Source organism: Motacilla alba, chromosome 21 (assembly GCF_015832195.1).
Source record: "Motacilla alba alba isolate MOTALB_02 chromosome 21, Motacilla_alba_V1.0_pri, whole genome shotgun sequence".
NCBI classification, from domain to species: Eukaryota; Metazoa; Chordata; class Aves; order Passeriformes; family Motacillidae; genus Motacilla; species Motacilla alba.
In genome coordinates this window covers 5,119,061-5,380,865 of record NC_052036.1, presented here as the reverse complement: position 1 = coordinate 5,380,865, position 261,805 = coordinate 5,119,061, and the positions used below count along the sequence as shown (strand labels likewise).

Sequence of the window (261,805 nt, the reverse complement as noted above, 5' to 3'; positions counted from 1 at the left end):
AAGGCAGAGTGTGGTAGAAATGTGGGGTAGATTTGCTGTTCATCCTGAAAGTTGTCTGTCCTGCAGGCTCCCATCCTACTCTTCCGTGGGGAGTGGGGGCAAGGGGTAGCTTGTGGTACAAGAAGGAGCTGCTGTTTGGGAACCATCTCTATTACAAAGCACCTGAAATAGCAGCAGATCAATTGATTCTTAAGTAATTAATGCATTCCCCTCCCCTTGGGCAACTTACAATCTATAGCTCAGGAATTAACTAACACAGCTCAGCTCTGTTCAGCTGAGAAAACAGATATTTGTATTCCTCATGGCACTGTACATACTATTGGGAGCATCATCTCTTCTACTGCAGAGATCTTCCTGTCTTGTGTTGGAATCCCTGGCAATTAACTTCTGTGTGAAATGGAGCATTTCCTTCTGTAGTTGTTGGAGAATTCTGCTTTGAGCTGTTTAAATGGATGAATCACCAGCATGCCCCCTCAAATACTGCAGCTGCCTTACCTTTTGCCTGCTACTGTCACACTCAGTGTGAGAACAAGAGATGCTTCAGATCACCACCAGTGCCACTGAGATCAGAATTAGATCCTTTGCAGGGTTACAGCAAATGCTTTGCAGAACTTTCAGAGGTAACAGAGCCTGGTGGATCCCTCTTTGGAGAGGGAGGCACAGGATCAGAGGTGGGCTTGAGCTCTGTGTGGGTTTCTGTACCTTTCAGTGGACCATCAGGACTCTCCAGATGTGCACCCAGGAACAACTTTTTCCAGGCTATAGCACTTATGGTATCAGAGTAAGGAAAAATAAGGTTTTCTTTCAATTTCTGATCATAAACAACCTGCTCATGGAAGTGGTGCTGATATGAGAACAGATGAGCTGCATAAAGCAGCAGCCCTGCAACGTGGCCCAGTGGGTGGGGTGGTTCCTGGGAATTCCAGTGGTTTTCTCTCTGCTGCAAGGGACTGTTAGATTAAAAGAATACAACAACATTAAAAAGATTTAGTCTAAGTTACTACAGCTTTCTAATATTCTAATATCCTGAAATACTGTTTCAAACTATTTAGGCATGCAGTGGGGATTGAGCCTTGAGCATGCACTGGACAAAAAGGAACCAGATTCTTAAAGTTTCTAAGGCCTAAAGGAATATTATTATTTTATTTATTGTTAGCAGTCACTTCAAACACTAATTAGCAGCCTCCAAGGGGAATCTGCTAGCTGTGCATCCTGCTGGGCTTGATATCTACTGCATTCATTTTAAGTTGATGTTTTAATTAAAATGTCCCCTAATTATTTTAATTAGGTTTTAGGTAATAACTTTCTATGGAACCACTCAGATCAGCACCTAATTGGCTCCCTTCTGTTTACCTAGGTCTGGCTGTCTCAGAAAAATGTGGCAATAGAATGGCAGGTAGGTTTGGGAAGGGACTACACTCCCTTTCATAGCCTGTGCTTCTGCTGCTTGCCTTCAGGATAATGAGTTACCTGCCAGGGTGAGCTGGAGATGGCTGTGCTGGCAAGAGCTTCACCATTTATTCATGTGCTGTGCAGGATGAGGGTACTCTCTGCTCATGTTTCAATAAGTTACTCCATCTTCTGATCACCGGCCCAATGGCAAGCTCGTCTGTCTCTGTGTCCAGACACTTTGGACTGTTTCAGAGCATACAGTCAACGGAGCTTGACCCTGGCTGGGAGCAGGGTCAGTCCTTGGCACAGACAGTGGCATTATTAATGTATGCAGTGCCTGCTGCAAGCTGTACAGGTCATCACACAAGCTCAGTAGTTCAGGGCTTGCTGTGCCTTGCACTGAGTAGGACTGGAAGGAAAAGCAACACATCCATAATTCCAGGCATCCCTCATCATGCTGCTGTTCTGCTCCCATCGGGCAGTGTTTCCTGTGCTGGGAGAAGGCTGGTGCTCCCTGCAACCCACAACACCCTTTGCAGAGGGTATTCAGTGGTGCCAGTCACACTCCTCACCCCTGCCTCGTGCAGCTGAAGTGTGGACAGGGCGCCTGTGCAGTGGTACAGCAAACGTGCCTTTGGTTGAAAGCGTGTGCTGGGGTTTGGGGCTGTCTGTGTGCTGCTGGATCACTGCCTGCAGGACTTGGGGGGTGTGTGTGGGGTCACATTCAGTGAGTGTGTGCCTTGATGTGCTTGCATATAGACCTGTGTGCCTACCTGCAAACGGCTGCATGTTCCTGCCAGCTGGTCATTCAGGCACACTGCTCAGCACATGGGCATCGGATTCAGAGCTCTACAGTCAGTTATTTAAATGTTCTCTGCTGAACAGCATTCCTGAGGTTTTGATCTGTGTATTTTATCTCATGCAGTTTGTCAGCCTGATCTTTCCTTGATTTCCTGTGTTTATTTAAAACCTCTACCACAAAACCCAAAAAAACAAGATGAGAAGAAAAGTATCCCAGAGGTAGCAGGTGAACGTGTGTAATCCTTCATTACTGGTCACCAATGCAAAACCATCAGCTCCATTTGGAGATGTGTGCTAATTAGACTTTTATTACAATGTGTATTTGAAAACAATTAGAATTACAGTGCCAGCATGAGACTAATTCAACCTCACAATATTAATTTGGTTAAGTCAGCAACTGCTGACTTAGTTTGATTGCCAGATTCTCTGTGCGTGTTTGTGTATGATTGTGTGTGTGTGTGTCCGTGTGTGTGTAGCCTTTGATCAGGTGCCACTGCAACTGCCTGCCTTGAGAGAGTGACACGTGCTCTCCAGTGCTCCTGGAGTACCACACATCTCTGTCACCTTTCTTCTGAGCCAAAACTCCACCAGTGTTTTAGAAGGGACAGCCCTAGAGTTACTGCCACGTCGCCACAGGACATGAAATGAATGACACGCACATGCTGAAATGTCCAAGGTAAAAAAGCATAGTTTATTTCTGACTCCAGTATTTATAGACTTTCAAAAGTGACCATGGATTGGAGGATGAAATTGCCACCTCTCCAACCACGCTGGTCAAACCAACAGTGCATCAATTTTCTCCTCCTCTAGAAAAGAATGCAAAGCAATCATTATTTACATGAAAAGTGGGTGAGAAACTCCATTACAAAAATGTAAACATCAGAAGGCTTAGAAGAACTTAGAACAGGGTGACATCACCATGTGCTTGTTTCTGTGGTTTCCTGTACCTGGAATGAGAATGAGACAGGACCAAGATCACCACTTTGTCTGCCCTCAGGCCATCAGCAAACCTCAGTGATCACTGCTGGCCAGCTAGAACTGTCACCTGAAAGAGAAGGGCTTTCCCTTCATCGGTATTTGCCCCATCCTCCTGGCATTGCTCCAAAGATCTCCACTGCCAGAGGATGCTGAGTGGAACATATTCCTGGAGATAAGTGATTCTTCTTCCTCCTTGAGGAATTTTTGCTCAGCAATCCTCATCTACTATTAATTTCCATGTGATGAGGCAAAATAAAGGCCTCATGTTCTACATTTCCAAACAGCAGAGTTTTGCCTGCCTTACAGGAGAAGCCTCATTTTGCCATAATCACCATCTGTTTTCCAATTAAGTGTCTGGAAGTCAGGCTTGGTTTTGGTTAAAAGGGAAGACTTGCTGTTTTTCTATAAATCCTTTTCTCTGTGCAATGGCAGCCCTGTTTCACATAATAATTTTGACAGGTTTAACTTCTGCAGCTGTACTTTCATGCTTTACATCCTATATGTATTTTTTCTAAAAAAATTAAAATCTGTAGCTGTTAAAAATCTGTTAAATCTGGAGCTCTGGAAATGGGGGAGCAGGAAAACAGTAGCTAGTGTAGCTAGTACCTATGTGCATGGTGTCCTTGGCCTCCTCTTTTGGAGGCATTGGCAGTGTCACCTTTGGCAGACTCTGCCTGGCTTCCAGGCTCAGTGTGGGTTAATGCAGTAGTAACATGGGTTTTAAGCTCTTTGCATGCACATCAGTGGCTGTAGTTGCCAGTTAAAATTTGCTATTGGAATAATAGAAACACCCTTGAAGGTATTAAAATCAAGTTGGAGATAAGTTTTATCTTGACTTTAATTCCAAGACTGGAAGAAGAACATAGTTTTTGGGTTGGTTTTTTTTTGCCATTTAAGGAAAGTCTTTATGCACCAGAAAGGAGAAAAAGGCAGAAAGAGGTACAAAGATTGATGGATGAACCAGAGGGAAGTGAGAAGGATGCATAGAAAATAGAGTGGTGAAAGGGACGGTTTCAGTTCTGTATTCACATACAGTAAGTTTCTTCTTCTAAGGGCACCTTCACAGTTCCAGGGCAGGGCAGATGTGAGCACAGTGGCCCTTCAGCATTTTGCTGGCACCTAAGGGGAGCCTGTGGGCCTTGTTTAACAGCACACACAGATGTCTGATGAGAGATCCACCAATTTCTGCATGCAGGCAAGAAAATGAATGAGATGAGCTCTGCTCTCCCTTTATGTGCTTTCAGCAGAACAGAGGAAGACATGCCTTTTACAATGGGGTCTTTTTGTCAAGGATATGAGGAAAGATGAGGCTTTGATCTGCTCAGTGCTCACCCTGGTGAGCTGTCCCTACTGATCCCAGAGCACAGAACATAGCCCAGAGCTGGCAGTTGAGTGCTGGGGTAAATTGTTTTAGTTCAAGTAAAACAGGACTCAAGTAAGTTTTGCACTCATTTCACTGAACATTTTGGCCCCAGATTCAACAGCATGGGGGTTTCACCTCAGCAGTCTCTCTCAAAGGCATACTTCAAGCTAACCAAAAGCTCTTGGACTCTGTGCAGTAATGTCTGGCTGAAATGCTGCACACTGCCCTGCTCATGTTGGATTACTGCAGGATTTTAGATCTGACAGAATCTCAAAATAGCCCAGTCCATACCTTCTTCCTATTTATCAAATGCCACCTTATTATTGCAGGTATCTGTGCCAGTCAATTTGAATGTGCAGTGTGAATTACATTGCCACATGAGCTGGACCCCATGATTTCCTTCCCTCTCTCACTGTCCCTGTCTATTTTACATCTTGATGTGGCTGAAAGGCAGAACATGCTGAGAACTTCATTTTTTTTAAGACAAAACCCTCACATTTCCCCTCCTTTTCCAGGGAGGCCAACAGAACTGAATTATACTGTTCAACTTTCTTACCTTTATGTAAGACAAGCTGTGCTTATTTTCTCTGTAATCAGTTTGAGCTACTAACACCACAATGTGGAAACTGTGGGACTTGGTGCCTGGACAGGAGTCAAATAATGAGTGCACTGGAGCTACAACACAAACCTTGCCATGGACACAAACCTTCTGAGAGCTCATGTGAGTGCCAGGTGTTATCTAATGCTCTGCTATCCTGGAATGATTGATATGGAGAAGGCTCACTTGATTTTGCTGTAATGGAGAAATGGTTCTTTGGGGATCATTTGATCCATTTACAGCTTTAATGTTAGCAGAATTTACTCATTTTGGCCTGTCTGTTACACTCCTTGAAAAACTCAGCTTTGCTGTTAAAATGTTTTAACTGGGGAAAAAAGGGAGAAATGAAAAGATTAGATTTTCTTGGTTACATCATTTTCTCTTAAAACAATCAAACCATTTTCCAGCTGGCAGGATTTATATGGCTACTTAATCTGGAGTAAATCATAATCTCTAAAAATGCAGCTTCATGGGAGCTTATAGAATAAAGTTTATAATCAGTGCAGTCAGTCTGGGACTCAGAGAATCATATCACCCCAGTTCCTTCAGCTGAGAAAAGCAGCTTGCTTCTTTTTGTGACATTCTTCCACTCTTTCAACTTCCCTTGATTACTGTTTTCTTAAATTATCTCCTTGAAATTCTTACAGCCAATCTCCCAGACCTCCCAGTTGACACATCCATCTTATGATGCTCTTCTCCTCCTTCATAAAAAATTCACACAGATCGTGTGAAGTACTTCACACTTTGTTTGCTAATAAAGACCATGAAGGGATGTTAAATGAATAGAAACCACCTTACAAGAAGATGTGTTGAAAAAGATTATTCAGTCATATCCTTTCTTTGAGGCATAAGCTCAACTCCCAGTCTGGCAATGGTTTAAAGCTCGATGTTCCTAAGAAATACAGATATTAGAGGTAGAAGGCCCTGTGGTTTCATGGTGCAGCTGGCACCAACACTTGCACCAGCTCAGCTTCAAACCGTGCAGTGTCTGTGGTTTTATTTTTCTGTGTGACACTGTCATATTGCTTTTTACTTCCTTCTCTCACGGTAATCCCTTCTCTCAAGTATTTGTGGTATTTTATTCAGTACACTTAGTAAAGCTGTAGCATGCAGACCTGTTTTAGAAGTTGAACTATATTGTATTTGCAGGGAATGTCCTGACGAAGGCAGGAATGATGCATCTGACTCCATGTTCCCAGAAGGCTAATTTATTACTTTATTACACTATGTTATATCAAAGAATACTATACTGTACTAAAGAATACAGAAAGGATACTTACAGAAGGCTAAAAAGATAATAATGAAAACTCATTACTCCTTCCAGAGCCTTGACACAGCTTGGCACCAATTGGCCAAAGAGTGAAAAGAACTCCCAGTAGAATTCAAGGAAACAATCACCTGTGGGTGAACAATCTCCAAACATATTCCACATGTGAGCAAAACACAGGAGAAGCAAATGGGATAAGAATTGTTTTCCTTTTCTCTGAGGCCTCTCACTGCCTTTCAGCTTCCCAGGGAAAAAATCCTGGGCAAAGGGATTTTTTTCAGAGGATGTGAATGCCACAGGGCTACAGTGACTGGGTAATGTCTTGCTGTATTTTATCTTTTATTCAGGACTCTAGAGTGAAGAATCTGCTATTTCTTCTGCCATGCTCTGGTCTCTTCATTCAGTTTATTAATTAAATATTTCTTTCTTTACTTTGCTATCCCAGCTTTTTAGTTGTCTCTCACACAGAGGAAATGAGAAAAATATATCATTCGTTGTCTCCTACATATGCTGTTTCTTGAGGAAATCCTTCTGAAAGTGCCAGGTTTCTTTGGTCCTTTGTTGAGGAGCCTTTTCTGAGGAGTTTTATATTTATTCTATGAGCCAAAGGCAATTATTTATTCAACTGGAAGAAAAAAAAAAAAAGGCAGCTGGGAAGCTTTATTTGTGCTTGGGTTTTTTTTTTGGCCTCAAATCTGCAGTTGTTAAAACCTGCTGTATGAGTATTTAACAATCATTTTTTCCCTCATGCATGCCTATTTATGAGGGGAAAAATAGACACTGATTGTGCCGTGCAGCTGATTAGTTAAACAAATGCTCTCCAAGCCTCAGCCATACTGCAGCTTCCCATATGGACCCTGTATACTATTTCTCAGCAGTAACACATATCAGAGTGCTCTACATTTGCAGTTGCTATAAATTGGCATAGCAAGTGCTGCTGATTTATGCCACCTAAAGATGTATTTACCCCACTAATAACAATGAATCTTGTCAAAACTCCTGATGCTAGTAGCAGAGCAGATTGTAATGAGAGCAAGATGGGCTGGGATCTATAGAATTTTGATTCCCTTAGGTCTACAGTCCTGTAGCAAGCACATTTTTTTCCATTTTTATTCTTTCAGAACTGTGGCCAGCAGCCAGAGTGGTTTCATGTGCTGCTCTGATATCTCTGAGGTATTGAGCTGTGTCTCTTGGTTACTGACAATGGCACAGGAGTCTCTGGTGGGACTGTACAAATTCACTGCAGGCCTGAAAGATGGATAAAAGACTCCCTGAATACATTTTCCTAATTCAGAAATGCAGTAGAGTCAGAAGCAACAGCAGAAAACACATTCTGCTGCGTCCTAACAAAGTTTTGCTTTTCCCATATCCCTGGGTGTGAAAAACCCCAATCACTTGTTTTTAAGATTTTAAAAAGTTTAATAGTAATGAAATGGTTATAAAAATAGTAATATAATTAGAGTAATAAAAATTTGGACAATTAGGATTTAGGACAATAGGAGACAATAAAAACAAAGAGTTACAGACAGTCCAGGTACCTCTTTCTGGGCAAAAGAAGCCTGAAAAAGGACCCACATTAACAGAGGATTAACCCTTCAAAGCAACAGCCTGTTGCACATTCATACACCTCATCCATGCTGCATAAATTCCATTCAAACAAAGGATTCTGTCTGCTCAATGTCAGCTTCTTCCTCTGAATCCTGATGGCGTCTTCAGGGCTGAGTGAGGCAGGAAGAAGTTAGTTTGTTCTGATAATGGAGCAATAAATTCTCTTTCTCTGAAAGACTTAGGTATCCTGTGGCTGCTATCTCAGTGCGAGTACCTCATTCCTTTCTTTAAAAAATCCCACATGCGTAGTTTGTATTTTAACTACAAAAGTTACATTTTAACTACAAGACTACATTTACCATACTATTAAAATATTAATACAGCACTACTAATCAATACAACATAATACATATAGTAAATAGCTGCATAGAGCCATATAATAGGCACTTTTCACACTGGGGATGTATTCCTGTCATTGTCCCCAAAGTGATGGTGGCAGGCACAGCATGACCAGGTGAGGGGTGAACTCGTGTGTTACCACAGCGGAGACAAAGATGGAGCAAGCAGGTGGGGGAGATGCAATACTGCCATCCTCAACTGCTGCAGCTTCTAGACACATCTTTAAAAGATATTCCAAAGACACAATTAGGGAGGTTGTGGCTTTCACATTCTCTGAAAAATCCCTTTGCCCAGGATTTTTCTCCTGGGAAGCTGAGAAGCCTCAGAGAAAAAAGGAAAACAATTCTTATCCCATTTGCTTCTCCTGTGTTGTGCTGATGTGGAATGTGTTTGGAGATTGTTTACCCACAGGAGATTGTTTCAGTGCATTCTGCTGAGAGTTGTTTTCACTCTTTGGCCAATTGGTGCCAAGCTGTGTCAAGGCTCTGGAAGGAGTAATGAGTTTTCATTATTATCTTTTTAGCATTCAGTAAGTATCTTTTCTGTATTCTTTAGTACAGTATAGTATTCTTTAATATAACATAGTGTAATAAAGTAATAAATTAGCCTTCTGGGAACATGGAGTCAGATGCATCATTCCTGCCTTCGTTGGGGCATTCCTTGCAAATACAATAGGAGGTCATTAGATAATCCTGTCTAGAACATCCTGGTAGCCAAGTGCAAGGAGCTGCAAGAAATAATGTGCTTCTCTCTGTGGCAGGGACTAGGCCTGGAAACCATCTCTTCTCCTTTCTACCATTGAAACAATTTGTAAAGTCCAGTTCCATAAAAATTGAAACAGAAGTAAGGAGAAGCATTGGTTGATGAAAGGGCTCTTCATACAAAGGACCTTGGGCAGGATAAAGGACTTGTCAAATCTGAAGTCTTGGATTGCCATTGAATCACAGGGAACCTGGCACTTGCATCTTTCATTTAGCTTCCCTGGGCAGCAACAGCAGGTGGGAGGCCATGGGGGTGCAGCCACAGGAAGGTGCAATGGGGTGGATGTCAGCCCAAGTAAGCTGTGCACACCTGGGAAGCTCGTGCAGCCCAGACTAAAATCTCTGCTTCTGTTGTGGCTCTGAGCTTGTTTGAAGCTGGCTGAGGTACACTACAGGCAGGCTCCAGCTGCGTGGCAGGTGAAGGTAATGGGTTAAATCAGTTGCTAGTACTAACTTCTATAGGATAAGGGAATGTGGAATCCTGCAATGATCACCTCCAGTGGGAATAATGTCAAGGCGTAGGCAGGACTATTTCAGTTTTCTGGGTTACTTTCTTGTCGGGGGACCCAAACACTGAATTTGATGTAGTTACTTGACAATGTTAAATATCATTAATGGCTGATGTAAGGGAACTTGCAAATGACCATGTAGTTAGGTAATATTTGCAGCATAAATACCAATTAACATTGTAGCTGTAGCTGTTTGTACTTAGAAGATTCTATCAGGGAATCCTGCAGAGTAGGAAGGAGTGTGAAATCATCTAAAACATGAGAAAATGGTGATAATATGAAACTTACAAGGGAAATCTTGGTCTTCCCTGTGATACATCTGTTAAAGCAATAGGGATGCTCAGGAGTCACAAGCAGAAACCTGAAAAGCAGTATGTATGTGTCTACACTTCCATCCATCTGCTCCTACCAAATTAGGCAAGATTAAGGAATTACTATGGCAGTGTCTCAAGGAATTCTGCTTAAGCATTAGCTGCAGATGCTGCATTTTTGGACTGAAAGGCTTGGGACTCTGGATTTTACTCTGTGATTTATACGGAAAGCGCCTGCAGAAAGCAGCAAATACATTTATTTCAGCAGGAATCTGGAATGTTCTCCAGTGCAAAGATAATTCTGGACTCTCTCCAGAGCCCCCAGTAAGACCAGTGATCCTGTCACAGCCACAAGCCACTGTGCTCTGGGAGCACCAGAATGATACACCAGCTCATCAACGTTAGCAGCATTTCTCTGATGCATTTGTCATTCCTGGAGTTTTGTCACTCTCATGGAAAGAGAGAAAGCAGCCAGTTAGCCAGGGCTGATTCCACAAGGAATCTTGGGAATGAGTTTGTGCTTCATTGTAGACAGAACTTACTGATGCTGTTTCTTTCCCCTTCCTTTGGCTATAAATGAGACCTGGAGAGAGGGACAGAGAACAAAGAAAAAGAATTGCTAAAATGCTGTACTGATCTTTGTTCAATAAGCCTATTTCCAATGAGGAACTGCAGCAGCAGCAGGTGCATGGTGGATGTGCTGATGCAGGGTTCTCATCTTAACGGTGAGAAATGGCATTTTAATAATATTTGCATCAGCATGAATGTGAAGTAATTCCAGTGAAATTGTGGTGTTTATCCTGGATTTGTACCAGTATCAAAGACAGCAAAATATGTCTGATTTATGTCAAGAACCTTCTTTACTGTAGTGACTGAAACAGCCTTGTATTGCAGCTTCACGTTTGCAGGCTTAAAGATGCTCATCTTTTCTTTAGAACAGGGTTTGGAGATTTCATTTCTTGGCCCAGTGCTCAACACTCTCTCCTTCCCATCAGACATGGTGTCCACTTTCCTGATTGGAATTCTAGGTTTTATGTTCCGTGGTAGGAGTGTAGGAGTAACTCCACCACAAGTGCTGGAGTCAACATCTTTCATACCTGGCCTCGAATCCCTATTTCCTGCTGGGGTTGGTAGTATTTAGCCACTTGTATTTGAAAGAAAGATGTTGTAAAATGAATGAATAAGTGAAAGTGTGGAGAGAGGGTTGGAAGTTGTATGGAAGAAGCAGAAAGAAGAACAGAGGAGAAATGCAATGAAAAATTGAAGTGGCAAGATGGGACATTAAGTGATGCAAGTGGGCATTCCATCCAGATCACATCAGGAAAGGCCCTGTCCCACAACTCCCACCTCAGGGGCTGCTGCATTAAAAATATGTCTGGCTAATCATTCTCAAGTGAATACTGTCAGCAAAAGGCATGTTGTAGGATAATGTCAAACGACCTAAATCGATAGGAGTGAATATCAAATGCACATAGAGATGGAAAAAGGCTTTAAACTGTGGGAGTAGGACATGAGCATGGCAGAGCAGTACAAGAGACAGAAGCACAGAAAGCACTGTGCTCTCTCAATGTGCCAGTCCCAGATGAGAGATGTCAAGATAGGTGACAGCCTGATAGATTGTTACCTGCACTGACACCCAAATGAGCTCTGCTTATTATGTGAGATTTTGTTTTAATGGTGTGCTTTTTTCCTGTTTTCCAGAGTCAGAGAGGGCTGGTCTAGATTCCAATCTCTGTTAGATGCTGTTGGTGGTTTCCACTGAAATTGAAATTCCTCTTGCATCTCATCAGAAGCACAATTTGGCACCAACTACACTGCTCTCACTGCAGCTGCTCCTCTCTGACTGGAGTTGGAAGAATTCTGTAGGCACAAATGCATGCAAGACCAGGGAATGCTCACAGAACCTGGGTATAGCACTCAGGCAGCCTTAAGTTAGTGTAACATAGCAGTTTGGAGAATCCAATAATTTTTCTTCTCTCTTTTGTTCTTTCTTCTCTGTGGAGTTGAGGAGAGGTTTAACTGCAATGCTGATCACTAATCTGGAACACATTATCTATACCTCTGCTTTGTTAAACCATTCCGTTTTGCACAAGAATTAAAAAAATCTCACTGCCAAAACGTGCCTGACAGGCATGAGCAAGGAGCCTTGGGAATGTCTCTGTCATTGCCAGACAGGCCAGGCAGAGAGACACCTCCTGTCCCCAGCAGGTCATAGGGACATCAATGTCATGTTGATCTTGTGTCTTTTTTCCTTGCCAGAGAAATTATAGCAAGGGAGGGCCTGGTGACTGTTTAGTTCTGTCCCAGTTAGGAAGGGATTGGAGCCACACTTCATTCTTGTTTCATTATTTTAAGTTCACTCAGCTCGTTGTTCTAGTATGTTTCTTTTTGTGTGTGAATTTATCCCTCAAGAAGTATCAGCAAATATTTCAGCACACCTGCAGAGTCAATTCACAATGAATAGCATCTTATCTAGCTTTTGGCTCTGTCCTGGAAAGATGTTCTGTAGCAGGAAGGATTTAGGATTTATACCTAGCCTGTTCCCCATTTAGCGAGCATCTCGAGGTACTGGCTGCAGCTGTCATTCCACAAGCATTGTAAAAGCCATTCTTATGGCAGGACAAATGTGATTTTTGCTCCCTGTTACAGATGGCTGCATTTCAGTTGGATTAGCCAATGCCTGGAGCTCAGACTTTAAGCCAGTTTACACTTTTATGGCAGCTTACACACTGGCCAGGGGAGGACAAGCAATACCGGATCCATAAAGTCAGAGCAGGGTAGACAGACAGTGTATACATTCCTCAGGATGTTTTGTCCAGGACTGTCCTCCCAGCTGGGATAATACAGAATTTGAACAGAAGGGACATTGTAGAAGATCCCTGAAAAGGGAGGAGGAGACTAAGTTAAAAAAATGGCAGAAAGAACTAGAGACAAAAAAGTAAGCAGGACCTAACCCTGTATTTTACTGAGTTCTCTTTAAGGAGCAACAACTGCTCTGAGTGACAGCAGTATTTATTTTATTTTATTTTATTTTCATTTTAAAAATATTTTTTCATTAAAATTTTATTATTTTCACTCCACAGTTACAGACAGAACTAGGATGGAGGCTGGAAATGCTCATTACCATGCTGGATCTGACTGTTGGCTGGGACCCTCGTGACAGAAAGGAATGATGAATCTGACTCCATGTTCTCAGAAGGCTAATTTATTACTTTATGATACTATATTATAATCAAGAATACTCAACTATACTAAAGGATACTTACAGGATACTAAAAAGATAATAATGAAAACTCATGACTGTTTCCAGAGTCCCAACACAGCTTGGCCCCAATTGGCCATTGAGTCAAAATAATTCACGGCAGAAACCAATGAAACAATCTCCAAACACATTCCAAAGGAGGAAAACAGAGGAGAAGCAAATGAGATAAGAATTGTTTTCCTTTTTCTCTGAGGCTTCTCAGCTTCCCAGGAGAAAAATCCTGGGCAAAGGGATTTTTCCAGAAAATATGAATGCCACACCCTGGGATGCAGCTGTAGCTTGCATTGCAATGGTAAAGTAGACACAGAGCATCCCTGACCTCCCCTAAGAGGAGATATTAGAGTGTTGCTGCTGTTGAGGCTTCTGCTGGTGAAGGAGGTAGGAGCTCTGCCTGGGGTCAGCCGGCAGTGGGAAGCCACCACACATTGGGATTGCAGAAAGAATACCCACTGTCTCCTTCTGCTCTTTGCTGGTTGAGAATTGTTCCAGCTCTAAAAGCTTCCAACTGGTGCAGCTCATTCTTCCTGCTTAGCTCATTGTGTTTTCAAACACAAGCCTGAAACTTAGCGGATGGTAATTACACTTTGACATTAATATTTAAACCACAAACAGTTAGCACACTAATACCATCCCCAAAGGCTACTGCTCATTTAAGTTTCATCCTTATGAGACTTAATTATTGTCAGAGATGAATCCTAAAAGGCAAGAAATATTACAGCTCAAAGACTAAACATTCCCTTGATCATTAGAGCTGCAGGATTTGGGCACAGACTATGCGAAGGGCCTTGGCCATAGTGGTAACACTAATACTGCTACTAAAATCCACTGAGTTTTTAAATTCTAATTTTAAATAGCCACTGAGATTTATTTGCAATTACAATTATACAGACATCTCAGCATTCAGTAAGTTTAGCCAAAGAATGACTTTGCAAAACTGAGCTGTTGTTACCTGCTGTACAGATGGAGACACAGCAATGTTTTGAAGGCCTGACCTAAGGCAGTGTCAGGGCTCCTTAGCCTGAGGTGGTGGGAGTAGCAAGTGTCTGATGCTTCAAGCCTGTTGCTTAAATATTCTTCAGGCTATTTCTCCAAACTAACCTCTTTATACGCCTTTTATGAGAAAGAACGCTGGGATCACACATTTTCAAATCAATTCGTGCAAGTCCAGTGATGCTTCCAGGATATGAAGAGCTAGCCAGGCATTTCAGATGTTTTGTGGCATTCTGAAACACACTTTGTTGTGTGTAGCACAACAGAAAAATCTGTTACAGAAACACCAATAATAAAGTTAGCTTTTGTGCTGGTGTAACTCCAGAAGCATCAAGAAACTGAGCTGTGAAGGGAGTTTACCTAAACACCACTGGTTTTGATCCTCAATCAAAAACCCCAGTCTGTTCAATTACCCTCCTCTCTGAGGGCAACAGCTGCACCCTGGAAGAGAGAACAGTGAGCTGGAGCAGGGAGGAAGAATCCTTTGTGTGTCCCTACACTGACAGGAATCCCTGGCAGATGCCACCCAGCAGTGGATGCCAACTGTTGTGGGGGAGCCAGGCTGCTGTTGCCAGGCTCATCACAGGGATATGAACTCAACCAAGCTGTGCCCTGAAAGTCAGAGAGTGTCAGAAGACTTTCTTGAACAACAGTCAGGATTTCTCATCCTTAGCAGGCTTCAGATGAAGGCCAAAATCAGAGCCAAGTCAGGTGCAGATTAGAGGCTGCAACAGAGGGGCTGTCCCACTGCATTAAAGGAGTTGCTATGGTTATTCTGGTTCACTGTGGTAAGACTGGTTCACAGCTGGAGTGTATCAGGATCAGGCCATGTGTACAGAGGTGATTCTCCTTCAGTTTTCCTCCAGCCACACTTTGCTGAGGATCTCCCAGTTTTTGAATGGAAACAGCTAATCAGCAAAAAACACCAATTCCATTTGGTTTAACAAGAGCTGTTGCAAAATGTCTTCCCTCCAGTCTTCTGTGTGGCACTGGAGTCCCTGGATTGATAGACAGGTATTGTATTTGCTGGGACCCCTGTGGCAGGAAGGAATGATGAATCTGACTCCATGTTCCCAGGAGGCTAATTTATTATTTTATGGTACTATGTTATACTAAAGAATGCTGTGCTAAACTATACTAAAGAACACAGAAAGGACACTTACAGAAGGCTAAAAAGATAATAATGAAAACTCGTGACTCTTTCTAGACTCCCAACACAGCTTGGCCCTGATTGGCCAAAGAGTCAAAACAACTCACAGCAGAATGCACTGAAACAATCACCTGTGGGTGAACAATCTCCAAACACATTCCACATGAGCACAACACAGGAGAAGCAAATGAGATAAGAATTGTTTTCCTTTTTCTCTGAGACTTCTCAGCTTCCCAGGAGAACAATCCTGGGCGAAGGGATTTTTCCAGAGAATGTGACTGTGACAGACAGGGATCTTCACCTGTCATGTTCCATCCTGGGCTGCAGAGACCTCGCTGGTCAGGAGCTGGGCTGTGTGGAGATCAGACCAATCAGCAGTTGAGACCCAGGAGTTTTGAACTCCCTATAAAAGAAAGCTCTCAACAATTGAACAGGCTGTTTGTCACTTGGAGCTTTGGGGTGTGTGTGTTGTCCCAATCTCCAACTACTGACCCTACAGAACACATGGACTTATTAGCGTAATACTTCTGAAATGAAATAATGGATTTACAAAGGTCTGAGGAGAACTGAAGCCAGGTTTAAATTTGCCACCTTCTGTTTGGTGGCAGAACCTTGGACAATGTTGCACTGGACCCAAGCTTACTCCAAAATTTTACAAATCTTTTCAAGCCTCTAGCTCAGCCTGGGGTGAATTTCAAATCTGATGCTCTAAGTATGCGAATTCCTATTTCAAGATGTCATTATTGACATTTTGAATTGTTCAGATAAAAATCATAGCCAGAAAGGTGAATTCTGTTTTTTCTTCTGCCTCCCTCCCCCTTTTTCTCAATTTCTGTGCTGTGCTGGCTACTTAGTAGTGGTGTCATATGTGGTGGGAAACCCAGACCTCATGGAAGAGAAGGAATTTTTTGACATGTACCTTTAGATTAATTACTAGTTTCTTTAATGTCTCAGAGCCTTTAACAAAGGGTGGTGCAAACTCTACCACTTGTGCTCAAGGAAGGGCAAGTCTGCTGCCATCTGCTCCCTCAGCCTAAAACTAATGAGTGCATTAATTTCAGAGGGAGATTAATAATTTTTCACTGCCCAGGGATGCTGTGCTTGATGTTTAAAGAGTAGCCTCTAGAGATTGCTTCAGCCAACTGCGCTCCATTTCATTTAGAAAAATCCATGGGAAGGTTCCCATTATTCACTAAAAGGTGTGAGGTTTTTCCAGGGGTGATGGCTGTGGTATAGCAGATTTAATCCATCATTTACACTGCTCAGGAAGCACGACTGGTAAGCTCACTCTGACTGCTCTGACAGATGATTTAAAAAATAAAAGATACAGGCACAGGGGATGTGAAGTCTGTGTCACCCTGCACAAACGATGTGTGTAGGATGCTGGAGCACTACTGGCTGTTTGTGTATTGGTGTAAATGGTGACCCAAGGAGCAGTGAAACTGGGAGGATGTAAAAGCTCACACAAGTGAGTATCAGAAGCGGGACCAGAGGTCAAAGGTCCTCCATACTGCCATGGCACTGCATTGATTTCACCACATCCTTCCTGTCAAATTAGATTTGTCCTCCCTTTGAGTGTCAAACTGCTCTCTACTTAACATGCAAGTCTAATGTTTTAAATGGGAGCCTTGATTTGTGGAAAGAGGCCCTGATGTTCAATCTATATCTTCACGGGCAAACAGCCTGTGGACTCACACCTGCTGACAGAGTCCCCACAGAGGCTGACACCAAGAGCCTGAATCATTGCTGTGTTTATTCCATAAATCCATGGTTTAAATGCAGCTTCATACGGGGTGACTCTGTTACTTTGACTTTGGCCCTGCAATCTGCCTGGGGAGAGGTGAGGTGCACGCTGCTGTGCCTGTGTTGGGTGTCCAACTGGCTTTGCCTTGTGTCTCAGTTGAACACTGACCTGAACCATTTTGTGTACAATTTTTTTCTCACTTTAAAACACCAAGCTTCACAATTTTCTGAGTAGATCTTTGAGGCTGTAACCATGTGACTCCCAATAAAGACAGAAGCATTCACATGCTACATTCTTGTGTGCACATCTATCCTGAGGCATCCTGGGATGCAGCTCTCAGGAACCATTCTGCTTTTTGGCTGTTGCCAGTCAGGGAAGAGTGGTGAGTTTTCCTGTTGCTTTGTCTGGTGAAACGTTCTGTTGTGTGAAGTTGTTGAGCATCTGCTTCTTCATACAGGGAGGAGGATGAAACTGCTCCCTCCTGCCCTATCAATACTGCCAAAAAGACAAGGAAGGAGTTGGGGTCAGATGGGTAGTTGCTAAAATGAGAAATATACTAAGTGCTCATACTTTTTAGTGGCGGAGCTTTATGCATAGTGAGTGGAATGAAATTAAAAAGTGAGAGAAAGTGAGGCTCTGTTGTTGCTGTTGCTGGAGGTGGTGTGGTTGTAGAGGGCAATACCAAGAACAAATGCAAAGAACCACACTTAGCAGCAACTTGCCCTGCACAATCTTTATTATCTGTGATACACAACTTTCTGAGCATGGTCTACTGGCCCATTATTTGCTAGCCAACTGCATGTCAACAGATGTCTGGGTAGCATTTTGGTAATATTAGGGATGGTAATGATCCCAGTGGTGGCTGGTGCAGGAGTCTCAACAATGACACAGCCTAGAAAAATGAAAATTATACAGAATGGTTTTAAAGCTTGATTTGTAAGAGACATGGCACGTTTCTGAGGGGGAGAGGTTAGGTTTTTTCCCTCAGAAGAGGGCGCCTAGTGCTTTAAAGAAAATATTGAGCACATTCCAGTACTTATTTCTGTATGTGGGTGAGGGGTGTCCTGATGATCAGACCAGCTCAACACAGGTCCCAGTTCTGTCACAGCATCTGACTCTATTTGAACAGTTAGATTTGTTGTGACATAAAATCCTATTGATGATTCTTAGAGACACTTGTCGAGATAATAAAGACTAAAAGTGGAAGAGCATTCATCTGCAATTCCATTAGATGCTTTTAGTAACAAAAGAATAAATTTTGCATGCCAGTGAAGCTACGGAGAGATTAATTTGACCTACAGCTATATTTTTTTGTCAGTTCTCTGTATATTTTTCTTTTCAAAGTCTATTTTTCTGCTCACTATTTGCAAAGACACATTGACCATGACATAGAATAAGCATGGTAGTTTTATGAGTAGCCTGACATGACCTGTTTATTCTTTAATTTCAAAAGCACACACGATAGATGTATCTCATCCTCCAGTAATTCCCTCCTTTTCTTGTATTTTTCCCCCCTTCTTGAAAATTGTAATAGCAAAATTGAATGGGAGCTGAGATCTTTTTGGCCAAATTGTAGCCCAGCAGTAAGCTTTCTGTGCAGACTTGAAAAAGAAAACTTCAGAGGGAAGGAAATAGGGAGTTAAGATGGAAGTTCTGATATGACCTTAACTCGAGTGTCATCCACAGCAATGCTTTAATTTATTCAATCAATTGCAGGGCCCTTAGGCTGGGAAAGGATAACTCTGGGATATTAAATCTGTCCCTCTCTCCAATCTGTCACTGGTGTGTCAGAATACATTGATTCTTCTAGTCCTGCTTTTATTAACTGTCTCCTCAACGTGGCCTCTCAGTCTATCACACACTAACCTGCAATTGCTTGCTGAGTGCAAGATCCCTGGAAAACCTCTGGATTCTCTGCTGACCCCGTATTTTATCACTGTCAGAGCAGATGTAATGACCTGCTACTGCTGTACGTTATTCATCCCCACATACCTGGGCATTGCCATGGAAGACTAGACTGGAGTCCTGTTTTGTCTTCTTGCCCTCTCACAGCCTATGTGCATCACAAAAGAGGCCCCATGCTATTGGATTTGTTGGGAGCTGCCCTGATGAAGTCAGGAATTATTAATTTGATTTTATGATTTTAGAAGGTTAATTTATTACTTTATAATACTATATTATATTAAAGAATACTAAACTATACTAAAGAATACAAAAAGGATACTTACTGAATGCTAAAAAGATAATGAAAACTTGTGACTCTTTCCAGAGTCCCAACACAGCTTGGCCCTGATTGGCCAAAGAGTCAAAACAACTCCCACCAGAATCCAATGAAACAATCACCTGTGGGTAAACAATTGCTAAACATATTTTACATGTAAGCACAACACAAGAAAAACAAATAAAATAAGAATTCTTTTCCTTTTCTCTGAGGCTTCTCAGCTTCCCAGGAGAAAAATCCTGAGTAAAAGAATTTTTTCAGAAAATGTGAATACTACACCAAAGCTGTGTTGGAAATGCTGTGGCATGGTAAAGGGTGGCCTGAGGGACCCAGACCCTCCCAGATCCCCCCTGATGATTGGTTTAACTGCACTTGCCATTCCTGCAGCTGGCATTTCCATTTCCAGCTCAAAGCTGCCTCAGGCCCTGGGACAATCTCTGTCAGGCAGGTGTTTGCCCAGGGCAGAGGGAGGTTTTATAGCTGGTCACTGTGCAAACAGCTGAGAGCTGAAGGGCTGGCATTTTCCAGTTGGACTGAAGGGTCAAAGCACCTAAAGGCTGGCCTGACTCTCTCTAAACTAACTCTGGGCTTAACAGAATTATATTATATTTTATATTTTATTGTATAAAAAGGGCTAAACTCAACCCTCTTGTAGTATTGTATTCAAATCCTTTTTAAAGGCTGAGGTTACTTGTAAGCATTCTGTGGATCCAAAGTTGCTGCTGTCACTAGTTTTGTGGATGTCTACCTTGGTGGCCAAAGCTGGTACACATTTATGGCTCTGCACAGCTTTGTTTCAGTGATTACTGACCCCCAACAGCACAGTGAGGCACACAGATATGAACATTAAAGCTGGAAGCACCATTTTGATCACCCACTCTGGCCTTCTGCCTTACCCAAGGTCAAGACTCTAAGCCAGGCTGCCTGTCTCCTCAATTTGGACTGACTTATTAATTTTGGTTTTAGAAACTGTCAGAACTGGAAAATCTGTGTCTTTTGTAAAAGTCGAAATTAATCTGATTATCAGAGAAATAAATCGCCCAGGAGCTCAGCAGAGCGGGGGAGCTCCAGGCCTTGCACACCCCTGGCCATAGCATGAGCGAGAGGCTGAGAAAATCCTGCCTACAATCCATTGCCACAATCCTCCATCTGGCTCTCAGACCTCTGTAAAATTTGGAGAGAGGTTGTTTTAGGTTCCCATTGCCTTCCCAGCTGCAGCATACAAATCCACTTCCAGCTTTGAAAATGTCAGCCTTTTGGCCATACCCTGATTAAATTATCTGCAGCCCCAGAGTGCTTTAAAGACTTTCCTAGTACTTTAACCACTGCAAAGCTGGGCACTGGCAGTGGGTAGCTTTGAAAACCAATGAATTTTTACCTTTACTGAAGAAGCCTCTGTTGTAAAGAGAGGTACATTTCCCCTCTGTAGTCTGAGTAATTGAGACACCTCTCTTTCCTGATTTATTTGCCCATAAAATTCCAGGTGGTTTTGGCACTGCTTCTTTCCCTTGTAGCATGAGCAAATATTGAGCAGCAAGTCCTCACCTTAATTTCATTAATTATCTGCTGGGGCTGGAAGCCTCTGAAATAATGTCTGTTTTTAATAGAGAAATCAAAAGCAAAAATAGGCTTACAGTCCCTCCACTCCTTTCAAAGCTCTTTTTCTCCTTTTTATTTGAATCTGATTTTAATTCACCTTTCCCTTCCAAAGACTTTCAGGCTTCTTTATTCTCATCTGAGATGGAGAAGAATAGGTAATTGTGCTTCATTACCATGGGCAATACATTTGCAGTAAGTTTCTCACTCCCACAAATAAATAAAGAAATAAAGTCCCTAATTCATCCAAGTGATTTTTCTTTTTAGTGCCTGCATGCTTTTAGTTACTCACTGCATCTCTCAGGTTAGAAAGGAAGAAGCCATCTTGCTGTTCTGGAGATATCCCAGCAGGAATAATACAGAGTACAGAAAGGAAGTGGAGAAGAAACAGCTGACAAAAGTCTTCCGAAATGATCCTGTTCAGGATGCAGACTGCTATTAGCTGAAGTTCTGGCCAGGGACCCCAAAGCAGCTGTGAAATCAAGATTTCTTTTTTCCTAGAGAGGTCTCTACTGCCTGGGTTTCTTCTGAAGCTGCATCTCACTTTGATAATCCGGGCTAGCCCTGATGTGCTCTGCTACCCCTTACTTCCCTCCTGCTGCTGCAACAGCATAGGGGTGAGAAGAAATTGTCAAAATAGAAAGGCTCGCAGTTGTTTCATTAAAAATTAAGTGTTTATGGCCTGGAGGAAGGTGCTGAGTGTCTGGATCTCCTCTAGATTACTGACAGAAACACTCACGTACACAGCTAACAGGCGCAGAGGTGAGTTGAGGTTTCTGCTGCTTAATTCCCCAGGCTGAGGAACAGTGCTCTGTATTTACAGGCATCTTTGGGGTAGGTATGTGAGGCTGTTCAAGGCTCTGCCCGGTGTCCAGATATGGAAGTTGGTGGCTGTGCTGGATTGCCAAGCAAATTGTATTCTATTTGCCATCTGAATGGCAGTTGTCTCCTGTTCATTGGGCAGTTGTCCTTATCTCTTCCACACCCACTCCTCCCTCTGGGGAGACATCTGCTGATAACAGGCTATTGAATGTCCCTGCATGACTGATAAGAACTGCAGCATCCCATTGGGAGAGGCTCTGCCCAGAGGGAGGAGCCAAGCATTCCTACCTGGATATAATCTGAGATCTTTGGGATACCAGCACGGCTTCTCCACTGGATTCCCAGAGGAACAGCAGCTGCCTCTTCCACTGGACCTTCAGAGGAAGACTTCACCCTTCTCCAGGATCCCTGCTCCAGCAGAACCACCCCTGACACTCCAGGAGGGCTGCAGCCACAATTCCAATGGGACTGCTGCCAACACCCTGACCCACAGGGTGTCAGGCTGAGTTCTGACTCTGTCAGTGTTGTTTTGTTTTACTGCATTGTTTATTTTTATCTTTTTATTTTCTTCCCTAATAAAGAACTGTTATTCCTGCTCCCATATTTTTTGCCTGAGAGCCCCCCTTAATTTAAAATTTATAGCAATTTGGAGGGGGGGTTTTCACATTTTCCATTTCAGGGGAGGCTCCTGCCTTCCTTAGCACACACCTGTCTTTCCAAACCAAGACAGTGGCTATCATAGCAAATCAATTTCTTGCACATAAAATATCACTATGAACAGGAAACACATTTCTCATCTAGTCACTCTTTCTTCTGGGACAAGCTGGCTGCTCAGAAGTTCCCAGAAAATTAAATGCATCTTGCAGAGATAGATCGGTGTGCACGTTCATGGGGAAGAGCAGAGTGTGGGCTGTGTGCAGGTGTAAGGGGCTGACAGCTGCTATCAAATGTTCTCCAAATCCTATTAAAGGAAGATTTTTCTGGAAAATGCTCTGTGAGAAGAGGGATGAGGGAATCAGAGAAAGGGAGGAAAGTAGGTTTCATTGAGCAAATTTTCTTATTATCACTCCTCAGAGCAGCGTGTGATATATATGAAGATGCCATAGATTGCTGTGTCAGTGAATTTTAAGTGGGAAGAATCGCTTTTGTAGGAAATATTTTAAGACAAGATTTCAGCCCCTGTGGACATGAAGAGCACAACCATTTGCAGAAGACTTGTAACCAGTTAAATATGCAGAGGAAAGAAAGTTGGTCAGGATGGTAATCCCAGAACTGGAAGCACTCAATTTAACATGCCATGGAAAAATCATTTAGAAGACCTCCAAAATAGTTAGGTGCTGTCTCTCATCTTCATTCCTAGGTATATTTGTTGGCTTGACTTTTTAATATAAATTTCATTTCCCATACATTTAAAAGGGGGTATTAGCAGAGAGCCTTTGGAGGCTAAATCTATCAGGCATCCACCAAGTCCACAAACATCCTGACAGGAAGGGCTGACAGCACTGGCTGCACAAATAGGTGAGTAGGTAGCATTAACTAGATGGGTAGATAAATAGAGACAAGCAGCCAGGCAAACAAATGGCAATAGCTCTGTGCTGCCTGGTTTGCTTCTATAGCTTATCTGAGACTCACTGTGGCAAGTAATTTCTTGATTTTTGCTCTCTTTGGGAAATGAGCCTGTGGTTTGGGACCAAGACATCATCACACTGACATTTAAAGGCGGAAGTGAAACTGGGTATTTGCCTGTTTGTGCTTCCTTCCAAACTTGGCAACTCTTCTCAAGAGGAGAATTGCAGCAATTGCTGCAATCAACTAATAGCAGCATAGATTTCTGAAGAAATTCATTGCAGAGGGGAGCAGCACACCTCAGGTGGAAAAATAAAGGCTAACATCTTTTTGTCGGCCCCAAATTGAATTCCTAGTTAGGTCATCTTTGTGTCTCCTAATCATGTGTGACATTAAACACTTATTCAATGAAACTCTATTCTTTGCACTAATTATTAAGCATGAAAAATGGATATTGAGCGAGGCCATTGAGCCAAGACAGTTCAATAACTAGCAGGGAGGAGAGATTATTTCAATAAAATAAGTTTGCTTGAGCCAGATGGAGTTCCCAGGGTGCACTGAGACAATATGACACATGAAATTGTCCTCTGACTTGTGTGACAGCTCTAACTGGGCTATTAAAAAGCCATCAATAAGCTGGAGTGAGGTGATGGACAAAAAAGGACACAATGAGGGGGACTTGAGGATGTTTTAGACAAAATGTAGATAAATGGTGAATATAAAAGGTAGCAAGGTATGGCTGGGAGTCTTGGGGCACCTCTGTGATCCTCAGTGACTGAGATCAAAGAAAACTGCTGTATTCTTGCAGGACTCCCAGGCAGATGCTACGTGACCTGCGCCTGCCCAGTGGGACAGGCTTGTCCCCACAGTGAATTTCTAGCTAAAAGACCTGTGCAGCCCATCTCACAATTTAAGAAGAAAACACCTTGTGTTTGCTGGGAAAAAAAATCCCCAATTAATCAGTTTTTCCTTCTTCTCCTCCTTTTCTCTCCCCTTAGATTTGTTTCTTTGCCTTTCACTTCTTCATCTCATTCTATATGCTCTGTCTTTCACCCTCTCCATTACTACCCTGACCCTGAGAGGTCCAGTTTGGAACAAGAACTTCCTGGATCCAGCTCCTCTGTGTCCTTACTTCTTCCTCTACACTTCATGGAACCCATGCTTGTGCTCTCTGCCCTGGGATGCAGCTAACAGCATCGTTATGGAAGGAAATGCCATCCCACAACAGGTTGGGGTGGTATATGACATCCAATTATCCAAACAGAATATAATGTAATTTCACCCATGGGCAGTGCTGAAAGGAATGAATTTCCTCTGAGTGTGATGTATGAGGCTGCCTCTGCTATCTCTGTTTGCTGAGCCTCTTGCTTCATTCCCAGCTTCCCAGCAAATCTCTAAAGCTCAGAAAACACTGGAGCACAGCACGTTTCACAGCTGAGGAACCAAGATAAACCAGAGACACAGGGGCTTGTTGTTTAAACCCCAGAACAAACAGAGGCAAATTAATGGGTCTATCTACATCCCTCCCTTTCACTCTTCTGTTTGTCTTTTCCTTTATTGTTTTCTCTTTCCGTTTCCCTTTGTTCTCTTCTTTCTTTGTTTTGTTTTATGGTAAACATGATTCATGGCACAAGGGCATTCAGCCTTTGAAGCTTTGCTTTACGTCAGGGGAATGGCTAAGGGCAAGGCACCCCAGTTCAGGGGATCCAGCAACTTGTGTTTGACCTGCTTTTCCCCAGTGGTGAGGTGCTGGTCAGGAAGTAGAACAAAGCTGTGCCAAGATGGGTTAGTTAAATCTCAGAGGGAAGGGCCAGTAAAGGTGCTGGGCTTGTTCCAATCTTGCATCTCACAGGTTATTGATATATTATTAACTTAATAACTACCCTCCAGTGAGAAAGTCTGTAGCATTCCTGACTAGCTCTGCTTTGGAACAAATGTTCAGAGGTATGGAGGTATCTGTAGAAAGAGAAACACATCCAGCTAGAAGTTCACAGCACCCAAGCAGTTTGGGTGTTTGGCTGTGAATAGGAAGGGTCGCTGAGCTCTTTGGATGCTTTTGGGGTCTGAGTGCCTGCATCATTAGGGGCCAACAGCCCCCAGGAACTCTGGCATGTATTTTAGTTCTGGCAGGGGAATGCAGGAGCCTGTTGTGCTGCCTGAGAGCTTGTACCACTTGTCTGCCTGCACTGAGCAGCACATTATTGCTCCCAGGTTACAAACACAGAATATACATTCCCTCAGGCAGCTTTGGGAGGGTGAACAGAGTCCTGGATGTTATTAATGGTACCCTGGCACTTAAAACTTCCCTCTTAGCAGAGAATAAGCCAGATGTGATCAGCAGATCATGACATGTCATTGTAACAGGCCACCGGCATTGACTCTATCATTCACAGAAGGTGGATTAATCTATTTTTATATTATTATTAAGAAACCCATTATTTTTATAGATAGTTATGATACAGATGGACTTGATTGGTCCTTTAATTAAAACCCATCACCATTGGTCAATTAAGAAACCACCCTTTGGTAAACAAATCTCCATAACACATTCCACATGTTCACAATAACAGGTGCAGCAAGTTAAGAATTGTTTCTCATTCTTTTTTCTGATCTTCTCACAGACTTTTCCTAGAAAGGCCTGGGAAAGCTGTGTGTTGCTCTATTTGGCCAGTGACCTGCTACCAATATGCCATCATTAATTAAATCAGGAGGAAAGGAGAGAGGAGTTGGTGTGAAGGAGCATATTGGGTGTTTGGCTGATTCCTGGCCTCACCTCTGCTTCCCCTGGACAGCTGGGTGCTCCCCAGGGATTTCTGTGGGATTCCCCAGGCCAAAAATGGGCCAAGCTCTAACACAGCTTTTGATCTCCCTTATGAAATGCCTTTTTAGAGAGTGGAATTAATGGACTGAGGGTTCATTGTATTAGTTTTGAGGCCTTATGCTCTAGGATAAGCTTTAGGGCTCTGTGAGCTGAAGGTGGCATGGTGCATGTCACTGCTGAATTAGAACCACAGCAGAGGAGCTGGTTTGAATGTGCACTGGGGTGTCCCAGATGGGCTGTGGGAATTCCAGGATGTAAGAGGGTGATGGTTTGTCCAGTCCAGGATGGTTCCACTAGAAAAGGACAAAGAGATGTTCTTCAGTGGGAAACACAAACTGTGTACACCACACAGCATTCATCAAATGAAGGCATGGCAGTAGAATGCTGAGGACTGTTTGCAGAGCGCTCTGTGTGAAATTGCTTTGACTAATGCCTGTGTCTCCTCTCAGGCACTCCTAGACTGGCATTGTCTCTGTGCATGCCATTACCTGGCTGATAAAGAGGCACAGATGCATCTCTGCCCTGCAGCAGGTTATTGGTAGGGTTATTTAATTTTGAAGCTTTGGAAGGGGGTGAGAGTCTTCTCTTTGCAATACTGGTGAGAGATTTAAGAAAGGCTGTGCAGGAGTGAAAGGAGTACCCAGCACTACCTTGCACAGGCAGGGAACATGAAAGGAAAAGTTGTGTTAACCCTTCTGGGCTGGACTGTGATGAGCTTTAATTGTAGGATTGCACAGAACTTCTAGCATCATGTAATACAACAAGCAGCATGTCCTCAAACTCCAGCAGTATTCTCATGAGTTACTGCCTTCATATTTATTTAAAAGACATGTCTGTGAAGCTAGTTTAAAAGTACATCCAGTGGAAAATGATGGCAAATGTGCTGAAAACAATCGTGCAGATCCCAAAGGTTTAAATTTGAGGGAAACCCCTTTCCTGTGGGAACAGCATGGAGAGGATTCAGGAGAGTCAGGTTTGCCAGCCCTTTAGGTGTTTTTCCTCTCCACCTCTGCCTTTCTCCTTGCTGTTTAAGGTAAACACACACAGGTTGCTGGAGGCATCCTTGGCCCTCAGAAGTGGTCAAACCTATTTGATCTGCCATTTGAAAGTGCATTGTAGTGGTTTGGCATGGGAATGTCTTTCCTGCTTCCCTGCTGTGTCTTTGTCAGCGGTATAATTTGAGACTAATTAGTTCTCAGCTCTCAGGCATCACAAAGGAGCATCAGCACCTGGTAGGCTCTATTTGCTGAAGCCTTTATGAAATGGGAACATATTACTCTTTCATCTTATTGTACAAATAATTAGAATAACTTAGCCAAAGTCCCCTGGGATGCAGTTTGTGTTAAAAATGCTTCCCTGCAGTGACTGGCAGCCGGTATAGAAGAGCTGGAGGGGCTGAGACCTCTTGCCTGTGGACACTTCCAGCCTTTCATCTGTATCCCTGTGGACTCCAAGCCTTTCTAATCCAATCCCTCTAATCCTTTCCTGTTTTCAGAACTGTGTCTCTCCCAGAGATCAGCTGAAAAGAGGAGTGACATGTAGGCCTGGAAGAGATGAGATGGATGACATTTGGATGGATGACAGTATATGAAAGCAGTAGATCCTCTAATGATTCTTCCAGCTTGGTGGTCTGGTACATGGTGCATGCCCTGGTCTGGGGGACAAGTCAGACCCTTCCCTGTGTGGTTCTGGGTCACCCCAGCTGCTCTGCACAACAGAGAAGCTCACACACATGTGCTCAGGGCACTCTGTTGAGCTCTCTTGAGCTTTGACATCTTTAAAGCCAGTGGAGTTCAACAATAAAGGTAACACCACCACCTCAGTAAAGGGATTCTGCATATTGCAAGGTTGAATTCCATTTATGTCCAGAAAGATCAAGATCTTTGAGATAGCTTTTCTTTTGGTGACATCTTGTCACAAACAGATGTGAAATGTTTCACATCTATGGGATTTCAACCAGTAGCATAATTCCCTCACACAGATTCTATTGCTGTGTTGGGTGTTAATTTCCCCGCCTCTAATGTATGTGCATTAAGGTTGAGTTACTGTTGCTGTGGGAACTATTCAAGTTTTATGATTCAAAATTTTAAAAAGAGTATATTTTTATACTTTATTTTGCTTATGGATCAACATGATAATATTAATATAATGAGAGAAGAAAGTGAAACTTCTAAATAGAAAGCATAACATGAAATACTGCTCTGTTTGTTTTCCCTTCTGTAATGTTCCTCTAACATTGTGGGCAAAATCCCCACTATGAAGAAAAAATATAAACTATGAAGCAGACAAAAGAGAAAAAAGAAGCAACAGATGACTGAGATGTTAAGTGAAGTTGTTCAGAGAGAAAATGTTTGCACTTACCAGACCCAGGTTGCCACATGCCAGGAACCTTGGTGTAAAACCAGGCAGAACCTTGAGATATGGAGATTGGCAAGTCTATGACTTAGAGTGAGCAATTCCAGTCACAGTGCTGCTTTTCAGGGGAGTTGTGGTGATGTGAAAACCACAGGGGGGAGACCTAAAATCTGTTTATTATTGTATTTGTAGGGATGCCCCAATGAAGGCAGGAATGATGCATCTGACTCCATGTTCCCAGAAGGCTAATTTATTACTTTATTACACTATGTTATATTAAAGAATACTATACTATACTATACTAAAAATACAGAAAGGATACCTACTGAAGGCTAAAAAGATAATAATGAAAACTCGTGACTCTTTCCAGAGTCCTGACACAGCTTGGCCCCCATTGGCCAAAGAGTGAAAACAACTCACAGCAAAATGCACTGAAACAATCACCTGTGGGTGAACAATCTCCAAACACATTCCACATGAGCACAACACAGGAGAAGCAAATGGGATAAGGATTGTTTTCATTTTTCTCTGAGGCTTCTCAGTGCCCCAGGAGAAAAATCCTGGGTGAAGGGATTTTTTCAGAGAATGTGAATGCCACAGTTTGTGGTGTCTCTCCCACTGCCCTGGGGGAGCTTGTAAGTTTGTGAATTTAAAGCAGAAAAGTACATTCTTTACAAGAACTCAGGAGAATTGGAAAATGTTTGTGGGAGGCTTGAGTAGCAGACTGCATTACACTCTCTTTTCCAGCTCAGTCTCAGAATGAGGAATCTGGTTTTGGTCTCATACTGGTATTAAGTCAGAAGAAACCTGCTTCAAGTTGATGGTTTTAGATGGAATAAATCAGGAGTAATGGGGGAGAACCAGGCTGTGTAGTACACTACACAGGGAAACACTTCCCAGCTGAGGCCAATACCACGTTCTAGCCATGAGTTAAAATGATGTAGGATCTAAAGTACAGTCTGTGTCTACCCAGTACCTTTCTAGCATGGCTACTTCTGATGAAGCCACAAAGTTATCTCTTTTCAATTTGTCTCTAATTTTAAAAAATACAAACCCTTTTCCTTCTCACAGCATAGGGCCACTCTTCACTGGTCACACCACATAGTGTGATTTAATTTGTTATTGATTTTTACTGAGGTGGTGCTCATAACAGAAATGGAGCAACCCAAATCACAAATCACTAATGAAAATTGTGACTAGCTTCTTACCAGCCTGCAAATATGATGATTAAAAATGACTGGAAAGGCAAAATCAATCAGGCTCCTTCAGAAAGTTGTTTGTGAAGGGGCCTGATTGATGTATAAAAACAAAAAGCAAAGATTAGTAATATTAAAACCAGGTTATTTCAAAAGCTTCAGATGGTCTTCTGTGTGACAGAAATAGCTTTATTTTCTGAACACAGAACAGGGATTTATTCCCTCAGCAGTGGTGGCTGAGGAGGAGCCACTCTAGTGAGTCAGATAAATAATGTGAGTTTCTAACATTGTTTTGCATTCCAAAGTTCACAAAAGTCTTAACAGCCTTCAGGACAATAAATGTAGAGAGAGGGTTATGGATTTAACATTTTCGATCCCAGGTGGCTGCTGTGGGGGAGATATTAAACCATCAGTGGATTCCTGAGAAATGCAGGTGTTGCAATAGGACACGACATGAACGACACTCATGCGCTGAGATGTCCAAGGCAAAAAGGGCTGGTTTATTTGCTGACTTGGATATTTATAGAATTCTAAAGGTGACCATGGGTTGGAGGATGAAATTGCCACCTCTCCAACCACACTGGTCAAACTAACAGTCCATTAATTCTCTCTTCCTCCAGAAAGGAATGTAAAATCATCATTATTTACATGAAAAGTGCGTGAGAAATTCCATTACAAAAATATAAACATCAGAAGGCTTAGAAGAACTTTAGAAAAAAAGAGTGGCATGCAGGTCCATGCTTGGCTGGGCTCTGAGCCTGCTGTGCTGAAGGCACTCAGAACACTCCATGCAGCTCCCTGCACTCATCCCAGCACCAGCTCCATCTCCTGCTGGGACAGGAGCATGGTTCCAGTGATGTACTCACAGGGCTGCTATTTTCCTAGGAGCATAGCACATGGATATTGGTAGGTGTAACCTCAGGGAAACCTTGGGAGGCAGTGAAGGATCACCACACATGGGCATTAAGTGACACACCTGGTGCAGCCCAGTGTCCCACTCAGCATTTACTGTCAAGGTCCTCAGTGGGGATAAGCTGGTCTAAATCCATCAGATTCACTGCCACTACAGTGACTGATGTACACGTGAGAGCTGGTCTCAGATGGAGTTGGGGGGGGGGGTAGACCATTGAAATAGGGGTCTCCTCAAGCGAGGTCTCATAAGCTCTTGGAGATCTATTTCACACCCAAGATAGCTCAGCTACCTTAGAAGGCATAAAATCAGCAGGATGGCTTCTGTGGTAGTGTTGGAAACAAAAAAGGTTTAATAAAAGGCAAAATAACAAAACTCTTTACAGAGAAAAACCCAGCCAGATGCAGGAGGTTATTGCTCCTGGTAAAACACCTGACAAAAGCCATTAGTTTCTTTGTTTTCTTCTTTTTCCAGTAAATTGCTCAGGCAGGACTTTTTGGCTCCTGTCCAATTAGCTATCCTTAAGTTTGAGGTGAAGCCCCCCAGGTCCTATGAGATGTCTTTTCACCTAATTGAGGAGAGAAACTTCTGGGCTTATTTCCTTTTTAAGGGGACAAAGGATAGTTTTGTCACTCCGTCAACAGAGGGCACATTCCTATAGACCATGAGAAATATGTCTTATTCAGCTCATCTGGATGATGGGGTCTGTTGACTGAGCAAGTGGCTGCAGGGGAAGAAGCCCAGCAAGATCTCAGCACCTTTTCTTTAAAGGCATGAGCGAGCTTTGGGAAGGCCTCTTCTGTTCTTCCCTGTCAAATGTGCTAGTTCTGCATTCCCATTACATCAATTATGTAAACTGCAAATATTTGATTTCAGGGAAACGTGAAAAGAAAGGAAACTACTTCTCCCTGTCTCAGAGTGGACTGGATGTGCATCAGAGAAAAGGAGATGGGAAGAGAGCTGGGAAAGCAGCTTTTATGGCTTGTGGGTGAAATGGCATGAATATGTACGAGACTGTAATTGGCTCCCACAGAGTAACCAAGCTGCCAGAAGACCCAGGTGTCCCAGCTAATTGTTGTAGACAATTAATAACTCAGATTCTACTAATTCCATATCGAGCTGGGCAGCTCATTACAGGACCAGGGAGTGAGATTCTCTGCTAAAGCTGCTTGGAGATAGGGAGCGTTGGGGGACCCCGGCTTACAGGCAGAGAAGGTCCCAGCTGGGCTGGCACTGCTGCTGGCTCAAAGGGCACAGCAGGAGACAGTGACAGTCTGCCAGCCTTTGGCTGAGATCTGGAGTCACACCAGGGACAGCTCTCACCCACTTGCTCCTCCCTGGAAACAGGAGCTGGGTAATGAGTCTGTGGGTTTAGTAAAGCCTAACAAACCACATCTTTGTCCTGTGACCCACCTTACACACAGACTTTTCTTTGCGGTAACATGAGTCCCGTAAGTCAAAACCAGAATTTGACCCATTGTGTCCCATCCACAGGTATATCCTGCAAACTGGATAACTAGTGGTGGTGAGATGCAGCTTCCTGAATCCCATTTGAGGCTTTCACCATAACCTGCCACTAACCACAAGTCTCCTTGAGAGGAAGCACTGGTAATTTTAGGGAGGGAATGTGGCAGCTGCCCAGTTTGCTCCGTGTTGCAGGGCCTTGAATAGACAGGGACAGACTTTGTGGGAGGGCTCGTGCTGCCATCAGCCATGTGCTGCATGCTGTGGGAATGCTGGCATCTGTCTCCAGCCAGACTGTTTTGTAAGTGTTCTGAGAAGTGATGGACCCTGGTTTTCAGAGCCTAATTCAGCTCACTTTTGCTGGCTTTAATGCCCTTGTCACAGCCGCATCCATCAGAAGTGAAAAGCACCTGAGAGAGTACAGCTCCCTGGTACTTGAGCACCCAAAAATGGATGGTGCTCCAAGCCAAGATTTTGAAGGCAGCGTGGATCACATTACATCCAGAAGTAACTGATTTTTTTTTATGGAGTTCCAACAAGCTCTTCTTTTAGCTACCTGTCCCTTCCCCTTCCTCCAGCATTCAGATACTTGGGCTTGCAGAGGTTGTAACTGCACAACTTCAGGGACTGTTTCTTATTACTATTTTAACTTTCTCCTTTTTCTTTCTATTAACAGTTTTCCTGGTGATTAACATTAAATGTAAGGAAGTTCCTTCTCTGCAACTTTTCTATCCATCTTGCAGAAGTTCTGTAGCAGAGATTATAGGTACCAGTCCTATGTGGAACTGGTTTTCTAAAACTTCTGTCAAAAATAGGTTAGACACTGTTGTAAAATAGTTAATAATTGTTAAGCAGGTACTGTTGAAAGGTTTGGTTATTATATTGTAAAAGGGGTTGTAAAAGAGATAGGTAACATTTGCAAAGAGGCAGTGAGTATGCACTCGCCCTTCAGTGGGTGAATAGGTCAGTTTGAGTTCCTGTCCTCCTCCTTATTTTCCTTTTTCTGTCCTGCCTTCCTGGAGCAGGCATTTCTCCCACCTCATTTACAGAAGCACTTTTTTACTGCTGCTACCAATATGCAAAATCTTCTGATTGTCTGCACTGCATGTCTGGTGGAGAAGGAGTCAAAAATGATGCTTTGCTTAAGTACATTTTAATTGCTTCAAAAAACAATATCTAAACTTGAAACATTTCAGTTTAAACTAATATAATTTTGTTCCAGTCAGTGATTCTTTAAAATTTGTTTTTATGGTGAAGAGCTGAAATGTTCTGCTGGTAATGTAGAACATTTTCTGAGAAGTTTTTATGTAAATAGGAATATATTCATATCTGGAAATAAATGACCAAGTTTTAAAAGCCTTGAGTACTCACAAATTATGTTCCATGTAATGGGAGCTGCAGGTTGATGCTAAAAGGTCTAAATATTGATTTTAAAACCTATCTTTTGGCTTCTGGATTTGAAGGTGTTGGGTTTTTATTATTGGAATGCCTGACTTCTCCCCAGTGTGACAGCTTCAAGATGTGTTCCCCCTTTAGCATCTTGTATTCATCAGAGAAATAATTTCTGAAATGCATCAGAAGACACTGAGTGATTTGTATCTGTGACACACACACCAGCTGAGGGGACCTGAAACTTCTGCTACATGAAGGTTGGTAGCTGCTGGGGCATTTCTGCTGATAAAAAACAGTCAAGGAGCTCAGTTAACAGCTCTCACTCCACGGTGTTGATGGGGAGCTCAGGGGACTGGTAATGGAATATGGCACTCTTTGTCTCTGTTTTTCCAGCTAGTTTTCTCTCTGGTGAGCAGTGAGTGAAGGTTAGTTCTGGCTGACTGTGGTTTTGGCTTCCTTGATGTGACCTTATGGAGTGAACTCAGTTTCTAAATGCCAGATTCAGCAGCCTTCCTTCAGTGCAATACTTGGGAGCAAGTGTGGCTGGATGTGGGAGGAGGGATGTGTAGGCTGTGGGTAGCAGAATACATCTTTGAAGGAACAAGTTGAGAAATCACCAGTTAACCCTTCTGAGCTCACTAACACTGGGGGCTGAGTGTGGTACAGGCAGATGAAAAGAAGAGGCAACAGTGAACAAATAATTGGCACCTCAAATCCCTCCCACCACCCAGCTGTACAGAAGGAAGGAGAAGGCAAGAGGAAAGCCAGGGTGGAAATAACCAGAGTAACTTGTTCAGGAACCCAAAGGGGATCCTGGAGGTCCAGGAACAGAAGAACAGAGGTGTCCACCAGACTGTGATGTGCCTCAGACAGTCCCCCTTTATAGATAGTTATTGTTTATGTTTATACCATTAATAGTTTGAAGGGAAGTCTATCTATATCAAAACTTCACTTATTATGTCTCCCCTTCTACGTTCAACTCTACTGTGATCTGTTTGGTAAAGTCTGTTTAGGGACAGCTCTTTAACTGGAGGGCAAGAAAAATGGAGTGAGGTGCTCTACAGGTGGACATGAAGAACAGTTGAATGATTGATTACAGAGGGGTTTCTACAGGTGCTGGGGCTCCAGGAGGGGACCAGCTCTGTAGAAAGACACAAGGGAGACACAAGTCCAAAGATAAACCATGGAATAGGGATAGGAAAAAGAATAGGAGAGGTTGAGCACTGTATGCCACAGGAAGACCATTAAGAACAAGGCTACACTGCCCTGATGAGCCCTGCAGGAAAACAGTTGCTATATTAGTTCTGTCTTCTACCTCAGAGTGGCCTGTAGTGGAGAACCTCACCAGGAGGCACAGAAAGGCCTCATCTCTCCCCCTTCCCCTATGTCCTCTGATGATCACACTGCCACAGAGGAAGGGATGTCTTGTTCAAGGTCACACAATGAGTCAGTGGCAGAAGCCAGCTGGGGACAAGGGTTTCCTAAGTCCCTGGCCTGCATCCACTGTACATCACTGGCATAGAGGCAGCTCTGCAAATCTCACATTCATTACAATACAATCAAGCTTTGCTCCATGGGTTTGGTTTTTTGGGGTTTTTTACAATGTCTCTCAAAAACCCAAGACTGATTTGCATTTTAAAAACCACCAGTTACAGCTCAGAAAAATGCTATTCAGTAGCTCTGGGAGCTCAGGAGTAAAGATTATCTCTCAGTTTTTCTCTCCCAGTTTTTTTTGCCTGAAATACATTTTTGTCCTAATAGCACAATACTTACTGCTAATGTTTGTGTTGTGAATATTCATTACATCCTGGGGCTTCAAGACTCCAGTGGGAAGGCCAGCACAGGAGGCACTTCTGTCCTGATACTCCTACACTCCACAGACACAGGGCAGAGGCATCACAGTGAGTGAGAAGGCTTGTTTGGCCAGGGTGAGCTCTGGGATACTAATGCAGTCTGGAAGCCTTTGGGGAATGCTGCTGAAACTCCATTAAACAGTGCACTGAAGGCCTTTTCAGCAAATAACTTCCATAAAACCATTAGCTTCTCTTAATTGCAAGGGAAAAGCTCCACACACAGCAGGGGTTTAGGACACACTGGCACTCTTTACATCTGTTTCTTTCCCCAAGGCAATCTGCAGAAGGACCTCTTTCCCAGCAAGCTTCAGGACTGGGAATACTCTTCCCGCCCTCAAAACTGTAGTGTTTTACCTGTCAGCAGTGGTGATTTAGGTTTCCACATGTGAATTTATGCAAAAGAGCCCTGCTGTCATGATGCCCAAGCAGAGGCAGCTTCCTGCAGCAGCGTGGGCTGCAGCTGCTTGCAGGGCTGGGACATGTTTCCTTTCTCCTGATGTGGCTGGAGGCTCCTGAGCTCACTGCTGTTCAGATGGTGCCATCTGGCTCTCACGAAATATATGAGAAATGTTATCCAATAAAAGAGGGGGCTGGCTGGCTGTGTGCCCTCACTTCTGCTTTTTTTGGGGAAGTGATTGTTTCTGCATCTGGGAAATGTTTAACAGAATCTTTGAGTACTAATGTTGCTTGAATAAGAAATAATAGGCCAGCAATTAGAATTCAGGCCTGAATCAGTGGTAACTAGAAGATATTTTGTTTAGTCATGTCAGGGCTGAGGTTTATAAAAATACACAACACATAGAAATATATAGTAATGTGGCTTTGTTAGTTTTATGGACAGATAAGAAGTGTCCCTTTCCTTGATGTTCTGTCTCACACCGAGATAGCAGCCACAGGACACCTAAATCTTTCAGAGAAAGAGAATTTATTGCTCCATTTTCAGAACAAACTAACTTCTTCCCACCTCGCTCAGCCCTGAAGATGCCATCAGGATTCAGAGGAAGAAGCTGACACTGAGCAGACAGAATCCTTTGTTTGAATGGAATTGATGCATCATGGATGAGGTGTATGAATGTGCAACAGGCTGTTGCTTTGAAGGGTTAATCCTCTGTTAACGTGGGTCCTTTTTCAGGCTTCTTTTGCCCAGAAAGAGGTACCTGGACTGTCTGTAACTCTTTCTTTTTATTGTCTCGAATTGTCCTAAATCCTAACTGTCCAAATTTTTATTGCTCTAATTATATTACTATTTTTATAACCGTTCTATTACTATTAAAGTTTTAAAATTCTAAAAACAAGTGATTGGCATTTCTCACATGCAGAGAGGAGATGGAAAGGGTTTGTCTTTGCCAGCAGCACTCTATTGCTGTGTGCATCCCACAACCTGGGGTGGTGCCTGCACCCAGAGGCGAGCGGGGCCAGCAAGTGGGGTGTGAGTCTGTCTGTACCTGGAAGGCTGTGTGTCTGTCTGTACCTGGAAGGCTGTCAGAGCCACAGACATTGCTGAGGAGGGTCGTGTTACTGTCTGAGTGCTCAGCAGCAGTGCTGGCTGATAACTCCTGAAGTCTGCTGGGCTCAGCTGAGTGATTGATTGAGCACTGTCCCTCACATCAGCGTGGCCTGCGCTTGCAACACCAGCAAAGTTAGAAAAAGTGATTTTTCCCCCTTATTGTACACTTGCAGTTTTCAACAAAATTGCTAACTCCAAACTGTCACTTTCTCTGCAGACATCTCTATCACTGGCAGAAGTGTACAAAGCTGGTGGAATGCACTTTTACTTTAGAAGCCTCATTAAATTTGCATTCCTTGGAGCCCCACAAAGAAGATGATGGTCTGGCTTTGTCTGCTCCACTTCCTGTTCACTTCATCAAAAAGAGCTTTTGACACAGCCTGCTTGGAGACAGACTCAGGTGATGGGTTTGTTTTATTGTGCTGCTTTCTATTTCTTATTGACTTAACAAATTTGTGTGAAAATAGATATTTTCCCTAAGCACCATCAACACTCAAATAAGTGAGAATATAGAGCAAAACAAACCTAGGCTGCATTACAGAGGTAATGTCGCCTGATTAAGGGCCATTATTATTGAGTTCAGCAATTTACTGACATCATTCTGCTCTTGCAGGATTCCACATTGCAGTAACAGGTCACTCCAGTAAACAGGCCAAGGATGGCCTGTTTAAATAAATAAATGCAAAAATAAATAAATAAATAAATAAATAAATAAATAAATAAATAAATAAATCCAGCTGTAGTTAGAGACCGTCCGTCAACACTACACAAAGGCCCTGTACTCAGAGATGTCTTCATCATAGATGGTGTGAGGAATAGTTACTCACTTTTTATAATTTTAGAAAGGTTTATTAAAGCTTATCTGAAGCAGTTGGTTTGAGGGGGCCCTGGGGAGTCCCCGGGGGCCTCCTAAGCTGTGTGTTGGCTGGTAGCAGCAGGCAGGCAAGGAGATTCCACACGGCTTCTGAGGGTGCTGATTAGATGAGGGTTTATTGGGGGTCCGACTGCCAGGAGCAGCACGGTTTCTGAGGGAGAAGGGGGGAAGGGGGAGAGAGGGAGAGCCTAGGGAGAAAAGAGGCCAAGAGAGATTCTTGTTCTGCTCACACAGCTTAAGAGGGAGATTCAAAGTGGGCTCAGAATAAGACTCGGGCCAATGGGATTACAGATCCATGATACTGCAGGGGAGGATCACATCTTGGAATAAACTGTACATTTTCGAGGGGTGAGACAGAACTAAAATGCACACCACACTTATCAAAAAATGCAACAGAAATCTGAATAGAGAAAACGTTACAGTGCCGGGAGCAAAGGATTTTCCCCACCATGTGCTCACCCACACAATGAAGGTTTTAACCCTTTAACCCCTCCCAAAGTTCTGTCCATCGACCCTTTCTTTGCTGTCCAGTGGTGGAGATCTCTTCCTCAAATCCTGACTGGAGGTCAGGTGTTCCACAGTGACAAGCCAACGCCCTAAATGTTCCAACCCTGGCTGTCTCTTGATAACAACATGAGGGGGTAAAACATAACTATAAATCTGTAAAACTCTTCTTGACCTATATACATGATATTTGTCTGTTAATTGTGAGAGTCAATCATCACATCACTCATCTGTCACAATGGGAGTCCACCTCCTGAAAGCCAAGGCGAGGGCAGAGCAAGCTAGATGACCAGCTGTGCAGAATGCCTGGCTCCATGAGAGCCAAGTATGAATGTACAAAAGATTTTCTCTACCACCTTAATTAATAGGTCTTGCTGGCTCACATTTAATGACTTCGACTTAACTCAGGGATTGTTGCTGCATATTTCTGCCACTTGACGCACATAGCTATCTCCCGTACAGAGCATTTGTCTAGCAGTGAGGGCACCAGCGAGTGCTCGTGATGAGTCCTTCCCAAAGCCCTGGCTCTAAGACGGGCTGGACCTGCAGCACCGGCCTGATAAAAAAGGCACCAGGCTCCCGGTACTAAAGAGATTTCAGCATTTATTACAATAAAAGACAGGCCTGAGGCGTGGGGCCCGGGGCCGAGCAGCAGCGCTCCCGTCGAGGATGCTGCAGCGCCGGCGCTGGGGCTGCTCGGCAGCGATGGCCCCGATGCTCCCGGGGAGCGGCACAGCTTCCCTGGGGCAGATGCCCCTTTCTATCCTGAGTTTTGTCCCTCTGGATTGGTTTCTGTTTGGATCCTTCATTTGCAGGAAGGTTTGAGGCGCTCGCTTGGCCATTCCAGCTCTGTCCTGGCTGGCTCGTTTCTCTGGGGGTGCTGCCCTTTGCTGAGCTGTGTTATGGTGCGCTGGGCACCGCACTTCTTATAACTGCCCTTTAACCCCTTTAACGATATAACAACCAAGCTAACAGTACATGCTTAACGACCGATCGACTATTTTACAACAGTTTCTAACCTACTTTTAACAGGCCAAGTGCTGCAAAAGTTTCTGGCAGTTTCCGTCCCAAGACGGGCCCGGTTTGGGGGTAGTGGCAGTGCCCACCCAACAGAGCCGGACTGCCATCCCCAGTCTGCAGTCACAGAAGGCATTAGCAGCCCTCTCCAGAGGGCCGCCTGTAAACCAAGGGCTCCCTCTGCGGGCCCGGATGGACGGCAGGGCAGTCCCGGATGGACCCGCATGCCGGAGGGGACACAGGCTCCCGCAGCTCCTCCATTACCTGCCCTGTCCGCGGCGGTGTTGCGCGGGGCGGGCTGTCACCGGGGGCCGTTCCTAAGCGCCGTGTCCGCGCCGCCCTCCCGGCGGTACCGGGCCCGGTGGTGCGGCTGCCTGCCTTCCGCACCGGGGCTGCGCGTCCGGGGCCGGCGGGGCGGGGGCCGCGCGCGGGGCACGGTTTATATGGTTTATATGGTTTATATGGTTTATATGGTTTATATGGTTTATATGGTTTATATGGTTTATATGGTTTATATCCGCGGTTTGTAGTGCGGCCACAGCGCCGCCCGCAGCCCGGCGGGGCGCGGCAGCCCCGCAGCTCCGCACCGCGCCGCTCTGCGCGGCTCGGCTCGGCTCGGCTCGGCTCCGCTCCGCTCCGCGGCACAGCGGCGGCCGCTGCCGGTCCCCCGCCCGCCCTTCCGCCCACGGCGGCGCTCGGCGGAGCGGCATCGAAAGGCGGCGGCGGGGCCGGGGTCGGGGCTGCGGGACCGGCACCGCCGCTGCAGCGATCATCGGTGGAGCGGGAGCCGGCGCTGCCCGGCGTCGCTGCGAGCCCGCTGCTGCTGCCGCCCGGCGGGGCCGAGGTGAGTGATGCGTTCCGCGGTCCCGGGGGGCTGCGAGGTCTTGGGAGTCTGTGAGCACAGCCGTCTGTCGGGATGCTCTCAGCGTTCGGTTCTGCCCGGGGGGGTGTCATGGGGTATCGGTTGGGCTCCCGGGTCCCGCAGTGCTTAGAGACAACCGCTTACAATTGTGCCTTTTTTATTCTTTTTTTTTTTTTTTTTTTTTTTTTTTTTTTGTGTGTGTGTGTGTGTGTGTGTGTTTTTGTTGTTGTTTTTGTGGTTTTTTGTACTACCCCTCTCTCCCCTTCCCCTTTCCCTTTTTTTCTTCCCCCTGGGAATCCAGCAGCTGAAACCCTCAGTTGTGTGTTTAGCCAACTCTCCCTGGAAGCTGTGGATAGTTCATGAATATGCACAGGGAGATCGTTTCCCGGGAGGCTGCCTCTCTAACGAGCTGATTGAGCTGCGCCTGCAGCAGGGCTGCTCTCCTGGGGGAAAAGTTGGGTGCCAGAACTGAGGAGCTTTGTGTCTCTGGCTTCACGGAGGCTTGGCCGGCCTCCCTGAGGAGGAGCAGAGTCAGTGGGGTATTGGCCATAGTCAGGGGTGTTAGCAGGTCCAGCCAGGCAGGATCCTCATCTGCTGTGTGTCCAAAAGATATAAAGAGCATCATGTAACTAGTACATGTAAGGTAACCTTCCTGTTTTACACCAGCTTGTGTAGAAATGGACTTTTCCTGTCTAAAAACGTTGCACCACTTAATAAGGACATTTCATTGCTTAGCAACAGTCCCAACTTAGCTTGGTCCTTATGGCTCTTGCCATTCAGGTGGTCTTCAAAGACGTGCCAGTAAAACAGCCTCTGTCCTGGAGGAAAGACTCTGTTCTGTTTCTTCCTTGGTGATGCGATGACCAAGCCAAGGAGCGGAGCTGGTTACTACTGCCCAAGTATTTAAGAGCACTTGAGAGACTGGGAGCTGAGTGTAACTGAACAATTCCAGGCCAGACAGAGTAAGCTGGAAGTGGCCAGTCCCTCAGGCACGTGTGGGACCTTGCAGCTGCCTTGTTGATGCATCCTGTGTCACTTGCACCTTTGTTTTGTTCACAGGCACAGCAGCATGCTGGTTAACAACCTTCACTTATGCAATTATTAGAACAGCATTTTGACAGCTGTGCAGAGTCTGCTAGTGTTTAATGTAATACACAAACAAATAAGTTCCTTTAAAACAAGACTGTTGCCTGTCCTCGTCTGCTGCGGCAAGACAGACTAGTTGAGTGGGGTGAGGACTTGTGCTTTGGAAGAGCAATTCAAATGACAAATAAACACACAGACCTTTTGCTCACAAAGCCACATCCTGATACACATAAAATTTGCTACCTTAGAAACTCAGGCTTTTAAGAACAATTTCCCCATGAAAATTTGTGTAAGCTTTTGAAACTAGCTGTCTGTTCTCATCAGAACAACTTTGCTTGGGGACAATATTTTTCCTTCTTTCTCACCAGTAACCTTGTGAAGTGTTTATAAAGACAGAATCCACAGCACCAGCTTCCTTTAATTGCTCTTTTAGACTGTGTATCTAGATGGAAACCTAGCAACACAACAACTGTATAGAAGGAAGATGTTTCACTTCTTTTATCACCCTGGATGCATCTTTAGAGGTTAGACTCATCAAGCTAGTCTCTTTACCCTTGGAGCCTTATAGCTTGATTCCCTAAGCCTGGAATAAAATAGAACTGAGCTGGTGAAAAAGACAATAAAGATGGAATGCAAATGCTAAATAGGATAAAAGATGTGTTCTTCCTTTCTTCCTGCTGCCCCTGTGAATACCTGCAGTATTCCCATGGGGAAGATATTCCTTTGCAGAGAGAGAATGATTGTCTAATAGGAAAATGATTTAAGGGGAAACTACCCATCAGCATTTGTGTCCCTTTCACCAAGAGGCACAAGGGGAAAGCAAAGGGACCAATGGCCCAGAGCAGTGTGTAACAGTGTAATATGTGAGAACTGGACTGGCATTTGGGAAGAAGCATCAGCATCATCCAATTGCCCACAGTGGTGATGACTGTGATTCAGCTTCTGCAATGTACAGGGCAAATTCATCCTCAGGGGTAGGAAAAAAACCCCAACCCACAACCCTAAACACAAGCTGAAGTCACTCATACTCTGTCCAGATTTCTCTCACTGGCTATAGTGTAGTGTTCTCAGCTATATTGACAAGCACCCTTGTTGTGCATGTTACCATAGAATAGGGCACTTAGAGGGAGTCAAGGTGGCAATATCTGACTGGCTCTTTGTAATTTGGGGGCACATAAATGAGGAATTTCACACTGTTGAAATTGCTGTTGGTTTTTAGATGTTTGGGGGAAATGTGTTTGCTGGGTGGTAAAAATTCTTTCAGTATCTAGTGTGTCCTTGGTTGTGCCTCCCAAGATCTTGTATTTTTTCAGCATTAATGAATTAAACATCACAAATTCCTTTGTCACACCAACAGAAGAAGCAGCTAAGTTACAGGAAAACTCTGACCCCTTCTGTATCTGTAATTTTTGAACTGCAAATGAAGTGTTGTTGACAAGCTGTATTTTGCAGGAGTTTATGGGGTGGCTGTGATGTGTGTGTATGTAATCAAATCACGTGAGAGTGATAGGATGGGTGCATTTCAGTTTGGCACAGGGAGAGGGTATGCACATGGTGTTAACATTTTGTTTATCCAAAAAAGCCACAGCACATCTGTAATCCTCTAGTGATGCTAGTGCTCCAAGATAAGTGCTGCTTATACAAAGACTTGCCTGTTGGGTATGAGGACTTAATAAATGAGCTTGAGTGAAACTGGAGTGGGATAGAAGTTCATACCCGGGTGCATATGGAAAATCTGGATAAGCTGTGATTTTTATTTCTGAAGTTTGAACAAGTCCTCCTGTGAGATGCAGGGTCTCTGGGTAATGCTGCCGTGGTTTCTGTGCATGCCAACATGCAGTAAATCCTGGCAGAAACTCTCTTCAGCACAAAGTATTTATCATACAATTGGTTTAATCCTCTAATCTTATCAAGCACTAACATAAATGAGAACTGAACAAATTCATTCATTCTAAAAAATCAAATCCCATTCTATTTCTCAGCGTAGTGCAAAATATTTCTCCTTTCACTTACCTGATCGGCTTATTTTTTTAATCCATTGTTTGTTTAGACGTATCAGACTATACATTTGAGTTTATTGGTGAAACGTACAGGCACTCGGCTCTCCCGTGGTGTGAGTTTATCTGCGATTTGAGCAGCTGGAGGGGTTTCAGATCAGAGCAAGCAGTGCGGCCTGGGGGCCTGGTTACCGGGAGCTGAAGGAAGGAGCTCCTGCTGAGGGAGCGCTCCTCACCTCTCTGGCCACAGCAGTCCTGTGCGCTTTCTGTTAAAAATAGATTAGAAACTGGTGTAAAATAGTTGATAGGTCGTTGTGAGATACAAAGCTGTGTTTCGTGTCAGGTACACACAGGCAGCGTGTGTGCTTGTGATTGTGATATGTGTGGAAACTGATCACGGGACAATTAAAGGATGAATTCCAAAAAAAAATAACTGAGGGAGTAAAGCATGGAAGAAGGCCTTTGAACTTATCCTTTGTTTGCAATTAACTTTTATAGCATCTAAAATAAAGCTTTAAGGATGTTGCTACTGGACAGGAACTTTTTGCACATAGCTAAGGATTAAACAGCTTTGCAATAATAACCTTTTGAAGTATAATTTTAGAATATTGCTTGTAGTAAGGAACTTTGAAAATATAAGTTTAGAATATATGTAAAGGAAATATGCTTATCTCAACACCTTAGCAAAACAGTAAAAAGCAGCTTGAAAAAGGAAGATGAACATCAACCCAAGGATTGATAGCTTCGACCAAGGGAAGCTGGACATCACTGCTATGAGATTTATAGTCTTTGCAATTAAAAGGTGGGCCCACATCTGGAGTCTGGACCGCACCAGCTGGAAGACCTCTTTCTTCTTTCGGAAGTTGGACCCCACCATCTGGGAATACTCCTTTCTGGGGTACATCCTGAGAAAACTAACTCACAACAGTGTATAGAATTGTGACGTGAAAATTAGGAATAAAAACTGCTGAGAAAAGCTTATGTGTGCCCCTATAAATATCTGTACGCCCCAACCATCGGTGTGCAGTTGGAGGGAAAACTTCCCCCACTGTACCCAGCGCTGTTTTGCTCATACTTTACCACCTTAATTAATAAATTGATTGCTGCTTGAATATTGGCCTAGTCAAGCTTCTTATTTATAACAGTCGTTAAGCATGTACTGTCAGTTTGGTTGTTATATCGTTAAAGGGGTTAAAGGGCAGTTATAAGAAGTGCGGTGCCCAGCGCACCGTAACACAGCTCAGCAAAGGGCAGCACCCCCAGAGAAACGAGCCAGCCGGGACAGAGCTGGAATGGCCAAGCGAGCGCCTCAAACCTTCCTGCAAATGAAGGAGCCAAACAGAAACCAATCCAGAGGGACAAAACTCAGGATAGAAAGGGGCATCTGCCCCAGGGAAGCTGTGCCGCTCCATCTGGGATGGGAATGCTCCTGCTCGGCCCGCGGGCCCCTTGCTTGAGGCCTTTCTTTTTATTATAATAAAAGCTGAAATCACTTTAGCACCGGGAGCCTGCTCTCGTTTTTTTATCACTTTTTATTGCTTTTGTGCCAGTCAGAAAGAGCAGAAGATGCCCTTTGCCTTCTTCCTTTCCGCACACCTGGCTGTTTCTCTGTAGAGGCGTGTGTGAAAACGGTCCTCGGCCCTGTGGATGTGTGGCCAGGGCCCTGGCAATGTGCCTTCAGACCTCGTGATGAAGTTGAGCTATGAAATACTAGAACTAGAACTCAATCTCCCCCCGTTAATATAAAATTTTGATAGCCAAACCGATTTTTTTTTCTTTTACTGCTATATCTTATATTTTAAAGAAAGCAAGCGAACAGCGCTGAGTGGCCGGGGAGTCACCGCTCCACTCATGGCACACATCTCTACAAGTTCACCAGGGTATATATGTTGTTTTTAAGCCTACAAAGCGTTCTCCAGTGTGCTTGTGTTAGTCCAAATCAGCAAATGTCAGTAAGCTGGGATCAGCAATTTCATAATCTTTCCAGGTGGTCGTTGGCTTCCTGTCCTTCCTGTGGTCATCTGGAGGGAGGCCTTACCGGTGTCTATTATGTGATTTTGTCAAGTGCATCAAGATTTTTATTATCCATAAGCATTTAGTCGCTTTGTTGCAATATCTCTTTAATTTTAGCACAACTTCCTCTTTTTATTCTAAGCATCAGTCGTCTTTCTACCTCATCTCTTTGTTCTACTAGACTTCTTCTATTTCGATGCTTTATTTGGCTATTCGGTCAGAAATGTTCAAAACTGTTCTTTGTAGTTATCCCAGGGAACGCATCCACTTCTGACACAGCAGATACAAGCATTTGCTGATTCCACTGCCAACTGACACGAATTACAAAAACATTTTTCACACCCGTGATACCGCAGAACAGGCTATCCCTTCAAATGATTGATTTAACACAGATTTACCTGAGTTCATTCATCTTGTTGTACCTTTACCAGAGTGAATTTTCTCCCAGTTCTGTCCTTACCGATGCCTTTGCTAAGGGCTGGATCCTGCCTGGTCTCCTCTTTCAGAGCAGCACCTCATTTCGTGAATAGCTCTGCTGCCTTCAGTGAGGCTGTTCAAGAGAAAGGCTGTGGTGCCTGTGACTCAGACTAATGCAAGTCAATTTAAAGGACAGATTAAGTGCAGTGTGAGTATGGATTGCAGTGTCTGGCCCCTAATGAATAATTCAGGAGTATAGAGGAGACAGCATAAGTGCTTAATCCAGCTCTAAGTGAAGTCAGAAAAGACTTTCCATTGACCCCCGTCCAGGATACGTTTCAGCAAATCTTAACTAGGTGTGAGTTTGTAAATTGTCCCACTGACAGCAGTGTGCTTCAGGCGTGGGCTACAACAACTGTCTGCATTAGCACCCAGCTGAATGTCATTTATGACTCTCGTCTGCTGAACTGTCATTGACTGTCCTCTGCAGCACCTAAGGGGAGCTTTCTGAGGTCTGAGCACGGCTACTGAGTCATGCTTTTATAGCATTGAAAACCGGAAAAGATTAATAACTGGAGTAGTACACCATTAACAGAAGAAAATACAGAAAATGGTTGGAAAAACAAGCTTCAAAGGTTTAATTTTGGTTGCTTAGAGCCAGGAATGGTGCCCTCCTCCTGCAAGAGCAAGGCAATTGTGTGTGGTAGGGATCCCCCCACAACTGGACACTCTGCCTTTCACAGCTCAGGAGTCCTGAGCTGCCAGTAGCTGAGTGTGATCCGCCTTCCCGGGGTGAATTGAACTCCCAGGGACTGCAGGTGCCCCTGGAAGAGCTGGTGTGGGGATGGCAGAGCGGTTCTGCTGGTGGGAACCAGAGGGTGCTCTGCACCTGCAGCTCTTGTTTTCAGGTATGGCTCTGTAGCACCTGGGGATTCTGTCCTTCCAGCTGCTCCATAGGGATTTATTTTCCCATAAAAGTTCAGTCCAGCACAGCCACTAGCAGTGATGATTCTTCTCATGGTGGCAGCATTATTGACTTGAAGGGGCAGGGCATCTCCTCCTGGTTGTAACTCAACATATAAAAATTCCAGTGTAACCTGTGCCTTTGTTCTGAGCCTGCAGATTCTGGCAGTGCCACGGGCTCTGCTCTCCTGTGGGGACACACGCACACCCACGACAGAGCAGGGCAGCCCAGACAGAGGCTGTCTCCTGCACTGAAATTAGGAGTGTTATAGATGGGTAATGAGATGGTTAGCTCTCACAAATAAGACATGAATAAAATGTGTATGTTAAGTGTGAAAAATGTGTATTTTATGATTGGCTTTTCGCAAATATTAAAATTAATATTATATGTGTTATGTTAGAAAGTTATGCTGTGTTAATTTTCTTAAGCAGGATGTTAAATATAGTTTTAGGTTATAACATCATGTTAAAATAGAAACTAGGCTGTGTAAGATACTTTTTTTAAAAGAGAGGAATGAGCTACTCCCAGTGAGATAGCAGCCACAGGACACCTAAATCTTTCAGAGAAAGAGAATTTATTGCTCCCTTATCAGAACAAACTAACTTCTTCCCACCTTGTTCAGCCCTGAAGATGCCATCAGGATTCAGAGGAAGAAGCTGACACTGAGCAGACAGAATCCCATGTTTGAATGGAATTGATGCATCATGGATGAGGTGTATGAATGTGCAACAGGATGTTGCTTTGAAGGGTTAATCCTCTGTTAACGTGGGTCCTTTTTCAGGCTTCTTTTGCCCAGAAAGAGGTACCTGGACTGTCTGTAACTCTTTGTTTTTATTGTCTCGAATTGTCCTAAATCCTAATTGTCCAAATTTTTATTACTCTAATTATATTACTATTTTTATAACCATTTCATTACTATTAAACTTTTAAAATTCTAAAAACAATTGGTTGGCATTTTTCACAAGAAGTTTTATTGATATATAGTTATGTTATTGTGAGATGTTCTTCCATAGTCTCCTTTCCCCTCCCCCTGGTATTGTTCTCAGTGGATGACCTTGGTACTTGGGGCATTTGGGACAAGGGCAGGCTGGTTACTTGAAGGCATGGCACGGCAACACTCGACCTCCAGTCGGGTTGCAATAAAGCAGTCTCCATCAATGGACAGCAAAGAAGAGTTAACTGACAGGCTCTGGGAGGGGCTAGGGTTCCCTGATGCAACACCAAAGGTACAGAAGGTAGAGCGGTCATTTTGTGAATGGGCACATGGTGGTTTAGTTCCGTGCTCCCAGTGCTGTAATTTCTCCTTATTCAATTACTTTGCTGTTTTTAAGGCTTAATAAACCTTTGAAATTTTAAAAGTGAGCATCTGTTGGATTTTCAGGGTGACCCCAAGGTCTGGGAAGAATGATGCATCTGACTCCATGAGATCAGAAGGCTAATTAATTACTTTATTATACTATATTGTACTAAAACTATACTACATCATACTTACTTCTAACTGCTACTGAAAACTTGTGACTGTCTCTCAACAGTCAGGACACAGCTTTTTCCAATTGGCTCAGGAAACAAAACAATCCTTAGCAGAATCCAATTGACAAGCTCCTTCAGATAAACAGTCTTCCAACACATTCCACATGAGCACAACAACAGGAGCAGCAAATGAGATAAGAATTGTTTTGATCATTCTTTTCTCTGCTTCTCTCACAGCTTCTCTCTGTACAGAGGGCATGTGAATACCACAAGCATCGTTTCTCACAACAAATACCTCACCTTTTTTCCTGTTTTTTGAGTTCTCTCTGCTTGCTGGGAGAAGTGGCTGGGGGAGGACAAGGCTGGGGTGCTTTCCCTGCCATCTGCCTTAAAGGCAGCAGGCTTGAAAGCTGGCACAGTTACCTCCTGATCTTTGCCAAGCTCTGTTAATGCAGAACAGCTTCTCCTGTAGAAGGCAGTTCATGTTTCATAAATACTGGACAAAGGGGAGAGGCCAGTGTGTTTAAAAGGGTTGAAAGACACACTGGCAGTCATCTGCTTCTTGAACTGCTGCTGGCCTTCACTCTCTGCTGCTTTATGGGGAGAGATTTAGGGGTGAGTGTCATTTTTCTGCCTGGACTTGAAGGTGTGAATGCTTGCTGCTTTTGGGGCCTGGTTCTGCAGCTGCATCTCACTTGCAGTCATGTCAGTGAAGTCACTTTGGATTTATTACTGGGAATGCTACCTGGGATCTACCTGCTAAGCTACATGGAAAAGCTTATTTGGGCTCCAGGGCATCCTGTCTGAGGCTGCCACAGGCTTTCTTCCTGTCTTACTTTTTCATAGCAGAAATCTCTTTGACTAGAACAAAGAGGAGTGTTCTGGGAGATTTCTAGTTTTACTCTGAGCTCACTGGGCTGATGTTGGGCTAGCAAGTCACAGGGTCTCTGTCACTGTTAAATGGAGCTGTAGATACCACTGCTGCTCCTCATTTGGCAACTAAAGTTGAATGATGTTAGCTGTACTTTTCCATCAGAGATGGAATTCCATCAGAGATGGAGCTTGACTGTGGAACCTTGCTTAATTCATTTGTGAACTTGCATATATCCTGTCGATTTCCCTAGAGGAATAAGGAATTGAATCTGACGGGTGTTTGCAAAGGGTTTATGCAGTCTCTGATATATGATGCACAAAGTACTCTGCTCCTAGAGGGATGTTGACTTGTTTCTTGGCTCTGTGTTGCACCTAGGAGCTGAGAATGAACTGCTTTTTGGCTGTATTAAAATCTTTGGAGACAATTTGGAAAAAAATCCCCACAAAACAACACCTAACTGTTGTACTGCTTGGGGTACTGCTGCACATGCAGCACACTTGGTTCCCTGAATCCAACAAGTTCTCTCTCTTCCTCCTTTTAACAAGGGAAATGAATTATTGAAGAAGATGGGGCTGCATACTCAGGTTTGAACTAGAGCCCAATGGGGCATTTTAAACATGTTTGAGAAATGCCCAAAGCAGCCCCGGCTCCTGCCTATAAATCAAACCTAGCCCAATCCTCTGTCTTTGTATTCCCACTGCCACCACTTTCCCTCCACCTCCCCCCTTGCTCACCCTCCCACTTGCTCTCCAGCTAAAACTCAGGCACTAGGTTTAATCTCCAAGCCAGTTTTTAGAGCTGAGTTGAAATGGAGAGGTGGACAGGCCCACAAGTGCATGGAAGTGACTCAGAAACACAATGGGCTCCAGTTAAACTGGGAGTCAGGACAATATAGACATCAGCTTGTTTTTGAAGATAAATTTATTTTGCCTGAAAGCTCAGACTAGTTTTTGGACCATGCTGAAAGCTGCTCCTTGCAGTGCTTCCTGCCAACAGTTGCAATTTCCAACCTCTGGGCATGGCAGGCTGGGCTTCTTCAGGACCCACAGAGCAGCTGCCTTGGACTTGACATCCAGACTGGACTGGACATCCAGAGTGTCCAGTCTCTGGATGTGTTTCTCAGCAGAGTGTCTCACAGTCTGATGTATATGCTGCAAGCCATTTCTTTCCACATCCAAACTGAATTTTATTTCCAAGGCCATCCCTTCTTTTTCTCCCCATCCCAGCCCTTGCTTCTCAGCTCTGCCCCTTCACACGAGGCTCGGAGATGGGCAGCTGACCTGGGGTCTGGGGTGCTCTTTGGTCCATTGCATGCTTGTCTCTGGTATCAGTGTGCTTGTGCACAGAGCGTGGCAGAAAAGCTGCAGCATTGTAGGGAGCTATAAAACACCAGTCTATGACAACTGGAAACAAGATATATCAGCAGGTAAATGCTTCATCCCCTGTGGCAGTGCTTACGCCAAAGAAGCAAAGCTTCGTTCCTGTAAATCTGCTGTCTGGAACCAATTCCTTGATGCACGTTTCCTCACAGTTACTGCAGAGTTCATAGCATGGGTTGGTGTGTAAGTGGCACAGGAAAGCATCTGGCCTTGTTTAGATTCCAATATCAGAGAGAGAGCTCTACTGTAAGTCGCAGACAAATAAGTTTTTTATTACATTTCCTTTACAGACCTCTTGCAGTCCCTTGTAATTCTGATGTGTTGGAGGGAGAGAATTCTTTCTTGATCCGAACCTTGGCTTCTCTGCAGCTAAATTAGTTCCTGCAAGTACACCAACCTGCCTACCTGCTCATTTATTTGGTTATGTTGCAGATCCTGGTACTGTTTGCATTTCCATTTCTTTGGCTGATTCAGGAAGTGCCTTCAGTTACTTTCCTCTTGTACTCAGCCAACAGCCTGGTTTCCAGAGGGTCAGACACAGTTCCACATCCACATAGGGCTGCGGAGTGTGTCCCTTTGAAAATCAATTTGCAGATGTCTTTTCAAAAGTATTCTGTGTTTCCTTGTGAAGGGGAATCCCAGGAGTCTTTTGAAAAAGGCATGTTGTGAAAGGATAGAAGTCTCACACTCCAAAATATGAGAGCAATTCAGAGCAGATGCTGTGCTTTGCCTCAGGAAAGCTGGAAACCTAACTGTAGAGCCACAAATATTTTTTTCATTTTTGTGCTTTAACTGCAGGACTTAGTCCTTAGAGATAGTGCAAGTAGCATCTCAGCCTGTGAACATCTGTCTGAAAGTGTGGGGTGCAGTAAGAAACTGGGAACAATTGGCTGAAATGCTTTGATCCTTCCAGGTGGCAGTTCTTGTGCCTTTGGGTTGGCTGGTTGCCACTCATGAGCAGCTCGTGTGGCTGTGAATCTGCATCTTTGGCAGCAGAAGGGGAATAAGGGCAATGATGATTTTTGCCTCTTTCTGAACCGCTTCAGATCACGGACTTCCAGGTCTGTGCTGGGAGGGAGGAGAAGAGAGCAGAGAGGAAGGGCATTGCTGCGGTCTCAGCTCAGTTCTGGTGGCCTAAATCTGTATCCTAGAGACATGGCTCCAGTGGCAGCTTCTGGGAGCTGTTGCAAGCAATATTTCCCTCCCTTGTGCAGTGACTAATAGGAACCTGCTTGTGGTGTCTCTTGTTTGTGTTAGGAAGCATTGTGGACTTTCTCTGAGATGAATGTGTCATTAAAGCCTGTTTGCTTATTCTGAATCCCTGCCCCCTTCTCTGCTAATGGTCTGCAGGACTGTGCTTATTGAGCTGTTGCCATATTTAATGTGAGTTTCTGCATGGCTGGTGCAGCTGGCAGTAAGCTTTAACTCATTGTACTGGCAGGGGGTCTGCTGACCTGCTGCTCAGGCACTGAGGCAGCGTGTCTTGTCTTCACATCTTCCCCTCAAGAAGTTTTCCTTCTGTTCTGAAAAACCTTGTGCTTGCCCAGGTCCTGCTCTGGACCAGTGAGCTGTGTGGCACTAGAGGCTCTTCAGCCTCTGGATATTGCACATCTGCTTCCAGATTTCTCACTGGTTCTTGGAGGATGAAATAGCAGTGCAAATTAATGTAATTCCACAAGCTCTGGGTTTTCATGGGAAGAAAGCAGGTAGCTTTAGATACATTAGATCAAAATGGGTAGCCCCTGGAGTGAGACACTGTGACCTGCATGATGCCACACATGCAAGTATTTCAGTACTCCTGCTGCTCCCTCATTTGGGAGAGTGCTACAGATCCTCCACTCCTCTCATGCTGGTGTGTGGAAAGCCCTGCTGAAAAAGTGAATGTGGCTAAAATACCGTGGGAACTGTGTCCTCACTACAGATTGCAGCCTTACAGCCTTCCTCTTCCAAATCTGGCATTTTCTGATGGCAGTAAATTGTAGCAGTGAAAAAGAAGACCTTTAGATACATTAGATCAAAATGGGTAGCCCCTGGAGTGAGACACTGTGACCTGCATGATGCCACACGTGCAAGTGGGACTTTGTGCCTGTTCCTCCTCTTTCTGGAAGGTCAGAGCACAATGAGCAGAGCTGGCTAAGTATACTCTTCAGGTGGAGCATTTGTAACATTCTCTTTTAACCTCGTTGTACTTTTTCAGTTGGAGTGGCAAGAACTGGAGCTGAAACAGCTGCCTGTGCTGTGGTTGGCAAGAAGATCTGGCAGGACAGGTTGGAATTCCTGTCTTGCCTCTCATATTGCTGCCCACAGAAGCACAACCAGCAAAGCCTCTTCTGCACAAGCTGCTGCTTGAGCTGCTGAGAGAAGCAGCTCAGATGGAGGGTGAGGAAGAAGTTTCCCTGCTCCTTCTCAGTGATGAACTAGCAGCTTATGTGAGTTATGTGGAGAGGAGCCTTTAGGAGAGGGTGTTTTGATCAGTCCCAGAAGTAGTATGAACATGTTGGGGCTTAGGTTTCTTTTTGTTCCTTTTTACTTATAGAATTTTTTCCCTTAAGTTGCTAGGAAACATTAACAACTGGGTACTAGAGAAAACAAAAAGTGGCCAAGCCTCAGGAGAGGAGGGCATCTGATTGCACTTCTCTTATCTGGAGTTTCTCTCCAAAGGTGAGATTTAGGCAGTGTGAAAAATGCCAACCACTTGTTTTTAGAATTTTAAAAGTTTAATAGTAATAAAATGGTTATAAAAATAGTAATATAATTAGAGTAATAAAAATTTGGACAATTAGGATTCAGGACAATATGAGACAATAAAAACAAAGAGTTACAGACAGTCCAGGTACCTCTTTCTGGGCAAAAGAAGCCCCAAAAAGGACCCACATTAACAGAGGATTAACCCTTCAAAGCCAACAGCCTGTTGCACATTCATACACCTCATCCATGATGCATCAATTCCATTCAAACAAAGGATTCTGTCTGCTCAGTGTCAGCTTCTTCCTCTGAATCCTGATGGCATCTTCAGGGCAGAGCGAGGCAGGAAGAAGTTAGTTTGTTCTGATAAGGGAGCAATAAATTCTCTTTCTCTGAAAGATTTAGGTGTCCTGTGGCTGCTATCTCGGTGGGAGTACCTCGTTCCTCTCTTTTTAAAAAAAAAAGTATCTTACATAGCCTAGTTTCTATTTTAACATGATGTTATAACCTAAAACTATATTTAACACACTACTTAAGAAAATAAATACAGCATATCTTTCTAACATAACACATATAATATTCACTTTAATATTTATGGAAATCTACTCATGTAATATGCATTTTTCACAATTCCTATCCTCATATCTTTTCCTGAGAGCCACTTAATTTCAAAATTTTAATAATTTGGAGGGAGGGTCTTACATTTTCCATTCCAAGGGAGGCTCCTGCCTTTCAAACCAGACACCTGTCTTTCAAACCAAGACAGCACACCAGCAGGGTATTGCTGGAGAGCTGCACATGGATGAGGCTGTACAGCCAGCCCTTGTCTGAGTCCCTCCTCCCACTGCAAGGGCTGGGTGTGGGGAGAGGGGTCAGAGTCTGCATGGGAATCCTGCAGCTGAGCACAGAGTGGTATCAGTCCTGGTGGTTAACCTAAACTGGGTAGAATAATAAATGACTGGTAGTCACTGCCAGCAGGATCTGGCTTTCCTTTTCAGGGTGACAGTGGTGTGTAGAGCTGGAGTGTATCTGTAAAACAGCAGCACAAAAGCTTTGGGGTTGGAAGTTTAGTGCATTGGCTTGGGAATTGATGATTCCCTTCTTTGGTCTGACATTCCTTCCTAGAGTGATCCTTCATGGGATAGTAATGCAAGGCTCTGCTTTGTGGCAGCCATCCATATTTAATGATCTGTAAAGGCTTTGCTCTGAGCACAGGTGTGTGGGAATCCACATACCTTTGACAAGCTTGTTCCTTTGGGCCCCTGCAGGCGGGATCCAGGGTGCTATTGAAATCTGTCAAGGCACCCAAAGGCACCTAGCTGAGCCAGAAGTGATCCCTTTACTTAGCAGCAGCAACCTTCTGGGGTTCAGATAAAATCTAAGTAATTTTTGTAGTGGTTAGGTAAGTAATTTCTGAAGCATATCAGAGCCTCAGCTTGCTTGGTACCTGTTTGCAGAAACCTGGAAGTGCCACATAGCTGAGTGACAGCAGAGCTTATCACCAGCACAAGCAAGTAACTTAGGTAATAAACATGGCACAGGGCTGCGAGGCATGTTTTGTGAGATTATAACCAAGACGCTGCTTCTGACACCTACAATCATTAGTTACAATAACCAGAAGCAAATTATTTTATCAGGAAATTAATTTTCTTTGGCAGCAACAAGCATGTTAGCAAAGTGCTTATGCAGGTATACCTGTGCAGCAATCCCAGGATGTCAGGGCACTAAACATGCATGGTTTGATGTCAGCAAATCTTGGTGACCTTTGTCTTTGAAAAGTGCCAGTTCCAGTACTTTAGAGCATGTGTTTTAGGGCAATTTATTGGGTTCTTTTTGGTAATGTGTATGGTGTGAATTTGGCTCTCATTGTGGAGGTTGGATATCCCTCACCAGCACAAAGGTTACGTTGCACAGTGAGGGCTATGTTTCATGATGCAGCTCAAATTATACTTGCAGAACACAGCAGATTTTGTGGCTTGTTGCACGCAGCCCCCATTTTTGCCCTCAAAAAGATTTGGTATCTTGTGTGTCAAACTAGGCACCCAAAATAAATGTCTACTTCTTTCTTCATCTCCTGAGCTCCAGCACCTGTCAGATGCAGACTACACCACCCCCTCCTTCTCCGAGATGCTTGAGAAGATTCAGTTCAGCCCTGTTTCTTCAGCCCTCAGACTCTGTCATGACAGGCAGTGTTTAAAAGCTCACGAGGGAATTAATAATTCTGCCTGTGAGCCAGGCATGAGCGGCATGCAGGAAATGAGGCATGAGACCACACGCTGAATGATGAGCAGAGGACAGGGTAGTGAATAACTGCTGGGTTTGGGGAGCATCATCCACTGCATGCACTGGTGGAAGCCAGAGTCCTTGCCTTGGACACTGAGCTTGGAAGCAAAACTACACTGCAGAGCCTTTACAAAAGAGGGACAAATTAAGGATGCTGGACTGGGCCTGAATTTGACATTTCCTGACTGGTGAGTGCTTGACTTTGCAGCTAATCTTTCCACACAGTTTTTGGGCATGCAATTATGAGTAGATCTAATCAGTGTTTGTCAGAGCCTGGAATAGCAGGTGGGTGCATGCAGAAGATCCTCAACATAGTAGGCTGAGAGTGCTCTAAGCAGCCTTTGTCCAGTCTGAAAGCTGGTTGAGAGATGGTAGAATCATTTAGATTGGAAAAGATCGTTGTACCTAATCACTTAAGATCATTGATCCTTCTGTTTCCAGCTGCTCTTATCTTAGCAAGGCCTTAAAAGTTCCTGTAAGGTGGAAGAGGGGTGGAACAGTCAGCAGTGGAAGGGAACGCCTCAGTAAGAGATGAGGGTGCATGTGCCTGTGCTTGATTTCATAAAAGCTTGAGATCAGATAATCCTCTTTCCTATATACAGCCCTGCCTATTGTCTTGCTTTTTGTGGGCAAATGGAATTACAGACTGTAGAGCTTTTATATATATATATATTTAAAATAATGTTGTTGAACTTTATTCCCAGCAAACACATATTTATATAATTACACTGTAATTCCAACAGCTCTGTGCTGCTGGAGCATTCTGATATCATTCTGATCTGCAAAGTGCCTGGGGTCTGGCAGTGTTTTTCTGCATCTTACTAAAGGATTTAAAGCAAGTGGAAAGGGAAATGCAAAGCACACAGAAAGAAAATAGATTAAAGCCTTGTTGTTGTGCTGTGCTTGCAACTGGGAAAGTGAACCTGCTTAACTAATAATGGTGGAGCCAGCTCAGCTGGCAGATCAAACCCGTGCTTTTGAGCAGCATGTGCATCTCTGGGCTCATATCCCATTGAAACAGCTTCTCTCTGTGTCGTATCCTCAAGCACAGCTTCTGGTCTGTGGCTGAATTAAATCAATGTTTTGAGAAGTATTATAGGACATTCAGGGTGAGTTGTCCATGGCCTGCTTGACTTTTCCAGGAGTGCAAGACTTAGGAAAGTCAGATCTCCTGGACAAAAATCATATCTAATTCTCCCTATTGTTTTGTTTAACAATTCATGAAGTCTACACTGAGAAAGGGACTCCATGCTCTCATGATAGCTGTGTTGATAAGGGAGAATGGTATTGTATTTGCATTGCCCCCAGACGAAGGCAGGAATGATGCATCTGACTCCGTGTTCTCAGAAGGCTAATTTATTATTTTATAATACTATTTGTATTAAAGAATACTACACTATACTAAAGAATACAGAAAGGATACTTACTGAAGGCTAAAAAGATAATAATGAAAACTCGTGACTCTCTCCAGAGTCTCAACACAGCTTGGCCCTGATTGGCCAAAGAGTGAAAACAACTCACAGCAGAATGCAAGGAAACAATCACCTGTGGGTAAACAATCTCCAAACTCGTTCCACATGAGCACAACACAGGAGAAGCAAATGAGATAAGAATTGTTTTCCTTTTCTCTGAGGCTTCTCAGCTTCCCAGGAGAAAAATCCTGTGCAAAGGGATTTTTCAGAGAATGTGAATGCTACAGAATGGGGACCTGAGAAAGCCCTTCCTGGTTGCATTTTAAAATCAGATTAGTCTTCTAGATTACTTCTTACTTCTAAATTAGCCTCAGTGATTCAAGTGTAGAGCAAGACTGTGGTGCTGTGTCCTGGTGTCCCTGTGGAGCTCTGCTTTAATGTGGTACATTAACGACGGCCTCCAGTTGTTCTTCATGGCCAGAGCTGTGTGCAGCTGTGTCACAGAGATGTGACTTTCACCAGCACCCGGATGCTCTTAGGATAATTTGGAAGCACAAAGGCTATTTCTGTCTCTCTTATAGGAACTTCATGTTGCTATCAAAGGGACCTAAAGCTGCCTTTGGTATAAACTCCATAAGATTTCAGGAGCACAAAACTGCTAGCTCTGCTCTGAATGCTCTGCACATGGGAGAAACCAGTGTGAAGTTTGATTATTTTGTCAATGAGAATCTCCTATATTAGAGAAATTGTCTTTCCCTCCCTTCTAGTCTTGAGTTTTCTTTCCTTTTTTCTTTCTAGCTTGGTGTTGCACAATGCTTCCTTTTTCCTGTAGGAAGGAACCAACTGGGTAATTGAAATGGAACACTAGTGAGGATCTTTTATTGTGAAAGTCAGCATTAATTAGTCAGGTCGGGTGTAATTAGCTTCCTCATCTGTCACTGCTTCTCTCCAACTTGCCGATGCCTTTCTTCTAGATGTCACTGAAAAAGAACTGTCTTGTGGGAGCTGCATGGGTGTTTTTCCTGGTTGAGGTGCAAGTGAATGACAATCCCTGTGGGGCTGTTGGGGCTTGAGCTGGATCTCGCTTGCAGGAAGCCTGTTTGCTTTGGAAATAGCAGAGGGAAGCCCAGCAAATCTATATGCCTACCCAAACCAGCTGAATCAGTGCCTCTTCTCTAAAGAAACACACCCAGGGCTCCAAGGAGTACTCTAATCCTCTGCCTCTTTCAACCTGATGCAGGCTAAGCTTGCGCAGAAGTGAGGCAGAGCCTTAATGAAGGCTGCAGGATTAAGTTCTCTGTGTGTATCCTGGAGCTGAAAAAGTAATTGGGCCATGATTCAGTGCTGAGAGTCTCTGGATGGCATGAGAAGTGATGGAGGGAAAACAGGCCAGCCCTCAAGTAAAATTCAAGCAGAAAAAAATGCATTTCAATCCCCTTCTGGATGATTTGAGGGTTTATCTCCCCCACCAGTTCAATTTGCCATGTTTTGGGTTGCATAGGCTGTCATCCTGATCCAGACAGGATCTGAGGAAGGTGGCAAAGCCAGATGAGTCCCAAGGGCAATGCTAAGTGTGCCATGTCTGGCTTTGGAGCTGAATCAGCTCTGCTGAAGGGGGTTCAGAGCTGTGGATGCAGGCACATGCTTGCCCTGCATGCAGAGGGAGGCTGGCACTGCTGGGGACAGTCCAGGTGCCACCCACCCTGCCCATGCCTCTGCCCCAGACCAAATCTTGATCCTTCCCTGACTCAGTTCTCATGTGAGTGTATACAGGGGCTTCTCCAGAAATTTCTGTGCTGGAGTTCACACCAGTGCCAGAATTTGTTCTAGTCTGCAGCTAGAGGGTAACATGTCGGTCACCAGACATTATTGGTGCCCATGTGTTACAAATTAGGGTTTGCAGTCCAGACCATGACAACTGATGGACAAGTCAGAGGGAGATACCTTAGAACTGATCCCATCCTTGAGTTGAGGATTTAGCTCCTGGTTAAAAAAGAAGATAGTGTAATCCCTTTTCTGCTGCCTTATTATTATGTTGCTCTCTCTCATTTTCCTTTCTTGTCACATGCAGGCTCTTCTCTCTCAGGATAAGAATCTTTTCCCTCCTTCTCCTCAGTAACTCAATAAAATGGGAAATTATTATGTCTCTTTATCTCTCTTTCTAAAGAGAGAATACATACACTTTTTCAGATCTCACAGTAACTCCATTCCCCAGGGCAGAGGGAGAAAAGTCAGGGGTAGAGGGGAGGTAACTGCAGGTACACACCAACCTGCTCAAGTGGGGTGAGTGAGGTTTACACCTGAGCTCCTGCAGCATCAATCTACACCAATGTGAGCTGGAGTTCCAGCTTGGCTGTCCCTGAGAGGCTGAAGGGTAACAGTCCCTGGCAGCTGAGTGATGGATGGGGGTCACACCCCAGCCAAGGCTGTGCTGAGGATGCCTGGCAAAGGAGAGCAGTGTGGGGTGACCTGTGAGCTGTGGCTGATAAGGTGCTGTGTTTGGGGGGGCTGGTATGCCAGCAGGATTTGGACACATGTTTTGTCATCTTGGATGAGATCATGGCTGTGTTTGGGAGTGTAGAGTGTGATGAGAGAGAAGGCAGGACTGTGGTGAGAACCCTCCAGGAGAGGATTAATCTGCAGATTCAGAGACTTGAGAAAGCCTCCTCCCTGTCATGACAGAAATAAGGCTCTGCAAGCAGCAGCACAAGAGTAGGGTGGGTCTGTGTTCCCATGAAGCTGAGTAGTGCCTGCAGTCCAGTGCCTGTCCTGGGCAGCATCATTTTTATACTCTTGGCTTTACCCCAGTGCCAAGGGCTCACACAGTGATACATGTGTATTCAGGGAAACTTTCAGGCACTCCTTGGTTGTTTAGGATTATGCATCCTGAATATTAAAGAAATCTCAATGGAGTCTAAAACCAACTAGATTACTCATAACCTTTCCAGAGGATGGAAGATACACATCCCCACCTCCAACTCTCCCCACCACTGTTTTCCTCTTGCTGTCTCAGTCCTTCATGTGAAGGGGCAACAACACAGAAGAGTTTTGTGGGCTGTCCTCTCTTCACCCTATTTCTCAGGCTGCTGAGGTTGAAGGTCTGGCAGGAGAGGGACTGTGGCCATCTGCCAGCTGTGGTACCTGTCTGTTTTTGTGCTGAGATAATGTCCTAGGGTGACGTTATGATGCTTGTATCCCCAGTCGTGTTCTGTTTATGCTGGATATTATGAGCAGGAGGCTCAAATTTGGGAGTGTAGAGTGTGAGAGAGAAGAAGGAGGCTCAAATTTGCCCTCCTGCACAGTCTCCAGAGTCTAGCTTGAGATGTGAGCCACTGTACGAGCCTAACCAGGGTGAGGGGCTGGAAGAGCTGCTGCTCTCGCACTGACAGGAAGAGTGGGATGTTTTGAGACAAGATCAGTTGCAGATTAAAGGCACTGATGAACATTCCTGCTTTCCTTGGTGTGGGCCGGAGCAGGGGGCTGGAGCTTGGAGGTTCCCTGCTCTCCACAGGTTTTGTGATGAGGGGAACACTCTGCCCAGACATGCACAGATGCTGTCCAGACCAGACTGAATCCCATGGGAGCTGCTGTGGATCCCGTGAGTTCTCTGTGAGCAAAGCCACTGGCATTGCTCAGACTGGCCAGAGCCAGAGAGGTTGCTGTGATCCTTGCTGCTTGGCACCAGTGCTCCTCTGCCAGGGAGCATTTTTGTCCCATTGCTTTTCCTCTTGGTCCAAGTTCATGCAGCTCCTAGGCCTTCTGAGGACATAGAGCTAAGAGGTACAGGCAATTTATCTTCCTGCTGATAAAATAGAAACACTGGTTAGGAGCAAAGCTCGTCAGTTTTTCTGGACTGTGTGTAAATTGCTTTCAACTCTGAGGGTGAGGTAACAAACTGAACCTGTTGGTTCATTCATTCGGTGACAGGGGCTACTGGCTTTGCTGCCTTGGGCCAGAAAAGGGAGTGACACTCACAAGGTCAGGGCTTTGCTCTGAGGGACCAGAACTTGTGGATCCTTGGCTTGGGAGGCTGTCACATTCATATTTTGAAAAATCCCTTTGCCCAGGATTTTTCCCCTGGGAAGCTGAGAAGCCTCAGAGAAAAGGAAAACAATTCTTATCTCATTTGCTTCTCCTGTGTTGTGCTCATGTGGAATGTGTTTGGAGATTGTTCACCCACAGGTGATTGTTTCATTGCATTCTGCTGTGAGTTGTTTTCACTCTTTGGCCAATCAGGGCCAAGCTGTGTTGAGACTCTGGAAAGAGTCATGACTTTTCATTATTATCTTTTTAGCCTTCAGTAAGTATCCTTTCTGTATTCTTTAGTATAGTTTAGTATTCTTTAATACAATACAGTATCATAAAGTAATAAATTAGCCTTCTGAGAACAGGGAGTCAGAGTCATCATTCCTTCCTGCCATGGGGCACCCTGCAAACACAACAGGAGACCACCATGAGACACCCAGGGTAAGTCTGGGAAACCCTTGCTAAGGAGAGCACCTCCCAGGGATTATCCCTTTCTTTCCTGGCCAGGTCTGGGCCCATCAGGGAGGGTTTCCTCCTTCATTCCATGAAAGCAGTAAGTGCTTTTTCTTCCTGGTTGTTCTGTAGGAATGGGAAAAATACACTCCACTAACAATATTCTGCAGGAAGAGAGGGAAGGCAGGTTGTTCAGCCCTTTCCCTTCCCACACTGTCAGTGGATATCCCTTTGTCATAATACGACACAGAATGAACGACACTCACATGCTGAGATGTCCAAGGCAAAAAAGAGTGTATTTATTTCCAGACTTCAATATTTATAGAATTCCAAAAGTGATCACGGATTGGAGGATAAAATTGCCACCTCTCCAACCACACTGGTCAAACCAACAGTCCATCAATTCTCTCCTCCTCCAGAAAGGAATGCAAAACAATCATTATTCACATGAAAAGTGTGTGAGGAACTCCATTACAAAAATGTAAACATCAGAAAGCTTAGAAGAACTTTAGAAGCATGGCGACATCCCTTCAGGAACTAGAGCAGGGTCACAGTGAGTTCTCAGAGGGGTTGATGTGTGCTAGTGTGCCTCTGCAGGTGTGGGTGTGTGCTTCTGGCTCTCTGTGCACACACATGCACACCTCGTGGGAAAGATGAATACTGCTATAAATAGCTGGGGGAAATCTATTGTCAGTTCTAAGGAGAGGAAGATAACGCTCCTTTGTATTTTGTATCTGGTAGCATGAATCACTCCTGGATGTGAGAACCAAGTTAGCTAGTTAAGTGTTCATGCTGCCTCAGTGTGAGCAACATACTGTGAATCCCTGCAGTCTCCTTGCCTGGTGCTCCTGGAGCCATGCAGAGCCTTCCTCTGCCACAGCACTGGGCTCTGGGACTGTCACTTGAACTTCTCCCTCTCTGGTTCCTCTGCCAGGCAGAGTGTGGGATACCCCTTGACAAGGCTGTTGTTTCAGTGGCTATAGCACATCTGTGGGGTTTGGAAGGAGTGATGCTTTCCTCCTGAGGGAGCTGGAGTGTGCCTCTGTCCTGGCTCTGCTGCTGCGAGTCTGTGGATTCACGGCTGTGCCTGTGACACCACTGCTGGGTCTTGCTGACTGCTCTGTCTGTGTGCAGGTGCTGGACATGGACACAGAGGATGATCCATTGTTACAGGATGCCTGGCTAGAGGAGGAAGATGAAGAGGTAGCCTTCAGCTCCCGGAAGAGGCGAGAGGGGGCTCTGTTGTGTGGAAAAAGCCCGTGCAGAGTCAGGCCCCTGTGTGTCACACTGCCTATGTCTGGCTTCTGGAACATTGTTGGCTGGGTGTTTACCAACCCATACTGTGCTGGCTTCATACTCTTCCTGGGCTGTGCCATCCCTGCTGTGCTTGCTGTTGTCATGTTCCTCCACTACCCTGCCCTGGATATTGACATCTCCTACAACGCTTTTGAGATCCGCAACCACGAGTCCTCGCAGCGCTTCGACGCCCTCGCCTTGGCCCTCAAATCCCAGTTTGGCTCATGGGGGAGGAACCGCCGGGACCTGGCTGACTTCACCTCAGAAACCCTGCAGAGGCTCATCTTCGAGCAGCTCCAGCAGCTTCACCTCAATGCTTCCCATCTTGGGGTCAGCTCACGGGTCAAGCGCAGCCCCGCAGAGGGCAGGATGAGCTCCCTGCAGCCCCGGGCCCACCTCAGCACAGCAAACCAGACCTCCCGGGTCGGGAGAGGAGCCCCGCGCTGGGACTACTCCAGCACTTACATCAGTGCTAACACACAGACACACGCTCACTGGCGCATTGAGCTCATTTTTCTGGCCCGGGGGGACTCTGAGAACAACATCTTCACCACGGAGCGCCTGGTCACCATCCACGAGGTTGAGCGCAAGATCATGGACCACCCTCGCTTCCGTGAATTCTGCTGGAAGCCCCATGAGGTCTTGAAGGACCTGCCCCTGGGTTCTTACTCCTACTGCTCCCCTCCCAGCTCCCTCATGACCTACTTCTTCCCCACTGAGAGAGGAGGGAAGATTTACTATGATGGCATGGGACAAGACCTTGCTGACATCCAAGGTGAGCTGAGGGCCATGGGCAAGCGCTGGCATGCTCAAGGAATGCCTCTCCTCAGGTTCAGGCAGTCAGTGGTGTGCAGCTAAGAGGAGTGACTGCCTTGTATGGAGAGGAAGATGCTGCTGGGCTGTGCCTTGAGGAATTGTCTTTTCTGCACCAGGGCCCCTTTTCAACCCTGCAACTCCAGTCACAGGTCACACAGACCCCCACAGGCAAGTGAGAGGGACAAGTGAGGGGGTGTCCTGCATGGTACAGATGTCTTCTACTGACCCTTGTCCCCTGTAGATGGCTGTGGTTCACTAGAGCAATGTCAGGGGCTTGAAAAGACAAACAGGGATGAGCTTCCCTGCACTACAGAGCAGATTAAAGAGGTCCGTGGGCTGTTCTGGCAGCTTGTGAGTCACCAACTGGAAAGGTTCCTACAAGGAGAGGAGGAAAAGGGCCCTGCCTCCTCCTCCCAGCTCTGTACCCTGTACTGTGCACCTCTAGTAGAACAGAGGCTCTGGGTGGTGACAAAGAGGTGACTCATGAGGAGTCTGTGGGTGTGATGTGGCTGTGGGATGTACCCTCCATCTGTCTCCCAAGCCAGGCTGCAGAGGGTAGCTGTCCAGGAGCCATGCAGGGAACAAGCAAAGGATTAAGTCCATCTGCTCCAGTAACAGCTCTGCTACCAAAACAGGAAAGAGCATAGTTTCTGGTCTTTCTGGTACGAACTCTAGGGAACTGGATTTCAGGAATAGATAGGCAGTGTCTCTTAGAGCTAGCTGAGTGCCTCCATCTCTGCATCCCTCACACCATCAGATGGCAGAGGTACCAGGTCACAGCAGAGCCAGGACTCCTCTTCCATGGGCATTGTTTAGTTCTTGTGCTTCCAAGTGTAATGAAGAAAATATTGTCCCAGTGTAAGAGAACGAAGAGCATCCAGCAGTGGGAGTATTGATCAAGATGTTGTTGGCTGGGGGTGCTGTAGTTCAGGTGCAGTCAGGTGGCAGAAGTGTCCCTGATGAGGAAGTGCATGGGGTCAGTAACACAAGCAGTCACAGAACAGAAGTGGGATGTGAGTCTTTGCAATCCAGGTTCCCCTGGCCCTCCTTGCTCTCTGGAAGGCAGTAGCAGTCAGCATTGCTGTGATGAAGGACAGGATGACTCCCAGTTTCCCCATGGCAGGCTAGATCCTGTGCCTTGCCGAGACAATTAAGCAGGACCTAACAAAAGCGGCACTGCTTTCTCCTGCAGGGTCCCTGGAGCTGGCCATGACCCACCCCGAATTCTACTGGTATGTGGATGAGGGCTTGTCTGCTGAGAACATGAAGAGCTCCCTGCTGCGGAGCGAGATCCTCTTTGGAGCACCACTACCCAACTACTACTCGGTGGAGGATCGCTGGGAGGAGCAGCGCCGCAAGTTCCAGAACTTCGTCATCACCTACGTGGCCATGCTGGCCAAGCAGTCCACGAGGTGAGGGGGTGTGCAGGCAGGGCATGGGGGAGTGCACAAGAGCAGGGAGGGGCACAGGATGGAATAGACCTTTCAGGGCAAAAGCTCTGTCTTGTATTTGCGGGGTTCCCAGACGAAGGAAGGAATGATGAATCTGACTCCATGTTCCCAGAAGGTTAATTTATTATTTTATGATGCTATACCATATTAAAGGATGCTATACTAAGCTATACTAAAGAATACAGAAAGGATACTTACTGAAGGCTAAAAGGATAATAATGAAAACTCGGGACTCCTTCCAGAGCCTTGACACAGCTTGGCCCTGATTGGCCAATAAATCAACACAATTCAAATGAAACCAATGAAACAATCACCTGTTGGTAAACAATCTCCAAACACATTCCAAAGGAGCAAAACACAGGAGAAGCAAATCAGATAATATTGTTTTCTTTTTAGTCTGAGGCTTCTCAGCTTCCCAGGAGCAAAATCCTGGGCAAGGGGATTTTTCAGAAGATATGATGGTGACTGCTCTGCCTTCAAGTTCACACCAGGGCAGAAGTTCCTATTCTGCCTCTGATAGCCATGGTCCATATGGCTTCATTGGGAAGGCACCAGGCACAGAAGGCTTGACATGCTAGCTTGGACTACTGGTCAGACTTGAACAGTGGCCATGGCATAATGTTCCAGATGAAAAAGCATCTCCATTGAAACTGGGCTCAGCCACAGAGCTGTGAGTGATGGTGGGGAGTATATGGCAGAAAACTACTTATGTGCTCCCCTTTACTGCCATTTCCACATGCCAGAGACACCAACAGAGACAATGAAAAGGGGACAAACTTTGAATCTACTGCCTGTCTTTCCACTGACTCCTTGTCTGGCATAGGATCTTTTTGTTTCTGTCTTACAAATCCAGTTCCACTAGCTCAAACAGAACTGTCTTCCTGCTCTGAATTTGGCCACTACTGGTCTGATTCAGGGGACGAAAGTCTTTACTCAGAGCTGCTCAACCTGTGGATCCAATTCTGCTTTTTGTACAGAGAGGTGAGGAAGGGAGTTTCAAGGCAGGATAAGTTTCAGGAAGTGCAGGCAGTTTTCACTACCAGGTCTTGGTTGAACAGAGCTTTGTTCAGTGCTTTTGAGAGAGAGAGATGATAAAATAGAGCTAAAAGGGCTAAAAGAGCACCCCAGTACTTAGGCAGTTGACAAAAGGCTGTGTGTCCCAGACTCTGTGCATTCTTAGATTCCAGCTTTCTACTGCCCTAAGTCTTAGTACTTCCCAGAACTAAGGGATGCTGGTCTTCAAAAGCAGGTTGGATTGCAGGCAGCCACGGAGCATTCTCAGCAATGGGCTGGGAAAGCAGACTGTGATTCTGACAAGCCAAAAAGGAATTGAGGCCAAGGCTCAGCTCCAAAGCTCAGATCCCTGATAGCCTCCTATATATATACAGCATTATTATAGTCCTGGTTAAATTATGTTGGATTATTTTTGCTCTGAGCCTGCTTCCAGAGGCTCAACCTGGTAAATCATATAGTTTCTGATTAAGCTCTTCCTCTGCCTGCATCCACAGTGCTAATATAATAAGCAATGATTAGGATTCCAGATGGAATTTGCTTTAAAGGCTCCAGGAATTGTCTTTTAGAGCCTAAGACCCACCATGCAGTGGAGGAATTTAAAAAATATTAGACCTGCTCTTTATTTTTCTCCTTCCCTGTATGAATTTCACCTCCAGCAGTAACTTCGTTCAGCCTGCTCTCACTGCTCTGTTTTTTCAGAGAACTGCCAGGTTATTAGAGCAGCGACCTCCTTTGGCTCTAGAGGAGATACTGTGCTTTAAACCACTGGCTCTGCTCCTTTTGTGCTCAACTATTCCTCTTCTTTCATATCTCCCCACCCTAGCAAAGTCCAGGTGCTGTATGGAGGGACAGATTTGTTTGACTATGAAGTGAGGAGGACTTTCAACAATGACATGTTGCTGGCCTTCATCAGCAGTAGCTGCATAGCTGTCTTGGTCTACATCCTCACCTCCTGCTCAGGTATGCTGGAGTCACAGCAACCCTGTTCTAACACAAATCCAAATGTGCCAAATGTCTCTCTGTGTCAAGGCCAAGGACAGACTCTGATGCCCTGGCACCACTGTGGCTGCGTGGCACAGCAGCATGCAGAAGGGAAAGCCAGTCTGATTCTCCAGAGCAGAGATTTATGGGCAGGGTGAGGGAAAGACTCACAGGAGAGCAGGAATAAGATGCAAATGCCCGTTTTGGTAACACTGGCATAAATTTGATGTAATTTTTTGTATGAGCCTCATGGGGAGGAGTCTGCAAGCAGTACTCCTGCAGCCCTGAACTGTTCTCTGTCACCAACACACTCATGGGAACCACTATCCCAACAGGGCAGATGGGAGGTGTTTGTTCTGCTGGGGGTGGCCAGAGATTCTATTTTTTTTTCCATGTTTCTTTTCTGCTGTAGTGTTTCTGTCATTCTTTGGCATTGCCAGCATTGGGCTAAGCTGCCTGGTGGCTCTGTTCCTGTACCATGTCGTATTTGGGATCCAGTATCTGGGTATACTCAATGGTGTGGCTGCCTTTGTCATCGTGGGGATTGGTAAGCTCATCTTTACTCAAAGCCTGTGCTTTACCTGTGCTGCCATGCCCTGCCTTCTGTCTGCAGAGTGGTGATGGTGGCAAATGCAGATTGAATTTTCAGGCCCTTTTCTGTTACCTATAAGTTTAATATTTGCAGTTCAAATGTCAAGGGGGAAATCAGTTTTTTAGCAGGTATCTCCTCTGTGAGCAGAGTATCAATATCTTTGCTGTCTTTTTCCAGGAGTTTGAGCAGAGTATCAATATCTCTGCTGTCTTTTTCCAGGAGTTGATGATGTCTTTGTTTTCATCAACACCTACCGCCAAGCCACCCACCTCAAGGACCTGCGACTGCGCATGATCCACACCATCCAGACAGCAGGGAAAGCCACCTTCTTCACCTCCCTGACCACAGCTGCAGCTTATGCTGCCAACATCTTCTCTCAGGTACCCTGTACCTTTGGAATTTGGGGTTTCAATGTCTGCCAAAGTGCCTAAATAGATCAGGAACCTGCCAACACCATCTGTCCTCTCCTTCAGCACAGTGGGCTGCCAGACCTGCTTCTTACAGGGCTGTCTCTTACTTGCTGTAAAGTAGTGGATTATCCAAGGAAATACTTTTGTGCTGTCACAGTACAGCTGGTCTGTAGCTGGACAAGGTAAATCTGGCCAGAACAGAAATCCAATTTGGTTAGCCTGGTTTATTCTAGAAAAGAAGTAAAACAAGTCCCTGGGTGAGCAGTCGTTGGTTAGATTTGAACTCAAACAGAGATCAGTCGAAACAGGTTGACCCCCATGGGAGGGAGGAATGATGAGGAGGACTCCATTGATATCAGAAGGCTAATTAATTACTTTATTATACTATATTATTCTATATTATATTACATTACATCTAAACTGAATCTGCCAAGCTCTCAACTGCACTCCACTGCACTGCACACACTGCCCAGAATCTCGTGGCTGTCAGCCCTCAGTCCTGAGACACACACACACACACACACACACACACATACACACACACTTGGCCCTGACAGGCCAAGGAAACAAAACTCCTTCACTCTGGGTAAACAATCTCCATATTGCATTCTACTTCGGCACAAACACAGGCACAGCAAATGATAAGAATTGTTTTTCCTTTCTCTGAGGTTCAGAGAACGTGAAACCCAGAAATATTCTTGGGAAGAATTGTGCCTTGCTTTTCTCTGCAAAGAGAAATGTGGTGACAGAGATCTCATCCAATCATGTTCCTTCTAGACTGCAGACATACCACTGGTCAAGGAGCTGGGGCAGTGTTAAGACCCAGACTGATCAGTTGTCTAACCCTGGGAGTTTTAAACCCCCTGTATAAGGAGGCTTCCATAATAAACCGTTGCTGTTGTCGCATGGATCTCTCAGAGTTTGTGTTGTCTCTGTCTCCAGCCAATGACCCCACATAACCCTGATCAAACAGGCTCTGTTTCAGTGCTTTGCCTAGCAGGTTTGGTGATTTGCATGACTGAGGTCAGCGTGTATTACTCTCAGGTTCCTCCAGACATCTCTTCCTTGTCTGCTGTCTCTTCAGCAATCCTGCCCCAGGTGATCCCTGTCACTGATGGTGGAGACAGGAATGAGACATAAACATATTGCAAAGTTCATGTGGCAACAGCCAACCTTTGTTGAAGTGCACCCTCTTTTACAGGGGCTTTGAATTTCCCATGCTTACAGAGAGGATTGGACAAAGGTCTTAACTCTGCCCAGCTAACTGGCCAAGGATATGGGTGCATTCCTGATTCAAAGGGATTGTCTGGGGTCCCCTTGTTTAAACTTAAATGCAGCCTATCAGTATTGTGTCTGGGGGCTTGTTTACTTCAATTCCCTAACAAGCTGAGCTGGTCAAGTAAGTGTCTGTCATGGCCAATTTATTTGTGTAGCTACAGACCGGCTGTAGCCTTTACAGATCCCAGTCCCATGTTCTCTCTCTTCACGTAGATCCCAGCTGTGCATGACTTTGGACTCTTCATGTCGCTGATTGTGTCCTGCTGCTGGGTAGCTGTGCTCTTCACCATGCCAGCTGCTCTTGGAATATGGACCCTTTATGTGTCCCCATTAGAGAGCTCCTGCCAAGCCAGGTGAGCCCTGGAGCCTGTGGGTTGGAAGTTGTGGAATTTGCAGTCAAGGAGGTTTGCAAATTCCTTCCCTGTCATCTCAGTTTATCCTCATTCCCCTCAGGCAGCTTGCCTTAGGCTCTGACAGAAGGGAAATTTAAGTTCTGCCATTCCAGATTCGAGCAAAATGGAAGGGTCAAGCCCCAGTCTCATTGTCTCTGTCAATTCTCTTGTCTGAATCCCATGGAGTGAGTATTGGACCATTTGTTTCCTGGGAGCACTTAATGCACAGCTAAACCTTCAAGAGGTGGAGATGCAAGCCCTGCAAGGCAGACTGGTCCCCACTGCTTCTGCCTGTGAGCAGGATGTGGAGATTTGTGTTTGGAAGTCAGCACATTTCCTTTTCCCCTGCTCTTTAGCACTGCAGGTGACCTGGAATGATTTCACTCATTAGCAGGGAGATGAACTGCTGAAACTCCCATCACTCAGCGCCCAGTGTCCCTGGTTCAGCCCTGCTCTGTGTACCCAGCCCAGCCCCTGCCCTCTCAGCTCTTAGCAATGGAATTTGCTCCTGGCAGTTCCTGTTGTCCTTCCAAGCACTTGGGGCAGGTTGTTCCTGTGCTCCTTGCCACTGAAGGAGCCCACTGGTAACTCTTCACAGGGTATGTGGCTTTAAACTCTTGCCTTTGTCTCCTTTCCTGCTTCAATCCAGCTGCAGTCAGAAGTGCACCAAAAAGAGTGCCTTGCACCTGGCTGAAGATCTCTTCATTGCCTCAGCAGCCACCTCCAGAGCAGGCAGAGAGACCCTTCCCTACCTTGACGATGACATCCCGCTGCTCAGCGTGGACGAGGAGCCTGGTATGTGTCTGCTGTTTGGTGCCCTCAGGGGGATCACACTGCCCTCTTCACCCTGCAGTTCTCCCTACCCCTGACACTGGTCCTTGCCTCAGTTCCCTGAATTGCAAGCTGGAGATGGTGTCATCATGGGAAGTGGTAGGAGTCAGGACTCAATATTCTTTTTAAGTTTGAGATCTTCAGTGGGTGTCAGTGCATGCTTTCTGAACTAGTTTGCTAATTCTCTTGGGTCCACTGTGGTCTGCTTTCTGTCTGGAGTCACTGATTGTGTGTACATCACATGGAAGTAGCCATGAAACATCTAATCCATAACACCAGGGCAGCTCACCATGGAGTAATGTTTTCCCCTCTTCCCTGCCATTTGGAGCACTGTATTTGGGAAGCAGGAGAAAGAACACTGTTGTTCTCCAGCATCAGCCCCCTAGAGCAGCTCCTTCATCATGGTATGAAGAGGGCAGTGACTTGCCTGAGATCACATAAGCAATCTAGGTTAAAAAAAAACAGAAATTCCCTATCTGTTGTTAGCAGGAGATAATCCTCCCAGCCCTGATCCCAAGAAAAAAGTGCTTACAAGGTCGTGCTCTCTTGTACTTGGCTTTTAAAACTTGCTGGAATCTCTTCCTTTTAACCCCCCCAACAGCAGTAGTCAGGGCAGTGAGTAACTTTCAGGCCTAGAAGCAAACTGGAACTTGAGATAACTGAACCAATTCCATGGCACGTGCAGAGCCCCTGCTGCAGAGTGGGCTCTGAGATGCCTTTGACAGGCAGGCAGAGAAACTCTGGCTCTGTGCTGTAAGAGTTCTCCGTAGTATGCCAGAGCCACATGCAGTGGTGATGTATGGAAATAGTCCCTCTCTTCCCTGCAAACAGCAGAATGTTTTCCTCCAGGGCCCCTGGGCATGAGGGAACTGTGAAGAAGCAAAGCAGCTTGTTCCAGTCACTGACCAGGCGTGGTTTGAAGTTGGCTGTACAGTGTGCCAGGCATGCTTCATCCCTCCACAGCAAGTGCTCTTCTCACACATAGAGAAGGGGGCATTTCCCTTGGCATCCCTGATCTGGAGATAAGAGAATGAGGGAGGAGCCAGGCTGCAGTCAGGAAGAGGTCAGCTGTGTGTAATTAGCAGTGAGACATATTTAGAGGAACAAATTCTGCTTGGCCCAAGAAGCATGCAGTGTCCCTGTGACCTTATGGACAGTGTTTGTGGGGTTTGGTAGAGCAAGGAATAGCCTGAAGCATAGATTTGGACTGAGCTGTGGATTTACATGTGTAGCTGTTGCATGGCAAAGCAACAAGTGACTTGACAAAGATATTTCTTAAAACATCCTGGAGTCACTGCCTCTGCCGGGGTCTTAGTCCATCTCTTTAGCTGGAGTGTGTTGTACAGTGCCTTGCACAAGATTTGATAAAGGAGAGCAGAGAGCTCTGAGAGACACTCATGACACTGAGACTAGTTTTGATTTCTCTCTGTTCTAGTCTCCCTGGAAATGGGGGATGTCCCCTTGGTGTCTGTGATGCCAGAAAATCTGCAGCTCTCTGCAGAGAAGAGCAACCAGGGTCACTTGATAACTCATCTGCAAGAGCTGCTGGAACACTGGGTGCTGTGGTCTGCAGTGAAGAGCAGATGGGTGATTGTGGGTAAGCAAGGAGGCAGGTTTCATCTACATGGATTTTAGAGGGTTTGACATTTCAGTCTCCAAGCTTTGATTATTAGTTACAACAGCTGGGAAAAGGGACATGGTAAATGTCTTCTAACACAGTGGGAGAGTGCTCCCCAAACAGTCCGTCCCTAAGGGACTTTTCCATCCCTTTCTTCTCACTCAGATCTAAAGTGGCAATTCCTGATGGAGTTTTTTCCAGGCATGGGGCTTATTACAAGAAAGCCCAGCTGCCAATGTGCTTTAGTGGCAGTTCTTTTTCCAGCTGAAAATACCATCTTTCTACCACATGCCTGCTCCCTGAGCATGTCTGAAGTGCACGTAGGGCCCCATGCTTACCCAGGTTTCTCCTTGCAGGGCTCTTCCTCCTCGTTTTGCTCCTGTCCATATTCTTTGCTAGCCGCCTCCATCCAGCTAGCCGTGCTCCAGTCTTGTTCCGGCCAGACACAAACATCCAGGTGCTGCTGGATCTGAAATACAACCTGAGTGCTGAAGGTATCTCCTGCATTACCTGCTCAGGTGAGAACACTGGTTCCCAAACCACAGTGGGTGCAGTCCAGCCTGGCCTAAGCCCTGGACTGGAGGAGCTGAAATGTGAGGCAGACACCTACAGTGTTCAAATATCTCATTGGACATTGGATGGACCCCATGGAAAGGAGACACATGTTGGGAATAGGATGGTTGAGTTCCCTGTAGGAGTGGAGTATTTAGAAAAGAATTTTGTGCTTTAGCCATGACCTGCCTGAGTATTTCTTCTGAAGCAATCCCTTCACAGACCATGAAAACTGACTATCTTTACTCAAAAGTGCTGGCCTCATGGCAGTGCCCAGCTGAGAGACTGTGGCACTGTGCTGCCTGCTCGGGGTTTGGTATTCAGCAGCTGAGTCTGTGTGCAGGCCTGGTACATCTTTTCTCATGCTGTTCACTCTTTCCTCCCTGACTAACCTTGTGGGACAGGTTTGTTTCAGGAAAAGCCCCACAGTTTGCAGAACAACATCCGAACCTCCTTGGAAAAAAAGAAGAGGGGCTCAGGTTCACCTTGGGGAAGCAAAGGCAGCATGAGTGATGCAGGGCAGCAAGGTGAGTGAAGCACGATGACTCTGGCCACGTTTGCATCCAGAGCTCAAGGATCCACTGGGGTACAAACTAAGCCACATGCTCTCTGAATAGCTGATGGGGAGTCATTCTCTTCAGAGCCTGCCCCACTGAGCCCTAGGTTGGTGCTGGATGTATGGGGCATCTTTAGAATCCCCCTTTCCCTGAGTACCTACTGCTCTCTAGGACATGGTCCTGTAACCCAGGTGGCAGTATTGTCATACTCCTCTGGTCTGAGTACAGGGCTAGGACCTCCAAGCTTTCACATCCCAGTCCTGTTCACAACCTTGTTGGCAGGTCACGAGGAGAGTAAATTCAGTTTGCTGGGGATTTTGAGGATAAAACAGTTATTGGGCCGGGTCCCAAGATGACGTGAATCAATAAACCATCAGGAATTACTGCAGCTCAGGATGTATTTGTCATAGCCTTTGCAAGATGTACTGAGCTGCGAGAAGGCAGAGGCTGTGTCTGGTGTCTCTGAGCAGACAGCAGACCATAAGAGCCCTCCTTTGCTCTGGCTGCGTCTGTAGGATTTGCTGGTTGAGAAGTACCACCAAACTTCATGCCCTCTGTTTTCCTCAGAGCTCCAGGGAACTGTGTACATCTCCAAGTCCAGGAGCAAGGGAAGACCAGCTATCTACAGATTCTCACTCAATGCCAGTGTCCCTGCGCCCTGGCAGATGGTGTCACCGGGAGACGGGGAGGTGCCTTCATTCCAGGTAAGTCTGTCCAGGATGTTGGACCCCTCTAGCAAGAGGGCAGCACTCAGCAGGTGAGCACAAGAGCCTCCTCCTGTCTCTCCATGGGGCCCTATGTAGCTTTGGGTGACATTTTCAGAGCACTGCAGTAGGGTAGTTAACACAGAAGGCATTGTGCTTGGCATCATCCAAGATGATACCTTGGAGTGCCACAAGACTTCACCTGTTGCTGTTGAGAGGTGACTGTCAGTGATGGGAGCAAAACTGTGGGTGTCACTAGGGCAGATGTCCCTCACCCTGGGCAGAGCAGCCACCATTCAGCCTAGGCCACTGGGAATGAGGGTGCTAAGGGGCCCATCACACACTGGCCATCGCTGAGAAGGGGCAGGCTGGGAGCTGACTGTGCCTGCAGTGCTCATTCTGTGTGGCTGTGCCAGTGCTCAGGGAGGAAGGGAGAGTGTGATGCTAATGTGCAACAGGCTGCAACCCTGTGGAGTTAAGTGTCTGTTTTCATTAATCCATTGCTTAGGTGTATAGAGTGCCTTTCGGTAACTTCACCAGGAAGCTGACAGCTTGTGTGTCCACAGTAGGGCTGCTTAAGCAGATGAGCCCCAGGAAGTGGATGATGACCACCTTGTCCTGTGACACCAAGAAGGGCTGGAAGTTCGATTTCAGTTTCTACGTGGCCTCCAAGGAGCAGCAGCGAACACGGTAACCTTCCAAAACCCCCCTTGGGGGCAGAGAGGCTGATGTGAGATGTCAGTGCTAGTCCTGCTCTCAGTCAGCGACATCCATGGCTCTAGAATTTGCTTTGCTGCATATCTGCCCCGTTTCTGCAGTCACTTTGCAGGCCCATGGCATCATTAACATGCAAAAGGCTTGAGAGACTGTGACTGGGGGCTTCTTTGAGTAGCAGAAAGATGTTGCTGATCTGGTTCTTGCCCTTACCCACCTGAACTCTTGGGGTGAATGGGCAGCACAGAATATACAATGGCTAGGGATACAGGTCTGCAGATGTTCACCTTTCCCGTTGCTTCTGTCCCTGAGAATGTCTGCTTCCATGCAATACTTTGGACGCTTCATCTTCTCTACTTCTGTTCCCCCACTATTGTACTTCTGGGGTTCCCAGAGGAAGAAATGATGAATCTGACTCCATGTTCTCAGAAGGCTAATTTATTACTTTATGATACTATATTATATTAAAGAATGCTATACTAAACTATACTAAAGAATGCAGAAAGGATACTTACAGAAGGCTAAAAAAGATAATAATGAAAACTCGTGACTCTTTCCAGAGTCCTGACACAGCTTGGCCCTGATTAGCCAGAGAGTCAAAACAACTCACAACGGAATGCAATGAAACAATCACCTGTGGGTAAACAATCTCCAAACACATTCCAAAGCAGCAAAACACAGGAGAAGCAAATGAGATAAGAATTGTTTTCCTTTTCTCTGAGGCTTCTCAGCTTCCTAGGAGAGAAATCCTGGGCAAAGGGATTTTTCCAGAAAATATGATTGCCACACTCCATAACAAACTTTCTTTGCTGCACAGGAAACTGTATTTTGCCCAGTCACACAAGCCCCCTTACCACGGCCGAGTGTGTGTGGCACCTCCGGGCTGTCTGCTCAGCTCTAGCCCAGATGGACCCACCAAAGGCATCCTGTATGTCCCCAGTGAAAAAGGTAAGCTGATGGGGCCCTGTTCAAACATGCCAAGATCCAGAGAATCAGACCTTTCCTTGCCAGCTAATATAACCAACCTTTACTCTGTATTTGACAGCAGCACCCAAAGCGAAGCTGTCAGCCACATCTGGATTTAACCCGTGCATGAACACAGGCTGTGGGAAGCCGGCAGTGCGGCCACTGGTGGACACGGGAGCCATGGTGTTTGTGGTGTTTGGAATCAGAGGCGTCAATCGCACCAGGCGCCAGGACAACCACGTCATCGGAGACATGGTACTCATGGTGCTGTGTTTGCAGGGACCCCCGTGGCAGGAAGGAATTGTGCACCTGACTCCATGTTCTCAGAAGGCTGATTTATTACTTTATGATACTATATTATATTAAAGAATGCTATACTAAACTATACTAAAGAATACAGAAAGGATACTTACAGAAGGCTACAAAGCTAATAATGAAAACTCAATACTCCTTCCAGAGTCCTGACACAGCTTGGCCCTGATTGGCCAAAGAGTCAAAACAACTCACAGCAGAATGCACTGAAACAATCTCCTGTGGGTAAACAATCTCCAAACACATTCCACATGTGAGCACAACACAGGAGAAGCAAATGAGATAAGAATTGTTTTCCTTTTCTCTGAGGCTTCTCAGCTTCCCTGGGGAAAAATCCTGGGCGAAGGGATTTTTCCAGAGAATGTGAATGCCACACTCATGGTCTGGCGTGCTGGGCAGGCCGTGCTGGTCTGGCATGCTTGGGGCTGGCAAATGAGGGGCAGGCTCTCTGGATGGTGTTTAGTTAATACCCACAGCCCAGGGTGGTCCAGCAGTCTGGACAGATGGAAGGGCAGGGGTTGTAGCATTATGATGAGCCAGTACAGTTCTGTTTTAGCAAATTGACAAAATAATGGAGATCAGGAAGTCCTTATTGAAAAATCACTTGAGACTTTTCAGAAAATCCCTCTGAGTGCAATATATAACCTTCTAATTTTGAGTCTAAACCGGGCTTTCTTGAGGATTTTTGAAACAAACCCATCTTGAGCGCAGTATAAAATCTCACTACACATTCATGACTGAGGGAACTGATAGTTTTCTATAATATATATCTTGTTATGAAGTATTGACAAAAAATAAAATCAATTACTCTAGGGAAAGTCACTAAATGTGACTTTTCTAGAAACTTGTCTGTGAGATCTCATACCTTGACACATGACAGTCATTCCCTAGAAAAATTATGCTTAGCTTGGCTGCTGCACTTCAGCTTTCTGCTCTTCTTCCTGCTCTGTGGTTTGGGGGTACTGTGCAGAATCAGCCTTTGCCTGTTTCCTCTGCAGGGGCAGTGAGAAATGCAGGCAGAGGGGCAGGCAGGAAGCTGGAGTGCCAGTTGCTGTGTGTATGTCTCACGTGTGGTGCTCTTGTCATTGTGTCTCCTTGTGAAAGGGCAGTGTTATCTACGATGACAGCTTTGACCTCTTCAAAGAGATTGGCAACCTGTGCCGCCTCTGCAAAGCCATTGCCAGCAACTCTGAGCTGGTGAAGCCCGGAGGGGCTCAGTGCCTGCCCTCGGGTAGGTTAGACTAACTCCTCTGCAGCCCTACCTGTGCTTGCTTGAGCTGGGGTCCTCAACAGCAAACCAGAAAGGGTGACTGCTTCTTGCTGTCTCCTTTTCTTCCCAAGGCAGCTTGACCCTTCTAGAACATGTCATTGGTTGTGCTTTTTGGGACAGAAAGAAAGAATGATGGTCTCCTTAATGCCAAAGACACTGGGTATATTCTTTGGGATTTAATCCAGAAAGATAAGAACAGAATTGCATTTGTTCTTTCTAGTCATGGGTATTGCTTGAGATACAATCTTTTGATTCAGTAAATATCCTCTTAGTCGCTCCTGAATAACAATGATCTCACACCTGATCTCATTGCAGTGAGGCTACTCACTGTCTCTGTGGCTTTGCATACCTGACCAGTGACCATCTCTCCCAACTTCAGAGGTCACAAGCTTGTGGAGCTAAACCGAGGAAGTGTATATTGGCTTCAGGCTAAAAGCCAGTCTCACGCCTGGAGCAAATCCCTGCCAGGCCAGGCAGACAGCCCCTCAGCACTTGCTCTTTGTGCTGCTTCCTGACAGCTGGGGACAAACAGCAGTGGCACTGTCCTGTCCCATGCTGATGACAGAGTGTCCTTTCAAGCTACAGCAGCTGAGAGCTGTGATGCCGAGACCTCAAGGGTTTTGGCAAACCAGAGTGGCAAGGGGAAGCAGCTGTGGACAAATGGGTGCTGTGATTCTCTTGGGGCTCTCATTTTGGGTTGTTGGTTGGGTTTTTTTTCGTCTCTTTGTTCCAATGTGTTTCCTTTCCCTGTTCTGCCCTCCATCTCTTGCTCTTTTTTTCTCTCCAGGTTACAGCATCTCCTCCTTTCTGCAGATGTTGCACCCGGAGTGCAAGAATATCCCTGAGCCAAACCTGCTGCCTGGACAGCTCTCTCATGGGGCAGTGGGGGTGAAGGATGGGAAGGTGCAGTGGATCTCCATGGCATTTGAATCGGTGAGCACATGGCATCACCTGGGAACATTGTCATTCTGGTGACAGTTTCATCCTGTGACTTCTGGGGGTTTAGCTCTGCTCTTTCTGCACTGGCCACTTCCATTTGCAGACATAATTTAGTGTTTATTAGCATTTGTTGCAGACAGATGCCTGCCTCACTCACAAGTTGGTAAAAGTGGCTGCTTACACCACAGATAGCTCAGGCAAAAAGCTGGTGGCAGATGTGCCCAAATGCCACTGCCAGTTCTGCCTGGTGCTGCCACTTGAGCTGGTTGTTCTGCCCTTTCCCTTGCCATGCATACCCTGCCCAAAGAGCAGGACATGAGTGATGTGCTTATCTTGTTACAGACAACCTACAAGGGGAAATCGTCCTTCCAGACATATGCTGACTATCTGAAATGGGAGACTTTCCTGCAGCAGCAACTCCAGCTCTTCCCAGAGGGCTCTGCTCTCCGGCATGGTTTCCAGACCTGTGAGCACTGGAAGCAGATTTTCATGGAGATTATAGGCAAGTGACTGCCATGTTTGTCTCCCTGGGGAACCCATGCTCTCTGATACATCTTCACAGCACACTCCATCCCATATGGTGGGCATGGGTTATATCTGCAGTCCTTTGCCACTGCTGTGCAAACTCCTAAAGCCTGTTCCTGCCCCAAGCAATGCGTATTGTCAAAATTAGGCAAAGCTCAAGGAAATAGGTAAGGGAAGCGACTCAGCCCCGCTGATGCAAGATTCAAGAAACCAATCACCTTCTTTCCACTTTCATTCTCCCCCTCCTGTCTTCCCCAGTGTGAGTCCCTGCCTGCCTTGTTGCCAGCAGGAACATGGTGCCTTTCCCATCGCAGCTGTCACCTTCCAGGATTCATATCAGCTGGCTGTTTCCTTCCAGGAGTGCAGAGTGCCCTGTATGGTCTTGTCCTCTCGCTGGTCATCTGTGTGGCTGCTGTGGCAGTGTTCACCACACACATCCTCCTCCTGCTGCCAGTGCTGCTCAGCATCTTAGGTAAAAACACCAATTCCAATGTGTCAGGCTTTCACTTCTCCTGGAATGGATGGATTGTGGCACTGCTGATTCTCTGGTGATTTGAACTGAATTGCTCATGTTCTGTGTAAACCCTTTTGGCTTTCCAGGAGCCAGTCCTAGAGAACAGACTGGCTAAGTGAACAGAAGAAACTCTCAACAAATGCACAGGAACCTCACTGGGAAAGTAGATTTGTGTGTCTAATTCCCAGTGTGTTTTATCTACACAATCCCTTCTATTTGTTTAAGTAAGGGTTTTAGCTACACAAATGCCATCCCTACCTGTTATGTATAATGATGTGATTAAGTCCCACAAGCTCTGAATGACAATTGCACTACTTTCCAAGAACCTGCACCATGGCTGCTGTTTCCAAGCAGTGGAAGATGTTAAAACCTGCATATTTTAGCAATGTTTTAGTATTTGAAGCAAAATTGTAAATAGTTTCCTCTCCCAGGGTGGTGATTTGATAATATTGTGGTCTAAATGTGTTGCTAAACCTCTTAGTTTAAAAATCAAATCTAACATTTTGAAACCACTTAGTCTCCCACATGTGACTCACAATCTAACAGTACTCTTTGCCTTCAAAAAGCGTGCTCAGCCTCTGTGTAAGCGTAGCAAGCAAAACAACAGGCTCAGTTCCCTGTGGTCCTTGTGTGCACACATGGACACTTGTCTGGGCTTGGATTCATTTAGCAAGAGTTAGTCTAGATTGGCATCAGTCTGTCAGTTTGATATTTAGCTAGGTGTTCCACTAGGCCCAGCAGGTCTAGTCACCTCAGGAAATGGTCCCTGTGCCACGGGAAGGTGAGGTCTTGTGTTTGCGAGGTTCTCCGACAAAGGAAAAAAATGATGAATCTGACTTCATGTTCTTAGAAGGCTAATTTATTATTTTATGATACTATATTATATTAAAGAATACTATACTAAACTATACTAAAGAATACAGAAGGGATTCAGACAGAAGGCTAAAAGATACTAATGAAAAACTCATGACTCTTTCCAGAGCCTCGACACAGATTGACCATGATTGGTCATTAAGTAAAAACAATTCACATGAAGCCAATGAAAAAATCACCTGTTGGTAAACAGTGTCCAAACCACATTCCGAAGCAGCAAAACACAGGAGAAGCAAATCGGATAATATTGTTTTCCTTTTTCTCTGAGGCTTCTCAGCTTCCCAGGAGAGAAATCCTAGGCATGGGATTTTTCCAGAAAATATGACGGTGACAGTGAGGGAAGTGTTTGTCTCTGTGGCAGGGGGACTGTGTACCAGATTCAGCCTGGGTGGCACACAGACCTATGGGGTATGATCCCGAACTCCCCAGGGATTGACTTGTATCAGTAGGCTTGTGCAGCAGTCCCCGAGTCCTTTTCATTTGCCTAAACAACACCTTTCTCACACAGGGGTTGTCTGCCTTGTGGTGACCATCATGTACTGGTCTGGCTGGGAGATGGGAGCTGTGGAAGCCATTTCCCTCTCCATCCTTGTGGGCTCCTCTGTTGATTACTGCGTGCACTTGGTGGAGGGCTACCTGCTGGCAGGGGAGAACCTGCCACTTCACCAGGCAGAGGTGAGCTCTGTTCTTCCTGCATCCTTGCATTCATTCCTCCTGTGCCTTCATGCCGCTCAGCTGTGGTGCAGGACACGTGACAGGCAAGGGAGGATGTGTCCTGGCACCCTCAGGGCCTCCCTGGCGTTTGGTATTTGCTGCTTGTCCAGCTGACTGCTCCAGACTGTGAGCCTGTGTACCTGAGTAAACTCAGATGAGGGTTCCCAATCCACATGGTTGTTCCTTTCCTGCTGGCCACAGCTGTGTCCAAAGCAACCTGTTTTCATGTCCAAGGGAAGACAGTCTGTGCTGAAACAGCTCTACACTAGTTCTGTAACCTCTGAAAATTGCTCTGCTGGACCGACCGCCAGCTCACCTCTGGCCTTGTTAACATCTTCTGTCTCCTTGGGAAGATGGAGACCACAAAAGCCTGGGATCTCGGATGCCAGGTGTAGTGTCTGCAAGCAATGCCTGTGTGGTGTAGGCCCAGCAGTCAGTCTGCTGTGGTGGAAAGGAGGCACAAAATCCAGCAGCCTTTGTCTCTGCTGCGTTCTAACCCTGTGGCTCTTTGCATAGCACTGCACTAAATGTCTGAGCTGCACTCAAGCAGCCTCTTTGTCCTGGACTGGGATTCGATCAGCTAAGTGACCCTCTCAAAGCCTAAAATATCACTGAACTCCATGTGCCTTGTGAAAAATGCCAATCACTTGGTTTTAGATTTTTAAAAGTTTAATAGTTATAAAATGGTTATAGAAATAGTAGTATAATTAGAGTAATAAAAATTTGAACAATTTGGATTAGGACAATAGGAGACAATAAAAACAGTTACAGGTGGTCTGGGTACCTCTTTCTGGGCAAAATAAGCCCAAAAAAGGACCCACGTTAACAGAGGATTAACCCTTCAAAGCAACAGCCTGTTGCACATTCATACAGCTCATCCATGCTGCATAAATTCCATTCAAACAAAGGATTCTGTCTGCTCAGTGTCAGCTTCTTCCTCTGAATCCTGATGGCATCTTCAGGGCTGAGTGAGGCAGGAAGAAGTTAGTTTCTTCTGAAAATGGAGCAATAAATTCTCTTTCTCTGAAAGATTGAGGTGTCCTGTGGCTGCTATCTGGTGCAAGTACCTCATTCCTTTCTTTAAAAAAATATCCCACACTCATAGCTTCTATTTTAACATGATGTTATAAGCAAAAACTATATTTGAGAAAATTAATATAGCATAACTTTCTAACATAACACATATAATATTCATTTTTATATTTGCAAAAAGCCAATCTGTGGCTCTGTTTGAGGGGTCCCAGGATGAGGGAAGAGATGAGAATCTGGACTCCACTTTTCAGAAGGCTGATTTATTATTTTATGATATATATTATATTAAAAATGCCACAATAAAACTATACTAAAAGAATAGAGAGAAAAGATTCATCAGAAGGCTGGAAAAGAATATAAAGGAATGATAACAAAAGCTCGTGACTCTCAGTCCGACGCAGCTGGATCTTTGATTGGTTATTAAGTAGAAACCCCTCACATGGACCAATCACAGATGCCCCTGTTGCATTCCACAGCGGTAGACAGTTATTGTTTACATTTCTTTCCTGAGGCTCCTCAGCTTCTCAGGAGAAAAAATCCTAGCAAAGGATTTTCTTAAGAATGTCACGGTGACAGCAATCATAAAAGAGGCATTTTCCCAAGCCTGTGACGCTGACCCTGCTGTCCCTCCCCCAGGACCCCACGGCGTGCCGGCAGTGGAGGACAATGGAAGCGGTGAGGCACGTGGGGGTGGCCATCGTCTCGAGCGCCGTCACCACCCTGATCGCCACCGTGCCGCTCTTCTTCTGCATCATTGCCCCCTTTGCCAAGTTTGGGAAGATCGTGGCCCTCAACACGGGCGTGTCCATCCTGTACACGTTAACTGTGAGCACAGCCCTGCTGAGCACCATGGCGCCCGGCACCTTCACCCGCAGCAGCACCTCCTGCCTCAAGGCCCTGCTGGCCGTGCTCCTGGCTGCCCTGCTGGCTCTCTGCATCTGCCTTGCCCTGCTGAAGAGCGGATTTAAGATCCCCCTCCCCAATGGGACAGCCCTGTAGACCCCAGGCCAAGAGCAACATTGCTCCTTTTCTTTTTTCTTTTCTTTTTAAAGAATATTTTTTGTAAGAAAAAAAAGAGGAAAAAAAAAGTCCCTTTTTTCATGAAGTTTTTCAATTCCAGATGCACTTTATTTTCTAATGAGTTTTGCTCTAAACTTATATTTATTTTATGTAGTGATGGATGGATGGTGGAAAGTGAGGGCTGCCCAGGGAATACCTCAGCCCGTGAATAGGAGAGGAGGAGGCTTCCTTCTCTCCATTTTCTTTCTGCTTTCTTTTTTTCTTTTCTTGTTCTTTTAATTTATTTTTAACAAACAGGGCTTTCTGGACCCACAAGGCTAAAAGGGGAGAATCTGGGAAGGTCATCTGATCCTTTCAAAAACCCCTCCCTCTGTCCTTCCCCTCCCCTTGTCCAGGGTCAGAATTGCAATGATGACTCTTAGGTGATGTCCTACTCCCACACCAAGCCTGTGCCTCGTTACTTGAGCCTTCAAGAACAGCAGTGAGCTGTTGGACAGGCCTGGGGAACAGCTTTGTCTGGATCCCTTTGCCAGGCCCTGTACCCACGCCAGACCAGCAGTGAACTTGCTGCACAGGAGCTCTTGTGAGTGTCACTTTGGGATCCAAACTAGAGCTGTTGGGTGGCACCACCTGCAGTGGACCTGCTTTCATGATTCAGAGAGGGTGTTGGGACACAAAGCATTCCCCTTCCTTCTGGAGGGACAGTGCACTTTGTACTGGGATCTCAAGTGTCTGTCAACAGCCATCAGGAAACAGATGGTGCCCTCAGCAGCCTGCCCTCCTCTCCCTCATCTCAGTAGTGAGGTCAAGGCAGTTTCAATGCCCGGTCTCCCCATGTCACCTCACCAGTCACTGCCTCTGCTCTTCCTGGTGGAGAGGAAAGAGAGCTCTGAGGTCCCTGCAGAGCTCTTTGGTCATAGCAGTCAGCCCGAGGACAAGGTAACCCCCGGGCTAGGTAGAGCCCGTCCCTGGTGGAATGCACAGCATCCTCTGTGGCAGCTCAGAGACACCCTCCTTAGTGGAGACCCGAGGGCACCAGAGCTGCAGCTGCTGTCTGCTCTGAGCAGATGGTTGAGATTAAAGTAAAATGAAATCACAAACTGGTGCCATTAACAAGTACATTTTAAGCATCACTGATTCTCTTGTATTTTTAAAACTGAAATAGCTAAGTGTGCATTAATATACAGCACATCTGATCCTTGGCAGAAGGGGAGGGTCAGGCCCACTGGGAGATGCATTAAGCAGTATTTACAAGGGTGCCAATAGAATAATGTGGCCAGGAAGCAGCCTGACTCAATTTCTTTGCAGATTTCATGTCCTGGTGGCTTTGTGTTCTCTGTCTAGATCAACCCCTCTTTTTAAGATGAAACTTCCAGGAAGTCCAACCCCATTGCCAGCCAGTTTGTGGGGTCTGCACTGCTGAGAGACTGAGCTGCTTCTACTTGGCTCAGTGCATCCCTGCTTTGATCCCTGCCAGTCACCTTCACATTGTGTCACCCCTGTGAAACTGGATCAAATACTTGTTTCTAAAGTAGGTTCCCCAAGGTGTCCCCAAGGTTCCCCAAGCTGGAGAGAGGAGTTTTATTGTTTCCAGGCAGACTCCAGAGTAATCCTGCTACAGTAAGGGTTGTGAGGATGTGAGCAGAGCAGAACGTGAGTGGCCTGGTTTCTCCTTGATCTCCCATGGCGCTTCTGAGTTACCCCTTTCTGCAAGTGTGAAATGTTTCTTGGCACCTACCTCTAATCTGCACCAGCTCCTTCATCATGAACCTGTGCCCATGAATAAATGGTTCTCGAAAGGATTTTTGGCTATCCTCAAGCTGTGCTGCTTTGATGGCTGCTGTGCACAGTTTAGCCCATCCTTGATCTGTAAGCCATGCTGTTCCCTGTGTCTGTGCTCCAGATTTAACTCTTGGTGGTGCTCTGAGCACCCCTAAGTAGCAGTGACTGCAGAGGGCAAGAGTGCTTGTGATATACACGCAGCCCCATGGACCTGTGTGGCTGTGCAGGTGCTGCAGGGTATCCCTAGCACTGTGGCCAAGGATTCTCTGGCCAGGGGCTTGACGTGAGCTTAGCAAACACTTCAAACTTCTTTTGGGTGATTAAAGCTGATGGATATTTCCAGGTCAGCAGACAAGAGAGTAAGGTGCTGAAGGCATCCTTAGAGGAAGTTCCTCCTTCTATAAGTATGAAGAAACCTTTAAAGGCCTTTAAGAAAAGGCACAGATGTGCTTTGAGTCCTGTGGAGTGGAAAGCCTATGTAAGCCCCTGGTATCCTATGTTTGTGCTCACTATAAAGAGGCTACATAAACACCCCACCTCCAGAGTGATTCTGGACATGCCATGCTGGGAACATTCATTCAGCCACTGTGGGGAAGCAAAGATTAATTTAAAGTAGAGGGAAACCTTGTATGTTTCTTGGGTCTGATCTGGCAGTGTCTCTGATCTGCAGACAAAGATAACAAGAGTTCTTGGCGCCTGACAGGATCCATCCCATTTTCTGAAGCAGGTAGGGAAAAGGACAAGCTATCATGGTCTCTCCTCCTCTCCAGCCCGCCCAAGCTCCCTCTGTGCAGAAGGACTGGTAGGCACTAGCAGGAACAGGGCACCACCTTGGCTTTTGCTGCCCAAAGTGATACTGGGAATGCAGCGGCTAGAACGATTCAGAAGGAACAGGGGAGACCAAGATAAGTGCAAATTATTCAAAGGCATGCTGGGGAGATTGTGCCCCTCCAGGAGGGAAACTGAGGCAAGGAGAGGAGGAGGAGGAACCTACACCAGATGTAGCAGGATGGCAGAAGAGCCAGTAGAGGATCCGAGGTGATTTATGGTGCAAGGACTCACTGAATGTTGTAACCTGAACCCTGATTAAACACAGTCACGACGCTTGTCTTGAGATCTAAGGAGACATTTGCCCCATCACTGCTTCACCCTGCACAGCTCTGTGGTCAGGGTGGCTGCTACTTTCTCCACATGCAGAGGAGTGACAGAGACTTAAAATTGGAGCTCAGCCTTCTGCAAAACACTTAAAACATCCTGATCTCCCCGGGCATCTGTGGGGACAGCAAATGAGTAGCAGATGTATATGTGTCCACATAGGCAGTGTCATTCCTTGTGATTACAGAATACTCATAAAATTATAGAGGTAAGAAAAGGGATGGCTTTATCTGAGCAACTGTGGAGGTGTAGCTGACAGCCCTGCTGGGAATTGGTGCTCCAAGGCAGATGCTCACAGCAATAAAAAGCAAGGCTTCACCTATTTGGTGCTGTTCCAGGAGCAGATGTTCACCTTCAAAGATTCCTCCCACATCTTTGCTCATCTTCTTTCCCTGATGACTCCTCTGTTTCATAGGAGGAGTTTCTCCTGGGCCCTGTTGTCTTGCTAGACAAAGTTCAGCCTTCTCCATGGTAGGTGTTCATGCTTGAGGTGCTCACTGAGTCTGGACTGAAAGTGGCTGGAAAAGTCTTGAGAATTTCCTTAGGCAGAGGAAACCAGGGAGTTAAACAGCTTTCAGTTTTGATGTTTCTAAACAGAACACATCAGATCAGCCTTACTTTGGAAGAAAATGCTCTGATTTTCCATTTCAAAATTATCTTCGTGCAGTTAAATACAGGAATTTTCAGTTAGCACGTGGCAATGGAATGTGCCTATTAACTGCCCACTCCTTTATTTCTAGTAAATCCTGGTTTGAGGCTTAACCCCTGAAAAGTTAGGTTTGTGTTTCAGGAGGGGGTCATTTGGGAACTATGCTGTCTCCTACAAAACAGAGTGGGTCTTGTCCTGCCCAGAACTTCCCTCCCTTCCAGTGCAGGGCAGTAGCAGAAGGACACTGCTCCTTGGTGCTGAAGCTCTGAGATTCATGCACAGAGCTGGTGTGACTGCTCTTTGCCTTCAGTGGAGCTGCTGAGTAAGTCCAGGGCTCCCCATCACTGTGGACACTCAGAGAAAGATCCCTGCTCACAGCAGCCCTGTCCACATCAGCTTTGGAGTCGATGTGCTGTGCAGAGATCAGCATCAGAGGAAGGAAAAGATCCACGATTCCTTGTTCTGTTTCTTTATGTTGTGGTGCCTCTTGAGGTGCTGGGTTTGGGCAACTGGGGCATCAGATTTGGCTGCTGACCCCAGCAATTGCCAAGGCTGCCCATTCTGAAAGGCTGGGCTGGACTGTGTTTCTCAATTCCTGCTGTATCTGAAAATATGCCAAAGCAAAGGTAGCCTGAGAAATATCCCCAAGAGAAGGACATGTTGACACTTGGAGAGCTACTGGGACCATTGATGAAGTAGTCTGGAGGCAATGGTCTCCAGAGACCCTGGCTTTGCCTCCACTGGAGCAAACTGGGATGTTGCAGTGTCTCAGTCTTTTAGCTTGTCCTGCACTGAATTTCTGTAGCGGAGCAGCCTGCCCTTCTGGAAGGTTATAAAAGGCTTTTTGTTTAACTCCATGACACATATATATCCTCCCACACTGTGCACCAAGGAAGCTGTGCAGACTGATTTGCAGCCAGGCAGGACAAATTCCGTGTCTTGGTTACTTCTTCCAAAATCACTCCTCACCCCAGATAGCTTGTAAGCCATCCTTTACAGATATTGCAAAGGCTTCTGCTACTCTGCCCTGGGTTAGTACCCAGGGTCCCAGAGCTAGACATCTTTCAATGCCTGTCTCCATCCTGAGGGCAGAGGTTTTTGGCATTTTCTTCTCTCCTCCTCCTTTGGGCAATTGCTGAAGGGAGGTGGGGGGCAGTGACCATGGCTAGAGGCAGAGCAACAAGCAGATGAGCAGAAAGGTTTGGAGGCAGAAGCAGAACAAGTGAGAGGAAGGATGGTTCAAAATACAAGGGGGAAGAGGCGTGAGCACCCCATGGACAGTGGGAGGGAGGGCACTGCCATTCCACCATGTCGTGTGCAGACCTTAGAGTGTCAGTTCTCAGAGTGATGTAGCACAATTCCTGATGTATGCGTGTCACTTTTGTAAGTTGTCTCCTACCCTCACTATTTTCAGTGTTCCTTGATTTTTGGAGACTGTTGTAAATAAAAAGATTTTGACATTCGCACGTTTGGATCCTTCACTCATCACCACATTGCTGTTCATGTACACATGCTGACAACCAGAGTGGCACTGACAGGATCTGTGTTGTGTAAGGAGTGCAGGGGGGATGAGGCCACAGAACCAGTTCCTAAAGTGCACAGGATTGTCTGCTCCTGCTGCTGAAGTTGGGCCTCTTGAAGCCAACTTATCACATCCAGGAGAGCTTGCAATCTGGAAAAGGCAGTGCAGGAACCCACAGGTCCTGCAGAGGACTGCAAGAGGACTGACTAGAACAAGAGCTTTAGCCGTGGTATGTGGAAGCTTTTTACTCCTCCATTTCATGCTGTGCTTCTTCCAGTGTATGAAGATTGGCCTGTGCTGACTCCCTGAGGATGGGGCTCACCTCCCTGCTCCTGCAGCACCGCAGTTTCCCACTGCACACAATGTCTGGCATGAACTTCTGGTGGAGGTTTTGTCCCTCTGTCCTGTGCTGCAGCCCCAAAGGGTTGTCGTGCTCCCAGGACCCCAGGGAGGTGATGCAGAGAGAGCAGCAGTGGGGCAGGAGGAAGAGCCCCTCAGCCCCTCATCTGGGTGTGCCCACACTGCACCCAGCTACAGCCCTGCTGGGAAGGGCAGCACTGACAGCACATGGCAGCAAGAGCCTCCTGTGATCTCCAGCCCTCATTTCTATGATGAGGCCAAAATTTCTGGTGAAACCTGTTGTTATTAAATACCAGGAAGGCTCTGGGTCACAGCCTGACATGTACAAAAAATACAGTATCCACAGGAAGGAGGAATGTGTTTCCTTTAATGAGGAGCTGGGGATTGCAGGTAGGGGAGGTTTATGCTTGGCCTTGCTGCTGGGAAATTGCCAAGGCTGGAAATGGGTTGGTTTTGGTTACAAATTCAGTCCCTTACCCCCGGAGCAGGTGTGACAGGCACTCCCTAACACACAGACAGGGAGCTGTGTGAGAGCTGTGGACCACTGAGGAGACACGGGTTGGACTGTGGTCCTTCTTGGACTGTGGGACCACCTGGCAGTGGTGAGTGCCCAGGGCTGCCAAACATGAGAATGAGGGCACAGGAACGGGGTAGGACAACTGCAGGCATGGCCAGAGATGGACAGGGTTTCCACAGCTCTTCAGGAAACAGCTGCTGGATTGAGAAAAGGTTTGGGACAGGGGAAGGGGCTTGGAGGAGGGATTACACAGCTGCTTGGTATTCATTTCAAGCTCACAGAGGAGGGAAGAAATTGTGTTTCCATCTGGGGGAGCATGTCCACACGGGCTACTGGCTCAGCCTGAGCTCATACTGAGATCCACACTCAAAAACCTGCTGCCTACCATCAGCAGAGCCCCATCTCTCCTTCCAGGTGAGTGAGTCTGGTGTGAAATCTCATCACACACAGGGAATTCCCCTGTGTCTCCTGTCAGCCTCTGGCACAGGAAGGTCTCCAGTACTTCCACACCAGCATTTGGGGCTCTGCCTGAGCCTCCTGTGTGCCTTCTCCCACAAGTTCCTTCCCACCCCAAAACCACCCCCCAGTTCCGGGGCTTTAAAAGCCTCCTTCTCTGTGCAAAACTGTCAGATGACGATCCAGTTAAATTAACATCAATTCCTCTGACTTCTGGACAACCTGCAGTGTATCATCTTGTACAGTCAATGACTCAGTATAATATCTGTGAAAGTGAGTAACTTAACCCCCTCCAACCTCAAGAAACAACTTCATAGGTGTCCTTAGATAACAAATGATCCAATTTTGATAACTCTGATATGCAGTGCTGCAAACTATTGAGAGCAATAGTGGATTTGTCTTTACAAACAAGCTGCAGTCTGCTGGTAGATAAAACCAGCACTGGGAGATAAAAGAAACAATGGATTCAACAACTGATTGATGAATAGAAAAAGAGATTTGCTTTTACAAATAAAATTTAGGTTTGCTGATAACTGAAATTAGACATTGAAAGATGAAAGAAACAATGGGGAAGAAAAACCCCTAAAATTCCATATCAATTAAAAATTAAAAGGGAGGGTTATACATGAGAGGGAAATCTTTGCTATCAGGCATTCTGGGAAGTCTGTACCTCTCAAGTATCTTAGCCAATGGGGAAAAAGAGAAGGGAAATGTGGTCAGGAAATTGGGATAAAAAGGAGGCTGCATCCTCCAAAAATTCGAGAGACCCCAGGGGAATGCCCCATGGCCTCTCCCTTTATTCGAATAAAGTAAAAGGACTCCTCTGTCTCCTTTTTGGACATAAATCTCTGGTGTTTGTGGATTTATTTTCCTAACACTATCTATATTTATAGATGTAAATATATCCTATTTTGCATTATGCTTTTGGTATTATAACTATACAAACAGATTCTATAAATACAACTAAATAATGTTGTTAGCATTGTATCTGTCCATCAAATAATAAGATCATGGCCAAGCAAAGAAGCCTTCGGACAGGACAGTTTACTTATGACTTTACTCAAGGACCTCTAGAATCAAATATTTTAAAGCCATTATAAACACAAGGATGTGTCATTTTTAATCATATACAAAGATGTGACCTGTAAAACCTAACTGAGACACGGGATTTATCTTTTAATAGTTTTGAATTGGTTTGTTTGTGACAAAAGGTAAATAGTACTTTCAAAGAGGTTGTATACGTCCCTAAATGCAAAATGATCCCTACAGCTCTGGGGTGTGTTACACCACACTAGCATTCCCCACTGACCCATAGGACGAGCTCATTGCAGGTGATAAGGGTACCACTGTGTGCCCTGTGTCTCTGTGAAGGTGGTGGCCGTTCTCTTCCATGAAGAACAGCCTCTCATTTTTCCAGCAATCCCCAAAAGCCAGCAGTGTGCCTTACTCAGGCTCCTTCACAGCAGTGCAATTACCATTGCATGAAAGCCACGGCTGCCCGTGCTTTAACGGCATTGCAAATTACACTCATAAATTCAGAGTGCAGCTAATTGTTGTTTTATGGAGTAGATGTTCTTTTGGGGGAAAAAAAAATATCTGTAAACACTCTGATGCCCTGCTGAGCAGAGGGCTATTTATCTTGGGCGAGGAATAGCCTTCCAGAGCAACGTAAGATGGATCAGACTTTTCAAGGGCACTCGCATTCCCCTGATGTGGTTCTGGGCAAGTGTGATCTGCAAAAAGTTTTTTTTTTAATGTGGGATTTCGCCTGCTGATAGAGTAATGTGCCTCGTGATTGCAGTGTTGTTACTTTTTCTGGAGATTCATCTGGCCTGGCTGAGCTCAGGGCTCCCCTGTGCCACCCACTGCCCTTGTGAAGGGGAAGGGTGCAGTTGGTTTGAAGGATTACACTCAAAGTGGATGTGACTGGCAGGGGACAGAGGTACCCAGATCATTCTGCAGGGGAAGTGAGATGCTGGGCAGACTCTGCTTTGTTTACCAAGACACTGTTGTGTGGCATTTGTCACCATTAGGAGGTGCCATGAGAAGGTTTCTGCTTTCATCTATCTTGAGCCTGTCCTGAAGATTGATGGAGAGCCAGAAATGAGCTGCTCTGGAGACTGGCCCAGAGCCCTGATCTTCAGTGGCCTCATCCTGCACATGGGCAAATCAGTGCTGAAGCAGCTCCCCATTTGCTCGGGAGCTGTCGAGGCTTCCACTGCTGGATTGACCCTAGTTAGGTTTCAGCTCCTTACATTCAGACCCTAACGCTTGTGGGTCAGCCAAAACCTGCCAGTTCTTGTGGTGACAGCCCCACTCTCAGACCCTGCTCCCCTATCCTGCCAGGACCACGCTCTGCATGCAAATGTAGCCTTTTAAAAAGGCCAATTGCTGAGCCCTTCTCTCTGTTCCTAATTGGATCTTCTATACTCAACTGTCTTCATCTGTGGAAATGAAAGTTTTCAGCCCTTTTTTCTTATGGTAGTTCACTGGATTTTAATTTTGGTTTCAGTGTGTACTGACGTGGCAGGATATACGATTTGCCAGGAGGCAGAGTGTGGGAGGCTTTATAAATAAAAACCCTGCATCTGTTCCATCTCTCTTCACACCCAGGGGCTGATCTTCGTTGCACCAGGCCAAACCTGGAAAGCTTTTCACTAAAATTTAGGGTAGCAACAGCGAGCTGTGGGTGTAGCAGAGATGAGAATGAGTGCATGTAGATTGTCAAGGCTGTAGCTCTCGGGGCTCTAAAGAGCCAGTGTATGTGTATTTTAATAACTAGCCTTTACAGCAAGCACAGTTTCTGCTGAATGTGCAGAATGTAAACCTGCAGTAAAATAGGTGGAAAGGTTGTTGATACACTGTTTGGACTGGGCTTTGCTTTGCTCCAGGAGGCTGTTAGGAGACTTTGGAAGATGATGTGCTAATGCAGAATTCAGCAAAGAACAGCTTTTTTAAAGGTCCCTATTTGGTAAGGTAAGAGACATCTCTAAAAACAGCACTTTCACTGGTTAGACCTTCTTAAGAGGATGTCCTTATGCTGCACTGGGGCACTGTAATTACAAGTAATAACTGTGCTTTGAGCTTTGCAAATGCTCTTTACAATCAAAATGCTTTTGTCCCTTCCTTGTAGTGCTGAAGTGAGGCATGTAAGGACAGGGAAGTTTTTCCTTCCCGTGCATGCAGACAGCACTGGCAGCTGTACTGAAAGTGCTCTCCTTTGCCCAAGCCCAGCTCCAGAAAGGACTTGGATGCTGTGAGGAGCTTTGGTGTAACTGCCAAGGCTGGCATCTGTCTAGTGCTGCAGTGAATGTTGCTGTACAGCTGCTCTAGGATCTGATACCATGCCAGGTGGGAATCAGACTTTAAGCACATAATCTGCTTTATCAGGCTCTATCGCCAGGGGGACTCCTATTGTAGCACTACTTGTTTCAAGGGGAGAAGTGAGCACAAGCATTTTAAATGCAAGGGTTGAGCCAGGCTTTCATGTAAACATTTTGCCTTTTCCCTTCAGTGTGTGGAGGCTTGTATGGAGTGCCCACTTGGCTGACAGCCCTGGAAGAGCTTGTGAAAAATTTCATGATTGGCTTTTCACAAATATTAAAATTAATATTATATGTGTTATGTTAGAAAGTTATGCTGTATTAATTTTCTTAAGTAGTGTGTTAAATATAGTTTTAGGTTATAACATAATTTTAAAATAGAAATTATGCTATGTAAGATGCTCTTTTTAAGAGAGGACTCGCACCAGATAGCAGCCCCAGAACACCTAAATCTTTCAGAGAAAAAGAATTTATTGCCCCGTTATCAGAAGAAACTAACTTTCCTTTCCCAAACCATCCCCACCCAAACCACACCTACACAAATCAGCCCTTCCCAAATTATCCCCACCCAAATCAGCCTTTCCCAAACCTTCCTTTCCTAAAACCTCCCTACACCAACCAGCCCCACCCAAATATCCCTTTCCCAAATCAGCCCTTCCCAAACCTTCCTTTCCCAAAACCTCCCTACCCAAACCATTCCTTCCCAGATCATCTCCACCAAATCATCCCTTCCACATCTCCCTACTGAAATGTTCCATTCCCAAACCTTCCTTTCACAAATCATTCTCACCCAAATCATCCCTTTCCAAATCACCCCCTCCCAAATCATCCCTTTCCAAACATTCCGTTCCTATCTCAAGGAGAGATAGTCTTTGTCAGGGTTCTTAATCCCCAAGTCTGTGCAGCTAAAACTACAGACTTGGAAAAAGAGGCAAGAAGGAGGATGTGGATAGTCAGGGAGAGAGAAGGATACTGAAGAAGGAGCAATGGGAGGGAAGTGGGGAGGGAGAGAGAGGTTAGGAGAGGGTAAGTTGTGTCACATTTTTCATTTCTATTACTTGTCCTATTCTTCCAAGATGCTGTGAATTGGAACAGAGTCAGCAGAAATTTGGTCTCTCAGCAGAAGCGTGAGGAGGTGGTGTACAGGAATTTAGCCATGTGATGTTTTTATTATTTTGTTTTACAGTGCACTCTGACTGGGGTTTAGCTTGGAATAGCTTTTCTGAGACACGTACAAGGCAACAGTTGCAGCGTTACCCAGAGTGCAGGGGAGCTGTGCTGGGATCAGCTGGATGACTCTTTCAGCCTTTTCAAGTATATTGCAGGGATTTTGCTTTGTGAAGAGCTGTGTAGCTAAATCCTCTTCAGCTGTTTTATGACTGCTGCTGCTCATGTAAGTTATTGTGTTTTCTGATAGCTCTGTTACAGGGGAGGAATGCCCATAGCTTCACAGGGTGCTGAGAGCTAAGGCAGCTGCCTTTGCTGGTTATTCTGAAGGCATTTGGCTTGCAGCAGGAAATGGGCTGTGGGCACACGTACCACAGAATCACCGGATTGGGAGAGACCTTCAAGATCACCGAGCCCAACCTGTTCCCTGACACCTCAACTAAACCCTGGCACCCAGTGCCACATCCAGGCTTTGTTAAACACACCCAGGGATGGTGACTCCCCAGGCAGGCCATTCCAGTACTTTATCACTCTTTCTGTAAAAAAACTTTTCCTAATATCCAGCCTGTATTTCCCTTGGTGCAGCTTAAGACTGTGACCTCTGGTTCTGTCAGTGCTGCCTGGAGAAAGAGCCCAACCCCAGCTGGCTACAGCCACCCTTCAGGGAGCTGTAGAGAGTGATGAGGTCACCCTTGAGTCTCCTTTTTTCCAGGCTGAACACCCCCAGCTCCCTCAGTGGTTCCTCACAGGGCTCGTGTTCCAAGTCCCTCTCCAGCCTCTGGACGCACTCAAGAATGCCAACGTCCTTCCCAAACTGAGGGGCCACAACTGGACACAGTGCTCGCTCCAGGTGTGGCCTCACCAGGGCTGAGCACCACACCAGGAGGCAGAATGACCTCCCTGCTCCTGCTGGCCACGCTGTTCCTGATCCAGGCCAGGAGCCATCGGCCTTCTTGGCCACCAGGGCACACTGCTGGCTCGTGTCCAGCTGCTGTTGACCAGCACCCCCAGGTCCCTTTCTGCCTGGGCACTGTCCAGCCACACCGTCCCCAGACTGTAACACTGCAGGGGGTTATTGTGGCCAAAATGAAGGACTCAGCACTTGGACTTATTAAACTTCATCCTGTTAGACTCTGCCCATCCATCCAACCATTCCAGGTCTCTCTGCAGAGCCCACCTACCCTCCAACAGACCAACACATGCTCCCAGCTTTGTGTCATCTGCAGATTTACTAATGAAAGACTCAATGCCCTTGTCCATGTCATCAATAAAAATATTGACATGCACCCTCCCCAATAATATAAAAATATTATCATGCACCCTCTCCAGCAATATAAAACAGCAGTGGTAATGGTCTGGATCCGAGCTGGGAGAGCTCATCTCCAGTTCCTGGCAGGTCCAGAGGCTCTGTGCTATCTTGGTTTGTGGAAAAATACCTTTTGAGGCTCCTCAACCATTCTGACTCCTTACTGATCCAAGGTGAAGGGTAATTGAGAGCAGCACTTCTCCCCAGTGACTCTCTTAGCAGGGCATGTGTGGGACTCTGACATTCAGTGGGAAAGGTTTGGAGCTTGAGATGTGTAGCAAGAATTAAATGCAATTTATGAGGGCATAGATTTAAATGAATTGGTTAATTTATAAAATCAACTTCTTCAGGCTACTTAGCTTTTTGATGTCTTACTAGTATTTAATTGTCTTAACTTGGTCTTAATAGAATTATTAGGTTTTATATCTCTGTAGGTTTTGATTTATTTCTCTGCTCTTAATCTATTGGCCTGTGGCAACACTTCTCCTTAGCTTTGATCTGTAGGGGGGTGGGGGGAAATTATTAGACCAGAAAGTTTGTTCTGCATTAGTAAAGCTCTTAACCAAATTGTTGATGTTTTGTGATGTAGGTTAAGCAAAACTATGGCAATACTTACCACACTGGATGCACTGATGTTATCTTGATGAGTTAATTATTCTCCTTTCCCCTCTTGGGATGACCTCTGTCCCTCAATATTGCATATCTGACTCTGATGATAAAAGACCTTTTTCAAGCATTCCTGTGAAATGAAGTTTTGAGCCAAAGTTGATGACAGGAAGGTGAAGTGAGACAGAAAGATAAATATTTGAAGTTTCAGGATTTGTGTTTTTCTGAAATGTTTAAGTAGGTTTTCAAACGAAGTCTTTATTTTTGTTCTGTTTGATTCAAAGCAGGATTTTCTGGACTTGAACCAAGAGGAAATTTCACTTTTCACCTCTTTCTTGGTCAATTACTAAGTTAAAGAAAACAAAGAAATGAACTCAGTGAATCAAGTCCTTCCCCAGGCTGCCAAGGTTTTGGCTGAGAAAGGAGAGATTGGCCCTGTGCCCTTGGGGATCCTGGAGTTTATAGAGAAGAGGGTGGCCAGCAGCAGCCTGGGGAAGGAATCCTGGCTCACAAATGAATTTTGCTGAAAAGAACAGCTGGGGTCAGTGACAGCTCAAAAGACCAAGCTCAGAACTGCAGGTCAGGAAAGAGCAGCTGCCATTACCATAGCAGCCCTGATAACATAATCCTCTAATAATACCAACATAATACCAGCAGCTGAGGGAAGGGGAGGGAGGGGAGAGCTTGGAAACCTGGATTTGCACTTGGTGTGGGTTGACATGAGAGAGGACTGTGTGTGCCCGGGGGCTGGGGCACAGTCAGTGTGAGGGTGGGTCCCTGAGCACAGGAGGTGGCTTTGCTAGGAAGGATGCATACCTCAATGATTTTTTAATCACTGCTGGTTTTAGCTTTTTCCCCACTCCAAAGGGAGCAGTAGGATTTGTGCTCCTATTTTATTTTTGTGCTCCCTGAACCAATGCTGCAGGTGCCTGCTGGGAGAGGAGGAATCCCCTTTGAAGCTGGGGATCTCCACACTTGAAGACCTTGGGATGAGAGGGCTGTGGTGAGCCTTTGCAGAGGAGCACTGTGTCCTCAGGCATTGCAACTTTTCAGAAGTGGGGAGTTTGTGCAGAGCATTGAAAATAATGCAGAAAGTGTAGCTTGGCTCTTCCTGGATGTGCTGTTCCTCTGCCCCCACTTAAGAAAATATTGCCCTCCAAATTCAATCCTGTAGCCCATTATTCATGAGGTCATTACTCTTTAATTTAATCACCAAATGTCAGCTGAATCCCATTTATTCTGCCAGCTCGCTAGAGATTTACCTATTTATTTTACATTTCAAATGAATTGCTCATTATTTTGTCATTCTGGGATTTTATTCTGTAATTTATTTTGTGAGCCCTGACAAGTTGAAAATGAACCCTGGCTCTCCCCTGTCTCGCATGTTAATTGTCAGGTCCAAGGCTCAACTGTTTGCTTACAGGACCAAGGGACCTGACCCTATATTCAGGGAGGGAGGGGAGCCAGGCTTTGTAGCCCCACAGCTGCTGCTGGTGATTTAATGTGACAAGGAAATACTTTTTCTCTTTCCTCCCTACCACACCTCTTGGGTCAATGTCAAAGGACAAGTTATCCTGTGCAACTTGCCCCTGAAATACATCACACCAAATCAGAGGTGTGTAGTGCCCCTTATGGGGTGTGGGCATGGGTGTGGGTGTGTGGTTGAGGTCCTGAGAGAAAGGCTGTAAAAATAAATGTTAGAGAGAAAACAAAATTTGGGGTTATTATAAATACCAATTCTCTTTTAATGCGGTTATAGTGAAATGGTCCTCAGTGAGGGATAGTCCTTACACCAGCTATTTCTAGCTGCAGTTTTTTCTTCTTTGACTCTTGTTTTTGGCTAGTGTTGGTGCTGGAGAAGAAAGACTGTGGCAGTCATATTTTCTGAAAAAATCCCTTTGCCCAGGATTTTTCTCCTGGGAAGCTGAGAAGCCTCAGAGAAAAACAAAAACAGTTTTATTTCATTTGCTTCTCCTGTGTTTTGCTGCTTTGGAATGTGTTTGGAGATTGTTCACCCACAGGTGATTGTTTCATTGGATTCTGCTGTGAGTTGTTTTCACTCTTTGGCCAATCAGGGCCAAGCTGTGGTCAGAGCTCTGGAAAGAGCCACGAGTTTTCATTGTTATCTTTTAGCCTTCTGTAAGTATCCTTTCTGCATTCTTTAGTATAGTTTAATATAGTATCCTTTACTATAATATAGTATCATACAATAATAAATTAGCCTTCTGAGAACATGGAGTCAGATTCATCATTCCTGCCTTCGTCCGGGAACCCCCCAAATACAAGAAAAGACCAGTGCTGTGTTCCAGCCAGCCAAGTCCCAGGGTCCTGTGGTGTCCCTTCACCTGGGTGAGGTCTGGCTTTCTCTAGTAGATCCAGGGGTCCTGTATGGCCGAGCTCACAGGTCAGCTCCTTGCAGACAAGTTGTGCTTGTGTGTTTGATGGTGTGCCGTGATTGCTGTGCCCAGTCTGAGCCCCATCCAGCCTCTTTCATTTTCCTTTTGCAGAATGCACAATATTATGGAAAAACTGATTTTCTGTCAGGATTAGTTCTCTATCTGCCAATTGAGTGATCTGTGCTTTTTCTCAGTTGCCCTGTAAGCTGCTGGGACCTGCGGGCCCTGCAATTCACCCTGTTACAATCCAGTTGAAGAGCAGCTCTTCTGTGCTGGAGAGGAGACTTGTTAAGGAAATTCACAAAAGGCCAGACACTGGCAAGCACTAGAAAGAGCAGGAGGAGGAATTGGGAGGATATGAAGGAGTCCTTCAATCTTCAGGCTCATTTCTTGGTGGGATATAAACTGAGCATCATCTCAGCTCAATCTGAGCAAATAGCTGAAAAAAAGTAAAAATCCATAGTGTTTGATGCTTTCCCTGTCACTGACACAAATCCCAAGCACCTCATTGATTTTCTGCTTTGCCCAGCCTGAGATCAGCAGTATGACATTGCTCCTGTTTGCTGGGCTGAGTTACTGCCTTCTGCTTCTAGTGAACTTTTCTGGCAGGTTGTGAGAGCTGTATGACATAAACCTGTTTGATTCTTCCTCTGGGATGTTCTTGGACACAGTGTTTTCCCACCCCACTCAGCCTGGGCCATCAAGGGCATGTTTTGGAAGTCAGCATTTACAGGACTGGAAAAAGCTTTCTTGCATCTGCCTCACTGTCTTGGTGAAGTAAGCCAGTACTCCTGTATTGTATTTACTGGGAAATGTCCCAACAAAGGCGGGAATGATGCATCTGACTCCATGTTCCCAGAAGGCTCATTTATTATTTTATGATACTATAGTATATTAAAGAATACTATACTGTATTAAAGAATACAGAAAGGATACTTACTGAATGCTAAAAAGATAATAATGAAAACTCAATACTCCTTCCAGAGTCCTGACACAGCTTGGCCCTGATTGGCCAAAGAGTCAAAACAACTCACAGCAGAATCCAATGAAACAATCTCCAAACACACTCCACATGTGAGCACAACACAGGAGAAGCAAATGAGATAAGAATTGTTTTCCTTTTCTCTGAGGCTTCTCAGCTTCCCAGGAGAAAAATCCTGGGTGAAGGGATTTTTCCAGAGAATGTGAATGCCACCCTCTGCCTCCTGGTGTGGGCTCATGGTCTGTGCTGCTTCAAGCAAGGAGCACTTTTCACTCCCACTCTGCTGGAGCAGGGGCTGAAACAGAGCCTTTAAGACATGGCTGAGGTATGAGCAATTGCAAAAGCACCTAAAATATGTGTGACTTGCTCAGGTGCTGTTGCCCAGGTTTCCTCCCTCTTCCTGTGGTCTGATTTGACCTTGTGTCTTCACTGGGGAGGAAGCCTCCCAGCTGATGAGTAGGGAATTGCCTGGCTTGTACTTGCTCAGGACAGGGAGGAATGGGGTGGCCAAGTGCTCAGTACTCTCTCTTGTGAGCTATGGCTCCCAAAGCATATTGTCTGTCCAGATGTCAGCAGGCATGTTCATTTCTGGGTACTTAAGTACTCTTGATTTGGCCCTAACTGAATTTAGGTCCTAGCATTTTTCTTATTAGGGTACTCTGATCCCTCTATGTCAGTGTTTAAATGGGAAAAACAGTGGTACATATCCTGCTAGAGTAAATGGATCATCTGCCTGTCTCCTCCACACTCCTGGTGGGCTCAGGGTAGGAGCCTAGTTAAATTTTGGCCTGTCCTCCCCTTTCAAGGTTATGGTCTCCTCTGCTTTTTTCTCTGCTGCCTTGCTGATGCCAGGGAGGATTTCTGAGTCTCTGGATTGGTACCAGTCCTGGGCAGGGTGGCTGTGCTGAGCAATGTCATGGGCTGAGTAGGCTCTCCTGGGGCCCTGCAGCCTGGCTCTTTGGGGTGTTAGATCATCAGGAGTGTTTGGTGGAGGCCCTGCCTGGTTGGATCCTGGCAGAAGAAAGACTCTAGAGTGCTGCTGAGCACTCCTGGCTCTGCTTTCAGTTGAGCATGAGATGATGAATAGAGGTTATTGCTGCAAATGCTCTTTCCACCCATTAACAAGCAGTTAATGGTACAGAGATTCAATAACAATCCCTCAGACTGGCTCCAGAGCTTGTATGGCAGTGTCCCTGCCAAACAGCATCTCTTTGTTTGTTCTGTGTCTGGGAGGGCAGTGAAGGGGATGAGGAAACCATGAGGAGAAGCTTGAGCTCCTCACCGTCCTCCAAAAGGTGAATGTAACCGTGACTGACACAGATGCAGGGGCTGGTGTGTCTCTGGTAGCCAGGGAATGCAGGTCTCAGTCACTCACAGTGCTGTGTCACAGTCATATTTTCTGAAAAATCCCTTCACCCAGGATTTTGCTCCTGGGAAGCTGAAAAGCCTCACAGAAAAAGGAAAACAATTCTTATCTCATTTGCTTCTCCTGTGTTGTGCTCACATGTGGAATGTGTTTGGAGATTGTTTACCCATAGGTGATTGTTTCATTGGATTCTGCTGTGAGTTGTTTTCACTCTTTGGCCAATCAGGGCCAAGCTGTGTAGGGACTCTGGAAAGAGTCCCGAGTTTTCATTATTATCTGTTTAGCATTGTGTAAATATCCTTTCTGTATTCTTTAGTATCGTTTAGTATAGTGTTCTTTAATATAATATAGTATCATAAAGTAATAAATTAGCCTTCTGGGAACATGGAGTCAGAGTCATCATTCCTTCCCTGCCACGGGGCACCCTGCAAATACAATAGTGCTGCAGGCAAGCATTTGTTTTCAGCCCATTTTCCCCAGAGCTCAGTGCTCCCAGACAGTTCAGGGAAGGCAAGGAGCAAGCCTTGCTCAGTTCTGTAGGCTGTGCAGGTTGGGTTGGGGTGGCTGAGTGATGTTGCAGAGCTCCACGTGCCTCTTAACTGTAAAAACTCTGCTCCTTTTGGAGCTCCATAAGCAGTCCTATTTCTGAGAGTACTAAGTAGAAAACAAGAGCCCCTCCAGTATCTTCCCTGCTGGTAACACATTGTGAAAACCTTCCTTTCCTTTAAAAAGGAGCAAAGAGCCTTGCTTTACTGTCAATAAAACATGCATTTCTCTGGCAAGTGGCATATAATAAATCTATTTAAATACAGGTGATTTGGTGCAAAGGAATTGATTTTGCTATCATGGTATGTTGGATAACAGTAATTTGTTTTCTTTCTTTTTTAATTTTTTTAACAAAATACTGTGGTTCATGGTTTGTTCCTGTCCACAGCTGTATAGCTGTTTCCCTCCGTGTTTTTGCAGACTGCCTCAGAAGGTTGTTGCTATGTGTCCTGAGAGGTTTTGTTTTGCTCTCCCATTCAGCATGAGAAATGCCTGGCTAGTTAGTCCAGCCCCATACTCCAGAAATGCTCATTTTGAGTGATCCCATTGCTAGAGGAGATGGAGGGTGGCATAGAAATGGCAGTAGTAAGCCTTTAGACACCTCTTGGCCCTTGTCAGAAGATGCAGGGGCTTAGAGCATGTGGTAATTGCTCCACTGGTTACCTGCAGCTGGGCACTAAATACCATGTCTAAGGAAAATGGATATTTGCTCAGCTTAGGCTGTCGAGCTGTGGAGTTGGCTCATTTTTATTGTATTTGTGGGGTGTCCTGATGAAGGAAGGAATGATGAATTTGAATCTATGTTTTTAGAAGGTTAATAATTAATTAACCTTTTAGAAGGCTAATTTATTATTTTATGATACTATATTATATTAAATAATACTATACTATACCAAAGAGTGCTGAAAGGACACTTATAGAATGTTAAAAAGATAATAATAATAAATAATAATAATAAAATAATGATAATGAAAACTCGTGACTCTTTTTAGAGTCCCAACACAGCTTGGCCCTGATTGGCCCGAGAGTGAAAACAACTCACAGCAGAATCCACTGAAACAATCACCTGTGGGTAAACAATCTCCAAACACATTCTAGATGAGTAAAATAGGAGAAGCAAATGAGATAATAATTGGTTTGGTTTTGTTTTTTTTTTCCTCTGAGGCTTCTCAGCTTCCCAGGAGAAAAATCCTGGGCAAAGGGATTTTTCAGAGAATGTGAATGCCACACATTTTGTCTCAGCTCTTTCCCTCTATTAATAGGGTGCTGCCATGGTTTAACCCCAGCTGGCACCTAAGCACCACACAGCCACTCACTGTGGCATCATCCCTCAGTGTGATGGGGGAGGAATCGGAAAAGGCAAAACTTGCAGATTGAGATAAGAACAGTTTAATAATTGAAATAAGACAAAATACCATAAAAATTGAAGTGAAAAGGAAAAAAATGAAAAGAGAGAGAAATAAACCCCAGGAAAACCAATACACAATAGAGCTGCTCTATTCCCTGCCCTTCCCTGCTTGGGCAAGAGGCTTTGTCTCTTGCCCCAGTGGGCACTGTCTGGAGTGAGGGTGCAGAGAGCAGAGTCCTGGCAGGTGTTGAGTGGAGACACAAGGGGGATAGTGGGCAGGGATGGAGCTGACTTGATGTGTCTCCTTTCCTTGGTCAGTCATAGCATCCATCAGACTTTGGAGGCTAGGGGTAAGATGTGAAGGGTAGGATTGAATTATGGCAGGAAAACCACCAGATTTCTTGGTTTTTATTTGGAATCTTATGTTCAGATTTGCCTTTGTGGCCTGGCTAGTCTAATAATGAATTGATTTCTCTGTGCCTTGGCACAGTTTACAGAAACTCTGTCAATATAATGCACTTGATTTAATCAGTAAAAAATGGGCTGGGGACTTCAGACTGGAATTTAATCATTGCAACATCACTGGTGACATTTCAAATGACAGATTCCCCATTAACCTGGGATACCCTGTTCAGCTTGTTCCTGCAGTGCCCTCTGATCAGCTGATGTTTGGAGAGAATGCCCTGCACTGACACTGCTGTTTGTGAGGGAGCTGAGCAGTGATGGGGAACAGAAGAGTGAGATTCCAGATTGGGATGCTCCTGCCTCAGCAGATGCGCTGCTGGCTCCACACCTGTATCCCAATGTCATGCTGCACATGTAATAATGTTTGGCATCAATTGATTAACACTGTAACAACTCTTTTCTGCCAGGAAATTGCACAGAGGTAGGGATGCACAGAGATAGGAAATTGCACTGCAGATAGGGATGCTCTGCCCTGCTGGTGGGAGGCTGGGGCAAAGATGGGCCTTTGACCTCAGCCAGTAACAGCAAAGCTGCCATGCACCCCCAAAGGAGAGGGAAGAACTCTCCTTGCTCCTGAGGAAAGCTCACCATTTGCAGAGGGTGAAGCCTATAATGAGGAGCCTTATCCATGGAAGGATAAGTGAACTTTCTCCCTTGCTCACATTTTTCAGCAGCACTGTGTGTCACTGTCATAATTTCTGGAAAAATCCCTTCACCCAGGATTTTCTCCTGGGAAGCTGAGAAGCCTCAGAGAAAAAGGAAAACAAATCCTTATCTCATTTGCTTCTCCTGTGTTGTGCTCACATGTGGAATGTGTTTGGAGATTGTTTACCCACAGGTGATTATTTCAGTGGATTCTGCTGTGAGTTGTTTTGACTCTTTGGCCAATCAGGGCCAAGCTGTGTCAAGGCTCTGGAAGGAGTCCCAAGTTTTCATTATTATCTTTTTAGCCTTCTGTAAGTGTCCTTTCTGTACTCTTTAGTATAGTTTAGTATAGCATTCTTGAATATAATATAGTATCATAAAATAATAAATTAGCCTTCTGAGAACATGGAGTCAGATTCATCATTCCTTCCTGCCACGGGGCACCCTGCAAATACAATAACTGTGCACTGTGAGACACTTGTCTCATCTACAGGTTGGTCAGAATTTAGTGTATTCCCTGTGTGTGGCCATTGTGTCTGCATGTGGGGTGGTTCTGACCTGTCCAGCTGCATCTTAGTTCTGGTGGAAGTGCTCTTCAGGTTGGGGTTGATTTGTACTTGGAGGCAGGACATAGTTCTGCAGAGTTAGGGGTTATTCTGCTGTGGTGGGTCTCCTGGCAAGCTAGTGAAGTCTATGGAAACCTAAGACTACAGCAGGCTCCAGAATGTGGGGGTGTCCAGGAAACCACACTTCTCCATCTCCCATCAGAGCAGCATGGGTTTGAGGCATTGAGATTCTCCCCACAAGGACATGTGTTGCCCTTGCTATATAATGTGGGTAGGGAGCTATTGCTCCTGTCTCTTCATCAGTGGTATTCCCCTCTGACTCGGGGCTGCCTCTGTGAGGCTCAGTCCAGGCCCTGTTCTCCACACTGTCACTGTGCACTGTTCCCTTGGCTGCTGAGGGAAGAGGTCTCTGTTGCCAGCTTGTCCTGGGCCTGGAGCAGCAGTTGCTTGTTGTATTTGCAGGTTCCCCCGATGAAGGAAGGAATGATGGATCTGGTTCCATGTTCCCAGAAGGCTAATTTATTATTTTATGATACTGTATTATATTAAAGAATGCTATACTAAAGAATACAGAAAGGATACAGGAAGGCTAAAAAGATAATAATGAAAACTCGTGCCTCTTTCCAGAGCCCCGACACAGCTTGGCCCCAATTGGCCAATGAATGAAAACAACTCACATGAAACCAATGAAACAATCACCTGTGGGTAAACAATCTCCAAACACATTCCACACGTGAGCACAACACAGGAGAAGGAAATGAGATAAGGATTGTTTTTGTTTTTCTGTGAGGCTTCTCAGCTTCCCAGGAGAAATCCTGGGTGAAGGGATTTTTCAGAGAATGTGAATGTGACAGTTGCTGACAGTGGGTTGCTGCCAGCTCTGTCTTTCACAAGAGCCCTTTCTTCTCAGCACGCCAGATGGAAAACCCACGACCCCCTCTGCTGGCAGTCATCTCCCACTGAAATATAATTTCAAGCAAATACAAAATTCATTCACGTCATCAGTGTGAAATGAAGAGGCGAGGGGTTTCCTTGTTTTTCCCGTTAAGAATAAACCTGCCCTTTGAGCCAGCCTGCTTACAGCCTTAAATCAGCCTCCCTGTCTGAAGAGGGATCATTGCCTGCTCTGCATTATGAGTCATGCTTGCTGGGCACCATCTTGTCACGCTGTTTTCCTCCTGCTTGTAGGGCTGCTGGTACTCCCTCCTGTTGCTGTCATATTTCTGGAAAAATCCCTTTGCCCAGGATTTCTCTCCTGGGAAGCTGAGAAGCCTCAGAGAAAAAGGAAAACAATAATTCTCTGATTTGCTTCTCCTGTGTTTTGCTGCTTTGGAATGTGTTTGGAGATTGTTTACCCACAGGTGATTGTTTCATTGGATTCTGCTGTGAGTTGTTTTCACTCTTTGGCCAATCAGGGCCAAGCTGTGTCAGGACTCTGGAGAGAGTCACGAGTTTTCATTATTATCTTTTTAGCATATTGTAAATATACTTTCTGTATTCTTTAGTATATTTGAGTATAGTATTCTTTAATATAATATAGTATCATAAAATAATAAATTAGCCTTCTGAGAGCATGGAGTCAGATTCATCATTCCTTCCTGCCATGGGGCACCCCACAAATGGACAAAACAAATGGATGATTCCAGCTATCTATGAAATAATAAGGCTTATTTTTGGAATATAATGCTGGCTTCTATAACACAAGACTTGGGGTGCATGTGCAACCTGTAGGGTTGTTCACAGGACAGTGAGGATGATGAGAAGCCTTCATCAGAAGAGCCAAAAGACCCCTTAGCAACAACTGGAGCATGAGCTGTGCAGAATAGTGACGTAGATTTCAAGACTCAAAAACAGGAGGAGATTTACAGAAAAATATTGATGAATATTTATTAACATACAGTATACAAGTTGTGTTTGGACTCTGTTGTTTCTCGTCCAGGAGGCAGGGTGAGGAAATACCCCCCATTCCCTGGGTACCCCAGTCGGTTTTGCTTATGCTTTATCCAAACCACTGCCAAATTTTTTTTATCTTCTTCATTATATTTGATTGTTTTAATATATTTTATTATTTTATAAATATGTTTTTATATCTTTTTATTATTTAGTATATTTTATTATTTTATATAAAAATGCTGCTCAATGAAATTGCTGCTAAATTCAACTTTGTTGTTTATTGAATTAGAGATAGAGAATTTCATTCATAACAAATATCTAGCATTTATTCAATTTCTTTTCCTTTCTTTTTCTGTGCCTTATGGGCACCCTTATTTTTTTTGTTAATAAACATGTTTTTTTCACTTTCAACCCCTGATATCCATTTCTCTCATTGGCAGAAGAAAAGGGAGTTATTGAAACCCTTTCTCCTTAGAGGAAATGTTCATTCCAGGGTCATTTTCTCCTGAAATTTGTCTCAAAACCAAGACTCTATGGAAACTGGAGAATATCCTGAGCTGGCACTGCTTGGCTGTAAAGCACTCTTCTCTGACATGGCCAGGATTATGAAGGAGGGTGATGCATGTTTATACACCAGTTGTGCTGCTGACCCAGTAACTAGGAAGCAGGGGTTTTGTTTAGTGGGGCATTTTTTGTTGTTGTTAAAGGATGGAATTGGTCCAGTTAGGGCTGTACAAAGCAGCTTTTTAAAGCTGATCCATCTGTGTGAGTTGAAAATGTGTTGAAATGAAAAGAAACCTTAATAAGGAGGAGATCTTGAAAACTTTATCCTAATTGTGTGGATGCTTTCTGCATTAAAGCATTACCATAATGAAAATGTGTCAAAGGCTTTGCTGGAAAAGCCATTAAAACAGATTAGTGCATCTATCTGCACCATAAAAAGGTCCTTTCAGTAGGCCTGCCCATAATTCCAGCTGTCACAAAACCAGAGACTCCTGAAATGCCCTGTGAGCAGCTATTAAAACTGGAGAAGACTCAGCCACATGATCTTGCTTTGATTTCAGAGCAAAAAGTACTTTGACCTCTGGGCTGTCATTGCTGGGGAACATCTGCCTAGAGGAATTAATGAACCTTCATTATATCCAGATAACAGTCACCTCATTTCCCAGCCAGCTGGGGGAGGGGATGAGGGCAGCACTAGGGGATGTGCTGTATCAGGTGGCTTTCCCTTGGTCCCCTGACCTGTCCCCACCTCCCTGAATACAAATGTGAGCTGGTCAGACAAAGGCTGATGTGACCCAGAGCCTGAGAGGGGCAAGCTCCAGCAAAGCTGGGGAAGAGGAGCTTGCAGAGACCCACATTTAGTCAGGGACACAGTAAAGGTGGGATGAGGAACTTTGGAGTGATAACAATCAGAACACGATCTTTTTGCTGGAACAACTTTGATGTCTGTCCGCATCCCTACCTCTAACAAATCTGTGTTTTGTAAAAATAAAATCCTTACTGGCCTCTGAGACTTTGGCTGAGGTGAAGTTACATTTTCACAGGAAAAATGTGATGAAGAATATGATTAATATCTTGCCTTGTTGGCCATGGTTTCTCCCTCATCCCAAAGGAACTAATGGAAATATAAGGACAGGTGTACAGGGCTGAAGGAGTTGGGGAGTATCTGAGAGATTAGAGGTAGGATATATATATACATATATATATATATATATATATATATATATATATATATATATATATATATATATATATATATATATATATATATATTAGCATCAATGCATTTGAGTTTCTGTCCTAGTAACAATGCAGACACCAGTCCCCAGATCCTTGTTTTGATCCTTTTGAGGGGAATATAAAAGAAGTGCTCTTCTGTATTCAAGAGATGCAGCTGAAGAAGGAGCAAAGGGGAGAGAAAGTGCCAGATCCTTTAACTTCCTTGAGAAACTTACTTTAAGGAGGGAGGGGGAAGGAAATTAACAAGGTTTAAAAATACATTAAAGAGACAGAGGGGAGGAAAGTCATATTTTTAACCTGTAACTGTCCTCTCTGTTGCTTTTCTTTGCTGAAAGCCCCAGGTTGTGTGTCAGATAAAGGTTTTTGGGATTATGTCTGTCTCTCCATCCTTTAACAGATATTTATGTCAAGGGGAAAACATACATTGCAGTCCCAAGCAGATAGCCATGGCTTTTGATGGGTGAAGAGGGACAACTGTGCTTAGGTTTGGGGGCATCTATGAACCTGTGATAGTAGTGGCTGGTCTAGCAGTGAGACTACATTTTTCTTCAGTGGTTTGTACATATAACTTATAGTCCAGTTTTCCCCATCAAGATTTGTTGGGGAATTCTGTTTTTGTTTATCGGTTCTTTCAATGACAGTGTAGGAGGGGGAGTAGCTTTTATAGTAAATGCAGCTATGGAAGTGGCCACTTGGCAGCTACAGGGTTTGCAAGGGGTCAGATTGTTTTAACAGAGATGCAAATTACTGTTGTTCTTGTATTGAATCCTAAAGCAGGTGGAATCCTTCTCAAGAGAAAATGCCAAAAAAAGTCACGTCATATCTTTACTGTTGCTGCAGAGCACTGAGCAGTGACTGTAAAGTGCTGCTGCTTTTTATTTTCTTCCATTTACAGTCAATTGACTGACCTGCACTCTCCAGGAACAGCCGTGGGATTAGAGCTTAATGAGTTGGTGGCAAGGGGGACAGAGACAGGTGTCTCCTCTAAGCATGGCTGAAAGGCCCATTTATGTGTCTTATGAATTATGTTAAAATCAATGCTTATGATCAGTTTGTGCTCCTTGGCACTGCCAGGAGAGCAAAGGCCTTGTGGTTACCTGATTTAGCTCAGAAAAGTTGTCTTGTCTTTACAGTCTGCTATGTACTGCCTGTAAATCAGTTCCCTGAGACTGGAAATTACCTGGTCACTGATTATACGGGCTACTCAGATTTCCCCTTCTTTGTTAGCACTCGAAAGTTCTGTCACAGCTGAGTCCAGCGAGAGGCAGAGTGTACCTGTAGGTAACTGGTGGAACTGGAAGAAATGGGAGTAGATAACATCCAAAGGATATTGGCATTTAAAAGTGCTCTGTGGCTGTTAATGTTCAGGGTCACCAAATGTCACCGTTCGGTCGGAGATAGGACACACACGTGATGAATATTTATTAACATGCAGTATATTTATTAACATGCAGTATACAAGTTGTGTTTGGATTCTTTTGTTTCTCGTACGGGAGGCAGGGTGAGGAAACCCTGCCTGAGGAGATCACGGACACACACGTGATCAAGGTCCAAGAAGAAAAAAGTTTTTTATTCTGCGTGTTCTCCAGCTTATACACTCTTAACACAGCGTGATCGTCAGTCATTAACTACATCACAGTAACTTACTATATTCATTGGTGCAAAGCAATTAACATCAATGCAACTGGCAAAAGTTTTACAGAAATTTAATAAGGCATGTATACACATTTATTTATGCACGTAGTCCAGCTCACAAAGATTTTCATGTATCTTTTCTAATCTGTTTCCCTGCTGACGGCCTTGTCTTCTTCCTTGCTATGGATACACTCAAAAATCATCAATTGTTATTTCTTCTATTGCAGGCCAGCTGGCAAACCCCTCCCAGACAGGCACCTTGTAACCCCCTGAGGGCTCAGTCCCAGTGGGCAGCTGGTGTCCTGTTGCCATGATATTTTCTGAAAAATCCTTTGCTAGGATTTTCTTCTCCTGAGAAGCTGAGGAGCCTCAGGAAAGAAATGTAAACAATAACTGTCTGCTGCTGTGGAATGCACCAGGTGCATCTGTGATTGGTCCATGCTGGTTGTTTTTAATTAATGACCAATCAAGGATGCAGCTGGGTAGACTCTCTGAGAGTCACGAGTCTTTGTTATTCATTCTTTTCTATTCCTCTCCAGCTTTCTGATGAATCCTTTCTTTTTATTCTTTTAGTATAGTTTTAATATAGCATTTTTAATACAGTATAAGTCATAACATAATAATTCATCCTTCTGAAACCTGGAGTCAAGATTCTCGTCTCTTCCCTCATCCTGGGGCCCCTGCAAATCCCTCAGTGTCCTGGCACAGGTAGGAGGCAGCTGCTCAGGTTTGTCCTGCTTCTGTACCAAAACAGCTCGTGCATGCACAGTGATCTGCTGTGGAGTGATTCCAGAGGGACTGTTCCAGGGGCAGAAGGCCCTGCCACAGACATACCAAGAGTGGTTTATGCCCTTTCCAGCTTCATTTGGGAAGAGTGGAGCTGCACCTTACTTGCAGGCTGCCTCTGTTTGGGGAAAAAGCACCAGGTGCCAGCCCTTCAAGGGCACTGTCACAGTGCATCCTGCACAGGCACAGTGCCAGCTGAGGGCTCAGAGCCCCCATCTCATCCTTGCTAGAACCAGACTTGTAAGGACCTGCACAGCCCAGATCTGAGAGTGGTGAATGATCCCATTGGTGCAGCTGCTTTGTAACATAAAATAAAAATAAACCATTTTCTGTATGTGAAAGCCTGGAAGGTAATTAATATCCTAGCCATTAAATTCCAGTGCAGTATACTCAGTGTTAATAAGCTAGCTAAGAGCTCTGCTTGAAATTAATAAGTTGCAAATGACCTAAGGGGCACTGCTTCATGCTTGCTTTTTTCCCCATGTACCCCCCCAGAATGACAGAATTTAAGTAGAGAGACAATTTTCATTTATGAGCTGATATAATTATTCATAACTGCAGAGTTTTAAGGAATAAAAAACCTTTCTGGTTAATTTGAAACTCCAACATCTCAGGGAAATTAGGAAGGGAATAAAATCTGGGTTTGACTGAGGAGCACAAATATAAAGCACAAATCAAATGGAAGGGTAATGTGGTTTCTGCAGAAATTTTTAAATGCATGATCCTGAGGGTCTAGCTGTCTGTGCAGGGAGCATGAAGTGCACCAGAGGTACAGCTGCCCCGAGTCCAGAGTATCTCCCCAACTCCTGGCTACTCCCAGGCGAGGAAGATAGAGGGGTATGCTCCAAGGAGGAAAGGGATCAGTCTGATCAGCTTCTGATCTAAAAGGTCAAGTCCCTTTTGCTCGTCCAGCCCTGCAGCTCTGGAGCTCTGCTGGCACTGAGCTGCTTGGTCTGCCTTTAACTGAGCTGTGAGAGAGGTGCTTGAAAGGAGCAGGAGAACCACAGGGCAACTGCCCTTGGAGTCACAAAGCTGAGATGACTGGGCCAAAACCTCCTCTCCCCTTCAAATAGGGGGCCATGGTGGGAGAAACTTGGAATACTTTTAGGTGTAACTGGCTTTTTGTGTTTCTCACATGATCATCAGTCTGCTGTCACCTACCAGCAGTAGTATCTCTAATAAAAACAAATTAGGACAAGAAGACCTAGAAGTATAGCAAAGTTCTGCTAATGATGTGGCTTGTTTAGAGCTGGGCTGTGGTTTTTTTCCCTGTCTTTTCTAAGAGAAGGTGGCATTGCTCAGAGATGCTGAGGAAAGGGAGAGAACAGCCTTGGAAACTCAGATTATTTGCATCCCTTGCATGTGTGTGGATTGCCTCTGTGCCAAGTTATCAGCCTGATTCCCTTTTTCCTGTACTTAGGCAGTTCTTTCCACACTCTCTGAAAACTGGCTGCTTCTACTGAGCTGCTGAGTTCTGAAGCATCACTAATGTGTACAATCTCCCTGTAGCTCCAGCTGCTCATCTTTTCTTCCATCCATACCCTATCCCTTAGGGGCAATTAGGGAAGAGCTTGTAAATTCATCATTGTGGACCTTCTCAAACCTAGATTAGTTCCTCCAGTCTATCAGATGAATACATATTTATAAGTGTGCTTAAAAATGCACCATCCTTCCCTCAATGAGGTGTAATGAATCCATCATGTAAATACATGCTCAGGTGCAGAATGGAAAAATCCTTAGGGTATTTTTTAGGATTAATAGAAGGATGTTCTTTGAGTTGCTTGGCTTCTTTCAAAAGTGATAATAAAAGTGATTTAACTATATACAATGCACAGTAGTAAGTTAAAACAGCTTAAGGAATAACTCACCTATGCTGCTGAAATCAGACTCTGAAAAGTGCATCTTTCCATTATAAAACAAAAAAAAAATCACTAATTGATACAAGAAATGGTGTTTGGTACATGTGAATCTGAAATTTCTTACTATCTAGTCCCCTTTCTGCTCTAGTAAGACTTAACCAGTTTTGCATCTCTAGTTTTGCATGGAACATGTAGTAAAGGCTTTCTGAGGATGCTGGGCTGGTAGAAGTTGTCCCAGTGCTCTGAGTAGGGACAGGAATACCTGAAGCCGGAGTCTTCTGTGTGTGAGGTAGTGCTTGAGGCATGGCAGGTAAAGGCAGGCGTGTTCAGGAGCCTGCTGACCAGCAGAGACAGTTTGGTGGTGGCAGGGCGAGAGGAGGAGTGTAATCTGTGCATGGCAGCAGCTGTGGCCTGGTGGGGCTGAGGAAGAGATGGAACCCAGAGCACTTTTACTCATCTGAGCTCCACAAGTCACCAATGTGTCACTGGGGGCAAACTGCTCCTTCTTTGTGCCTTGGTTTCTCTGGTAGAAACCCAGATCTGTGAGCTACACAGGGAACCCTGGCTGTGGAATTGCTGAGCCTTACTAGGCTCTGGTGAGTGCACTCTTGCCAACATTTTAGACCTATTGAGTTTGCAGGGAGCCTTGACGAGGGGAGAGACTGATGCATCTGACTCCATCTTATCAGAAGGCTAACTAATTAATTACTTTATCATACTATATTATTCTATACTATATTACATTACATGTAAACTGAATCTGCCAAGCACTCAACCCTGCACACACTGCCCAGAATCTCGTGGCTGTCAGTGACAGTCCCCACACACACACACACACACACACACCTGGCCCTGACAGGCCAAGGAAACAAAACACCATCACTCTGGGTAAACAATCTCCATATTGCATTCTGCTTTGGCACAAACACAGGCACGGCAAATGAGAGAATTGTTTTCCTTTCTCTGAGGGTCAGAGAATGTGAAACCCAGAAATATTCTTGGGAAGAATTGTGCCTTGCTTTTCTCTGTGAGGAGAAATGTGGCGACACAGACCCCCCTGCAGCCTCCTGGTGTCTGATGTGTGCCACTGGCCCGGTGGTTCTGTGTTGTTTCTACCTTTGAGGAAGGTGCTCCTTGAGAGGGCTGAGGCTCTGGAGGAGAGTTTGTAGTGATTGCTGTAAAGGGGGTGCTTGCAGTGAGGGTTGGGTTTTGTTACTGTTCCCCTGGTCAGTCAGATTTCTCTTTCTTCCTCCATGTGAGCATTTCCTGCTGTGGGAGAGGACAGTGGATGAGCGATCTCTCTCCTAAGGCAGCTGTTGGGTCTGGTAGGTGATTGGGAGCAGGCTGAGGGGAAGGCTCTGGGGTCATGTTATTGCAGCCTTCCAGAACTTGAAAAGGGCTCATAAAAAAGGAGGGAGAGTGGCTTTATACATGGGCAGGTAGTGATAGGACAAGGAGGAATATTTCTAAACTAAAATAGGAGATATTTAGATTAGATGTTAGGAAGAAGTTCTTTATTCAGAGCATGGTAAAGGCCCTGGCACAGGCTGCCCAGAGAACCTGTGGCTGCCCCATCCCTGGAAATGTTCTTGACCAGGCTGAATGAGGCCCTGAGCAGCCTGGTCTAGTGGAAGATGTCCCTGGCCATGGCAGGGAGGTTGGAGCTAGATGTCTTTTAGGGCCCTTCCAGCCCAAGCCTTTCTATTATTTTGATTTGTGTGCCCATCACTGTCACACAGAGTGGTGGTGACTCATGGGTAGCCTTAGACAACCCTGTCTGTTTTCCCCCCCTTGTACTGCAATTTCTCTGTCTGCAGAATAAACCTTTATTACAGTTTTGAGTATTTAGTTCAGCATTTTTCTACTCACAAATTTATAGTAGTGAATCTTAAAATAACACAGGGCATGTCTCTGGGACATACCTGTGATTACAGTTAATCAGGCCTGGAAGTGCTTCACTGGATTGATGCCAGGGAACTCAAGCACACTCAAAGTCAAGCTTGCCTCTCAAGTCCTTCTGCTGTGAGGCAGAAGAACACACTTCCTCCAGGTTACTGTGTGCCAGGGGAGGGAAAACTCAATATTACAGCTGGAAGTGATCCTTTCTCATCTCAAGTTAGAAAAACCTTGCAGACTCTTATCCTGATTAATAGAATCTATTCTACTTTCATTGCATGACACTACTTAACTGCTTAGAAAGGAGAAGACAATTATTTTGGAGCATTAACAACTATCCTAATTTAATGTTGCATGGAATAGCTGATGCAGAAAGGAATCTGACAGCTATGGCTACAGCTCTCCAGAGTCTGCCTACCCGAAAGGAAAATACTTTTTTACCTAGAACAAAGGGGGAAAAGAGTCAAGAAATAGATAAGGGGCAAAACATTTTTCTCCCATGTCTCTTTTCCTACAGATTCACTAATTGCTGTGTGCCAGAAGACAGCAGCTGGTCCTTTTCATACTAGCAGGGGGAAAATTGTACCCTCAGCCCAGATGTTTGCAGGTGAATCCTGTGCACGTGGTAGCCTTTGTGATGCTGAGTTACCTCTGTGCCATGATGTGATTTACTGCAAACCTAGAGATGCTGCAGACAAAAAGTTGCACATAGCTTAGAAAAACTTCACGTGTTCTGGCCCAGACTGAGCTTGTGAATGGTCCTCTCATGAAACCCACGAGAAGTTGAGTAGGTGCTGCATGTTACCAGTTGCCATGAGCCACAGAGGCTTAAAAATTAAAATACCTGGTGACATACCCGAGCATGAGACTGCGGGTCAGAACAGAAATCAGCGTGCAGATTGCCAGATCTGTGAGGTGCTCCAGGACAGAGGAGGAAATGATGAATCTGTCTCCATGTCCTTAGAAGGCTGATTTATTATTTTATGATATTGTATTATATTAAAGAATACTAACTAAAACAATACTAAAGAATAGAGAAAGGATACAGACAGAAGGCCACAAAGAATGATAATGAAATCTCATTACTCTCTCTCCAGAGCCTCGACACAGCCTGACCATGATTGATCATTAAGCCAAAACAATTCACATTAAACCAATCAAACAACCACGTGTTGGATAAACAATCTCCAAACCACATTGCAAAGCAGCAAAACACAGGAGAAGCAAATGAGATAATATTGTTTTCCTTTTTCTCTGAGGCTTCTCAGGTTCTCAGGAGAAGAAATCCTGGGCAAAGGGATTTTTCCAGAAAACATGACAGTGACAGCAGATGAGATACCTCCTTTCTTGCTGGCATATTTTTCTCCTAAACAGTAGAACTCTCTTGTCTCTCTGTTTGAAGCCAGCTTGATGGTTCTGTTTTTCCTTCAAGGCTCTGATACTCCCCCACTGAGCTCTGCTACAGAGAATCACTTTTAAATGCCTTTCCAAGCCTTGATTGCTGGTGCTGTGAGCAGTCGTGGGGCTGTATTTGGGGTACTGAAGCTGGGGCAGTGCTAGGAGGAGGCATTCCAGCTGCTCAGATGTGCCCTTTCCAAGAGCCCTGTGCCTGTTTTGGTGAGACTGTGGAGCACCTGAGGAGGGTCCAACCCCTTCCCACCTTTTGCTCTGAGGAGACTGCCAGGACTGTCACTGGGGACTGGCACGTTGTTGATGGATAAGATCAGCTCCTTGGCACTGATCCTTCCCCAGTGATCTTTCTCCTTTAGTTTCCTTTTATGTTATTCTTTAAATGTTACCATTTCTAATGTTACAGCCTAAAGACATTGTTGAAAAGTTTCATTAAATGTTACAGCTCATTATGGCTTTGATTACTGTAATTTTTAATGTGGGATGAGCCTTCTGTGATGTGTCTTTTTGTGCTCCCTTTTTTTCTCACATAAAGCAGAGTGCTTTACCATCCAATCACAGTGGGCTTCATAGAGGCAGCTGAGGGGCAACATTAATTACCCTTTGTCCTAGCTCATCTCTTGATACATTTTGTAATATCTCAATTATTTCTTTTTACATTCTTTGCATTGTGAAGTGAGTGCATAAATTAAAAACAACCAGGAAGGTCAAGGTTTGGGGTGGGGGGAGCTGTGCACAAGTGTGATTCTTTACTCTTGTCTGTGTTGCTGCAGCAAGGAATCCAGGGCTGGGGCACAGAACTCTTCCCTGCTTCACCTGATCCCTGTTTTCTTCCTGCTCTTGGTGTCCAAGGAGTGATGGATTTCATGCCTTAACCTCAACCACTGACTACACCCAGTGGTAAAGTGAGAGAGTAGAGATAGTGAGAGGCTCCTGGCCATGGTTCCTGTGGCCAGGTACTCATTGAAGTCTCCTCCAACTCTCACAATGACCATTAATGACTAATTAATGGCTCCCAGTGCCCCCGGTGCAGTGCTGATTAGTTCAACCTTGGCCCTGCACATGGTACCTGTACAGAACAGGGGGGTCTGCATGGCATGCAGGGGCCCTGCTGGCACAAGGACACCCCAGCCTGACCAGTGGCCAAGGAATCAGGTGAGCTGTTGTACCCACAATGGAGAGAGGCAGGGAGACTGAGTGGTGATGGTCAGAATCTGATTTTATTGTGGACTACATATGCTTATATACTATTCCAGGAAGGCTAGTAATTTTTTACTACAATGATTGGGTTAATCATCACATAAACAAGCTTACACATTTTGCAACATCTCTTGTTTGTAGAAGTTGATTCAATCTTCCAATCTTCTTTTCCAGTCAGTCAGCCTGATTCAGTCTTCAGCTAGTCTGGATTCAATCCTCAAAGCTGTTTGTTCCTGCCAAGGCATCCTGATTATCAAATATTTTATGCTAATCAGGCTCAAAGTACAACACCGTTGAACCCAAGGTTGGTGATGGGTTTGGGTGTCTGAATCCAGTTCTGCTGGGACAAGTTTCCTCCCTGGCAGCAAGCACTGGGGGATGCTGGCAGCTCTTCTGCCCCGGGAGAGCAGGAAGGAGCCAGTGCTCGTGGTGGCCTGCGTGCTCCTCTGGCTCCTCCTGTAATTTACTGAGGCCCAGTGGTTTATAAACAGTACTCTCAGAATGATGGATGGCAAGCCTGCCTTTGGTGCTGCTACCTCAGCAGCTGCTGATTTGTTTTCTTCCCTCCCCTGCAGCAGATCTGGCTGGAATCAGGACAAGGCAGCGATTTCTCTGACCTTGATCTCAGCAGGAGCTTGCTCCTTTTCCTCCCACCCCACAGCTCCCTGCTTTCCCCCTTGCCTTGGAAAGAGCTGGATACAGGGCAGGGAGCACTGCACAGAGAGGCAGGGAAACTCTGGAGAAGTGAGTGGGGACAGTGGTAGCACCCCATGAGTGCCAGTGATGGGGAGCAGGCAGCACATGCCTGGCAGCTGGGCAGAACCAGTGCAGGGACACAGAGCTGCCTCTCCAGCCTCTCCAGCCTCTCCAGCTGGACCTCTGGAGGGGGGCTCTACTCTGCCCGGTGTTCCAAGAGCAGCTGCCTGCCTGCTGGGCCTGGGAGAGTTGAACTGCCTGCTCTCTGCCTCTCCTGTGCATCCTCCAAGAGACAACATGTTCTGCTGCAGCGGGGAGATGATCTCCCAGCAGCTTGGTGCTGGACAGGGGCAAGAGCCAGCCTTGCCACGGGGGACAAGCTGGCCAGGCCCCTACTAGGGAGGCTTATTCATTGCTTGGTGGGTCTGTGTTGTATGACCCACTTGTGTCACCCTGATTTTCTAAGACTTTGCTAAGCCTTCTGATGTTTGCATTCCTGTAACAAACTTTCTCACACACAGTTCTGTAAACAACTTATGTTTTGCATTCTTTCATGGAGGAGGAGAGAATTGATGGACTCTTGGTCTGTCCAGTGTCATTGGAGAGGTGGCACTGTCACCCTCCAATCCACTGTCACTTTTGGAAAACTATAAATGTTGGAGTCAGAAAATAAAGGTCCCTTTTTTTTGTTCACCTGGAGAACAGCAGTGTCCGTGTCATCTTTTCGTGTCGTATTATCACCCACTTGCAACTTTTTCTTGTCTGTTTTGAAACTGTGAAATGAGGTGCAGTAATCAAGGAGGGGTTTAATAACCATCCCAGCCCTGACATTTAAGTTATAGATGGCATTTTCAATTAAACAAGTGCTCTCAGCAGGTTTAATTTTGCCATCAGTTCTGCTTTGTTCTTTAAATGTTTCTGTAAAAACAGTGATGAATTTAAAACTTTCTCCAAAGGGAGAAGAAAGCAATAAGGCGTTAAGGAAAGGGGAAAGGGAAAGGGAAAGGGAAAGGGAAAGGGAAAGGGAAAGGGAAAGGGAAAGGGGCCCCTTGGGGGATTGCTGAGTGTGCAGGGGGAAGCCAGAGACTGAGTGACTGTTAAACACCCCCAGCACAATACTGAAGTGTTGCAAAGCCCAATTCAACAATACAATTTGGGAACGTCCTGCCTGGGCTGGAGCTCAAAAAGGGAATGGGGTTAGGAGTGGCAGTGTCAGTAGCTGGCTTGATGTGAAAGGCCTGGATGCCACAGCTCTCTGAGGGACTGCAGCTCTTGGTCATGGAAGACTTGGCCATCATTTGCTTGTGGTCCTCAGCTGGTGACTTCAGTAACAGAAGTGTTGCATGAATCGAGGCCAAGGTCCTGGTCCTTGCTTTGGAGGGGCTGTTATGGCACTTGGAGAGGAGCCTTTCCCCTTCCACTGAAGAAGAGCACCTACTCCTTGTAGCTGTCGTGAGGAGCCTCCTGCATTTCTTTCCAGCATAAAACAGGGCTGGATAATTTCATCAGTGCTAATAACATTTCTAGCAAGGCAAGCTACCATAATGATAAGGGTAATTTAATCTCATGCTTCAGGGATAAGCTGAGCTCAGGAGGGGAATCAGCGAGGAATTCATTTCCCCCTTCTCTGTGGAAGCTGCTTTGCACAGTTGATCATTGGTGCTGAAAGGCTGGATATTCCAGTACACAGCCCCCTGAGGGGTCACCAAGGAGCTCATGTTCCTCTGGGGATCCCAGACCCACGCATGCCAGGTAACCCCCCCAAGCAAAGTGTCAGAGACTCCACAGTAAGAAAGAAGGGTCAGCAGCTGGTCCAGACCCCTCCCTGACAGGCTGGCATCCTGCAGGCTTGGCCCAAGGCAGGGCACTCCAAGGAACAGTGTTTTCATATTTATTTCAGTGATTTTGGATCAGTGAGTCATGCCCCTGCCTCTGTCCCCTTCTGCCTGTCCCTCTCACCCCCGAGTGCTGTGTCTCAGGGCGTTGTGCCCATGGTGTTGTTGGATCACCAGTTGCCTTGGGCAGATCATTATCCACGAGCCACTGCCAGGTGCTTTGGATCCAGTGTGGTCCCTGAAGGCCCAGTGGGAAGTGTGGGCTGGAGCTGTGCTCTCTGCTCTGCCCAGCCCATGGTCGTGGGTGACTCAGAGCTGCCTGGACTGGGGCACACGAGCATCTGGCAAGGGTAACTGGGGGTGCTGCCTGATTTCTCAAAAAGTTGCCTAGAAACCAAACTCAATATTGCTGAACTTCAACAGGTCTGCAGTGCAGAACTTGCTGCACAGGGAAAAGGATTCTTTGTTTTTATTATTATTTCCTACTTATTTTTTTTCTCTCTAACAAGAAATAACTCACTTTTCAGCTGTTGGAGAAGGTAGTAATTGATCTAGAGCTTTGCAGTTTGCCTTCTGGAATGGTTTTATTCTTGATGTAGGAATAAAATTCTGTTAGGTCAAATACAGAGCAATAAATACAAGAAGCACATTAACTTTAATATATTGGATTATTCCACTTGGTGGTGACAAGGAAAAAAACAAGATTTAATTCCCCTGGCAATGCAGGCAAAGAAAATCACTTTCCCTGCCCACGTTTTTTTCTGTTAAGTCATCTGTGTCTGTCAATGGTGGTGCTGCAGGCTTTGCTGGGGCTTAATTTTACTTTTTTATTTTAACCTGGTGTGAAAGTAGGAAGTATTTTCTCCAAGTAAACTGTTCACAAATTCTCTCTATGCCTTTTATGTCTAGCTGTTGCAGACTCCTTCCCTACTGAGCTGTGTGGAGCTCTCAGTACTGTCAGAACAAGGGGGATTGTCATGATTTGGCAAGGTAGGGTGTGTTTTGGCTTCACCCTGCCATAGGAGTGGGGCAGTGACTTCAGCACAGGTGTTCTCCTTTTTCCAGCTCTGCTGGTGTTGGTTTCTCTTCCCACCTTGAAGCTTCTCAGCCAAAACTAGGATTTGCTTTTCCATGCCAACTATTTTAGTGGAGTACCACCACCCTTCAGTGCCACAACATCTGTTGTACCTTTCCTCGTGTCCCACACTCCAGTGGTGTCTCAGGGCTCCCATGCAGTGCTGAATGTACCCAGCAGTGCATGAATGACTCCCACGTGATACTCCTGGCACTGCTGAAGTCTTTCATCAGGTCTCATAGTCAGTCCTTGTGCTGAGTCTTCCCTCATTTTTCTGGGAGAGCGGTGACATTAGAAACTTTTCCCACAATCCTTGCCTTTTCACAGGTTTCTGTTTTATACTGGAAAAACGACAGATGAGAAAAGGCAGGAATTACTTCTCTGCTTGCCATCACGGTAGAAGATGGCTCTGCTGTGGATCAGGCAAATAGCCCAAGACTGCAGCAGGGATTTTGTCTGGGTGAGAGAGGAAACACCTCAGCAGGGTGGAGGACCGTGGCAAAGGATTTGCAAGGGTAAAGCCTTTCTGGCCAGAAAGCTTTGAAAAAAGCTTTGAAAAAAGACTGGACAAATCTGGAGAGATGTACAGGAGGGAAGGGATCTGAGTTAGACAGGGGAAGGGGACTTGGGGCAGGCAGGCTTGGGTTGTATAGCTGGAAGTTTGTGTGTTGGTTCCAAAGCATCTCTCTCCTCTGTGCTAGTTAGCAGGAGAGAAGGGAAGAAGGCAGGTGGGAGTGTCTGTGTGGGTGGGTAACTGAGTCTTTGCAGTGTTTTCATCTGTCCAGGCAGAGTTACAATAAACCAGCCTCCTGCACCAGCACACAGACCCTGTCTGATTGTATTTGTCTGAGAGAAGAAAGACTTCATGATAATCCTGCTGACAATTAATTGGCTTTTGTTCAGCAAGAGTGAACAAGATCTCATCTTAATCTGTTTCATTATTTTGCCTTGTATAGCACAGTCAACACAAGATTAGGTTTAATTTTCAAATAAAATGCAAAGTCATTACTCATATCTGGATCAGGATTTTATCTGCTTCATTTTGCAGTGCTTGGTGTGTCAATATTAACGAGAGGAGCTGCATTGTGTGTGGTGAGGTAGAAATATCACTGCTTGACTTCTGGACTTTCTGCAAGGATTGCAAGTAGCAGGGCTCCTATACCATCCTTTCTCTACTCTCAGCTCTTCAAACAAGAATCTCCATGCTCGGGGAAACTTGGAATATAGATATAGATATAGATGATAGATATAGATATAGGTGATTAGATATAGATATAGATATAGATTATATAGATATAGATATAGATTAGATATATATATAGATGATGGATATAGATATAGGTGATTAGATATAGATATGGATTAGATATAGATATAGATTATATAGATATAGATATGGATATAGATATAGATATAGATATAGATATAGATATAGATATAGATATAGATATAGATATAGATATAGATGTAGATTAGACATAGATGTAGATTAGATATAGATATAGGTATAGATATAGATATAGATATAGATATATAGATTAGATATAGATATAGATATAGATATAGATATAGATATAGATATAGATATCTCACTGCATTTCAGTGCTTCTGAACATGGTACATCTGCAGTGTGCTCTGTGGGAGGCATGTCCCTGCCAAAGCTTCCTCCCCTCCCTGTCAGTGCCCAGCCAATGTTGTGTTCTTCTAAGCCTTCTGATGTTTACATTTTTGTAATTAAGTTCTCTTGCACTTTTGTGTAAATAATGATTGGTTTTACGTTCTTTTCTGGAGGAGGAGGAATTTGATGGACTGTTGATTTGATCAGGGCCATTGGAGAGGTGGCAATTTCATCCTCCAATCCAGGGTCACTTTTGGAATTCTATTTATATCGAGGTTGAGAAATAAACTTCCCTTCTTTTTTACCTTGGAGGTTCCAGCATGCGAGTCATTTTATTTCGTGTCCTATTGCTACAAGCCCCTGCTCCTGCTGCAGTGAGATGTGCTTCCCCACCATCCATCAGCCCAAAGAGAGCTCTTATGGCTTTATTGCAGCCTCTCTGGGGCTCTGATTGCACTGTGCTTAATGGCTCTGCACAGATACAGCTCCAGATGAGTTGCTCTGAGTGCCTGCAAGGGAGGTCAGCCAAGGGCATGTGGGATCTATCTGGGACTCCTGCCTGGTTGGGGAGGGCTGCAGAGCTCTGCAGAGGAGGTGGGCAGAGGGGATGTGAGTGGCTTTTTATTTCAAGGGAAATACAGGTTGGATATTAGGAAAAAGTTTTTCACGCAAAGGGTGATAAAGCTCTGGAATGGCTGCCCGGGGAGGTGGTGGAGTCACCATCCCTGGGTGTGTTCAACACAGCCTGGATGTGGCACTGGGTGCCAGGGTTTAGCTGAGGTGTCAGGAAACAGGCTGGACTGGTGATCTTGAAGGTCTCTTCCAACCTGGTGATTCTGTGATTCTGAGTGCCTGGGCATGCTGCACCAGGACACACAGACAGCCCTACTGCTGGGGTGAGACTCTCCTGAGTCTTGAGGGCTGCATTAAGGTTAGAAAATACTCTGCAAGGAAAGGCATGTTACTAATTTGAGTGATACTTCAATGCTCTAGGATAATGTCGATCAAATTGTGCTGCTTCCATTTGAATTTGAAAGGCCTTGGTCTGTGTTCAGGCAGCTTTCAGTGCTCTGGTTACTCACTGCCGTTTGAAAAGCTGCCTGCATCCAGTAGAGGTGTGTTGTGTCTGCTGCCTGAGAGGCAACAATCCTTCCAAAGTGTGTATAGGTGTCCTGGATGGCAGACATAAGTGTCACCCTGTTTCTCTAAGTTCTTCTAAGCCTTCTGATGTTTACATTCTTGTAACGAACTTTCTCACGCGCTTTTCAGTAAATAATTATTGTTTTACATTCTTTTCTGCAGGAGGAGAAATTTGATGGACTGTTGGTTTGTCCAGTGCCATTGGAGAGGTGGCACTTTCACCCTCCAATCCACTGTCACTTTTGAAAGTCTATAAATATTGGAGTCAGAAAATAAACTTCCCTTCTTTTTACCTTGGAGGTTCCAGTGTCCACGTTGTTTTATTTCGTGTCCTACAGCGACGGGTAAGCATTGGGGTCTGTGCAGCAAAGGCTGCACTGCAAACCACGCCAGAGGCACTGCAAGAGGATGAGAAGAAAACATTCACTCGAGCCCAAGCTGCAGCTGGAAAAGAAAACATTCACTCGAGCCCAAGCTGCAGCTGGAAATACCAAGGTGCAGGGCTCAGGGGCAGACCCAAACCGCAGCATCCAGACCGGTGAAATTGCATCTCTTGTGTGTGGCTTGGCACGGAGAGAGCAGCAGCGGCTCCTGCCTGCAGCCCGAGTGCCCTCTGCTGTCACCGCCCAGGGTGACCGAGGAGTGATCTGCAGAAGCAAACAAACTCCACAACTTTTGTGAAAGTTGCAAAGCTGGTGTGGTTATTACAGCGCTGGACGCATGTGGGGATCGTCCCCCTGAAAATGACATGCGTACCTCTGGGAACTCCAGGTCTTTTTTATCTCCTCTCTAATGTATATGCATGCAATTTCACAACAGGTTCATACATATTTGCCGCTAGTTTTATCAGAAAGAGTTCCTGGGTCACCCTGCCCTGTCTCCTGCAGCAGCCTCTCTATGTTTCAGGGTTCAAAGGGCCCCCCATCTCTGTCCTTCGGCTGAAGCAGTTTCTTTGAGCATAGGCTTTTTGTGAGAGCAGGCAGTCAGACCAAACAGCTATGTCTGCAAGCTACAGACTTAATTCAAAGATGTACATTTCACCTAAATCAAAATGGATTTCTACTCTGGAAAATTTTTACTCTGTCTCAGGAGGGTGACACAGCCCCCAGCTGTGCCCGCCCAGCTGTGCCTGCCTTCTCTGTACCTGTGACATCTCCCTAAGTGTCAGTCTTGGCCATGAGCATGTTTTGTTTGTCTGTGAGCCTTTGATTCACACACAGGCTGCTGTGTGAGGAGCTCAGCTCCCCGAGCAATCCTTGTGCTTGCCAGGTTCTGTGAGACTTTCCAGCTGAACTCACTGTAGCTGTTCTCTCTGCAATTCCAAAGTGTGTCCCCAGTAGGAAAGCATCTTTAGGTCCTTATTTCCCCTCTAGGCCAGGAGACTGAGGCCAGGGGAGTCACTGCTCTGAGGACATCAGAAGGAACTAACTGGATGGAAGGAGAAGCAGGAATCAGGTTGTCGCCCTGTTCTTCTAAGTTCTTCTAAGCCTTCTTATTGCCATGGGTCTTCAGGGTAGTCAGGACTTGGTGAAGGGAAGGAGAGATCTTGACTCCATTTCAGAAGGCTGGTTTATTATATTATGATATATATTACATTAACAAAGACCACACCATAACTATACTACAAAGAACAGAGAGAAAGATTCATCAGGAGGCGAGACAGGAATAGAAAGGAATGAATAACAAAGTTCTGTGACTCCCAGAGAGTCGAGAGCTGCTGCCCCCTTGATTGGCCACCAAGTAGAAACATCCCACACTGACCAATGGAGGAAGCACCTGCTGCATCCCACAGCAGCAGATCACAAATTGTTTATACTTGAAGCTGAGGCCCTTCAGCTTCTCAGGAGAAGAAAATCCTAGCAAAGGGATTTTCACAAAATATCACAACCACACCTTCTGATGTTTACATTCTTGTAATGGAGTTTCTCACGCACTTTTATGTAAATAATGATTGTTTTGCATTCCTTTCTGGAGGAGGAGAAAATTGATGGACTGTTGATTTGACCAGTGTCATTGGAGAGGTGGCACTTTCATCCTCCAATCCACTGTCACTTTTGAAGGTCTATAAATATTGGAGTCAGAAAATAAACTTGCCTTCTTTTTACCTAGGAGTTCCAGTGTGCATGTAATTTTATTTCGTGTCCTATTGCAACATCAGGTTAGCTCAGTGCTGAGGCTGCTGACATGGACTGCTTTGTCCCCTAGGGTACCTGCATGATGTGGGACAGCAGGGAAGGAGGTGTGGGAGTGGCTGCAAAGGGAGATGTGTGCCTCAGGGAGTGTTTCTTCACTAGTGCAGTGCTTTCCAGTTCTTGGGAGGGTTTCTGCTCTTGACAGGCAAGGATAAGTCCCTGGTTTTCCATCCCACTACCTGTGACCCTACTGATATCTGACCCTGAGATGATCTCATTTGGTTAGGGAGCATGGTGCCAATAACATAGAACACCAAGGCTGTGGGTTCAAGCCCTGTGGGCCGTTTACTCAAGAGCTGGACTCAGTGATCCTTTTGGGTCCCTGCCATCAGAATAATCTGTCAATCTGGTCCTCTCTGCTACAGCTTTCAGGTGAATTTCTCTGCTGCAGTAGTTGATGCTCTGCTATCCTGTCTTTCAGAAGTGCTATTCCCAGCCTCTGTAAGCTGATTTAGAAGGAATCAAGTTCCTAAACTACCCTCCCTTTTACATCTGGCTACAACAGCTGGGCTGCAAGCAACAGGGAATTGTCAGATAGATTACTTTCATTTTCTCTCCCAAGTGTCCCATCCCCAGTCTTAAATTGCCTAGTGGGGAGAAAACTCCTCAATCTGTCCACAACCCCCCAGGTGGGCAATAATAGATGCTTGACATAGAAAAATTCTATTAGACTTTACAGGAGATGTATGATAGTGCTTCCTTGCCAGGACCCCAGATTGTTCTGTTCTGTTCCTTTGCAAGAGACTTGCTGTAGAAGTTAATAAGAAAAAAAAAAAAATCAACCAACCAAAAACCAAACCACAAAAACACCAAAAATCCCCCAAAACAAAACCAAAAAACAACCAAAAAAAAAAAAAAAAAAAGAAAAAAGAAAAGAAAAGCCACAAAAACAAAACCAACACAAAAAATCCCAACTAAAACCACTAATAACAAAAAAACCTGAACCAGAACATAAACTAACAAACTCCTTTTAACTATAATGACATTTATATCCAAGATTAACTGTGGCACACTTTGTAGAAAAGAAAATTACAGTGGTGTCTTGTACAAGAGCAGACACCAAGTACAGTCAGCTTCCCGGGACATCAGGTGCCAGCTGGTAAGAGCAGGACAGGGTTCTTGTGCTGTGCTGGGGCTTCTCTTGGTGCCTCTGAGCACGAAAGCAGTAGGGGTAAGATGTGTTCATGTGGTGTCTTGAACTCTCCAGTCCCATCATCCGCTTGTTCCATCCCACTGTGGGTGTTTGGAAAACACTTCTGTGTTCAGCATAGCTCAGCATGTTACAGTAATTTCTTTGAGCTAGGTTTAATGAGCTCTTGGAGGCCTATAACACACTTAAGATAGTTTTGTTACTTTTTGAGGCATAAAATTTAGCAAGATGGCTACTGTGGCAGTGTTAGAAACAAAAAGGTTTGATAAAAGACAAAATAACAAAGAGAAAAGCTCATTTAAGTGCAAAAAGTCTTTCCTTCTGGTGAAACACTTCACAAAAGCATTTAGTTTCTTTGTTCACTCCTTTTTCTAGTTAATTGCTTTAGTGAGACTTTTTAGCTCCTGTCTAATTAGCTATTCTTAAGTTTGAAGTGAAGTTTCTTAGATCTTACGAGGTGTCTTTTCACTTAATCAAAGAAAAAAAACTTCTGGCTTCTTTCCTTTTCAGAAGACAGAAGATAATTTTGTTACTCTGTCAACAAAGAACACACTCCTACATCAGCACTGCTGGGGTGCCTTGTGGGCATGATATGCAAAAGAACAAGAGCCCTTTCTGCAGCTCTTGTTGCCATGACCAAGACTGGGAGGGGACCCTTTTATGTGGTTTTGGCTTTTTGGTATTTTTTTTTCTTTCTATATCATGAATGTTTCATCAAGACTCAATCTTTGTGTTTTAATGCTCAGATTTCTAAATACTCTGTGTCTGGGGGATGGAAATATCTGATATAAATCGCTTGGGCAGACCTCCTTCTGTCTGTCCAGCACACATCTGCATTGGTCAGGTGTTCCCAGAAGCTATTGCAGTGTCACACGCTTCTTTGCTGGTGTTGGCACAGGAAAAAGTAGAAGGAGGTCACATTGAAGTGGTGGGTGACAGAGCCCTGCAGCAGCTGGGAGATTTAACACCTGCAAGGCCTTTTGCCACAGGTACACCTAGTTCCTGTAATCCTGTGAAATTGCACCATCTCAATTGCCATGAAGTCTGGAAGGTGTGAGAAGCCATTGCCCTCCTGCACTCCCTTTGATGGGTGAATTGACTTCACCTTGGAGTTGGGCGTGCCTGTATGGTGCAGTGTGTTCAGACTTAGTGTTTGATCCAAATTCAAAAGGCATTTGGAACAAAATAAAAAAATATAATGTGAGCAAGACTTTTTTTTTTCCCCCCATGTACCCAGGCACTTGCTTTGGGAATCTGGTACTGACATGGCTGAATGTGAGGAGTAATTGCTCCCCTGAGCTCAGCAGAGGATTTGTGAGCAGCTCTGTGAAGCAGAGGTGGCTGTTCTCTGCAGTGAGGCTGCAGGCACTGAGGGTCTGGGAAAACACCTCTTGGAGGGCAGTGGGAGGGTCAGGACGAGCTTTGCAGGTGGCCCCTGACAAACATGAACATGGGGATGTCCTGGGGTGACCTTATCCCTTGCATCCCCAGTCATGTGTTCTGTTTCTGCTGGATATTATGTTCTGTGCCCTCAAGACTGGCTCTGAAAAGTGAAGTTTTGTTTTTGTTTTGTTATCAGCCTGCTCACTCCCCACGGTTGGCAGGACACAGGCAGTACATAGTGCAGCTTTTGCTTTTTGCTCTTGCTTTCGCTTTGCTCTTGCTCGTGCTTTGCCCCTGCTTTTTGCTTTTCTTTGTTGGTTTAGCTAGGCAGGACGAATTTTCCCTGGACGGTTTTTCTTTCCCTTTCTTGGAACCACTCGAGCCTGCTCTGGACAGGGACCTGGGAAACGCCGAGAGTTTGCACCCTGTGCCTGCAGCAGCCATCCCCAGAGCCTGAGGGACTGATAACAGCGACCACCCCCGGGAGAGACTTTCTGCATTTGTCATCTTTCTCAGAGCTGTGAAAGAGCGTTGTCACCTGTATTGTTCATTCTGCGTGCTGGGGGTGCTGTGCCTGTTAAATAAACAGGTTCTTTCCATTCTCTCTGAGGAATCCTTCCCGAACCGGGTGGGGGGAGGGTCTGTGTGGGTTTGCTTTCTGGAGGGCCCCCCTGGGAGGTTTTCTCCCAGATTTGCCCTAAACCAGGACAGGGGGGTATTGGCACAAAGAGGGAATGCCAGGAGAAAAGACCTCAGGCAGCTGGGTTCATTTTAACAGAGGCTGTGTGAGCTTAGTGCTTCAGCCTAGATAAACCCAGAGTGGGGACCGTGGTCCTGCCTCACATGCACAAGGGCCACACTGTCCGAAGGCTTAGTCCTGAGGTTAATCCTGACTGTAAGATGGTGGCTTAGGAGGGGTTCAGTTTAACAGTTGCATCGAGGTGTGAAATAGTGATCCCCTCAGTACACTGATTCCTCAGGGACAAAAGGAGGGGTCGTTTCTTCTGTGGGGCAGGGAGTTGGCAGGGAGCTGAATATTAACTAAAAGATGCACCAAAGGCTAAGGGTGGGTAAAGCAGCACTGCATGACAGTGTGTGCAGGGGTAAGGGAAGGGAAACAATTACATTGTGAACTGATTCTGGTGCCTCCTGGGTCAGAACTAATGTTGAACTCACAGTAGAGCTAGTGACAAATGACCTGGAAGGTGTGCAGCAGGGCTGGGCTCTGCAGAAGCCTTCCTGTACCTTCTCTGTGCCTTGAATGAATCCCCACTCTGTTTGAAATGCACTTCTGCTTGCTGTTACACTGCACGTGAAGTGCTTCCCATGGGCCCAGGGCGCTGGGGAACAGAGCACGTTCCTCCTTCAGGGACACCCATGGAATCACACACAGTACAGGGACTCCTGCTTTTGGACAGGACTGGCTGACACGCTCCACATAATCAGAAGATGGATGATTGAGCACAGGGGACAAATACCCAGTACAAAAGAGGAAATCCACACACAATTGTGTCACTTTATTATGTTTGCCTGGACTCTGGTGCGTGTGTGGCTGTGCAGAAAGCCTGAGCTTTAGCATGCACAGTGTCCAGGTGGAAAGCTCCTTCCTCTGGCTGCAGGCAGTAGCAGTCACTACATGCGTAAAGGGGCACTTAAATGGCAGCCCAGGGAGGGCAGGCAGACACATGGACACAAAAATATACTTTCTTTAGGCAACACCAGCTCTGCTAGCGGGTGCTCTTCTGAGTGGAATAACTAGCAGGGACAGTCTTGGTTCAGGACAGCTTTGGGGTCAGTTCAGGATGGGACACACAGCCCTGAGTGATATCAAGAAGCTCAAGTGGGAGACTGAGGTGCTGTCTTGTCAGCAAGCACATGGCAGAGGCAGACGTGTACTTCTTGCAGACATGGTCAGCAGAGGTGGAGCGAGGCCAACAGCTTTCTGTGTCCTGCCAGCAGAGTCACACTGGATGACCAGGATGCTTGTTGCAGGAAGCTTGCAGAGGCCAGGAAGGGGTAAAGGAGTTTGTTTTCATTTGTTTCTGGACCCTATCCCAAACTTTTTCTAACCTTCTTCCCTAAGTTGTTGTCATCTCTCTGTCAGCAATCACTCTCAGATGCCATCTCTCTGAGGGAGCCAAATGAAGGCCCAGGGCTGGACACATGACATGTTTCTCTTCCCAACACTTCCCTTGATAAATGGATGCTGGGAACAGTGTAAGAGAAAAGGATACAACCTCTCTTGCTTTGCATTATCACTAAAAATTAAACTGCTAGTATTGACAGCCAAGCTAGAACCCCTCTGCGGTAAACAATGTTACCTTTTTATAAATGGAAGAAGCCAAGGTTCTCCCTGCAGGTCATGGAAACAGCTGGGGACAGGGCTCTGGGTTTCCCTGGTATGTTTTGAGACACAGGGTCTGTGGTTTTCTTTATTCTTTTCTTCCCACTCTAACTTCCACAAAATATACTTAAGGAGTGCCCAAGTCAGGGAAGCAGGCAGGAGAGACAGCTGACCCAGGCTGGGTGCTAGGGATTACAGACTAAGAGAGAAGGTCTGCAGGATTCTTAGGTGATCTCCTGTCTGACAGAGGTCATCAGTGCAGGTGGTGAGGCTGAGTCCTGTGGCGCATTCACAAATCCATTCACGTTCTTTGCATAGTCCTCTTGAGGAAGGATGGGTGGTGGCTCCTGGCATCTTGCACACACGTTCCTATGCAGAAAGGCTCTATGGCCAGAAGCAGCACCATGCAGAAACCATCCAAAGGCTAGGGGATGCCCTGAGGGAAGTGAACCGCAGCATGCAGGCCCTGGTTGAGCACAGCTATGGCTCCAGTGTCACGCTGCTGCTGGTGACGCGCACACCGTACCAGCCCTGCCAGAAGAGCGTGTCCTGCCCGCCGTGCTCAAAGCGCACAAAGCGCACCCCCGGCCCGTAGCTGGAAAAGGTGTGAGAGATCTTTGGGACAAGAGACAAAACAGTTGTTAGTAAGTGCCAAACCACAGCAAACCTGCTGTTGTTCAGCGCACAGAGCCTTCAGCCCCACTGGTCATGGTCAGACCTGCCAGGCTGGGTAACAGTGGGGACATTTCCAGTGGGAGAAGCTTTGATCCCAGTGTTCTGAGGCCATTTAATCACTCCCAGCTGGACATCTCCTGCACCTTACACCTGCTAGTGGTGACTCAGCAAGTTTCCTGTAAAGCAGCCTCCCTTTTCCTTTTTCAATCGTCATATTTTCTGAAAAAATCCCTTTGCCCAGGATTTCTCTCCTGGGAAGCTGAGAAACCTCAGAGAAAAAGGAAAACAAATTCTTATTATCTCATTTGCTTCTCCTGTGTTTTGCTGCTTTGGAATGTGTTTGGAGATTGGCCATTAAGTAAAAGTAAAAACAATTAAAAAGTAAAGTAAAAACAATTCACCTGTTAGATAAACAAGTAAAAACAATTCACCTGTTAGATAAACAATCAGGGCCAAGTTGTGTTGAGGCTCTGGAAAGAGTCATGAGTTTTCATTATCATCTTTTTAGACTTCTGTCTGTATCCTTTCTCTATTCTTTAGTAAAGTTTATACAGTATTCTTTATTATAATATAGATAATAAAATAACAAATTAGCCTTCTGAGAACATGGAGTCAGATTCATCATTCCTCCCTACAATGGGGGTCCTCAGAAAATACAACAGATCATGGCTCCTGAGAACACATGACAGAGCCTTCTCCTCCCCTTAGAGAATTCTTCTGCTTAAAAATATTCCTGATTCATGTAGGTTGGGTGTCACCTGCTGAGCCCATACCTGTAACTCACCTCAGTCCAGCTGGCATCATTGCCCTCTGGGATGGTGACAGTCTCACTTTTGTACTCAGCCAGCACATCCTCATTCTCAGAGAGCAGCTTCACACTCAGCTCATACAGGCAGCCAGCATCACTGCGTCCTGCATACCTACAAGGAGAGCCAAGCTGTTGGCATTACCTGTAAGAGCTCTGCAAAGGCTCCACCGTGCTCAGCAAGTTACTGCAGCCTTGCTTGGAGATGGAAATCTGCAATGGTTCTTAGCCCAGCCCACCACCTCCCCTCAGTGACCACAGGAACCTGGCCTTTGGAGTTGATGTGCTCCAACAGTTTAAAGCCTGTGGGAGCTGCCTGTGAGCCCTTCCCACATCCAGGATCCTGGCAGCTGAGGTTTTAAGGCCCAATGTATATATATAAGGTCTATGCCCTCCCTCTCTTCCTTATCTTTCTTAACCCTCTGCCTGTCCTCAGAGCCTTCCTTAATACTTACCAGTCTCTTACCGTGATTTTAGGCTGGGTTGTATCCATCAGCTCTTCCCAGTAGCCCTCAGCCCTAAGGTCAATGACCTGAGCCTTTCGACACCACCTGGAACACAAGATGCTAGTTGGTATCACTCTCTCCTGGGACTGGGAGAACCAAAAATGCCCCCTTTCCTGAGTAAGAGAAGAAAGCAGCCTTACTCATAAGATGTAACAAAGTATTTATGGACTTCTTCACTAGGAAATTCTTTTCCAAAGTCCCCTGGGAGCTCTTCAACTTTCCAGCCATCACCTCCATTCTCTACCTCTCCCCAGTGCTCCAAGTCTTCTGCAAATGGCAGAAAAGAGACTTGGATGAGTCCTGTGGATATGGGGAAATTGACCATCTCCCACTGGAGCCTTCCTCTGGCTTGTGAAAGTTTGATATTAGACACAGCACTGATTTTATTTGTAGAATGTGGATATGTTTGTTAAGTAGAGGTCAGGCAAAAACCTTTAGTCTCACTGAACCCAATCACACCGAACTTGAACATTCCCCCAAAGTGGCTGTGTATGTGTGGGGTTAAGAAAGTACTCCAGGAAAGAATTTAGGTATTCTAAACAGTGCCACCATTTTCAGTGTCACAGCACACAAAGACTCTGGGGACAGATGCTGATTGCTTTGTTTCTAAGTTTTCTAAAGCACTAAGTGGTATTTTCTGAAGCAGTAAGACCTTAAAACATCAGGGTTTTCAAGAGGCAAGCCTGGATGTTGGAAAAGCTTGCAGAAGGTCACTTGTAAACAAAATGGGAGAGCTGTGTTGATACTGCTTTGGTCCATGATGTGTGAAATTGTTGCTGCTTGGGTTGTGAGGCTTGGTTACTGCTGCTTATTGCTAAGCAGCTTATAGTTCTGGCAAGCAAAGGTCACAGATTCAGAATAATGGCACATGGGGTGTGTGCCCAGTCTCTCACATGGGCTGAGTGAGGAGGGTAAAAACATGATTGGCCTGAGCTGCTCCAAGGAGAGAAGCCTGAAGGGCTTGGTGAGCTGAGGGCAGACTCACCCCTGAGCTGGGAAAGGCTTCATCTCTCCTGTCATGGCTTAGCAAGAAGCAATACAGAAACAAATGCCACAGCCATTACTGTCGTGGATGGTTTCTACAAAGGACATCTTTGTGTCTAAAATGTGATTTAGATTCTTGCAGAGGTTAGATAAAGTTAATGTTATGTAAAGCCCTGTGCAAAGGCTGATTATCAAGGGCCTTTGTGCTCATTAAATGATTTGGCTGCACAGATTGAGTGACTTGACTCTTGGGCAGGGAGAAAATTCTGCAACCTGACAGCAACTAAGATCTATTTTTAAAGACTAGACAAACACAATTCTCAGCTCTGACTCCTCGAAGCTTGTTGTGATGTCTCTCACCTTCACCGCATGGGTTCTTGATGAGATTCTTCCTTTTCTTACTCAGGAAGTAGAAGCTTTGCCAGTTCTCTACATCTGACTCTGCTCTGCTGAGGCCTTCCTGCTGACACTTCAGGATCCAAAGTGCAGCTCCATCCACCAGGTTCTTCCACTGGCAGCAGACCAGGCGGCACACCAGCACCAGCTCTGCCGCAGGTATGGACGCCAGGATCCGGATCAGGACTGCGTCAGGGAGGGACTCCATCCCTGGGCCAGGCTGGCACAGCTGTCTGAGAGAGGGTGGAAAGCAATGGTGAGGGTTTCCCACCCTCAGCAATGTCAGACACTGTCGAAAAAAAGGGAAAATAAATATGTTATCTGAAGGCATGATTTTGATTTGTAGCCTCAAGGTCTCCTGTTCCTCATTACATTAATAGCCTGAAGCAGATTACTATTTTTATATTCTAAGTAAAAGCTTTGAATTAAATCTGCCCACAAAATGTATGCATTTGACCACTGAGCTCGTTCATTTTCCAGGCTGGAATCAGTCCTTCCAGAATCTCTGCTGCTGCAAAAATCAGCTTCCTAGTAATGATTTCCTCTGCAGAGGAAGGCACATGGGTGCTTGTTCTGCCTTTGAGAACATCCCTGATAACAAATGCTGCAAAGCAGTACTCAAATATCAGTGCTAAGCTTCTTGCCAGCCACCTTTGCAGTGGTTCATTCCATATCTGACAGTCTTTTCCTCAGAGTGGAGGAAAAGACTTTAGTCAGCAGTTTTAGTCAGCAGCCTGTATAAAGTAAAGGTCTGAGCATAACTGAAAATAACTCGGCTGATATTCTCTAATATTCTATTGTCTATGGCCTTATAACTGGAGGAATTAAATCAGAAGTGTTTGCTCTAACTTCATGTGCTAATTCTGAACTCCAAACAGCTCTCTGCTGCCCTGAGGTCCAGGTGCAGGTGCTGCAGGACTGTGGAAAGATGAGTGTGCAGATTCAGAGCCCATGTCATCCATGAGGGATGCACTGTGACACTGCTTTTATGTCAGCTGAGTCCTGTTGCTGGGAAGCTGCTGAGATTGCAGCAAACTGCATGGATGCAGCCAAACTCCTCAGGAATGACTCATTAAACCTGGGAGAGCACTAAGAACAGAGATGAAATACCCTGGCATGCAACCACACAAAATACAGCAGTGCCAAACCTGGCAAGGAAGGGAATAAACTGGGAGTCACTGCTGTAGCAGCATCCTAAATCTGGACGTTCAGATGTGTCCTCAATCTGCACTGCACCCAGCAGGGGCAAACTGTAATTTAAAACTCCCTGGCTTTTATGGAGACAGCATTAGTGATTTCTCATTCTCCCCACACTTCCAACCCTCAACCACAACCAAACACTTCCAATCCTCAACCAAGGTCCCGAAGGCCAACACGTAACTTTTTAAAAGCAGGCGGGAGGGATCATGCTGGTTTCATCTCGTACAGGAACTGCAGCAGCTCCCTGCTCCCTGTCTGCTGATGGAGCGCTGATAGCCAGGCTTCCTCCCGCACTCGGGAGAGGGGCGGAGGCTCCTTTCCTTTCCCTTTCCGTTTCCCACCCCAGCTAAGCATCCACACCGGGAAGGCTTTGCATCACGGACATGCTCCCGGGCATCCCCTGACATGTTCGGGGCACACGCGTGTCCCTCGTCCTTCCCCGGGAGCCAGCCCGGAGCTCCCGCGGAGGCTCAGGGGAGGCACCGAGCGCTCTTACCTGAGCCGCTGCTGCGGGGGCTGGCCGGGGCCGGACCGCTCCGAGCTGCGCTGCGCCGCCCGCGGCTCCCGGGGCTGGCAGGGCGGCCCGGGCTCCCGGGATGGGGAACGGGCCCCGCCCAACGCGGCGCCGCCCCAGGACGGCGGTCCCGCCCCAGCGCGGCCCCGCACATCCGTGTCCGGCGGCGCCGATGGGCGGAACCAGGTGGGGCCGGGGCCGGGAGCCTGGGGAGCGGGGCCGGGCGGGCTCTCCGGGGGCCGGGAGCTGGAGCCTGGGAACCGGGGCCGGGCGGGCTCTCCGGGGGTCTGTTAGTCACGAGGGGGAACCGCCTTTGCTTCCGGCAGCTCGGCCCGTCGCGCCGGGGATTCCCCGTCGCCGTCCCGCGGCCCGCTCTCTGCCATGACCACCATCGCAGACCTCCCCGAGGACGTGCTGGTGGAGCTGCTGTCGCTGCTGCCCGCCCGGGAGCTGCTCCGCACCTGCCGGCTGGTGTGCTCGCAGTGGCGCTACGTGGTGGACCTGACCACCCTGTGGAAGCGCAAGTGCCAGCGCGACGGGTTTTACCGTCAGAGCTTGGACAGAAGCATCTCTGACTGGAAGATCTTCTATATGCTCTGCCACATGAAGAAAAACTTAATCAAAAACCCTTGTGCTGAAGGTTTGTTTCGCTATTTATAATAAAGGACTAAGAGTTTCCGAGCAGCACGAATGAGTCAGTGTCCTGCATGCCTCAACTACTGCTAGTGCTGTGGGACTGTCCAGCTGTTGGGTGTAGCTCTGCTAGGTCAGATTCATGGCCCAACTCCTGCAATAAAACTGCATTAGGTAGATAGTTATGTATTTACCAATACTTTGTGGTTTTAGCCAGAAAATTCTGGAGTCATAAGGCCCCAGTATGGCAGGCAGTGACAATTCATTTGCACTGCAAGTACGATGTGGTAGTGAAACGATCGGGTATTGGGATTAAATATTTGGGCAGCTGGAGAACTTTTGTTACCAAAGACTTGACTAATATAACTACAGTAATTCCATTTCATTGCTGCTGATGATTTTCTGATAAGGTCAGAAATCTGCTACCTGCTGTCCTAGACACTGACAGCCACGCAAAGGTAATGGCAGCATAATGACAGGAGTCACAGCTGTAGGAAAAATCCAGTGGATCTGAAAACATCGAGTAGCTTCCTAGAATTCTCCTGCTGCTGATTCTAACAAAAGTTGAGAGCCTGCTGGTAGCTGAAGCGAGGTACTAACCCTCACCTTGGACACCTGTGTTTTTAGAGAACTTCCAGCACTGGACACTTGATGACAATGAAGGGGATGAGTGGAAAATTGAGGATCTGCCTGGAGCTCATGGAAGTGATATGCCAGATCCCAGAGTACACAAATACTTTGTCACTTCATATGGGTAAGAATTGGATTCCAGTAATCTGGAACTGGGAAACCTGCTTCCTCCCATCTGTCTGAAAAGGCACCATGGTTAGAAGGCTGGTGGCAGGTCCTGAACCTTAGATCACCTGTGGGAAAAAGGAAGGCGCTTCATTAACCCTTTATGCCAGTTAATCTAAAGAGATGGGTACTGCTGAGAGAATTGATCACAGCAGGTGCTAAATTTCTCTGCCTACCTGTAATTTTTATAGTTAGGATAATCCACATGGGATCCCTGCTTCTCCTCTCCCAAAGGTGGTAGAGAAAGGTTGAGGGTCTGGTAAACTCAGTCGACTGTACTTACATGACAAGGTCAAAGTTCTGTAACCTTCAGGAGTGGTAGGTATGTCACATGAACAACTTGTAATAAAAGCTGTCACCAGAGGAGGATCAACAGCTTTTACAAGCACTAGGCACTGGTTTCCTGTTACAATACATAAATACAGAGACCCCTCTTAATCCAGCTTGTAGGTTACTATTCTTTTTATCTTGCGGTGAAGCTAATTCAGTTCATTTTCTTGTCAGGTTCTGGCTATGGATAAGGCAGGATTTAGCCAGGTCTAAACTTCCTGAAGGCTTTGTGGGCCTTGAGGATCTGGGTGGGTATTAAAGCTGTCAGGGAAAGGACAGCAAGAGAGGAGAGATGTGTTCTGTAGCACTGTATTTCTGTGTCTGTTTCAGGCCATGCTTCAAGTCTCAACTCATTACCCTGGATAAAGAAGGCTATTGGAATCAGCTGATGGATGAGGAACGACCTGAAATTACAGTCAAGGACTGGTGAGTGGAAGCACTGAAAATCAGCATTTCTGGCATTGGTCTAGAGATAAGCTAGGCTTCTGGGGCTTTTCATGCCATAAAATCAGTTCTTCATTCTTTGGGAGTTGTAGTTCTTGAGCGAGAATAAGCTAAATGTAAATTTACTCAATGGACTACACGGTGGCAATCCTGTGCAAGGTGGGACAGCTGTAAGTTCTAGAACTTCTCTGTAGCTGTGGGGATGACACTTCCTTTTCCTCTGTAGACAGGGATTCCCTTGGAGACTGCTTTTGAAAAATAAAGAACACTGAATGCTGTGTATACAGCCCTGCTCCTTGATTCCTCCTGCCTCTCCAGGTACGCTGCCAGGTTTGACTGCGGGTGCCGCTACGAGCTCACCGTGAGGCTGCTCTCCAAAGATTACATCGTGCTGGAGGAATTCCATCCCGAGCCAGTGGTCATTGAGCAGTGGAGTGATGCCAAGTGGAGAGAGGTGAGCAGCAGCCAGGGAGGCGGGAGCTTTGCAGCAGTGTTGTGACACTTGTGTGTTGCAAGTCTTACTTGGCCAAAAGCGCCAGTGGACTTTCTCTGCTCCCCAGCCTCCTCACCTCTACAGAGAAGGTGAGTCAGTCCTTGCTATTGATGATGCTGAAGAAGCAGTAGTGTCCTGAATGAGACAGATACTATTTTTAGGTGCCCAGCATTTTCTATAGAGTATCCTGTGGGCTTCTGTGTTGTTTTAATGCAGTCTTTTTAAATGTTTCTTGGTTTTATGTAAGATTATGTCTAAATAATTAAATAACAACAGCAGATTTCAGGGTTTGTTTTTTTTTTTTTTTGATCAAAAAACTGTTTTAAAACTACTGCATGGATAGCCAAGTATTGCAGACTTAACTTTTCTTAAACTGTTACAGGTGTTTAACTGGCTTGATTTGCTGTACATTCCGCATTAGATGCTACTTATACATGCACCTAAGAATCAAGCTTAATGTTAGTTAAACACAGATAGGATTTTGGGGGGAAGGCTGAGTGAGAAAGGCTTCTTTCCTCCCCCTGCTACCCCCTCCTCCCCCAAAAAATAGGGTATGGTGCACTTTCAATGAAAGCTATCTAGGCTCAGGAAGAGCTCATTCTAGGACTCACACACTGTAGTTTGCTGAGCTTCTAGGTGAGCACTGGTTTATTTAGGCAAATTAAGAGGAATTCTCTTTTGTGTGCAGATTTCTCACACCTTCCAGAATTACCCAGCAGGAGTTCGCCACATCTGGTTTCAGCACGGGGGCCAGGACACGCAGTACTGGGCAGGATGGTATGGGATCCGTGTGACCAACAGCAGCATCACCATCGGGCCCCAGACCTCATCGTGAAGCACTGTGGAAGGGTTTGCTTTTACCTCAGGACTGTAACCAAGTGGCCTCAGGTGCACTGTTTGCCTGTGCTGTCTGGGTGTATCCTAGCTTTGTCTAGCAGCTCTTGTTCACAGTAGAACTTCAGCAGGCCCAGCCCTTTGGAAGGGTGGTCCGTCTTCATCTTGCATTCTCTTCTACCGTGGATGCTACTCCAGTTACTGGTGCCCTTCCAGAGAAAAACTGGGACAATTAAATATGAGATCTATCTTTTCTAGTTAATACATTATTATGCTAACACACACAGTCTTAAAGACACTTTCTTGTTTATGGAATGTAGGAAAGATAAGGTAAAATGCTTAATTTCAGATTATCAATGGTATTCACAAGGACTCTGCTACAGGTTGTTTTGTATTTTCTTTCCTGTTTCAGTTTTAAGATTCAGTTAAGATTTATGATCTGCATCAGACCCTTCACAGCATCAGGAAACTGTCACCCCTTGTTCCTAAGTGCTGTATCACTGGTAGTAAACTCCTTACCCTTTCTCTAAGTGTGTATGATCAAAATGGTACCTGCCTCCCTATCCAAAACAGTCCCTTGGTGTTTGAATAAACAGGTAGAGAAAGAGGAGGTAAGAAGTCCCTTCAGGCAGCTGCCTAACAACACAAGTGCCTTTTGATTGTGCTGGGCTTTTTCCACATCACCTTTGGTTCATACTGAGCAGTGTAACCCAATATAAAATGTTAAAGCAGTGCCCGGACTTGATCTAGAATGTTCCTGCACTTGTTACTTGGAGGAAGCAGGAGGGGCTGGACAGGCTAGTGTACCAAATTCTCTGATGAACAAGCTCAGCTTGTTTGAACTGTGTCTCCCACCTTTATATACCCAGAACTAATGCAAAGGCCATGTTCCATCTCCTCTGACAGGTGTAGGATTATTAGTGCTTTCCTTGCTTATTCTCTGTTAGGAGTAGGACACTTGGCAGGTGTCCTTGCTGGACAGACAAATTCCACATTGCTAATGCCACCTCTGAGTGAAAGGGGAGAGACCAAAGTTGTACAGCCTTTCACAGGAATTGACAGAGTCCACATACAGGCCAGAAAAGCAGTGGAAGCTGCACAGAAAATAAAAATATTTCTTTGCTGAAGAAGGGAGTCTGGTTTTGACAGAACTCAGCCCAGTTCAACTGGGGTAAAACTTGGTATTTATTGAAGACTACTTGGGATGGTCACAGTGGACAGACACTCCGTAAGGCCTCACTCCCCTTAGCACAAATGTTGCTCTCATGGACTGTGTGACAGCTCCTAGCTGTCTGTCACTGCCTGTGTGCAATGGAGCTGCCCTTTTCAGGTGAGAACTGGACTGGTAATAAAGTACTGACTCCCCAGGGATGCACTGTATCAACACCCATACTCTCACACAAGTCAAGATGGGAACAGGCTCTGGCTCCCCATTCCAAGTCAGTTCTTTATACAGTGGTAAGAGCACTTGAAATAAAGAGGCAGCAGCTGCTCTACATTCACCCAGAAGGCCAGCTGAAGAGATGGTTATCAAGACACAGTTTGTGACAGATCTTACTCCACTGGAAGATCAGATGAAGCTTGAAGGCAAGGAAGATTTGAAATCAGGTGCCTTTGTGAGCTCGCTCTTCTACATAGAGCTGCATCTGGAAAGAGAAACAAGCAACAGTCCTGATGGTATACAGGATGGAAAAAAAAAAAAAAAAGCCTGCAACAGGCTGAATAGGAAGTATTTATACCTTCCCCCATAACCTGGTTTCCTATTTCACTATGAGGAGTCTTGCCCTGTTTTGATTACTGGCACAGACATCTGCAAGACTAAGCTACTGCTTAGTTTTAAAGTTGTTACACCACAGAAAGTATGTTTTAAACTTGTTACACCACAGAAAACTGCAGAGCTGATGTCAGAGCATTCCAAGTTCAGACCTAGAGCAGGTTCAGCACCTCTTGGTCAGAATGCCCTGCTCACCTTTAAGATGTCAGATGTCATGGTTTTCAGGGGAATAAGCCGGGGGTCGTGCATGTGCACGTCCTGCTCATCAGCGAGGATCCAAGGGAAATCCTGGGGGCAGGAACACAAGGTGTTACTGGCAGAACCCAGCAGTGCTGTAAGGTGAGCTCCTCCTCAGCACTTGATTTGTGTTAAGTTGAAAGAGAGACAGAGTGGCTGAGGGAAGGAACAGACAATTCAAACCTTCCACAACAACAAAACACTTACATGCTTGTCCCTGATGCTCAGCATAATTGTCCTCAGTTACAGCATCAAACTGTGAGGTCAACCCACTGCACTTACTGCAAAGGTGACATCTCACTTCTTTAAAAGATACACTCTCAGCTGTCCTGAGTACCACGCCCAGTTCATTACACCAAGATTTAACTGCAACTCCAGAATGCTTAGGGCATGGTTTCCATCCTGCCTTGGAAGTCTAAAGGTAGATCTACTACACCACAAGTTGCCATTACTATGCAGTGCAGAATACTTTCATTTTGAAACAATTTTATACTTTGCTGGCTATATTTGTTGTGCCTTAGGACACCTACAATAACTTGACTCAGGAAAAAAGTTTCCCTGTATCTAAAAAAGGATTCTTTTTAAAGAATAATCTTCCTTTAAAAAGTGTTTTCTGCACACAGTTTCCTGTAAGATACAATGTATTTGTGCCCCCCAAACCAACTCGTTACTTTAATCTTAGTCTTTCATGCTCTTTATACAAAATCAGCCACCACACCGTGGATGGTGAGTGAGGGCTGCTTTTTTGTTTCATTAAATTCAAGTACCTATTGTACACGCCTGAGTATTTCTAAGTGTCTGAACAAGCACTGGACAGTGAGTATTGTTACAATCTATTTCAAGACTTGTCTGTAGTGGCAGCTGTGTGTAGCAAATGTGCTGCCAGCTCACCAGCATAAACCGTTTCACCTCATTTCAAGTACAGTTATGATGTGCCTCACATGATACCAACCAACCCATTCAAAATATCTCTCAGCCTTAACCTTAAAGGTGCCAAAACTCTGCACTGCCCAGTCTTTGCTCTGCAGCTTCTCACACACAATCGGGTGCCCAAGGATATCACTCACCTTTATCACCTGGATCTTTTCCATGTTGCGTGTGGCAGCCTCCCGTGTGTGAACCAGAACTGTGAAGGTGCAACCTAAGAGAAGTGTCAGGTTCCAGCTCAGGGGACAGCTCCCAGAGGATCAGCCAAGCCAAGCCAAGCCAGGCATGAGGCTGTTTGGATCCAAGTGACATTTACCTGGGGGGTTGTTGTCCAGCACAGCATCGCACACGCTGATTTTCAGGATGAAGGCACGCAGTAACTGCTCCACGTGGGACAGCAGGGACTCAGAACTGTGGAGGAGACAGCACTTGTTACTGGCATGCAGCAAAGGCCTGGAGTTGCTCCCGGCATATCTGCCAGGGCTGGGTGTTGGATGCCGTGGGCAAACAGGAGTGGAAACCTCACCTAATGGAAAGAAGAGGCGGCTGGGTGATCTCAAAGACAAATCTCTCCACGGGGTGGTGCTCTTTATCCAGAATTACAACCACAACTTTCTCCACATCGTTCTGCAGGAACCAAGACAGAAAAATCCCTTCCTTAATATAAGCTGTCTGCTGCCCACAGTGTGCTTCACATTCATGCAGTGGAGTACACTCAGTTGTTGGGGCACAAGCCCTTATCCAAAGCACAAGCCCTTATCCAAAACTTGACTTCAGATTATTCTTAGCAATCAGGAAACAAATGCTTTTGCAAAGCCATTTCTTGCCGGGTGTTAAGCTGCCAGCTTGTGGCTAAGGCTGAGGGAGATGAAGTGTGCTAAATTGTACGTTCCAATAGATCCTGTTTTGGAACAAAGGAAGAAATGCACAGCCATCTCCCTGCATCACTCTGGGATGGACACTGATGAAGTTAGGACCATTGTCCAAACAGAGCAGCTTTGTACAACCCCAATTTTGGACAGACCTAATTCCATTTTCTACATGTGCATTAAAACTGTAAAGAGCAAGGCTTACAAAACCTGCCAGCAGCCTCCTGGAATGTTTCACTGGTCACACCCTGCTTTCACAAAATCTGGAGTCCAGGCCTACCTTTGCTTCCAGGTTCACAGCAAAGGATTCAAACTGTTCTGCCACAGAGAGCTTAAACTCAGATGGATTGTAAAGCAGAATGGTAGGATGATGTAACTGGAAATATACAGACATGTGTCTTTGCGTGGTATATGAGACAAGCAAGGCAGGGTCTTAACTGCCAGGAAAGGTTAGGATGTTTTTAGTATTGTTAGGAACTTTTATCAGCTAGTATATTATGTATGGTAAATTTGTAAACAAATGTTGCAGTTAATATAATATTTATGTTCTCTTGCTTTCTATTAAATCCACTTGCAGTACTTTTGCCCAGGTCCCCAGTCCGAGCTCACCTTCTCCAGCAGAGGCTTCACACAGTGCAGCGTGTCCTGGATGTACTGGTTCAGCTCTGGGTGGCAGGACATCTGCAGCAAACACAGGGAAGAGTCAGAGCTGTGCGTGACATGAGCCAGGACAATGCTAAAAAGATTTAAACAGATGCACCAGTGTGTACAAGGCATTCAAGTCATGCTTCAAACAGTGCTGAAAAATGCTGAGTTGCCCATTCAAATCACCAATTCTTTCAGGGAAGGGTTTATCAGCTGAGGCAGATCACTGCACCCAGACAGCTGTTGTATATCTGGAATTATACCCAGAACAGCATTTGGGAATAGCATATTCCAACCATCTCTACTTCCTAGTAAACATGCTCTCCTGTTACCTCACTGCACAGAGCTGGGGCAGCCTTCATGACCTGCTTGTCCCATGAGCACTTGCTGTATCCTCTCTTATGACAGGAACTAAGCTCTCCTCAAAAATAAGTCTGTGCATTAAACAATCACTTGCAGAGTGTAAGTTTTTTCTGGTGAGTGTTGATTGATCCTTGCTATTTTGCTTGTCCACGTGGCTGTCAGCTTCCAGGAACATCTCCTACCTGGACAGGTACATTGTATTTTTTCCTCTTCTGAAAGATCCCAATAGGGTAAACTTCTCTGACATACAAGATGAGGTGAACAGCCACTTCCAGGAATTCTGAAAGAACATCTGCAACAACTGAAAAACAGAAGTAAAGGATGCTGGAATAGGGTGTGGGAAAGTAGAGCAATACCATAGACTCAGGGGACTTTTTTTTACAGTTTTTTTTTTTTCTGCATAAATTTCACCTGCCTCCTCTTAGCTGCAGAAAGTTTAGGGACAGAGCAACCCTACAACACTCCCCCAAGCTCAGTACCCAAGAGGAGCCTCACAAGGACACCAGTTGCAGCTTAGTACAACACATTACCTTGCCCAAAGTTAAGGTCCTGCCGTGTGAGAGTGGTCATCTTCCCCAGACCCTGGAAAGAACCACAAAAGGAATGGTTATCCTCTGGCTCCTGTGTTATTCATCTAGTCAGTTCATGGAGCTGTACACCAGAAGACCCTGTGAGCCCACAGTGAGAGGTGTGAGCACCCCCATAAGCACAGCACGTCCTCAGGGATTACCAGCAGTGCACAAACCAGTGCTCACACCTCAGCATGAGAGATTATTCATCATTTAATTCCTGGCATTTTCAGTCTCTCTCCCTTTCTGGGATACAGGAAAGTTCAGACAAACACTTTTTAGTAACACAAGAAACACTTGTGTTTAAAAACCAGTTTTTTTTAAAGCTTCATAGTACTTGCCTTTTCTAAGTCCTATCTCTTACTATAACACAATAACTTCTCAGGGGTTTTGGGTTTATTCTATTATTTGGGTTTATTCTAACACCACCATGAACCATTGCTTGTCCAAGCTTGGAGCTCCATCTTCCACTGACACCCCATCACACAGGTTCTCATCTGCTGCCACTGCCAACACCTTCTGAGTTTCTCTCTGCAGCCCCAAGGAGCCCAAACCCTGCAGAGCTGCATAATTAAGCCAGCTTTGTGACACGGGATTGTGGAATTCCTCAGGTTGAAAGGCACCTATAAGGATCATGGAGTTCAACTCCCTGCTCCTCACAGGACCACCTAAAACTAAACTGTGTGACTTAGAGCATCATTCAGCTGCTCCTGGAACTCTGACAGGCTTGGGCTGTGACTACATCCCTGGGGAGCCTGAAATTTGTGAGCAACAAAGGGCAGCACATTATTGTGACAAAGTGACTTTCATGTGCCAACAATCTAACAGCAGATGCTGGAGTTCAGCTTCCCAGCAGCTTTCCCTGCATAGCAGACTCCAGGCCTTACACAATTTAAATCATGGTGTACATAATTATCTATTAGAAACTTTATTTTGTTTAATTGTTTTATCCACACTCTCTGCAAGCCAACAAATTCTAACCAGCAAATTCTAACAGCAGCACCATTCAGAACTGCAGAGGTCTTTAAATGCCTCTGGAGCACTCTGGCTCCAGTAACTCAGGTGTTCTACAAAGACTTTTGACAAACCACAGATGTTCCAATAAGCTCTATAGACACTCATTTTCAAGCTGTTTCAGCTGCAACAAAACATGTTTTTCAGACCTACAAAGAATTAGTTCAACCTGCACAAAAAAGGGAGCTACTTTCATCCCCAGTTTTTAAAATATATATATAACAGATATATAACCTTTTATACCACTGTATACAAACAAGGACTTCCTGGAATATTAGTGATCTGCTACACTAAATAAAATTAGGATAATTAAGCATCTCTCTAGCACCCCAGCCACAGTGGCTCAGTGGCTCTCAAATTAGTACAAAAGATCTACAGAGTATCATAAACAATTGGTGGTTTTAGAGGTTCAGGTTTACATCCTCGCTTAAACTTCATTCCTTCTTAAAGAGAGGCCCAAGCAACCCAAGGGATCCAGCCTTCCACGCAGCCACAAAGCAGGAACTGGGCACTGCACGCTCAAGGACCATGCAGGCTGGGAGATCATGGACTCACAGAACACTCTGGGTTGGAAGGGACCTTAAAGCTCATCTTACTACAACACCCTGCCAGAGGAAGGGCCACCCTCCACTATCCCAGGCTGGTACAAACCCCATCCACCCTGGCCTTGGACATTGCGGGGATGGGACATAGCATGTAAGTGTAATCCAGCGCCCTCCCCGTGGCTATCACTGGAGCCCCCGCACTAGCCCAGAGCAGCCCGTAGCTATCACTGGAGCCCCTGCACTGGCCCAGAGCAGCCCGTGGCTATCACTGGAGCCCCCGCACTAGCCCAGAGCAGCCCGTGGCTATCAAGGGAGCCCCCGCACTGGCCCAGAGCAGCCCGTGGCTATCAAGGGAGCTCCCGCACTAGCCCAGAGCAGCCCGTGGCTATCACTGGAGCCCCCGCACCGGCCCAGAGCAGCCCGTGGCTATCAAGGGAGCTCCCGCGCTAGCCCAGAGCAGCCCGGCCATGCCGTGCCCTGCCGGGCTCCCGTCACCGCCGCTCCCTCGCCCACTCGGGTGTCTCAGCCGCGCGAGCAGAAGGGAGGGCGGACGGGGATCGATCCCTCGAGCCCCCCGGTCCCACCCACCGCACGGCACCGCCTTTCCTCAGCCTGGGAACCGAGCCTGCAACCGCCCGCTCGCCGGTGCTCCCTCCCGAAACGCGGCTCCTCGCCGCCCAGGGCCCCGCCTCAGCACGGCCACCTGCCCCGTGTCTCCCAGCAGCCCCGCGTCCGCCCGGCGCTCCTCCCCGCCCCGCTGTGCCCCTCGCGGTGCTCCCCGCCGCTCCGCCGTGCCCCGCTCCGTACCGGGCCCGCCGCCCCTCACGCCCGCCCAGCGCGGGCGGCGGCGGCAGCGCCTGCGGATGACGTCAGGGCGGCGGCGGCGAGCGCCCCCCGGCGGGCGGGAGGAGCGGCGCGGGCCCGGTGCCGCTGCCCCGCGGGGTCCCGGCCCCGCCGCGGCTGCCCGGGCACGGCGGGGCCGCGGCTCGCCGCACCGAGCGGGGCACGCTGAGCCAGCGGCGGGTCTCCCTCCCCGGGGCCATAGCGCGGGGGAAGCCCGCGGGAGAGCGGGGCCCGCCCCACCGCGCAGGTGAGCGGGGCTCACCGGCTCACCCGCTCCCCGCCTCCCCGGGCTGCCACGCCTTTGTCTCCGGTCTTTGTCTGTCCCGTCCGTGCCCGGGGCAGGGAGCGCTGCTGCCACCAGCACCCTGCGCTCTCGCACCCACGTCCTCCTAGCGCCGGGCACTCCCGCAGCACGCTGCCCTGGCATGGCCCTGCGCGCCTCCTGCGACCCCCGCACGCCCCGAGCCCCTCCGCCCCTCCCAGCCCCACCTCCTCCGGCACCATGCACCCCGGTCCCCCGGGATTCCCCATGTCCCCGATTCCTCTCCACATTCCCCCACTGCCTTCCCCCTGTCTCCTCCTCCTCTTCCTCTTCCTCCTCCTCCTCTCCTTTCGGGTTTGAACACCCCTTGCCCCCCGCAGACCTGCCTCCCCTCCGCCGCTCGCACAGCTCTGCCCTGCCCTGCCTGCCGGGCTCCGCCAGACCGGGACCTTCGGACAGGTAGGCAGCGCTGCCCGCGCCGTGCTCAGCCCGCCCCGGGGCCAGCGGGGGATGCTCCGCCGAGTTGATCCCCCTCTGCTGTGGCAGGGACTGGGGAGGAGTGGGGAGCACCTTCCCACTTTCCGTGCGCCCCGGAGGAGACAAAGACACGGACCGACGGGGATCCCGGTCCTGCCGCCGTCGGGATGCGCGCGGAGCTTCGGTTCCGGCGGCATCGCTCGGCGGTGCGGGCGAGCAGAGCGCTCGGACAGCGCCGGTGCCGGGGCGCGGTGCCCTCGGCCGGACCTATTGTCACCCGTGCTGGGGAGCGGGCTCCGGGCTCCAGCGGTCCCGCCGCGGCTCTGCCGTGCGCCGTGCGCCTCGCCGGGATGCGCGGCACGGGCTCGGGGACTCCCGTCCCACCGCCCCGCTGTGGATCACTCCTGCAGGCTTCCTGCCCAGATGGCTCTTGGAAGCAAAGTCGCTCGGACAGAGGCAGCGTCCCTCTCTCAGGGCCTGAGCCCCTTGCGCACCCCCGGGTACGTCCCGGCTCCGAGCCGGAGATGCCGAGCGGCGACGGAAGCTTTCCCCACCGAGTCATTGTGCTCTCAGAGCCGGCGCTGCCGTGCACCGAGCCCCTGCGTACCGCGGCTTCTTGTCTGTTCTTCCTCTGTTGAGAGAAGTGAGGTCTCGTTTCTGAATTAAATCAGCTTGGCATCAGTTAATGGCTTATTGCAACTAGTAATTAATCACACAGAATTTAGGTGACACTTATCAAATTCACACCTGAAGTTTTCTGTCAGCTGGAGGGTTTAATGGAAGTGGTTTTGTGTTCCCGTGTCCTCTCCCTTGAAGAAGGAGGCATTAATTCTGTACAAAGTGAGAATGTCATACAAGGAAGAATGTTGAAAGCACAGCCTAACTGTGTTGCCAGTTGAGACACATCCATGTCTCCCTCCCAGCAAAGATCAAAAATCTGCCCCATTCTTCCCTGTAACACTGGCGAGTACTTTCCAGCTGGGTGAGCAATGACCTTTCCTATTGATCGTGTCCCATTTGTCACCTGGCACTGCACATCAAACTGCACAGTCTCCTCTGCCATGCTGACAGCAAGCAGCTATATCTTGGATGTGAATCTCGGGCTCATTGCTGTTTTAGTCTCTTTACTGGCTAGAGCAGACTCTGTTTGATGGCAGGTCGCCTGTGGTGGCTGCGTCAGCCACACTGTGAAGTCCCCGAGGGAAGCAGAGCAGAGGGTACTGCATATTCATTCCTGGCCCCTCTTACCCTTCAATGCAGTGACTTGCTGGGCTGACCTGTCCCTGGCAGATGTTGTGCTGGGAAGCTCTCAGGGCAGCTTGGGCTAGGCTCAGGAGAAAGAGCGGCACAGCTGTGGCTAGGGGCATGTGTTCACTTGAAGGTGTCCAGTGTCGACCAAAACCGGGGTGCTGGACCTCAGCAGGGACTCAGGCAGCTCACAAGCCTGGGCTGCAGGAGAGGGAGTTCCCTGGGTTGTGCTGTTTAAACAGATGACTTCTGTCCTCATCAGGAGAGCAGAGCACAGGCTGTCAGCCAGAGCTGATGGGTGAGGGGAGTCCCAGCTCCAGCCCTACAACTAAAGTTGAGTGAATCGTTTCAAGTGGTCACTGGATACAAATTGCCCCAGGGAGAGGCTTTGTGAAGGCACAGGGGTAGCTACAACTACTGCTTAATGCCTTGCAAGCCTGAATCCTTATGCCCTGTCTCTCCTGCCACTAATGCAATTGGTTTATTACTGAATTTGGCCCTTTCTATTCTGGAGTGCTGTCTGGGGATAGCAAAAGTGAGAGAAAACAGCACAGGTAAACGAACCAGATGTTTTAAAGGGCAAAGTGGAGGGGGTGTTCAGGTAGCCTGAATATCTGCAGAGAGAAAACGTCTTGCATCACAGTCAGGAGGGACAAAGAAACTTTGGAGTCCAGTAAGTATGAAAGGCAAGATAGGGAGGAATGGTGTTGATGGAAGCAGGAAACCTAAAAAGCAGGGCAGCTCTGAAAAGGAGCATAAAAGGACTGAAGATCTGTGAGCAGGGAGATGTTCTGTCATCCCAAGGATGTCTGGGACAACTGCAAAAACAATTGAAATGCTTTACAAATCTAGCATGCAGGAAATGTTGGAAAGAATAAAAATGTTAGCACTGGAGAGGAAAAGAGAAGGGCAAATATTACCTGCCTGCTTTGGGAGACCCCCCAAAGCTGGGATTGAGCTTTTAGAAATGGGAAATTCTCTTGGCAGATTGTTTATGAACCTTCCCAGCATTTGCCTCCAGAAACAGAAAAACAGATGGAAAGAGACCCAGCAGGGAAGTCAAATCTCATTTATCTGCACAATGCCATCCTCATGGCTCCAGCCAGCTCTCTGCATGTCAGCCACCATAGAGCCTGCCCCATCCATTCTGCTCCAGGCCTTCTCAGGCCCATCCATCACCCCATGGCTTCTTATTTACAGGGAGCCTGGCACACAGAGCCGGGTTTATTGTCTGTCATCCCTGCCACACAGGCACATACACACAACACCCATGCAGATGCCCATACACTTTGTGTATTGCTGCAGATTGGGGTTGTCTGGAGTCCAGGAAATCTTTACACATGTCTGCCAAAGTCTGAGCTTATCAGAGCCAAAAAAGAAATCTAGCCCAGCCCACGTGCTTGGGTCCAGCTTGGTTCAGCCCTTGAGCATACTAATTGCATCAAAGATCTTGACAGTTTCTCAGTTCAAGGGTTTTGTTCCTCTTGTCTGTGACACGAAGAAATGTGAAAAGTTAAAGCTAGGACTGTCAGATATCATGTTTTCAGCAAGACACGTGAATGGATGTAGATGATCTAATGTTCCTGTTTTGTCAAATCCAAACCAAATACACTAGGAACATTTTCAGAGTCTATTTCGGAGCCAAGGTGACACAACTGTATTTATAGCAGAAAAACATGAGAGAATTTCCATGTTTCTGATCAGCCCATGGCTACCTTGCAGGATTACAAGCAGAGAGCAGAAAAATAGCAATTATATTAGTGAGTCCAGAGAAGACTTCCCACAGTCAAAGTTATCCAAGATGCAACCCTCCACCCTTCCCTCAATTTCACTTAGGGGATTGTAAACACCCACTACTAACCCAAAATGGATCAGAAATTGTGGCTGGAAAGCAGCACTGCAACTCACTTCCCAGCCCCGAGTCTGCATTCTGGGCAGCTCTTTGCTGTACATATGTTCATGTGAGAGGCAGGTCTGCTGCCTCAGGTGCCTTGTAATCCTGAGGGTCTATAAGGCAGTGCAGGAAGAGGGGTGGAGCAATAAGGAGTGTAGGTCTGGTGCTGTGAACAACTACAGGGGCAGCTTAACATGGCAAACACTCCATCTATTTCCCTTACTAATATATGAACCCCAAGATGATGAATTCCAGGCTTTGTTGTAACATGTGTGTTTGTTTATAGCAATTTAGGAAAGGCAACTCCTTACAAGGCCAGACTTCTTTCTGCCTGGTGTGTATCTCAGGCAGAATTTCATCCTTTGCAGGCTGCATCAGCAGGGTGAGAACCTTGCTGCCACCTACATCAATGAGCCCAGGGCCAGCATGGGAGTATTTTGGGGACTGTGGTCCTGCTAGAAAAGAGGGTGAAGTTTATTTTAGTGTTCAGCCATTGAGGAACCTGTGTAACATTCACATTCTCTGGAAAAATCCCTCACCCAGGGTTTTTCCCCAGGGAAGCTGAGAAGCCTCAGAGAAAAGGAAAACTATTCTTATCTCATTTGCTTCTCCTGTGTTGTGCTCACATGTGGAATGTGTTTGGAGATTGTTTACCCACAGGTGATTGTTTCAGTGGATTCTGCTGTGAGTTGTTTTCACTCTTTGGCCAGTCAGGGCCAAGCTGTGTTGGGACTCTGGAAAGAGTCACGAGTTTTCATTATTATCTTTTTAGCCTTCTGTAAGTGTCCTTTCTGTATTCTTTAGTATGGTATAGTATTCTTGAATATAATATAGTATCATAAAATAATAAATTAGCCTTCTGAGAGCATGGAGTCAGATTCCTTGTTCCTGCCTTCATCTGGACATTCCCAGCAAATACAATAACTGGTTTGGTTTAGCAAACACTCAGATCTCCCATGACAACAGTGTAGCTAGCACAGGTTGTCAGGTAATGCAGGTAATCTACATTATTAATGCAAGATTCCCAGTGACAGTAACACATTATAACAGCACATTAACCTGCCAGTGCAGAGATGAGGCAATCTGTGTTCCTACCTGCATTTTCATCCTGGTTTGTGCCAACAAGACAGCTGGGCAGCTTAAATAAACACCCCCTATGCTTTGAAGCAGACCTTCTGTTTAAGTGCCCTGCAGCATTTAGCTGCCTCCCAGCTCCCACTGAAAATCAGAATGTGTCTGTCAGATTCACCATCAAAGGGACACGTCTGTGAGAGTGAGATTGGAGACACCCTTGCATTCTCTTTGCACTTGTTCTCTCCTCTTGGTATTTTGCCTACAGATGAAAAGGTAAGATGCTCTTTATAGCTCTTTGAGTTGTTCTGAGTGATGTCTTAATCCAGCTGGTTCGCTCTGGTTCTTAAAGAGAAAATCCTAGGAAAAAAAACAAAGACCCCATGGTCTGGGGAAAAGGCAAATGACCCCATGCAGAGCTGTGTGTTGCTATTTGTTCTAGTACTTAAGAAGAAGAAGAAGAAGATGATGATCTTAATTTTTTTTTTAAATAGATTTAGTTGTCAGTCTGGTTTTCCTTTGTTCCAGGTAGCTGACAATAAAATAGTATTCCTAGTGTTGTGCCTTGGCAAGTGAGCTTCCCAGTGCCTCCTAAATCAGTCCTCAAGGAACAGTTTATTGTCTTTTATGGCCAGTAGAAAGACCTGCTTTTTGAAAACTGCATGAAAAGAAGGCCCCTATGCTGCCTACCTCTTTCCAGGGAATGGCTGAACTGAAAACATGTTCCCAGGCTGGGAATAGCAACAGAGTGGAATCTTGGAAAGGCAGGATTGGCTGGTGAGTGCATGAGCAGGGTTTTTTCAATTAACAGAATGAAGGCATCTCTCTCTCAACTCCAGGATGCTGGGCTGCTGTGATGGCAAAGTTTTCACTGACTCAAAATTCTCCATATCTGTCTCTCAGGCTGAAAGAAAAGGGGAAAGGAAAAGCCTAAGATACTCCTAGGGTATCTTCTGTCAACTCCACAAAAACTGGAGTCAGCATTGGCCTGAAAGGCTGTTACCTGCTGCCCTTCACAGGTTGCAATGGCTGGTGTCGTGGTTTGATACTGGCCAAATGCCACACACCCATGAAAATTGTTTGCTCACCCTCTTATGCTATAGTTGGGCAGAGGAGAGGGGAAAAAAATTTACAAATTTAATTAAGATTGAGATAAGGACTGGGAGAAAAATATTCTAAGGGCAAAACAGGTTCAAATTTAAAGGTATAAGGTAAACTTATTATTAACAGAGCCAGAGGAGGATAATGAGAAGTAAAAGAAGCCTTTAAAACACCTTTTCCCCTCCCCAGCCCTTCTCTCTTTCCCACTGACAGTGCAGGGAGACAGGGGAGGGGGGTTTTTGTCAGTTTGTCACTCAAGGTCTTGTTCTGTTTGCTCAGGGAGAGGAGTCTCCTCTGCTCTGCCATGGGCTCCCTCCCACAGGCAACAGCCATCCCCAAACTGTTGTGGTGTGGGTCACTCGTCCACAGGGTGCAGTCTCAAAGGATAGGCTGCTCTAGTTTGGGAGCAGGGCTCTCTATCTCTGGAAGCAGGGGCATCTCTCTGTTCGGGTCTCCTGCTGGATCACAGCTTTCTCTGCCATCCACCCACTCCACCAGGAGCACTTTTCCCACGGGCTGTGAATGGATCTCTGCATGCCCTGTGGACTTCATGCATTACAAGGGGACAGTTTGTTTTACCAGGGCCCTCACCACAGCTCACTGAGGAATCTCTGCTCCAACACTTGGAGCACCTCCTCTCCTTTTTTCCACTCTCCTTGGTGCTGCCATGTTGATTTCCCTCACGTGTCATTTCCTCCTCCTCTCCGACTAGAAGAAAACTGCTGCTCATCGCCAACAATTTCCACCAATTCAGAAACCCTTGCAGGATCTCGCAGCGCAGAGAAGCTGATCTCGTCTGGGTTCCCCACCGGGCAGTCTGTAGCCGTGTCTCTGCTGCCAGCCCCGCGGCCCCGCTGCCCTGGCGCGGGCAGTGGCGGCCCCGCGGCGCTGCCGCCGCTCAACGCCGCTCTCCGTGCAGGACACAGGGGAGGAGAAGCCTCTGCTGTGGCACGGCTGGCCAGGGGCAGCTGGGCAGGCACGGCGTCTCGGTTTGGAAAGACAGGTGCCTGCTAAGGAAGGAGCAGGAAATAACAGTTCTTTGATAGGGAAGAAAATAAAGGGATAAAATAAACAATGCAGTAAACTAAAACAACACTGACAGAGTCAGAACTCAGCCTGACACCCTGTGGGTCAGGGTGCTGGCAGCAGTCCCATTGGAATTGTGGCTGCAGCCCTCCTGGAGTGTCAGGGGTGGTTCTGCTGGAGCAGGGATCCTGGAGAAGGGTGTAGTCTTCCTCTGAAGGTCCAGTGGAAGAGGCAGGTGCTGTTCCTCTGGAATCCAGTGGAAAGGCTGTGCTGGTGTCCCAAAGATCTCAGATTATATCCAGGTAGGAATGCTTGGCTCCTCCCTCTGGGCAGAGCCTCTCCCAATGGGATGCTGCAGTTCTTATCAGTCATGCAGGGACATTCAACAGTCTCTTATCAGCAGATGTTGTGAAAGAGATAAGGAAAACTGCCCACTTAATAGAAGACAACTGCCGTACAGATGGCAAACTGAATCCATCTTGCCTTGCAATCTGGGACACGTGGCTGGCTGGGGGTGGCCGGGCAGGCAATGCTCACTGCAGTTCACACTGAGATGGCCACGGTGCCTCACCACCCCTGGAAAAACTGCACCTGTGCTGCTTTTGATTTTCTTCTTAAATATGTCATAACAGAGGTTGTTATCAACCTCTCTAATTGGGCCAGCAGCATGTCCAGCTTCAGATCTAGAATTTGCAGGGTGCCTTGATGAAGGAAAGAATGATGAGGAGGACTCCATCTTATCAGAAGGCTAATTAATTACTTTATTATACTATATTACACTATATTACATTACATCTAAACTGAATCTGCCAAGCACTCAACCCTGCACACACTGCCCAGAATCTCGTGGCTGTCAGTGACAGTCCCCACACACACACACACACACACACACACACACACACCTGGCCCTGACAGGCCAAGGAAACAAAACACCATCACTCTGGGTAAACAATCTCCATATTGCATTCTACTTTGGCACAAACACAGTCACAGCAAATGATAAGAATTGTTTTCCTTTCTCTGAGGTTCAGAGAATGTGAAACCCAGAAATATTCTTGGGAAGAGTTGTGCTTTGCTTTTCTCTGTGAAATGTGGCAACATTCAGAGCCATCAGAGATTGGCTCTGTCGGACATGGTGGAAGCTTCTAGGAGCTTCTTACAGAAGCTACCCCTGTGGCCCTCCCTGGTACCAAAAACCAGGCTGTGCCAAATCAACACACTGGCCAAGCAGAAAATCACCTGGAGGAGGGAGTATGAGCCCTTGTGGTTAAGCAGCAAAGTGGTTCTCCTGGTGAACAGATGGAAATCAGGTGCAGCCAAGTGCTGAGGTGCAGAAAAGGCTGAGATGAGGTTGAGTGAAAAGCTGTGGCTGTAACTCTGTGACAGAGTTTCTCAAACATAAGCACAGGCCTGGTTTTGTGGCAGACAGTATCCCAGGGAACTCTGTTTTTAAGCATGTTTTCATGCTGCCCAGAGAGAGGGAGACAGTCTGGAAAAGCTGCACTAGAAATGGTGCAAATTCCTTCCCCCATTTTGTGGGAAAGGACAGGGGAGAATGACTGAGTAACTCAATTAGACAATGCTCTGACTCGCACAGAGCACGAAGCCACAACGTCCCAAAGCCATGTCTTGTAACACAAACAAAAGGATGAAAGAAGACCCTCAAAAATATGACAGTGAAACAGAATGAATGAGAACAGTCTGCAGCCACTGTGCTGGTGGGCTCAATGAAACTTGGTCTCGATGTTCTTGGGACTTAAATTACCCTCCCAGTGACAGCCTTGCTGGTGACCTGTGCAGGATCAAGGAGGGAAAGTGGGGCAAGCTAACGAAACCTCAGTCAGCCTCTGCCCTTTGGTCCTTTAGACCAGCATCCCCTGCTCTGCTGACAGCCTTTTTATTTCCCTGCTATGCCATGGGGTATCAGCACAAAATCTCCAGTGTTTTTTCCTTCTTTGACCAATTTCAGCCACCCTGAAGCAGTATGCAAGCACGTGTGGAAGTCTCTGTCTTGAGCTGCTCAGGGCTGTTACTGGTGCTGTGTGGCCACCATCTGCCTCCAGTTCTGTTCATTCTGACATCTTCATTGCAAGGAAGCCAGCTGTGAGGAGGGGCCAGTGCCCCTAGCCCAGGATGCCAGCCTGGCAGCTGGTATTGTGCCAGGCTTAAGAGCTGTGGGCAGCTAGCCCCCCCAGCCCCTCAGATGGTGGACTGTGAATAGGAGGGTAGGGGGGCTAGTGGGGAATCAAAGAGAAGTGTCCTGCTGATTGATGACCTCATTTGCACATGAAACTGGGACCTCTCAGCCCTGCAGGCCCTGCACATGTGTCTCAGCTGCTGTAACCAGGGCTGGCAGAAAAGGAGATAAGCAAAGAGGGAATAACTTGCTTCCACCTCAGGACACCATAATGGTCTTTATCTAAGTGTCCTGGGATTGAATCTTGATAGCCTTTACAGTTCCTAAGTGTTGGTTGCTTTTTTTCCCTCCCTTTTTTAATTGCAGGTGAGACAGAGCACCCATGATTATGGAAACTTCTTCCACCTTCTCTTCTTTCCTTTTCCTGTGTGCACTGGTTCTTTCAGACATCAGTCTTGCAATCTCCCTGAAGCCTGGCACAAAGCTCAAAAATGCCCCAGAGAACAACCACCACCTTCAAAATCAAGAGATGTGGCTGCAGCAGCCCAGAACTGGGCGCCACCACAGGCAAGGCTTGGCCAAGAAGGAGAGGGTCCATACCATGCGCTCAAGAGGGCAGCTGGCTGGGGAAGAGACCCTCAAGATGGGCAGCGGAGCTTCAGCTGTGGAAGAGCTGGTGGCAGAGGGACAGCCAGCAGCCCTGAAACAGAATAAGGACGTGTTCCTGGGCTTTGAATTGTCGTATCCTGAGAGGGAAAACCAGTCCCCAGGCTCTGAGAAAGGAAAGAAGCAGAGCCGAGAACATCGTCGACACAGCCGCAGGGACAGGCTCAAGCATCACCAAGGTATTTCAGCTCCAAGGGAGGCTGGGGCTGTTGGGGCACTGGAAATGAGCATCTCTTGTGTGAGGGCGAGAAGATGCAGCTGTGGTGGAGCCACATGTGTGTGGGGAGGGTGTGGAGTGTGTGCCTGCTCTGGGGAGAAATCTGCCAAACAAAAGAGGCACAAGAAAAAAGGGGAACTGCAGAACCAGAATTCTAGTGCTGGCTTCAATTTTGTGAAAATGACCTCGTTTTTCTTACAGGGGGAGCTCTGAGAGACCCTAAGACTTGAGGGGCTGTTTTAGGGTGGTCTGTTTTGTTTTTATTTTCCTTTTTAGCAAATGGCCCAATTTAGGAACAAGTATGTCCGAGCCATGCTCAATCTCTCCACTGATTTTAAAAAAATAATGAGAATTAGAAAAAAACACAACCCCCTTATTTTGCTTTGCAGACCAGTTTCTTCTCAGCAGAGCTTGTACTCTTGTGTGTTTATGCAGAACAACAACAACAAAATTCAGATTTTGCGTATGTGAAATTGCACTGATAACTTTAAAATGTTGCTTGATTTTGACTGGGAGTGCTTTCCCTTGCAGGTCAAGTTGTGGGTGTGTGTTTCTGTGGTATGAGCTCAGTGTGGTAAACCTTGAGTTCTGTTCAAGTGAGGCAATTTGTGTCAATCTACACTATGTGACAAGCTGGGTGTCACGTCCTTGAGTTCCATCCTTCACTCCTCCCTGCCTCAGTAAGAAGAGCTCCATTGTGTTTTCAGAGGACTGACTAAGGATTGCTTGTGTTAGCAATATAAAAGAGTATGCAACAAAGCTGGTTTGAAGCAATATTTGCAGACTACAAACAGGGCTTATTTCTTGAGGTTAACTTAAAGTTTATATTTAAATTAATACTTATGAAGAAGAGGGACATATCTGTGAAGATAATTTCAAGTTAGGTAAGTCCTGACTTGAGCTAAATTGAAATAACTCACTACTAAAATCAAATAAGAATGTATTCACAGGTATTTGTAATAGCTTAATCTGTTGGTTTTAAAATGGTTAAACAGGTACATTTTGTACTTTTGAGACCAGAAAAAAAACATGTTTTGCTTCTTAAACAAGAGATAGACATATTTTTGGGAGATGTGATTTTGTATGTCTTAAGCATGCAAAAATCAGGCTGCATATACTGTGGACCTGATTTATCAGTGTAATAGCTCATTACTCTGTTATACAGTGGTCTAAAACAGCACTCAGGATCATGGAACAGTGGTTGGTGACTGGATGAAACATGAATTCCTTTGACTCAAATCTGTCACATGCAGAAAAGAGATGAGAAAGGTAATGCCACTGTACTTGTTGCCCTCTGCAGGGAAGACCCCTGATACTGGGCCAAGCTCCCTGTACAAGAAACCCAAAAGCTCTGAAGAACAGTTTCAAAATCTTCAGGCAGAGGAAGCTACAAGTCTGACTCCCACCACGCTCTTCATTGCTGCACTGGACACAGCTGTTTCCACAGAAGAGCCTCCTGTTCTTCCAGCCACTTCACCACGGTCACAGGTAAAGAGACAGCTGGGAACTGTTCTGTACCTCCAAGCCTTGCCTCTCCCTCAGCTATCCAACTTCAATGAGTTTCAAGGACCAGAGAGACAGTAGGAGCACTTGACTGAAGTGCCAGCATGTCCTAACACTCGTTGCTCATCTTTTGCTCTCACACAGAAGCAGTGGAAACTTCCCTCTTGGCTTCAGCTTCAACAAGGGAAAGTTCTTTGCTTTTGAAAATGAGATGCCAGGAATTCCCAGTGGATAAGACAGGAGTGGAGGAGAGGAGGAGCAATCAAAAAACCTTTTTAATGTAAAAGCACCATGAAAATTTGCAAAGACTTCAGGGTCTCTACAGAAGTGTAATCCATTGTCTGTTTGGTTTTTTTGTGGTTTGCAGGCCCGCCTCAGGCAAGATGGGGATGTGATGCCCACCTTGGATATGGCACTCTTTGACTGGACTGATTATGAGGATCTCAAACCAGAAATGTGGCCATCTGCTAAAAAGAAAGGTGCTAAACCTCCCTGTTCTCTTTCCCAAAAGTCATCCTGTCAGGCTTGTCTAGGGTTAGTATTCATAGATGTGCTGAAGGACATGAGATCATAGTGGTGGGGGAAGAGAGAAGCAGCATAATGCTGCCTGAGTTTTGAGCTCAGTTTCAGAATGTTTCTCATTTTGGATGTATATTTGGAGGGCAGAGTAAAAATGATAAATGGAGAGTGGAGAAATAGGGAGGAGATTAAACTATGAAGGTTTAAAGTTCAAACTCTTGAAATTTGAGGCTGTTTTTACCCTGGAAAAACATATTCTCCAAAATGAAATCACTAGCATGAAATTTTCTATCAGCATCGGTTTTTTTTCCATAGAAAAACGTCGCAGTAAGAGCCTCAACAGTGGAAATGAAACCACGACAGCTGAAGGAGAGCCATGTGATCACCACCTTGACTGCCTCCCAGGTCAGGATCAGCTTGGCAGAGTCATTTCTCCAAACATGGAATGTTTGAAATCTGGCCCAGGTTTTAAGACATGTATTCCAATTTCTGCTAGTGATAGGAAGTGCTCTGCAAGAGAAGGGGAGAGGCTCTCTATGTGTGTTGTGGGACCAGATGATGTCTGTACAATGGAGCTGTCATGGCTATCAGTAGCCCTACAGGTAAGGGGACACCTGAGCTGTGCTGACCCTTGGTCCTGTGTTGCAGGCTCTTGCTGTGACTTGCGTGAACACCTCTGCAAACCCCACAATCGAGGCCTTAACAACAAGTGTTATGATGACTGTATGTGCACTGAAGGTGAGTCCAGCTCTTTGCTCCCTGTCTCGGTTTAAAAGACAGGTGTCTGCCAAGGAAGGCAGGAACCTCCCTTGGAATGGAAAATATGAACCCTCCGAAGTAGTATAGCTTTGAAATTAGAGGGCTTTCAGGCAAAGATATGAGGAAAGGAATAACAGTTCTTCACTATCTATCTATCTATCTATCTATCTATCTATCTATCTATCTATCTCTTTATATCTTTATATCTATATCTATAGATAGATATGTCTTGATATCTTTATATCTATATCTATAGATATATCTAGATAGATAGATAGATATCTTGATATCTATATCTATATCTAGATATATCTATCTATTTAAGACAGGGGTCTACCAAGGAAGGCAGGAACCTCCCTTGGAATGGCAAATATGAACCCCTTCACTCCAAATTAGTATAGCTTTGAAATTAGAGGGCTTTCAGGCAAAGATATGAGGAAAGGAATAACAGTTCTTTACTATCTATAGAAATAGATATATATATATCTTATATATCTATATATATAGATAGATAGATAGATATAAAGATATATAGATATAATCTTTATATCTCTATATATATATATATATTTTTATATCTCTTTATATCTTTATATCTATCTATAGATATACATATCTTTATATCTTTGTCTCTATATCTATCTATCTTTACTGTCTGTATACATATACATCTCTGTACAGCGGGGCAAGCAGGCGGCACGGCCGGCAGCCCCAGCGAACACAGGCACTGTCCCAGTCCCAGCCCCTCCGGGCTCCGTCCCCGCGCTGCAGTTCCGCTCAGGGCCAGCGGGGGCGCTGCTGGCCGCGGGCCGGGCGGCTGCGCTCACTCCCCCGCGGCTGCAGGGGGCGCTGCGGCGGCTGCGGCCGCTCCCTCACGGGGCCGCGGCGGCTGCGGCCGCTCCCTCACGGGGCCGCGGCGGCTGCGGCCGCTCCCTCACGGGGCCGCGGCGGCCGGGCCGGCGAGAGACAAAGGGGCTCCGGCTGGGAACGCACGGCGGCAGCCGGGCCCCGTGCCCCTCTGCAGGGCGAGATGGGCTGCAGCAGGGACCAGGAGCCGCAGGCTGGCACGGCAGGGGCAAGCAGATCCCCGGGGTGGCAAATCAAATTGTAGCACTAAGCAGTGCTACGAAGCCACTAAGCAGTGCACTAAGCCACGAAGCAGTGGCAGAAGCAGAAGCAGAGGGGGTATTGTATTTGCTGGGTTCCCAGATGGAGGAAGGAACAATGAATCTGACTTCATATTCTCAGAAGGCTAATCTATTATTTTAAGATACTATATTATATTGAAGAATAATAAACTATACTGTACTAAAGAATACAGAAAGGATACCTACAGAAGGCTAAAAAAATTATAATGAAAACTCGTGACTCTCTCCACAAGAGAGAGTCCAAGTCCAAGTCTCCACTCTCTCTCCAAGTCCCGACACAGCTTGACCCTGATTGGCCAAAGAGTGAAAACAACCCAGAGCAGAAACTAATAAAACAATCACCTGTTGGTGAACAATCTCCAAACACATTCCACCTTAGCAAAACAGAGGAGAAGCAAATGAGATAAAATTGGTTTCCTTTTTCTCTGAGGCTTCTCAGCTTCCCAAGCGAAAAATCCCGGGTGAAGGGATTTTTTAGAAAATATGAATGTGGCAGGGAGTCTTGGTGGATGCTGGGTGTCAGGCTAAAGCGTAGCAAAATGCCCAAAGCAGTAGCAAGAAACTGCAGGGGCTGGACAGGGGAAGGCTGCTTGGCACAGATCACTGGTGAGGAGCACCTGGCCGGGGTCCTGGCACAGCACACACTGACTCTGGGCTCCTAAGTGGCAGAAGAGCAAGCCAGCAAGCCCTAGCCACAGTGCCAAAGGGAAAAAAAGAAAAAAAAAAAAGAGGGAAAAAAAGAAAAAGGAAAAAAACCACAGCAACAGAATCTCAGGTCAGACCCACCGTACCACGTGGCCACCGAGCCAATTGCCCCCACTGGAAGGAAGTGCAGCCCCTGGTCCTCAACCTCGCAGGATCCCGGGCTGCCCCTCACCCATCATGATATTCCTGGAGCTGGGGAGGCAGTGACCATGCTGGACACGAAACAAAAGCAAAACCAAACTTGGTTATGGGCTATAAACCATTCCCAAGACACTGCCCAACTTTATAGCACTGACTTGGAATAGTGGTTTGTATGCGAAAGCAGCAGCCAAGCTTTCCTGCTCTAAGCCTCTCTCTGCCACTGACTCACAGTGTTACTATTGAGTCTTCTAGGATATCTTGTTTTCTGTCTTGAAAACAAAGATCCTGCTGTCTACCAACTTAACAGAAGAAGCCACAATATATTAACATTTCAGTGGTACTTTCAAGTATCACAGACTATGAAAACACTGTTTTGTATGACCTTGTGCCTAACATGACTTTCCCAAGTTAATTTCAACTGAGCTTGTAGCAATTTAGTAGATGTGGGAAGGACTCAGGCTTTTGCTTCTTAAAACTATTTCTGAAGAATCCACAGCAGCCTTTATTAAGCAGGTGCATTATGAAAATGTTAAAAGGCACTCTTCCAGTCTAAACGTGTTCAGGGTCAGCTCCAGGCACTGAGTCTTGCCTGCCAGAAAAAGCTCTGTTTGCCAAGTTTTGTGACCTGCATTAGGTACCCAGTGATTTGACCGGGCTATTTGCCTACTTTTTACCCAGTTCAATGGGCAGCTTTCCTGGAGTTGCAATGTTAAATGATAGTCTTCACCTTGGGCGTGTAGTGTAACACCACGAGGTCCCAATCAGAGATGACCTTCTGATAGATTAGCCTAGAAACGTGTTCCTGCAATCCTTAATGAGGCTGCCCCAGGCCCTGCTTTATCCTTAAGCCAGTTTTAAGTTGACAGGAAATGTGCATCCTGTGTAGCATAAAACAGATCCCCAGAGAGGGAAGATCCAGGTAAGATAGACAAGAGGCTTAGATAAGAGTAGAGCTCTGATCTTGCATGCTCCCCTTCTAGGAGGCCAGTTTGCCCTGGGGTGGTTGGTAATGAGGAGCACAAACCCAGCTTTTTAGGGTAGCTGGTCTCAGTGTAGCCCAGGGACATAATTCCAAAGGAGTGCTATGTGACGTCATCTGGATCTCCAGTGTACAACCAAGAAAAGTTTTGAGCTGTCTTATTACAAAAGCTATAAATCCTCTGCTGCCTGCTCTAGAAGTGAAAAGAGCTGCAGTTTCTAGAATGATCAAATCAGCTCCTGCCAACCCCAATGACAAGATCCTGCACTACTGAAAAGCAGGGTTTTCATGAGAATTATTTACCCACAGGCTCTACCCTGTCTGGCCCAACTAGCTACACATTCTGGTGTAACAAAGTCAGACAAGAAACACCATAAAATCAACCTTTTGGAGCCATAAACCAATAGTTACCATGACCAGAGGCTCCCATTACCTTCCACTGCCATGTAAGTGGAAGAATGGGGAGAATTCTTCCCATTCTGGGAAGATGTACTGGGAGAATATGTACTCATGGTTTTTACAAATAAAATGCCTTTTTTCCCCTTCATACTCGCCCATGCTACATTAGCCAGCTTTCTTCAGACCGTGCACATTGAGCAACTAAAACAGAGAAATTAAAGGAGATGAGCAGTGGGCTTTGGATCTGACCTCCCAGTAAAAACACTTCAAAGTCTCTTTCCTTCTCTCTTGAAGCTTCAGAGAAATAAATAGCAAGGGGAGGTCCCTAGTCATTGCTGCTGCACATTAAGTCTATAGTAATTTCCCAATGGAGAGATTACTTAGACAGTAATGGGAAGTAATAAGAGGAAACCAAGCAGGGCTTCCATAAAATCACTGGAAACAATTGGAATAATTCATTGGTATTTCAAGAATCCAGGGAAACCTGACTGAACAATGAATCCCAAACCAGAACAGTGAGCCAAACAGAATGCCAGTGCCCAGAGAGCAATATGCCTTGTCTATGTGAGGCATTTCTCTCCTACCCTTTTTGACACAGCACCAGGACTGTCCCCTGTGCAGCAGTATCTGAGGCAGAGAAATAGTTGGTGTTACTGCTTAGTGAGCCCTGGTCCCTCCTCACTTCTACACGTTGTGAGAAATGCCAATCACTTGTTTTTAGAATTTTAAAAGTTTAATAGTAATGAAATGGTTATAAAAATAGTAATATAATTAGAGTAATAAGAATCTGGACAATTAGGATTTAGGACGAAACAATAAAAACAGAGTTACAGACAGTCCAGGTACCTCTTTCTGGGCAAAAGAAGCCTGAAAAAGGACCCACGTTAACAGAGGATTAACCCTTCAAAGCAACAGCCTGTTGCATATTCATACACCTCATCCATGATGCATAAATTCCATTCAAACAAAGGATTCTGTCTGCTCAGTGTCAGCTTCTTCCTCTGAATCCTGACGGTGTCTTCAGGGCTGAGCAAGGCGAGAAGAACTTGATAAGAGAGCAATAAATTCTTTTTCTATGAAAGATTTAAGTGTCCTGTGGCTGCTGTCTAGGTGTGAGTCCTCCCTTAAAAAAAATCTTACATAGCATCGTTTCTATTTTAACATTCTGTTATAACCTAAAACTATATTTAACACACTACTTAAGAAAATTAACACAGGATAACTTTCTAACATACCACGTAAAATATTAATTTTAATATTTGCGAAAAGCCAATCATAAAATATGCATTTTTCACAATGTCTTTTCCATAGGGCTGCGCTGTTATGCCAAATTCCACCGGAACCGAAGAGTGACCCGGAGGAAGGGGCGCTGTGTGGAGCCTGAATCAGCCAATGGAGAGCAGGGATCTTTCATTAATGTTTAGGAGGGTGGGACTCCTGCCTGTGTGGTCAGGAGCTGGGGTCAAACTGTTTGTACCTAGCAGTGGGAATTAGAGGGAAAAGCTGAGCAAATGATGGAAGCTGCAGGCTCTGAACATGCCAGGTCCCAGCTAGACTGAAACTCACGTTCATTATCAATACAGTGGCATCAGCCTTTTCCATTGCAGGACTGCACTCCCCATGCCTTCCTTCAGCACAGTCCTGCCACTGAATGGAGTGCCCCTCTCCTAGTCAGTGTCAATGACCATGACTCCCATTCTGATGGTCCTGGCAGGAAAAGGTTCTGCAGTTTCATCTTCTCTCAGGAGTGGCAAGATGTGGAGGATCCTTCAGGGCCAAGGGATATGAGCTTAAACTTTACCCCTTCATTATTGTTTGAGAATAAAGGTAGACAGATCCTCCTTAAGGACTGGCAGTTCCTAGAGAAGAGGAAATTTGTAGCATCCAGGTGGAATCAAAGATGGGAAATGGATCAGCTGCCTGCCTAGGTGAGAGAGGACCCTCTGGCAGACCTTTTTGCTTTCTCCCTTTTTCATTGCTTCAGATATATTCCTTAGCTGTTACACACTACCACTGCATCTTGGGACCTGTCATCTTTGGGACCATCCAATCCCACTCCATCCTTCCTTCCTTTCTTGCTTTCAGAGAACAATCTGGTTTCTGCAAGGATGTGGCAAGACATCCCAGCCTGTAGCTCTCACTCATTTTTCTATCCTGCCAGATCTGTTATTTTTAATTATTATTTTTAGGAGCTTTCTGGGGAAGTGATAGTTTTCCTAGTGAGCCAAAAATGAAGTTTTTGGTAACAGGAGATAGGGACAGGCTGTTCCATTGTAGTAAAACCTGTGACATGTTGCATGTGTGTTTCCGTGATATGTAAATAAAGATATGATGGATATCCTTTGTGCAACTCTTCTGCTTTTTGACTGCACCCAAGGATGTGGAGGAGCCAGAAAAGCCTATAAGGAAGTTGGTCAGCAGGCAACACTGATGACTTGAGGTAATCACACAGAACAATTGTGCCACTGGTAGAAAAAATTCTCTGCCCAAGGTTGCCTGTATTCTCACTCAAATGGGAGATAACTGTTTCTACCTAGTGTAGCCAGCCATATGTTTTAAACTTCTTTATATTAATAGTTAATTACTGGCTTCAGTGATATATTGGAGCAACCCAAACCCTAATCCTAACCCTAACCATAACCCTGTTAACTTGGAGCAGCAGTAGCTGGTGAAAATGTTCTTTGCTACTGCTAACACCCCAATACCCTGACTTCTGCAGGAAGCTTTTTATATCCAAGAGCCTGGAGAAATATAGCACTTTCTTTAGGAACAGAAATATTAATCGTGGTGCTGTGGGCAGAATCCTCTTTACACAGGTTCCCTAAACCCCCATGTTCAATTTAGTTAGTCAAAACTCCAATTTGCAATCTTGTTTATGCTACAGTGCCACTTTGCATTGTGTATTCACTCCAAGACTGTGAGCGTTACACTTTACATCTCTAATATGAGTGCCCACTCATGGCCATGGAGAAATGCTGTGAATACAATGTCACTTCTGACCCGTGCACACCTGCTAAAGCAGGAATTTGTATGGGAGCACTTAGGCAAAGCCTACCACAGAGCTGCGTGTAGCTGTTTAGATTTCTGTTTACAGCATGACAGTCTAAGCACAAAAGACAGAAGTAAGGAAAGGTGGTTTGCCTTCAGCTCGATGCCACAGCAGCAAGGATTCAATTTATCAACCCAGGGAGAGCAGTGCAGCCCCTCCTTCAGCCCAGATGCGAATAGAATAGTGGGTGGTGCTGCCAGAGCCATTGTCAGTGGAAGCATAAAGGGAAAAAAGGCTCCTAATTGATCACATTCAATTGCAGAGCTCTCAGCCTCTGGTCTGTGTGACACTGATGAGAACCACATGCACAGGCACTATCAAAACCAGGTTTGATATCACACTGCTTTTTAGTGTAGGAGCCAAGATCTGGGGGGAACAGTACGACTGAAAGCAAGAAGGAAATTTTGCAGGGGTCTTTATCCTTGGTGATGCAGGTATTCCTTGCCTCTTGCACTACTAATGGGATCCTTCTAGCATCATGGACAGTGTTTTAGACAAGACTGTTGCATATAATGAAATACAAGCAAGTCTGAATTTTGTCTGAGCTTTTAGACTCTAAAAGGAGACTTACTCCTTCCGTTCCTGCTTTTTCAGCCTTCAGTCTGCTATTAACTCTGAATATAAAGAAAACATTGCTCTTAATTGATGGGATTAGTTACAGTCAGTGAAAATTCAGTTAACTACTGATACAAGTCACAGATTACTGGACTGATTGCTCACATTGGAGTTTCAGAAAGAGCCTGTGACCAAGTGTCATTCCTGCTGAGTCAGCAGTAGTGTTGCAGAGGTGGAGCAGGAAGGGTGAGCAGTGGTACAGGCACATGCTGCATAGCCACAGCACCATGAAAAGAATCAGCCTGAATTATGGGTCAGCCAGACCAACTACTGACTTCACAATTGCAGGGCAAAGGAAAGCTGTTGAGTAAATAACGTGCTAAGGTGTGGAATGCAAGGGCAGCCTGTGACATAAAACCCCAGGGCAACATTTGTCCAAGTCCAAATTGTGAGCACAGCAAAGCTTCTTAGTGCCACTCTGTGCTGTCTCAAAGGCATGTCAGCAGCTGCAGAGCATCACCATCACGGGTTACTTTTAGCAGCTTTCCCCTTTCTTCCCAGTATCTCATGGTCACAGCGCTGTCAGTAACAGTTTTGCCTTTGGGGGCATTAGGTCTGAACAAGAGAGCAATACAAATGTCAAGCAAGACTTGATTTATATGTTCTTCTCAACTGATTGTTTAAGAAACTCAAATTAAGAATTCACACAAGCTCAGCTTCTCTGCTGCCCCTAGAGAATTTAAGTCAGAGCTCTTGCAAGATTGTCTATTGTCTTGAAAGGACTTTGGACCAGGCACAAACCAGCCATAGCAGGCCTCTGTGCAATAATTTCTAAAGTTAATCACAGAGCATGCATGCAAGAAAGGTGAGTGACAAAGTCCCACCCAAAGTCCTGTTCTACAGCTACTGCTGTTAGTAGCCTCTGGGAGTCCAAGGGTTAGGCATCACCTTAAACTGCTTCTCCAAGGGTGAGAATCATTAAGCATGGAAAAGACAGAACAGCATGCTGATTTGACATAATTATTTCAGCAGCTGCCTGCTCTGCAAATGCTGTTGAGTCTCAGGGATGTTGCTGGTAGTTGCCAAAATTAAGACTGCAAGAGAGGCAAGGAGTGGAAGCACAAAATAAAACACTTGGGAATCATTCTGTCTCAGGTCTGTAATAGTCTGCATTCATTTTCACTTGGAGGTGTTTTATTGAAACTCTCTCTCTTCCCTCCCTCCCCCAGTAATTACCCTGTTGTAAATCCACAGTGTGTGAAAGTGCTTCAATTTGAAACCCATGCTGTACCAAATTGTTCACATCCATGCCAGTCATCCTCTGCTACATGAAGCCTGGAAAAAACATTGCTTTCATATTTTTTATCAGAAAAAAACCCGAGGGCTGTTGTTTTCTTGGAATGTTCTGAGTGAGCATATGTACTCCATAAAACCACTTCTGGTGCGTCAGTTCATTTCTGGAGTGCCACTGAACCTTGAAGAGTGGTCTCTTAATGATATCTCAAAGCTTTAGTTAGATTTTAGAAAATCAGGAGCAGCTCATTGCTGCTGAGATTGGGAAGGACTTCCAAGTGCATTTGTCAAGACACCACATTAATGTGGCCCTCTCCACTCCCCAAATCACCTTGCCATAGTCTGCTTTGCAGTGCAATTGCAGGAGGAGGCTTTCCACCAGCATTAAAAAATGCCTGCAGTGTGCTCTCCAATCCAGATAATGATTCTGTTTGCTGATTTCCCACTGGGATTTAAAAGGGAGTCTGTAGAGCCAGGCAACTTCTATATGCCCTTCCTCACTACTTATTCAGAAAGGCTCTGTGGCTAATATATATGTATTTGTGCTGAGGTGGTGCCTTCACTGCTCTCGACTCCATAGCCAGGGGCAAAACTCAGAGATAGTGGTGTCAGCTGCAGCCTTTAGCTGTCTCCAGACTAAGCCCCTAGAGAGGGGAAGAAGGGCAGAACTATGAGGGGTGAGCTTGTCTCCACCTCCAAGGGCCAGCAGGAGCAATTGTATTAACGCTATGGAATTAACCCTATGGAATTGCTATCACCTTACACACCAAAGGTACAGTGTCCTGAAAATGCAAAGGAAAGCATTTCTGCCTTATTAGCCTCACTTTTATGCTGTCAGGAGGGGATCCAGCTGTGTATCAGGCTTTTACTCAGTCTGCACCAGGCAAACCAATAGATTTTTAAAAACAACAGATTTTGCATAAAGCAGCTAATTGCTGGGTATTGGCTGCAGTGAGCTGAACTCACCTGGAGCAGTCTTCTAGTCACAAAAATCTCTGTATCAGTCTCCTGGGTAACCTGCTTCTCCCTGCAGGCCTTCTTTAACTTGCTGCTTATCTTCCTCACCATGTTGTGTTGCTTTATCAAACCTGGGGAAGGGAAGAGAGACAGTGGGTTACACAGAGAGGCAATTTACAAGGTACACCAGCACAAAGTAGAAATAAAAAACAAGCAACCCCCAGATCACACAGGTGTGAGAGACATACAAATGCATAACGTCGGTTGTAGCTCTCATTGTTTTCATCTCCATGAGATGATTCCTAAGTCCCTTGAGTCCATGACATGCAAGTCCAGGATATAATAAGCAGGGATGAATTAGATGCATGGTACACTGATGAACAAAATGAAATCAAGTGCTTTTATTGTACAAGAGGAAATGCTTTGTGTTAAGCAGTGGACACATCAATTCAAATTATGGCTCACGCTGCATAAATGATAATGAGACTCTGTCTCAGGCTGAGTGAGAATGCTGAAAGGACCAAAGACACCCGCATGATGCTGCATCCTAACAGTGCTTATCATTCAACTGGGGCAGTGGAATTTATCTTCAGAACAAACAGTTCTCCTTTGATAGATACCTGTCTTGGCAGAAGGGCATCCTAGACTACTTCACCCACAGCACTGAGCCAGCAATATGGCTATTCAGTCTATCTTTCCCCCCACCCCAAGTGTCCTGTAATTTTGTCATGTACGTTGAAATCCAGTCATTCCTCAACATCACTGGAACCACTAACATTGATCTCATTTGATACCACTACTTCTGTAGATGGAGGCAGGATTTCCCTGCAAGACACAGTAATGTGTCCATGCAGGACACAATAATGGAAGTGAAGGCACAGCTCATGTGTCATGTGGCAACAGATGAGTTACATTTCAATCTTTCATTTGAAAGTGACATATTCAGAGATTCCTGAGGGGTCTTTCACATCCTTTTTGGGTTTTTTACTGTTGTTCTGAGCTATGTAGCCAGTCAGTTTTATCTTGATGCTTCCTAGCATTTTCTAGGTAATTTCATTTTGGCATTTAATGCTTTGCCTTGGGAACTCTTGAAGTGTGCTGCTGTAAGCAGTCAATAGCACTCAGGACACGGTCAAGGACAGGCTGCACTGCATTTGTGGCTTGTTTGAGAATGTCTGACAGTAAGTTCAGCACAATTCTCACTGCATGAACTGAAAATGAGACTGAAGGATGACTCATGCATTTCCACATCCAACTTCTGCAATGAACCTCCGACCCAGCTAATTTCTTAGAGGCCCCATCTTTTCTTTAAGAAGGAATAATGACAAGAAAGGAACTAACCTAGTAAGACATTGCAGCCTTACGCTGCAGACAGCACACGTTAGGCAAGGATGGGGAGGGTTTGAGAAATGTCATCCTGACCTCTGGGATCTATTTCATTTGCTAGACCTGCAGAGAAGGCTGCTGGTATGAACTGGACAGGAAATGGTAACTTATAGCTGAACTGTGTGGGGTTGAATTGGTCACTTACTAACTTCTCTAGCTCTAAAATGAAACCAGATTTCTTTTGGAATAAGAAATGAAGAACTTGTTATTTGTATCAGGTTTTTAGGCAAAGGGTTCAGTCATCTAGTTCTAGGGAAAAATCCAGGGCCAAAGGAAGCAAATAAATACCTGCCAGCCATCCCAGCTACCTGGCTCAACCCCTAAGACTGACCTTGACTTAGCTGTTGGGTGACATAGCAGAGCACAGTTAGCACCTTAAAATAACCTTTTTATTGGTGTCTATCAACAATTTCTTTGTCACTGCTTACTTTTTGGTCACACCACTGATATATGCACAAAAACTCTCTTCCTGCAGAAAGCTGCTAAGTCCTTTGCACACATTAGCTTACCCAGACTGATTACAATCAAAGTATAATGTCCAACCTTGTCTCACTACATTGCACATGCAAGTAGAAAGAAGAGTTTGGCTGGGTTTTTGGAGCCAACAAACTGATCTGTGCACATTTTGGCTGGGTGTTTGCAGCCAAGAAACTGATATACGCATATGTTTAACTTAATGGTGGCTTTTGAAACAAAATCACAGAATTTTTAGGGTTGGAAAGGGGCCTCTGGAGACCATCAAGTGTGGATGCCATGGGACAGAGAGAGAGAAACAGCAAGAGTTTCTCACAGCAGCTTGTGAGAATTTTTAGGGAGTTGTAAAGATGTGATAACTTGTTAAGTACAATCTGCAGGTGGTGTTTTTCTACTTTGTATCTCTGTTCTTCCCATGGACAGTGTGTGAAGAAGGTGTTTTTGTTAACTAGCCAATCAAATAGAATGTATGGGATCACTCTATAAAAACCACACAGTTCTCTTGAATAAAGCCTTTTTTGCTCTTTCTACAACACTGCCTCTCGCCTGTTCCTGTGTCATTCTTGGCGCAAGAGTGACAATCTAGTCCAGCTCCCTGCCACCCCCTCCCCCTGCCAAGGCAGCGTGACCTGGAGCAGGTGACACAGGAATGTGTCCAGTTGGGTTTGGAATGTCTCCAGAGAGACTCCAGCCTGTCCTAGTGCTCTGTCACCCTCAACATAAAGAAGGTCTTTCTCATGTTTAGCTGGAACTTCTGGTCTTTTAGTTTATGCCCACCGTCCTGTGACTGGCCACCACTGAGAAGAGTCTGGCACCATCCTCGTGGCACCCGCCTTCCAGGCATGAATGAGATCAGAAGCCGTGTGGCTCACATCAGGCAGGCAGAGCACCCGGGCTGCCTCCTCGTCTGGAACACATCTAACCAGCTGCCACTCAGCGAACCCCAACAAGGGCCCCCCGGTTTAACCACATTTCTCTTCACAGAGAAAAGCAAGGCACAATTCTTCCCAAGAATATTTCTGGGTTTCACATTCTCTGAACCTCAGAGAAAGGAAAAACAATTCTTATCATTTGCTGCGCCTGTTTGTGCAAAAGTAGAATGCAATATGGAGATTGTTTACCCAGAGAGAAGGAGTTTTGTTTCCTTGGCCTGTCAGGGCCAAGCGTGTGTGTGTGTGTGTGTGTGTGTGTGTGTGTGTGGGGACTGTCACTGACAGCCACGAGATTCTGGGCAGAGTTGAGTGCTTGGCAGATCCAGTTTAGATGTAATGTAATGTAATAGAGTGTAATATAATAAAGAATAATATAGTATAATAAAGTAATTAATTAATTAGCCTTCTGATAAGATGGAGTCAGATGCATCACTCTGTCCCCTCCTCGGGGGTTCCATGCCATTCCACCCCGCAGCACCGCCCGCCGTGTCCGGGGCCGCGGGCCGGGCGGGGCCGGGGGCGGTGTCCCGGCTCCCCCCGCCCCTCGCCGTCCCCGCTCCAGCGGCCCCGCCGGCGGTCCCGGGGCTGCTGCCATGGAGCTGCCGGCCGTCAGCCTCAAGGTAGGGGCTTCCCCTGGCCCGGGGCTCGGGAGCGGGGCCAGGGGAGCGGGAGGGCGGCTGGGGGCTGCTGCGGCGGGTTGAGCCGCCCCCGGGCGCTCGGGTCGGCCCTCCCTGTATCCTTCTCCTCTCGCATGTTCTCCGGCCCTGTGCCTGCTCCTGACCCTGGCCGAGGCCCTGCTCGGAGCTGCGGAGCCCTCTGAGGAGGAAAAACTGAAGTTTCTGCTTTTTTTAATCACGTGGGCAAATGCTGCAGAAGTTCTGAACGCCGTGAACCCGAGTCGGGGGGAGGTTTAGGTTGGCCGTCAGGAAAACGTTTTCCCCAGAGGGTGATCAGGCATTGAACAGGCTCCCCAGGGCAGTGGTCGCAGCTTCAAGCCTGTCTGACTTCAAGGAGCATTTGGACAACGCTCTCAAGCACAGGCTGGACTTGTTGGGGTGTCCTGTGCAGGGCCAGGAGTTGGTGATCCTGATGGGTCCCTTCCAACTCAGTGTACTCTATGACTCTTGGTTAAACCCACCAGGTGATGACTCCAGAGTTTGCCCCTACTTCAGGGACATTGCTAAAGTGGCCAAACATTGGGCAGAGACAACAGCTGGCTATTAACTAGTGTCCATGAAGGTTTCTAGCTCAGCTGACTAGAGCTAAGCCAAGATAAACACTGCACAAGATCCTGAGGAGACAAAGCTTTTGCTTGTCAGACAAAATATCTTAGAAAAATAAGCCCACTTACTTGTGGCTTATCATCTGATACATAACTGCGATTGCTTCTCTGCTGGGTAGGGCAGGCTCCTCTTGTGGGCACTTTGGAAATTTCAGTGACTATCTGATAACCACAGAAAGGAGATATAAGAGACTTAACCAGCATTTTTCACTTTTGGAAGAAGCACTTTCTTGCTTCTGGACAGTGAATGTTAAAGTCACACTTTGTTTGCTTTTGATGTTGATGTTTGATTCTGATGTCTTCTGTGCTACCAGACAGGTGACATTTTCCTCTATTTTTTTTTTTTTTGTCTCTCACATTTTCAGAGCCCCGAGATTTCTAGGTGTGTGTGTCCTTTCCCAGCTTCACTACTTTGTGATTTCATTTAATACAGCATGGTTCAGGTGCTTTCTTTGGTTAAAGCTTTGCCCAGAGACTGAAAGCATCACAGATCACATCAGGGCTTTTTTTGCTGATTTGTTAAGCTGTGAGCAGTGGCCTTGGACCGGGCTGCCTATGGGTTGGATGGGAGAATAGTATTATCTCAGCTACCATTATTAATTCAGCTTTGTACAGGACAGCTTTCATGTGGCTGTATTAAAGAAAAGATTGGTGTTCATATAGTAATGAATACCACTCTTACTAGTTCACCAAGAAAAGCAACTTCCCTCATTAGAGACAAGTAAGCAAATGGATTTTTCAAGGCCCAGCTTGTGGATTATATTACATTCTGGAAACTAGCTGATACTTTGCTCTGACAAGTTTGGACTACTGTCTGATTCCCAGAGCACTAGGAAGATTAAAAGATCTTGCCTTCTGCTTTGTTTTTTAACTTGGTTTGATTTTTTTTTTTCCGTGCTAAAACAACAGTGAAAACTAAGGATTTAATTAAAAAGTTTGCCAACATGGAATGCATGTTCTTCTGTGGGAAATGGAGATAGGGGAGCTGAAAAACACTGACTTTTCAATGAATGAGTTACAAAGACAACAAAACTAAAATGTTACCTTTCTTCTCTTGTTTCAGACAACCATTCCCCCATCTCTTGCTAGATAAGTGTGAGTTTGTTCTGGGCAAACTGTTTTCAGTATTAAGAAATTCCTTGTTGTCAAGTCTGTCACTTCTGCTCTGAGCTGCAAAGACAGGAATCAGGAGTTAACAGTTGTACCTACACTTAATTCTGTTCCTGAGTTAGGGCCTGATTCCCTGTAAAATGCCACAAAAGTGGGGAAGATTCTTACTCAGAAGGGGCCTGGAAATAACACACACTGCTACTATTCATTGGCATGATCACTGGTTCTGTGAGATTATGAAGATGAGCCTTGTGATAGAAGTAGTTCCAGGAAAGCTGCATGACTGAGCTGTTTGTGCCAGAATGTAGCAGTATCTTAGCCTTGGGGCAGCTCTTTAAGCTACTTGCAGAGCTATAAAATCAAGGTAGCAGACTTTGCCCTGGAGTGGGTGGGAACATGCTCACTGAACAGGATTCTCTGGCTCAGTTCTAACAGCCATGCTCAGAAAAACGTGGGGGAAGCAGCACAGCCATACTTTTGCCATGACAGCTTGACACCTATGATTATTGAAGTAATCATGCAGAGCCTTGAAATACAACGTTTGACTTTGATCAAGCCTGGACAATGCCCTACAATTCATGTGCCTGGAAACACACATTTTGTGCTTAGGCATTTTTAAATGCTAAGTCACGGAATCAAGGAATAATAGAGATGTCTGTGTGCCATGTGATTAAACCTGCTACTCAAAGCAAGGCAAACTGCAAAGTTAGATCAAACAGCTCAACTCCAAAATCAGCTGAGTTTTAAAATAAGAACAGAGCCATGTCAGCCCCATTGGATAGCCTGTCCCACTGCTTAAGCACTCTCATTATTAGCACTCTGTTATAATAATGAGGAGCATCCTCACAGGTGGCCACTCAGATTCATATTTTGGTTTTGTGTGTTCTCAGGTGAATGTCGCTCATAGAGTAGGTGAGCTCACTGGAAAATAGAAATTTAGATACAACAAGAAAATAATTGTAATTTGGAACTGTTTCATTTTTAACTTGGTCAAAATTCAATCTTGTGCTGAGCTCTGTGCTGAAGCATGTTTAAAAGAGTTCCTGTTCCAAAGAGGTTCCCATCTAATGAGACCCTGGCAGACCTAGGCTCTTTTTATGCTTGGCAATTAGTTCCGTCGCATGCTGGGATTTGCAAAGGAGGTAGGAATTCTCCTTAGCTCTCCCCAGTTTCCAATGGGGTGCTTTTAATTACACAGCCATCCTTTCTCCCAGAAGAGAAGGAGACAAAGGACCCACCTTTCTTGTTTTCTGCTCTCACCACTAGTTCATCAATAACTTTGGAGTTATTTTCTCAAAAGGAGAAATGTATGTCTATCTTAGCTACAGACTTAGGTCCTTGGATAGATGGAAAAATTTTAAATTCTTCTGCTGTCTTATCAGGAGACTGCCTGCAAATTAACTAATCTCACATAGTAACTTGTAGTTTTTCATTAACACTATATTTTCTATGTTAAAGCATACCAACACAACCAGCCAGTTCCATAGTGCACTGAAGAACTGTCAGGTAAATTGGACTAATAACTGAAAAGGGAATATCTTGGTTTTATTTCAGCAGTCATTCATGGTATCAGCCCTAGTTTACCTGACTTTATGCTGATGACTGAGCATACTTCATAATTTACTAACTGCAGTATTGATCTAGACAGCTTTAAAAAAAACCCCACCCTGCCTAATTATGTTAACTGGTGAGTCTTGAGGGTATGTAACATGCAATTAAATACTACCTAATTAAGAATTTTCCAGATGTTGTGCTAGTCTCTTGAGTAAATGCTATTTGTGTGTCTCCATTCTTGTCGAGGAACATCTTGTATTTTACTGATTAGCAGTTTTTCCAGTGTGTCTGTGGTACAGTTAGGGAGAAGGGCAAGCATGAGGGGATGGTGAAGCATTTTGTAAGCTTTCATGAACAATTAAAAAAATTAATTAGTAAAAATCTGTCTAAGTGGTGTTGGAAGTTACAGCAAAGTCTAGTGGGTGCTCAGCAGCTGTGAGGGGGCACTGCAGTGAAGGAAGAGCAGGAAGTCATTTGCACTGTGGTGTCCTGGCAGAGCAGTGTGAGCACAGCAGTGGGGCACCCCGTGCTTTCCTGATTGTGCTTCACTTATGTCACAGCTTCACTCTCTTCTCCAGCAACTGGGGTTTTTTTAAGTTAGAGCATAGAGAGATGTTTTAAGTCAAGGAATCTAGCAGGGTGTCAGTAGATCTTAATTTTTTTTCGTGTCTTAATGCTCCTATCTGCATAAAGCTTTCCTGTGTGCACTGAGTAACTTAGGCTTTTGCTGTGTATTAATTTCCCAATTTTCTTTTTTTTTCCTTTGGCGGGGGTGGGGAGTGTGCTTCAGAAGGTTTGGTTTTTTTAATACCAAGGTCGGCCAATTTGAAGCCTTTCTCACAGCTAGGAAAAAATGAAAATGCACCTGTATCCCATGGATCCTCTGGTATGTCCAGGCTTCAGCCTTTCTTTAGTGAGGCTGTTAATAGAGCCTGTCTTCCATATTCTTGCTTCCACAAATGTTTAGAGAGCAAATATGAGTGATCTCCCTTTGCTGGAGTGACCAGCAGGCTATAGATGTAGAAAAAGCCTGAAGTGATATATTGTTGTTCCCGTTTGCTCTCTGAATAAACACGTAGGGTATGTTTCCTTGGTTACAAAAATGGCAAGTGGTGGTGAAGAGAATCCTTGTATCACTTACGACAGTATGATCCTTTTTTCTTGGACTTGTCCCATTAAGCACAAGGACCAGGATCATTGAGGACACTTGCAAAGTGCAGAATTTGTGACAGCATTATCTTACTGCTACTCAGGGCACTGTTGGACCTAGTGGCTTCACCGGGAGTGAAAGGAGCTGTGTGCTCTGGCAGGATCAGGTTCACAGAGTCCTGGAAGATGCCTTCAGGTCTGTTAATAGTGCAGTGAGATTGGACCACTGCTCTGAACAGACTGGAAGGAGGTAAAAGAAGGATTTGCTGAGGACTGGAGGGAAATTCTAGGAGCTGTAGGCATGGCTATCCCTGGGCTTTTTGGTGATGGAATGCCAGACTGGTCATGTATAAACTGTGCTAGCACAGCGTTCATCAGATTGCCTGGCTTTCTGTGCAAACTCTTCTGGAGTTCCAAAATTAATAACCCATTTAGAAAAGGCTAAGTGGTCCCTGAATCAGATGTTGACAGAGATGACAAGAAGAGTGAATGAGTACAGTGTAGCACCACAGGACATACTCAGCAGCAGATGTGGAGAAAAATAGCTTTGTCTTCACTGTCCCAGTTGCTTCACCATCTTTCTGCACTGGTTCATGGGTCCAAGCCACTCTTCCACCAATCCCTTGGGAACAAGGTGGTGCCATTTCATGTTGATCCTCCCAGAGTTCTCCCAACATGCTAACCTGTCTTCCTGTTTGTTTTGTTTTGTTTTTTTATAGGCTATCATTCTGGTACATTGGCTGCTCACAGTGTGGTGAGTGATTAGTGGCTGGGGAGAAGAGGGTATTCCTTCAAACTAGGAATGGGATGTTCCCTGGGAATCAGCACTCCCTGTTTGTGCCTGTTTGCGAGAAAATCCCAAATCTAAGAGTGAGGTGTTTGTATGGGAACAGGGATGAAACCAAACTGTTGCAGGCTTATTGTGAATGTGAGCTGGATTTTTTTCTTCCATTGGCAGGGGATGCATGAATTACATGTTGCCACTCTCCTATGCCTGGGGAAATTTCAGTGTCCTTGCAGTGGGGATCTGGGCCATTGTGCAGCGAGATTCCCTTGATGCCATCACGATGGTGAGTGCAAGAGTACTGGTCTCTCCCAGGCTGCTCAGGAACAGGGTGGAGGGCAGAGTCTTTGAGCTAGTGATGATTTTCAGCTGTTCCCAATACAGAAGCTCCCTGTTAGGGTGGGTTTGTTGTTTTTTTTTTAAGGGAGCATATAAATCTATGAACTCTGTAAACCATGGTGAGAAGCATTCACAATACAGAAGCTCCCTGTTTGGGTGGGTTTGTTTTTTTTTTGAGAGAGCATATAAATCTATGAACTCTGTAAACCATGGTGAGAAGCATTCACTGTCAATTATTTTTCTTCTCAGAGATGAGACATACTTGATTCTTCCTTTTTTTCACAACCTGCTGTTGTGACTTGTAATGCCAGATGACGACTCGAAGTGTTTAATATGCTTCAGTTGGAGGGGCTCTGTAAAACCTTTTTCTGAACATTGAACAGATTGGCAAACAAAAATAAATAATTCTAGAATATATTATGAGATGATATCTGACAGGAAAAGGCATGAAATACAAGATCATTCATCTAGGAGTATCTGTCTGCCTGGGGCAGTACCAAGAGTGCTGTGTGATACTGGGGTGAAGGACTATTGTGCAACATAGATCTCACAGGAAACACATGCTGACTGTGGTTAAACCCTTGTTCTGTTCATGTCCCATTCTCTGTCCTTGTTTCCAGTTCTTGACTGGCCTGCTGCTCACAGTCCTCACAGACATCATTCACATCTCTATCTTCTACCCTTCCCACGACTTCCTGAGCGATGCGAAGCGTTTCAGTATAGGCATGGCCATCTTCAGTCTCCTGCTCAAACCTGGCTCCTGCTATTTGGTGTACCGAATGTATCGGGAGCGTGGAGGAGAGTACACCTTTAACATAGGTAGGATGCTTTTTCTGCTTCCATGCCAGTGTGGGCCACCTCCTCAGGACTGCCTGGCACTTGGGACCCTTCAGCCTGAGCTCTGTAAAACTGGATTCTGCCCTCCATTCCAGGCAGACAGGCTGCTTGCTCTGTCTTGCTCATGTTTGTTATCCCATTTTGTCGTTCTGGTGTGTCTTTGGCCTTAAATTTATATTCTTCCTCTCTGCCCTTGCAGAACTGAAGATTTTGACATTTTGACATCTCAACACCATTTTGCCCACAATGATGTTGAGAGGCTTTTCTTCTCTTCCTCCTCCTACATTTGTGTGTTTTTGTTGGAAACTTTTGGGTGTCCTTTCTTTGTCAACCCTTTTTTTTCCTTCTGGGGGAAAGTAGAGGTAGTATTTCCTCTGGCTGGATTATGAACAAGAGGGAAATAAAGCTGGATTTCTAATTCCATGTGGGCCTCACGTCCTATTTACCTTGATTGCTTTGGACTTTGTTCCTCACATGGAAAATGGGACTAATGTTTACCTGATGGGAGTTAGCTTGGAGACATTTAATTTTTCCCCTGGTTGTATTTGAAAATGATAATGTGGAAGATTTGCCAGAGAGGATGGGCTGTGGCTAGATGTTCTGGGTCTTGGTCAGCTTTGCCAAGTGTTCCTGGTATTAGTTCATGCCTGCGCAGCTGCCAGGGATTTATTGTTTGCCAGGGATTGTTTGAATTCATGCTGGCAAAACCTGCAGCCTGTCACGGTTCTGTTTGTCGTCCTAAGAAGGCTGTGCAGGACAAAAGATGGTGTACCTGCATTACAGTGTCTGGAAGCTCTCTCTCATTCTGCTTTGGTGGTAGCAAAGATCACACTCCTGTGAAAAGAGGTGGAAACCTGCAGAGGAGAAGCCATGGAAAGAAACCATAACTTAGGGCACTGTGTAGTATTTGCACCTCTCTGCTAGTGGAGTGTGGATGTCGTCTCTGCCAGCTACTTGTGAAAATCCAGATGGATATGTCTTATGCCTCCTGGGTCAGGAGGCATGTGAGTCCCCTGCAGTGCCTTTTTGTGTCAGTTTTTATTAGCTGCTCACTGTGCTTGTCATTGGGATTCAATATGTGTATAGAAAGTATTGGTATCATTGAGGAGTTCATCTCTTTGCTTGGAATTTGGCAGCACTTCTTTTCAATCACACTATGCCAAACTGAGAGTCTCCTCTCAGGCACAGGTGGGAATTAAGACACTTTGTTGTTTCACATCCTCTCCTGAGCTGTCTTTCTTACGAGATTTTCAGTACTGTGTGTTGCTTTGTGATGAATGGGCTTGACAAATTTCCTCTTATTTCCTGCTATCTGGCATTTTCTTTTGAGCCCACCAGTGTTGAAATTTTCCTGGCCTTTTCTGTCTTGTTTTCCTTCTACACTAAGTCCCTCTGTTGCCTGGGAGCATCCTTGCTGCTCAGAACAAATCCCTCATAGTCTGGTGGCTGTCTGTGATTCAGGTTGCCTTCTCCCCATGGCAAATACCTGGCCCATAGATAAAGAGCTGTCCATGGATATTCTCTGCCTCCTCTTTCCCTGCTCATCCCCTGGACAGTAACATGATTTTGCACAGACAAATTCTTCATGGTGCAGTTAGGAGCACCGTTGGACTCAAATTTGGTACCACACTTGAGACATAGCTGCATTGTTGGGAAGAGTGGTTCATGAATGTATCATTCCTTTAAGCCTTTGCTGTCAGCTAGCCACAGTTCCTGCAGCTTCTGGCTCTGTCTGTTCATTTTCCCCTGAGTTCTCATACACTTAATCTTGCTGGAATACACTGTTACAGGAACCTGTTGTGCTGCTATGGGGTATTGTGGGTCTTGCTTTCCACACGGCCATGTGGCTACTAAGAGAGCAGTTCTCAAGGAAAGAACAGGCATGTTGGAAGGATGACTCCTCTTACCTCCTGTTTAGTGAGGATCACAGACCACAGGTGCTGGGAGCTGATAAAATGTGTACTCCTGAGCTGTTAGTTTCTTCTAGAGCATTCAGTTCTTGTGCTTTTGCCTTTGTCCCAAGCTTGTTTTTTTCCATCTCCATTCAGGTGTCAGCAGTGCAGGCCGGGACCCCAGCAGCTACGAGCCCATTGACCAGCCAGAGGCGCCTCCACAGTGGCCTTCCTCAAGCAAGACAGCCCAGCCACCCTACTGAGGCACCCTGCAGCCAGGACAGACACTGCCCCTGCCCTGCCACGCTTCCCACTGAGCAGCACCTGCTACTGGGAAAATAAGAGAAGATCTGATATTTCTTTTGCCTGCCTAAAGGTTAGGCAGATGGGTGCTGCAGTAAGTCCAGAAGATCTTGGAGGTGTCATGTTAAGCACTGTGTAATCCCAGTACTCTCCTTTCTTCCCTCCCCCTAAATCCCTCCTCTGTACATGTGACTGGATGCACCTTCTGCAGTCTTCCATTGTGCTTCCTCTTCTTTATAAGAGAACCACTCAAAGTACTCCTGGACGAGCAATCTTGAAAAGGCTTATGGACTTCATACAGTGTAGCCTGATTTTATGCAGATATATTTCCAGGAAACGTCTGGGAGTTCCCAAGAGCTGTTTTTGATGGCATTATTTAACTTCTTGCACTCCCAGTATCTGGTATTGGGTTTTATTAACTGATGCTTTTATGCAAGTTGAATGTCCTTCAGGATACTTAAAATGACTGTTGAATGTAGATTACAGATCCTTTGTGCCTTGAAATATCCTTTTGCCTTCAGCTGCTTGTCTTAACAGAACTTGAAATGTTACATTTTTCTAAGAAAACTATAAAATGAACACAGTTTTTCTGTGTTAGAAAAAGTTACACTGGTTGCTTATGTCTCATTTGAAAATGTAGATTTTCCTGAGGGCTTGAGACTGTAGCCAGGCAATCTGGGAGGGTCATTATGAGGGAAGGTCTACAGGGCTCTGATGGCTTTCAGCCTAAGCTTTACTCTGAGAAGTAGAAAATACTGCATATAATTGTGGGAGGGGGAAGATGGGCTAGTAAAATGGGGATTGAGGAAAGATGGACTTATTTACACTGTAGATGTGAGTTCCATTGGGTGTGACAAACTATAGACAAACTATAGACAGATAGATAAATCTGTCCTGCTGTGGCTTTCAGGTAAGAGTCTAAGAAAAGAAAACCAAACAGACAAAACCCCAGAACCACGCAAACAACCAAATTTCAACATTTTCTTCTTTTACAGAAGAAAATGAGTATGTTAGCTTTGGCAGAATTCTAGTGCTAGGAAGATAGGGATTTTTCTGAAGCAAGTTCATTGTCAAAGTTTATATCTGTTATTTTACAACTGCATTTCTCCTGACAAGACCTTCTTGCTGTGTTGATTCTTCAGTAACCAAGACCCCTGTTGACTTTGCTCTAACCTCCAGAAACGTGCCATTTGTATTTTTAAAACCAAGCAGTTTTCTCCCAACTTTGATCACTTCAAACGTAAGCAGATGCTTGCTCTACTCTGCTGCACAAGCACTACATTGACCTCCCAGTGTACCTGAGCCAAGCACATGGTAAATGCCATAGAAGTGTTGTACATTATTTTTACAGAATTTACGTATAATAGGGCACAAAGCTAGGAATTGGTCTGTTCATGTGATTAGATGGCAAAGAAGGAAAGTGTAGGCAGAAATTTCTGGGGCTCGTGGCAATCCAGAGCCTTTATGTGAATGGGTTTTATCAGCTCCTTAGAACTGCACAGTGACAACACAGAGCCCTGAATAAAACGTTTAAATGCTTTGGGGTTTTTTACCTAGATCCATGGACCAAAGACTGAAAATCACTGCTTTTAATGCTCTGGGGTTTGGGTGTTGGCACAGTCAGTTATATCTAGGCCTTCCCAGATGTTATACATTAGAAATACCCATCTAGCTGACCTGCCATGTGTTTTTCTGTGGAAAATTTGGTACATTTGAGAGCTCCAAGAAGCAGCGCCAAGGCATGAGTAACACTGATCTTACAGTGCCTCAAGGATACCTGTTTTGGGCAGTAAATCAGAGGTGATGATAAAAACAGACCCCTCTCCAGGCTGAGGAGGAAGAGACTGTTTGTATCTGGTTCAGGAGGCCGTGAGGGGAGTCACGGAGCTGCTGTGCCAGAGCACGGCCTCGCTGCCTTCACGGCGGGCCTCTCGTGGGGTCTCGGTGAGATCTCCTCACCCAGACAGGTGCGATGCTCCATTCGGCTGCTTTTGCTTTGTTTGTTTAAATCCTCGGGTCCTGCGTTTGCTGGTGAGCAGTCAGCTCCGTAGCATTCAGCCTAGCCCGCCCGGCAGGTGCCTCCCTCAGCGCCGGCGGGTCCGGGTTCGGCTGGGGAGGAGCGGGGAGAGGCAGGCGTGGCGGCTGTCCTGAGGCACTGCCCGGGACGGGCTCCCGCCCGGCATGAGCCCCCCTCTCCCGGCCGGGCCCCGGCTTTAATTAGCCATGGCCCAGAGCGGCTTTCCCCGGCCATCTGTAGCCCCGGTCACCGACTTAATCGGGGGGATAAGCTGCTTATGGAGCCGCAGCTGGAGCGGGCGCGGGGCGCGGGCGCTCAGGGGGCCGAGCGCGGTTGTGGCCGCGAAGGAGCAGCTCCGTGTGGTCAGTCCCCGGGGCCCAGCAGCAGCGCAGCCGGCTCGGGTGCTCCGTGTGGTCAGTCCCCGGGGCCCAGCAGCTCAACCAGCTCTGGTGCTCCGTGTGGTCAGTCCCCGGGGCCCAGCAGCTCAACCAGCTCGGGTGCTCCGTGTGGTCAGTCCCCGGGGCCCAGCAGCGCAGCCGGCTCGGACGCTCCGTGTGGTCAGTCCCCGGGCCCCAGCAGCGCGGCCGGTGCCTCTCGCCGTGGGTAAGTGGAGCCTCGGCCGTGGGTCAGGAGCTTCCCACTCCCACTGCTGCGTCCTGGGACGCTGGAGGGGGCTTGGATGGCAGCGCTGCGGAGGGAAGACCGCCTGTGTGTGCTTGTTGATCTCACAGGCATCATGCGATGGCAGCGATGGTTGGTTTGGTTTGTAACGCTGAGCAGTGTTGGGAAAAAACCTGCTTTCTAAGGCAGCTGAAGTGTGACCTCAGAGTGATCACTGGTCCCTGCTTGGAATATGAAATGGATCAGTCTTGATCTGCAGGGATCGGGAAATAAGCACTGTGTGTGCAGCGCAAATGTCTTTATTATGTTACCGTATTGCTGAAATGGCATTGGCTTGAAAGAGCTTGATTTACTTTTCATTAACTGTGCTATTTATTTCCTTTTGCTTTTTCCTGTTGTTTTTTTTTTTGCTATTTTCCTGTTGTTATACAGAAATAACTTCATCATCTTAACTTTTATTTGTTTAATTGAATTTGTTTCAGGTTTTAATGTGTTAGCGTGTTGCTGCAAAGTGTGTATATAGTAAGCATGCATTAAATGTTTTAGTTTGAATCATAAAAACTAATATAAAATCCATTGGTCATGGATTTTGCAGTTCATAAAATGTGCAGTTTGCCTTGAGTATATTTTGGCCTCAGAAGAAGTTTTAAAAAAGATCCTCCTAAGATCTCGTTGTGACTGAGATTAGCCCTACTGTTTAAAAGTTATGTTAAAGATCCGAGTAGCAATTTCAGAAGGCAGACAAACGTGATTTTGAAAGGATACTATTTCTTCCAGATCTCAATGAGACTGAAATTAGGAATAAGTGAGGTGAAGGACACCACCTGAAATAACCGTGGTGATGTGTTGAGAACCTGGTACCTAGCACAAAGAATTGAAATGGAGAGCTAAAAAAAATCACAAGTTATCAAGAAAATAGATTATCATCAAGAAAATAGATGATGTCCAGATTCTTGAACATGAGGTAGTTCCAGAGCCAGGTTTTGTGTGTTCACAGAATAAAATAACACTGAAAAACGTGGTGGGTTTATGTCTGTTTGCGATTTAAATCCTTTGTATCACCCTTTTGTGATACATTTCTTGTCGATTGGACGTTTCTGGGATGCAAGGAGTGCTTCCATGGAACACCAGTCCACTGCATTTTGTGGTTATACTTCATGCGGTGATAGGCACCCTAAGGAAGGCAGCTGTGCTTTGTCTGTTCACTCTGTAGTTGCCAACTTCAACTGGTCTGGAAAGAATAATGGGATCTTTCCGTTCATGGCACCCTCGGTGATGTATGAAAGGCAGTAACAGCAGTTCCCAGGGATAATTGCAGCACCGCCTGACTGTCTCCTGCTGCTTTAGAAACTGTGTTTGCTCCCCAGATTGTGGTGATTACTGAAGGAGTTTGCATGTGAGAGGGGAAAAATGAGCTGTTACAAACAGGGACAACTGAGCCTCAAATGTTCTCTTAGAAGAGAATGAGATAAACACAGCTTAGAAACAGTGCAATTTGGCAGGAGGCTTTCTGGGATTAGAGTGTGTTTGAAAAAGACAATGGGCATTGATTTCGTTGCTGTCTCTTCTCAGATTGACTAGGGGGTTTTAAGATGATAGAGATGTGTGTGTCTTTATACACTACCGTTTTCATTTTTTAAAAGAGAGGTGGAAAAGAATGGTGGTTGGAATGACAGTGATTGACAACTTGCTTTTAAAATCTGAGGGAATGGAACCACAGTCCTCTCAAATTGCACTTGCCTGTTAGCAGCAACTTAAGAATCCATTTTCAGCATGAGTGTTACATGTATAACCATCAGACTTAGTGGCTAGACTGCAAAGTAGGTCTCCAGCTATGCTGTAAGTCTTGCAGATTAGGGGACAGTGTGGCTTTTATGGATATGTAAACATGGTTTCATCCTTTAGTGGAGACAAAAAGAAATAAGTCTGTGTAGCCTTGAACTTGGGATATTTCAGCCTTGCTAGCAACAGACTCCTTCTGAGGCTGCTGGTGTATAATGCTGGAAGTCTTTGTTTTCCAGGTTTTTTGTGGAGAACTGAATCTGTCCTTTTCATTCATTCCTGCTCTGCCAGATACGATTGTCTGCTGAAAAACAGGAAGAGAGTAGTGTCCATAACACTTTCAGGACTGAGGCTGGTGGATCAGAGACAAGAAATTCCCAAGGAAAGTACCCAAAGGCTTTGGCAAACTAGGCAAGATGAGATAGGAAATACAGTCCTTTGCTTATATTTCTTCTTGTTTTTCTTCAGAGCAAAGAAACATTCAGAAGAACGTGAATTTCAATCTGTATTTGGGCACTAGAAGTCGAGTAGGCATTTCTCATCCTGGCCTGAGGCTGCAGCATTCGGTATAAGCCCAGAGAGAGCAGCACAGGGCTAGCTGTGTACCGCACCTCTGTCAGATGGGAAGAGATCCCAGTCTGAAGACAGACTAATCTCTCCTTCCCTTCTCAGCCATTCCTGGACACTGCCAGCCAGTTCTCCAGTTCCTGCTTGCTGCAGCAGAATAACCTGTGCTCTAGGCTGCAGCAGCACAGCTCTAAGTGTGTAGTTCACAGAGTGCCCATCTTGCTTTGGCAGTCCTCCCTGCTGTGTATCTCCCCCAGAGGCACTTTCACCTTGAGGCTTGTGTTTTGGAAGGGAGAAGGAGTGAGAGTGTTGACTTTCCTCAACAGCACCATCAGGAAGCAAAGGCAGCTGGTAGCTGCTCCATACCCACTGTTCACCATCACTACTCAGAAAGAGGGAATGAGAATTGTGACTATCTGGTGGAAAGCCAACAGCATCAGCCTTCTGCTGCTGCTTGTATGAATCCTGTGAACCCTTTACTGGTCAATGCACATTTGTCATGTCATGCTGCAGATTCCCCTCTCAGGCATGAATTAGTGGTGGGTCCTTCTTTAAGGAGCTCAAGTGAAAGTGTGAACACTTGTCACAGTTCAGCCCTGACCCTGGGGAATCTTGATCCATCTAGTCTTTTCAGTCTCTTTTGCAATCTTCACAGATTTCTGCCAGCTTGTACTGTTCAGTCCAGAGGCTTAAGCAAGAAAGTGCTTTGATGGGGATACGGGGTTCCCTCCCTCTGGAGTCTAAATCTTCTCCAGTCATTGGCCATTCATGCTTTGCTCCTGATGATTTAGGTCCCAGTATCCTGACCATGGGAGAACAGCTGGCAGCAGTAAAAACCAGTGCTGCTCAGGCAAGATTGAAATGGAGTGTCCCATTTGCTAAAGACTGGAGCCTTAGTGCAGTGACCAGAGACTTCAGTCCTGCTGAGCCTCTCTCTGGCTCTTACAGATATGGATACATTGGCTCCAACACATGGAGAACCAGAATTTCAGGTGGCATCCAACCACAAACCCTTGCTTCTGGAATGGCCTCTGGCAGGCTGGTGGATACAGAAGCAGGTTCCTCCTTCAGCTGCTCCCCTTTCTTCAGATGCCAGTCCCTGGTAAAGCCATCTTTGGAAACTGGTAGTCATTATGTTCACAGAAAAAGCCATTCTCCTGGAAAGGTTGTTAAAGGAGAACAGACATCTAATGGGGGGTCTCCGTGTGTTGAGTCTTGGAAGAAAGACCTTTCAGTCAGCCTGAATCCAGAGGGTCTGCAGGTGTTACTGGAGACAGATTTGGGGGGGGCTCAGAGCAATGTTGGTGTAGCCATGTGTGGGACTCCTGCAGAAGTGTGTGTGAGCATTGCTTCTCATCCTGGAGATAAAGAGTTTAGACCAGGACAGCAGCTTAGTGTTAAATCTGTACAAGTCAACAACTCTCATGTTAAGCGCAGCAAAGAGTCAGAAGAGGTATGTCACTCACTCAGTGAGGTGTGTCACCCCAGATCACCAGCAGCCAGAAGAACAGCTGCAGTGGGCAGCAGCCAGGCCAATCCTTTGGGTACACCGGTTGAAGAAGGCTTTCATGAACATTCTGATGTAGATTGTATGAGCATGAGCAGAGAAGGAAGGAGAAACAAATGCTCCTACCAAAGCAGCCAGTGGAATTTGGAAGCTGATGGCAATCTCGAGCAGTCTGAAGAATGCTCTGTAGAAAGGAATGCCAAAGAACCATGGTGCTGTGAAGAAGGGAACCAGACACAGAAAACTGTGCCCAGAGAGGTGAGGGTGTGGTCACTGTGAAGCATCTCTGTTCACAGGTACTTGTGCTTGTTTCTGCCACTTGCTAGAGGTGCAGAGTTGAGGTACAAGTGATGGGGATGCTTGTCCTGTAGTTTTTTCTTGTCACTGAATAGCCTGAATCTCATCTCTTACAGTCCTCCTTCATCCCAACGTATGCATCTTTCCATCTCACATACTTCTTCCCAAAGACCAGCTTGTCAACTTGGTTGTTTTGGCAATGTAAACACCTGTTTATATTCTCTGATCTGCATGCTGAGGGAAAGCATTAAACTGGATTTTACTCTGTGCATTGTTGCAGGGCCCTGAGATTTCAGGCTTTTGGTGCCTTTTTATGTCTGAAGTATATAAGAATATTCACAGAGCAATGGTGTGGGAGCAGTGTCCAAGGCATCTCACATAATGCATGATCTTGGGGCAGTCCTGCTCTGGTCTCCATCCAAAATGATGTGTGCCACAAAGACAAATTCTTCAATGGAGTGGAGCAATGTGAATTATTGTGAATTACTGTCTCTTGTCTGTTTGCAGATCTCAGAGAACAGCTTCTGGTCATTGAAGGTGAATGAGCAAAGGTAAAAAGACTCTGTGTTTATGTATGAGTGTGCTGGTAGTTAACTGAGGAGCCCTTCTGGGAAGTGGCTAAGGAGCCATGTCCCTAGGAACATTTGGGTTTAGGACTTAGCCTACATTAATCTGCTGTGGTTGGCTGAGGGGCTGCATCCACTTCTTTACAAAGGGCTGTCATTTAGAATGGAGCATGACCTGAAATATAATTTCTGTATATTTTCAATGCTATCTTCTAAATTCAGCTTTGGTTGTTGCTAGAAATGAAGAAGTGTTGGTATCATCAGTGCTACTCTTCAATGCAGCAAATTCCGATGTGCTCATGCACAGTGAGAGAAGATCAAGAGCTAGACTCATCCACGAGATGGAATTCAAATTTGTGGATAAGACGTGAATGAGGTTGCTGCCTGTTTAGCAACAGTGATTCCTTAATTTGATGTGAGATTGCATGTTTTCCATTCTTTAGAGAGAATGATTTGAAATAACCTCTTTACAACTTGATGACTGAACTCTGATTGCCACCTCCTGGCTGGTTTAACTTTCCTTTCTGTTAGCAGGAGCTCACCTCTGTTTTTCATTTTTAAGTTTCTGGCACTTGTGTGACAAACAAATCCTAACAAGGTGTTTCCAAGCCTGGAGGAGATATATCCTTTGGAAGAGGGCAGCCACGCAGCTTTACAGACACCAGCTGCTTCAGAAGGGCTTTGGTGCTCTGCAGCAGATTGTGCACCAAAGGAGGACACAATTGGAGGTGGCCCAGCAGAGACATGCTTCAACTCTGCTAGCTGCCAGCTTCCAGAGGGTGAGCACTGGCCAGGGACAGGGGTGCCATGAACTTTCTGCTGTGCAGTCAGAGAAGGCACAAATCCTGTTTGGATAGGGAGGCGGAAGGGGTACCCTGTGTGAAATTCTGTGGTGTAGACCCTGGTACCAACACTCTGTCTGCAGTTTGTTCTAATCATGTGGTTTCTTCTTCAGTGGAAGGAAGCTATGGCAAAACAGAGCAAGAAGGAAGCTCTGCAGCCTGATCCTTACTCCTATAGCCAAAGTTCATCAGCAGGGACTTTTGGAATAGGAAGATTAGCCACTATGACAACCTCAGCTCAGCATCAGCTTACAACAGAATACTCAAAGGAAGTGGAGCGGGCTCATAGGTAAGCAGAGAGCATTCACTTTCTGTTACCTTGGACAAAGGGAGGGTTACAAACAGGGAAATTTTTTTCTCAAATGATGGCAGACTTGTTTCCATGTCCTTGGATGTACTGCTGTGGATAAACACTACGAGAATTAGCAGTTTAATGTTAAGAACTAAACAGTCCTATTTCAGAGCTTCTGTGCACCAGTGTTTGCAGTCTGAGTGTCTGACAGAAATATTCCTGTACTAATTCTTTGCTTCAGCTATCACCTGCATATGTGATACAGGGGTAAATGAGGTTGGAGTGAGACAATACTACAGTCTCTGGCAGTAGTTTGGCAGTAGAGGTAAAGTTAAAAGAAAAGCCTTTTGTTGGGGCTTCTAATTCTGAAGGCAGAAGAACAAGTTGAGACCGAAAGGAAAGCCCTGGATTCTGTTCTGTGAGTGCCTCTTTGGACAGCTGGATGTTAAGGCATGTTTGGGGCTCTTTCAGGATGGAGGGAGAACTGTGGACACAGCAGAGACGAGATGAGTTCTGCTGGAGAGTTGAAGCAATCAGAGACATGAGACGGCTGGCCGGTAAGCACACATTCCTTAGCCTTGGAACAGCTTGGAGGTATTCACTGTGTCACCAGTTTTTGTGGTTTGTGTCTTGTTGTTGCTTTGAGCTCTTTCAGAATCTGATCCTGCAAGTAGCTGGATCAGTATGTGTGATGGTGGAGGATGGCCACTCACCATGTCATACAAGTTTTGCCTCATTCCTTGTATGAATTCAGCTGCAGCATGTGTTGCTCCAGCAATGTGAGCTGCCTTGCTTAAGTGTCCTTCCTCTGGCAGCTTGGATTTAAGCCAGGGATACTGTGTGACACGAAATCGTTTGAAGTTCTGCTATTTCTCTTCCTGTCAATCTCTTCCTGCCCTGCGCCACAGCAGCTTTCAGACTGTGGCGCCTGCAGAAGGAGCTGCTGAGCAAAGAGGAAGCCAGGCTTTTGGAAGCCCGTGCTCTGCTGGAAAAGAAGAAGCTACGAAACATTTTCAGGATGTGGCATTCCCAAAGCTTGGAAATGAAAGAGATTCTAACACTGACAACTCAATTCCAAAGAAACTTGGTCTCCCGGTGAGTTGATGAGATCTGGTTTTCACGTGAAAAATCTGGTCTCTGTGAAAGTCCATGGAATAACAGGGCCAACCTGTTATAACAGTAATAATTGTTCCATCTTAAAGCCATCTATCCTTTTGTTTTAGGAGTTAATAAAGATGAAGGTAGGGGTAGAAACATAAAAAGGAACTGCTGTGGCCAGAGATGTTATGACTTGTCTCCTGTGCACAGCCAAACCTTTTTTTTCTGACTTTTGATGTTCTGAAAGACCAAATCCAAGAGCGGCCACTGTGCTGCTGTGCTCTAAGCATGACAGTGGCTTTCTACTGAAATAAATAGAAGCTCAGAGGACAGCTTGTGTCTGTCTTTCCTGAACTACACCTAGTCTCAGGAAGACACAGAAGCTTGTATAAGTGTTTTTCAGCATTTTCCTTTGGTATTCTCAGGTGCTTCAGTACATGGAAGGAGACTGTTGAGCAGAAGGCACTTGCCAGGTGCCATCTGGCCCATCTCAGAGCAGTATCACTGAGGAAGCACTTCCAGCAGTGGGTTGAGATGCTGCAGGTCAGAGAAGGTGATAAGCAGGCAGTGGTGAAGCTCTTCCTCCTACGATGGAGGCGGCATTGTGGTGAGCAGTTTGGGGTCTGTGCAGAATCTAAGCTTTAGAGGTGCTTAGGCTCCTTCCTCTTCTTGTACACTGAAAACAGCCTGAAAACAGAGGGGCTCAGATGATACAGGGTATGAACAAACCAGAGTGGGCAGAGGACTGGTTCTGGGTGTGTCAATGAAGCTACAGGGAGGTTTGTTGCTCTGCATCATAAACCAAACACAAACTCTTAAGCCTTGCTGAAAAGAAGCAGTTTGAGGGCTGGGCTGGGCTGAGTTGGAATGCCTTGAGACAATCTCTTGTTCCTTTATGTAACTGGTTAAGGAGCAGTTGTGAGCTCAGTGGCTGATGAGACTGGGACAAAGAGGCATGAAGGTCAGATGTCATCATGGACTGGAGAGAGACAATTTCTGGAGAAAACAGTCTGTTCTTTTGATGACCTCTGCCAAAAACTGAAGCTGCAGAGAGTGTATCTGCTGTGGAAAACAAGGCTGTGTGAGCATCACAAGGCTAAGTGAGTGCAGAAGAGCCAGTCCCTGGAGCCCTGCCCCCATTAGTAGTGTCCACTTGTTTTTCTGAACCTTTTACTCGAGCCCCTTTTACCCTATCTATTGTCCATCATGTCTGTGCTTGTCACCCCTCTGGTGTTCTTCTTTCACTTTACTGTCTCAGTATCTTCTGTCTCAGTTCTTTCTCTCAGACTTTGGAGCAGTGTAAACTCAGAAAAACTCTGAAATTATGGCATCAAAAGTATCTCATGCTGAAGACAATTGAACAAAGCTCTAAGCACTTGCATAGAGCTGTCTATGAGGAACCTCTTGCCATGCTGTTTTCTGAGGACCTCTCAACATCATCTGGCTTTGACAGCAGTGCACCAGCTACCCTGACCTCTCAAAGCTCATTGGAAAAGGTGAGAAGGTCTTGGTACACCTACACTGCTCTGAGGTTTTAAATTGCTGGGATTTTTCAAGGGAAAATTTCTGCTTCAACATGGTACTGTCATCAGCAAAGTACTTAAAATTTACTGCTGAATCTCTGGGGTCTTCAAGCCGAAATGAAATCTAAAGGTGTAAAGTCAATGCTCTCTGTGCCTTTTCTGGTTCATCAATTAGAGATATGGGAGGCTGAGCTAGTGAGTTTCCCTTGTACAGTTGCTTCTGTTCGTGGCTGCAAGGTGGAAGGGATGAGATGTAAAGAGCTTCCTCACTGAGACAGTGCATATGCTCATTTCTCCTTTTCTCAGTATAGAAATATGTGTATTTCTGGATTCAGTATGGAAGTTATTAGTATAGAAATAACTTTCCCATCACTTACGTGTTTGCTCTCCAGAGGTGTCGTGGCTAGCCTGCAATTCCTTTGGATGCATTTTGGATTTGCCTGAATCCTTGATAAAAAAAGGAGTAAATGGCATGGTCAGAGCTGTTAGTGGGTTCTTCCACTGTGACCACACTCACCTCACAGTGTGTTCCTCCCTCCATACCTGCAGGAATGCAGTCTTAGTGACAGCAGCCAGCACGACGTCTCCTCCCTTCTGACTGCTGAGGATGTCACACATATGTCATGCCACAGTTCTTTCCTTCAACTCCACCAGTGCACAGAGCTGCCGGCTGAGCTGGGTGGGGAGCTGTGCCTGCAGACCTCCTCCCCTGGATCTGAGTGAGTTGGAGACTGGTTTTTTGGGATGCTGGTAGGAGTGACCCCTTGTTTGAACTGGCTGAATTCCTTCCTTCTGGATAATCCCTCATGTCATGTCACACCATCCTTCCAGGGGACTTTTATCTTCTTTCTTTCCTTCCTCACCCAACACTTTTGTCTTGCAGAAGAAATTGTTTTGTGGGAAATCAGTTCCAGTCTTCAGTGCTGCAGAGTCCAGATAATAATTCCCAGCCTCTCACCAGTTACTCTGCATGGGAAGAGGTAAGGCTAGAAAGGGTTGTGTAAAACGTAAATATACAAGTGTTTTCTGCATATTCAAATTTAGCAAAGAGCCTTTGGGTTTCAATATCAGCATATGGAAGGTCTCACTGCTATTTTGTTCTCTCTCAAACAGAAGATTTGGGAGATTGAGGCTTTTCTCAGGATAACTCTTCCCTACTATTTGTCAACTGCGTGGAAGTAGGGCAGGTGTCAAGGCTGTTCATCTGGGTCAGGTGTCAAGGATTTAAAAAGGATGTGTTAGACCCTCGTGTCTGGCTGTTCATGTGGGGCATGTGTCAAGGATTTAAGAAGGATGTGTTAGACCCTCATGTCTGGCTGTTCATGTGGGGCAGGTGTCAAGGATTTAAAAAGGATGTGTTAGACCCTCATGTCTGGGTGTTCATGTGGGGTGTGTGGGTTAGTGATGGAGCTGGGCAGTCACAAAAGTGACAGTGGCAAGGAGGGATGGCTGAGCTGTGTGGAGTAACTGATACAACAGCAGTTCAAGGCCCTTTTTTGCCTTTCTGGATTACAGGGCTGCAGTTCTGATGAGGAGATGAAGAGTTGCTGGCAGCAAGCAGAGAAATACTGCCTGCAGAGGTGCTTCATTGTCTGGTCAGCTCGAACTCAACATCATGTAAAGGCCCAGCAGCACTGCAGGCGCACTCGGCTGTCTCGGTAGGGATCATGCTTTCCAGAGGTTTCCTAAAGCTCTCTGTTTTGAAAGCTTTACACTTGCTTTAATAAAAAAAGGAAAAAAATATTCCTCTAGCTATTTTATTTTGTCTTCAGTGGGAGTTTTGCAGCCCATTATTTTGGGGTTTTTCTAGCTTCAAAATTAGGAACACAGTAATTTCGGCTTGATGGAATGCCTCACAAATTAGAACAAGCCCAGCTCTGCTGATAACAAGTCCTGGTAACTTCCTATCCACTGAACTGGCCTTGCTCTCTACTGATTCCAAAGCTGAAGAGCACAACAGGCTTGGCACAGCCAGGACAGAAAACCTTACTCTGAACAGCTTCTGCTGTCCATCATTTCCCTTGACGTTTAATGGGGAAAGGATGCTAACAGATCAGATGTGTTTCCAAAACTCCCTCATGTGTATGTTTGTTGTTAAATTTTCTGTTACACAGGTGTGTATCTCTGTGAGTTGTTCTTACAGTCAGTGCAGCAACCTTTGTCCTTCTCAGAGCCTTTCTCAGCTGGCACCACTGGGTCATGCAAAATAAGAACCAAAAAGCAGCAGCAGCAGCCCTAAAACATGGAGTTCCTTGTGTCCAGATGGCTTTCAGCCTGTGGAAAAGGAGACTGGCCCAGAAAGTGGAAGTTGACCGGAGATTCAGGTGTCATGTTCACCAGATGACTGCTGATGCTCTGCGGCGTTGGCATTCCTGCTGGCAAAGTGAGTTACCCCATCCCACTGCATCACTTGTCTCTAGAGAAGAGAGAAGCTCTGGGAATGGTTGGGATGGAGAAAGTCACACTTTTGGCTGTAATTCTGTACACTGCTCCTCTGGAAAGGCACATACTGCTCCAGGAGTCAGTAGGTGCATGTGTCACTGCATTCTTCTGGCTATCAGTAAGACATGTGACCTACTGTTCTGTTGTGCTTTATATTAGGGAAGATGCTCTTTGACACTTCTACCTGCACTACCTGCACAAAAGAGTGTTCAAGCAGTGTATTTTAGCAGCTGGGGAGTTAAATGGACTTCCATGCAGCATTCCAGGTTTGAACATGTCTCCTCAGACCAAGTGCTCGGGTTGGGAACAGGGTGTATCTTTTGGGGTGGCTTAACAATCCTGATCCCTCGAGGAATTCCATATGCTCTAAGTACTTGCACTGTGCCAGGGAAGAAAAACTCCCAGTTTTTAATGGAAAACTGCCTTGCAGATAAGAGTGGAAGGAACCTGTGATCTCTTGCAGGGAAAATTTGAAAGAAGGTCTGACTGCCTTGCAGACAAAAAACTACAAGGTGAACTGAAAAGTCTCTTTAGCTGCTAAAGAGAGGACAGGAAATCTTAGCAAGTTGGGTCCCATTTGGTGTTTGCAGGAGATGTATTTTTTGCTCTTGTCTGGACTCTGCAATGGAGAAACAGACACTGGGCTGAGCTCAGGAAGGTGTGCTCTCTCACAGGGAAGCATGCTCTGGAAGAACTGCAGCAGCAATGGGCTTGGCACAGCTGCCAAGAGAAGAAGAGGCTGGTCCTGCAGACGTGGTATTACCAAACAAGGAAACAGAAATATGCTGTTTTATTCTGGGAACGTTGTCTCCTGCACAGGTTTGTTTCTTGCTCTCAAAGCATTTCCAAGGGAAGCTCTGCATGAAGAGCAATTTATGTACTAGTATCCTCTGTATTGAGAGCAGAGCTTGGATTTGAAAGTGTGGATAGCTCATGTATAAATGGAGCTTCTGTAGGAGCACTTCTCTGAGGATGCCTTTATTAAGGGGTCTCTTACCTAAAGCCTCACACCCCACCTCATTTCTCCCATTCAAAAATTCTTTTCCTTCCAGAACTTTTATTCAGTCTTAGTTATGAAGGGTGATATTTGTGCACTAAGCAAGGGAGAGATGCAAACAAATTTGTGCAGTTTAAAATTTGAAAGCCTTATTTGCAATTCAGTATTTGCTGAAAGGAGTAGTGGGCAGAGAGCTTACAGAGATCTGATGTTTACAAAGTTAGTCTTTTATGATTCTGGATACAGTGTGTTGATTTTAATTTAATGTGAAAAATTGAGATTGATTTGTTCCTGCAGCGAAGCAGTATAAAGCTTATGAAGGGAGAACCATGATATTCAACTCATCTTGGTGTTATTAAAATATGGGTGAAGCTGTAGTCTGTCTTTAAATCTTATGTTATGTTGACAGATCCCAAAAACACAAGAATTTAATTTTTTTTTCTCTCTTAACTGTATTCAGTGATCTTCTTATTGGAAACAGTTTTGTTTGTAGTTTATGTTGTATGAGGCCAGTGCCTGCCTGAAGTGCAGAGAAATGTTCAGCTGTAGTGAACCAGGATTGTTGAAGTGTTTCTGTAAAATAACTCAGGAGGATGAGAATGAATAAGATTATTTATGCCAAGGGTTCATTGAAGGTATGAGAAGTGCAGGTTTGGCCCTATCAGGTTTTCTTTTGAATTGCAGGTTCAGACTGAGAGGACACAAAGATCTGCAGAGGAAAAAGCAACTAAAAACCTGGTAAAACTTTGGTGTCTATGGTATTTAGACTCTGCACTTACTCCACCCAACTGCATTTTCCTCTGCAAATCTATCTGTGTGGCTCCCTCATGGGAATTGTATTTAGGATAAGCCCTTTATGTTGCTCCTTCCTGTTGAGTATGTCTCCACCATTAATCTTCCTTCTGAGTCTCCTTTGATGAGAGTGCTTCTAATTTCTCGCTTGGATGAGCTCTGTCTCTTTTGAGGGAGGCATTTTTTGTGCTGGGATAACCTGGAACAGCTTCTCTTGATCTCCAGAAAGCCTGCCAGGCACAGGATATTCACACCTCTGCCCTATGGTGCAGTGGGGTGATTTGCATAATGAAGGTCCAAATGGAACAAGGAGCCAAAAGGATAAGCTAGAATTAAAAGCAGATTGCATTCTCTGCTTGCAGGGGAAGATTGGCCTCCTGTGCATCAGCCTGTGAGATACAGAGAGATTATTGTGGGTGCAGATTTACAGTGCTGATAATAGTAACTCCTGAAGTTGTTGATTTTTTTGAATAAAATTGCCTTTGTAAAGATTCTAGTTGTACATCCCACATACACAGGGCCTTAGTTTGTGACAGCCAAGAAACAAAATCTAAATCTTGACAACAAGAGGCTGTCATAAATGCTGCAAGCAGACTTCAGGAATCTGCTGGCTTCCATGCTGAGGGAGATTTTAACAGTTTTACTTTCATCCCATAGTGGAAAAATGAAAAAGCCTTCATCAAGCACCATCTTTCTGGTCAGCTGGTAGCACAGGGATAGACTGAAGACTGGCTAATTTTTTTTTTCTTTTTGGTGTGAGGGACCAGGTATGTGTACTGGCAAGGCAGCCTAGGAAAAGAATTTCTTTTGTAGGCAAAGGAAAAGTGTAGTATAAGATTGGATACAGTTTGCAGAGGTCTTTGAACAGCAGGGAGTGCTAAAATGGCCAGAGGGAAGCAGAGTCTCTTGGACTTTGAGTAGGTGAGAGGTAACAGTGCTGGGAACTTGAAGTAAAATGAGGGCAGGTTTTCAGCAGAAAGACAGTTGAAGAGTGTGAAATTGCACCTCCCAGAGATGAGGCACTGGAAAAATACGTAGCATAGAGGACAATGCATAAATCTTGATTGCAGGAGTAATAGGAACAGGCTTTTTTCTTGTTGAATGCTCTTTGGCTTGCTTTGGCCATTTGTGTGGGATACTGCAGGGCAGGTGAGAAGGTGAAATTTGGTCTGACATGGAATTGTTACTTCAGGCATCTGCTTCTTCTCTGTGCTTGGAACTGTTTTTCAGGTGCCTTGTCACTTGGGCCCAGGTCACTGCATGTAAACTAAGGCAGCATGAAGCCCTCTCTTACTTTAAAAGAGTCAGAGAGCACCGTCTCCTGGTTGTGAGCTTTACTAAGTGGAGGGACAAACTCTGGAGAGCTGAACAAGTGCCAGAAGGGAGAAACCACAAGTGGCAGGAGCCCTCTCCAGGTAAAGCCTGCCACCGCTGGCGAGTGGCTGCCAGAGGACAGCAAGCCCTGCGCCTGGGATCTGTGGCTACTGTCAAACAAGTAAGAGAAAATAAAGCTCCCTAAGTATGAGAAGATAAAGGTCCCTATGAGACAGTTATTATTAACTCAGTGAGTCATGAGGCACTGAGGTAGTGTGACAAGGCTTGTATAAAAACCTGGTTTGATTTGTGGTGACTGCGTAGTCCCCGCTGTGAAATTCTTCACAGACTGTGCACACAACTTCATCACCATAATCTGGCACTGATTGCAACAACCATATGGAGCACAGCAATAAGGAAAGGGGACATTTTGACCAGAGAGATGAGAGCACTCCTTCCTCTCTGCTCAAAGATAAGATAGGATAATCACTGTCCCTGCAGAGCAGAGTGAGCTGCCAGAGATACAGCTTTTTTCAAAAGAGTCACAGCTAACAAACTACAAAGAAATCCATTGATTTGGAAGGGCTGAGTCAGTCCTGCTGGGATCTCATCTGTGCAGCTTCCAGCCTGGGGTCTAGCACATTAAGCTACCTGCAGAGCTGTGAGCCTGTCTCTCTGGTTTGTGTGCGTGCTGTGTGCATTGTTTACTCTTGGCTGCAGCTGTGTTATTTCTGTTTGCAGGCCTGCAACTACTGGACCAGAGCAGCTGCCTTTTCCCAGTGCTTACGGCAGCGCAGTACCCTCATAGGTGTTAGGAAAAGCAGAAAGATGTCTCTCTCTTGGCCCACAAGTAAGATTCTCCCTCCTCTCTTTCACAGACCCATATGGGGAGTGTGAGGGAAAGGGGATGATGTTTACCAGCTTAATGACTGGGATCCTTCTGTGGAGTAGGAGCTCATGGCAATCAAACTCAGTTGATTTCTTCTGTGTTCAGGAGTTGAAGGACTAAGGGCTCATGGCAGCTCTGATGTCTCCCTCTCTAGCTCCAAGGTTAGCTCCTGTGTGATTCCTCTTTTGTTTCTTAGAAAGCAGAAGAGGCAGAGAAGAAGATTCAGCACCAACAGGACTTTTTCCCAGTGCCATTCAGCGCTGGCTGGTGATCTACAGGAGCCAAAGCAGGGCTGAAAGGTTGCTGCAGAGACCTGATGTGGTAGGACCCTCTCGTGCACGTGCAAGGATCCAGGAGAACGCAGCAGAGGTGGACTTGGAGGAGCGGGCTAAGAAGTGGCTTGGGTAAGTGGAGTGCAGGGCTCTGGGCTTCCTCTTGCTGATGCCATCAGGGAAGGGCTCCCTTGTGTGACTGGTAAAGCTTATTTGCTTCTTTTGCCTGCAGGAGGAAATATCTGAAGAGGTGGCATCACACAGTGGTGCTGCGCCGGTGCCAGCATGATAGGAAACTGCTCTGTCTGGCAAGGGGATGGCATCAGTGGAGGGAAGCCAGCAGGGTGCTGGTACTGGCTCGGGTGCTGGTGAGTGTCCTGTGCCACTGGGGTGGCAGTGATGGGTGTTACTGGGCAAGCCTGCTCTGCCTGTAGCCTCACATACATCCTGGGAGATGAGACCTGGGGGTTTAACAAATACCAGTAGGCACCAAAAATCCTGGTTTACTGCTGTGGCTGGTTTTCCCATTGTTCTTCTTGGAACGTCAGCTTGACAGACTGGCATATCCACAGATTTAGTTGTGCTTTGCCCTTACAGATGGGAAGCTGAAACAGGATTTGTCTAGATTGTCTGTAGACTGTGCAAGAAGTTCACAGCAGTTATTAAGATCTTTGTCCTCATCTGTGTTCCTGATACATCCCACTGGTGTCCTCAGTTTACCAAGAGCTGTCATTTGGCTTCCCCTTGTGTTCATACCCATGTTCTGCCTGGTTCCTGGGCATCAGCTGTGTGAGATGTGCTCTGGCCTGCCCAGGTAACAAGCTGATGCCTGTATAGTGTGAGCATATCCTCAGTCACTGAGGAGCTGTGCTGGAGCACAGTGGGGCACTGTCCTCTCCCCAGTTTACTGGGACTGAGCCACACTATGCTGGAGAAAGTAGCTCAGCAAGAGCTCTGTTATTAGTCTGCTCTGTTTGTTACCAGTCTTTGTTGCAAGTCTTTTAAGAGGGACTCAGGAAAGCAACTGGAACAAGGTGGGACTGGAGGGAAGTGAGGTAATTTATCTGCCAGAGCCCAATTAATCTGTGTGCTGCCTCTTTTCCTGGCAGGACCAGCAGCGGCTGATAGAAAAGGCCTGGAGGGTGTGGAGACAAAGATACTTGCAAAGCTGTGTGGTGCAGAATCTTTTGGAGGAGGAAGCCAAGAGCCTCCTGTCTCAGGTAAGCATTTATGCCTCCTTAATTCAGTGGACCTCAGTGATACAAAAGCACCCCAAAGGGACAACTGGTGTTCCCTGTATCTCTCTCCCTGCACAATGCACTTGCTTAGGGAGAAGTTGAATACATCAAGGAATGGGACTTGCCAGTAAAAAAGGAAAAAAGCTTCCAGATTTACATGGGTTCATCTATGGGTGTTTTTCAAAGCTTTGTGTCAGGAGTCAATTTCCCTGACATGTGCCCCCTTCCCTGCTGTTATTAGTGATGTTAATCCCCTAATCCCCTGCCTCTTGAGACCCCACTCAGGGAAGAAACAGGCTCCACGTTGGTGCAGGACTGTGCTGACTTGCACCCAGGGGCAAGCAATCAGTACGAATTGGAGTGAGCAGGCAAAGCCTTAGAACTCATATCCAGTTTGCTCTTCTGCCTGCCTCCCGAAGATTCATGCAAGATTAAGGCCTCCTTTAAGGAGACAGGAGCAGGTACTGAAATTAGAGGGCATTGGTCTTTCTTCTCTCACATTGATTTGTACTCTGCATGCCCCCTATTGGCTCCAGGAGAGACAGGGAAGGGTTTTGAGTGAAGGGTGAGGCAGCTGGCAGAGCCATTGCTCGAAGGAAAGCTGTGTTTACGCGTTCTGTAAGAATGGCTGCAGCCCCTCAAGGGTAACCTGAGTGTTTGATTTGTACACTTTGCACTTTCAGGCCTTTGGAAGGTGGTGGCAGCTCACAGCATTCCGGTGTAAGGACAAAGGATCCTGCTGAATGGCAGGGCCTGCCTGCAGCTGCTGCTCAGTTCAGGACACGTGGAGGATACAGCTCCTGTCACAACAAAGAGGTGGTCCTGTGCTGTCAAGAAAGAACACCCTGCTCTTATAATAAAAGCATTGCTGCCAGTCAGAAGGGTGACAGCCAAAGAACAACCAGGAAGAGATTGTACCCAGTGAAAGGTCCTCTTTAAGGACTTGTATCTTACCTCCTTAGCAACACAAATGGAGAAGTTACTTAGTTGTGAGGTTGCATTCTCTTCTTCTCTGGACTATGCTTTTGCTGGAGTTCTGATTAAAGGTCAAAAAAGCCTTATAGGCTTTCCTTTCACTCAGTGTTTTTCCCCCTGGACAGGAGCTTGGTGTCAAGGGGGGCGTATGCAAATACAGTCTTAGAGATGAGCAGGAGTTTGTGCCTCCTGGATCCTTTTGATTTCAAAGTCTGGACTGGGGAGGTACAAACACAGGTCTTTATTTTTAGATTTGGCTTTTTATCCTGGAAAGGGGGGTGAGGGGGGGGAGATTTCCACATGGCTCCCACCTCCTCCTCCCCCTGTCTAGGTCCATCAGCTCTTCATTAAGCCTTTCAGTGGGTGGCCAACCTCCTGACTGCTTCCTGCTGGTTCATTTCTGTGCTGAATGGGCAAGGTATGAAGAAACCTGCTGGGAACAGCTGAGCACCAAAAGCTTTGCTGAGGCTAGACAGGCGTGTCTGATCCCCAGCCTTCCCATTACTTGCCTCTATGATTGATGCCTTGTAATTACCCTGGATATATGAGCCGGTCTCAGACAGCTGTAACAAGAGGGTCTGAACAATCTGGAAAAGGCTTTTCTTCCTTGCTTGTTTCAAAGAGATGCTCACAGCATGGCAGGGGTCTTGAAATCCCACTGGGAACGACTCCAAGGTAGTTTTCCTAGCCTGTGGCAGCTTTGCAGGATTGTTAAGTACACAAAGCAGCCCCAGTAGCTTCCCCCACCCCTTATTCTGATGCCTTGGGGCCTAAGGCTGTTAAGAGTCATTAGGTCAGGAAAGATAGGTTATCTTTCCCTACAGGCATTGGAAAAGAATACCTGACCTTGCAGAATTGAGCTAAATAGTGTAGCTGATTACTTTTGGTAAATTCTAGGATTTACACTTTCTCCACTCTACCGTGGATCTTGGGTCAGGCTCAGGACATGCATTGAAAGCGAAGGCAGAACTGCCCCAGAAACAATTGATTTTCTTAAAGTTTCCCCTTGTGCCAGATGATCAATTAGCAAACAACAGGAGTCTCTGCTAGAGCATGGCCTAATAAAAGAGACAATTGTATGCATGTATTTTATTGTATGTAATCTAGGAAATAGTATGATTCCTACTTAGTCTTATCCAGAATGGAAATTCCCACAGTCCTATTAAAAAGAAAACAGGAAATACAATACAAGGAGAAAAGTTAGGAAAAAATTTGAACCTTCTTCTGGAGTGAGTGCAAAAGTGCCTGATGATCAACTGTGAAGAAATACATTTTAAGAGTGCAATATAAAAGCAATTTGACCTTCTTTTCCAGCTTGGTAACTGCTGATATAATCCCCTTGCATAGGTACAGCTGACAGGAGTGTTTCTGTTCCCCTGCCAGCATTTCTGGCACAGGAAAGTTACCAGAGGGGAAAGCTACCAGAATCTGGTGTTCTTCTGTTACTGTAATTAGCATAACCATGATTAGCAGCTCTTCATCCTGCAGACCCTGGCTTTTGGGCTTAGTCTGGAGCCTCAGCTCAGAGGTTCAGGTAGTTCTGGCTAATGCTCAGAGAACCTTTGTGTTGGGGACAGAAGAGCACCAAGTGTGGGTAGATCAGAGCACCACCCTGGTCACGGTTTAGGAGTGTGGTCATTGTCAACACAGTGCTGCTGCTTTCCCCGAAGTCAGTGGATGGGAGGAGGAAGTAAGAGATTAGAAGAAGAATTTTCACTGCCGAGTTGGAGAGTTCAACAGCTCAAAAGTATCCTCCACAACCTGCCAGAGGCAGTTTTCTAGGGGGAAGTCATTGTCCACCAGGTTGACCAAGTAATAGTTGTCATGGATGTACTGGATGATCATGCGAGAGGGCGATTCCTCTTCATAGAGCTTGGCCCATTGCTCGATCCACAGTGCGAAGGCCTCATCCTGCCACGGGAACAAAAAAAATCGGCAGTTGTGAGACATCTTCACCTTACTTAATGTTAATTTAGTAATGTTACTTAATTTAGTAACACTGTACCCAGTGTTACACATGACTGGCCAGACTGTGGCTTGTTTCTTCACAGTAAAAATGGCAAAAGTTGAGCACGGAGCCTTATGCTTTCCAGTCAAGTGCTCAGAGCTGAAAGGAGACACACTTGCAGTACAATGGATGGCTCAATGCTGCCCCTGTATGTGTAAGAGGGGAGGAAGAGCTACTGTCCAGCACTCTGAGGCCTGGCACAGTAACAGCAGCAGCTCTCAGTCCCTGTTGCTGGGTGCTTTGTGTCTGGCAACAGCTCTTGATGGAGCTGAAGAAGGAAGAGCAAGACCTGTACCTCTGCAAGCCAATATAGCAATAGCCCTCAACTGTGAGCAGTGTCAGAGACTAAAACCAAACCAGACACTCTGAACTTCCAGGGCATCACAGCAATGTATCCAACAGAAGGCAGGACTCACCTTCCAGGAGAGGAAGCTTACAGGATCCACTACAGTGGGCTGGATGATCTCCCTTCCTGGGAAGATACCCCAGGTGACAGCATTGGGTTGCAGATCTGGAGCATTGGTGATATTCTGGCCCTGAGAAAGGAAGGAGAACCTTTCTGAAGCAACTGCTGGAGGAGGCACTGAGTTAGGTGGGAAAAGTGTTTAGGGAGCAGACAGCTGCTGCACACCACAGCTGATGTGCTTTACTTTCCCTTCCTTTCATCATCCCTCATGTCTGAATATTTGGCATTTGTCTCTCTCCCAAGGTGGTGAAAGGAAGTGTCTGTGAATCATGGCCTTACCTTGACATTGACAATATGGTAGTTCACTCGTAACTCGTACTTCTTCAGCACTTTGAGCAGTGCTGTGACAATTTCACTGGAGGTGAAGAACTCTAGGTATGCCTGCAGGGAGGGATGGAGAAGGGGAAGAGAATCAGAGCCTTAAATCACAACAGAACTGGACAAATACAGGTAAACAACGACATTTGTAGAGTCTGGGCTGCCTTGTATGTTCATCCCCAGAAACACATACTAATTTACTCCTGCTCGAGCCTCTGTAGTAACTCAGCTAGGGAAAAAAATAACTGGGGAGAGCAGAGGGAACAGCCCAGGAAAGCTACACGCTGCCTGTTTTGCATCCACATAAGTCCACAAGCATGAACAAACTCCAGTGTTAGCACAACTGCTGCACAAGGAAGCAGTCTGCCAGAATGCCTGGAAGAAGCCTGAGCCTAATCTTTATTTTACAGCAGTGTCCTGCCAAGGCAGCCCAGCCTGGTGAGAGAAGAACTCTGGGGTCTCAGCTGGCCTCTCCCAAGCACCACTCCCTGTCCTCATCTTTTGTTCACAAGTCTCCCCGTGTGCTTATATAACCAAATTCTGTGCTTGGCTGCTCCCAACAACTGCTTGCCCTCCCCCCATTTCCTGGCAATTGCGTGAGATGATGGATTTCCCTCACCTCAGGGGAATCTCTTCCTTTGAAAACATAAATGCATTTGCCATCTGCTGGTCTCTGGCTTCACCGGTTTGGATCCCTTTTGAACAAGGATGCTTTGTCTTTCAGTGTGAGCTACTTGCCTGGCATTTACCTTGATGGGCTGTTCCTATCACAGCCATTAGACAAGGCTCTAGGGCCTGAAATGCCTGCTGGGGGAAGACAGGCATGGCAGGCATGACTGTGCAGGCCAGGGAAGGAATGTGACCACTGTCTAAACAGCACAGCACAGTGCATGGGCTGGGGGCAACTGTGGAGAACTCTGACATACATTTGAAGGACAAAGGAAATTTAAAAATATCTCTTTATCACCATGAGCTGCTGGGTGGTAGAGATACTAACTCACCGATTCCCATTTAGTGAAAAATCTGGGTGCTTTGTGCATTACTGAATCAGATGCAGGGGGCAGGCACATGTGTATATAAAAACTGTCACAGCCCTGCTCTAGAAATAAGTTACTAATGATTACTTGGTGAGAATAAAACCATGAAACTCTACAGATGTTCAATAGATGTTTTGAAGTAGGGGAAAATAGCTGTGAAGTCAGCCATAGAGATGGCATTATGGCTCTTAAGACACCAAAGGAGCTTTGCCTAAGGTGTGGACAGAAAGATTATGTGGATGTAAACCTGGGACCTCCCAGCCTAACAGAGACCAAAATAGGTCAAACTCTTTGCTGCCCAGCCCAGAGTAATACAGTACCTTTTGGAAAACATAGCCTCCACTGGGCCCCCAGCCTACAATGGGGTCTGTGGAGGGCTTGCCATTGATGTTCGGCTGGGAGTTGATGGTCAGGATTCCTCTTCTGTTGACCTTCTCCAGCTGGTCCTTCAGCAGATTGGTTTCAGTAGCAAGAGGGTCATCATTCCAGGGCATGCATGTGACCTGCCACGAGGAGAAAGGATGGCTCACAATGGATGTAACAACCCTCTGATTGCCATCTGGGTGTTGAAGTAACTCAGCAGTGCCTTAATAGTCTCAAACACACCTGCTTCAGGAGAGAATTCCCAGGTTTGGTTCAAGGGTTAGGATATGCACAACTGTAAGAATGACTGCTGAAGTCAATCAATACTGGTCCTATCATACTGTAGCACCTTTTCTTTTACACTGAGCCTTAGCTCTGGCTGCTGGACCCCCTTCAACCAGAGTGCCAGGAAATCCTTTTGGATAGAGAAGTGCTAATTCTTTACAAAAACAATGTGGTACCAGGAACAAGAGGAAATGTGCACTATTGTTTGTGCCACACTGACCATCCCTTCCTGGCCTCTCACCTTGTACCCATTCTTGTTGGGTTCTCCAGTGATGTAACATGTGAACACCTCAAAGACACTTTCCTCACTAGTCAGTTCTTCTCCCCACATCTTCAGAAGCTCCTCACGGGGAGACTTGCTCTTCAGGTAGAAGAGGTAGTAGTCCTTCAGTTCCCCAAAAGCTGGAGAGGAGGAGTTACCCCTGTAAGGGGAAAGGACACAGACCTGAAGTCAGTGAGGAAAATGAGCTGATTTGGTGATGCAGGAAGAGAGCCAAGCAGCAAGAGAAGTACACAACAAAACCCACCTCGAGATCAAAAGTGTCACCATCTTGGTGCTATTCACCCCACCCCACTCAAATCCAAGCAACGGGGGACCACTTCATTAAAGCTAGCTCAAGTGTGCCCAGGACATCAGGCCTTCCTACCACAGCTCTGCCTTACTGCACGTTGTGGAAACCAGGGCACTGGGAATGTTTCTCTGTCTGCTCTGGGGTGCCCTGACCCCCAGGGCAGCACTGACTGTGACCCTCATTCATGGAGAAAGTTTCCTGGACTGCAAGACAGACTGGAATCCACAAAAGTGTGAAATAGATTACAGAGAGCAGTGTAGGTGCATCACTTGGGGAGAAATTGAGGTTCTGGGATGTTTAGTGTGTTGTGGATGGGAGCAAGATGGAGGGCACAGGGTGTCATCCTGGGTTTCTTCTTCATGCTGCTTCTTCCTGCTTCTCCATGGGTTTGGGTGGCATTTTGTAATTGGGCAGCAAAGCCCACATTGGGGCTCTGTGGGATCAGTTATTGGGTTAAAAGGGGAAATAATCTAGGTGTCAGCTCTTCATTGGACAGTTTAGTCTTAAAAGACCTTGGAACAAGAGATTGTTGGAACAAGAGATGTTGCCATTTTGTGCCTTCTGATGCAAAGCTGCTGAACTCACAGTGGTGAGACTGTTTCACTGATAAGAAATAATAAACATGAGCTACTGTCTCAAGTGCCTTCAATCCAGACCCAGAGAAACCCACAACTGGCACCACCACAGCACATGACAGCTTACCATCGGCCATTGGGGAAGTCATCCCACTCCTGAGTTCGATAGATGTAACTCTTTGGCCTGGAGGCCCAGAAGATTGGCCGCACATCTTCCACTCTTCTCTTGGGGTGAGCACTGACTGCCCAGGGCAGAGGCCGCCTGCATGGGATGAGCAGATGTTAACACACTTCCTCTGCTGATTTTCCATTAAAGGCTGGAAGCCTTTCCCCATGGTGCAATTTGCCTCGGGGAGAAATAACACGGGCTGAGAAGAGTTCTGGTTGTCAAGAAGTAAGACAGGAAACTCTTCTTCCTTCATGGAAAATATTTCCTACTCACTTCCCTCACAGGATACTCAGTAGGGTCTATTTAATGTTAAGGTACAGGACTGACACCTGAAATTGGAAAAGGTAAGGGCAAAGCACCACGGGAAGCTATTTCAAGGAAAAATAAAAAACAGCTGTCAATTTTCCTTTGCTTCTTGTCTGTGTTGAAGCCTGTGGACTCAGAAGTCCACGTTCCCTTTCTCAGCTGCAGAGAACCCTAGAAATCCACAGTGGGAGCATACCCCTAGCCTATAAGGGGTTGTGATGGGCATCAAAAACATGCTTCTTCCAAGTGGCAGCTCCAAGCTCTGGATTTTTAAAGTCCCACAATGCCTACTTTAAAGCTACTTGACTAAAACAAATTCCTCCTTTGGCTGTCTCCTCTATTCCTCCCAGCTTCTGTTGGAGATCTGTGGGAAGGGTGAACTACTGAATGCAAAAGGTGATAAAAGAAGAGAAAAAAGGAGAGAAGGAGAGCAGAGTTATTGACCCATCCATTATCTGTACCTTCAGTGGATGGGATGGATGGACAGATAGAAAAGTGGAACTAACAGAAGCCAACACACTCTGCTCACCTTGGGTCCTCATTCCACATGCCCAGGCGCTTCAGGACTTCGGTGGTTGCCACCTCCCGATTGAGGGTGTAGAAGTGGAGCCCGTGCACCATTCCACTGTCCAGCAGCTCCCGGCACATGGACACTGCCAGCTCCACCCCATAGTTCCGGATAGCTGCGTCGTTTTCCTTGATGGGTTCAATCACATCTTTGATTTCCTGGGGCACTTCCAGCTTGGAGAGCTTCACCAGCTGGCGCAGGGAGTGGTAACCCTGGATGAGGATGCAGATTATCATTTTTCCAAGACCCTTTTTTGCCATCCTACTAACACAGGTACTTTATCTCGATTTTTGAGGCAGGACATTTATAACTGGGGCTCCTGGAATCAACTCCCAACTCCCAGGCCTCATCTCTAGGATGGTACCACAGTCCAGGGCATGCCACTTTAGGTGATTTCTCCCCACATCCTTGCCTAAGCCCAGCATACTCAGTGACCTCAGGACTTGCAGACCTTTGTCCTTTATATCCCTTTTTGCCATATGGGCACAAGAAATCTTTTCAGCTTGTTATTAGCTGCCTAAGAGTTTAATTTGGCATACCACCAACAGATTTATTACATTCAGCAGTCTTTCTTCCCTGAAATTTTGTGGAGGGTATTTACAGACCTCTCTCAGGCCCTGACCCACAAATACCTAACATCCTAGATCCTTATTCCCTCTCTAAATTCAAATTACTGGATTTCACCTGTATAGGGAAGATGCCAGGAATAATGGGGCAGGTAATGCCAATGGCTTGACAATCCTTCATGAACTTGAGAAAGGTTTCTGGTCGGAAGAAAAGCTGTGTAATGATGAAGTCTGCTCCAGCACAGACTTTCTCCTTCAGGTGCCTCAGGTCTGCCTCATAGCTCTCTGCTTCAGGATGACCCTTAGGGTAGCCTTTGGGGAGAAGGGGGAAAAAAATGAAAAATGTGGTCAGGACAACATGCAGAAATTAGGAAGTATCCAATCTGATTATACTGTCACAGCCCAGGTCCAGGGAGGGACTGCTGAGCTGATTTCCCTGTCTCAGACCCTGCACACTCTGCAATAGAAGGCATTTACCTGCCACGCAGATGTCGAAGTAATCATCGAATTCATTGCGAACATGCTTAACCAGATCAACAGCATAGTTGAAACCATCTACTTCTTCCTCCCATTCCTCGCCAGCAGGATCTGAAAAGAGAACAAATCCACAGCTCTCTCCAACTGTTTGCTGAACTCAGATCTGGTAGTTCTCTAACAACCTGGTATCAGAAGGAAGACAGATGAACTCCCAAATCTGCAGTTTTACCTATGGACTGGTTTTGTCTGCCTTTGAGCTGAAGGGACTGCTAACAAAGGGCTCAGGTGAAACACAGTCTCAGCATTTAATTCCTGCAGAAGGAGCCCCTAAATCTTCTCTGGTTTTACTCTGGAATTGGACACAACAGCAGCACAGCCTCTGCACTACCCATCACAGGACAGAAGGATTCACCTCCACGCAGTGCCATGATGTTCTTCAACCCGAGCCGCTTGGCCTTCTGCAGATGGCCTGTGATGTCATCCTTGGTCTGGTTGCAGCACGTCATGTGCAGGATGGTCTCCAGGCCACAGTAGTTCACTGCAGTGTAAGCAATAATCATGGAAGAGGTTTCCTTGTCAGATCCTGGGTCCCCTGCAGGGTGCCACGTCACATCAATGAAGAGGGGACCACCGGCTCCCATGCGGTCAAACCTGTGGGGTTTAAAGCTGTGTTAGCCTACACCAGACAGCCAAATCCCCTCCCTGTGCCTTGAATATCTTGCTCACTGCTAGAATGCCAGCAGCATTCTAGCTGCTTGGATGACAGCAACAGGATAGATCACAAAAGTGTTGCATGAAGAGTTTAGCAAGCGGCTGATGTAAATAAGGAAAGCCATCCTTGAAGGCTGTATGGGGAAGAGCTTGCAATTTCATAGAAGAGGCAATGGAGGTGTTCTCTGTACAACAGACTTTCTCCCTGCATGCTCTAACAGACTGATACAGCTTCTGACAGCCAGCAATGCAAGTCCCATTCCTTTTGAGATAGGAGACTATGCTGCAGCCCTCTGCTGCCAGCTTGAACTGTAGAGGCCACAGGGCTTCCCTAACGTGTCTCTCTCCTCCTCCAAGGTGGAACAGGCCCTTCTGTTCAACATATGGCACTGGCTTATAGCAATTATAAAAAGAATTATGAAATACCCTTTTCTCTTCCAGGTAAGTCCATGGTGGCTCCTGGGGCTCCAGAATAACTCCTAGCTCTGCTGTGACCTATCAGTTTTCATTTAGCATGTAGATGTGGATACCTGTGTCAGAGGCCAAAACTGTAATATGGAGGCACAAACCATAGTGGCTGGATGAATATTGAAAGGAAATGGGAATGCGTTTCAGAGATTTTGGCACACTATCTATCAAGGAATATTTTCTGCTTTTACTAAGTACTTTTCTGCCCCAGCATTGTGCTTCAGACCCAGAACATGACATTGGGGTTACTCCATCTTCCCAGGGCATGGGACTGGGGAAACAACCTGGCCCCTCAGTAATCCCACCGTGACACTTAACTCTTCAGGGCCTCCAAGGAAGACAAGTTACTTGGTGTCCATTACCCTCCTCAGCAGGAAAGCACAGCCCCATTACCTGCTTCGTCACCTGGAAGGGGAGACAGAGCATGGAGCAGAGCCTGCCTCGTTAGCTATTTCCCTGCCCTCCACCACAGACACTTCCCCTCTCCTACCCTACAGCACTCACCTGGAGATGAGATTGACAGCAGCATTGGCTGTGCGTGGAGGGAAGAACTCCAGGGAGAACCACTTGTCCCCAGCGTCCTGCCGGCGGCGCATCTTCTCCCGCAGCCGCTCGTGCCGGTCGGCGTCGAGGACAGGGGTGGAGCAGCGCGAGTTGTCCTTGGAGCTCTCACTTCCACTGCTGCTGCCATCAGACCTGGAGCTGGCATTGCAGCCATGCTGGGTCTCATTAACCATGGTGAGAGCTCTGCAGAGGGGAGCAGAGAGAGGATGGTCAGTACACGGGTCTCTGCATGGAGCAGGCACTGCTGGGGTGAGCAGCAGATGATTAAAGAAGCCTATGCCAACACCCAACATCCATCACCATCACCTCTGGCCAGCTTTCACTGTAAGCTGTAGTGGGAAATCTGGCGAAAACACAGTAAAAAGCATATGTTTAGTGCTGATAATGATTGTAGCCTTGGGCTGGGCATGTATGGGAATGTGCCCCTGCTGAGTGAGAAAACTATCCTTTGTCCCCTTCAAAAGGAAATAAGCCCAGAAGTTTCTCTCCTCAGTTAGGTGAAAGGGCATCTCATAGGCCTGGGGGGGCTTCACCTCAAACTTAAGGATAGCCAATTGGACAGGAGCCAAAAAGTCCTGCCTGAGCAATTTACTAAAAAAAAAGAAGAGAACAAAGAAACTAAAGGCTTTTGTCAGGTGTTTTACCAGGAGGAAGAACCTCTTGTGCCTGGCTTGGTTTTCCTCTGTAAAGAGTTTTGTTATTTTGCCTTTTATTAAACCTTTTTTGTTTCCAACACTACCACAGAAGCCAACCTGCTGATTTTATGCCTTCTAAGGTAGCTGAGCTATCTTGGGTGTGAAATAGATCTCCAAGAGCTTATGAGACCTGGCTCGAGGAGACCCCTATTTCAGGCATACCAGCAGATATTTTTTTTTTGTCTACAGTAGCTGCTTCTTGGGCTGTATCCATCTTCAGAGTTTCCATCCTGCTTGTTCCCAAAAGGCAGCACTGCTTTACAGTGTAGGTAGGAAAGTCAGTGCTAACAGGGCAGGTACTCAAGAATGCACAAACTATTGCTATGTCAGAAACTAAGTACAGAATCCCGTCTGACCAGGCCATCCCCACAAACTGTCCTTTGTTTTCTGTGCTGGCTTCACACCTTCCAACCATTAGCCTTCTCCACAGACAACTGTCCCCATGCCAGTCCCACTGCACACACTCAACTCTACCAGACACACTGTTCCCTCTGTCAACAATTGTGGCTGCTTGGAAACAAGGTCAGCAGGGACCATCCTCATCTCACTGTCTTGCAAAAAGATCAGCTGTGCTTGCCTGGCGTTACAGAAAGCAAAACAGAACTCCAAGTCAGTGGTACAAGTAGGTTTAGGCTACCCAACTCCACTAAGCTCTGCAAAATGTCCCATCCTGTACCTTTAAAATGAGGGAGGGATTACAGACAGCTGTGGAAGAGCCACCACAATATTTGGATGTGTTATTTGCTTTAGTACCTGCCAAAACTTAAAATTCTCACTGGGAAGCAGCACGTTGGCCAAGCATTACATAACTTTGGAGCCTGTTTTGGAGGAAGCGGTTGCGTGAACCACCACACTCTCAGTCCTTATCAGAAGGTCTGTGGGTTTAGCTCAGCCAAGAAGACTTTGAACTCATCTTCTACTGTTTACACTTGAGTTGCCAATCAAACAAAACCCTTTAAGAGAAAGTCTACTTTTACCACCTGAGGAACCTCTCCAGCTGGCAGGAGATGTGAGAAAGAAGCGCAGGCCTTCTGTTCCAAGATCTCTTGTGTACCAACATAGCAGCTGCAGTAAAAATCAGCAGCACAGACCTACTGACAAGTGAAGCAAACCCAACTGGGTGCACAGTCACAGCCCTGGCTAAGCTCAGAGGACTCTGCCTGACATCCACACACACTCATCTGGGAGAATCATGCCCAAGCACACGTTGGTGATCAAGCTAGCAGCTCACAATCACGTGCTGTCAGCTCCCAATAGCGCATTCCTAGCAAGCATGGCACAGCACTGCAGGCAAATCAAAGGAGCTTTTTTTTCTGATTTGGGATTTTAACACCCATCAGATGGAAAAAGGGTTCAGGTCTCTATGCCTCTATAGAATGAGACTGGCTGTTGAGGAAAGGGCCTTACCATACTAGCAATATCAAATCATGAAGACATGAAAAAGGCACACTTAAGATTTTTGTCTACAGGCAGCATTTGCAACACTTTCCTTACCATAATATGCATCACAGATTTGCTGGCAGATGCTTCTAGTTATTGCAAAGAGAGCAAAGATAAGCCTAAACAACAAGAACAGCAGCAAAGTAAGACATTTTTTAACACCTGTCAACACTCCTGCTCCTGTCTTTGTCACACTGTAGAGCTCAAAGATCCGTGGCTCAGCACATTTCTGATGCTCACCATGGATGTACCTGCTGCGTTTTTATGATGCCGGTGGTATTCCAACCCCTTCCAGCCCTGAGCTGACACCGACACACAGAGCGTGGAGTCTGCATTCCCCTAAGCTCAGTTTTACCCTCCAGCCTAACTCGGCTGCAGCAGATGCACGCTTCTCACAGGGCGCACACGCTGCTCCAGGGCCACGGCATCAGGCTGAGGGCCAGGGGGGCAACGCAGGGGCCCGCGGCTGCACCACCACCCAACGGGACAGCCGAGCGGGAAGGCCGGAGGGAGCCTGGCAGCTCCTCCCAGGCGAGGAGCAGCACCTGCGACGCCGGGTGCCGGGGAGGGGGTCGGAGCCAGGCAGGTCACTGCAGCCCCATCGCCCCTTCACCTCAGCTAACCCCGCCAGGAGCACGGCCCGGCCCGGAGCAGCCGGCAGACAGACGGGCCGGGGGGAGCCCCGGGCGCTGGGGCAGCGACAGAACCCCCGTTCCCGGCCCCGCTCACCTGCGGCTGCTGTCGGGCGCTACCCGGGCCGCCTGCCCGCCCGCCGCGCTTTAAAGGCGGCCGCGGCCGGGCGGGTCACGTGCGGCCCCGCGGCTGCCCTCACCCGACATGGCGCCGCGGGGCGGGGCGGGGCTGCGGCCGCAGCGGGCCGGCGAGGCGGGACCGGCGGGAACGCGGGCGGGCAGAGCCGCGGCCGCGGCCTGTGGGACGGCGGGGGCGCGGCCGGGCCGGTGGTGGAGCGCGGCCGTGCGAGGCGAGGCCAATCGGGGCCGCGGGGCGCGGCCATGCCGGGCGGGCGGGGCGGCGCGCAGGGTGACGCGCGGCGGGCGGAGCGGGGCGCGGTCGGCGGCGGAAGATGGCGCGGTGCGGGTGCGGGGCCGGGCTGTGCTGCTGCTGCTGCGGCGAGCGGGAGAGCCGCACCCCCGAGGAGCTGGTACGGCCGCCGCCCCGCCCTGCCCTCCCTCAGCTGCCCCCTGACCCCCCGGACTCGTGCGTGCCGGCGGAGCCCCTCACGCCGGGTCTCGGCCCGGCCCCACCCGGCTCCGGGGCGCGCCTGAGGGCGGGCGGGGAGCGGTGCTGTAGTGCTGGGCCCCGCGCCTCCGGGCCCGGTGTGGTCGCTTTAGGGTGCTGCTCCTGGCCCGGTCTCTTATCCGATGCTTGTCCCGGCGCCACAGCCCGTTCCCGCCCGGGCCTGGTGCTTCACCGCCGGTGCCGGAGCCCCGCGCTGTCCCCAGCCCGGCCCGGTTCTTTGTCTGGGCCCCGTCTCCCAGCGCCTGGAGCCGCTGCCCCTCGCAGCTCCAAGGGGGAGTGGTCCTGGCGGGGGCTCTCTCTGACTCCAGCACTGCACAGTGCTCTCTTCAAAATTGTTGCCCTGTGCTCCCCTGTAACCCGTTGCTGTGAAGGAAGCGGGATGTGGGTTAGGACTTTGCTCTTGGGAGCTCCTGTATAGAAGTGATGTGTGTTCTGGCTGAGGGACAAGCTGTAAGGTAAGGCCCTTTAGCGTTACCACAAAGTAAGTGGTGGTCTGGTAATCCACACCCTCAATTTATAAGCAATAATGGTATAGGACTTCTGTTATTTTGGCTTTGCTACCAGTGGTCATGACAGCTCTAGATGCATTAGTTCCCTTCATAGTTTCCTTTCCTGCATTTGTTTTGCAGACGATCCTAGGAGAAACTCATGAAGAGGAGGATGAGATCCTTCCACGCAAAGACTATGAGGTGGGGAATTATCTAATCTGATATTAATGTGATAAGAACTGCAGGCAGGTTTTGATCTGTTTGAGTTTGTAACGGGGCAGATACTCAGTGTGGATCATTAGGTTGCATTGGCATCAGCAGAAATACTGAGAGTTGCTTTGCTTGCAAAGAACTGTTCCTCATCTTTGTATGTTTCTGGGGTAAAGCTCTGTGAGTAGGTTGAATGTTTGCTCTCAAGTCAGACTCTTGTTGAGAAAATTCATTTTCAGAGTCTGGTGCATTTTCCTGCGTCTTCAGTGTGAGATTTTTAGGCTCTGGTGGCCTTGTTTTCTGGTGACTACAGACAGTATCTGTAGTTCCATGGTCACAGTTGCCTTTCTACTGTCTGTGTTGTCATGCTGGCTCACAGCAGATCTTCCCATGTATCAGATTCTGCTGCTTACAGGAGGTGTTTGCTTTTTGCATCACTGTCTGGTGGCCCTGAAGTATTTAGAACAGGTGCTGTCACTATGGGTGTGACCAGCCCAGCCTGTTACAGCTTGGCTTGAAAAGGTGAAGATGTGGATAAACCAGTGGAGTTTTGTGAGTGGGAAACTATTGCTGTTAACTCCTTGCTGTGATAAACTGAAGAATTGATATGGTTCATCTGCACAGGAGTTCCTAGCTAGTGTTCCTGTTGCAGTGAGAGGGTGAATACAAAGATCCAGTGTTATCCCCTGCACTGTCAAAGTGGAGACACATAAAGAAGTCTAAAACTGTACAATGTGACTTCTCTAATATGAAGATGTATAAATCAGTTGTGCTTCTGTTTGTTTCACTGTCTCTCTCAGATTGAGCAGTGAAATTGTTCTGTTCTTTCACTTTGTGGTTTTCAGGGTCTGACTGATCTAAATATTTAAATTAAGTTGTTTCCAGGAGTATTTTCTCCTACTGTTGTTTGCAGAATCTACTGTGGGGGTAGCAATGACTTCTGTAGTCTTTAAGAAGGTCCTCTAGACATAATTTTTTTCACAGCCTGTTGCAGCTGATTCTCCTAAACTGACCTTTTTGCATTTCAGAGCTTGGATTATGATCGCTGTATCAATGACCCGTACTTGGAAATTTTGGAAAGCATGGACAATAAGGTAGGACCTTGTTCTTTCATAAGCTAAAACCGTGGAAATTGTCCAGAGAAACTGTGGATTGGAAGTGTTCAAAACCTTTTTATATGTGGCTTTCACCAGCCTGGAAGGAGAAGGTGTGCCTGTCCATGGCAGGGAGGTGGAATGAGATGAACTTTAAGGTCCCTTCCAACCCAGATCATTCTGTGATTCTTGATATGCACTGCAGGAAATTTTATGGAATTTTTTTCTTATTTATGACTGAAATTCTACACGTTCTCCTGGTTTCTCTATTACAAAAAAAAAAAAAAAAAAAAAAAGGAAAAAATAGTGGAGATTTGGAGATCATAGCTCCCAGCATCTCTCATGATCCTGATGTTTAAAATGAGCAAGATGCTGAGTCTTTCAGTTTCCTATTTTCAATTTGCTGTTGCCACAACACAACCTTCTGTTGATTTATCCCTCTGGCTGTTGAGCTGTGGAGCCTAAACCCACCTTCCAGAAAATCCCTGTTTCTTTGTTGCTTTTATTTTACATTTTTTTCCATCCTCTTTCCAAACAGAAAGCCCAGAGATACGAAGCAGTGAAGTGGGTGCTGGTTTTTGCTATTGGAGTCTGTACAGGACTGGTAAGGATCATGCTGTTTGGGGAGTGAGGAAAATTCAGGAGACTAAGCAGGAATAATTTAGAAGTCAGTGGCTAAGGAGTAAAGTTAAGAGGAAGCATTCTCTCTCATGGTGATGAGAGCTTAGTAGTTGGAGTTGTCTTTTGGGAGTTATAGCATGTTGTTACAGACTATTTTTCAGGAAGCCCTTTCTTTTTTTTTTTTTTTTCTGTCAGAACTTGCTGGGTTTTCTTTGTGAACTAGTATACAGGAAAACTTCCAAAGCAAACAACTTAGTCAAAAAGGATGACAGTTGATGGCTGAACTGTGAAAATCAGCTCAGCTGACTGTATACCTCAATTAAATACCAGTTTTCTTCTGTACCCTTAAGTATGTTGAGGATGTTAAAAATGGTGCCAGGTTAGTACTTCAGTGGGTACTAATCAGATGTAGAAGTGCATCTCTTCAGGAATAATGCTAGGATGGATCTGTCCTAGAGAGAGAGGGGGAAGAAATCTGAGTTTTCAGAGCTGCTTTACTCTGAATGATGCTTTTGTCTTCTTCGTTTTCTGTTCTCCCCTGTGTACATATTTCTGGTAGGACTAACTAGAGGGTGCTCTTCATTATTTGTATGTAGAAATGACTGATGGCCATTCTGTCTTTTTTCCCAGGTGGGTCTCTTTGTAGATTTCTTCGTGCGGCTCTTTACCCAGCTCAAGTTTCAGGTGGTACAAAGCTGTATCTTTTACCTTGAGCCTTGCTAGACTCAAGTGACCTTTTCCTTTGTGTTCCCATCTTTTGCTCAGAACAGCTGACTTTCACAATTTTGCCATTGGGCATGTTGTTCATAATTAAGCAAGTTTTCAACTTGCTTATGTAATTCAGCCCTTGAAACCAAGAAATGCTTCCAGTGTCGGGTACATAAGCAGAGACTGAAAGAATGAGTGGTTTCCCTTCTTCCTAATTCAGAGTTGAGCTTTGAAAAGGAAGCCTGGCTTCCTGACAGGTTGTGTTAGCTGCTCTGGCTGGATTAGGAAGCACAGGCTTGGCTCTTGAGGCCCATATATTACCAAGTGATTGTGTGTTGGTGTGATGAATGCTGTTTTCCTTGACCATCCCTGCAGCGGTGGAGGAGTGCACTGAGAAAGGCTGCCTTGCACTGTCCTTGTTGGAGCTGCTGGGGTTCAACCTGACCTTTGTTTTTCTTGCCAGTCTTCTGGTCCTGATCCAAGTAAGACTTCGGTCCATTGCTGCTCCTTACACAACTTTCCTCTCACACATGTCCTTGATATGAAATATCCTTGCTAGAGACACTTTCTGCCCCAAAGCATCAAACTAGCTTCACAGTTCTGTTTGATTTAGCTAAGCAGGGTCTCTTGGTCCCTTGCTCTCTGATGAGAAGTTGTTGGTCAGATATGGAATCAGTGCACCATTGTGTCAGTGTTTCTTTTCTGCAGCCTGTAGCAGCTGGGTCAGGGATTCCTGAAATTAAGTGCTACCTCAATGGAGTGAAGGTTCCAGGGGTTGTGCGTCTGCGGACAGTGGTGTGCAAAGCTACAGGAGTGCTCTTCAGTGTGGCAGGAGGTAAGGAGGGCTCTGATGTGTTGATCTTGTCGGGTGAAGGAGTCACTGAAGGGGAAAAAATGTTTTCTCTGCTTATGTAGGGCACAGAAGGCCCTGCCTTTCCAGTAAAATAGTTCTGGTGATTTGGAGCAGAGTCATGAGCCCTGAGTGCATTTATAGAGTAGAGAATAAATGGAAGGATCTGGACTATCAGGGAAACAGGTGATTTTCTGAGTGGCTAGTCACATGTGACTCTTTGTGGCAGAATCCAAGAGAGAGACCTGAGAATGTTCCAGGACACATTGTCAGGAGCAGCCTGAGAGCAGAAGGGCAGAATAACCTGGAGAGTTCAGAGTCCTTGTAGCAGTTGTTTTTCAGTTATTCCACCCACTTGGAATGCAGAATCTGTGCAAGTCTTTGCAAACATTTGGGGTTGTTGAGGTCAGCACCTCCCTGTGAGGAGCTGCAGGTTTGACACAGAGGGATGTACCATGGCATGGGAGTGGTGAGCTGATCTCTTCTGGCTTTGTCAGCAGGGGAGGGTGGTGGTGGGGAAAGTGCATTCCCTCAATAAGCTCTGTTTTTCCAGGTCTTTTTGTCGGGAAGGAGGGTCCAATGATTCACAGTGGTGCTGTTGTGGGTGCGGGCTTGCCACAGGTTAGTGCTGGCCTGAGTCACGGTCCTGGTCACGGCACTGTTTTGTAAGAGTAAGTTCCCATCTCCTGTGTTTCTAAATCTTTACTTTGTTTGTAGTTACAGAGCATCTCTTTGAGGAAGATCCAATTTAACTTTCCCTATTTCTGCAGTGACAGGTACTGTACCCAGGATGTGGAGGAGGGGAGAGGAGGATGAGTGAGCAGACTTCCCTGGGAGAAGGGTGGCGGGCTGGGGTGAAACAGTCAGTTGTTTTATCAGTTTCTTTCTAGAGTCCTGCAGTTTCATTCTGCAGCAAGACAACACCGGGGTGTCACTCTTCCAAGCTGCTCTGGTCTTCCTGTTCATAGAAGTTCTCTTGTGCTGCTCAGCAGATCTCTACCCAATTCAAACCTTTATTGTGGGTGGTTGAAAGCTCACCCCTTATGATTAGGTTATACTACAGAGAAGGCTAGTTCTCCTGAATGTGAACAAATTATTGCCCTTTTGTTTCTGTAATTCTTTCAAGTGATGCTGGAGTCCATGGTTTGGGATGGTTCCTCACATACTGGGCAGTTGTGTAGTACCAGAATTCTGCTCTGTGTTTGTGCTCTACAGAAAGAGCACAATGCTGGAGCTTAATGAACAAATGGTGGTGTCTGCCATGGCCAGCTTTGCTCTCAACTCTCATTCCTGAATCCCTGGGATATTCCATAAATGGGGATGATCTCTTCCTTTGCAGAACCTAAGCATCTCCAGAGCTCTAATTTGCTAAACTGAGGTTGTTTTTCTCTTCATTTCAGGGATAAAAGGGATTTTGTATCTGCTGGAGCAGCTGCAGGGGTTGCAGCTGCCTTTGGAGCTCCAATTGGAGGCACTCTTTTTAGTTTGGAAGAAGGTTCCTCCTTCTGGAACCAGGGACTTACATGGAAAGTGGTGAGTGGTGATTCTCACTCTTTCTGTGTGTCTCTTCCTTGAGAAGAGGGCTCCCCTTGGTAGGGCTTGTCCATGAGGGCATTCCGATTATCCTGCCTCTTCCTGAGCTGTCTTGGCAGGAGGGAGGTTGCCTGCTCCATCAGTGTTCCAGAACTACTACAGATCAAGGGCAGAGATGAGCCTGGTATTATCTGGAGCTGTGGGACGGCTCTAGGCAGCAGATTTAGTGTACCTGGGAGAGTGGACTTTTGTGCTTGGGCTCTCAGGAGTCTGATCCCTTCCACAGTCAGTTCCTTTGCCCAGGCATAGGTCTCAAGGAGGAGCTGGCTGTGCCAATCTTAATTTTGGGAACCTTTGCTTCCCTCTTTTTTTTTTTTCTATTTTTTTTTCTGTTCCACAGCTTTTCTGTTCCATGGCTGCCACTTTCACCTTGAATTTTTTCCGCTCTGGGATTCAGTTTGGAAGCTGGGGGTCTTTCCAGCTCCCTGGGCTGCTGAACTTTGGGGAGTTTAAGGTAAGATTTACTGTTATTTCCCCACTCTCCAGTCTCTTGTTAGTCCTGTGCTTCTGTCTGTTAGTTTGGAGGGGGTTTTTTTGACACATGCTTGTATTTCAGTGGAAGGAACTTTATACTTGGCTGCAATACATTGATACTCTCAGAATTGTTGCCCTGTGATCTTAGCTACTCAAAATCTCTAGGTGTGGAGACAGAAGTGTTGGTAGGAAACTGCAGCAACTACTGTAATGCTTTTTTTGTACACTTTTCTGCACAGTGCTCTGAGTCTGATAAGAAATGCCACCTCTGGACAGCTGTGGACCTGGGCTTCTTCATTCTTATGGGGATTGTAGGAGGCCTTCTTGGAGCCACCTTTAACTGCCTGAACAAGAGGCTTGCCAAGTACCGCATGCGCAATGTGCATCCCAAGCCAAAGCTGGTCAGGTATATGTGCTCTCGAGTTTCTACAGGGATCTCTGCTCCCAAAGCAAAAGCATCAGTCTAGAAGACCCTTTGAGTAGGATTGGAGGAAATCCCAGACTGGTTTCTTAAAAATCGCTAAATGAATCCTCTATAGAACTTAAAAATGAACACCAGAAACCAAATGTTACAGTCCCTGTAATTTTTTGATGACTTTGGTGGTACAGAGAGAATTGCAATCCCTCTTACCAGGGCAGTGGAGGGAGCGCTTTATCATAAAGGCTGAACAAACCAGAACTTTGTCTCCATGCAGGATTATTTTTGTGTCCTTGTCCAAACTGATGTGATGGAATAGCTGACCTCACTTTTTAAAATCGTATTGGTTAATTAAATCCACAATATCTGTGCTGTTTAGAGAGGGAACTTCTGTGTGTTATTCTGGAAGCAGCTGTTTGTTTGCTCTAGACAGCTCCTAAACACAAAGCCCAGGTTTAAAGAGAAAAATAAGTGTATTTCAGCAGTTAGAAAAGAGATTGAGAGACTGTGCATCACCCTGCCCAGTCCTATCTACCCTTTTACCCTGTAAGGATGTACAGGACATTGTTTCCATGTGAACAGCCTCGTTACTGAACCCTGGGCTTTTCATGTGTGACTGCTGTGTGTTCTCTGGGCAGAAATAGCTTCTTTTTGGGGCAACCAGTTAAAAAGGGGAGCTAAGGCAAGCCCTGGGAACCAAGTCAAAATTCAACTTGATTTCCAGTGTCCCTTGTTCTGATGCTAAGCTATGGTGGCTGCTGCTTCTTGCAGCCTTATCAAAGTCATCTGCAGAGCTGGGACCAGGTTACAGTACTGAGTGTGGCTTCAGTGTATGGTTTCTGTTGTGTCTTTCAGAGTCTTGGAGAGCTTGCTTGTGTCGTTGACCACCACCGTCATGGTCTTCGTGGCCTCCATGGTTCTGGGGGAATGCCGGCAGGTATCTTCCAGCAGGCACAGTGGCAATGACACCTTGAGCCTGCAGGTGAGGGATTTTTACGTGAATATTCTGTTCCCTGTCATATTGTTCACCCTGCAGAGAAGCACAGGCATGCAATGAGCTTTTGACAGCGTGCAGTACATAACAGAACTGCAGTGAGAGCCCATGGAGGGTTGCAGGAGCTTAGGGTAATAATGAAACCTACATTGTGCTTTTGTGCAAAGCAACTCGGGCTCTGAGTCAAGGAGCCCGTTGATGTTGCAGGCTCCATCTCTGCTGTTGATGTTTGGTCTGAACTTCCCAAAGCATGGCTGTCCTGGGGTGATGATAATGGCTAACAGTAACAGAAGTGTTATTTCCATTAGCCCCAAAGGCTAATGTAGAGACAGTGAATTTTAACCCTTTGTGTCTTTTCTGTCCTGCATTAGGATATATCAGAGGATGTAAATTCGAGCATCAAAACTTTTTTTTGCCCAAATGAAACGTACAATGACATGGCCACGCTCTTCTTCAACCCTCAGGAGTCAGCTATCCTGCAGCTCTTCCACCAGGATGGTGAGTAGTTAGGAGACTGCCTCATCCCACACTTAAGCTTCAGAGCTTCATCCTAGCTGGAGCAGCACCACAAGGCTAGCAGCATCTTCAGGCCTTCATGGCTCTGGAGGACTGCTAGTTAAACTGGTGAAAGTCTCTTTGATGGGAAGAAAGGCTTGTTTTTCCTCTCTTTTCACTTACTCATGTCTGCATGTGTGTTTGGACTGGGAGACTCAGTAGCTGTTGTGAGATGAGCCTGCTGTGAGCTGAGGGGTGGATGGTGCAAGACTCTCTCTTGGACAGACATGTGCCCCTTTAGTCATGATTCTTCTTGTGTTGCAGGTACTTTCAGCCCAGTCACCCTATCCCTGTTCTTCCTTCTCTATTTCTTACTCTCCTGCTGGACATATGGGATCTCTGTGCCCAGTGGTCTGTTTGTACCATCACTGCTTTGTGGGGCTGCCTTCGGACGCCTGGTCGCCAACCTCCTCAAAAGGTGCATCAAGTGTGCGTGTGAGGGACATGCTGCAGGTGCACCGTGAGCTCTCAGGCAGGTTTTTCTAATCTGAGGGCTCTGTGCTTTGCTCTAGTTACATTGGTCTGGATCACATCTACTCAGGAACCTTTGCGCTGATTGGGGCGGCAGCATTCCTGGGAGGAGTGGTCCGCATGACCATCAGCCTGACTGTCATCCTCATCGAGTCCACCAACGAGATCACCTATGGGCTCCCCATAATGATCACCCTCATGGTGAGTGCAGGACCCTAGCTCTGGCTTTTTGCAGACTGCTTGAACATGTGCTGGCCATGAATCTTTGTTACTTTCAGGGCTGTCATAAGCCAAGGGGTCTTGCACTTGGAGCAGCAGCTCAGTAGACCTCGTGTTTGCTATGCAGGTAGCCAAGTGGACAGGAGACTTTTTCAACAAAGGCATCTATGACATCCATGTGAACTTGCGAGGAGTGCCTCTTCTGGAGTGGGAAACCGGGATGGAAATGGATAAGTAAGGCTGCTGCTCTTGGCCAGGCTGTGGGTTAGAGTTTGTGGTGGGGATTCTTGCTCAGAACTGTGTTAATGCAGGGGGATGATGCTTCATCTTCAACAAACCTGGTTGCTCTGAGGAGCAACTGTGAGGGCTGCTGTGAAAGGAGTTGTGCACCAGGCCTGCAGCAGGAAAGAGATGCTGAAGCCCTTTCTGAGGGGGTGGATGGATGCAAATCTGCAGGGTGGATTTGGGAAGTTCAGCAAGGAATTTGTGAAAACATTCCGTTGGACTTCGCTTCTTGTGGAATGTCATCTTCTTCCCACCTGTTGTCTCTTCCCAGTAGTGTTTAGAAACTTTATAGTAAGTTAGAACATTTTACCTTTCCTCTAGTGCATCATTGATACAATGTTATGCTATTAAAAAAAATTAAAAAATCAGGTGTACCATTACTGCTGATACCACAGTGAAGGTGAGCACACAGGTAAAAGGAGCCAGCAGAATTTAACTGCAGCAGATTCCTTCAGGATCTTGTTTAGGGACTGGTTTGTTTCCATGTTGTTCATCACCAGCCTTCTGTCACTGATGCGATGCACGCAGCAATTTTGGATTTCTGTTTCTTCAGACTACAAGCCAGTGACATCATGGAACCCAACTTGACCTATGTGTACCCACACACCCGAATCCAGTCCCTTGTCAGCATCCTGCGCACGACTGTCCACCATGCCTTCCCTGTGGTGACAGAGAATCGGGGCAATGAGAGGGAGTTCATGAAGGGAAATCAGCTGATCAGTAACAACATCAAATTCAAGGTAAAGAGTTGCGTGTTTGGTAGGTTGAAGAGTAGAGAGCATTCAGAATGGCCTTGCTTTAGTTATTTAAGCTTTCGGGCAGAATTTGGGTCAGAGATAAGCACCTACTGCAATAGAAAATTTTTAAGAACTCCATTCCTTTGTGTGGGTGATGGTAGAGATGAAAGAGTGGGCTGCATTCCTAAGAGGCAAAAGTTAAGAGGAAAAAGTAATCTGTTTAGCATAGACATGGAAACGTTTGGATTTGCTACTGAATTGCACAGTCCTATTGGCTGTTCTTGCAAGTGCTGCAGCAGCAGCGGCTAATGAACATGTTATGTGGTGGCACAAAGCTATGATTAGTAGTTCATAGTCACTCTCGGTTAACTGTTGACTTGCTTAATGAGTGTCTGAAAATTGTTTGTTGTATCCAGAAGTCCAGCATCCTCACCCGAGCGGGAGAGCAGCGCAAGCGTAGCCAGTCCATGAAATCCTACCCTTCGAGTGAGCTGCGTAACATGTGTGACGAGCACATAGCAACAGAGGAGCCTCCTGAGAAAGAGGATCTGTTGCAGCAGATGCTGGAGAGAAGGTGAGGTCCTGGCAGGCACAAAGGTACAGAAGCAGGGTTTGTTGAGATGTGTTGTAAAGAATGTTTCATACAGTCTCTGTCATTCTATATGTCAGTGGTAACAGTGCTGATATCCATGTTTTAGAAGTGATTTGTCAGGTCTGAGGAGCCAATGCTGTGTCTCACACCTGGGACCAAGTCCCAGGCAAGTGGGTTATGTCCAACTTCTTAAATTTCCTTCAAACACTTACACAGACACATTTCCTTGAGAAGGTGAAGTACCTGGGAAGATTTCTGTAGAAATCAGTGCCCTCTTGTCTGCAAAAATGTGAGAGCTCTGGAAAGCTCACTTATCCCAGCTAATGACCATGATACTGATCCCACTGCTCTGGTAACTGGGCTGAGTCACCAGGCTTGTGTTGATCTTACTTCCAAGTAGAAGCCCAGTCTAGTGAATAATTTTCTACATCAGTGATCGTGACTTTCATGAATGGCATCCTGACCCTAATATTTTTCCATGCTTCACCTTTTATTAGAATCTGAGTAGTTTGGCACTGAAAATTGCTTTAATAGCAAGTGATTTGAAATTGAGTTAGGAGACTGTCCTGTTCTGCTGCTCTGACCACATAATGGCTCTTGACCTCTCTCCCCTATTTTTTTTTTTGGTGAAGTTTTGCTTGTCCCTAGAAGGAGTCCCTGAAGTGTTCAGGGGAAGGGTGCAAAGAGCTGAAATAGCTGCTCTTTTGGGAGTTGGGGTATGTGAAGCTTGTAACACACGGTGTTAAATCCATCACAGATACACTCCTTACCCCAACCTGTACCCTGACCAGTCTCCCAGTGAGGAGTGGACCATGGAGGAACGCTTCAGACCCTTGACCTTCCATGGCTTGATCTTGCGCTCCCAGCTGGTCACCCTTCTTGACCGGGGGGTTTGCTACTCTGAGAGCCAGTCGGTGAGTCTTCCTGTTCAAAAATTGCAGCAGAGACATCCCTGCCTTCTCAGGAGGCTGGGAACAATATTCATGGGCTGCCAAAAATAATATATCTATTTTTACACTTTAAGGAATGCATGTGTGTTTTTAAAGTTGCAGACAGGTAATGTGAATTCTCCCTTGCAGCTCTTAAAGGAAGTTGAAAATATCCCCAGGAAAAGGATAGCCACTGTTAAAAAAGTAATCCAACAGACCTGTTTGTTGCATAAAGCTATGGAGAATATATGATATGGATATATGACATAAAGATATGCAGAACTGGAGTATTGAGGGCAGATATTAAGTGCAAATAGAGCATCCAGCAGTATATACTTTGTGTTTTACTGCTGTGTGTTGAGGTCCTAGCAGAAAAATGTCAGCTGTGTTACTGAGATCAGTGAGAGTATCTGCAGCCCAGCTCCCTCAAGGCTGGTTTCCTGCTGCCCTCCAGTGTCAAGTGCAGATTTGTCAGAGGTTGGGGAGCAGGTCCATTCTCTCTCAGCTAAAGGCCTGCATAGGTTTGGGTAACAGCACCTCTGCAGAAGGTGGGTGTGGGAGGAGTAGGAGTTCTGGGGTAGTGATTAGGAGGCATGGTTTGCTGTGCTGCTAGCAGCTCCTGTGTTGTCTGGAATGGTGACACATGGGTTCAGTGAGGTTTCTTTTAATTGCAGAGTGCAAGTCAGCCTCGTCTGTCCCACGCAGAGATGCTAGAGGATTATCCCCACTATCCAGATATCCATGATCTGGACCTCACATTGCTGAACCCTCGTATGATAGTGGTAAGATATGCACTGCAGTGTGACAGTGCCTCCTCATATATATTTACAACTGTCCAAAGCCTTTAAAAAACATTGAGGGCATGTTTTAATACACTCTTTGGCACAGTGACCAACATCCTGTGCTCCTCAAGCACTCAGCTTTCTCTGCATGTGGAAATCCCCTGCTGAGGTAACAGTGTCCATTGGTGCTTCTAGAATAAGGTGTTGTCTGTCCAGTTTAACTTCTCAACAAACCAAAGCAAAATAATGTCATATTTGTGCAGAAATAGAAGATGACTGCTGCCAAATGCTCTGTCCAGGCATCAGCACCATGGAGGACTTGTAGGAGTGCCATGTTAGTGATTCCCAGAGACATTGAAAATGCCTCTTGTAAATAACATGATTGTTTTTCTTTCTCAGGATGTCACCCCATACATGAACCCATCACCCTTCACTGTCTCTCCAAATACTCATGTGTCACAAGTCTTCAACCTGTTCAGGACAATGGGACTCAGGCATTTACCAGTTGTGAATGCAGTTGGAGAGGTGAGTCCTTGGCTTGGCTTAGCTGAGCAGGAAGCCACAGTGTTTGTGCAACATTTTCCATCTTTGGAACAAGTAAGATCTCTTTTAACATCAAACAGAAATGCTTTAAAGAGATCAGAATAGGATTTTTTTAGGGCCCTGAAGGCTTGATTACTGTGACTTTGTTGGCATCTTTTGTGTCCTAGCCTGTTTCCCCTTTACCTGCAAATAGCAGGATGTGTACCTCTCCATCTCTCCTGTCTCAGGTGTGCAGCCTGTAGAAGTTGTCCTACTTTTCTATCTGTTGAGAGGCCCTGAGCTCATCAGAGGCCACTAATTTGCCTTTCCTTTCACAGCCTTATTCAAGGCCAAGAGCAAAATTTCCTGTATGTTGGGGCAAGAAGTTTTTCTGTAGGAAGGGAATTGTGTTCTGTTTCTCCTCACAGGAGCATCAAAGCAAAGGAGTGTTTAAATGGTCTGTGCTTGACTCACTGTCCCTTTGCCATCTACAGTGCTCAGAAACAGTCAGTAGATGTCAGCAACCTCCTACAACCACTATGAGAAACTTGTTTCCCCTAAGCCTGACCTGGTCTGTGAGGCAGCACTGCTTTTTCTGCCTCAGGGTTCCCCATAGTTTCTCTACAGGGCCTGTGAGTTGCAAACGAAATGTTCGTTTATTCCATTTTAGTACAAGATGCTCTTGTGGTACTAGAGAACAGCTTAGTTCTGAACTCTTTCCATGTGTAAAATCAGAGAGGCATTTCACCAGCTGAAGTGTGTGGTTTGACTTTATCCACAGCAGGCTGGGAGAGGGTCCCTCTTGTCACCTGCCAGTGTGCAGTCACCTCTGAGCTAGTCTTGACCATTTCTGTTTTGGTCTTCAGAGCCTCCTTGTATCTGACAGGAGCTATCTGAAGTCATGCCATGTGGAATACCAGAAATGTCTTGAATGAAGCCCTAAAAGACAGCTTTGTTATTTCCAATTGCAGTTTTTACTTCCTGAAGGATTTTACATCCTTATGCTGTCTGACATGGAAAGGATTTCCCTTGCTAGGCAGAGGGTCCTACTGGTGCCAGACACCCCAGCAATGGTTAAGCTGTTTGTTTGGGTGTAGTTAAATCAGCGTTCTTGCCTGAAGAGTGTGTGTTGGTAAAGGGAGGAAGGTTGTTTCTGTGAATTTCAGCTTGAATCTGCTCTAACTCAGCATTGGTCAAGAGCTGCTCTCAGGTTTCCTGTTTTTGGGGTGTTGATAAGAATGACCACTTTATTATGGATGTCCTTCAGTGGCACATCTCTGATACAGACTTGTATCTTTTCTTCTTTTCTTCCTGTTCAAGGTTGTTGGGATAATCACTCGGCACAACCTGACCCATGAATTCCTGCAGGCAAGACTGAGACAACACTATCAGACCATTTGATGCCCCTGCCCCTCTGTCAGTGTGGCTTCCTCCCTCCTCCAAGCTGGCACACATGCTTGCATTCTGCTTGGACCCCACAAGGCCCAAGACCTCCCGTTTGGCTTCTCACGTGCATATCAAGCCTGGGGAACTGGAAAACATTTTGCTAGCCGGAGAATTAGAGGAGCTGCCTGAGGCCAGAGCTGTTGATTGGCCTCAGGCACTTGGTTTGACAACTCTTGATCCAGGTGTTTCTTCCCCTGTCCCCCAGTTATCTCCTTCCATCAGATGTTGTCCTGACACTGCGTGTTCTGCCATTTTATTTTGGTGTTTTCTGAAGAGTTGGAAAAAAAACCCATTTCCCTCCACTGTGTCCTGGGCAAAGAACTGCAGTATCTTTCCCTTCCTCCTGTGTGACTCCCTTTCCTTCTTCCTCCCTTGTTCCTGCAACTGTTGCCTTATTTGTGTGAGAAGGGAGTTGCTGTCACCACTGAGAGGAGATACTGAAGTTTGCAGATATCAGATGGCTGCTCCCGAGAATGGTTTCTTGCAAAAGCAGTATTGAAAAATCCAGCATTTTGGAAATATGCCTGTCTTTGCAAGTGTTCCCCTTTCCCCATATTTTTTCACTCTGGCTTCATTTGTTCTTAATTTCTCTCCTTCTTTCATGGGGAAATGTTTCTGCTGTGATGTTTTATAGCAGATGACTTGAGAGCAGCTCAGCAGATTCGGAGTTCAAAATGGTTACATTTTAGTTACTGTTTGGGTTTATAAATATTTGTACATTTGTGAACATCTCAGAGAAAGGAGATCTCTTCCGTTAGCTGTTGCTATTATCTCCCTACTGTAAGAGGCTCTTCTGAGATGCTTGGTGGCACTCCACTTTGGCATTCCTGCATTTCTTGGCATTTGTAGGCACTTTGTCCCTGCACTGCTCAAACAGTGAGAGCCTGGGGCACCTTTCCAGCTGGAGTCAGAGACCAGGGAACTCCACATCCTGAGAGCATGGAGAAGTGTTCCTTTGTGGCAGCACATAGAACTGATGGTCTCTGGGCTTGGTTGAATTATCCCTGTGTCATGAGAAGAGTTGCTGTAGTTTCAGGCTGCCATAAGGAGGGATACTTGGTGCTGGTGACTGAGGCAGGATCTCCTGCAGGTGATAAGTGGGGCTGTCTGTGCTCTCTAAATGCTTGGGATAATGTTTGCAACTGCAACAATCTGTAAGGGTAAAATCAGCACTCAGGAGCCAGTTGCAGCCAGTTCAGTGCTTTAGCAGGTACCATCCTGGCCAGCACCTGTATTGTTCCAGCAGGCACCTGCCCTCCTGAGTTCTCTGTGCAGATAACCCTCAGTGGGAAGCCAGTGCTGTGCCTCAGGGACTGCAGAGCTGATTGGCTTGATAAAGCACAGAGCATTCTCTCAGCCAAGAGACTGGGACAAGCTACAGGGGGAATGTATTCCAGAAAAGCTTCTACACAGCTTCTGAGCTCTCCAGTTAACCTGTTGTCTGCCATAAGGAGCTGGCTAGGTGGGAATTGGGACAGAAGGCAGACTTGTTGATTTTCTGTATTTCCTTAGAGCGTAGGAGTTGGCATCAGCTACTACTCTTGATTTGTGAGTTCTTTCCCTGTAAGTAGAGTAAGGATGTTTGTTCTGTCTGGATAGTCTCTGCAGGTGTTGTCTGCAATGCCTGTGTTCCCTGAGCTCTGCTCTTACACTGAGCTGTCCCAGCAAACTTCCAGCACCCATTTTCACTCTCTGAAGCTGGGCTGTAGGTTTGAAATATGCTTATGTTAGGCTACCTTTCATTCAAAGGTTTTTGTGCTCCTGGGTAATTAGGAATCACAGGAATCCTGGTTTTGTGGGATTTCAGATCACTTAGGTGGAATTGGCAATCCTGTACTGTTAGAACACCTGTCAGCAATGTCCCGTGTCTCCCCATGACAAATGTTTCTCCTCTTGCCCATGTTGAGTGAGTGTGTGTGGAAGGGAAGGCTCCTTCTCTTCCTGCACATCAATAAGGCTCCTTAGGTTGTTTGCCTTGAGCTGGTTCTGTTTGATTTCTGTACACAAATGGCAGGGTATTTTGCTGCAGGATGTCTTTGTCATTGCTGCTGAGACTAGAGTTGGGCAATCCAGACAAATCAGGCTGGAGAATTTTATCAAGGTTTTTCTGGGCACCAAATGCTTCCCCATGAGAAGGCATTTTGCCTTCAAACTGTTGGCAGCACTGTCTGCTCTGCCTGGGCATCTTATTCAAATGTTTCAGCTGAAAAACACCCTTTCATTCTTTCGGTAAAGACATTTTCAGTGAGGATGGTGGGTGACCCTGTCAGCTGCTTTAAAGGGAAATCTCAGTGTGCAATTGCTGTTCTGTAGCCTGCAGAAAAGAAATGACAAGTTCACCTGACATTTGAAGATGCAGTATTTCCCTTCTGATGAGGACTGATGCCAAGGGGTTTGTGTTGAATCAGTCTTCTCACACTTCAGTTACTTAATTCCTTTCTTACAATACACTTACTGCTTCTACCCTGGCTCTAGTTGCTAAGTGATTTACTAAGAAACTTAGTCTAACATAGGTGCCAGGAACATTTTAACAGAGCAACACTAAGGGAAAAATAACCCAGAACTGGGTTAGTTCTGATGGCAAGGTTAGGGAGTTAGTCTGGGGCCTTCCTCCTTGCCTCGTGGCTTCCTGTGCAGTGTTAATTATGCAGTTTTGAATTATTAATTACTGTGACCATTCCAATGGTATCAACTTACCTTTCCTTTGGTTTTCTTTTTGCACTGTTTTTTGTTATGAAATGATGTAAGCTAATTCCATGGTGTGTGTATATAAATTGTATTTTTTTTAAATTTGTATGAATATATTTTTATTTGAACTATGGCACTTGGGAAGTATTCATGTAGCTGTAACCTGTCTGAGAGTAAAATGTTCGTGTGTCTCCTTCAGCACTTTCAAGGCCTTTTGATGTTTCTAGTATTGTTTTATTTTTTGCCCTTTATGATAATAAAACTAGTAGAACCTGGCAACATCCAAGAACATGATTTGAGGTAGTTGAGTTTATGTTTATGAGCTGTTGGGATCTAACAGTTTGTACAGGAGGTGCTCTTAGACTGGGCAGAGAGGAGTGGCTGTGATCCCTAAGGCTGTGCCCACTGTAGTTCCACATTTTCACAACAGCTGTTTCAAAGAAGGGAATTGCCATGTTTGATATGGAGCTGAATTGTGCACATTGTGCTGCTTTTCTTACCTGAGAATTCACCTTCTTCCCCATAAGTTAATGAAAGAGGTTTAAACTACAGTGTGTCACCTCTTGTTTTACAGTTGCCTTCTCCAGGGTATGAAGAATCTTAATATCATCTTGAATGTTTATTTAGTTTGTGGCTATCTTTCCTGCTTTGTCCTGCTGTCTGCCTTACAGAAAAGAATTAGTGACAATTTTTGAACTTTCATCTCATGCTTACAAGCCAAAAATGTAAGTACAGTCTTTGAGCACTGTAGAACTATCTGACCCAAAAGTTCCCTGCCGTTCCATGTTTGTGTGCATCAGGGGCTGTTTGTCCAGGATTCATGTAGTAGCTCTCTGAGGCACTCTAACACAGAGTTGGCCAGCAGCTTGTCTGGCTGCTGCCCTCTGCCTCTCCCTTGGTGGGTGTGTAATGCCAGGGAAAGCCTGAGATGGGTAAAACCATCTCTTGGGAGGGAATGGCAGGAAATCTGATTTGAGGAGCTAAAGAAGTGCCACAGAGGTCTTAACTAAGCAAGGAATAGAAAGGACACCCTAGCAGGGGTAGGAAGGAGTCATCAGGGGAAAGGAGTCATCAGGAGAAAGGAAGGATACCCTAGCAGGGGTAGGAAGGAGCCATCAGGGGAAAGGAGTCATCAGGGGAAAGGAAGGATACCCTAGCAGGGGTAGGAAGGAGTCATCAGGGGAAAGGAAGGACACCCTAGCAGGGGTAGGAAGGAGTCATCAGGGGAAAGGACTGGGGGAGCTCTGCTAGCTCTGTGCTGCCTGTGATTGTAAAGGCAGCAGCGTAGGAGGGAATGGGAGAGGTTTATAGACTCATTGAATCCAACCATGCATCATCGTCCCTGTAATGACACACTGGGGCTCTAGCAGAAAAAAAATTAGTGGTGTTCAGTGAGATTATTATTATTTTTCTAATTTTTGCTTTGCGAACAGGTTACAAGCTGCCTCTTCAGTGTGTGTGCATTCCCATACAGGCGTGTGCATTCCCAGCAGTGAATCACGCAGCAGGCACTGGAAGGACCAGAGGATGGCTGCCTGGAGCTTTGGCTGTTGCAGGGCTGTGAGAAGAGGGTGAAGCTGCTCTTGTTGTCCAGGGTGCTGAAGGGCTTTTCAGTGGCAGTGGGATACACTGTCTCCTCTGCATCCACTGGTCACATGCAGTGTCTGAAAAGGCTTACTGGGAGCTGGGATGAGTTGTCAGTGAGCTCCCCTGCTGTCTGGGAAGGGAGGGGAGTCAGTCGGTGAGGTTTGGATGTTGAGATAACGGTTTAAAAGTGAGTAGGATGTCCCTTTCTCCAGGCTGCTTCAATTGCTGTATGGGCTGTGAATGGTTTAACACACGTCTTACTGATACTTTAAGCATTTTAAAGCAGAGACTGGAGCCCATATATACCACTTTCAGTAGAAAACAGTGTGTTGAAAACTCATGACTAACAGCTAAGACATGACAACCTTGACACCTTTGTTGACTCCCCCAGCAGCTCTTTGATGCCTATACTAGGGAATATCTCTCTGGGATGGCTGAATTAACACAGCTTTTTATTCTTCTTTTCTTGTCTTCCAAGTGCCAGCAGAGCAGGCCTGACTCTAGTTGCCTTCCCACCACCTTCTGTTGTCATAAACTTTACCTCCTCCCCACTCTGCTTTTTGTGTACAAGATTGTGCTGGTTTTCTGAGAGAGCAGTCAGGAGATGGTAATAGAGGGGGAAAGTCTTACAAATCTTCCTTCCTTCCCACATAGAAGTGTGGGACACGCTTATCAAGCAGATGTCAATCAGCAAAGGCCTCGGGGGGGCCAAGATTCAGGAGAAGTAAATCAAGCAAGCTGGTTGCAGCCAGATTGGGATGTGAACTGGCACAGCTCCACGTCCCCCTGCAGCAGTGGAGGGTGTGTGCCCTGTACTTCACATATGATTTCTTAGAGAAACCAAGCAGTGCTGACAGCTCCTTTTGACATTCTTGCCTGCCAACTTGGATTTCAGTGGAAGCATTTTGTGTAGTGGAAAGCTGGATAGGGATAGTGCAGTGTCTGAGGGGCAGAGAAACCATCAAATCTAATTTGCAAATACACGCCGTGCCGAGCAGACCCCTCTTCCAAACAAGGCTCATGCCTTACAGAGTGCATGGAGCACAATAAAGGAAATACTGTGTTTCAGAGTCCATAATTCAGCAAGCTGCTGAATTATGCATGGCCAATAATAGGTACTGCCAAACATTGTTCCAGAAGTTAGAATGAAGTCTGGCAGGGCAGGAGGTGGCAAATGTCACTATAGCTGTGTGGAGGGTGTTAGCCTGGTCCTTCTCTGGTCCCACTGGGATGTTTCTTCATTTACATGCTGGCTGTTTGCAAGATTGTTCCCTGCTCTCTCTGACCCAGCACTCACGGCACCAGTGGCAGCTTTTCTCCATCCTTGGGGGTGATGTTCTTTGCCTGTAGAGCTGCTCAGTGTCGTGTTTCTCCCATTCAGCTTTTCCCCGTGCTTACTCCTGAGTGCAGCACTACTCTGACCTGGCTGCAAGATTTCCCTGAGGGTGCTTTACAGCTCAGTGTGTGTATGGGAGTAGCAGTAAAAATCCAGTCAGAGATGCTTTTTTCCTCGATTGCTTACCCTCAATTAGGTTCTCCCAGACTGCAGGGTCTATTAACTTACTGTCTGCAAGCTAATACAGACTTGTTCCACCAGGAACTGGCTTGCTGCTAATACTGGACCCACCTGGCTTTAGGTCAGGAAGCATTGCCTCTTCTTGCCATTTTTAGCACATTCCACTGAGCTAATCAGTGTTTTGTGCCTTGAGGGACTGACAGGGAGGGACAGTTTACAGTGTCTGTGCAAGTTGTGCTTGACTGGGTAAAATTCAGCTCCAGCAAGAGCTATTGTTAGAGTACGTGAATAGTTTTTACTTTCAGCAGCACAGGGAAAGTCAGGCTGTTGCCCATTGCTGGTGTGGAAGGATCCACCTGCATGTTCCCATCGTGCTGCAGAGGTTGTGTTTAGAAAGCCTTTTAAGAAGGCAAAGCCCCGTTGTCCCCTCAAGGGCTCCCCAAAGGGTGACTTCATACCCCCATGATCTGTGAAACTGAGTAAATGCAAAGTCACTGTATCTTTCACTGCAGAGATGTCCCATGGATGCTGCTGGGTATCTTAGCCTGAGAATTTATTCTTCTATCAGGGAAACCTGTGTGGACACTATTCCACAAAATATTTTATCTGTAACTGGTGCTGCTGGAAGGAGAGGATTTGTATCACGCTGTGCTTTCCTGTTGGAGTGTAGCAAAATTATTTCCTCAGATTGGACTTGTGCCCTTCTTCCCTAGGAAAGAATCACAAGGCCCAGTGTGGAGAGGAGCACACAGATCCCTCTTGGAGGCCGTGTCAGCACTGCAGGGAGTGACTGGGAGGGTGGCTTGTCACAAATGTGATGTGTGACATGAGCCCTATTAAAGTGTTGCAGCAGCCTTAGCTGTGACTGGCCTTGTGCAAGGAGGGGTGTGCACTTGAATTTACCCTTTCCCTGGAGCTGTGTCCCTGAGAGCTGTTGTCAGCAGCTCTGGAACGCCTGCCTTCCAATTCCTTATCCTCACCAGGTGCTGTTTCTGTCGCCGTGTGCGTTTGCATAAGCAAAGTCAGAATTGGATTGTTCCAGCTGAGTCTGTCCTGGTGCTGCCTTCTCAAGCCCTGAACAAGCTTCTCAGGGCACTCAGGTACATGGCAGTGCACTGAGATTCTGGGAATGAGTCTCATGAGGTGCTCAAAATAACACAGTTCCTAGCAGTGCATGCAGTCAACCACAGGACAGTTGTGTTGAGCTGGGCTTGATGCCATTGCTGGGCTTACAAGGGGATCCAAGCTCTTTGTTCCTTAGGATGCTGACTGAATGTGTTTTTGGCAATATTTCCTTCTTTGGTGGGATGCTAAAATATGTTTTGGGTCAAATTCAGCTCCTAGGTGTGAAATCTAGCAAGGTTAAATAAACCTTAATCAGACTTCCAGTGTTGCCATTAGCCATGCTAGAACAGCTTTGTGAGGGGCCACTCCCAGAAAGTGATAAATGCTCCAAACAAGCTGCTGTGTAGTTCAGTGATCCCACCTAGCCTCTCATACCATGATAATATTCAAACCTTTGAGGATCCTTCAAGAAATTCTGGGAATCAGCATCTGAGCCACGTGCAGAGTGAGACAAGACACAGTTAATGGTGTATCTTTCTGTTGATGCTCGTAACCTTTATTTGGTCACTGCTAGAAAGCATATACAATGAATTCCCTTTCCTCCCTCTGGTTATCTTGAAACTTGTGGAGTGTTACGATTTTATTTATTTCTTTTCCTGTAACTTTAGCTTACTTGAGGCATTTGTGGCAGTTCCCATGACTGAATAATTTAAACCAGCAAAAGGACTCTCTTATCACTGAAACCCTGTCTATAGGAGGACTCGTGATGATCTTTCAATATTAAACAAGTTGTTTTTTTTTTTTTCCTGCTAACCTGTTAGCATTTCTTACTGCAGAGGAAAAGCCTCTAGTCAAAAACTCATTTTCATTTTTACTAAGTTTTTTCTGTCTCATGTAAGATCCAGGCTTGTGAGTACCAGAACATCAATAAAACTTAAGATTTTGACTTCAGGCAAATACAAGAAAATTTAATGCAACAGACAGGAGAGAGTTCCAGCACAGATGTCTAATGTGTTAGTTTTATTTAAAGATGGTCTGTCAGTGCTAACGTAAGAAATGTTCTTTAAAAAAACATCAAATAAATAAATAAATAAATAAATAAAAATAGGAATAACTTTCTGTTGAGGAGCTTGGAAAGCATCTGGCTTTCATCTTGGGAGGAAGGGGTACTGTAAAGCATTCTTCAGAGCAGGTTCTAGGGAGGTTGATCCTAATTTCTCCGGGAACCTGCAAACCAAACATGAAATAAATGTTACTAGAATCTGTTTTTGTCTTGGTACGTGTCGCCATTATCAGAAATGCTTTTGAAAAACCAGTACTAGCTTAAATACTAGGCTCAAATGAATTCCATTCTGAAACTGTGTCCTCTTAAAGGCTTAAATGAGAAGCTGCTCCTTCCCTGTCCTGTGCTGTTCAGTGAAATGGCTTAGGCAGGACTCACCGTTGCAGCCCATCCCGCTCAGGGAGCCGATCCGATCAATCCTCCTCCCAAAACAGCCAGAATCTCTCATCATCCTGGGCATCTGCAGCCCCCTCAGTCTCTTGAGGAAGGGGTCCCTGTAGGACAGAGGGGTGTTGGGTGCAAGCCTGGGTTCAGCCTTCTGGTTGTCACTGTCATCGGCGAGTTCAGACAGGATCTCCTCCTGGCTTTTGGGTTCTTGCGGGTCAGGATTGGACTCCAGGGCTTCGATCATTGCAAACTTATCCTCCAGTCTTTCCAGCAGAGCCTATATGAGGAGGATTAAATTAATGAAATTCCTTGTTTTGTGGTCATTTGCTAACTCTTCCAGTCATTCTGTTGTGTATTCATTGATGGTCCCGTAGCCCTCCCTAGGGAGACTGACAGGTTGGATCCCACCTTACTGGTGCTTGTTGGGTTCTGTCCTCTGCACTGTATCCCTGTTCACAGTAATTCCATCTATGGGAAGACATAGCTTCACCTTGTGAACTGAATGAAGCTGCTTGCCATCATGGGTATCTTACTGGCAAGTTTAGAAGACATCTTGGCAGAGAAGAAAATGCAAGATGTGGGTTGCACAGGATCCACTCAGCCCAGCAGTGGTACACAGTCTGAGAGAACCTCTAGCCACGCAGCCCACTCCCACATTCTCATGTTGCTGCTTTGTCACCCCTGGCTGTTTCAATGGACATCACTTGGAGAAGCTCTAGGTGTTTCCACTAATCTCTGCCTCAAGGATGACAGGATTGCTACTCCTGAAAGTAACTGAAAATACCTGTATGGTAAATTCACGCCTGCTGTGTGATTGCTTCCTGGGTACCATTCTTTGTAATTTGTAAAGCTTTGCGTAGCTGGGGTCAGATAACCTCCTCAAAGGCAGCTCAACCAATTAGAGGAATCTAATTGCCCAACTCTAGAATATGAATATAGAGGAATGAGCCTTATGGCTTGCCTGACAGTGAGTGCATTTGGAAGCTACTCTTCCTGGCTGCTGAGGCAGCTGTAAGCTTCAATTGTCCTTATCAGCTCAGGGAGTTTGTTCTTAGGGCCTGAGAACAGCTTTGAGAAGCTGGTTACTGGTACCAACCAGCCCAAGAAAAGGTTTGAGCTTTCAGATCCCATCAGAGTCTCAAGCTTGTACTGTGCTGTAACAATGGATTTTCTCTATTATTTGTTAGAATGCTTAGCAGTAATTTTACAGCTCTGGAAGCTTTTCTGGAAGAGCCACACTAAATGATTGTGTTATCCCTCTAGTAATATTTCTTAAAGTTTGTCTTTGGGTGCTCCACTTTACCTCCTCATCTCTCATCCATACACAACCAGATCTCTCAAATTCACAAAGCTGGAGCCATACAGCTGCCCTGTGGAGCAGGGCTAAACATACAGGCAGGACCCCACCTCAGAGTTTTCTATTTGATCTTACGGAGCTACTCTGATGATTCTTTCCTTCCCTGGAACTTGCTTTCCAGGAAGATTTATCTTTAAAAGGAAAAGAACCAAACACCACAGCAGACATCCTGCAACATCACAATTTTGGTTCCCGCTGCTGCCCAGGAGCTCGGGTGAGCCCAGCACAAGAGGATATTGCCCTACAGAGCTTCTCTGAACCCCTGTGAGAAGCTGAGGCTTTGTCCCCCAGCGTGTGATGGCTGATGTGGTCATTGCGCTCCAGTCATGCGAAAGGAAGGCAAAGCACCACCTCACACTCTGCTAAGCACCCCAAAAGTTTAACCTTGCAAAATGAGAGTCCTCACCTCCATGCTGGCCAGTTCTTTGGCAGGGCTGAGGCTGTAGATAGGGTTGGCTCTGCTGGACTGGAGCTGGATGAGCAGCAGCAAAAGGAAGCCATAGAAAAATGAGCCTTTAGTGTCCATGGCGCTGACTTCGTTGGGAATAGGGAAGTTCAAGCTGTTTCTTCTGAGATGTACCTTCAAGTCTCTTTCTTCCTTGTCGTGTTGTCGCTCTTCTGAAGCTTGTCTTTTATACTCTTTGGGTGATCCCTGCTTCCTAGGTTATCAGTGGGTTTATCTTGGGCACATTCCAGTCCCACTGCAGGCATGCAGCTCTGTCAAGGGAAGATTCCCTTTATTAGCTGTCATTAGGCAGCAGCTGCTGTTGCTGAGGAATGTATGTCACAAGTCAGTGATTTCATGTCACTCCCCCTCCTCTTGATACCAGGCGCTGTGATTACATAGTCCAGTTGGAAATTCTTAGCGATTCTCTTTCAAGAGACCCCTATGGTCAGATTTACAGAGATGGGAAACAATCCCAAAACAGCTCTAAACTTTGCTCAGTTAGAAGATTTCCGTGAGGAAATTGCCTTTTACAGGGGATAGAACAGGCTTTCAGATCAGTATTTGGTGAAGAGTCAAGAATGAAGATAAATTGTCTTTCAGGACACCTCAAGTATTGTGCACGCTTTCCTTCTTACATGGAATATGCGCGGCCACCGCCTACCAGAAAGCGTGCTGAAAATCTCAGATTTGGGCCACTTTTCCCATTGCTGCTGAGGTGATATCACCACTGAGGCTTTGTATTTGTGTGTTACCAACAAGAGCAGCACCTCGATGTGCACATCAGTGCAGACTGACTGTGGGGAGAGCCAGCACCTGCAGCCCTGCGCGACAACGGCTTCGGCTCCGCTGAAACACACTAGAGTTTATTAACAGCCAAACCCTTTAATAGTGGGATTTCTTTAAGCATTGATGGTAAGGCTTGACCCTGCATCAATAAAATTTAAAGAACAGGCAGCCAGTTTCAGCAATAATCTTATTTTACCGTCATACAAGAAAGAAACTTGTTCAATGGGAACTTAAATAGATAGCTGGTGTTATTCAGAATGTGTCCCAAAGGACATGGATCAATGGATGAATTTGTATATTTGTGAATTTTGTGAGGAGTTAAAACAAAATCTTAAATATAATATATTAAAAACTAAAAGTATTTATTTGTTTAAGTGCTGAATGTCTTAAAATTAGCTAGAAACTGCCTATTCTTAGATGAGAAATTACAAAAGTACAGAAATGCTTCAAATTTCTCTTCCGTTTTTGAATTTGTATATATCATCTAACAAAAAATCAATCTTTTTACAGAAATGCGAGTTCCAAATCATGAAGCAATGGCTTTTTTTTTTTTTTTGCATTTCCCTAATGTTTCTTGTTATTTTAAATTGAAACAACAACAAATGTAGGAGTAAGTTGAATGTCAGTCTCGTAATAATTTGTTGACTTTTCATATGAACGTAGATCTTGAAAGAATCTCCTGAGTACGCTTTCAAAATAATAATAGAATGATAAAGTATTTCCCATGTCTTAAATGTCTTAACATGGTGTTTATGTACAAACATGTGCACATACTGCTCACATGATCAGCTACCAAAATTATACTAGAAAGGACATTCTCAAGGTTGTGAAGTCACGCTGAAATGCTACTTCTTCCTAATATAGCCTGAAGTCAGCCCAACTCTCTGTATGTTCTGATGAAGCCCTTTATTATAAGAGCTCTCTCTGGGTTTCCTCAATGCTTTATTTTTTTCAGAACATAAAGGCAATACTATTTTTCTGTGTAATTTTTTATTGTGTAATCCAACACTTTCTTGTTTTGTGCTTTTAAAAAAGAATTAAGATCCTGATAGCTTATTTTTTATAATTAACATTCTATACTGCAGTGTCTGTATAATTCGGTAGTAGTTACAAATATTCTCTTCCTGCTGCTCTTGGTTTGTGAATGTTTGTGTTAAGGTGTTACTTTGTTTTGTAAACTGCAAAAGATAAACCAGAATTATTCATTAATTTTGAGTGTCCAATTTAAGATAATTAGACTTGGTTATTGTTGTATTTTGTTTCTTTCCTTTCACACCCCACACCCCCACATACACACTACTTATTCTCTAGTGCTCTCTGTACAAAAACATTTTGTAGCTTGCTCTGAGATTTCCTTTGTGTCTTTTTTTTGTCTTTCTTTTTGTACAGTGGCCCCTGGGGCACAAACCCAGCAGCAGAAATGGAGGGACACAATATTAATCTCAGATGTGAAATATTTTATTTTGCTTTGAGTGACCTGTCCCTGTGAAACAATCTAATTGTCCAGGATTTTAGTCATTAAGTCAGACCCCAAGATCGTCCTTTCTTTACTGGTTCATTCTTCTTCACCTTCTGTGTTCCATGGCAGATAAATAAGATGCAGCAGCATGACTTCAGCCCTGACAATACTTTTCTAAAAAAGTATTCTAAAAAGCTTCCTGACAGGAAGCTTTTGTGCTCTATTCATGTACAATGTAGTGAAGTGTAGAGGTGGGATAAAATGGCTGCCTGGCGCAGTAGCAGTTGTATTTTCACAGCCAAATTCTGCCCTGGATTATCCATCTTGCAGTTCTGCCAAAGCAAATGGAGTGTGAAATGTCAGAACTCAGCTCATCATTGTTAAGCTATAAAAGTCACTTGTTTATCTCCGTCTTATCACCCTGGTAAATTAATATGGACTTTAGGCTTTATAGCCCAGCAGTAGAGTCAAGATCTAGGCATTGCCCGTGCTCAGCTGGGCATTTCCCTTGTAAAACATCTGCCTTAACAGCACAGCAGGTTCTTCTGGAAAGCTTACTGTGACTGGTTTTAGGGCTGGGAATCTGGCACATTTCCCCCGCTTCCCAGGGTGTGGGATGGGAGGTGTGGTGACAGGAGGCTCTGTTAGAGCAGCTCTGGTTGTTCGGATCAGAGAGATGCTGCTGGCAGCCTGTGTGTGGATCCTGTGATGAGGAGGATGGACACAGCTCAGCTGAGGTGACATTGTCCCTTCCCCAGCAAGATGATTTTGTGTTCTTGTTTTTCAGCCCTGTAAGGGTAAGGACCATAACCCTGGGGGTTGGCACCATGTGGGTTCCATCTGCTGATGGATAGACCTGCCTTAAGTGCTGCCCTGACCTGCTGCACATCCTTCCACTGTGTCCATTCTCCTGCTGCCATTCTGGGTGGGGAGTGTGAGCTGTCTGTACAGAGCCTCCTGTTCTGAGGAAGAGGCTGGATGTGGATTCCTTTCATCTCCCAGTGCCAAAACCTTTGACAAAACTATGCCACACTCACCCAGGCTCTCTTTCCCTGCATGATAGATTGAGAAGGAAATTAATCGATGAGGCCATCAGACAAGAATCAAAACAGAAATGTAAAAATGTCTGGAGTGGCCATCCTGCAATTAAGTAGTGCCTCACTTTTTCCAAAGGGGGAAATTCATTTTCATCCTAAACATGGCTCGTTTCTCGCGGTGATCGTGATGCATTATCTCTGTGCTGGACCGTCCAGGCTCGGTGCAGGCTGCGGGGAGCCCCGGGCCGGCGAGGGCAGCCCGGCGGGGCCGGCGTGCGGGCGTTGGCGTCTGTCCCAGGTGCTGAAGCCCTGGCGGCCCTTTGCCTGCAGGGCAGCCGCCAGCCGGTGTGTTTTAAAGCCGTGCAGCCCCTCGGTCCTAGTCCCCCTATGCCGGTGCGCCGTGCCAAGCCTGGCACTGATACCAGCGGCTTAGCCCATGGCACAGGAGCGTGTGTAGGACGCTGCCTGGAATTAGCCCCCAGCCCCGTGCCCACCTCCGGGGAGGATTCCCTGGGAGCAGCAGTGAAGCCATCGGGAAAGTCACGCTGGCTCCCTGCCACGGTCCCAGGTCTGGCAGCGGTGCCCGGTAGTGCCACTGCAGTACAGCGTGGAGGGTCACTGACACAGTCCCGAAGGATGCGAGCACCATCCTTCCTGCTGCTGCCACCCTCCAGCCGAAGGCTTTCCCGAACGGCTGGGATGTTCTGGCCAGGGTCAGGACAGCGCCCTTAGAGCAGAGGGAGAGGAGCGCTCTGGGGGGGTTTCTGTATCCTCTGACCATCTGCTGAACCGTGACCATAAAAAAAAACCAAAAAACCCTCTCAACAAAGGCGCTGTAGGCTTGGCACAAAGTTTATTGCCCCGTACCCCGCTGCCGTGGCGGGCATGAGGGCAGCCTGGTGGTACGGCTGCTGAACGCCAGCCCGGAGAATCAGGAGACACATGGGGGCCGGTCCCGGCTTCAGCTTCTCCATCTGCTCCAGAAATCCCAGAAAGAAGCGCAGAGAGCTCGGGGGAAGCCGCTCCGAGGCTTTCAGCCGGCGACAGCGGCAGCTCCGGGGCTGCCCCGCTCCGCCCTCGCTGCGGGCTCTGCAGCGCTGCCGCCGCTCCTCTCCAGCCTCGTCCCGCAGCAGCAGGAGAAGCGTCTCCGTCTGAGGGAGGACAGGAGGCTCCTCCGCTGGCCCTGTCCCTCCGCTGGCTGGGGAGGTCTGAGGCCAGGAGCGGAGCCCCCGCCCGAACGCTCTCCTCCCCCGGCAGCTCCCACTCGGAGCCGTCCTCAGCCGTCTCGCAGGCTCGGATCCCCTTCCTCTTCCCGGAGCTGCCGCAGCGACTGCAGCAGGTCCTGGAGAAGAAAGGAGAGGAGGGATTGAGAGCGCCGCTTGTACCACTTGGTCCCGGCGGGATGGGTGCGGGTGGCTGCCCTGGGAGCCGCGGTACCTGCAGGGAACGAACCTCCGCACTGCGCTGCTCGCCGGCCGCCTGCGCTTCTGCCGCGGTATAGCGAGCAGCAGCGGGGGGGCCCCGCAGCACAGAGCCGGGAGCTGCATCCTATCCCTATCCCTGTCCCTATCCCTATCCCTATCCCTATCCCTATCCCTATCCCTATCCCTATCCCTATCCCTATCCCTATCCCTATCCCTATCCCTATCTGTGTCCCTATCCCTATCTGTATCCCTATCTGTATCCCTATCCCTATCCCTATCCCTATCCCTATCCCTATCCCTATCCCTATCTGTGTCCCTATCCCTATCTGTATCCCTATCTGTATCCCTATCCCTATCCCTATCCCTATCCCTATCCCTATCCCTATCCCTATCCCTATCCCTATCCCATCTGTATCCCTATCCCTATCCCTATCCCTATCCCTATCTCTATCCCTAACCCTATACTTATCTCTATCCCTATCCCTATCTGTATCCCTATCCCTATCCCTATCTGTATCCCTATCCCTATCCCTATCCCTATCCCTATCCCTATCCCTATCCCTATCCCTATCCCTATCTGTATCCCTATCCCTATCTCTATCCCTATCTCTATCCCTAACCCTATACTTATCTCTATCCCTATCCCTATCCCTATCCCTATCCCCATGTCCATCCCCATTCCCATCCCTATCCCTGTCCCTATCCCTTTCTCTTCCCCTATCCCTATCATCCTCTCCATACTGTATTGCTGCTTTGCCCATGGATGTCTCTCCTTGTATCCCCACTGTGCCCGGAGGAAGCTCAGCTTCCTGCCAGATCCCTGCAGGAGCCCTGCACTCTACCCTCTGGCTTCCATAAGGGAACTGGTGGCAACTGCCCCCACAGGTCACCCTTCAGGAGCTGGGGGTCTTCTGAGTGCAGCAGCTGCTCCAGAGGGAAGGAATTGCCCTTAGTCATCTCCCTTACTGGCAGCATCCCTTTTTCCAGTGGTTTCCTCTCCCTCCACCCTGCATCACCGTTAGGAAGGGGTTGATAAAGTGAAAGAACTTTGCACTGTCAGCCTATTTGCTCTGCCTCAGATACACAGGAGCTGGGAGCTGGGTTGATTTCCCCTCCAAGGGGCTGAGGGATGGATCATTTCTCTGTGGGGGAAACAAGTGGGAGGAATTGAAAATGTTCATCTGTCTGCAGCAGCTCTTGGGACAACTTTTTCTTCTCAGTATACAAATTTCTGTGCTCTCTGAGTAGACCATGTCCTGAGACTTGGGTTTAGGATATTTTTCTTCTTTGAAAGTTCCTCTGATGATGGTTCTCTGGCATTGTCACCAACCCCTTCCTTACCTTTGTAGTCCTTCCCTCTGTAAGAGGCAGAACAGCAGCCAGGGTCCTTTTCATTCACTGTCTGGGCAATGTTAAAGCAATTTCACTGAGTCTCTGCCTTCTGCCCTCTTCATTTGCTCAGAATGGAAGCAAACCTGCAATATCAACTGGTCTGGGGCAGTGATTTTTGCATCCAGCTGTTTTAACAGCTGGCAAGTGGGTTTGTTTAAAGCAACACAGCAAAGAACCTGGCAGAGAAAGGAGGTGTGTGTTTTGAAAGTGCAGTACCTGACTGAAGGAAGATCATGTCAGGTGAGAGGGTTATTGCTGGTAGAGAATGAAAGCAGATCTGGGTGAGGATGTGCACCATCCTCAGTTTTGTGAAGACAGGAGTGGAAAGGGATAAAGCAGTGAGGCTGAACAGGATCTGTGTGATGATCAAGGGGAATAAATACAAGTGGCCCTCTATTAATAAGCTGGCCAGAAGTGAGTCTTGGATGAGACCAAATCTCATTTTCTGCCTAACATCACTTCAAATCAGGTACACCAAAAGCACACGTATTTGAGAAAGATATCTGTATGTTTCTTTCCCTGTAGGAGTACTTTTATTGGAGGCTTTTCTCCTCAGCATCTTCTGCTACCCTGGTCTGTAAATTCATGCACTGCTTCTTAGCAAAGATGGAAATGGCACAGCTAGAGATGAGCTTCCCTCCTCTGCCTGGCATCCTCACTTCAAAGCTTAGCTTTGATTATTTAAATGCTAATAGAACTCAGCAAATTACCTAAAATACAAACACACCTGGCTTCAGTCTTGGGGATCTAATTATAGAGCCTTTTATGTGAAATAAATTGTTCTTGCTTTGAGAAAAATGCCTTTTAAAAATGTTCCCACAAAATGCCAGGTGATGGGATGGCACAGTACCAGCCTGACCTCTGTAATTGCAGCTCTTGTCTGTTTCTTATTCATCTTCTGTAGGATGCTGTTCACAAGTGCTCACAGCTCAGACTTCAACCTACTCTGACCTCTGTTATTTATTTTTCTGCAAATAAACTTCAGGAGTGCTTGTCCTCCACTGGGCTTTCAGTGAAATTTCAACATTAAGAAACCTTTATGTCTGTGACAACATCCCTTCTCTAGAGTAACTGGGAGCTAGGAACAAGCTTTAGACTCAGGATAATTAGAAAGGAGGCTGCAAACTTCCCATTAGCTCCAGGTGCCGTGAGATGCTGGCTGGACATTGTTTGACACCCTGCTGTCCACGGGCTGGGTGGATGAGCCTTTCCACCACATGGGCTGCACCTGGGCCAGCCCTGGGGCAGCACACTGAAGAGGGGCTCTAAGAAAGCTGCGTGCTTTCTGTTAAGCTCCCCCAAGTAAGCAGGTCTGCTTCTTCTTAGCCTAAATAGTTGATTTTAAGTCATGTATAGACTAGCTATTGGTATGGAATTATGCTGGAAGAAGATGAAAGAATAACACAGTTTTCATTCTGGACTTTAATTATTTTTTTTTTGATTGGTAGAAATCTTAATTTTCATGTGATTTTTTTTCCTTAGGAATGGCAATTCAGAGTGTAATAAATTCATTATGAACTAATCCATCACTGGAGAGCTTGTACTCAGGGCTGTGTGTGCATATGGCAACAAATCCCTGTTCAGTGCATTTTCACAGTTGCTGTTGCTTTGTTAATAAAGTGAACTTGAACAGATTAACTAGCAAACAACATAAGACCTAACAAAAAATGTTAAACAAAGAAGCCTTCAGGATATGTTTTTCAATTTCCTTCTCAGTGGTTTGAAATAGCTGGATCTGCCTATGGAAGAGTGGGGTGCCTTCAAATTTCCTTCAAAGAAGAGTAGTATTGTTTTGGGGTTGTTTTTTTGTTTGGGGGTTTTTTGTTTCTTTTTTTTTTAATAAAATGAGGTATACTACTAAGAAAAATTTGTTTTCCTCCATCAGTGGCAGATCTGAATGCAGAGTCACTGCTTTCTAGTGATGTCTGCTAAGAGAGCTGCCCTTTGTTCAAATTGTGGGTCAGAGACTTGGGGCTTTGTGTCCTGGTTTCTGTTTACCAGGCAGCAGCCTCTGAAATACTCCTGAATTCCAGTGTCTAACTGCAAACTAGGGCTCTGTTTCAGGAACAAAATATTAACAAATCACACAGCAAACCTTGCAGCAAATTCATTGCATTATGGAAAACAGTTTATTACCTGTGGCATAACGAGACTTGATTATTTATACATTCAGTAAGCAAACAGTACAAATGTAGTTTTCTGCAATTAATTTTCAGATAGATGTTCACAAATAAATACTCTGATACAAGCAGGCAGTACAGCAAAGGTGCATTCTGTTGGCCAGGTATATCAGGGGAGAGGTGGGTGCGTTTGCTCAGTACAGAGCAGGCAAGGGGTGCTTTGAAACCCCAAAGTCAGTCCTGTCAACAAAGAAGATGAATAAGAAATAGAAAGAGAAGTGTGCAAGATTTCACACATGGAAATTAACTGTTTTCTTACTGTTCCAGTGGCAGATTTAGCTCCACTGTTCTGCTTAGACTTTGTTTGGATTGAAACAAGTATCCCTGGGGAGCTGGTGAAAAACCTCCCTGATCTTCTAAGACAAGATGAAATGCTCACAGCTGACTCAGAGGAAGGAGGGAAAGCAAGTAAAACAGAGGAATGGCATTCACAGGTTTTAGGTCTACATCTGATGGCAGTGAATTCTGAGGAAGGTAAAATAATAAACTGTGTTTGTGATAGGAGGGGGAATGTGACTGTGTTTGAGGGGGTCCCAGGATGAGGGAAGAGATGAGAATTTTGACTCCATTTTTCAGAAGGCTGATTTATTATATTATGATATATATTATATTATGATATATATTATATTAAAAATGCTGTACTAAAACTATACTAAAAGAATAGAGAGAAAGGATTCATCAGAAGGCTGGAAAGGAATAGAAATGAATTCATAACAAAAGCTGGTGACTCTCAGAGAGTCGATGCAGCTGGACTATGGTTGGTTATTAAGTAGAAACAATTCATGTGAGACCAATCAAAGATGCACTTGTTGGTAAACAACTTCCAGACTACATTCTACAGTCATCAGGTATTTATTGCTTATATTTTCTTTCTGAGGTTTCTCAGCTAGAATTAGAGAAAAATCCTAGCAAAGGATTTTCATAAAAATGTCATAGTAACAGGTGAAACTTACTTTAAGGCACCATTTCCTTCAAGCTGAAATAACTCTGCTCTTTTGCATATTTCTGCAAGTTATACACGAATACACAGAGCAGCAGCCTCTGGCTTTCTCTTACCACAGCAGAGTCAGCATCCTAGTCCACTCAGTGATCCAATTCTGTCTAGTTTGACACCAAAACAGCCCCTGGAGAGGCCCTTTTTCCTTCTGCCTTGGTATCTCCGGGATGAGCTCAGGAGGTCGCTGAGGAATCTGCGGATGGCAGCGTCCCCCCTGGGGATGCTCCTGGGCTGCTCCCTGGTGCTTTGGGTCCACTGCAGTTCAGTGTCTTGCTGGTCAAAGCCACCTGCTGGCATCAGGTCATCCTGCTCATGGTCCCACTCTTCTGAGGCTGGGGGATGCTCCAGGTCCTCATCTAACAATTTGGATAGACTCTGGAAAAAGGGAAGAGCAGAAGGTGGAAAGGGAAGGGATGAGAAGGAGGGGTTTGGGGAACTCTCATTAGTTCCATATCAGCTATACTCAGTGCTAAGTTTGAGGACATATTTCTGACCTGCCAGACTGGCAGTTAAGTATTTCCTGGAACTGGGCATACAGATAAATTATGAAAAATTTGAAAAAGGCCTGATAAAGTGTGAATAAGGAAATGGAAAGATATCTAAGAGAATTAATGCAATGGCAGGAGACATGCTGAAATTGGTTCTGAAGGATTATGTTATACATTTCTTTGCACAGTGAGAGGTTACTTCATATATGGCAATGCCAGCTCCCTAGTGCAGTAACTGAAGTGTTTTTCTTAATGACTTGGAGTTCCTGCACAAACAAACACACATTGGTTCACATACACTCTTTTTCTTGTATTCTACACCTGGTAGTCACAAGCAGGGGCTGCACTGCTGCACAACTGAGCCGAGGAGGAGATCCTGCAGGCTTAACCCCTTCATTCCTTTTTCAGCTAAAACCAGGGGCTTCAGGGGAGCACATGCAGGTGACTGCTCTGGGGCTTTAGATTCCAAAATAATTTCTTTACTCCAAAAGCTTATTGCTACAGTCAGTCACAGGATGACCCTGAATGTACAATCCCCTAACTGAATCCACAGGGAAAAAAAAACCCAAACATTTTCCTTTCAATTGCCTCATGTGATTAGAAATTCAAATCCAGTGATCAATGACTTTAATTTCCTCTCTTTAATAACTTTGTATCTGCCCATCTCAGCGTTCCTGCTGTCATGATATCTCTTTAAGATGGGGCTGGAAGAAACAGAGCTCATCTGGTGTGTCCAATTCCTAAAGAAGCATCAGCTTCTTTCAGCTCTGTTGAGCAGTCAGTCACTTACCTGAAAGCTGGAAATGGATCTGGCCCCTGCCTGGTTTTGACTGACAATAAGCAGCAGAAGGAATCCAGGGCAAAAAAGAAGTTTCAGATTCATGTTTGGTGTCTGATTCCTCTTCCCCTAAGTCTCTCCAGTTCAGTGTTGCTCTGTGTCTCCAGCTATCAGCATTTATATCTTCCTCCAACCCCTCCCAAATCTACCTTTTGAGTTCCTGCTAGTGCAAGGATTGGTTTGAGGGTTTGATCTGTTTTCATCCACCCAGGAGGAGGAGGAGGAAGACAAGGAGGAGGGAAGAAATAGTTCTCTTTTCTGGTGGTGACTTAAAGGAGCATTTTCCACTTAGGCAATGCAGCATCATTCTGCTGTCTTGGTGCTGCTGATGTAAGGAGTGAGCACAGCTCAGTGCTCCCTGGGCTGACTGCTAACCCTTTCCTTTTCATCCAAAGAAAAACAACTCTGAGAGAGCTATGGAGTGAGAAAGGAAGTGAATCCCCAACACATTCACCTGGCTCCTCTGTCACTGTGAACTCCATACTGGAGGGATGGGCTAAGAAAACATCTGTGTGAGAACTGAGTGTTGTTACACAATAATGCCATCATAACATAATAATATAACTTATTGACACGATGTTATTGACTTAAGAGGTGAAAGAGTGGGGTTTGGAGAAGAAGGAGAAAACCAAGTATTACAAATACAAGTTGCACTGGTTATTGGTCTGAATGACAGAGTGTGGCCAAAACCAAGCTGACATGCACAGACAACTTCTACAAGGCTTGAGTTGAGGAAGAAATTCCTCTTTCCCTGGATCCAGCTTAAAATAGTTCCTTTATGTGATCTTTCTCAGCCTATTGTACACAATTTCTATTAAATCTGCAATCAGTCTGAAAGGAAGAACAGGCTTGAAATTTGGCTTCACTGAAAAATTGAAATGCAATAATACTTCTTGCCCTTTCATGGCATTTTTGCACACATGTGATGCACAGAGGTAAAGGCCATCAAGCTGGATCTACAAGGAGGAAATGGAAATTAAAGACCATCTGGCATTTTTCATCTGATATTTGAGTTACTGAAAGCTTGCAAACCAGTTTTCAGTATCAACTTGTTGGTCCTGGAAGCTTGGAAAAAATAATTCTGTGATGTGCCAGCAGGTTTAATGTTTTCAATGTTTTTTCATGTGCAGATCAGTTTGAGGTATAATTTTAAGTGTCTCTAGACATGGGTGTTGTAAGGAGACAGCTTAGAAACATCCCTCTGTGACAGAAAAGGAAGCCTCATGTTTTTATATTGTTGGGGTTTTTTTGTTGTTGATGCTGGTGAAAACCACATTTGATATGAATATTTTTAGTAAATGAAATCATCACCCCAGAGGTTTGAGGTGTGTACTTCTCAATGTAACAGCACAGTAAGAAAAGGTCAGGGCAGTTTCAGGTTCATCTTTCCTCCAGGATTGTTTTGTTGCTCTGATTGTTGCAGGTCTGCATAAAGTGGATAATAAATCTTCTTGAGAAGACCTTGAGATCTCTGCAGTTGTTCTGGGGTTCTGCTGAATGTCTCTCTGGTTACTTTGGACATTCATACACTGTGCAGTCCTCATCCATGACTATGTTGGTAAAAGAATAATTAAGGCTGGACAGGATTTCTAGAAATCTGTGGTGCAATCCTGTGCTAAAGCAGAGCCAACTTAGCTGAAATTTCTCAATGCCTGTCAAGGTGAATTTTGTAAACCTTCAAGAAACAAAGATTTACTAATATCTACTTAGAATTTTTCCCATTGCCGTTTGTGTCATTGCCTCCCATCCCAATGCATTGCAGCTGGATGCTGTCCATAAGCACAGCTGAAGGATGTTCCATCTCCCCAAACAATGCCATTCCATGTGACTGTATTTCAGAGAGTGCTGCAGAACCCAGACAGCAAGGGCAGCTTCAGTCCAGGTACCCCACAGCTGGGCTCAGATCAGACTTGGTGCAGTGGCAAGTGGCTGGAAACAGAAAGTCATCCAGCAAATGTCTCTGCTTTACATTCCAGACTTTCTCAGGGCTCAGATGAGCATCAAACTCAGTGTCTGAATATTCAGATATTTATCATTGAGGTCGTGCAGCTGAGATGGAGGCTTCAGCACAAACATCAGTCTATAAGAAGGGAGGAACCCCTGAGGACAGCAGAAAATATTTTGGAGTTAGGAAATGGCTTTGTGTCCCTTTTTGAAGTGTTCCTTTGTATGGCAAGTCTTTCACATAGGGTAGAAGGAAGCAGGTTGAGGTGTGTTGCTCATCTCCAACAACAAGTGGTTTACCAGCTTCCTGAGATATTTCTCCTGTATCATCAGAAATCTGATTAAAGAGCAAGATTAGGGCAAACTATTCCTCTGGTGTGGTGGCACCAGTTGTGGGTTTCTCTGGGTCTGGATTGAAGGCACTTGAGACAGTAGCTCATGTTCAGACTCAGGTGTTCATTATTTCTTATCAGTGAAACAGTCTCACCACTGGGAGTTCAGCAGCTTTGCATCAGAAGGCACAAAATGGCCAACAATCTCTTGCTACAAGGTCTTTTAACACTAAACTGTCCAATGAAGAGCTGACACCTGGATTATTTCCCCTTTTAACCCAATAACTGATCCCAAAGAGCCCCAATGTGGGCTTTGCTGCCCAATTACAAAATACCACCCAAACCCATGGAGGAGGAGGAAGAAGCAGCATGAAGAAGAAACCCAGGATGACACCCTGTGCCCTCCAGCTTGCTCCCATCCACAACACACTAAACATCCCAGAACCTCAATTTCTCCCCAAGTGATGCACCTACACTGCTCTCTGTAATCTATTTCACACTTTTGTGGGTTCCAGTCTATCTTGCAGTCCAGGAAACTTTCTCCATGAATGAGGGTCACAGTCAGTGCTGCCCTGGGGGTCAGGGCACCCCAGAGCAGACAGAGAAACATTCCCAGTGCCCTGGTTTCCACACTCTGGGGATATACCTGCCTCACCCCATGAGGAAGCTGAGCACTGAAGCTGAGAGCACATCAGCTAGGCTTGGTAAGGTGTCATTAGAGCACTGCTGCAGTCACTCATCCTCCTCCTTCCAAGCTCAGTGACCCCTTTAGCCTCCCTCTCCTTCCCAGCTGCTCAGGCCAGCATTCCCTGGCTGGCTGAAAGGGCAGTGATGTTTCTTGCAGTGTTTTCATCACAGTGGGATCACTGAGTCTGTGAGGGAAGCTGGCACCAGGGCCCCCTCACTGAGACATTGACATTTAGCTGGAATCTCCAGGCATTTTCCTGGTGTCCCCCTGCCTCCCCTCCCCAAGTGGGCTGGAGCTGGGCTGTGCAGGCTCAGTGCACAGCATCACCACCATGAATGGTTGTTTCTTTCAACATTAAATTGATTAAAAGTGTCAGTGTCACACGGATGGTTGAGTTCAACCCTGGATGTGTTGACCTGGACTCTCACCATGGATTTTGCAGGATGTAGGTTTGTGTGGGAAGAGATGGGTGTAGGGAGGATATTTCCTAAGCATTTAGCCTGGGATAACAGTTGCCAGGTATTTCTTTGCAACTCAGCCCATCCTGGCATGGCTGGGAGCAGTGTCACCAGTGCCCCTTGACCAAGGTTTGCCTGCCAAGCAGCCAAATCAAGAGGTCACACTGTCCCATTGTGCTGTTCATTGCCCAGGCTGGCCCAGCAGTGCCCTGCTGCAGGAGCTCTCTGTGCTCTTCTGGCACTTCCCTGCCTTCACCTTTGGGACCTACCCTAAGAACCCCAAAAACACCCAACTTAACCAAGACAAACAAACAAACAATGCAAGCTCTGGTGAGATTTCTGTGTTGAAGAAAGACTGGGGATGTGTAGCAGCAGCAGTTCTCCATCCTGAGGAGGGACTGAGCACAGAGGCTGAGCTCACTCACCCAGGGTACAGCTGGCAGGTATTGGCTGCCCCTGCTCCAGCAAACTCCAGAGCAGAGTTCAGTCCCTGCCTTGGGGATGGCTCGGACTGGGAGGAACTGGGAACTCCTGGTGTCCAGGATAGCCCATCCATGGGGAATAGACAAAGCCTTCACTCTCAGGTAACTCAGAAGGAGCTTTCCTTGTGGGCTGGTCATCCCACAGGGTCACTGCACCCTGTCCTGCTGTCACTGTCATATTCTCTGGAAAAATCTCTTCACCCAGGATTTTTCTCCTGGGAAGCTGAGAAGCCTCAGAGAAAAAGGAAAACAAATTCTTATCTCATTTGCTTCTCCTGTGTTTTGCTGCTTTGGAATGTGTTTGGAGATTGTTTACACACAGGTGATTGTTTCAGTGGATTCTGCTCTGAATTGTTTTCACTCTTTGGCCAATCAGGGCCAAGCTGTGTCAGGACTCTGGAAAGAGTCATGAGTTTTCATTATTATCTTTTTAGCCTTCTGTAAGTATCCTTTCTGTATTCTTCAGTATAGTTTAGTATAGCATTCTTTAATATAATATAGTATAATAAAATAATAAATTAGCCTTCTGAGAACATGGAGTCAGAGGCATCATTCCTTCCTTTGTCTGGGAACCCCACAAATACAAGATCCTGCCTCTTCTTCCTGTCCCATAGCAGCTTCTGTGGGATGCTAAAGGCCAGTGAAGGCTCAGAGTCAGTGCTGGCCCTACTCTGCTCTGGGGTCCCAAGGATGTATTTGCCTTTGATCTGTTCTGTGCTCACTAATCAATGCTCACTGATCTCTTTGAATGGATGAGGAGGGGATGTTTTCCTCTCCAGCCCTTTGGCAAAAGAAGGGGCCAAGGCCACCTGAGGACAAGGAGGGCAGCAGGCTGGCATTTAGTGGCAGGTTGTAGGTGGTTCTGGAGCGTTGGGTTTTGATCTCAGAATTTTAGTTTTAGGTTTGTTAGGCTCATTTATCACATTCCTCTGATGCTGGGGAAGCCCATCAGGGAAGCTGCAGTGACGAAGGGGAGAGCCTAACACGGACCCTCAAACAAACATGAAACAAGCTGAGGAATTCAGAGCAATGGCACAAGAGCCTGGTGAGAGGCAGAGGCCTAAGGAAGGACTCATGTTCCACAAATCCTCACCTGAAACTCCTTTTTTGGCTAAGATTCATCTCTAGCAAAATGAACAGAAGCTGTTCATCTTGTTTTGTTAAGGTGGGAATGTCTACACAGACAAATAGATATTCACACTCCAGCCAAAACATGGATTAGCTGTGGTTCTAAGCCACGTAGGTCTTTTTAGTCCTGTGGCAGCCATTCTTGCTTCCCCGTGATCTTTAAGCTGGGTCTCAGAAATTCATAGGCTGATCTTGCACCAAACTGCTCAGAATCCAAAAGTTTTTCATTCTCTGTGTTTTATGGGACATCTTTGCTGTTTGGGCTGATTTGTGTACCTGTTATTGCCTCTCTGGAGCCAGGCTGGACTTGCAGTGGGAGCAGCTGCACACAGGAAAGTTGTGGCATTAGTCTGCACTTCCTAACTTCCCACAGGAGAGAGAAAGAGAACCCTTTGTGGACAGCTTGGACATGGCACATCCTCAGCAGTTTTGAGCTGGGACATTTACCCAGCCCCACGAGAAGGTCCCTCCTGTGAGATCCCGCCTGGGCTCTGCGTTTGGTTATCGAGGTGTGTGGTGACCTCTCCTGGTGAGTGGAGAACGTGCCTCAAGTTCCAGAGCAGCTTCTGCTAAAAACAGAGAAAATACACCAGGCACTGAGAGATTTCAATAAAATTATTACTTCACGATCAAAAACATGCTGCATGCACTACAACAAGGTTCTGGGTGTCTCATTTTCAGGGTTTGGTCGTGGAAGTGTGTGTGAGTGGTCATGTCTTGAGAAGGCTTTTGGTATGTCTGTGGTGTGTGAATGGTTGTTTATTTCAACATTAAATTGGTTAAAAGTTTCAGTGTCACACGGGTGGTTGAGTTCAGCCCTGGATGTGTTGATCTGGACTCTCACCATGGATTTTGCAGGATGTAGGTTTGTGTAGGAAGAGATGGGTGTAGGGAGGATATTTCCTAAGCATTTAGTCTAACAGTTGCCAGGTATTTCTTTGCAACTCAGCCCATCCTGGCATGGCTGGGAGCAGTGTCACCAGTGCCCATTGACCAAGGTTTGCCTGCCAAGCAGCCAAATCAAGGGGCAAGAGGTCACACTATCCCATTGTGCTATTTATTGCTGCATGCCATTTGTCAGTGTGGAGCTTGCAGAAGGTGAAGCCATTTCTAGAAATGGCTAAACAGCTACAGGAATGAAATGGCACCTGTCCTAGAAGTTGCAGTGGTTGTTTACTTCCCTTCTCCCTCCCCTAACAGACTGGTGATGAACCTAAAAATAACCTAACTAACTAAAAATGTAATCATTACATAAAGCCTGTCCTCCACGAACCCCTCAGCAGATTTTCTTCATCCTGTGAGAGTGGCACTGTACATAACCTAAATTTTGTATTCCCAGAGCAGTATCCCAACTGTCCATTAGTTTTGGCATATCTCAGATTTGGGGACTGTGCTTGACCAGAGAGTGGTGTAGGTCAGCACCTGTGTTTTGAGAATAGGGAGGTAAACTACCCTGATTTTTGTCCAGGATTCATGCATGTATTCTTCTTCTTCCTGCTAACATTTATGGTCCTTTTCATCAATGCTTCTCATCAGTTCAGGTACAACTGCACACTTGCATGTCACCCTGTTCTTCTAAGTTCTTCTAAGCCTTCTGATGTTTACATTTTTGTAATGGAGCTTCTCACACACTTTTCATGTAAATAATGATTGCTTTACATTCCTTTCTAGAGAAGGGGAGAATTGATGGACTGTTGGCTTGACCAGTGTGGCTGGAGAGGTGGCAATTTCATCCTCCAATCCATGGTCACTTTTGAAAGTCTATAAATATGGGAGTTTGGAAATAAAGCTCCCTCTTTTTGCCTTGGACATCTCAGCTCGTGCCTGTCGTTCATTTCATGTCCTATTGGACATGTACCCACTCTTGCTGATTGTGATTAGAAGGCAAATCCTTCATGTTGAGAACGGCAAGCAGTTGGTTGTGCCAGGATGGCCATCCTGGAATTCTGCAGTGGATGCACATGTGAGCAGAGAGCCCCTTCTTGCCTTGGGTGGGTGAGCTGCAGTGGAAGGATGCAGCTTCACCCTGAGCTTAGAAAAGCTGCTCTCTCTCAGGAACTTGGTGTGGCTGTGGTGCCTCTTATCAGCCACTGTTCTCGATTTGACAACCTTCCTTTGTTTTCCCAGAAAATACTCACCCTGATTGCCAAGCTTCTGGAAATAGCTGAAGCCTTTTGTGCTGGAGGGTGGCATGGCTGTGGGCCAGAGGGACAGGATATTTTAGCTGTTGCTTCTCAGCACAGCGTGATTGGCAAGCAGCCTTTCAAAACCTAACACTCCTAAAGCTGTGATAAGGTGCTCAGGCTACAGGGCTGGAGGCTGTGCTCATGCTTGAGATAAAGTCCACTGTCAGCACCACGTTCACACCTCCCCTGTCACACCACAGCCCATGGTGCTGCCATTCCCACCAGTCACTGGCTGCAGAGCCTCAGCACGGGGGGATCAGGCCCTGTGCTGCTCTCCACAGGGGCTGCACAGCTCCAGGTGCCCTTGTGCTGACATTGAGCTGGTTACAGGGAATGCTGTGGGGTGGAAGAGACTTGTCACTAAGGATTGTCACCCACAACTTTGGACTCAACCCCTTTCCCTTGGGATGCATTGTGTGGATAAAAGAGGAGTGGGTGGAGTAGGACCCTAAATGAGGGATGTGGGGCTCCAGGCAGCTCTTCAAAGTGCAGTTTATTGTATCCAAGACCTTACAGCAGTCCGGAGCCATGGGTGACAGAGCCTGTGCCTACAGCTGTCAGCTCCAGCTGCAGGCAGGCCTGGACACCCTTAGTTCAGGTTACAAATGCATTATATACTATTCTTTGCTCAGCATCTTAAGACAGAAGAACCAATCTATACCTTAACTTTTGTCTATAGCCTATCATAACTGCTATAATTACCATATTCATGTTACTGTTCTCCAATCACTAAAAGTTAGTACATTACAGTTTAAGCTGGAATTTGGTTTTCAGTTTTCTTGCAGTGGAAAATTCTGAGACTTTTTTTCCACTTGCAACATTGGTAGGCTTCTTTGCTTGTGCTTTCTGCTTGGTAAAAACACCTTCTTGTTTGAGGTGGGTTTATCCTTTGCTCTAAGTCATAAAAACCCCCTTTTAACTACAATACCCATTGCCTCCTTGGTTATCCAGTAAGACTGGCTCAGCAATTCTTTTCTTCCATATCAAAACTTGCTTTCATTTCTATTCCTTCTTCACATTCTACATTCAAAAATCTTTCTGCAAGCACACATATCTGTGATTCTTTCTTGTCAAACTTTCATCCTTCCCAGCAGGTGGAGTAGTGTGTGCCAGGGCTGAGCTGTGGGATGTACAGTGCCATGGCTGCTTCCCATGTTGGTACAACAGAAATCATGGGCAGGCAGTTAAATCTTCCTGTGGATGCTGAAGAAAGCAATGATTTCTCCCAAGTTACTTACAGTCTCACTCTGTAAAAGTTAATTTGGACTCAATTGTTTACTGTCTATGGGCTGGCAGAGTTTTCTGGAATTACAGAAATTCAGTAAATTAATTTACAGGGACAAAAGGCACTTGTGTTAAGCAACTGAATGCCACTAGAAAACTGAAGCCCTTGTGGCTGTGCCAATGGGCAAAAGAATCATTCCTGTCATCAAAATAGTTTAATCACTGCAAACCCCAGAGTTTAAACCAAAATAGTTTAATCACTGCAAACCCCAGAGTTTAAACCAAAATAGTTTAATCACTGCAAACCCCAGAGTTTCACCCAGTCCTTCAGCATGGGGGCAGGTTCAAAGGCTTCCACCTACACGTATGGTGTCAGCTTCTGCTCACAAAAGTGCTCCTTTGTGATGGCAAGCTGTGTCATTCCCACTCTTAAAATGGACTTACATGGACGGGGAAAATGAGCAGAATTTGTCACCAAGGTTCTCTGTTCACCAAGTCAGTGGAGAATTGAGGTTGCTACTTCAGCTAATATGACTGGGAACTGGATTGGGAAGCCAAGAAACTGCCTGCTGATGATCAGCTGCACAGGTACAGCTGCAGTTCTCCCTCCCTCTCTTGAGGTGTTTCAATCCAAACCTTGAAAGATTTCCAACCTATATGGGACTAAAATATCTCCTGTTATAAATGTCACAGCTCTATTGGTGCAGGGAAGGCTTTTGGCTCGTTGCACCATTGGCTTACAGCTGCTGGTGAGCACACTCAGCTTCATGAGTGCCAGTCAGCATTCAGCATTTTAGTTTGTTTGTACTCAGTGGAGCAGTCAGGCTGGAGCAGCAGCTGCACATGGAAGGGTTGTACAGTGTCTGTGTGTGCCTGATAGGCTGTAGGAAGTGTTGGACTCACTTTCCTGCATGGACTGTTAAAAGGGGGCTCCAGATGCCACCCTTAAGCCAAAACTTAAACCCCCCAGGTAACATTGCTGCACCCCTCTGCAGAGAGTAGAATGTGCAAGTCTAAGTTTGATCTGTGGCTCTCTGAACTTCCTGATCACGGGAGCAATTTATTCTGTGTATCCATTCACTCTATCCCCCAAGACTGGGCTCTGTCTGCTCTGCTTTTAAAGTTGGATGGGTATTGGTTTCTCTGGGCCTGGATTGAAGGCACTTGAGACAGTAGTTCATGTTTATTATTTCTTATCAGTGAAACAGTCTCACCACTGTGAGCTCAGCAGCTTTGCATCAGAAGGCACAAAATGGCCAACAATCTCTTGTTCCAAGGTCTTTTAACACTAAACTGTCCAATGAAGAGCTGACACCTGGAATATTTCCCCTTTTAACCCAATAACTGATCCCAAAGAGCCCCAGTGTGGGCTTTGCTGCCCAATTACAAAATGCCACCCAAACCCATGGAGAAGGAGGAAGAAGAAGGTAAAGAAGAACAATCTGTCTCCACCCTAAAACCTCCTCCTTGCTTCATATTTATTTCTATATTCTAGAATCCCAAACTCTAAGTTTCCACCCTGTGATAGTACACACTTCTAACCAACTACACACCCATAATCCCAGCACTATCAATCAGTTCTGGAAGCCTTTGTCACAGACTCAGATCAAATGCAGTGTTCTCTCATGGGTCTGTGCCTTTAAAAACAGAAAGCTGAGAATTCCCAGCATCCAGGGTTCCAACAGATGGGAAAGCTGTGCAGGAGTAAGCAGTAATGGGAAGGTGGGGTAAGAATAGAGCCACACAATCTGCTTTTTACAGCAAATAGTGCTTCAGTGCTTTCTGAAACATGGGAGAACCCTTCAAGGGGCCTTAATTTGAGCACTCTAAACCCATCTTAAGAAAAAACTGCTTTATGAGCAGTTGCCTACACTTTAAATGCTGTAACTGTTTAGTTAAAACCAACACATCAGTGTGGGTTGCACAGAGAGAGGCCACAGAACCTTAGAGGCAGAAAACGTTTTCAGTATTCCTTTCCCACTGGAGATTCTTCACATAACTTCTGTGATGTTTGACCAAGAGGATTTGTTTTACCCTGTCACCTCCCCGAGGATAACAGCACATTTTTTGCATGGTGTTGAAGTGTGAGGACCATTGTGAGCCATGACATCATATCTCAGGCCAGAGCAGAACAGGAAATGACCAAGAAGGCCAAAAATATTGGCCAGGGGAAGAATGAACATTCTTCAGCCTAGATAGGTCAGATGCACCTGACAAGTCTAATAGGACAAGGAGATCTTTCACACTGTAGCACATGATGATATTTTAGTGCAGAGAGAGGCAGGGGTGAATCAGGGTGCAAATCCTCCAGATGACATGCTAATGAAGCAGAGCTGCTCTCACAAAGTGAGGAGTAAAGGGAATATGGGCCTGAATTGCTAGACTGCTCCACATCTGACCTTTCTTTAACTGCAGGAGGCTTAAAATGAATTCTGGGTCCCAACTTTCAAACATAGCTAGAACAGTAATCCAGATACATCAAAATTACCAGTGAGAAAAAAACACATATATCAATGGCTATCTATGGCTTTTGGGGGGTAGAAGAGAAGGAAGGTAGTAATAGGAGGAAAACAGCAAGCTGTGTTTTCTAGAAAATTTAATGCTGTTTTGCAAAAATAAATAATTATTGGTTCATAAACTGAATAGTTTCAACTATTTTTAACTGATTATTCAGTTTAAAATAATTTTTAAAAAGGGAGTCAGGGAGGTTTATGAGCTAAACTATCTGTGAGGTCTTACTGACTGGGTTACACAGCTGAGGGCTTTTGTCTGTCCAAGGTTCCATGAGCTGGTCACTGAAGTCAGAGGCAAGATGAACCTTTGGGTTAATGGGCTGGGACATTTGGACTCATTTTCCCCATAGCACAGGAAACCTTCATTAAAGTTCAAACAGACCTGACTTGCAGATAAGTCTCTTGTTCTCTTGCTGCTGGTTTTGTAGGTACTCTGTCCTCTGAATTGCTAGAGCACATGTCACTCTGTTCATCTTTCACCTTCAAGCACCAAGTATTGAGAGCAGGATGACTTAAACTAAGACTTAGCTGCTTTAGGCCTTTTATGCTATAATTGTATGGGGGGCAATCGTATTTGTATGATATAAATTTGTATGCCAAGGACTCACCAAGGATTTAAGTATTGCTTTGAGAAGTGGAAATGAGCATCACTCTGATGATCTGGCTGGCAGTCTAAGCAACTGTTTGTATTTCTTCCCTACAAAAACGTGTGTGTGATGCACCCCTGTGGCACGAAGCAAGGTTGTTGTCTCTGCATCTCTACAGTCACAGAGGCAAGAATGAAAAAGAGCTTTTGCAGGCACTCAGAAATTGCCTCATCACCAGAAAGTTTCTGCTGGAAGAGAGAGCCTGCATTTCCAACTGCGTACTTCCCCACTGTGACACTGTGTGGCTTTCCAGAGCTATTTTCCACACATCACTGCACTTTAAACCTCAGAAGGGATCTCTGCTTGTGCAGGTCTGAGAGCTTGATCTGGTCCTCCTTAGCTTAGCTTCGAAGCAGGCACCTTCACTGAGGAAAGGAAACATCCCAACCCTTCAGGCTGAGCTTTTCTAGGCCCAGTGCCCACCAATCTGCTCCCTAATGATCCCACCAGCCTGAGGCTGTGAAGCACAGCTCTTGCTTGTAGCATTCACATTTTCTGAAAAAATCCCTTCGCCCAAGATTTTTCTCCTGGGAAGCTGAGAGGCCTCAGAGAAAAAGGAAAACAATTCTTATCCCATTTGCTTCTCCTGTGTTGTGCTCACATGTGGAATGTGTTTGGAGATTGTTTATCCCAGGTAAACAGGCTTGATTGCATTCTGCTGTGAGTTGTTTTCACTCTTTGGCCAATTGGGGCCAAGCTGTGTCAGGACTCTGGAAAGAGCCACGAGTTTTCATTATTAGCTTTTGAGCATTGAGTAAGCATCCTTTCTGTATTCTTTAGCATAATATAGTATCATAAAGTAATAAATTAGCCTTCTGAAAATATGGAGTCAAATTCATCATTCCTCCCTTCATCTGGACACTCCCAGCAAACACAACAGTTGCTGAGCCACGTGTGGAAGGCAGAAAGCTCAGAAGACAGGAATTCCTGGAGCAGTACGAGGAGCGGGGCATGACAGGAAGAGGAGGCTGATACTTTGCTGAAGAGGCCCTCACAAATAGTGCAAGAATACCAGTTCTCTGTCCTGGCTGCAGATTCCCTTATCTGGGAGTGAGGGTGCTGGTGCTGTCGACACGTCTGCCTCACACCCTGTTCCTCTCTCACTGCCCCCAGATACAGAGTGCCTTGAACAAGTTCCAGTGCTCCATCCCTGAGCTTCCCAGGACCCTTCCATGCAGCAGCCTCGGGCAGCCAGGTGACATCACTGTGGAGGCGCTTCCTGTGTCACATTCCCCACTGGACAGCCTCTTGCCAAGTCCTTGTCGTTCTACACAGACTTTTTAGGAACAAATGGTCTAATTTTAACCTGCCTGCCACAAACACCTTCCTGAAATAAGTTCTTACTCTCTCCTGCCTTGTGCATGTACTTGAGAGTTTAAAAACAAAATCCCTCAGCCGTGGTGTCCAGGGCTAAGGCCTGTGAGCTGTAGGAAGGAGCAGGAGCCTGTGCCAAAAAATGCTGTCCCTGTCAGACCCATCCTGAGCTGTGAGGATAGGAATGTTCTACAGACACACTCAGGTGATGCACGTCACAAAGCTGCATGGATCTGATCCAACCTGAATGAGTTGTTCTGTATTTCAAGGATGTTGCAACAGAAATAACTTGTTTTCTGGACTGGCTGAAGCCAGATATGACATTGAAAAGTGCAATAAATGGGCTTAGTGGTGTGCCTAGAACAACTGCTCTGATAATGATCCTTTCTCTTTTTTTGGGGGTCTATCTAGGTGAGCCTTGGCCTGGGAGTCAATAAACTAATTCTGATCCTACAGTGGTGTCAGTTCCTCTCTGGCCGTGCAGTCCCTGAAGGGCACGTGCAGCAGTGACCTGCTTTGAGAACACAGGAGAAATAGGAATTGTTGTGAGATGAGGACGCGGAGTACAAACTCCACAAAATCACAGGAGACTTGTGCCCTTGCCTTTTGCAGTTTCCACGTGGGAAATATGTGAGCTCTTGCCCCGAATGGTCAAGGCAAGCCTGAACTGCTGTTTTTAATTGGCAGAGTGTAAAAAGCCACATCTTTAAAGAATCCTCTAAACAGGAAAGGAAAATGTGTTTTCAGGCAGCTGCTGTCTTTATGTTGGCCTCTTGGGAGTGACACACAGACTCATGCTCCTTTGGACCTGGTAATTAAGCAGCTCCTTGTGCCTGCAGGTCAATTGATCAGGTGATGGACCCCCCATGGTCTCCAGTGCACTACGTCTTAAAGGATAAATAGAAAAGGGCAAAAAGTCCTTGGGGATCTCACCAGATCCATGGGGCCCGAGCAGAAATCCAAGCAAAGAGCAGCAGAGCAGCATCTCCTGAGGCTGAACCCGGGGCTTTGCCAGGATCACTGAGCTGGCCCAGCCCTGCAGGGCGTGAGGCTGTTAGCCACAGCAGCTGCACAGCTTGCCCCCATTCAGCTCAGGACTAAGACGGTGCTGGCTCACATGAGATGAATAAAAAGTGGCCTCTGTTACTGGAGACTCTCAGAGCCAAACCCCTGGCCCCAGCTGGGCTTCAATGGATGAAAACCAATGTGGCAGCAGGGCTTCATGAGCTGAGCATCCCAGCAGGAGCTGGGGGCACACCAGCACGGTGGTGAAAGCACAGAAGGGACTTGGG

General features: G+C 46.0%; 12 protein-coding genes across 27 annotated transcripts; 6 read left to right on the top strand and 6 right to left on the bottom strand.

Moving 5' to 3' along the window:
- The first annotated feature begins 39,377 nt into the window (after positions 1–39,377).
- DISP3 (dispatched RND transporter family member 3) lies at positions 39,378–86,448 on the top strand. 4 transcript variants are annotated; one of them, XM_038159915.1, is made up of 21 exons: positions 39,378–40,015; positions 62,227–63,163; positions 64,397–64,616; positions 66,493–66,629; positions 67,063–67,197; positions 67,462–67,622; positions 69,144–69,283; positions 69,972–70,117; positions 71,589–71,750; positions 72,128–72,289; positions 72,728–72,850; positions 73,448–73,584; positions 74,093–74,274; positions 75,116–75,246; positions 75,347–75,519; positions 76,681–76,807; positions 77,634–77,779; positions 78,128–78,287; positions 78,669–78,782; positions 80,206–80,372; positions 82,080–86,448. In XM_038159915.1, the coding sequence occupies exons 1-21, from the start codon at positions 39,386–39,388 to the stop codon at positions 82,440–82,442; spliced, it is 4,653 nt and encodes a 1,550-aa protein (XP_038015843.1). In that variant the 5' UTR covers positions 39,378–39,385; the 3' UTR covers positions 82,443–86,448. The 4 variants fall into 4 exon arrangements, with proteins under 4 accessions (XP_038015843.1, XP_038015842.1, XP_038015846.1 ...); XM_038159914.1 differs by having other exon boundaries at positions 75,344–75,519; XM_038159917.1 differs by lacking the exon at positions 39,378–40,015 and adding an exon at positions 53,859–55,389 and having other exon boundaries at positions 75,344–75,519.
- A 42,169-nt stretch (positions 86,449–128,617) lies between these two features.
- Positions 128,618–134,670, bottom strand: FBXO2 (F-box protein 2). 2 transcript variants are annotated; one of them, XM_038159864.1, is made up of 6 exons: positions 134,538–134,670; positions 132,806–133,130; positions 131,602–131,728; positions 131,411–131,506; positions 130,935–131,070; positions 128,618–130,090 (listed from the first exon to the last, which is right to left on the bottom strand). In XM_038159864.1, exons 2-6 carry the CDS (start codon positions 133,047–133,049, stop codon positions 129,956–129,958), a joined length of 738 nt encoding a protein of 245 aa, XP_038015792.1. In that variant the 5' UTR covers positions 133,050–133,130; positions 134,538–134,670; the 3' UTR covers positions 128,618–129,955. The 2 variants fall into 2 exon arrangements, with proteins under 2 accessions (XP_038015792.1, XP_038015793.1); XM_038159865.1 differs by having other exon boundaries at positions 132,806–133,074; positions 134,538–134,660.
- On the top strand, positions 134,601–138,691 carry LOC119710592 (F-box only protein 6-like). Its single transcript, XM_038159863.1, has 6 exons — positions 134,601–134,741; positions 134,882–135,195; positions 135,816–135,942; positions 136,644–136,739; positions 137,076–137,211; positions 137,939–138,691. The coding sequence occupies exons 1-6, from the start codon at positions 134,638–134,640 to the stop codon at positions 138,083–138,085; spliced, it is 924 nt and encodes a 307-aa protein (XP_038015791.1). The 5' UTR covers positions 134,601–134,637; the 3' UTR covers positions 138,086–138,691.
- Positions 138,692–139,224: 533 nt separating this feature from the next.
- On the bottom strand, positions 139,225–145,915 carry MAD2L2 (mitotic arrest deficient 2 like 2). Its single transcript, XM_038159866.1, has 9 exons — positions 145,835–145,915; positions 143,430–143,481; positions 143,082–143,200; positions 142,501–142,572; positions 141,549–141,649; positions 141,339–141,433; positions 141,163–141,236; positions 140,054–140,146; positions 139,225–139,730 (listed from the first exon to the last, which is right to left on the bottom strand). Exons 2-9 carry the CDS (start codon positions 143,467–143,469, stop codon positions 139,689–139,691), a joined length of 636 nt encoding a protein of 211 aa, XP_038015794.1. The 5' UTR covers positions 143,470–143,481; positions 145,835–145,915; the 3' UTR covers positions 139,225–139,688.
- Positions 145,916–145,979: 64 nt separating this feature from the next.
- Positions 145,980–164,463, top strand: DRAXIN (dorsal inhibitory axon guidance protein). Of its 3 annotated transcripts, XM_038159861.1 has the most exons (8): positions 145,980–146,117; positions 146,513–146,591; positions 155,453–155,931; positions 157,270–157,457; positions 157,840–157,951; positions 158,307–158,396; positions 158,640–158,729; positions 163,434–164,463. In XM_038159861.1, exons 3-8 carry the CDS (start codon positions 155,469–155,471, stop codon positions 163,544–163,546), a joined length of 1,056 nt encoding a protein of 351 aa, XP_038015789.1. In that variant the 5' UTR covers positions 145,980–146,117; positions 146,513–146,591; positions 155,453–155,468; the 3' UTR covers positions 163,547–164,463. The 3 variants fall into 3 exon arrangements, with proteins under 3 accessions (XP_038015789.1, XP_038015790.1, XP_038015788.1); XM_038159862.1 differs by lacking the exon at positions 146,513–146,591 and having other exon boundaries at positions 145,984–146,117; XM_038159860.1 differs by lacking the exon at positions 145,980–146,117 and having other exon boundaries at positions 146,359–146,591.
- Positions 164,464–171,300: 6,837 nt separating this feature from the next.
- LOC119710459 (angiotensin II receptor associated protein) lies at positions 171,301–180,623 on the top strand. Its single transcript, XM_038159508.1, has 5 exons — positions 171,301–171,388; positions 176,583–176,617; positions 176,822–176,933; positions 177,607–177,805; positions 179,872–180,623. The coding sequence occupies exons 1-5, from the start codon at positions 171,362–171,364 to the stop codon at positions 179,976–179,978; spliced, it is 480 nt and encodes a 159-aa protein (XP_038015436.1). The 5' UTR covers positions 171,301–171,361; the 3' UTR covers positions 179,979–180,623.
- Positions 180,624–180,744: 121 nt separating this feature from the next.
- Positions 180,745–202,895, top strand: C21H1orf167 (chromosome 21 C1orf167 homolog). Of its 7 annotated transcripts, XM_038159496.1 has the most exons (22): positions 180,745–182,638; positions 184,678–186,770; positions 187,317–187,360; positions 187,938–188,154; positions 188,331–188,506; positions 188,981–189,066; positions 189,418–189,604; positions 190,033–190,214; positions 190,518–190,707; positions 190,881–191,103; positions 191,680–191,849; positions 192,014–192,110; positions 192,646–192,788; positions 193,302–193,513; positions 194,247–194,391; positions 195,254–195,307; positions 196,592–196,856; positions 197,417–197,525; positions 197,761–197,968; positions 198,045–198,204; positions 198,946–199,056; positions 202,767–202,895. In XM_038159496.1, exons 2-22 carry the CDS (start codon positions 185,715–185,717, stop codon positions 202,833–202,835), a joined length of 4,104 nt encoding a protein of 1,367 aa, XP_038015424.1. In that variant the 5' UTR covers positions 180,745–182,638; positions 184,678–185,714; the 3' UTR covers positions 202,836–202,895. The 7 variants fall into 7 exon arrangements, with proteins under 7 accessions (XP_038015424.1, XP_038015425.1, XP_038015427.1 ...); XM_038159497.1 differs by having other exon boundaries at positions 180,745–186,770; positions 189,421–189,604; XM_038159499.1 differs by having other exon boundaries at positions 180,745–186,770; positions 198,069–198,204.
- On the bottom strand, positions 201,124–212,603 carry MTHFR (methylenetetrahydrofolate reductase). 3 transcript variants are annotated; one of them, XM_038159504.1, is made up of 13 exons: positions 212,367–212,603; positions 211,692–211,756; positions 209,443–209,685; positions 208,172–208,410; positions 207,760–207,870; positions 207,401–207,594; positions 206,678–206,928; positions 205,801–205,935; positions 204,768–204,948; positions 204,199–204,381; positions 202,803–202,904; positions 202,474–202,593; positions 201,124–201,960 (listed from the first exon to the last, which is right to left on the bottom strand). In XM_038159504.1, exons 3-13 carry the CDS (start codon positions 209,673–209,675, stop codon positions 201,763–201,765), a joined length of 1,947 nt encoding a protein of 648 aa, XP_038015432.1. In that variant the 5' UTR covers positions 209,676–209,685; positions 211,692–211,756; positions 212,367–212,603; the 3' UTR covers positions 201,124–201,762. The 3 variants fall into 3 exon arrangements, with proteins under 3 accessions (XP_038015432.1, XP_038015431.1, XP_038015433.1); XM_038159503.1 differs by lacking the exon at positions 211,692–211,756 and having other exon boundaries at positions 212,367–212,602; XM_038159505.1 differs by lacking the exons at positions 211,692–211,756; positions 212,367–212,603 and adding an exon at positions 209,257–209,343 and having other exon boundaries at positions 209,443–209,580.
- A 58-nt stretch (positions 212,604–212,661) lies between these two features.
- On the top strand, positions 212,662–229,852 carry CLCN6 (chloride voltage-gated channel 6). Its single transcript, XM_038159502.1, has 23 exons — positions 212,662–212,799; positions 213,527–213,586; positions 214,624–214,689; positions 215,228–215,293; positions 215,941–216,007; positions 216,394–216,500; positions 216,727–216,853; positions 217,422–217,489; positions 217,586–217,644; positions 218,269–218,401; positions 218,802–218,915; positions 219,175–219,341; positions 220,209–220,335; positions 220,719–220,845; positions 221,167–221,320; positions 221,415–221,574; positions 221,720–221,826; positions 222,431–222,617; positions 223,031–223,188; positions 223,964–224,120; positions 224,810–224,917; positions 225,317–225,442; positions 226,760–229,852. Exons 1-23 carry the CDS (start codon positions 212,722–212,724, stop codon positions 226,838–226,840), a joined length of 2,604 nt encoding a protein of 867 aa, XP_038015430.1. The 5' UTR covers positions 212,662–212,721; the 3' UTR covers positions 226,841–229,852.
- A 4,414-nt stretch (positions 229,853–234,266) lies between these two features.
- On the bottom strand, positions 234,267–237,167 carry LOC119710460 (natriuretic peptides A). Its single transcript, XM_038159509.1, has 3 exons — positions 236,955–237,167; positions 235,183–235,468; positions 234,267–234,968 (listed from the first exon to the last, which is right to left on the bottom strand). The coding sequence occupies exons 1-3, from the start codon at positions 237,072–237,074 to the stop codon at positions 234,952–234,954; spliced, it is 423 nt and encodes a 140-aa protein (XP_038015437.1). The 5' UTR covers positions 237,075–237,167; the 3' UTR covers positions 234,267–234,951.
- A 1,156-nt stretch (positions 237,168–238,323) lies between these two features.
- LOC119710458 (testis-specific gene A8 protein-like) lies at positions 238,324–241,867 on the bottom strand. 2 transcript variants are annotated; one of them, XM_038159506.1, is made up of 2 exons: positions 241,716–241,867; positions 238,324–241,620 (listed from the first exon to the last, which is right to left on the bottom strand). In XM_038159506.1, exons 1-2 carry the CDS (start codon positions 241,823–241,825, stop codon positions 240,993–240,995), a joined length of 738 nt encoding a protein of 245 aa, XP_038015434.1. In that variant the 5' UTR covers positions 241,826–241,867; the 3' UTR covers positions 238,324–240,992. The 2 variants fall into 2 exon arrangements, with proteins under 2 accessions (XP_038015434.1, XP_038015435.1); XM_038159507.1 differs by having other exon boundaries at positions 241,731–241,863.
- A 4,090-nt stretch (positions 241,868–245,957) lies between these two features.
- LOC119710590 (C-type natriuretic peptide 1-like) lies at positions 245,958–247,740 on the bottom strand. The gene is made up of 2 exons (XM_038159859.1): positions 247,550–247,740; positions 245,958–246,646 (listed from the first exon to the last, which is right to left on the bottom strand). Exons 1-2 carry the CDS (start codon positions 247,640–247,642, stop codon positions 246,341–246,343), a joined length of 399 nt encoding a protein of 132 aa, XP_038015787.1. The 5' UTR covers positions 247,643–247,740; the 3' UTR covers positions 245,958–246,340.
- Between the last annotated feature and the right edge of the window lie 14,065 nt (positions 247,741–261,805).

What these genes read in the sequence shown, in the direction of transcription:
- DISP3 (XM_038159914.1), top strand. Translation starts at nt 39,386, where the DNA reads ATGGACCCGCATGCCGGAGGGGACACAGGCTCCCGCAGCTCCTCCATT. An exon ending in CAGCGTGGACGAGGAGCCTG is followed by an intron (nt 70,118 to 71,588) that starts GTATGTGTCTGC and finishes TCTCTGTTCTAG; the next exon opens with TCTCCCTGGAAATGGGGGAT. An exon ending in GGGAGGTGCCTTCATTCCAG is followed by an intron (nt 73,585 to 74,092) that starts GTAAGTCTGTCC and finishes TCCATTGCTTAG; the next exon opens with GTGTATAGAGTGCCTTTCGG.
- FBXO2 (XM_038159864.1), bottom strand. Translation starts at nt 133,049, where the DNA reads ATGGAGTCCCTCCCTGACGCAGTCCTGATCCGGATCCTGGCGTCCATA. An exon ending in TACTTTGTTACATCTTATGA is followed by an intron (nt 131,507 to 131,601) that starts GTAAGGCTGCTT and finishes CTTGTGTTCCAG; the next exon opens with GTGGTGTCGAAAGGCTCAGG. An exon ending in ATGATGCCAGCTGGACTGAG is followed by an intron (nt 130,091 to 130,934) that starts GTGAGTTACAGG and finishes CTTGTCCCAAAG; the next exon opens with ATCTCTCACACCTTTTCCAG.
- LOC119710592 (XM_038159863.1), top strand. Translation starts at nt 134,638, where the DNA reads ATGGGGAACGGGCCCCGCCCAACGCGGCGCCGCCCCAGGACGGCGGTC. An exon ending in GCGCCGATGGGCGGAACCAG is followed by an intron (nt 134,742 to 134,881) that starts GTGGGGCCGGGG and finishes TGCTTCCGGCAG; the next exon opens with CTCGGCCCGTCGCGCCGGGG. An exon ending in TACTTTGTCACTTCATATGG is followed by an intron (nt 135,943 to 136,643) that starts GTAAGAATTGGA and finishes TGTCTGTTTCAG; the next exon opens with GCCATGCTTCAAGTCTCAAC.
- MAD2L2 (XM_038159866.1), bottom strand. Translation starts at nt 143,469, where the DNA reads ATGACCACTCTCACACGGCAGGACCTTAACTTTGGGCAAG. An exon ending in TGAAGCCTCTGCTGGAGAAG is followed by an intron (nt 141,650 to 142,500) that starts GTGAGCTCGGAC and finishes TGGTTCCTGCAG; the next exon opens with AACGATGTGGAGAAAGTTGT. An exon ending in GCTGGACAACAACCCCCCAG is followed by an intron (nt 141,237 to 141,338) that starts GTAAATGTCACT and finishes CACTTCTCTTAG; the next exon opens with GTTGCACCTTCACAGTTCTG.
- DRAXIN (XM_038159861.1), top strand. Translation starts at nt 155,469, where the DNA reads ATGATTATGGAAACTTCTTCCACCTTCTCTTCTTTCCTTTTCCTGTGT. An exon ending in CAGGCTCAAGCATCACCAAG is followed by an intron (nt 155,932 to 157,269) that starts GTATTTCAGCTC and finishes TGCCCTCTGCAG; the next exon opens with GGAAGACCCCTGATACTGGG. An exon ending in GCCATCTGCTAAAAAGAAAG is followed by an intron (nt 157,952 to 158,306) that starts GTGCTAAACCTC and finishes TTTTTTCCATAG; the next exon opens with AAAAACGTCGCAGTAAGAGC.
- LOC119710459 (XM_038159508.1), top strand. Translation starts at nt 171,362, where the DNA reads ATGGAGCTGCCGGCCGTCAGCCTCAAG. An exon ending in TGCCGGCCGTCAGCCTCAAG is followed by an intron (nt 171,389 to 176,582) that starts GTAGGGGCTTCC and finishes GTTTTTTTATAG; the next exon opens with GCTATCATTCTGGTACATTG. An exon ending in AGAGTACACCTTTAACATAG is followed by an intron (nt 177,806 to 179,871) that starts GTAGGATGCTTT and finishes ATCTCCATTCAG; the next exon opens with GTGTCAGCAGTGCAGGCCGG.
- C21H1orf167 (XM_038159496.1), top strand. Translation starts at nt 185,715, where the DNA reads ATGGGGATACGGGGTTCCCTCCCTCTGGAGTCTAAATCTTCTCCAGTC. An exon ending in TAGCTGCCAGCTTCCAGAGG is followed by an intron (nt 188,155 to 188,330) that starts GTGAGCACTGGC and finishes TTTCTTCTTCAG; the next exon opens with TGGAAGGAAGCTATGGCAAA. An exon ending in TGTGAGCATCACAAGGCTAA is followed by an intron (nt 190,708 to 190,880) that starts GTGAGTGCAGAA and finishes CTTCTGTCTCAG; the next exon opens with TTCTTTCTCTCAGACTTTGG.
- MTHFR (XM_038159504.1), bottom strand. Translation starts at nt 209,675, where the DNA reads ATGGTTAATGAGACCCAGCATGGCTGCAATGCCAGCTCCAGGTCTGAT. An exon ending in ATGTGGAATGAGGACCCAAG is followed by an intron (nt 205,936 to 206,677) that starts GTGAGCAGAGTG and finishes CATCCCATGCAG; the next exon opens with GCGGCCTCTGCCCTGGGCAG. An exon ending in GAGGCTATGTTTTCCAAAAG is followed by an intron (nt 202,905 to 204,198) that starts GTACTGTATTAC and finishes CCCTCCCTGCAG; the next exon opens with GCATACCTAGAGTTCTTCAC.
- CLCN6 (XM_038159502.1), top strand. Translation starts at nt 212,722, where the DNA reads ATGGCGCGGTGCGGGTGCGGGGCCGGGCTGTGCTGCTGCTGCTGCGGC. An exon ending in GCTACTCTGAGAGCCAGTCG is followed by an intron (nt 224,121 to 224,809) that starts GTGAGTCTTCCT and finishes TTTTAATTGCAG; the next exon opens with AGTGCAAGTCAGCCTCGTCT. An exon ending in TTGTGAATGCAGTTGGAGAG is followed by an intron (nt 225,443 to 226,759) that starts GTGAGTCCTTGG and finishes TTCCTGTTCAAG; the next exon opens with GTTGTTGGGATAATCACTCG.
- LOC119710460 (XM_038159509.1), bottom strand. Translation starts at nt 237,074, where the DNA reads ATGGACACTAAAGGCTCATTTTTCTATGGCTTCCTTTTGCTGCTGCTC. An exon ending in AAGAACTGGCCAGCATGGAG is followed by an intron (nt 235,469 to 236,954) that starts GTGAGGACTCTC and finishes CTCCTCATATAG; the next exon opens with GCTCTGCTGGAAAGACTGGA.
- LOC119710458 (XM_038159506.1), bottom strand. Translation starts at nt 241,825, where the DNA reads ATGCAGCTCCCGGCTCTGTGCTGCGGGGCCCCCCCGCTGCTGCTCGCT. An exon ending in CGGAGGTTCGTTCCCTGCAG is followed by an intron (nt 241,621 to 241,715) that starts GTACCGCGGCTC and finishes TTTCTTCTCCAG; the next exon opens with GACCTGCTGCAGTCGCTGCG.
- LOC119710590 (XM_038159859.1), bottom strand. Translation starts at nt 247,642, where the DNA reads ATGAATCTGAAACTTCTTTTTTGCCCTGGATTCCTTCTGCTGCTTATT. An exon ending in GATCCATTTCCAGCTTTCAG is followed by an intron (nt 246,647 to 247,549) that starts GTAAGTGACTGA and finishes CCCTTTTTCCAG; the next exon opens with AGTCTATCCAAATTGTTAGA.